The 254001-nt window shown below is 33.3% G+C and overlaps 15 protein-coding genes, 3 long non-coding RNA genes and 2 other non-coding genes across 44 annotated transcripts; 11 read left to right on the top strand and 9 right to left on the bottom strand.

Annotated features, from left to right (window-relative positions):
• The first annotated feature begins 13902 nt into the window (after positions 1–13902).
• On the top strand, positions 13903–35255 carry LOC106664652 (elongation of very long chain fatty acids protein 7-like). The gene is made up of 7 exons (XM_014390574.2): positions 13903–14119; positions 32742–32932; positions 33006–33104; positions 33172–33228; positions 33295–33400; positions 33535–33671; positions 35039–35255. Exons 1-7 carry the CDS (start codon positions 13903–13905, stop codon positions 35204–35206), a joined length of 975 nt encoding a protein of 324 aa, XP_014246060.2. The 3' UTR covers positions 35207–35255.
• Positions 24067–24773, bottom strand: LOC106664654. The gene is made up of 2 exons (XR_001340213.2): positions 24484–24773; positions 24067–24284 (listed from the first exon to the last, which is right to left on the bottom strand). It is a non-coding gene; the product is annotated as an uncharacterized LOC106664654 (long non-coding RNA).
• Positions 35256–51067: 15812 nt separating the features above from the next.
• LOC106664558 lies at positions 51068–98376 on the top strand. Of its 4 annotated transcripts, none has more exons than XM_014390384.2 (14): positions 51068–51193; positions 61569–61698; positions 71611–71729; positions 84028–84166; positions 85040–85548; positions 85772–85910; positions 87776–87942; positions 88221–88359; positions 88435–88604; positions 94651–95361; positions 95424–95571; positions 95632–95988; positions 96095–96158; positions 97527–97648. In XM_014390384.2, exons 1-14 carry the CDS (start codon positions 51112–51114, stop codon positions 97548–97550), a joined length of 2898 nt encoding a protein of 965 aa, XP_014245870.1. In that variant the 5' UTR covers positions 51068–51111; the 3' UTR covers positions 97551–97648. The 4 variants fall into 4 exon arrangements, with proteins under 4 accessions (XP_014245870.1, XP_014245867.1, XP_014245868.1 ...); XM_014390381.2 differs by having other exon boundaries at positions 51071–51193; positions 96095–96169; positions 97527–98376; XM_014390382.2 differs by lacking the exon at positions 96095–96158 and having other exon boundaries at positions 51074–51193; positions 97527–98376.
• Positions 67282–67354, top strand: Trnad-auc. The gene has a single exon. It is a non-coding gene; the product is annotated as a tRNA-Asp (tRNA).
• LOC106664560 (thioredoxin-like protein 1) lies at positions 91578–105208 on the bottom strand. Of its 4 annotated transcripts, XM_024230569.1 has the most exons (9): positions 104898–105208; positions 99977–100133; positions 99800–99910; positions 94296–94370; positions 93860–93934; positions 93323–93796; positions 92447–92728; positions 92215–92323; positions 92008–92049 (listed from the first exon to the last, which is right to left on the bottom strand). In XM_024230569.1, the coding sequence occupies exons 1-8, from the start codon at positions 104993–104995 to the stop codon at positions 92321–92323; spliced, it is 1275 nt and encodes a 424-aa protein (XP_024086337.1). In that variant the 5' UTR covers positions 104996–105208; the 3' UTR covers positions 92008–92049; positions 92215–92320. The 4 variants fall into 4 exon arrangements, with proteins under 4 accessions (XP_014245871.1, XP_014245872.1, XP_024086337.1 ...); XM_014390385.2 differs by lacking the exons at positions 92215–92323; positions 92447–92728 and adding an exon at positions 91578–91673; XM_014390386.2 differs by lacking the exons at positions 92008–92049; positions 92215–92323; positions 92447–92728 and adding an exon at positions 91582–91673.
• A 2253-nt stretch (positions 105209–107461) lies between these two features.
• LOC106664555 (steroidogenic acute regulatory protein-like) lies at positions 107462–116837 on the bottom strand. The gene is made up of 11 exons (XM_014390380.2): positions 116555–116837; positions 112090–112226; positions 110291–110374; positions 109794–109871; positions 109659–109712; positions 109437–109569; positions 109260–109373; positions 109110–109189; positions 108231–108395; positions 107890–108164; positions 107462–107824 (listed from the first exon to the last, which is right to left on the bottom strand). The coding sequence occupies exons 1-11, from the start codon at positions 116646–116648 to the stop codon at positions 107620–107622; spliced, it is 1419 nt and encodes a 472-aa protein (XP_014245866.1). The 5' UTR covers positions 116649–116837; the 3' UTR covers positions 107462–107619.
• LOC106664557 lies at positions 113627–116243 on the bottom strand. Its single transcript, XR_001340202.2, has 2 exons — positions 115230–116243; positions 113627–114616 (listed from the first exon to the last, which is right to left on the bottom strand). It is a non-coding gene; the product is annotated as an uncharacterized LOC106664557 (long non-coding RNA).
• A 2234-nt stretch (positions 116838–119071) lies between the features above and the next one.
• LOC106664554 lies at positions 119072–127048 on the top strand. Its single transcript, XM_014390379.2, has 8 exons — positions 119072–119453; positions 122656–122838; positions 124969–125134; positions 125187–125414; positions 125469–125689; positions 125749–126046; positions 126099–126458; positions 126543–127048. The coding sequence occupies exons 2-8, from the start codon at positions 122657–122659 to the stop codon at positions 126720–126722; spliced, it is 1635 nt and encodes a 544-aa protein (XP_014245865.1). The 5' UTR covers positions 119072–119453; position 122656; the 3' UTR covers positions 126723–127048.
• Positions 119920–121183, bottom strand: LOC106664556. Of its 3 annotated transcripts, none has more exons than XR_001340201.2 (3): positions 120976–121183; positions 120573–120917; positions 119920–120503 (listed from the first exon to the last, which is right to left on the bottom strand). It is a non-coding gene; the product is annotated as an uncharacterized LOC106664556 (long non-coding RNA). The 3 variants fall into 3 exon arrangements; XR_001340200.2 differs by having other exon boundaries at positions 119920–120061; positions 120139–120503; positions 120573–121176; XR_001340199.2 differs by having other exon boundaries at positions 120573–120729; positions 120789–121176.
• Positions 127049–130852: 3804 nt separating the features above from the next.
• Positions 130853–164261, top strand: LOC106664486 (cubilin-like). 2 transcript variants are annotated; one of them, XM_014390232.2, is made up of 65 exons: positions 130853–131015; positions 132446–132572; positions 132705–132881; positions 133001–133045; positions 133141–133281; positions 133351–133602; positions 133722–133866; positions 133935–134035; positions 134538–134667; positions 134728–134913; positions 134981–135124; positions 136400–136584; positions 136752–136902; positions 136965–137155; positions 138562–138915; positions 139005–139161; positions 139223–139395; positions 139940–140105; positions 141126–141324; positions 141392–141501; positions 141562–141748; positions 141910–142070; positions 142292–142582; positions 143282–143478; positions 143540–143708; positions 143773–143957; positions 144075–144243; positions 144458–144630; positions 144687–144833; positions 144887–145004; positions 145082–145309; positions 145949–146056; positions 146115–146336; positions 147388–147575; positions 147639–147819; positions 147888–148079; positions 148136–148300; positions 149200–149393; positions 149469–149600; positions 149664–149881; positions 149941–150116; positions 150186–150383; positions 150517–150651; positions 150716–150891; positions 150974–151136; positions 152707–152898; positions 152959–153044; positions 153106–153291; positions 154296–154515; positions 154705–154889; positions 154950–155090; positions 155156–155327; positions 155409–155597; positions 155838–155940; positions 156010–156227; positions 156292–156467; positions 156527–156677; positions 156731–156942; positions 160340–160481; positions 160568–160722; positions 162075–162240; positions 162297–162434; positions 162510–162607; positions 163978–164083; positions 164174–164261. In XM_014390232.2, exons 1-65 carry the CDS (start codon positions 130933–130935, stop codon positions 164212–164214), a joined length of 10767 nt encoding a protein of 3588 aa, XP_014245718.1. In that variant the 5' UTR covers positions 130853–130932; the 3' UTR covers positions 164215–164261. The 2 variants fall into 2 exon arrangements, with proteins under 2 accessions (XP_014245718.1, XP_014245719.1); XM_014390233.2 differs by having other exon boundaries at positions 130889–131015; positions 132435–132572.
• Positions 164262–164290: 29 nt separating this feature from the next.
• On the bottom strand, positions 164291–176857 carry LOC106664487 (tax1-binding protein 1 homolog B-like). Its single transcript, XM_014390234.2, has 13 exons — positions 176574–176857; positions 176382–176504; positions 173577–173781; positions 171741–171940; positions 171431–171670; positions 171221–171352; positions 170954–171154; positions 170812–170886; positions 170683–170743; positions 170534–170598; positions 168080–168140; positions 167111–168018; positions 164291–164766 (listed from the first exon to the last, which is right to left on the bottom strand). Exons 2-13 carry the CDS (start codon positions 176499–176501, stop codon positions 164716–164718), a joined length of 2319 nt encoding a protein of 772 aa, XP_014245720.1. The 5' UTR covers positions 176502–176504; positions 176574–176857; the 3' UTR covers positions 164291–164715.
• Positions 176858–176932: 75 nt separating this feature from the next.
• On the top strand, positions 176933–183242 carry LOC106664488. 8 transcript variants are annotated; one of them, XM_014390239.2, is made up of 9 exons: positions 176933–177151; positions 180117–180218; positions 180293–180417; positions 180524–180620; positions 180697–180831; positions 181472–182207; positions 182279–182440; positions 182722–182854; positions 182963–183242. In XM_014390239.2, the coding sequence occupies exons 3-9, from the start codon at positions 180358–180360 to the stop codon at positions 183137–183139; spliced, it is 1500 nt and encodes a 499-aa protein (XP_014245725.1). In that variant the 5' UTR covers positions 176933–177151; positions 180117–180218; positions 180293–180357; the 3' UTR covers positions 183140–183242. The 8 variants fall into 8 exon arrangements, with proteins under 8 accessions (XP_014245725.1, XP_014245727.1, XP_014245726.1 ...); XM_014390241.2 differs by having other exon boundaries at positions 176934–177151; positions 180117–180230; XM_014390240.2 differs by having other exon boundaries at positions 176938–177151; positions 180144–180218.
• A 2491-nt stretch (positions 183243–185733) lies between these two features.
• On the bottom strand, positions 185734–185805 carry Trnaa-ugc. Its single transcript has one exon. It is a non-coding gene; the product is annotated as a tRNA-Ala (tRNA).
• Positions 185806–189385: 3580 nt separating this feature from the next.
• LOC112128429 (thrombin-like enzyme leucurobin) lies at positions 189386–190396 on the top strand. The gene has a single exon (XM_024230568.1). The coding sequence runs from the start codon at positions 189401–189403 to the stop codon at positions 190367–190369; it is 969 nt and encodes a 322-aa protein (XP_024086336.1). The 5' UTR covers positions 189386–189400; the 3' UTR covers positions 190370–190396.
• Positions 190397–193449: 3053 nt separating this feature from the next.
• Positions 193450–207623, top strand: LOC106664562 (glutenin, high molecular weight subunit PW212-like). 4 transcript variants are annotated; one of them, XM_024230567.1, is made up of 10 exons: positions 201829–201919; positions 202949–203717; positions 203883–204733; positions 205076–205145; positions 205224–205396; positions 205461–206132; positions 206217–206362; positions 206429–206703; positions 206763–207058; positions 207117–207623. In XM_024230567.1, exons 2-10 carry the CDS (start codon positions 202949–202951, stop codon positions 207231–207233), a joined length of 3369 nt encoding a protein of 1122 aa, XP_024086335.1. In that variant the 5' UTR covers positions 201829–201919; the 3' UTR covers positions 207234–207623. The 4 variants fall into 4 exon arrangements, with proteins under 4 accessions (XP_024086334.1, XP_024086335.1, XP_014245885.1 ...); XM_014390400.2 differs by having other exon boundaries at positions 201830–201919; positions 202949–203627; positions 203877–204733; XM_024230566.1 differs by lacking the exon at positions 201829–201919 and adding an exon at positions 193450–193466 and having other exon boundaries at positions 202949–204733.
• A 3582-nt stretch (positions 207624–211205) lies between these two features.
• Positions 211206–212888, top strand: LOC106664420. Its single transcript, XM_024230523.1, has one exon. It carries the CDS (start codon positions 211206–211208, stop codon positions 212886–212888), a length of 1683 nt encoding a protein of 560 aa, XP_024086291.1.
• A 4499-nt stretch (positions 212889–217387) lies between these two features.
• LOC106664630 (putative methyltransferase C9orf114 homolog) lies at positions 217388–219300 on the bottom strand. The gene is made up of 4 exons (XM_014390542.2): positions 218840–219300; positions 218177–218400; positions 217841–218057; positions 217388–217775 (listed from the first exon to the last, which is right to left on the bottom strand). The coding sequence occupies exons 1-4, from the start codon at positions 219116–219118 to the stop codon at positions 217446–217448; spliced, it is 1050 nt and encodes a 349-aa protein (XP_014246028.1). The 5' UTR covers positions 219119–219300; the 3' UTR covers positions 217388–217445.
• Positions 219301–223270: 3970 nt separating this feature from the next.
• LOC106664629 (solute carrier organic anion transporter family member 1C1-like) lies at positions 223271–228783 on the top strand. 2 transcript variants are annotated; one of them, XM_014390540.2, is made up of 13 exons: positions 223271–223625; positions 225980–226171; positions 226239–226445; positions 226522–226722; positions 226773–226913; positions 226971–227108; positions 227189–227353; positions 227408–227603; positions 227672–227822; positions 227889–228049; positions 228196–228299; positions 228361–228462; positions 228519–228783. In XM_014390540.2, the coding sequence occupies exons 1-13, from the start codon at positions 223526–223528 to the stop codon at positions 228701–228703; spliced, it is 2043 nt and encodes a 680-aa protein (XP_014246026.1). In that variant the 5' UTR covers positions 223271–223525; the 3' UTR covers positions 228704–228783. The 2 variants fall into 2 exon arrangements, with proteins under 2 accessions (XP_014246026.1, XP_014246027.1); XM_014390541.2 differs by lacking the exon at positions 223271–223625 and adding an exon at positions 225000–225139.
• A 1656-nt stretch (positions 228784–230439) lies between these two features.
• On the bottom strand, positions 230440–245473 carry LOC106664528. Of its 5 annotated transcripts, XM_014390332.2 has the most exons (14): positions 245308–245473; positions 245142–245217; positions 244891–245013; positions 237640–237690; positions 237023–237210; positions 236841–236961; positions 235081–235334; positions 234875–234988; positions 234473–234633; positions 234211–234416; positions 233665–233902; positions 233474–233607; positions 231618–231873; positions 230441–231559 (listed from the first exon to the last, which is right to left on the bottom strand). In XM_014390332.2, exons 2-14 carry the CDS (start codon positions 245171–245173, stop codon positions 231455–231457), a joined length of 1983 nt encoding a protein of 660 aa, XP_014245818.1. In that variant the 5' UTR covers positions 245174–245217; positions 245308–245473; the 3' UTR covers positions 230441–231454. The 5 variants fall into 5 exon arrangements, with proteins under 5 accessions (XP_024086332.1, XP_014245818.1, XP_014245820.1 ...); XM_014390334.2 differs by having other exon boundaries at positions 245082–245473; XM_014390331.2 differs by having other exon boundaries at positions 245142–245473.
• Positions 245474–248358: 2885 nt separating this feature from the next.
• Positions 248359–253168, top strand: LOC112128428 (transcriptional regulator ATRX-like). Its single transcript, XM_024230565.1, has 7 exons — positions 248359–248528; positions 248889–248955; positions 250753–250871; positions 251316–251444; positions 251505–251654; positions 251717–252355; positions 252627–253168. Exons 1-7 carry the CDS (start codon positions 248526–248528, stop codon positions 252849–252851), a joined length of 1332 nt encoding a protein of 443 aa, XP_024086333.1. The 5' UTR covers positions 248359–248525; the 3' UTR covers positions 252852–253168.
• Positions 253169–254001: the final 833 nt, after the last annotated feature.

Genomic DNA, 254001 nt, shown 5'->3' with positions numbered 1-254001 from the left:
AGAAATAACTTGGTCAATTAGACCACTAAAACATAAATGGTTTAGATGTAATGCTGAGAACCAAAAGCAACTATACTGTACTTGCAACAGGTTGAATTTTATTGACGGTATTTTTTTGTTCATAACTTGGCAAGAAAAATTAAATATTAGAAGTATCGACTACTTTTTCACTTGCGAACACTCTGGATCAAGGCACGGTCTTGAAGAAGAAGAAAGCAAATTTAGTTGCTAATGCCAAGCTTGCGATCTATTTTAAGGTCATCATCAGGGCAAAATGACAATCCTTGGCAATGTTGGGACTGAATCGGTTTCAAAGAAATTAAAAAAAAAAAATTAAATATGTCAATCTGTTGAGTTTTTTAAGGTTGTTTTGCTCTGATGACCTTCAAATAGGTCTAAAGCTTGCATTAGAAATAAATTTGTTTTCTTCTTCTTCAAGATCAACCTTGATCCAGAGTGTTCGAAAGAAAAATTAACACTGTCTTAAATATTTTAATGCTAAATCATGAAATTCTCTTTTCCTTCCTTGTGTATCATAAACTCAACTTTGAAAATATGTTACAATTAATTAAGGTTTTCATTTGAGATAAAAAGTCAATGGCACGAGCGGGACATTTGAAAAATGGCAAAAAGGAGGGAAAATTCAAAAGGTGTGGTTGAGATGGGAGATTGGTGTCCCAGTGGATCGAGGTCACGATAGCTCAAGTGGTAAAGCAGCGGCGTATCAAGTCGAAGATCGAGGGTTCGAATCCCGTCGTGCCATTGACTTTTTTATCTCAACTGAAAACCTTAATTAATTGTAAGATATTAATTGGTCAAGCGGACCACGAAACTAGTGAATTTGAAAATATGTTGTGTTTATGGAAATGATGATCAATAGCGATTTTCTTCTTTTAAAAAATATAATAATAACTTTAAAAAATAATAATTGGTCAGTTTTGTTTATTGATAGTATAATTTTAGTTGTTTAATTATCATGTTAATGATAATGTCAAATCGCTTTTGACATTTCTAAAGCATGTCTCCAAGCGATCCGTATTACCTTAATTACAAAGGTTGAAAATAAATAAACAACTAATTTCATGTTATTTTAACGATTTTTTCCGGAAATTTAAAACATTTATTTACGGCATTTATCCCTAATTGGTTCAGAATGAAAGTATGAAATTCCATCGGGGGCTTCTTTTAACGTTCAATTATTCGATAATTTCACTGGAAGAAAACGACGATTTGGTTGCAAATAAATTATGAAAATCTACGATGTACAAAAGCATAATCGATTAATACTGGTTTTTTCTCATCTGTGGCTTCAACAGGAGCATGACGTCCAGGTGTAGATGTGACCTATTGAATGATACTTTTTTGGTGCTAGGTCGACAAATATTAGACTCGTGTTCGACCCGTTTTGCCAATGAGCTATAGGGGCCTTGAAAAAATTAAGTAATTTAAATCTGTTTTATTTAAATCTTTTATTTAAATATATACGTAGACTAAGAAAGAAGAAAATATGCAGATCGTATTTAAGATTTTTTCCCTTCTTCTTGCATTCGTTCCATGCAGCAAGTAAAACATACAGTATATACACATAAACATGGAATAAAGAACAGCCGTTATTACATCAATACAATGAGTGAGATCGACACCATCCTCGGAGACCGATGACAATAGTGAGGATGTCGCGGGGCCACCGAAGCTTCAGTTTCCTGTGAGGATTATTAGGTAACGCGGTGGATGACAGGTTTTTGCCGAAGTTCGGATGATGGGGGATAGGAATGGGATCTTCCGGTATTTAGCGGGTATTTACATTAAATTATATCACCATAGCCTTGGGGTAAGGCGATTCGCGATTTGCGTGCTTCAAGAACGGGTTTCCCTGGTACGACGGCATTTTTTAGCTATCGCTGGGCTTTTGCATAAGGGGTAGATGAGTTTTGGACGGTATGGATGGAGTGATTGGAAACATAAAAAAGAGCGTTGGCTATTGTGTCTTAGGTTTTAGATTGAAGGGATTGAAATTCGATTAAGGTTGGGACGCTTTCCAACACCGTAAAGTTCAAGTACGGATGTCCAAATCTTAAATGATATTAAACATATAAATAGTTACAAAAACCAAATAACGCTTCTAGGTAGGTCAAAAAAATTTGTTTTTGACAAAAATAAAAATAAAAACTTAATTTGGGTTTGTTTTGATCACCCTGGAAAACTCTTTAATACGAAATTTCATCGCTATAAGAAAATAGACAACTAGATTCCCTAGTTTTTCCTTGTCCGGTGTTCCACTTGAAATCCACACCTCCGGATTTTATCCAAGTTCAACTTTATTACCATATCCATTATATTTAGTGGTCTATTGACCAAGTTACTTCTTTCAATTAATTAATGTTTTTACGTAAGGTTTTGGTAGAAACGAAAAAGTTAGTGTTACGAGCGGGATTCGAACCCGAAGGTCGTGGGTTTTTGGGGCTTACGTAAAAAGATTAATTTTTTTACCATAGTTAGAAAGCTTAATTTCTCTTCTTTCAACCCATGCCATCACGGCTTAGATTTTATACCAGTAAAAGCTGGAAAAATAAGAATGTACAAAACGTCCTGGCATGTTTTGTTTTATTCCTCCAATAATAAATTATGTACTTTTATGTTTATCTAAACCACTGCAAAGTTTCATGTAGGTCTGTGCAGTCCTTCCAATTTTATCATCATTTGTGAGGTTTTTGTGAAAAAAATTGGAGGCATTTTTTGAAAGGAAACAATTTAATATTTTTTATTTTACCAAAAATTTGTCCTAATTCTTTATTCCTTGCTAAAGCAATATTTTAACTGCCTATGCACAAGCACAAAAAAATCTGGGGGGGGGGGCAAATTTGATCAAAAATCATTTTGATCCTGAGGATCGTACGTTAAAATTTTTATATGCAAAATATTTTTTAGTGTCTCCAAATTGTTTTTGTGTATGATTTCTGGATAATTTATTTATGTGTCGATTTTTGTGTATGTTAAATAATGAATCTGTGAATGTTTGAGACTGATGTGGTTTTCCTCTGCATATGGTCCGGTAAGGGTTTGTTCCTTTGGCGCATTAAACTTTCATCGGCTGATTTTGATTTTTTGATCTCTAACTAATTTGTTTCCTGGACGATATTCTCTTCCTTTTATCACCATAGCCTTGGGGTAAAGCGATTCGCGATTTGCGTGCTTCAAGAACGGGTTTCCCAGGTACGACGGCCTTTTTTCAAGCTAATCCTGGACTGGGTTGCATAAGGCAGGGCTTTCCAAAATTTTTATCCAGTGGACCCTTTTAACAAAAATAAAATCCAGGGCGGACATCCTCGCGTTCAAGTAGTTAAAATTAGATACTTTTAATAAATTAAAGTTTTTAAATTAGCCAGCCCATTCCTAATAAGGTGATGGAGAGGGTTGTCACTATGAAAAAAAAAAAAAAAACAACACATTAGATTGGCAGACTTAAATTTATTTACAAAATTCGGAACACAAAAATAAAATTGGTCAGAATCAATAGATATGTAAAACTCGAGCTAAATTCAAAAGTAATAAGTTGAACATTAATTATTAATGAATTAATGGGAAGAGTGAGGTTGTTTTAGCCCGCACAATTAGGAAAATATTGGGTTTAATTTTTCATAGCTGGATTCAAAAATTCATGTCTAGATGTCGGGTTCAGTATCTAGACAGGTTCTCATTTTCGGGGGCAGTACAGATAGAAAATCCTGATTTGCCTATAGAAGAACACGATTTGCTTTTTTCGACGAAAGGTCGAAATTTTTTGTTTTCCAGAGAGAGTCCAAAAATGGGATAACTATCGGACTCGAAAATAGATTTCAAGGTGGAGTCTGAAGTAATGTCAATCAATCATTCGATCAAATATAGACTGGTTGGCTTTGTCGAAATTGGAAACGGTTTGACCAGAATTGTATCCGGAGCGGTAGGGAAGTAGTGCGCAAAGGAGATTTCCAAATTTTGAAGTATTTCATCTATCGACGTGCTGTTCGCAAGTTCCAATTTATTTTCTTGTAAAAAATCATTTAACACAGGAAAACACCCAACCTCTTCCTTCTCAACGGATTCAACCCAAAACTGGATTTTTCTTTTGAAGGCGTGAACTTTACCATTAGCATCGTAACTTGTGATACTCTTCCTATGCAAAGAAATACTAATTTAATTCATTTTAATGGAAAAATCTGATAAATACGACAGAATACATTGATGATTGAATACAATGATCATTGAATTCGTTGGTCAATTTGACTAGTGAGATGACTTCAGAACGTAATTCTTGTAGTTTTGAAAGTGCTTTCGCACAAGAAGGCCTGACTACTGTATGGTAAAGCTGGAAATGGTGAAGCTTCCTATATCGACATAGTATTGTGAAAAGTCTTGATTTTAATGGCTGCTACTTGATATAATTAATAAATTGCACCAACAAAACTTTCTTGAAAGTGGCTGGTATATGTTTAATAGCTAAAGCATGTCTATGAGGAACACAAGGACGGTTGCAAAATAAAAAACTCTCGTTTTCACTACCCACTGTTATTAAGTATATACAGATCTATATCTGAATGTTACAGTCAGGGTGTTCGGCTACTCGTGTAACTCTAGTACGCACTGGGATTCTTTGTTCGGATTCTTTGTCGCAGAGCTGCATCTGGGATTCATTTTCTTGCGTCCAGGACGCTGCGCGACAATGAATTTTGAATCTTGCGTGTTTCGTTTTAGTATTTTTTGAATCCCACCTTGAACATTGAGTCAGTGCGGACGTGAATCAAACCGAGCGGGCCTCTCAACCATTCTCGCGCATTGTTTATTTATTTATTTTTTTCCCATTTTCGACAAAATGTGGATTCCACTTTACAGCTGATTGAAGATTTACAAATGCGGCGATGTTTGTGAGGCGTTTCCTCAGAGGATTACAAAGAGAGGGGAAAGAAAGTAGCCCAAAAATATGAAGTTAGGCCATCATATGAGTCTCCACTTGCGATGAAACGGAGATCGATTGCTTGCCTATTGGTAGCAGAAACTAGCGCCCTAAAATTCGTCTCCTTTTTTCGAAATGTGTGTCCAACCATTTCCAAATGACATTCGAAGTCGACTGGACTGATCCGAACAAAATTTCTGAATCCCATTTTTCCAATCTCAGTGTCATGAAGATCGTGCCCATGCTTATTATACGATCCTTGAATATCAGAATCCACCAACGTGGTGCTTTTTGTTAGCTCTTTTTTTACTCAGTAGAGCTACGTGAAGTGGTACTGCAATCCCCGAGAGCGCGGCCTCATTCGACATGGCTCAGACTCAAACTAGATGCGGACACAATTTCCGGAGCAACAATGTTGCGGGGCAAGAGTCTGGGGCATGTATCCGAGAGTCTGCGATAGAGTCCGAAAAAAAAAATTCCCGTGCGTACTAGGCTTTACAATGCTTAATGGGGTTTAATGTGACGGCAGCGTGTCGAAAATATATTGAGGAGGGTGGAGAGCATTTCGAATCAAAATTAAAAAAAACCTTTAATAAATTCATTCAAAATTGCCTTAAGGTTTCATTTTTTATTATTATTTATCTTTCCACCTTTCAATTCTTCTACTACGGTTTTTTCTTTTCCTTCATCAATTTCTTTATCTTTGAAAAAAGTAATTAAAAAAGCAATTGCACCACTAAAAAGGATATTAAATGGACTACGTTTGTACGTGTTCTCTAGGTTTGGAAATAGCAGTTTAGAATCACCATAGTAAGTTTTTCAACTTTGAAAAAAAAATTTTTTTTCAGTTCTCGCTACTAAAACGCTTATTTCACGAATGTTTACAAATTTAATAATGATCACATCTTATTGGAAATTTAACGTGTATTTCAATGGATTTCAATGGTGTGAACTGATTTGTCCAAAACCTCTCAGTTTTGGAGTTATCATTGTTTATTTAGGTCGTGAAATCTTAAAAAATTAGAAAAAGTGGAATAACTCCGAAACTGTTGAGATCGGGCCATAGTTAATTAGGACTTTTTGGTACCTTTTCGAATGTAGAATCTACTGGCAAAGTTTGTAACACGAGTAGCCGAACACCCTGTACACGATTTAATGCATAAATACTTGTATGCCCGGAACACAGACAAAAAGGGAAAGACTACTTGAGAGAATTGCGAATTTAAAAGAAATAACAAAGCCTTTCAACTTGCAAACTGTAACACAGGCATAAAGCAATGTGGCGTAAAAAAGAAATTTTCAGAATACGATAAGCAAGGACGTTTGAAAAGTTCCTGACACAGAGATATGTGTTGATATGCGCATAGTTTGTGTTGATATTAAAGTCAATTGTTGTATTTATTAAGTTGTTATTGGGCTATTTATTCTAGCTGTTACGTACTAATTTATTAAATAAGCCAATGTATAGAATGAAGGTATTTATTTATTGATTTGTTTATTACCTTGATTTATTTACGTCATCAGACAAAGCCAAAAAAATTGTTATTCGTTTTTTTAAATTTTATTTATTCATTCTACGTATATTTTTGTAATTATTAATTTTTCTCGAAATTCGCCCACGGGGTCCGCAGACCAGTTTGGGAAGCCCCGGCATAAGGTATCATCTGTTGTTTCTGTCTCTTTCGGACATAACGCACATTGGTCACCTGTTGATAGTGTTATTTTTTAAGATAATAATTTGCTGGACCTTGTCCTGTAAATATGTGAGTTAGAATTTTTAATTCATTTCTGTTAGGTAGGATTTCATCTTTCTCTTAGTGGGTTGGGGAATAGTCTTTTTGCTTGCCTCATACCTCGTCTTTGCTTCAATATTTATTATGTTCTTTTCTTGAAAAGAGAGCTGACTGGAAATATAAAACAAAAGAATTTAAACCTGGAGCTCTTTGAACGGTAAGGACATGGGCCTAAAGGGGGCTAACTTTGAGGGCCACATGCCCGATCAAAACCACCTTTCATGTTCAACTACCAACCATAGAAACCTGAGCACATGGAATAAAAAACAGCTCAAAGGTGCAACAATAATTATTTTTTCAGAAAGTCAGGCATCTCTGAGACTCTAAGCCTACGAACGCCTGAAACTGCTTTAATACTATAAAAAATGTGTAGTGATTAGTGACCGTTAGTCGATGATTATTCAGAAATCGTGAGATGCGGTCGGTTGTGATGTAAGTTTCTATAAAAAACTGGGATCTTCAAATAGCCTAACATAAGAGTGTGTCATAAGTCACGAGGGAATTACAGGTAACGAGGTAGCAGATATGCTTTCAACTCCAATTCATCCCCCCCCCCCAGTAACGTGATAATAGTTACGCAAAAATTTATCTACACAGCCCAAAAACATATCCATGTATCAAAAACCTTAGTGGGCAGTTGCTGGATAAAACGGTTAGAGCACTGACATGCTCCTAAACCTAACCATATCCCTACTATAGCCATAAAAAAACCTAACCCAACCCATGCGAACTCCTCAGATGAGTTGATGCGATAATAGTGACACGGATCTAACCCAACAGCCTAACCCAAACTATAACCTAACTTAAAATAACTAAACTAATCCCTCTATAAACCTAACCCTAACCACAACCTAACATTGAAAGGTTTTACAAAGTTTAGCATTTTCTCTGATAAGTTAGAGGTAGTTTTATCGATGTCCGTTATTTTAACTTTGTCAAGGACTTTGGTATGACTAGCTCTTGAAAGATGCTTTCTTTTCACTTTCCGATGAATTATCACTTTACAGCTGCTATCCTTTTTTCGTAAGGATCAGTTTGAGTATCGTTCCATTGCGACTGAGGGTATTTTTTTAATAGCACCAATGATGCTGTTAAAAAATAGGCTTGCGATTCTGTGGATTTTTTTTGGTAGAATTTTTTCCCCTTTCTTGCTTTTACTTTTAGCCACCATAACTGATTAACGGATGTCACTCGCATAGGTGATCTTGGATTGTAAATCGTAAGATACGATCGTAAGGTTACTTTTACATCATTATCTAAATAATGGTGGTTTTATTAATTATTATTAATTAATTTGTGTGTGTATTTTTTTGTACGTGTAGGAAATTATGTACATGTGCGTGTTTGTGATTGTTCTGTGGATTCTGATTAATTAATTGATGTGAGAGAGTGTGCGCGTATGTGAGATTTTTTAATGTTTAATATTGAGTTAATTAATCTGTACGTGTTGCTCTTTGGGTTTGTTGTGCATATTTAGGAAACTGTATATAGAAGTGTTCGAGACTGGTATTCTCTCTTTTATAACAAACATCATCTAGATTTAAAAAAATTATTTTTTAATAAATTTAATTCAGCGCTTTAAAAATATTTTTCTTCCAAAGCACTCCTTTGTGGTATTCATACGAGATGACCTTTTATAGTGTATATATATTAAGTGTATTGGTATATCTTTGTTGAAAAATAAAGGTTTACGTATTTATGACCTTAAATTATATATTTAGATAATCATTTAAATGTTTACATCTACACATATTGTTGATTTTGATGTTTAGTGCTTTGCAATTTTTTTCCGTGTATATATTTTTTTCTGACGATGTATGCCTTTGCTTTACCAATAAATATCTAGAATGTCATTGTTAATGGAATAAAGTCAATTTGTCAGAGGTTTGATTTTTGGTTTCTTGGATTTTCAGTTTCAGTTTCTGCTGATGACGTCAACCAAATTATGAGGTGGAAATGTTTCGATGCCAAGTAAACGCGTGTTTTGCTATTGCACAACTGTACCAAACTGACTTTGATCTCATTTTGGATTTACAAAAAAAAGCAACAAAAAAGCCGTCCAAATATGAGGGACAGTTCGTATTGGGGGCGAGAGGAAAAAAAAACCAAAAGAAATTAAACCGTATAAAAAATTCTGTTCTGTATCCAGTCGGTGGCCATGTCCTGGAAAGATCCGAGCTAGGAATCGAACGCCTCTAAAACCGGAATCGGTCGGTAAAGACGAAGCCGGGAGAAAGTAAACGATGAAAAGTGAAGACGAATCTCACCTAAATAAAGCGCATCTGAAAACATCTATACCGTTCCAATACAATTTTATGGTTTAAGTTAATAATTTGAGTCTTATTTTCATTTACAAATAATGAACTAACAAGAAAGTTTATATTTATTTTTAACCCGACTCAATAAAACAAAACAGTTAGCTCATCTTGAAAATTTATATTAGTTTTATTTCACTGCGGAAAAATTAGAAAGAACGCCTACATTTATTTTTTATTAAACACAAATACGTTAATCATGCTAATGGAAATTAGTGTGCATTAGAAATTTAAATATATGATACCGTAGATTAACAAAAAACGTAATAACATAATAAATAACGATTTTTTAAGTTTTTTTAAAAATATGATATCGTTTTATTTAATTTTATGTGTACAGGTAAATTATTATAAAGTTACATACTTTTCTAAATAAATTAATTATAGTAAGTTTTTGTTCTACATTTTGGCATTTATACTGTTATTGCTCCTTGGTCGGTATGTTTTTTTATGAACTTATGTCAATAGTCTGTATTTTTCAAATAAATACATTGGTTTTTTGTTGTGTATTATTTTAAACATTATTGAGATAATATTAAAATTTTGAAGCCCTTTTATTTTTAACTTTTTTAATTTTATAAATTTGTTCACTAATTTGATCATCTTTTTTTTAAATGATTGTCGCTTGTCTTTGAGTTTTTGGGCTCTGTAGTTTCAAATTCAACTGTAATATAATTTGATATGTGCGTCAGTATTAATGCATTGCGTAACTTGTTATTAATTTTTAATTACTTCATTAATTAATTTTTAAAAGAGTAATTTTTTTTAATTGTTCAGTGCATTTGTCGGTCCAAGGTATTTCAAAGAAGTTTCGTTAATTTTTATAAATTTAATATTATTTCGTATTCTGCAACTGTGAGTGCCCTATTATCATACTTGAGCCTTTGTCTGGATTTAATTTTAATCCATGTCTCTTACACCTGTCATATAAACTTTACATATCAGAATTTATTTGGTCTAAATTTGCATCAAGATTTCCAATTCTAGAGGCCGTGTATCTTCGCGTACATATCCTCGATACAATATTTGATCGCATAGGAAATTTTATTTGCGTAAATCGTTAATAGTAGCGATCACAGGGTTGACCCTTGTGGGTCTCCTTTGTCCGTGTTTGCCATCCTGAAAAACACCCTTTCAATCTTTTAATCCACTCCGGCCGTGAAATTTAGATAAGACATATTACCACTTAGTTACTCTTTCTAAATCGATTTTAATATAGTTATAAGTAATTCGTGGTTCATACTATTGAACTCATGATTAAAATCAAGCGTAGTCATGATTGCTAATGATCGGTATCCCCCCCCATATCATCCAATTTATAAATTAATGGTGATTGCGTACTATATCATTTTCGATAGTCAGACAGATACTTATATAATATGTCTTTTACTTCTAAGTACTGATTAAATTTATTTGCAGATTACCTTGTCAAATATTTTGCTAATTATTTAACTAATTAAATTGGACGAAAACAATTAAAACTATTTGGTCGATGGTCGCAACGCTCAAGGTGTTGGCACGGTACTTGTCAGTGAAAGGTAAAGGTCCCGGGTTCGAATACGAACACGACATACTTACAAATGTTTTTTTTTCAAAAACCTCGACACCCTGAGGTGATCTATATGACCTTGATCTATATGACCTCTGCTGTTGCGAACCCTCGAATAACACATGTGAGTATAAATATTTTGATTAAACTAAAATTCATCTTTATATCAAACATAATAATTTACATTTTTTTGGTATATTTTTTTACACAAATTTCACAATCGACATATGTTTGTAATTTACCCAGACCTTGAAGCTGACCCGAATAAAGGTCGAAACGTAGGCAATTAAATAAAAAATTCGCTTTTCTAAAATACATCTATTATGTTGATCTGATCGCTTCTCACTACCTCAACCACTTATTATAGTTAATTTCTTGAGGAATTGATCTATCGGGTTGGTAATTATGTGTGACTACAATTAGTTCTTCTCATAAGACGTAGGGTGAAAGATGAGAATTGAATTGAATATATTATATGTAAAAGCTCGCAAAATTAGGCCTCATGAACCTCAAGAGAGAAACAGAGAGAGAGAGAGAGAGAGAGAGAGAGAGAGAGAGAGAGAGAGAGAGAGAGTAAAAATAGAGAAGGAGAGAGGGTAAGTTAGGAGATAAAAGAGAAAGAGAGGTACTGTGAGAGAATGAGTGAGAGACACGAAGGTAAAAGTGAGAAAAAAAGAGAAAGTAAGTTTTGAAGGAAAAGATAAAGAGAGGTTCAGTTAGTGTGAGAGAGAGTGAGAGAGAATGAGTGAGAGAGACAGAAAAGAGAGAGAAAAAAAGTTTGAACAAAGAAAGAGGGGGTGAGAGAGTGAGAGAGTAGGAAAAGTTAGAAAAAAAGAGAGAGGGGAGAGAGAGAGAGAGAGAGAGAGAGAGAGAGAGAGAGAGAGAGAGAGAGGAAATTGGATTTTATTAAATTTATTTTAATTTGATCATTTGATATTAGATTTATTTTAATAAAATAAAAAAATTATTTAGAGATCACAACAAACTTTGAAAAACCAGCTACATTTTTAACGGACTTTAAAGTTGACCTCTATTGAATAAAGTTCTCGCATGCATTGTGTGAGTTTGGTGGAAAATCAATGGCAGTCTCCTACCAACTAAACGACAACAAACCAGAGATTATGGCCAAAAAAGAGAATATTATTTTTTTAACGCTTCTCACACACGGCAGTATAAAAACCTGCCGAAAGAAAAAATATATATATATCATACTATCAATTTATAAATAGTTTTGGGTTTTCCACCTGTAGAAAATCTTAGGTTGGAATTATCGTTAGCCGTTTAGGTCGGAGGCAGTTTTAATATGGAAAAACAAATACAAATTAAAACAGGGAAAATATTTTCTCTTTTGTAATAACATTTACTACCGGTTTTTATTGGTCCTAGCTTAAATTATCATTATCGTGATATTTATCAATAGCAAATGGACGACGTCAATGATAATTATCATAGTCGACGAACAATTAGCCGTCAAATGTATTGTAAAATTATTTGCGTTTCAGAGCGGTTAATGAATTTGATTTACAGATTCAGCATATTGCTTCATACAATAGTTTTGAAAATAGCGCAATGCAATACTTACATCACTTTTTGACTCACACAATGTTTTAAAATTTTACAGTCTATATAATATAATATAATATGTCTTGGATGTTTTGTATCTACTACTACATACTATTAATCGAAATGGAGCCACTTTCCATCTTTATAATTTGCACTTTTTCTTTATTACAATGTATTCCTCTCAATCAATATATTTCCACGTATTGTTTACTTCCTTAGCCTAAAGTTTCTTTAATTTAGTCTAGTTTGTTATGTTCTACGGTCAGTGTTTTGTCAATGTGTTCTCAGCATTGGTCACTTCGGAAAATCATTTAAATTAGGATGCCAGGCCATATTGAAACAAAAACTACTTCATGATTTTTTTTAATAATGCGTAACAATATTCAATTTTACAGTTGATCTATTTCCGTTTTTCATTATTTTTACTGTTTTATATATATGTACAAGTTGAATGTTAATATGGAAAAATGCATGTCAACTTTTAACAATTTCATTCTTTCCTCTTGATAATTCGAACATCTCGATAATTCGAATTATTTTTCTGGTCCCTTGGGTTTCGAATTATCAAAAGTGGACCGTACATACAAAAAATGAATGAGAGAAAGAGAGAGAGAGAGAGAGAGAGAGAGAGAGAGAGAGAGAGAGAACAGAGATAAAACAAAAACAGACATTAAGAGAGAGAAAGAAAGAGCACGAGAGTTAAAGACAAAAAGAAAGAAGCAATTATAAAAAATCGAAAGAAATACAAAAACAAAACGATAAAGAAAGGTAGATAGAGAGTGAATGAGTAAGTTTAAAGTGAAACGAGCAAGAGAGATACAAAGAATGAAAGAGAATGAGTGAGAGAGAGAAAGAGAGAGAAGCAAATAAAAAATGAATGATACGATAAGACGAAAGATAAAAGAAAAACAGAAATTAAGAGGGAGATAGAAAGAGCACGAGAGCTAAAGACGAGACAAGAAAGAAGCAGTTATAAAAAATCAAAAGAAATACAAAAAAAGCGAGAGAAAAAGACATATAGCTAGATGGATACATAGATAAATTGATAGATAGATAAATAGGTAGATAGATAGATAGATAGATAGATAGATAGATAGATAGATGGATGGATTGATAGGAAGGTAAGTAGGAAGGTAGATAGATAGATAGATAGATTGATAGGTAAGTAAGTAGGAAGGTAGTTAGATATAGATAGATTGATAGACAGATAGATGGATAGATATAGATTGATTGGTTGATTGGTAGATAGATGGATAGGTAGGTAGATACATAGATAGATATACGTATAGAGTGATAGATGGATGGATAGATAGATAGATAGATAGATAGATAGAGATTGAGAAAGAGTGAGAGAGAGTGCTCCAACTTTCGAGGACTCTTGCTGAAAATATTTTTTATGGTCATGTGTCACCAAATTTTCACATATGAAACGTTGATATCATATTTAATGAATCAAATCGCCGCTTCGGTGAAATGTCCAACATAGGGCGATTTTTTTCACTGTCCACCCATTTTCTTATTAGGTGTTTACACCAACATCGCGCATGGATGAAAATGACATTTGGTAATTTTGGAATTGTAACAGGAATGTCTCGTGACCCGTTCCGAAGGACACCGGCCAAACTGCAAAAAATCCCACGAAAGAGGAAAAATACCCCCCCATAAAATGGCATGCTAATACCATTCAATCGCAACCTTATAAATAAATCATTATTAACGGAGGAATGGTTCAAAATATGGGTCGGGTCCTAAATGGGCTGGAGGGGGCGGCGGTGGTCTGTTAAAGGTCGGGACGCGAAGTCCCCTCCACCGTCGTGTCTAGGACAAGGACTAACGGAGTATATACGAGTAGCGACTTTCGGCTTCATCCGCCAGTTCGACGGGGATTCAGCAGAGCCGAGCAAAGCAGAGAGAATGGCAGCGACAGCGGTGAACAATTTCAACCACACTTTCTTCAAAGAGAAAGAAGGTAAATCAAATAATGCCGGCATGCTGAATATACTCCGTCAAATCAGTTTCAGACAATTTTTTCACTTTTCGCCCTAAAATCCCTTAAATTCGAGTTAAACTTTAGCATAAAGTGACAAGCATACTCATATTGACTGAATCTTTAACACAATCAAAACATCTAAAAGGTAGATGACCCGGGAAAACTCAGGGTCTTAGGTTTTATAATTTAAAATATTTAAGTCACTATATAGGCTCACTTTAAGTCAGACTATATAGGCACCTAAAAATTTAACCAAACTTGACATTTCAATAGAAAAAAAGTAGCCCTAAGCTAGCAGGCATGTTAAAGATTGACTGCCCTCATATAATCCAAGTGACCAATTAACCAGAATTTAGGTATCAAGCAATGACCCTTAAAATTTAAAAATATATACAAACTCGTGATTTTTAGAACACTTGTACTATCATACTGTTGAGTGATAATTTTTTTTTAAATTATGGGTTGAAAATTCATTTCAAGGGGTACAGGGTACCACAACTCCTCAAATTGTAATATGTATTTGTTCTTCAATTTTTTGTGTTTACGAATGTTTTGTTGGGTTTGTTCGGAACTTGTATCGATGTTTTCATCCTGCTATTAAGTTTTGGCAATACCTTCCATAGAATGTTGAGAGTATCGACATAACTTCCAAGTAAAGCCGAAAAAAATTATCAGGTAATTTATTTAAAATTATTTCATTGGTTTACTTATGAAAGCATTTGTAACTAATTTGTATAAGGTTACACGTTGGAAAACCAATTCGCAACATGAAGAAAATTATTATGATAAATAGTTTAAATATTCATTCAATTATATTACGTAAATTAATCGATATCACATTTAAATAATTTATTCTTTAGTTTATCAATTTTCTTTATTAGCTTCTATTGATCTATTTTTGTTCTTCTCAAATGCATAATTTTTTTAGATAACGTATGTAACTTAACCATTCGATATCTTACATCGATATATATANGAACATCGATATATATATATATATATATATATATATATAAATACTTTATCTATTTGTTTTTACAACTGAGCTGTTACAACTGTATTTTGTATTGACCTGTATACAATTGCTGCTGGAAAAACCTGTGAATTTATCAAAAAACAACTTAACAAATAACAAAGTAAAACTATTCGCGATATATTTTTTTTTCATATATTGGCACTTTTCTGTCTTTTGGTTTAGATTTTTCTGCTGTTGCTGTAGTTGGTGTATGTTTCATTGATCCATATTCAATTACGCGCTGGAAAAACCTATTAAAAATCTGTAAAATGATCAAATAACAATTTAACAAATAACAAAGTAAAACTGGGCGTCGGTGGCCGCAACGGTTTAAGCGTTGAACGGCGCTCATCACTGTAAGGTAAAGGTCCCGGGTTCGAATCCACTGGCCCTACAAATGGGCTTTTTTTCAAAAACACCGGCACCCTGAGGGTCGATATAACCTCTGCAAAAAAAAAAAAAAGTAAATAAATAAACAAAGTAAAACTATTCGCGATATTTTTTTTTCATATTTTGGCACTTTTCTGTGTATTGGTTTACATTTTTTCTGCTGTTGCTGTATTTTTCATTGATCTCTATTCAATTATGCGCTGGAAAAACCTATTAAAAACCTATGAAATGATCAACAAATAACAAAGTAAAACTATTAGCGATATTTTTTTCTCCATATATTGGTACTTTTCTGTCTTTTGGTTTACATTTTCCTACTTTGATGTATTTTTCATTGATCTGTATTCAATGACGCGCTGGAAAAACCGACGATATATTTGTGAAAATAGTCAAAAAACAAACATAAACATTCGCAATTATTTATTTTATGGGTTCATACTTTTTCGTCTTTAGGTTTATTTATAGCTTTGTCTGTATTTTCATTGGTTTGTTATACACTTATACACTTGAAAAACGTATGAGAAACTTGTAAAAATGATTAAAAAATCTAACAAATAAGAAAGTAAAAATATTTGCAATTATTTTTTTATATGTTGGTACTTTTCTGTCTTTTGGTTTATGCTTTTCTGCTGTTGCTATATATTTCATTGATTTTCAGTCACTGGTAAAACCTATGGTAAGCATTGGCAAATCATAAGGAAATAAAGTAACCATTATACCACCGATCAACATAAATAGTCACAGTTATGTATTTTCATGAATTGTTACTTTTCTGTCTTTTGGTGTGTATTTTTCTGCTATTGCTGCATTTTTCGTAGATATGTATTCAATTATTTTGCTGGAAAAATCAACGAAAATGATCAATAAACAAAGCAACCACTCGATATTACCAATTAACAAACGATGTTTTCATAAGTTTGTTCTTTTTCCTGCTTTTGCTTATATTTTTCTTCTGTTAGCGTATTTTACGCTAGTCTGTATAGAAATACATACCGGAAAACCTTATGAGAAATTTTAAATATTCAATCAGTAACCCATTTGATATCACGAGCCGACGTAAATATTCACAATTATTTCTATAACTAATTTGTCTTTTTTTATTAAATAAAACGCCAATTCCATGTGGTTTTTTAAAAAGTAAAGTCATAACTTACTGTTTTACTTATTTTAGTTAAACATTTATTTGCAAATGATGATCTCAAAGCGAGGTAACTAGATTGGTTTTAGTTTGAGAAATTTGAAATAAAAAAAATGTTAAATTAAACATGGAGATAAATGCATAAATAATAATATAATAAAATTTGTTCTATCCCCTATTTTAAACATGTACCTAATTTCTAACAATATTGATTAGGATAATAAATTTGTGGTCAAAGTCGAAATAGTCGTGTACCTATTTTAAAAGAAAATATAATGAAATTTTTTTTTCATGGTAAGCTTTATGATAAAATGTTCTAAAATACTAATATCCATTGTTATACTTTATATTTCTCAAAAATGTAGACTCTGATGATGGTGTAAATTCACAAAACGCCCAAATAAATGTTTAAGTGAGTAATGTTAATGTACTTCAAAAATTGAAAACAAAAAACTACACAGAATTTTAATAGAATTTGAAAAGACAAATCAAGTCTTAAAAATTTCCATGTTATTTGAAAAACACCTACAAGAAGAAATTATTTTTATGAGTTGGTACTTTTTTTGTGTTTTGGTTTATTTTTATACTAACACGTGGCCGATTCGTATAAACTTGTATTCTGGACAAAACTATGAAGAAAAGATTAACTATTCAATCGGTATTAACAATTAGTATAAATATTCAAAACATTCTATTCTGAGCATAGATAAGTTAGGTATTTTCCAGGTTTGTGTCAGTATGTTGATTACTAATTATTAATTTTTATGAACATCACTCAATCTGAAGAAATCCTCCTTTTACTGTGTTATTGTTTTTTATAAGAAAAAACTAATTAATGAATTTGCTCTATTTAAAAGTGGTAATCACGAATTCGGTCCTGGCAATGTAACGATTTCATAAACAACGCGTTTTCCTTTAATTTATTTGTAATTAGTTTAAATGTTCTTTACCGATATTAATATACGAAGGAAACAAACATCGAATGCCATTAAATGAACAGTAAACAGTTTTATGTTCACCGAGAACGGTAATAGTACAAACATCGGTATCTCATAAGTTCATCAAAAATCTATTTTCTATGTGTCAGTCACCCGTGAGCACCCCAAAAAGAAATCTGACGCCACATTGATACCAGTTCGATACAAAACTAATATTAGCGAACGAATTTGAATTTTAAAATAAAGCTACAATTTTAATTCGGTTTGCGGGTATCGAACCGTCGGAAACTAGCCAATGATCAAATGGAAGTGACCTTCCATCTCCTTGCACGCGAGAAACACATCGGCCGCCGGCCATTGAACGAGGTGACTGTGATCAATGCCATGATTCCAACGTGAAAACTATGAGTGGGCGGTTTTCTAAACATGATTTTCACATCAAATATTTATTTTCCGTTTCGGTTTTTGATTCCGGGGAAAAGGATTCGATGGTTAAAATCTACGTAGAGAATGGTGACAAAAGGAAATAAATTAAAACTAACAACATTAAAACGATATCGATTTCATGCAAACCTCTGTTTTTAACGAACGTATCAAAACGATGTACAATAATTAGTTTAAAATCCATTAATTTTAATTATTATTGACGTTAATTGTCTGTTATTGTAAGACGAAAAAGGGAAGGGTTACACCCACAGATTAAAAAACCAGGGAATAAACAATATACACAAATTAATAAACCAGAAAAAGCAGAATAATATACCAAAGATTGCACCTTAAACTCAATTTAATAAATCAAAAAATACACACCACGCATACTCAAATCAATAAACCAGAAATTAAACATCACACACATATATCAATAAACAAAAAAATTCTCAACAAGCACACAAAACAAAAAGTAATTAGCTTGAAAATACACATCAAACCCAAATTAATTAACCAGAAATTGCATAATACACACACACACACACACACACACACACACACACACACACACACACACACACACACAACATGATAAACTAGAAATTAAACATCCCACACATATCAATAAACTAAAAATCACTCATCAAGCACACAATTTAATGAACCAAAAATTACTCATCATACATACAAATTATTAAACATGAAAATACACATCAAACCCAAATTAATAAACAATAAATTACGCGCGCACACATACATACACGCGTTGATATACCAGTAATTAAACATATAAGCAAATTAAGAACGTAGAAATTAAACATCAAACACAAATTAAGAAAACTGAAAAAATATTCATCACACAGAAATTACTATACCAAAAAATACTATTCAAACACACAAATTAATAAACAAGAAAATATACATCAAACCCAAATTAATAAATCATGAATCACGCGCACACACACACACACCCAAACACACAATTAATAAACCAGAAATTACACATCACACACACAAATTAATAAACCAGAAATTAAACATCACCCACTAAACTAATTAATAAACTAAAAAATACAAACTAATAAACCAGAAATTTCACATTAAACTCCACTAATAAATAAAAAACATGTTCATAAATTACTACCACGAATCAACATAAATATTCACAATTAATTACTTTCATTACTTGATACTTTTCTGTCCTTTGGTTTATATTTGTTGTTGTTGTATTTTTCATGTATTCAAATTCAGTTATATGCTGGAAAAACCAATGAGAGATTTGTAAAAATTATCAAAAACATAGTAACCATTTTATATCACTAATCAATATAAATTTGTTATTATAATTTTTTATCAATTATGAGTTGGTAATTTTTTGTATGTGCGTATCTGTTTGTATTTTAATACAGTTACAGTATTTTTCATAGATTTGTATTCAAATACAAACTGGGTAAACTTACGAGAAACTTGTAAAATTTAGCAAGGATTAAGTAACTAAGTAATTCGATATCACCAATCAACGTGGTGTTGAAAATTAATAAACCAGGAATTAAACATAACACAAATTAATCAACCTGAAATTACATATCCCACCCAAATTAATAGACCAGAAATTATGCATCACAGCCATTTAAGGTAAATACTTATTTTTAGTTAAATGATTACATGGGCACAAGTAATATTGAGAAGAAGGTTTGCCAATAAACGCAGGTATTAAACCAGGTATGATAGATTGGAGGTCGATCATTAAAAAAAATGTTATGATGATCTTAATGTAAAATGATCATTTTCTTCTGATCTGAACGGTCACACAATTTTTTGGGGCCAATCCATTTTCTACACACAATCTTTGGAAAGTATGTATCCGTCGAGTCATCCAGTACAGTTCGAGGTCTGAGAGTAGAAGTGAAGAAGGACCTCGACCTAGAGTCGACGGAACCAGTTTTCAAGTGCCATCACAAGACCGCCTGTCTGGACCGCACGATGTTTGAATATGGTCAAACATTTATGCTAATTTTATCGCTCGGTTAGCGAATCTTGAGCCGCTTGTGGACAGTTTAGTTACTTGTCTTCATTTATCATCGTTTGTGTTTGTCTATTGCAGGTCGTTTCGGTCTGCCTATTTTCGCTTTTTTTGGTCCGTCCAATTGTCTAAAATGATCGGAAACGATCAAATTATAGGTTTGTCATTCCGCAGACCCAATGAGGAAAACTCACAATTTCATTCTTTTACTGTACGTGTCGCTTTGTTTAAAAATTCAAAAATGTCACCCAATTCTTCACTAATTCCTACACTAACCAGACTTAAAGAACAAGCCGAATAAGAATTTGTTAAAGAGTAGGACACTTTTTCCAGCGACTCATCAATACAAACATGTGAAATGGTGGGGAGGAAAGGGGACAGATCATAGTCCTCGTTAGTACAATGGGGTCGCGAGTAAGATGCTGGAAAGTAGGCCTGGAATGCATTACCAGGTGGTTTTCCCTAAACAATTCCTGCAGTTCTGAAAGGACCAGAAATTAATATAATAGTAGTTGGAGTAGTTTTAATCGAAATAATCCGTGGTTATTTTAGCCTTAAAACACTTTCTCTCCGATAATACCGACAATTAAACAAAATGAAATACTCATACTGGCATTTAGGTCAACTCCGTTCATTCTTCATCCTGGTCGCCTATTCCCGCTGTGTTTAGTGACAATTTTATTTTAATTGAAACTGAATGCTTTATGTTTCATAACTCTATGCTTTTGAAGCTTGAACATCTTACACTTATTGCCTCTGGTCATTCTGGTCCGTCCGTACTTGTAGATTTGGTCAGGCAAACATGTTTCGGCATTTCTGTATCTCTAGTGTCAAAACGATATTCTTGTTTTTTGTATAATTATCTATTTTTGCGGAACATTTTGCGTATATGTTTTTGAATTGTGAAAGTGTTTAAGAAATCTTTAAAATTCCTGGTTCGTCCAATTTCGCTCGTTTGGTCTGTTAAAAACCTGTCTATATTTTTCCACCTTCAGTGGTAAAAATTATATTATTTTTGCGATTTTACTCTTTATGTTTGCTTAAGCTGTACATTTTGAGTTTGAATACTTTTATTTCCTTTTATAGTTTTGATTGTCAGACGCTTTTTCTACATTTCCATCTTCTATGATAAAATTATAAAAATTATATTCTAGTTGTGTTATTATTTTGGTATGTCAGACGCCTCTTAGCTTTTGTAAATAATATCAATTAAACATCTATGGTTTATGCCGCACTTTTGGAACTTGAGCATCTTGTTTTTTACCGTTTTTGGCAATCTTGGTCCGCCTAATCTCGCCAGTTTGGTATGACAGACACTCCTTGTCTTTTATAAATAATATAAATTTAACATCCTTGTTTTTATACCATACTTTTGGACCTTGAGCATCTTGCTTTTACCGTCTTTGGCAATGTTGGTCCGCCTAATCTCGCCAGTTTGGTCTGACAGACGCTTCTTGGCTTTTATAAATAATATAAATTTAACATCTATATTTTTGTACTACATTTTTGGAGCTTGAGCATCTTGCTTTTATCGTCTTTGGCAATCTTGTTCCGTCTAATCTCTTTGTTTGGTCTGCAAGACGCGTTTGGGTATTTCTTTATTTCCAGTGGTCAAATTTATATTTTACAAGTTTTAAACTGCTCTTTTGGGGCATGAACTAGCTATTTTGATCTTTCAGACGCTTCTTGGCTCTTTAAGTATTTTTTCCACTGTACTTTTGGCGCTTGATGTCTTGCTTTTATGCCTTAGGCAATCCTGGTCCGCCTAATCTCGCTGTTTGGTCTGCAAGACGCGTTTCGGTATTTCTCTATTTCCAGTGGTCAAATTTATATTCTACAAGTTTTAAACTGCTCTTTTGGGGCGTGAACTAGCTATTTTGATCTTTCAGACGCTTCTTGGCTATTTAAGTATTTTTTTCCACTGTACTTTTGGCGCTTGATGTCTTCCTTTTATGCCTTAGGCAATCCTGGTCCGCCTAATCTCGCTGTTTTTGTCTGTCAAAAACGTTTCTACATTTCACCATCTTCTGTGGTCAAAATTATATTCCACTTATTTTACACTGTTCTTCTGGACATTGAACATAGGTTTTATCGTGACATTCTGGTCCGCTTACCTTCGCTGTTTTGATCTGTCAGACGTTTAGCTTTATAAATAATATAAATTTAGCTATGTTTGTAGGTTGGACATATGATTTTTATTGTCTTTGGCAATCCTTAGCCACCTATCTCGCTGGTTTGGTCAAAAGTGTTTCCAAGTTTATCCATCTTCAGTATATTATAACTTAATTAAATGCCGTATTTGTAGATATACTGTACTTTTGGAGCATTTATCGGCTGTCAGTACATCCGCTGGCAGACTTTCTAACAAATTAACGAAGACTGGCAGACTAGGATGACCCGAGACGTCAAACTACTCCACAGATCGCAAAAATTAAATCCCACGGTTAATTAACAAAAACTGAACAAAAGCATTCGGATTTATTAGGTCTTTTTGCAATTTGCGAAGAAATTCCTAGGGTGGGAAAGCGTTTTGAACCAAACGGGAAATTATATATTAAGATTGAAATTCTACGAAACACAGGGCTATAGTTCTATTTTTCTTAAATAATTGGAAGTAATTTTTTTCGTAAATTCAGCTAATTCTTTCAATTTCTTTGTTTCCTAATAGCCTGCGGATAGGGCAATTTTCTTCAAATCTACGGTTCAAATCTAATTTTCTTTTATGGCATAAGGGCAATTACACAACAAGGCAATTCAAAATAAGTGGTGCAAAGCTGCTCGTTGACAGTATCCAAAATAGTTATTTCCAAACAAATATCAACTTAGTTGTACTTCACATATCTGCTCTACTTTGATCTTCAATAAATACAACAGAAAAGTTCAAATTAGATTAATTTTGTTATCTAGATTTCTATGGTGATATTTGATTCAAGGTTTGGAAACACCATGAGAAATATTTTACCTCGTTTTGTTAATACAATCAAGAATGATATAATGACTAAATTACTTGTCATTAAGCTTGCTTCTTTTTTTTTTAAATTTAAACCTTTAATCTTTGCAAATGTACGCTCTTGGGTTTATATTCTCAAATGGTTAATCATTAAGGCTAAGGCCGGCAGTTCGGTTCTCACCGGTTGAATTAACTTCTTACCCGATGGGAATTGTCCAATTCTAATATGAAAAGAAAAATTGAGATATCGCGATATATCACACAAGATCTTCCACCTCAAGTGGAACATCGAGGAGAAATATCCGTTTTGTTGGGCGTGTCCAATTTTCAACGCTTACGGCTTGTTACAGCTTTTGTTGTCCCGTACTTTTGTACCCAAGTTTCTTTTTTCCCTCCAGCATTTACAAAATACGGTTTATGCCATAAAACCGTTAATAATTTTATGTTATTTTGAGTAGTTGGAACAGCTGAATTTTTTTAATCAGCTTCACGGCCTAAAATTATCTGGCTAATATAATCACATTCTAATAATACAGTTCAAAATTCGGATCGGAAGTATGAGCATAGTTAAATCCATAAAACGTTATGCTTCAAGGCCAATTAATTATTGATAAAACTTATTTATGGTTTTGGTTCAAAGTCGGTTTCAGTAACAAAAAAAAAATAAATTGTGATAATGTGATATCCTTTTTTTAATTTCAAAAATCTAACCTATATTGTTAAAATCTAAAATTTAAACCGTGTGTTTTTAAATATACCCAAAATAAAACTGTTGATACCGAACTTCATTCAACCACGTTAAATTTGATTAACAAATTAAATGATTTTGAAATGTTTTATTTCTTTAAAATATTTTTCATATATTATAATTTTTTTTTTAAATATAGTTCATATTTTGGCTTATCCTAGTGATGGCGGTTGAAACGAACTTAGAATTAGAACCAAAATGTCGATTATGAGGCAGAGACAGTGTTAAAATAAAACCTAACAAGCCGGAAAATTTCATATGTTTTACGTTTTTATAGTTAAAAAATTAGTCGTCGACTTTTTTTTTTGTTTATTTGTTTCGGTTAGTTTCTGTGATTTTTAGTGTTTAGGGATAGAGAGAAAAAATTCCAAGTACGAAGTATTGGACTTGACGTGAAGCTGAAGCCCAGGAGAACTCGCCATTTTAACCTTATTTTTTTAATTCAAAGGGACAAAATCCGGTAAGGTCATTCCAACGTTAGTTTCAATATCTTGATTAGTTTTTTAAATTCAACTGGAAAATTTAAATTGGTTATTTTTATCAGGAAAAATTGAAAATGGAATTATGTTACAAGATAACACTCGTTTAATTAAATAATTAATTGCATTCATGAGATGAAAATTGATTGTAATTTCCATATTTTTTTCTTTTTCGTAACTTTTTTTCATATTTCCATGGCATATTAAATAAATAACTCAGTCAATATACGTACATGTAAATGTAACCAGTTGGATCCTTTAAGTTTAATTTATTTTCTGTCATCGTATTCCTGAAAAGCTTAATTCATTCATACGATAAGTCCAATCATTCACTTGTTCACGAACTTTTTAAAATAATTTTTTTATTGGCTTTAAAAGAAATTTTATTTTATTCCACTATGATCATATCAAACGATGTTTCTAATATGGATTTAATTATTATTATTTTGATTTTTTTTATACATGGTATCAGCCTATTTTAAAAGATGCTTAAAAACAGCTGATGGTTGTCATTTTTTGATAAAGTAAAAGCATGGTATCAAATATTCAAAATAAAATGTTATCGCACTGATAATGGTATTTTATTGTATGTCGATGCTTCTAGAATCCAAACAAGAATTTTAGGCCTTTATGAATAATTTAAATTAAATAATTGTTGAAGTATAATGCTTTATATTTTCCAATGCACATTTGGGGCATGAACTTCTTGATTTTAACGTCTTTGGCACTCTTGGTCCGCTTAATTTCGCTACTTTATCGACTGATAATGGTATTTCATGGCATATCGATGCTTCTAGAAATAAATAATCTAGGCAAGAAGTTTAGGCCTTTATGAATAAATTAAATTGAATTATTGTTGAAGTATAATGCTTTAAATTTTATACTGTCCATTTGGGGCATGAACTTCTTGATTTTAACCTGTTTGGTACTACTGGTCCGCCTAATTTCGCTACTTTAGTCGGTCAGTCACGTTTCGATATTATTTATCTATCTTCAGCGTTCAAATTTATTTTTATTGCGTGCATCCTGGTAAGCGTATTGTCGCCTGGCGCGTTTCTGCATTTCTCTATTTCCAGTGTCAAAATTATTTTCTAGTTGTTTTACACCGGTCTTCTGAGGCTTGAACACCTTGGTTAGGACATTCCAAGTCTTCTGGTTCGCGTATCTGGTTTGGTCTGTTTTTGTCTGTCAGAAGTTTTTAGTCATTTTGCCATCTTCTGCGGCAAAAATTATATTCTTTTTTTAATTAATGCTCAGTTCTGTAACACTGTGCAATTGGAGCTTGACCACCTGGCATTTAACGTCTTCCTGGTCCGCCTAATCTCGCTGGTTCGGTCTGCAAGACACGTTGCGACTCTATCTCTGTCGTCAAAATTGTATGGTCGTTTTCCATTGTGCTCTTATATCGTCTCAGATCGTTCTGACCAGCTTATTTTCTTTGTTTTGGTCTATCAGATGCTTCTTGGCTAAATAAAATAAATTTATCGCTCTATATTTTTTCCACTGTATTTTTTTTTTTTTTTTTGCTGGGGCTTCCGACATCTAGGTCATTTCAGCCCCCCACTTAGTCTATATTCTATATTCTATACCCGTTCAAACACAACATTCATACAAATAAGTACATTCATACACTTAAATACATCCATACAGTACACTCATTCCGTTTGGTCGGTGGAGTACTTGATATTCCTCCACCGACCTACACTTAAACTAAACTAGATTGGGGTCGATGGGGTACTTTTATAAATATTCCGCCATCGACCCCGAACACACACTCACTCGCTTTCATCGTTCGAGGGGCGATGATGACGTTATATACACCCTCACCCCTCGCCATTCACGCTAATAAATACATGCACACAGACAAAACATATAGACACATAACACATAAGACATACTATATTCAATAAAAAAACCCCAATTTCCCCTAAAAAGCGGAACAGGGGACTCTGAAACTCGCTACCATGCTCGAGAACTCTTCTTAAGTCCGGCGGCATGCCTACACGCTCTCTGTATGGAGCCAGGCATGACACGCCTCTATTATGTGGAACACATCGAGCAACCTTTCTCTACATAAGGGGCACCTGCGCGGGCTTTGGCCCAAAAGCAGGTGCCCATGTGTCAACCGCGTATGGCCAATCCTCAGTCGGGTGAGGACGTATTTTTTATTATAACACCTTCCATTTATTATCACTCACTCTGGGGGTCCCAATCTCCTGGTTTGGTCAGTTAAATACCTATTGGCCACCATCTTCCATGGCCAAATTTATATTATTGTTGCCTTTGAACGCACTATCTTATGTACTTTTGGAGCTTGAACACCTTACTTTTGCATTTCAATTTTTCCTGATCCGCCTTTTCTCGCTGTTTTTGTCAGCTTGAAGCGTTTTTACATTTTGCCATATTCTGTGACAAAAATTATATTCTTGTTGTAGTATAATGTTTATGTTTTTTTGCACTATATTTTAGACACCTTCTATATCAGTTCAGATCGTTCTGGTCCGCCCATTCTCGCCGTTTGTGTCTTTCAGAATCGTTTCGGTATTTTACCATCTTCTGTGGCCAAAACTTCTTGTTGTAGTATAATTTTAATTACACTGTATAATTGAAGCTTGAACATTTTGCATTTAACGTCTTTGGCATTCTTCGTCCGCCTAATCTAGCTGGTTTGGTCAGAAGCGTTTTTTTTTTTTCATTTCGCCATTTTCTGTGGTCCAAATTATATTCTAGTTGTTTTACACAGTGCTTCTAGTTCTTCAACGTAGTTTTAATCATCTCAGATCATTCTGGTCCGTATATTCTCACTATTTTGATCTTTTATACTTTTCTTGCTCCCTAGCCAACCCTTACTTTTATTGACTTGGGTCTTCCTGGTCCGTAAAATCTCGCAGGTTTGGCCTGTCAGACGCGTCTTGGCTTTATACGAACTTCTGTTGACAAATTTATATTATTGTTGAAATTTAATACACTACGATTTTTTTTCGCTGGAACTTTAACTTTTGCTTCCATCGTCTTAGGAAATCCCGGTCCGCTTAATCTCGCCGTTTTTTTCTGCCAAATGTTTCTGCATTATCGCCATCTTCTGTGATCAAATGTGTATTCTGGTCCGCTTATTCTCGCTATTTATATACTGTTCAGACCCTTCTGGACATCTTTGCTGCTAATAATAAATTATCTGGCTAATATAATCACATTCTAATAATACAGTACAAAATTCGGATCGGAAGTATGAGCATAGTTAAAACCATAAAACGTTATGTATTGTGTTGTTGGCGAAAATTATCTACCTTATGATAAGTAATAAATCGTCAAATACCACACCAAATTGCCAAAATTCTAAATGTAACCCTGCAGGAAATGTACAATTTGTCAGTCCAAGGAAGAAAATGTATCACGATCAGTAAAAGAGGTTCGAACTCTTGACAAAAGTTTTATATTCTTAATTAAAAATTACAGACACAACGACCTTTTATGCTTAGCTAAGTAGAAAATGTTACCAGCGTCGCGCAACGGCTCAGCTTAGTTTCCGAACGGTTCAGAGATGTTGCGAAACAAAACAAAAATAGGTGTGTTCCTTCCCGTTCAGATGGGTAACATTGGCGACATTGAAAAAATTTGGACTAGATCGCAAACGTTAATCTGAGATAATCCATCACAAAGTGGAATTAAACTTAAAAACAAATCGATAATTTGCAAGGGTTTATGTTGATTGTACCGATAAATAAAAATGCAAATAAAAGAGCTTGTGGCAATAGTAAAAGCTGAGAATGATTTAAGCTACAATCTTAAAAACAACGATTGTTTAAATTTAAATATTTTTCTTCACATTATGAACAAGAGGCTTCAAAATAACTCTAAGACGTCCTGAACCTATTTCTGAAACACGATCTGTCTTCAAATTTTAGGTATGCCAAAAGGTCATTGTCATAAATGGTACATTCCATTAGTCACTGTATTCTTCGTTTCATTTCCTTTGGCTGTCAAGTAAAATCGATCGGCAAATTCCTTCATTATTTCTGAAGGATGTTGCATTTCTAAGTCACTGAAACTGGACAGACCCAGTTTCTGAATAAAATCATCAGTAAAATCATGACTGAGCAAAACTGTCACCTTGACCTTAAATCCATTCAGCAGCTAGACAACTGCCTTAAAAGGTAAAAAAGGCAAATTTATTAGTTTAAAAAACAAAAACAAACAAGCTATCCTAGCCTCCAGGGAACTTTATGCTTAGTCCCGATTTAGAACTGAGAATACCATAAAAACAATAAAAAACAGCATCTTTGGCATTCCAGGTCCGCCTGTTCTCGCTGGTTTGGACTGCCAGACACGGTTCGGTATTTTTCTATCTCCTGGGGTCATATTCTAGTTGTTTTACACTGTATTTAAGGAGGTTGAACATCGTTTTCATATTCTCAGGCCATGCTGGTCCTGTGTTCTTCACCATTTTGGTCTGTCAGACACGTTTTAGCTTTATAAATAATATAAATTTAACATTATATGTTTTTTCTCTGTACTTCTGTCGTTAGGACGCCTTGTATTTAACGATTTGAGCATTCCTGGTCCGCCTAATCTCGCTGGTTTGGTCTGTTAGAAGGTTTCGGCATTTCGCCATCTCCAGTGGTCAAAATTATATTGTAGTTATTTTACACTGTACTTTTGGAGCTTGAACATCGTTTTTATAGTCTTAGGTCATTCTGGTCCATTTTATCTTCACCATTTTGGTTTGTCAGACGCTTCTTTGCTTTTGTAAATAGTTAATTAAGGTTTTTAGTTGAGATGAAAAAAAGTTAATGGCACAAGAGGGATTCGAACCCACGACCTTCGGCTAGATACGCCGCTGCTCTACCACCTGAGCTATCGTGACCTCGATCCACTCGAACATCAACTCCCCATCTCAACCCCACCCTATGAGTTTTCCCTCCTTTTGCCATTTTTCAAATGTCGTGTAATCGGTTTGGATTCTCGACGACAATTGAAATTGATGTCCGAGTGGATCGAAGTCACGATAGCTCAGGTGGTAGAGCAGCGGCGTATCTAGCCGAAGGTCGTGGGTTCGAATCCCTCTCGTGCCAATAACTTTTTTGTCATCTCAACTAAAAACCTTAGTTAATTGTCTTGTATTAATTGGTCAAGCGGACCACGAAAATAGTGAATTAATTTGTAAATAATATAAATTTAACATTCTATGTATTTACACTGCGCTTTTGGAGCTTGTGCATCTTGCTTTTACCGTCTTGGGCAATCTTGGTCCGCCTAATCTCGCTGATTTGATCTTCCAGACACGTTTCGACCTTTCTCTATCTCTAGTTGTCAACATTATTTTCTAGTCACTGTTTCTAAATGTTTTATTATTTTTATTATTTTCTAATTGTTTTAATTTGTATTTTTGGAACTTGAACACCTTAATTTTGATTTGTCTGGTCATGTTGATCCACCCATCTCGCTGGTTTGGGTTGTGAGAAACGTTTCGGAATTTCTCCATCTCCAGCGGTCAAAATTATAATGCTTGAATTTTTACCCGGCTCTTTTGAAGTGAAATTTGACCAATTTAGAACTTAGAACACCGCTTTTAACGACTTCAAATGAGTGATTTATTAAGAATTCGACCTGAAGTTTGTATTTCCTTTAGGGCGAGTTACAATCGCACAAATCCTCCAACTATACGACAGAAGAAAAGCTAAACAGGAGAAAGACGTGTTGAATCTAAAGTTAAGTTAAAGATAAGTCCTTTGAGGAAAACTAATTTTTAGGTCAATGTTTAATATACAATGTTTAAGTTACAGTTCTCAAACAAAAAATTTGGTAAAAAAACTAGTTTTTGTAAGTAAAAAAACTCATACGTTGATACTACAACATTGACCCAGTCACACGAGCCCACTGACCGGCTCAGAAAAACTGGTTCGCCGGTGATAGCACGTCAATTTAGAGCGATATGCCCTTCGGGATAAGGCGAGCTTTTTTTTTAGATTATTTTCTTACTTTCCTTGTTCCCACAGTCTAAAGATTAAAAATACAATTGTATAAGGTAGCCCGCAATCATTGACTACCGTCGACTCGGCAATTTTTTCTTCAAATTGTCTTTGTTTTGCCGTGATTTTGTAGTTTAGGATATCGATTGGTGATTTATGATCAAATGAATAAATCCGCCGAAACGCGTATTATGAAACTAAAACCCACTGGCAAAAAATTTTCTTTGTTTTTCCTAATCGAAAAAACAACAATCGCTGAAAGGAAAAAATTGTGAAATAACGTCGTTAGTAAAACGAATTGTGCGACCTGTAATAGCCCCTTTTGGCTTTTGATATGTGCAATTTCCCATAAATTATCCTTGCAATCGTTTGTTCTTGTCAAGAATTCCTAATTTGATCCATTAATAAAATTATAACGAGTAATAGAGGTGTGGAAACGTTTTCAAATATTGTCTATGGTAAATAATCATAAAGATCTTTTTTATATATTTTTTAAGTGGTACACCAGGAAGAGTCGGGCTTACCGAAACGGTTCGTAATACAAGATAAACAAACCCGAGGACCTCAATTTTTATGATAAAAAAAGACGAGAAGTTGGTTGCCAATGTCGCGTCTAACCCACTTTTCCCTTGAAGATCATCAGCCAAGGTTGCACCAGGAGGGCGTTCACCTTTTTATTTATTTATTTACACGAGTAGATGCCCAAAATGCAATTTAAAAAAATTTAAATTTAAACAATTTAAAACTTTAATTATACATTTGTAAAAGATTGAACGACAAACAATTGTTAACAGCCTATTTATAGAGTATAAACATAATATTAATTTATTATAATTATATACTAAGCAGTATATACAAATCTTATATTCTGTTAAACAGTGATAGAACTAAAACTTCCAATTATAATTTTTTTTTAAAGTAACAATCTAATTATTTTGATATAATCTAATGGTTTATAAAAAAAAAACTACTGAACATATCCATTTGTGGAAATATTTGAATAAAGTTATCAACTATTTTTTGGAGTTGGTTGATACCAGAATGAAAAAAGATAATCATAAGGAATGAAGAATATAGATGATTATTTGATTATTGAGTGAAACTCAGAAATTTAAGTGAGAAAGTAATAAAGAACAATCGAGTCCATTATTTATTAAGTTATTTTTTTAAATAAACACGAGATTTAAATGAAAATAAATGAGCAGTAGATTGGAGATGAGGAATATATGAGGAATGAGTACTAAATTGAATTTTAATTGGAAGGAGATAAATTTAAAGAAATTATTTTGAACTTTTCTGAAGAATGTTTCTGATAGAGAAGATAAGGAGACAAGACAGGAGAAGAGAATTCAAGATTAGAATGGACAAAGAGTAATAGAATTGTTTAAAGGCAAGTAATGCAAAATATAAAGCCTAGCAACTAAGAAGATTTATTTACTATCGATGAATGTAGCGAAAAAGACATATTGGGCTGAAACGTGACTCCTAGGTCTTTAATATAATCAACAGGTAAAACAATATTATTATCATTATTATAATAGGAACAGAATTTTACATAGGTTTTTGAAGCATTTATAGTCAAACCATTTTTATTAAACTAATGAATTATTCCTGCGAGACTTTTCTAAGAGAACCTGAGCACTCGAAAATTCGTGGTAAATTTTGAGATCAACTACAACAAGAAAAAAAATTAACAGAAGCATTGGAAGAATCAAAATCGTTAAAAATAAAAAAAACAATAGTGGTCTTAAATGAGACCCCTGTGGAACACCAGAGCAAGCGTGATTTCATTAGCAAGAGAAGAACGAATTTTAACAATTTGAAACTTTTCTCTTATAATTCTACTTAATGCCTTACTTAGGATATCTATTCGAAAGTATGTGTATGACTTTTATGCAGATCGAGCTTTGCAGCGAACCCAGATAGCCCAAACTTACACCTATGGTATAGATGATTGATTTGTCGGTTAATTAAATTTTATTGTAACTTTTGACAACAATTTAACAATAGTATTATTTAAACAAAAAAAATTATAATTAAAACTGAAATACATAATTTTCAGAAATCATGAGATGTGGTCTGGTGTGATGTAGGTTTCAGAAAAACATTTTCTTTATCGTGCCAACGTTTCGATCTTTATTGAGATCATCTTCAGGGCTCAAAGTGTTTTNACAAACACTTTGAGCCCTGAAGATGATCTCAATAAAGATCGAAACGTTGGCACGATAAAGAAAATGTTTTTCTGAAACCTACATCACACCAGACCGCATCTCACAAATTTTCAGAATATTTTGCATATAATAAAACAAGTTTTTAATTGGTTAATTGGTTTTTAATTGGTTTTGTTCTAACCAAATTGCTTTAATATTTTCTTTTGGTATATGTCTTTATTTAATTTTAAAAAGTCCTTCTATAAAAACAACCTTACAAGTTTGTTTGTATGGGCATGACAATAAAATAATTTTTTATAAACAATTTTAAATAAGTTATCGGTTTAACTTTTAATATTTTTTTTTTTACAGAGGCGATGATAAGTACTTGGTCAGTAGTATCATCACCAGTTCACATGGCTGTTATATTGCCGCTCTATCTGCTTTTTATATACAAGACTGCGCCCCAGTTCATGTCTACGCGGAAACCGTATGAGCTTAAGAAGACGATTATGGTCTACAATTTGCTGCAAATCCTAGGAAACGCTTATATGGTCGTTGTGGTAGGTTTATTGATTTTACCAAATATGAAAACTCAACTGTTAAAATGACTAACTGTATTTCAAATTATTTCAGTATGTTAATATGATGCGGAACAAGCCATTTTCTTTCTGGAGTAATGTCTGTTATCCAGTGTCGGCTGTGCAAAATTTCGACCCCCTTGCCAAAATTGAGGTATAATTAATTAAGGTAATCCAATGGAAGTGCAATAATATTCAAGGCAATCTTATTTTTATTCCAGCTTTTAAACGGAATGTATTTGTACTACACAAATAAAATCGTCGATTTACTTGATACGGTATGTTTAAATATTTGTTTTTTTCAAGTCTAATATCATTAAATGTAAATTGAATTTTGTTTTTAGGTGTTCTTTGCTCTTAGGAAAAAAGATTCTCAAATTACATTTTTGCATGTATTTCATCACATAACAATGATTGCTAGCACCTGGCTCTCAGTATTTTATATCAGAGGTAATATTTAAAAACCTAAAACTTAAGTTTAAGAAAAGCACATCAAGTAGTACAAATGCAACTTAATATATCACATATATATACAAAATCTATGAATTGTATCTTTTAAGTTACTATTTTTTCTTAATTTTCAGAGGAAATAAGTGCTGTATTTGCAGTCACTAATGCTGTAATCCATGTAGTAATGTACTCTTACTATTTTCTTTCGTCACTGGGGCCAGCTGTACAAAAGCACCTCTGGTGGAAGAAGTACATCACCAAGATGCAAATTGTAAGTACCTTTAAATGTCAAATATATGTGGCTATTTATGCCAGTTGCTATTAATTAACATTTGTCTCAGGCTCAGTTTGTTTTCGTCCTGTCAATCCTTGGTAAAATGTTGTTCGAGGGTTGCAAGTGCAACATGCTTTTCTGGGGCATATGGGCATTCAACGTCTCGGCCTTTTTAGTACTCTTTTCCAACTTTTACATTCAATCTTATACCAAAAAATTGAAAACCAAATCATCGTAGAGAATGCTATTGTGCTTGGGATTATTATTATTATTATTTAGAAATTACCATTTAGCATATAATAGTTTTCCTACATGCCAATTGTTTTCATTCCCTACGAAAGATGTTATATTTATTAACTCATTATCTTAGTACATTTATTTTTAATTATCAATTCATTTACATTACTACACATTTAAAATTTATAATTTTATTCAATTGTTTGTTTTATGTCATTGTTTTATGACATGAAATATGAAATTAACACTATTTGTTATTATTTATTTTAAATTATTAAATCATTTTACTTTAATTCTTAAAGAATAATTTTGATCAACAAAAAATAAGTAAACGTTAACAAGATTAACAAAAAATAAATCAACAACGTTAAGTACAATGTTTAAACAGATAATAACTATTTCCTCATTAATTTTAATTGTATTTATAGTCTGACCATATTTTTGATATGTGAAAAACATACAGAAAAAATATTTCAATTATGTGTGAAATCTAATTGGAAAATCTTTAAATTGAGGATTATTTTTGTAATTTTATTTCTCAAAATTTTAAACCACCTTTTGTTTGTTTTTATGTTCCATCCAATGACACATTTAATAATGTATCTGTGATAACTAACAAATGATAACATTTCAGTCATGAAATGTGAAAAAATCATATGTAATTAATATTTGTATTATATTTGTGTTGTATTGCATGTAAATGTTCGTCCCGAATTTCTTTCCATGTGGTGTAAACGTGAAAAATATGAAAAGTGTTCTTGCATGCGTACAGGTTACATTTGTGTAAAATCGAAAAGCATTTAAAAATAGGTTCATATAAGATAAATCATGACAACTAGTTCCTAAGCCACTGTGTATCGTGTATTTTTTAAAAATAAATGTAATCATTCGCCTCTTATATACAAATTTTATAAAAAAATTATTTTAACTAAAATAAAATAAAATATATAAATAAAAACAAATTGTATAAAAAAATCAACCACAGAGCTAAATAATAAGTTGTTATATTAAATAAACAATTATTATATTAAAATATTATAAAAAAATGTATCTTATTTTTTTCTTTATCCCCTTCTTTATTTTATTTGAATGTTGCAAATTCTTTTTAATGGTGTGCTGTTTTTCAGGCTCAGTTCATCCTGTTTCTAACTTTACTCGCCAAAATGAAAGTTGACAGATGCGATTGCAGCACTTTGTTTTGGACTCTGTGGATATTCAACACAACTTCCTTCTTGGTACTATTTTTACATTTTTATTGGAGAAATTACAACAAACAGTTGAAGAAGAATAGTTGAAGTACTACAAGGAAGTTAAAGAGGCCAAATATAGATTTAAAAAAAGTTAGTCGATTTTTTTTTTTTAATTTGCATTACTGTAAAAGTATAAACAAAATGATGCTTTGTTAAATTATTGTAAGGTACGAGATATATTGTACAATATTTGATTTTTAGTCGTTTAGTTCAAATAAATTTAAGTTCAAGAATTTTCTAGTTTCTGTTTGTACTTTAAATTTTAATATGGATGAAACAGGACCAAAAATATAAATTAATATTTTATCGATGATGATGGTAGATACTAGGAAGCGGGGTTTGAGCTCCTCGGGCGCTGCATCCTTCTGGCTAATGGTATCTTTCTAGTTATCTAGTTTGATTTTCGACTCAATCCTTCCTCTCAGAAGCATTAGGTCATTGACAGACCCTACAATTTTATTCGCGATTGGGGCTGGATTGTACGATTAGGATTGGGATTGGGGTAGGAAGAAGGTAGGACATGAGATTAGGGTTTAGGAGGTGAGAGGTACTGCTTCTGTTCCTCCGTAACTCTCTTTCCGTCAGTTTGATGAGCCTCATGAAGATGGAAAACTGGAGTTGAGTATTAGAGACTATTAGACATACCCGTTCAAACTCCAATTATTTTATCACTTGTACTGTACATTGAACTGCAGCAATTTTATTTATTAACTGAATCTTTTTGACATCATGACCTGTCCTCTTCAGTGTTAATTAAAGTGGACTTCCCAACAGTTAAATAATTGTAATGTATTATGTATGCAATGTATTTATTATATAAAAATGTATGTATTTTATATTATATAACATTTTCTAATTAATATTTTATATTACATTGTTTTTCCCCCCTAAGAACCATAAACGCCCTAGATAATTTAATATGAGTAAAAAGTGAATCCAGAAATAATATAATCAGGATTTATTACCAATGCACAGCCAGACATTGCAAAGTTGCAAGTACAACTGATGGGAGCACTTGAATACATCACAGTACCAAATTTGAACATCAGCTTTAAGCTGAAAATTGCAAAACCAAATCTGCCTTCATATGGAATTTCGAATACTCAATCAAGGAAAATTAACGGATGTCCTTGAAAAAGAAAATAAAAAGGAGAAGAAAAAGAAACCCTTGTGGACACATATCAGAGACGTTTGTTGATAGAGTGAAAAGTAATAAGCATAAAGGTCAACAAAAAAATTATGCTAGTCCAATAAAATAGCTGTTTGTAAAAACAGAATGTATAGAGTACACAACTGAGGACAAAATACAACTGCTTCAACTTATTGTTAGACAGATAATGAAGATCAAATATGATGTAGAACTCATCAGTGCGCTGTAAGTACAAAAAAATATAGTTGAATATCTACAAATTCTAAGTTCTACAGTCAATTGATTATATAAATCTATAAAAATATAACAAAAAATTATAAGTATATTCAAAGACTTAAAAGATATGGATGTCAACTTATTGTCAAGTTCTAAGTTGAAGGTTAAGATATCAGTCCTTATTTATTGTTATTTTTCTATGTTTTATAAGTTGGGGATGGTGTTTATATTTTCTGTATTTATTATTTGATTGCTTTTGTAATAAGTTTATCAATTTATTTTTGAGAATTAAGAACTGGAAGTTATGTTTTGTCATCCAGGAAAAGGCGATTTCCTTTACAGTGCCATATTGGTTTTCTCTTGAAGAATGTGAATGAACCAGGTAGAAAACAATTATTTTCAAAGTTGTTTGACAAGGTAGAAAGTGATTGTGTTCCTTCGTTTCTCCTACGTTTTATACGATAAAAATTATTTTAAAACGAGACAGATTATCGCCGAATGTTGCCAATTCGAAACAGAACAGAAACTAAGCCGAAGTTCGAAAAACCAACTCGCGGAATTCTGTAACGGTCGGATTTGGCTGCCGGAGAATTGCCAACTACGACTATATGGAATAATTCACAGTTTGACAGGCCAGCGATCGGTGACACAACCTATTCATAAGACTAGAAAGTTGCTAGCTAGTTTTTGTCATGTGAACAATAGAGGCGCCCGATCGCCATGGCCAAGTATCATAACCGAACATTCCTCCGGTTTAATGTTAGGACCGTTTTTGCTCTGGACTATGATGAATAGAGAAATTATTAAATTATCTCTTATTTTATACGTTCATTTTGCAGTATTAAATTATAATTTGGAGTTTGGTCGTTTCCGATCGCTTTTGATATTCCTAACTTCACTGCTTTGGTTTGGCAGACGCGTTTCGGCTTCTCGCCATGTTCAGTAGTTATCAGGGTATATGAAGGGAAAGGCACTGACAAGCCGTCACATCAGACCAAAACATGGAAGGTAGACAAGCTAAAAATCATCCGAAACGACAACAAACTGGTTCATCACCCCGCACACCTTACAAGGAAACTCACAATAATTTTTTTTTTAAAATAATTTCCAGTACATTTTAACTTAAATTCGGCACAATGATAAAGGTAATATATACACAATTAAGAACAAGAAACTATTTAAATTAGGCTTGTATTACTATCACTGTCACTGTCAGTTGATAGGAGATGCTGCGGACACTGTCTTTTTTGCCGGCAAAGAGGGTTTGAGGGAATAGTCCAGAAATAGTCGGGATGCCAATTGGTGAATTTCAGTATTTATGGTGCTTGGGAGGGTTTTATGAAACTTGCGGTAACGGGAGTGCAAAGTGTAACCTCGGACAAAAGGAATTTGGTTAATGGTTTATTTCGAGAGACACATAAAATGATCACCAAGGATTTTTTTTTTTTAGGATGGGATTGGACAGTTTGGCATGTTTGGCTGAACCGTATACTTCCGAAAGTCCATATCGGCTTCATTCGGAAAGTTATAAAGCAGTACTTTATTTTTTAGAAATAAGTCAAAGCTTTAATTCACTACTTTCGTGGTCCGCTTGACCAATTAATACATGACAATTAATTAAGGTTTTTCATCTCAACTAAAAAACCTTAATTAATTGTCATGTATTAATTGGTCAAGCGGACCACGAAAGTAGTGAATTAATGATTTAAAAATGAAGTACACTTCACTAAAGCTCTCCGTCGCCATTTCAATTGTCGTCGAGAATCCAAACCGATTACACGACATTTGAAAATTGGCAAAAGGAGGGAAAACTCATAAGGTGGGGTTGAGATGGAGAGATGATGTCCGAGTGGATCGAGGTCACGATAGCTCAGGTGGTAGAGCAGCGGCGTATCTAGCCGAAGGTCGTGCGTTCGAATCCCTCTCGTACCATTAACTTTTTTTCATCTCAACTAAAAAACCTTAATTAATTGTCAATAAGTCAAAGCGTTTACCAAGAAGTCGTGCTACAGACTTGTATCGAGTCAAAACTTCTTGACGTTTCAGTCCGTCCCAAGTACTGCACTTCGTCGAAATTGGGAAGAGATATTATTGAAACACTCTTTTTGCCTAGGGGAAAGGTTTGGTGGTGGATTTGTCTGTGTTAAATTTTATTCTTTTATTTTCACCAAAACTCTAGTAGTACGAGATATTGAAGGTTTAGAGTGGAAATGACAGGATCAAAGTTACTTGAGAGGATCATTCTGCAAGGGTTAGGGTAATGGTTTGAGGATGGGAGGAACACCAGCATGGCCAAGAAAATGTGCCGTGCAGTAATGACTTCAATGGCTCAGAAAAACCCATAAAGTTTTGAGATAATAGGCTGAGGTCAAGATGCCTACGAAGGGTAAAGGTATATGGGTGTATTTTTCCTCATTCAATTTAATTTTTTTTTCTTGCACCAAGATCCCAACAGAGTGAAATGATGCAGGTTTCGAGACGAAAGATATGTGTTATTCGACAGAAGCGCTGTACATCGCCTGCGAAGGTAAGGATGGTATGAGATGGAATATCAACGGTGTACACTCCTAATAAATGGTCAGGAAGAATTCTTTTTAATAGAAGCTTATGTAAACATTTTCCCAAAATGGACAGTATTTGTTTAGCCTATATGAAGTGCGTGTTGATTTATGGGTTTAGGAAACATTTCGGAAATAGGAGTTCCAAGCTATAAGGAAGAACAGAATTCAATAAATATGTAATGAATATGATGGCCTTTTTAGGGAGATTTTGGATGGTTTTAAGATCAATTCAAAACTGGAGCTTTTTCTGATTTGAGATCTTGTACGGTAAACTGATCGCAGGTGCAAAAGCTTGGGAGGGAGGCATAAATAATAGAGGAAACCACAAACTGAAAAAAAAGGTTATTTAATTGGATTAAATTTAGTGAAATTGGATTTCGGTGTGATCAAATTTCTTCGACTCCAAACGTTATTCCTTGCGCTGTCCCTAATTTTTCGGCTTCGTGTACTTTCCTCCTCCACTTCTTCGTGTACCAAAATTCTGGCAACATGGCCAGTTACTTTTCAGCATTGTTGTCTCGACCATTTGCAACCACCATCCCAACTGAATTACTTAGTACTCGTGTCAACCACTGACTCACTGACCAGTGGCTACCCTGCTTTCAGTGACACCGACCTTTTTTCAAACCCTCCCAAGAGGGATGTTCCCCATGGCAGCTACTAACTCTCTGACCATTAGTCCTGTTTTCTTTCTTTCATTTCTTGTTCGGTCTTTATGGGTGATTTTTAATGTAATTCTTTCCGTAGCTCTTTGTTTTATACTTCCTCCTTGATAGTTTTTTTACCGTATTTAGCCGAAAATAGTGGGTTCGAATCCCGCTTGTGACACTGATTTTTTTATCTCAACCAAAACCTTAATTGAATTGAAAAGAATTTATTTGGTCAAGCAGACCACGAAACCTAATAAATGTAATAAGCAAAATGAAGTACACTTCACTAAAGCTCTCCATGGCCATTTCATTTGTCGCCGAGAATCAAATAGATTACACGACATTTGAAAAATGGCAAAAAGTAGGGAAAATTCAAAAGGTGGGGTTGAGATGGGAGGTTTAGTATCCGAGTGGATCGAAGTCACGATAGCTCAAGTGGTGGAGCAGCTGCGTATTTAGCCGAAGGTCGTGGGTTCGAATCCCGCTTGTGACACTGACTTTTTTATCTCAACCAAAACCTTAATTAAAGTGAAAAAAATTTATTTGGTCAAGCGTACCACGAAACCTAATAAACGTTTGACAATGTTCGTCAGGATTCCTTTAGAGGACAATGTATGTTCTTTTCATATAATTTCTTTTTCTTAATAAAAAGGAAACTTTATGACTCACTGATTATTCGCCCATAATAGTTTACTGTACAAAGGCAGGCTGATGAATTTTCAATAAATAAAAAGTAAGCTAAAGTAAGACCTGTCACAAAGAGGGCTTTACGTCCCCGTTGGGTTCAATCACGACTATATTTTAAATTTTAGTTATTAAGAAAATTACAAGAATTCGTATGATCAATCTCAATCAATCAAGTCAATCTCATTCGATCCAACCTGATTAAACGATTGATGATCACGATGATACAACATATAAAGATGTTATATACAATATAGAGATCACAAGGACCTCTTACATTCATTATTTGTACAAAAATACTAACCAACGATGAAAACCTCTGTACAAATGTTAATCAAAGTTGTACGAAAAACAGAAAATTAATCCGATGCAGACCGATCTGACTAGCAGTGACCTTTGATTTTACACCGATATGTACCCTACATCATTGTGTACAAGAATCTCGGATGTAATCCTTCAATGCCAGACGCGAGAAACGTTGTTTTGCACGGAATCGGTGTGAAATTACAGAATGGGCTGTTGTTTGATTTGTTTTATCTAACATTAGAGAGAGAAAGGCCTAGAACCGATTCACTACTCGATCGGTCCTTCAAATCAAACACTTCTTTAATCCATTGCCAATGTACAAGGTGCCGGCCAAGTTTGTTTACGTTTCATTTAACAAACTAATAACCCCCGATAAGAATTGAATCGTGGGATAAGTGGGTCAACGATTTCATCTTACCCTTGTTCCTGGTAAAGAATTTGTCTGAATAAAACACTTTCCAATCGATTAAATAACAATTGACTTAATGTATTTGAACGATCAGTGACAGAATACACATAGCACTAAAAAGTCTGTAACTATTTTTTCAAGTTTGGAATGTTCGATCACACTATTTGCAACTTATTTGCAATTTGTGAGGCTCCTTGTCACCTGCGGATTGAAGGAACATGATGTTTGGCTGTTTTGTACGTTTTTGCCGGTGCCTCACACAGCTTATAACCCTGGGAACCAATGATTATGTCAAATCAGATCAAAAGTCCTTCTTGTTATTGTCCTTCGGAGTCTTTATTATCTGGTTATTCTGTCATCGGTTCTTTTCTTTTTTAATTAATGTATGAGTAATATTAGACTAGTCTGTTTGGTTAAGGGTTCTAGTTGTTTTGTATTCTCACTTTCTCCAATTGGATTGAGCGAGGACAGGCGGACCAGTATGATCGGAAACGATCAAACTACGTGATCATCACCCAGCAGACCTTAACATGAAATCTCTAAAAGTAGAAAGATAAAACCACTAAGCTTGGCTGTTTCGTGCTTCTTCCTGGGTAATACCCCTGACATGTGACACTTTGCACAACACGTCAACATTTTCAAGGATACGAATCGCACCTGATAGACAAAAACAGCAAACAAAAATCAGACACAAATGATCGGAAACTTTCAGCCTGCAGATAGACCTTCATAGACCTCAACATGAAAACTTCAAAAATATAAAAACAATAAAAATTACTACTAGAATATTGTGTCCACTGAAAAGAAACGCCAAAACAGGCAAGAAAAGTCAAACCAAAATTACCGAAAAAGATCACCCTTTAATTTTCTGCGGGATCATAAACTTGTAGCTAACAATAAATCCGATCATTTTTGGTCAGTCAGAAGCGCTTTAGTTTCAGTGGTGGGTTAGCGTTCGCGCCTCTCCCTGCTTATATCCCTGAACAACTATGACACGCGTCACTTTCCACAATCCATCAACGTTTTCAACTGACTATCAATCATTATAACAAAGATCCGAGGTGCACCCGACAGACCAAATGCGAAAATAAGCAAACCAAAATGATCAGAAACGGCCGAATTACAACTTTGCTCTTGTTTGACAAAATAATAGTAATAATAACAAAACTTTTAAAAAATGTACAAACTAAAAAGAATAATTTAATGAATACTTGATAACTTCCAGTCAAAATCCTGACCAATTTGGTAATAACTGTATGAAAAAGTAAGGTGGCCAAACTCCAAAAGTATACTAGGAAAAACAAAGAGCATTAAATTATGTACGACTAGAATAAAATTATGGCAAAAGAAATGGTTAAATGCCAGAACAGGCCAAAGCCAGCGAGATTAAGCGGACCAGGATGACCAGTGACGACAAAAACATCGTGTTCACCCTTAAAAAGTATATTGCACCAAATATTAAGCATTCTGAGGCCAGAGAAGATGACGGAATGCCGAAATTCGTCTAGCAGTACAAAGCGAGGATAAGCGCACCAGGATGATGATTGGGTCATTTCTGGACATTTAAAATCCCTTATCGCTGGGTATTCTTTCATGCGAAAAATAATTTAATCAAAAAAGTAATTCTATTACTCCTTAGTCCTCTAAAGGTAGGAGGAAAGAAAAACAGTAGTTATCACAAAACCATAAATACCGCGCTTGAATTTAACAAAGAAAAAGTAAATATTTGATTCCGACTTGTTTAGATATTAAAATAGGGAGGTGTTTTTATCTGTTAATTAATAAATTTTTAGGCATGTTACAAATCTCTTCAATTTTCACTAGCAATAAGTCAAAACTGAATATTGTCGCTTTGGATGCCACTAATACAACAATCAAATGGCGACATACGCGAAAAATGTCTCTATGTGTAATTGCTAATTATAATTTACTGTGTTGTATGTGTGATTAGAAAAAGGAAGTCTGCTCCCTTTACTTAACTAAAAAGCTTCCACTCATTGTTTCAACTCTTTTAAGTCGCTCTGTTGCATGACAGACACCAAAAAGCATGCGTTCGGCTGTCACAACACACGGTCACTGACCCACACAGATTATCAGATATGGATCGCAATATCGGTAGAAACCTCGCTATTCCCACTAACGGCAAGTAGATGACAATAGACCCGTTTTCTGAAAATATCACCAGAATATATTATTTTTTTCTAGAGAGACAATTGTAGGTTGTATCACTAAGGTTGAGTAGCTGAGATATATTATATAACATAGAAACTTTTCGTGTATGGAGTGATTTATAAGCTTTAAAAGAGCTGATAATAAAAAAACGTTATTTTGCCTTATTTTTATATTTTTTAAATTTTACGATCTGTAGGAAAGCACGGTTGTTTTCAGTGATCGGAATGCACCGCCTCTGAGCTAGCTGGGCTAAAAAAGCATGTTTAGCTCTTAAATATCTGTTCACACATTTATCTAAGATTACTTGGTGAATCAACAAAGATGGTTTAATGTAAGACAGTACATCATCTCTTATTATCCTGCCCATGCAAATTATTTCCGTTGCCGTCGAATCTCATAAAAGCCATTATCGCTCGTTTATCTCCCAGAGACCAGGAAGATTCGCCGAGCGATTCAGAAAGAAAACGCAAAATCCTTGAAGATTCAGATTGCCGTTTGGATATTGCAATACGCTTAAAACCTAAAAAAGCCATTCTTGACTTTTATTTTCAAGAAACAGAGTAAACGATGAATCCAGAATTTACGTATTATCGGGCATATCTGCATACTTTTATTCGGAAGAAAAATAAACAAATCATGAATAATTGATATACATCAACCACCAACGTCTAGGGCATCGTTTATTACCATATCGACGAAATAAATCACCTTATATCGTTATTATACACCCACGGGGTTCCGTTGTTTTTGAAAAAAGAAGTAACACTGATTTCGGATCTCAGCGGCGGACGAACCCAGGACCTTCGGCTGAGTGGGTTCGAATCCCGCTCGTGAACTAACTTTTTCATTTCAACCAAAACCTAACATAAAAAGATTAATTAATTGAAAGAAGTAATGTGTGGTGATTAGTGACCGTTAATAGATAATCATTCAGAAATCGTGAAATGCGGTCTGGTGTGATGTAGGTTTCAGAAAAACATTTTCTTTATCGTGCCAACGTTTCGATCATTATTGAGTGCACTCTCAACACGACACGCAAGAATGGCACAATTGCACAGAAGACAAACACTTTGAGCCCTGAAGATGATCTCAATAAAGATCGAAACGTTGGCACGATAAAGAAAATGTTTTTCTGCAACCTACATCACACCAGACCGCATCTCACGATTTCTGAATAATTAATGAAAGAAGTAATTTGGTCAATCAGACCACTAAATATAACGTATACATTTGAAGGTTGAACACCATGTTTTATCGTCACTCGTCATCCTGGTCCGCCTATTCTCGCTGGTTTGGGCCTGTCGTAGATGTCCTGTCAACGCTCTAACCAACACCCCTCTAGGAGTTTTTTTTTAAAACATCGATATGTTTTTTGGGCTGGTTACACAATTTTTTATGCGTGATCATTTTCAGGTTACTGGAAAACGCGTAAACGATATTAGGTTACGGTTAGGGAGGGTTAAAGGTAGGGATAGGTCGGTTTGGTTAGGTCCGTGTCAATGCTCTAACCGTTGCGGTCACGGATGCTTAACTAAAAGTTTCTTAACGTGAATATCTTTTTGTGCTAGATACACAAATTTTTTTCGTGACTATTTTCGCGTTACAGAGAGTACGCATGGATTAGGTTAGGTTAAGTTAGGATTAGGATTGTGAATTGGTTAGGTTTAGGTTATGGTTAGAATTAGGTTTATTGAAGGGTTGGTTACGCTATGTTTAGAGTTAGGGGGTCGCATGTTCGTATCAATTCTCTAACCGTTACTGCCACTGACGCTCTCTCTCTCTCTCTCTCTCTCTCTCTCTCTCCTCTCTTTTTTTTTTTTTTTTTTTTTTTGGTCGACACAATTTTTTACGTCTTCATTTTCGCGTCACCGAGGAGTGAACATGGGTAAGGTTTAGGTTATAGTTTTGGTTAGGGTTAGGTTTATGGTCGGGTTAGGTTATAGTTGGGGTTAGGGTAGTGTTACATCTATGGACGGGTTAGGTTATAGTTTGGGTTAGGGTTAGTGTTAGATTTATGGACGGGTTAGGTTATAGTTTGGGTTAAGGTTAGTGTTAGATTTATGGACGGGTTAGGTTACATTTCCACGAATGTGTTTCGTGAAGCGGTGAAAATATGAGTGTGCAAAGCGCATGTTTTAAAATAAAAACAAAAAGAAATTTAAAAGATAAAACTAGCTGACAAATACATATATCTTTATATCCTTATAATTAAAATGATTTACCTTTACCTAAACATTATTTCCTAGCAATGTGTCCAATCTGAAAATAATTTAGAGTCCAGTCGTTTTATCTTAAGATATTAACCGGTGATAAATTGCACGATTAACATTGTACAAAAGATGTGGTGCAGAACGAAATTATATAAATTGTTCGACTATTAACAATATATTCAATAATAACGTTTATGTTTTGTCTATAATTTTCCTGTTATTCAACAGTATGCAGTTCCTTCCTTCCAACTACTGTCTCATATTCATAGCTTTCTCACTGAACTTTTCCGCGTCCATCCATCCTGGTGTTCCTCAGGGCAGCGTACTGGCTCCTTTACTGTATCAAATAAACACAGTTGGCATTTCATTTCATACACTAACGACCATCCTCACCTGCAGCATCATCTCACACTGAATCTTGTTGAAATAATCCACCATATAGCCACTACCCTTTGGAAGAACTTTAATCCTCCATTATATTTCAGTAATGTTTCCCTTCCAATATACATACATTTATCTGTTACTGAATATGCGGTAGATGCAATATTCATTGACATTAGAAAAAAATTTAAATAAGAATTATCTCCCTACTAAATTAAAAACTTAAATTATTTGCAGCTTTTTGATGCTGCAGAAGGAACAAATTACATATCTATCTTTTTTCGAGAGAGTGGATTCTACAGCCAAAAATGCATTAGCAAAACCAGGATGTGGGTATTTAAAAGAAAACAAAAATTGACTGGCAAACATTAACCTATTTGAAAGAGAAACTCGCACAAACAGCTTTAATTAATCTAATATGATGACCACAAAAAAACGACTATAACTGTTTTTCCCTATTGGTCCGATCTCAATTTTGAAAAGAAAACTCCAGAGTGAAAAACACATTAATAGATAATGATTTAGGAAATATATAGATGAAATTCAAACATTTCAATACGTGTTCTAGAATTGAAATTTACAGAAATCTGTCAAAAGTTGGAACGAAATTAATCGAACACTCTTTCTCTGAAGACTCAACTTCACAGGTCTTTTTGGATCCTCAAAAAGACCATGGAATTTTTCAGCTTCATGAATTTTTATATATTTTTTGGTTTTACATTCTTTTAGCATCCATGGTTTGAGTATGTTTCTAGCTTTCAGCAGCCCTGAGGAGCATTAGAACTGGCCAAAATGTTTGGGCAATAAATAAAAAACAAATCTCAAGGCTAGTCATGGCAATTTTCTAGTTTTATGAGTTCAACATCTTCACGCACGACCCTGGATGTAAAAAGAAATTAAAACAAAGGAAACAAACAAATTAGTTAATATATTTTTGTTAAATATAAAGTCAAACACAGTAGAGATTTATTATAGCACACTAGCATAAGGCACTAAGAGATGAACGATTTGGAAAGGAGCCTGGGCAAGTAGGTATAACGAGAGTGAAACAGGTTTATCTTCGGTACAACATTTCTGCATGATTATATCTCATCAGGTCAATGGAAGTTGGAAAGGCCGCTTTCTCCTGACTGCGAATTGCCGTCTTTGGCCAAATTCGCATTCTGAAATCGAAATCGATTCCACCCTAATTGCCGTAATTGTCGGCCTATTTGTCAAATCTGACGTGCGTTTGCCTTCCGGCGCTCTCAAAAAGTAAACATCGTTAAAGTTAAACTTCGAAGTTCAAGCAGAGTAAATAAATTAAGTCCTTAAAGTTCTGGGTCGACTAAAAGAAAAGTGATTATTTGGAGATTGCGAGATACGGTTTAGTGTGACGAACGTTTAGAAAAACATTTTCTTTATCGTACCAACGTTTCGATCTTTATTGAGATCATCTTCAGGGCCTAGGATTTATAAACATTGTTTAAATTATACAAATACATGTCGGATGTGAAAAAATGAATTTATACAATGCTAGAAATTTTAGACTTAATCGAAGTACAAAGTATTTATTTATTTTTACGCAGTATTTATCTCAAAGTGTTAGGTATACAAAGTGTACTTGTGGTTAGGAGTAAATTATTCCATAGACAAATATGACAAGGTTTTAAGGAGGTTAAGGTGCTTAAAAAAACCACCAATAAACTTATAAACAAATAGCTACGAAGAAAAATGTTCCAGTTATTGCGGCTGGAAATAACTTTTGTCAAGATTATCAGAGTGAAGAAATTACAAACACATTATCAAAGCAAGAAAAAAAGGAATTTTATGTTTATATTCGTTCACAAAAAGAGAGAACAGCATCGGACTTAAAACAAACCCGCATTGCATTGTGTATATGTCAGAGACATTGCTGACATTTCTCTAAAACAAATGGTTATACACTTTTTTTTTAATAACAGTTTGTAGTTTGTCCACAATCACATATCATCTAGGAGGTCGTGTCGTTGGTTGTAGTTTTGCCTTGGTTATAAGCTGGGTGCCCAAAAACTCACCACTGACGATAACAAAAAGCCGAAATTTCTGATAGGCCAAAACATAAGGGACAGTTTAACCAAAATTAAAAATTAACTCTTACACTAATATATCAATGGTTACAGGTCAGGGTTACAAAATTAACTGTATTTCCAGTCCAGTTTGCAGTGGACACGTAAAATTGCTAACAACTGCTTGACCAACAAGGAATCACCATCGTGTAGACACGAACAGGTGAACACGGGATAACCTTAAAGGAAATTTTGAAGGCCATCTGATATTCAAATTGCACATTGAGGAGGCTCCTGTTTGACACAGGTTCAATCTGGAGAAATTATTGAATTCCACATCTGACTTTAAACGAGTCAGACTTCATAGCCCTTTTCCAGATGAGCCATTTTAATGTTTATTATTTTATATTGTAGAAGTGTAAAAGGCTGAATCTTCCACCTTGGCTTATTGTCTGTGGAAGGATCAAACTCACAAAAACATTGGAGAGACAAGATACTTCACTAACAGAACCGAAGAACCTTGCTATATATCTAAAACAACGAAATTTACCAAGAGATAACAACCTCAGAAAAAAATATAAAGTGCAGAAAGTTTCAATACTGTACTTATATTGTATAAAGGTATATTGTATAGGTAGAGAGAATAATTTGTAACCTAAATTTGAGGCTGTAATCGCTATGAGGTCTTGGAGAGGTTCCAAAGATATTTTAAAAAATTCCGTATGGTGGTTATATTTCTCTAAAAAAATGGCTATAATTTTTTTTTAAATATAACGTCATAATTTTGCCCCAAGGAATCTACCAACTTTACCCAACGCCAATTATTTACACTTTGGTTTTTCAAATGAACTTACACAAACTACAATTAATTATTACTCTCGTCTCTAATCTCTGATTCTGGCCGCAATTTTCCAGGCAAGAATGTATTCCATAAATTTTATGGAGCATATTTTAGGTTGTCAATTAAGCCTCCTAACTAACAATCGCTAATGGGATTCCAAACTTTTTGTAATTCAAGTTTGGTCAACTTAAAATCAAGCAATGACGATCATCCTGTGTGATGGAAATTATATATGCATCCTTTTTAAAAATAGCCTAGACCAGTCATGGTCATCATAAGCCCCGCGAACAATTTTTCAATATTAGCATTTAACTTCTAGTAATTAATTGAATGAATTCTCGATACTTATATATTTTTACAAAAAGATTCCGTTATAAAAATTAAAACTTTTTACTCATCCGTACTCGATATGATCTATTTGATGTTCAAGCGACGTTGTCAGCAGGCGAGTTGACTGAAACGCCAATTTTTATGCAATAGCTCTGGACGAAAGTTGCAATGTAAATGATACTGCTCAGTTGTTAATTTTTATCAGAGCTATCACCGAAGATTTTCAAATTTCGGAAGAACTTTTATCGATTGTTCCGATGAAAGGCACAACAAAGAGAGATATTTTCCGAAAGATTGAAAGAAAAAAAAAGAAATTAGTGTACAATGTTGACTGTAAAAAATTGGTGAACATTGCAACAGATGGACCAAACATGATCGGAAAAAAATTGGGCTCATCAAACGCATTGAAGATAAAATTTTCGAAATCGATCCAAATCATAAAATTATACCCATACATTGAATTATTCATCAACACGCACTATGCAAAACCATTTTAAAAATCATGTTACAAATATAATTCTGAGATTAGTGAATTTCCTACAATCAAAAGGTAGACAGTACAATCAAATCACAGGCAATTTAATTATATCCTTGATTTATTGAACTAAATACTAGTAGATGTACTATATCGCAATAAAAATCCTTTGGTTAAGTTTGGGGAAGGTTTTAAGACATGGGACCTTCAACAGAAAATAAAAATATTTTTAACACTTAAAGAAAATGAGGATTTTTCTGAATTATTAGATTCACATTGATTCGTGATTTACCTTTTTTTGGATATTCCTACACATTTGAACCAATTAAGCACATGTTTACGAGGGAAAAATTAGTTACTCATGATTTAATGCTGAAATTTTAAAGCTTTTAAAATAAAGCTTAGCCTTTTTTCTACAAATCTGACAGAATGCAAATTTGATCATTTTCCAACGTTCCAGAACATATCTTTAACTATTTTAATAGAAAAAGTTCAAACATCAATATTTTGATTAATATTCTTGCACTAATGACAGATTTGCTTCCTTAAAAAAATAGATAAACTCTTATCTATTATCAGGAATCAATTTTCTGTACAAGGTGATGACTATCCTGTTGATGTACAATTAGAAATAATTGATTTACAATGTGATGAATTATTACATGAGAAATATCGAGAAGAGCAAGAAAATATGTGCAATTTTTATAAGCAATTGATTATTGAAAACTATTTAAATTTAAGAAAAACTTGCCAAAACGTATTTTGTAATCTTTAGCTCAACGTACATTTGTACAAATCTTTTTTTTTAAATTAAATAAAAGGACAACAAGATTAAGATTGAATGATTTATATTTGGAAGCTGTGTAGCTGTAAGAATAGCTACTAAAAGTATAGAATATAGATATAAAAATAATATATATTAAACCAAATATATTTAAAAAAATAAGCTATGCAAACTGCCTCAACACGTCGCATTAGTTATGGTAATTTATTGTATTGATTTACATATATTTATTCATAAACAAATTTCACAATAAAATTTTGTTTACTTAAAGAAATAAGTGTTTTGCTAAACATTTTTCAATTTAACTATCAAAACTTTTATTGTTTTTAAACATCCCTTCCCCCTGATAACGCCTTATAAGATTTTTTGCTTTACAGAGAACCAAACAAAAATCTTGATACACGTCAGTAGGTTGATGATCAGCAAGGAAAATATTTGTTAGAGGATTAACCTATTAGCTTTATATATCAAGCTAATCCTCGACATTAATATTTCGTCCGACCCGTGAGAAGAAAAAAATTTGCCAATCCGGCCCGGGGGCAAATAGAGTCGGCCATGCCTGTCCTAGACCAATAGGTTTTTAAATATATTCAACAAAACTACTTTTTTCCGCCCCCGAATCAAAACCAGGGACCAGTTGGCACTCGGAAAAATACAAGGGGCGAAAGAGGGCAGAGATCCGAGAGGGGAAGGGGCTCTTGAAAACCGGAGAACGATGCTGTAACAGGAACACAGTCTGCAACTGGGCAGCGCGATGGAACAACCATCCGCTCTACTGCTACTCCTCGTACTACAGAGCACCGCTGCCGTCTACCCAGGATACACTACAGACATAGGCAAGTTCTCAGTTGACTTTTGGATAAATTTGGTTGACAAATGTTAAGCCTCATTCAATGAAATTTGTTCATGAACATTAAGTGTCTTCTGTTCAAAAACGTGTTTACACTTCGAAAATAAGTAACATGTTTAAAACGTTAAACATAGCTGATCGTTTCCGATCATTCCGGTCTGCTTGTCCTTTTTTTATTTTTATTTTTTTAAATCTTTTAACTCCAGTCCAATTTAATTTCTTTACTGGATTAATTTGATAATCCAGAATTCTCTATATAAAGTTACTCTTTTTTTAATTGATGTTTTGTAAACAACAAACTTCTGAAATTTCAATCTGACAAAGAAATTGACAGTAGAAAATTAAATTTTCTATATACACAAATTAAATATTTGCCTATTTGCAGTCTTAGAAATGAAGTTAATATTTAAAAAACCCAAGTAATTTTTTTTTTGTTTTCGATCACAATTTTTATTTTAAATGTATTTTATTTATTTGTTTTTTAATTGAAAGTAATACACTTTTTAAACGTGAGTTCAAATGTAAGTTAAAAATCTTGGATGTTTTCGATTATTTTGGTCTGCCTAACTTTGCTGTTTTGGTATGTCAGACAAGTTTTGAATTATTTCAGTGGTTATTAGGGTTACAAATCCACCACTGAGGATGGTGATGAGCCGTTTATAATTTTTATAATCAGGGGTCGAATTCTTAAATCACAAAAAAACATACACTTACCTAGATCAATCTTGGGATTAATTTAAATTATTAATTATTAAAGTATTAAAAGCTGTGAAAAAGGACCCTGTGGAACAGTCCAAATTGCATGACAAAAGAAACAAAATGGCTCAACATCTTAACATCAGTCCTGGATATAAAAATAAAAGAAAAAACAAAGGAATAGGAAGAAGGTTTGATGATGTTGAGATTTAGAGGAAGTCAGACGTACTGGTTAGTCAGGGTTATAAGCAGGGTGAGGCATCAATACAAACCCACCACTGAAAGCCTGTAGAACAGTTCAAAATGCGTGACAAAAGAATCAAAATAGCTCAACATCTTAACACAGCCCTGGATAAAAAACTAAAAGAAAAAACTAAGGAATAGGAAGAAGATTTGACAATGTTGTTGGGATTTAGAATGAGCCAGACGTGCTGGTTAGTCAGGGTTATAAGCAGGGAGAGGCATCAGCATAAACACACCACTGAGGATAGCACATAGCCGTTATGCAAAAAGACCAAGTTGCAAGTTTATCACCCTGCAAAAAGTTATATTTTGGCCTTTTTCCATCCATTTTGATCTGCCTGTCTTCGCTGTTTTTAGTCTGTAAGACGAGTTTTGAATTTTCGCCTTGTTCAGTGGTTATTAGGATTATAAACTAGTCAAGGCAATAATACAAACCCCGTACTGAATATGGTAACAAGCCGGTGATGATTTTTATATTTAGGGTTAGTGATAAAATGTTGAATTCATAAAAACACCCACTTGCGAAAATCAGATTTTTAATTTAATCAAGATCCTAAAAGCTCTGAAAAAGTACCCTGTGGAACAGTACGAAATGCAAGACAAAAGAAACAAATAATGAGAACAACATATTAACACCAGCCCTGGATATAAAAATAAAGAAGTGAAAGAAGGGTTGATGATTTTGTTAGGTTTTAGAAGGTGTCAGACGTGTTGATTGATTGGGGTTATAAGCAGGGTGAAGCATCAACACAAACCCTCCATTGACGATAGCGAATAGCCGAAACGCGAAAAGACTAAATTACAGGTTTATCACCTTGCATAAAGTTGCATTTTGGTCGTTTATGATCATTTTGGTATGCTATCAAGTGCGGTTCGACATTTTTCCATCTTTAAGTGGACCCAATTATTGTGTCAATACTTGTATTGATTTATTTTATCTCTACACTTTTTGAGCCTAAATGCCATGCTTTTTTTATCGTCTTGGTTCGCCCATTCTCGCTCAATTGGTCTACCAGTCCAGCTACTGCCAAAAAGACATCGTACAAAGAGAAGTAAGTGAACGAGCCTGAGAGACAAAAAATGATCGGAAAGTTCATTACCTCTCTAAGTCTCAAGAGGAAATCTCACAAAAGCGAAGTTTCATGAAATTGCCTAAATGGTGGAACAGGAAAAGAAATAAAGATCAGGCGAGGGTTGTGATGCAAACTGGAGCCCCACCCTCGCACACCTTGGCATTGTTGAGGAAGATGCACTTAACTAGGACCGTGATGAAACTATCCGCCTTATTTTGTAAGCTTGCAATTCCTATCCGTTTACATCTACTACTTTCTTAATTTGCTTTGTTTACCACCGGTATTAGATTAACGCCTCAGAAGTCGGCGCGGCGGCGGCTCGATGCCGTTATTATACGATAAGATGATGGAGATGATGTAACAGATTTTTTCACTCTTATTGTCTTGGTTCTCTTCTCTAAAATTGCTACGGGAAAGCGGACAAAGGATGAAAAGCACGCCAAAACACCGACTTTTATACAGTCATCCTCGCATAATCCGATGTTATATGTTAACAACTTTCGAAAGATTTTACCTTCCGAGTGAAAGAGGCAGTCCGTTTTGGTTATTCGCCCAGGGGTATTTCCGAATATTATAGATTATAAACTATTTCCAGCCTAAATAGTTCAACTTTGGCCATTAAGCCCTTTTGATTGTGCCTAACTTTAATCATCCATCATTTTATTTTAAAAAAAATATATATACCTATTAATAATATGGTATAGTAAATTAAGTGGGAACTTATTTATTACTTTGATAAAAAATTATGAGATTTCTTCTTAAGTTCAGCTGAAAGAGTAAAAGTACTCACTACTAAAAAACTTATAAACTAAAGTACTATACGTTTTATTAGCTCTAAAAATGTAATAATTATTTTTCTTATAAAAAATGTAAATAATTATTTAGAAATCGTGAGATGCGGTCTGGTGTGGTGTAGGTTTCAGAAAAACATTTTCTTTATTTTAACGTTTCGATCTTTATTGAGATCATCTTCAGGGCTCAAAGTGTTTGTCTTCTGTGTAATTGGGCACTCCCGACACGACACGCAAGAATGACACAATTACACAGAAGACAAACACTGTGAGCCCTGAAGATGATCTCAATAAAGATCGAAACGTTGGCACGATAAAGAAAATGTTTTTCTGAAACCTACAACACACCAGACCGTATCTCACGATTTCTAAATAAATATCGATTAACGGTCACTAATCACCACACACAGAATTGAGTATGTTTGGTTCTTTCAAATTAGCCTGGTATTAATCACTTCAATAATTTTTAAACATCGTTAACACAGATGCAACNACGATAAAGAAAATGTTTTTCTGAAACCTACATCACACCAGACCGCATCTCACGATTTCTAAATAAATATCGATTAACGGTCACTAATCACCACACAATGTAAATAATGTTATCGTTGACTGTTATTACTTTTACATAAAAAGTACTTTGGATGAGGTTATTTCGAAACAAATTTTATTTTTTATGTTTTAGTTCGCACGTGGTAAAGAGAAAATAAATAGATAGCAAGATAGCAAAAGATTAAGAGGGAGAGAGAGAGAGCGAAACAGAAAGAAAGAGAGGGAGAGAAAGTGAGAGAGAGAATTATAGAGAACTAGAGGGAACGGAAAAAGAAAGAGAGGAAGAAAGAAAGAGAGTGATTTTTTTTTTTTTGTGTGTGTGTGTGTGTGTGTGGGTGTGAAAGATAGATACATAGATAGGTAGATAGAGAGAGAGAGAGAATTATAGAGAACTAGAGAGAACAGAAAAAGAAAGAGAGGTAGAAAGAAAGAGAGAGATTGTGTGTGTGTGTGTCTGTGTCTGTGAATGAAAGAGTGAGAGGGAGAGGGAGAGAGGGAGAGGGAGAGAGGGAGAGGGAGGGATGGAGAGAGGGTGAGAGAGAGGGAGAGAGAGTGAGTGAGAGCACGTGGGGTAGAATGGAAATTCAGGCATAGAAAGATAGTGAGAGAGAAATAGAATGAGAGAGATGGAGGGTCAGACACACAAAACAACATTTATCGAAGTAATTAATAACGAAGTATGTTGGATCGTATGGAACCTCCGTTACATCAACTTTTAACGCGTTTTACAAAATAAAATTTTAGGTAATTATTCTTTTTTGTACAAATTGTTATTAGAACGTAAGTAAATTTTATATGAGTAATTTAGAATAGGACAGTCATTACCACCGGCTCGGAAACCGACGGGATACAGTTATAACTATCACGTCGATAGATCAGATCTCTTCTAGTTCCCGTGATGTTTCGCTATGTATCAGAAATGATAATAATAATAATAATTCAAGCCTCCAGTTGATAATTTTATTTTTTATGTTAATGGTTTAATTAGATTCAATTGGCATAGATTTTTTTTTTTTTTTTTGAGAGAGAGAGAAAGAGGGAGAGAGAGGGTGAGAGAGTGAGCTCTGTGTGGTCTGCAGGGTGATGACCTATAATTTGGTCTTTATCGATCATTTTGGTCTGCCTATTCTGGCCGGGTTGTTCTATAACGATCACATTAAAGGATTTTTTTCCTTGTTATGTCCGGTATATTTCCATTTTATACTAGTCCTTCAATGTACGATTTACTATTTTAAACTGGAATCAAAAAATGGAAATATCCTGGTTGGATTTAGTAAAACGTATTAATTTTGTTTTTCGTAATTTCCAATGCATTTTAAAGGATCGACATGTACCTCCGAAGTGTCCGTGCTTAGTTTAAGTCTATGTTTGTTATCAAAGAAAGAAATGGGAATAATAACAGCTGAGGATGGGAGTGATTTGCAAGCCAACTCTCTTTTGGCCCCTGACTTACCCTACGTAAAGGAAGTCGTTTCATATAATTATCCAAATCTTTTTACAGCTTTTTTCAATGAAATTCAGACAGTACGATAATATTTATAAGCTACTATAATGTACCCGTGTTAAATATTCTGATCTGAAGTTGGATTTGTAATGATGAAGTTCTTTAGATTATACGGTTTATTAAATGACAAACTAGGAGATCCTAAATAGTTACTAAGTACAAAATCACAAGAAAAAATGTGTCTTGACAGAGTATACAAACAGGATAGACAAAACAATGTGCTCGAAAATACCCAAAATACTAAAACAACGAGATGTAGGATACAAAAAAAATTTAATATTAAGAACAGTTCTGCAAGAAATTCCACCTATCGACTAGCCCGAAGCTTTTGAAACTTTTAGATATCAATGAGTTTTTAAAGTTTAAAAAATTCACGAATATTCTTGGATAGGCATATTAAGGTTTTGAGGAAGGATGTCAATTAACAAACACAGCATAAACTTACAATTGATCTAGATACAAAATCTGTTGGACTTATTTCTCCAACTGGATCACAAATTTCTCTTCAGAAACCACTCACAGAAAGAATTCCAAGTTTCAATTACCGACCCAATTTTACCAATTTTTGGCCATACGTTTTTATATTATTGAAGGTTTTATACGTCAAAGTTTTGACATCTTTCAATCAGGCTTTGTTGACAGTTAATGGAAGTTTTGGTTACTTTTAGCTTTAAGCAGATGGAAAATACAGAAGATAATACCTAAAACAACGTTTCAAGCCATAACTATCTACTGTATTTACACTGCCGAATCGTGTTAAATGTATAAATCTGTTATTAAATTTTTCGATTTTTATCTGTAAAATGTGCTAACGTGTTCAGAAAGGTTATTCACAAGTTTTCAAAGTTCTTCTGTACAAAATATTAATTGAATAATTTATTTTTTATGTCACAAATTAAGTATACAGAATTGCTGGATTATCTGTTTAAAATTGCCTTTATAGAAATCTTTTATAATATAATATTAAATTTTATCCTGATTTGGCCATCTCTATTTAGCACATTAATATTTTAGCACACCGAACACAGTTTACGTTTTAATAGAGATGAAACAACATTCTTCTAAATTTTACTTAAGTACGTTAAGCATTTTTTGAAAATAGACTTACTTAGATATTATACTGTAGTGTTTTTATTTAAATTTGTGTTGTGAGAAATCAGAAATCGTGGTGCTTCCTCTTAGAAACTTAATACAGGAATTTATTTAGGTTATTGGGTGGACGAGTTGGTCATTGAAAGTCTTGCTTGCGAACTATCTTAACTTAAATTTGTTTCGCTTCGTAAGCCCTGTCCAGGAGATTAAATTGCTTGATTCTCAAACGTTTTTATATAAATAAATCCATAAAATCACAGTAAGATCAGATTTGACAAACCAACTTGGAAAGACAATCCGATATTGACGCTCCATTAAGCGAGTTAACGACTGGCAAATTGCTAATTGGTTCTATTAAAGAAAGAAATAAACCATTTATTGTTTGTAAATACAATTTTTTTTTTTAATTACGAAAAAACAATAGCGGTTTAAGGACTGGCATAAAAATTATTCTCTAATACTATTATAAATTTGAAAATTCTGTAAGATAGAAGATATCTTTCAGTTTTTTCTTTGTTTATTCCTACGTTTCAAACTCATTTCAATTTTCTTATTGCCGCTACTTTTAATTAATCATCATTATTCATTCACTGTACTGTCCATCAGTTCTCATCCTTGCCAACTTTCTTCGTTCTCCTTTAGCCATTATATTTATTTTTAGCCAGGAAATTACTAATTTACTCATTCAAGAGAAAACAATTGAAAATCACTTTAATTGTTGGATTAGCAATAAAAAATCGTTGGGTTTTCAATGTATTAATTTACTAAATTCACTAATTTCGTGGTCCGCTTGACCAATTAATATATTACAATTAATTAAGGTTTTTAGTTGAGATAAAAAAGTCAATGGAACGAGCGGGATTCGAACCCACGATCTTCGGCTTGATACTCCGCTGCTCTACCACTTGAGCTGTCGTGACCTCGATTCACTCGGACACTAACTTCTCATCTCAACCGCACCTTTTGAATTTTCCCTCCTTTTTGCCATTTTTCAAATGTCGTGCATTCGGAATGTATTCTCGATGACTAATGAAATGGCCACGGAGAGCTTTAGTGAAGTATTTTAAATTGAAAAATTGTGCCATTGACTTTTTTATCTCAACTAAAAACCTTAATTAATTGTAATATATTAATTGGTCAAGCGACCACGAAATTAGTGAATTTAATGATTTAAAATGAAGTATAGTTCACTAAAGCTCTCTGTGGCCATTTCATTTGTCGTCGAGAATCCAATCCGATTACACGACATTTGAAAAATGGCAAAAAGGAGGGAAAATTCAAAAGGTGGGGTTGAGATAGGAAGTTGGTGACCGAGTGGATCGAGGTCACGATAGCTCAACTGGTATAGCAGCGGCGTATCTAGCCGAAGATCGTAGGTTCGAATCCCGCTCGTGCCATTGACTTTTTTATCTCAACTAAAAATCTTAATTAATTGTAATATATTAATTTACTAACTCAACACGACACACAGCAATGACACATCTACACAGAAACAAACATTGAGCCCTGAAGATGATCTCAATTAAGATCGAAACGTTGGCACGATAAGAAAATGTTTTCTAAACCTACGCCACACCAGATTGCATCTCACGATCTCCAAATAAGTATTTATTTACTTAGCAAATCGAACCAACAATCTTTTGAATATTTTTTCAACAGAATTATTATCATAGCAGTAATAGTTTTTCAACTTATGCAGTTTTCGTTCATTTATAGATACTATATTTGCTTTTTTTTATAGCTAGGAAAAAATTGCTTAAAGAAGAAGCAAATTGTTTACTTTACAATTCCTTGGTGATTTTTATTACTATCAACACAATTGTACGAACTTAATACATACAATTGAATGGAAATTTTTTTTTCGTTTTTGGTTGTATCCGAACATCTTCAGTGTTTGTGTTCGTGCCTCGCCTTGTTATATTCCTGTCCAACAAAAAACCGACACGTTTCACGACTTAACTAAATCATCATCACGTTAGTCAAGATAGGGAAAAGGTCAAAAAGGGTTCGGCGTACGAAAATAGTAAGGATTGGCATACCAAAAATGTTGGGTACAGGCTAAAGGCCCAAACTACATGTTCACCCCGCAGACCCCGAGAGGAAATCTTACAATTGATTCTGTCCAAAACGAATGTGGTGTTGGATTTTTTTGAAATTATCTCCTCTGAAACATCTTGTAAAATTATTAAAATCCAAGTCGTAGTGGTTTCTTGACTAAGTCCATTGTTGGTTTGAAAAATTGAACAGTAGAATCTTTGGAAAGGACGAAGGGCTCCGGGCGACTAACGATTTATATTGATGAGCTTGTATTTATTTATTTTATTATTATTATATATACAGTTTTTTGTTTCAGGATTCCATTTACCCTCGGTCACCACGATCTTTTTTCAAAAACCAAGTCGTTCTCCTACTTCCAGGATACTTCCCAATATTATATTAATTATTTGTAACGATTTATGATAATACAAATTATCATTACAAAACCACAAGAGCGGAGAAACGGCCCAGTACTCCAATACTACATCGTATAAAGCATAATTTATCAGAAAGTTGTAGACATCACATAAAAGAAATTTTTTTTGCAAAGTGGTACACTTTACATTAAAAACATTTCTCCCAGGATAGTAGACTGCATCATTTAAAGCATAATGTATCACAAATTGAAAGACATCACATTAAAAAAATTTACCTTGGTGCGATTGATATCATCCTTGATATTATAATTAAATATAAAATATCTCTGATGCCTTATGGACTTGTCCTAGATTTTTTTACATAAAAAATGTTCACAGAGTATTTTTTATGTATAACATAACAAATATTCATCGCAAAATAGTAGACTAAAGCATAAATTATAGCAAAATGGTAGACAACATTACATAAAACAAACGTGGTAGACTACCTCACATGAAACAAAATTTATCGCTAGGTGGTGTCAAAGAAAAATTTATTACAAACAGGAATATAACTTATCAGCAAAATCTGTTCAGCGAATCCGCACCATCACAGATCAAAATACTTAAGTGAAAAACAAAAATAAGTAAACATTTTCTACAATCTTTTAAGAGCCCATGTTATGTGAGACTGTCATTTGTGAAGATAATTAACTTTATCGGGCAATGATCCATGCTGTTTTTGTAATTAGAAGGAGGTATTCATCACGAGCTTGTCCCTTATGTATATTAAATCAATATAAACATTAGTGCAAATAGTTAGAAATAATCTTTCAATTAATTATTCTTTGTATGTTAGGTCTTGGTTGAAATGAAAAAGTCAGCGTCACGAACGGGATTCGAACCCACGACCTTCGGCTCAATATGCCGCAGCTCTAATCACTTGAACTATCATGACTTCGATCCCCCCTGACACCAACTCCCCCATCTCAATCTACAACCTTTCGAATTTTCTCTCCTTTTGGCTATTTTTTCAAAGGTCGTGTAATCAGGTTCGATTCTCGGCGACATAAGAAGTGGCCACGGGTAGCTGTTAGCAAAGTTATACTTCGTTTTACTTATTAAATCCGTTATGTTTAGTGGTCTGAGTGGTCTGAGTTAGTGTCACGAACTGGGGAGTTGGCGTTAGGGTGGATCGAAGTCACGATAGCTCAAGTGGTTAGAGCAGTGGTGGATTGAGTCGAAGGTCGTGGGTTCGAATCCCGCTCATGACACAGACTTTTCCATTTCAACCAAGACCTTACATACCAAGAATAATTAATTGAAAGAAATAATTTGGTCAATCAGACCACTAAACGTAATGGGGTTAGAAATAATGTATGCAAAATTGACCCCCGAAAAGTTCCAAGTTTTGTTCTAGTCAAAAGTTTTGTTCCAGCTAGATAAACTGGTCACTTCCCGTCAAACCAAGGGAAAGATTTCACTAAATCTAATTTCCAGCTACAACCAAACATTACTTCTTCAGGTTATTACTTGTTTTAATATGAATTATTTTGTCAAAGGGAAAAAAATAGCTATTTTACACAAGAATTTTTCGAAGGAGAAACAGTGGCATGAAGGATTGGCCTGGTATAAAGATTGCTAATAGCAGATCAAAATCGGAAATATATACGTAAAAATATGAAATTTTTGTTGAAAGCCCATCATATTTTTCTTGATACACCCACTGGTGGTGTATTTATTGGTCCAGCGACAACACACACATCTCCGATATCTTTTTCAATAGAAAGCATAAAAAAAGTTTAATTGTTATCTAATTTGTAGGGAGGCCTGATTTCCCTACCGTGACTGCGCAACGGCCTATTCTGTTGTAAGTGGCCTCATAAAAGGCGGAGGAGGGACGCTCGGCTGCCTTTTTCTTCTTTCTGTGCCGACAGACGCATTAGACCTGCCTGAAGACTCAAAATCGGGCAGAAATCTTGAAAAGGGCTAACGTTTAAATTATATTCTGTTTTAGAATGCTACCAGAGGGTGGCCATTGGAAAGAGGCTCAAAGAGACTGATGTCAACGTCAACGTGACAGTCGCGACCGTCCGCCAGTGCGAGCAGGAGTGCGAGCGGTCAACCTGTCACGCCTTCAGCTTCGGGTAAGTGGTTTTTAGAACAATTTCAATTCAAAAGCACTATAATATATTACAAAAACAAAAGCGAACACAAAATAATTTGCTTTCATTAAGGTAGAGATAAATTATACTTTAAAAAAACCGTATCTAGAAGAACTTTATAAGAAAACGTTTCATTGGTCCTGACGTGTTAATTTTCATGCTGAACCGGCATTGGGTCATTAGTTTGGTCCGTCTAAACTCGGGTTTGTTGAACTACTCAAAAGCGTTTCGTCGCCATCTTCAGTGAGGAACTCTCTCGACTCGCAGACCAACACCTAGCATCAAGTATAATAGTATCTGCCATAGTGGATTAGTGTTAGATAAATGTTTGTTAAACAATGAGGTCTTAAATACATCATGTAATAATGATGTAATATACTCTAATACCTCAAAGTTGTCCCATTTGTTAAAATTTTCAATAAAGTCAATCCATTCAGTTCAATTTTCACTATTTTTTATATAAAATATACTTCAAATCATAAATATTGATTTAATTTTGTCAATTAGGGTGGCTTTTTATTCCTAGTGCGAATTAATCATCAAACCACAAATCTATTAAAATATTAATACACACTGAGCTGATTACACAGGAAACCCACATGTAAAAATTTATTCACATTTTTTTAAATTGTCTCTGTTTAAATCGATAAGTATGAACAGTGAAGCATGGCCGGAGTCAATCACTTTCTCGTTTTCTGGTCCAAGAACCACATCGTGGACGCGAAAGTGAATTTCCATGATTAGTTTCCCACTTCTAACAACCCATCGCATATTATCTCATTAATAGCCGTATTTTGGTTTTTATTCCATTCTTTTTTCTTTTGTTATTCCAGTCTTGCTTTAAGGCTAACTAATTAGATGCAACGTACATTATATAATTAAGATATATTTATCATCCAGAAAATGAAAAATGTTCAGCCTACTGTTTAAAAATGAACAAATATCCTTTTTGTACGTAATGTATGGATAGGTATAGGGATAAAAGAGACGGCCACAAGGCCTACTGCACCTCGAGATCTATTGTGCTCCCCTGTTATTTATAACTCACTGGCCAGCTTCAGCTTATTAACCAGCCTCCACAGTTTTGCCAGCGGTTCCTTGGTGTAGGATCTTGCTTGTGGCTTTTCTTGTCCTAGTTGAAGGAATCTGCACCTACATAGACCTCCACAGAAAAATAAAATATGTTCTGCGGTCTCCTCCGCTTCCTGGCCGTATTTGCACAGTGTTTCTTCTGTCTGTACTCCTATCCGGTGCATGTGCTTTCTTAAGTGGCAGTACCATATCCGGAGTCCAACCAGAATCCTGGTTTGTATGCGGCTGCCTTCCAGTAATTCTTTTGTAAGTTATGGGGATGGTCCTTCTAAGAATCTCTTCTCGTGCCTCATACCTGTGGTATTGTTCCACTCATTAAGGATCCATTTTAAGATATATCCTATTTCGAGGGCAGGCTGCTAGGCCGCAGTAGGGTTCTGGGCCCAGAGAGTCCATGTTAGCTCCCTTTTTGGCCAAGATGTCAACCTTTTCGTTGCCTCTATGCCCCGAATGTCCAGGGACCCATGCCAGGGTCAAGTGATTAATGTCGCTGACTTCCGTCAGGGCCTCCATGCAGTTCCAAACACTCTTTGCCTTTGCCTCGCATGAGGCTCTGAGTGCTTCCTGGCTGTCAGAGAAATTGGCTCCCGGCTTTCCGTGAATGTATGCCTAGCCTGTTTATTTCTCTGGCACATTGTTCAATCGCTATGATTTCAGCCTGGAAAACTGTAGCATAATTACCTAGGTTTACCGTCAGTTCGGTCTTGGGGTTCGTCCCAAAGAACCCCCCAGCTCCCGTACCCTTGTTGGTTTTGGAGCCGTCAGTATACCAGTAGGAATTTGCCTTTAGTAGTGTCCCTTTGGCCCATTCTTCCCGTTCTGATATCAGTACTTTGAACTTCTTGGTAGAGTTGTACTTTGGAGTAGTGGCATCAATTGGCAAACCTAGAATGGCCTCTTCCTGTATCTCGTCCCTCAGTTTCCATTATTTATTTACACGGCCTATCCTATTTATGAGACTATGGGTGCCTTGTACGTAATGTATAATCGAATGATGTATAATCAAATCTAACGGATAAATAAATGTAAATTATATGTGCACAACGATACAGATGTAAGTGAGACAATTATTGTTTTATACCTCACTTTCCCAAAAAGATCTGTGTTGGTATTAATTTGTTATAAATCAAAAATTTATCTACAATTATCGATCTTGCTTTTCTCCATTTATGAACAGTCTGGAGCTAATTTAAAAATATATACATTTCAATTTTTAATAATGTAATAACGAAAAGCGAAAATCGTTTCAAATAATGTAGCTTGGTCGTTTTCAATTTGATCTGTCTGCCCAAAGAAGATAGCAAGTTGGTCAGGGTTATAAGCAGGTTGGGGCATCAAATCGATCGATGGTTCTACTCCGCGGCTTTAGATTTTAATCAAACAAGTTTCAGTTTCACGCTATCACCCATGAGGAACAGACAAAATGATCCAGTTAACGTTTTGACCCTAGGTCGATTTATTGTATATTGCTTTGCCATTTTATTAATCATTATTATTTACAATTAATCTTTATGTAAGATATTGGTTGAAATGAAAAAGCTAGTATCACGAGCGGGATTTGAACCCACGACCTTCGGCTAAATACGCCGCTGCTCTACCATTTGAGCTATCGTGACTTCGATCCTCTCTTTCACCCATTTCCCATCTCAACCCACCTTTCGAATTTTCCCTCCTTTTTGCCATTTTTCATTTCAACAAATACCTTACATAAAGATTATTAATTGAAAGTAGTTATTTGGTAAATCGGACCACGAAATATAATGGATTATTTAAAATGATTTAATTGTGAACTATATTCTTCCCATTGTATTGGCTGGTCCTAATAAAATTACATTGAGTCTAGCGGCAAACAGATAATAGTCATTTACGGTCATTTTGGTCATACCAACTTGACTTTGGACGCGTTTCGGCATTTCGTCATCAGAGGTCTGCCAGGGTTATAAGCAGGGTGAAGCAATGATATAACGAATATAAATCTACCACTGAAGAATGCGAAAATATAAACTATTTAGTAACATAAGTAGATGATTTGCAAATTGATAGTCTTATCGGCTGCTTTGGATGCTTTCGGCATTCATCATCATCAGTCGGTCAGGGTTTTAAGCAGGGTTAAGCATTGATATAAACCTGCCACTGAAAAATGTGAAAAGTGTGAACTAATATACGAAATTCTTATTCTTATTCTTACCATTGCGATCTACATGGTCCATTGTTGACCACTACCATTTATTTTTCATTAATAATTACAATGACAGTTTATAACCTGATTTTTTTTCAAATGTGGTACAAAAATAAACTGTTCTAGTGTATTAACAAACAAAAAAGATAATTTGTAGTTGGGGGACGTTTCCGATCATTCTGGTGATCCTCGCCTAGCTGGTTTAAACGCATTTTGGCTTTTAACATCATTAGTCGGTCAGGGTTATAAGCAGGGTGAAGCACTGATATAAACCTACCACTGAAGATTGTGAAAAAAATAAACTATTGTTGCGTTAGTAACATAAGCAGTTTTGTAAATTGATCGTCTTATCCGTGCTTTGGACGCGCTTGGCATTTCGTCATCATCAGTTGGACAGGGTTATTAGTATGAAGAGCAAACGTAAACCTACCATTGAAGATTCTGAAAAGCCGAATCACGTCAACCGGCCAAAACAGACCAGGAAGTTCGTAAACGACCAAGCAGGTTCATTACCCCGAAGTCCTCAAGAGGAAGCGTCACAATTTCTAATCACTTATATTTAGTGAATAAATAATGACACAAAACACAATGTTTTATGAGAACGAGTCATTTAGTCTTAGAAACAATAAACTGTCTATTTCTGTTAATAAAAAATTATTAAGTGTATATAGTAAATAAAAAATATGACATTCATGATTCAGTAAAATAAATAAAACATTCGTTCTTATATTAAAAACATTGCACCATTTTATAAAACACTATTGCAGTGATCAACGTCGCAACTGAATTTCTGCATGGAGATCCACTTTTTAGGATAGGACACGGGCTGTCTATAAACGTCTTGTAAGCAAATAAATCAGTAAATAAAATACGATCCGTCGAATCGTAATAGACTCCCCAGATTGTACTGCTAAGCAAGAGAGGAGTGCCCGGTATTAATCTACAGTTCCTAAAACGTTTGTGACTCGGTGTGCAAATGAAACTGCACTCCGAAAGATTTTCTTTAATGTCTATCTTCGTTTTTTCCACGTTCCACTTGTTATTGATTTCCGTCAAGTTGACGTACTTCCATTCTTTCTTGAGAAAGTTTTCGTCTTCATCGTAGTCAGTAAGCTGTTCGTCGATGGAGTTGTTTGGTGCGAAGGAGAATGGGTCCGTCGAAGCTTGCCGTTCGCCCATACGGCCAGCGAACGAAGGGAGAAAACAGTTTTTCTGATAGTCTATTTTCAAACTGACGCGCACCAAATCGTTCTTGTCGTTCTCAGATTTAAAAAAGGTCTTATAATCCGACTCGCTGTCCGAAATTTCGAAGCAAGGGGTGTGGAGAATCGGTCCGGTCAAAAGGTCTCTGGGCAACACGAGATAAGCCAAGTTGTGGCTAAATCTACTATTTACAAAAGTGCATTGGGGGTGTTCGCGGATTTCGACAGGGTTCACACTGATATTTGTCCCTATTTCTGTCACAAAAACTTCACTCGTCGACAGACGGTTCCAACTCGCGGGGTAGTTCATCACGCATTGACATGTCGTCAAAACCCTGTGTCCAAAAATACGTGTCCCCAAACAGGTTATTTCTGGTAAAAGCGGAGAGCTGACGTACAACATAAATGGACTGTTCAAGGATCGACTCTTTGTCACCGTGAATACGAGGTTAAAAAACGATAGTATGTAAGGCTTAATAATCATACCTCTTATATGCATAAAATATGTTAAGCGGATTAACTGAGCTTTTCGATGAATACAAGTAAAACAATCAAGCTTACCGAAACGTTTAGAAAACCCAATGAAATAAACTCATGTCTAAACAATGATTTTAATTCATATCATATATGGATTGTTGAAAGAATCAACTCATCATATGACACAAAAGAGAGTTTAGATTAATTAACATGTGATTTTATTAAGAAAAGCAATGGTACACTGTTACTACTGCCCGGTCATTGACCATAATATCTAATGTACAATTCTGATTAAATTACAAATCATAAAATTCATAATCATGAACTCTTGCCATCATCACTAGGTATCTTACTGAAAGCAGGGTGTATTACTTTTCTGATATTTAACAGCAAATAACAAAAATATATTATACTCAATTTTTTCAAAAATATATTCCTATACTTCAATAAATTCACTAATTTCGTGGCCCGCTTGTCCAATTAATATATTACAATTAATTAAGGTTTTTAGTTGAGATAAAAAAGTCAATGGCACGAGCGGGATTCGAACCCACGACCTTCGGCTTGATACGCCGCTGCGGTTGAGATGGGAAGTTGGTGTCCGAGTGGATCGAAGTCACGATAGCTCAAGTGGTAGAGCAGCGGCCTATCAAGCCGAAGGTCGTGGGTTCGAATCCCGCTCGTGCCATTGACTTTTTTATCTCAACTAAAAACCTTAATTAATTGTAATATTCCTATACATTATTCCAAAAAATGGAAGATTGTGGATCAGTGGTGCCCGGTTAACACCGTTTAAACCCTCTCTTTCTTTACTTTTTTTTCTCTTTCTATGGAAAGTAAATGTGGTGTATTTTAATAAATTATTCATGTCTTTTCTTGACTGGTTTTCTCACATTTTTCATGCTCTTGTGTATGTCTTTTATTTCTGTTTTTCTTTTTTTCTACTTCTCACTCACACTCTATGTCTATCCCTGGGAATAATTTTGGCTGACTTAAATCAGTTCTTGGTTAATTAGTTACTTTCCTCTCTCTCCAACTTTTTCTCTTTCTCATTCAATATTTCTGTCTTTCTCTTCTCTTTCTCACTCTTTTTCTTCTCATTCACTCTCTGTCTTCTCTTCTCTCTCTTTCTGTCCCTTTCTCACTCACTCCTTTTTTCTTTCTCTTTCCGTTTTTTCTCTCTTTTTGTCGTTAGTTGTTCTCACCCAATAGCTCTCTTTTAACCTCACTCTTTAGCACGTATGCATAGATCTTTAAAATTCCATCCTTCTCTCTCTCTCTCTCTCTCTCTCTCTCTCTCCCTCTCTCTCTTTCTCAGTGTTATAAATAAAGCATTTCAATTTAATTTTGTTTCCCTTCTCTTTCTGACTCTATATCTTTCCCTTCTCTCTCAAACTCTTTTTCTCCTCATTCACTATCTCTGTCTTCTCTCTCTTTCTGTCCCTCTATCACACTCTCCTTTTTTTCTTTCTCTTTCTGTCTCTGTCTCTCTCTCTCTCTCTCTCTCTCTCTCTCTCTCTCTCTCTCTCTCTCTCTCTCTCTCTCTCTCTCTCTCTCTCTCTCTCTCTCGTTAGTTGTTCTCACCCAATATCTCTCTTTTGACCTCACTCTCTAGAACGTGATTGCAATGATCTTTAAAAAAATTTCTTTTTCTCTCTCTCTTTCTTATTTTCTTTTTAATTTACTATCTTTGTTTTCTCTAATCTCTCCCTAATTTTCTACTTTTCATTTACTATCTCTTACTTTCTCTTCCCTTTCTTTATCTGTCTTTCTTTCTCTCCTTCCCATTCATTTATTTTTTTAACTTCTCTCCCTTTGTTTGTCTTTTTCTCTGTTCATCTCTTTTTTTCTCCCTCTTTCCCTTTCTATAACTCTCTTTGTTGTCAGGTCATCCCTATCGCTCACTATCTCACTCTCTAACATGTGATTGCAATAATCTGTAAAATTTACTAGAATTCTACAAATAGATTCCTCTCTTTGTCCTTCTATCTCCCCTTTTCTCTCTAACTATTTATCTCTATCTCAATTTTTCGTTGTCCATCTCTCGGACATGTGATTCCATTAATCTGCAATCTCTGCTTTAATTCCCTTCCTCTTTATTTCTTTCTCTGTGTTTTAAGCTCTGTATTTATATTTATATTTCAATTTCTCGTTTTCTATCTCTCCAGCAAGTTATCACATTAACCTGTAAGGTACAGTTAAATTATATGAATTTCTGTATTTTATTCAAACCATGTCGGAAAATTTTAAAGAAAGTAGAATGTAAAAAGTTGTCTAAACGCTGACTCGGATCGGACTTCGTGTTTCAGCAGGAAAGGAGTAGAATGGTCCTGGTCATTTAGGAAGTGGTAATTTTAACGTCGCTCGTGAATGATACACGTACATAAAACTGTTGGAGAATCGAGGGCAGAATGATAGAACAATTCCCCTCCGATGCAATAACCCTATTTGAATAAGCAGGAAGCCCTCTTTAAAAAACACCGTTACATGGGATTTTCATATTATTATATTATAAGTTCCGCTACCGCTGAGTCTAATTAGGCCGATTCTGCACTAGGCATACCAGGCACTGATTAACCATGGCAAGTCAAAGATTCCCACAGTAGTTGTAATGCTTAACTAAGCCGATACTTAGTATAAACTAAAATACACCGGCAGAAGGTGAAAATAAACATATGTTTATTGAAATAAGAAATGAAGAAAAAATCGTAGCAGTTTTTATGTTGGATGCCAATTGTTAACCATGTTTTAGTACAAAATCATCCAAACCTGATTGACATTTTGCAGAAAAACTGGATAGACCAGAGGTTTCAGTTGCTGACTAATTCTTTAGACCAGCAGTAATTTCTGATTTTAATCGATTTTCAAAAGTGCAGTACCTACCATTAACAGACTAAAACAGCGAGGATAGGCGGACCAGAATGATCAGAATACCTTAGCTTTTACCTTGATTTTCTATCACAACGCAATTTATATTTTCATTGTGAAATGTTAATGAAACTTTAACTAGAAAAGGCTATCTATCACAATGCAATTGGATTTAAACGCCATTCCGCAATTATGAAAGTGAACTAAATTAATTGTCACACATTTTTTTAGGCCACGTCTAAAATGTAGTTGTAGCATCGTACTCACACTGCTTACAGTTAAGCCCTAAATTATATGTACAGATGCTTCTCATTCAGCCTCTTTTCTCGTCATTTATTTGTAATTAGCTATTGGCAACGGTTCCCCTGGTAGGGTATCAAATTCAGTTAGGTTACCCAAGGGCGATTCGAATGGATTTGCTAGAGCTTGCTTGCTACATCCTTGGCTCGTCCACACCTGCCCTAAATCCTCGAACCACTTCTCACAAGTCTGACCTTTCTTAGCGAAGGATAAGATCGGTTTATCCGCACTTCCCCATCACTTTTCTGCCCGATTAGTGAGTAAAGTAGGATGCTTCGTTTATTTAGCTCACTTTTTTTCTTTTAAAGTAAATGTAAACGAATAGTGTTAATTTACGCTCATTTTTATTGTATAAACAGTATTTTAGCTTCCGTCCAAAATTTTCGCTAAGACATTAGTGATGAGTTGATTAACGAATAAATATTCAAATGAACTAACGAATTAGTCGAGGATTGATCAATTGAACGTTATGAGATAATTCGTTTTTGCATTCATCCTTTTTAAATAGTAGATGATTTATTTTCTAGAAATATTGAAATTAGAATTTAACTTTTGTTTATCGTAAACTTACATGTTTCATATAGGTAGAAAATTGTTATATTCCCACATTTAACTCTTTTCAAAACTTCAAGTGTATTATAATTCTGAATATTTTACCCTCCATCGCCTGCTATTTTTGGCTCTGCTGGTCTGTCTTTCTGTCTGTTTTTCTGTCTCTCTCTCACTCTGTCTGTCTGTCTCTCTCTCTCCCTCTCTCTCCCTCTCCCTCTCCTTCTATGTTTCCATCTCTTTCTTCTGTCTGGTAGATAATTACAATTATTTCCTTATTTCTCTTCTCTCGCTATCCCTTCAGCTTTTTCTGCTTTTTACTTACTCTCTGTCTCTGTCCATCTCTTACTCACTCATAATGTGGCGCTTTTTATGAGTTTTTGGTGTCTTTTTTTGGCTGGTTCTTTTTTCATCCATGGCGTTGGTTTATTGGAGATAATACGATTTCTTCAATTATTTTCCTCTTTCTGTTGGTCACTCTTTCTCTCTATGCATCTTTTACACCTTCTCATTCATTATCTATGCTTTTTCTTCTGTCTCTTTCTGACCATCTCTAACTTACTCCGTCCATCCCTCTCTCTCTACCTTTCTCTCTTACTTTTTTTTCTTCTTCTCATTTCTTATCACTTTCTTTATATTTTCTCCTTTTCATTCACTGTCGCTGTCTTTCTGTGCTCTCCTCTCTCTCCCTTTCAATTTCTTTCACATTTTGTCTCTCTCTGTTTGTTATTCTATCACGTGATTGCGATTCTCTCTCTCTCTCTCTCTCTCTCTCTCTCTCTCTCTCTCTCACACACACACACACACACACTTTCTCTCTCTCACTCTCTCTCTCTCTTTCTCTTTCTTTCTTTCTTTCTCTCACTCGCCCAACTTTTGTCTCTAGCTCTTTTCGCTCTCTGGAGTGTAATAGAATTAATCTGTTTACATTTTACAATATTTAATTATAACATTATTGATTACTACGTTAAAAGATACATAGAAAGATTGTTTTATTAAAACTATTTACGATAGTAAAAACTAGTAAAAAGTTGACATTGTAAAAGCAAAAATTGAGTTATTTTTTCAAACTTTAAAACAAAATTGATTAATAATACAAAAATTCTTACCACTAGCGTAGGGACAAGTTAAGTCTACGTAATTATATTTATAATCAGTGCATACGTGCAGTTTTTAAATTTTATTCATTAGGTTTATCGTTTTGATTTGAGTCATTTTTGTTTCCAGAGTTAAACCTGGAGGAAACGGGACCTGCGAGATATCGGAAAAGAAACCCGAGGCAGATCCAATTCCAGATGTGGAATACGACCTGTTTTACAAAAATTCTCAATGCCTCAATAAAACCTGTAAGTTAGATATTTATTCAACACATTTAAAAAATAATAATAACACATTTAAGTGATAACTAACAATAAAATAAATAATTTAAAGGATAAATAGTTTTAACTTCAAATCGTACTTAAAATTCTAACATAAAATATCGAAGTATGTCGAAGCATTTTGTTTCGCCTGTATTGCAGGGTTTTGCCGATTCGCCTTGGAAAAGTCAATACGCAAGCCCGATTCGGTTGTTTAACGCCTTGAAGGAGAAAGAAAATTCAATATTAGATTATCTAGTTACAAAATGCAAAAATAGAACATTAATTCAATGATAATTAATCGTGTAAAGAAAATTGTTAAGGATTCATTGTTTAATTTTAAACAATTAGATTGTAGTTGTTTTATAATAGTACACGCTTATTAAACGCATTATTTGTTTACTAAATAAAAAACGGAACATAGTTTTCATTTTGTCCTAGTTTTTCTTCGGCGGATAGAATAGGCTGACCTCGGACTATCCATTGTTCCCCTGTATTTAATGTCTTGTTACGACACTTTTTTCACATTTTGACTTTAAATTAGAACAAAAGGCACCAATATTCAGACTAACAAGAGAATAAAATTAAATAAAATGCAATAAATAAACATAATAAATTTAAAGGGATTTAAATGGACTTTAGTCATATTCATTGATATAATTTTGTAAAACTTACACGAACAATTCTAGTTGATCACATTAACAACATTGATATTTACTACGAGGAACTAAAAAAACTGAAATCAGTACAGAAAAGTATAACTTGCACTGTACAAACCGAACACGACAGAACAAAAACAACTAGAAATCAGGCTTGTTAAAATTACGTATATGAAAAAAATACACATACATAAAAACTCATACGAAAACAACACTTCAACAGGAGGAAAGTTATCAACTTATTAACAAATCAGACATGTTTACTTTTTAAATACTACATAAAAGGAATGGAAACGACAAACGCAAAGGACTGGAAGGACCAGCCAAAAGACTAGGATGAACTAAAACCACGCTGGTTCCCTGCAGACAAGAAACTTCCTAATAATTATGTACAAAAGGGACTAACGTAAAGTAAACTCTCCAGTGAGGATGGCGAACACACGTTTTATAGACCAAAATAGCGAGGTTATGAGCAGGATGACCGGAAATGATCAAACTACAGGTTCATCACCCTGCAGACTTCAAGAAGAAATTTCATAATTTTTCAAACAATTTCTAGTTAAACTAAACATGTGAACCCTAGCACTGTAGGTATCGAAAAACAAAATTCCGTCCGGTATACTAGAATAGTGGAGACAGGATGTTCAGAAAGACCAGAAATGACCAAAAAACTAGATTTATCACCCTACACCTCTCAACAAAAAACTTCATCTGCAATTATTAAAAGTGTTCAAAAAGCCACTGGAGTAAATTGAACACGAGCACACCTTATAATAAATATTTATAAAAAAGGTACTCTATTGAAATAAAACATGTGAACGTGAACGTAAACTTTTTTTAACGAGGGTTCACAATAGCAGAGGTCATATCAACCCTCGGGGTGCCAGTGTTTTTGAAAAAAAGCCCATTTTTAAGGATGATGGGTTCGAATGCAGGGCCGCTGGATTCGAACCTGGGACCTTTACCTTACAGTGTCAACGCCTAAACCGTTGCGGCCACCGACGCCAAATAGGAAAGGATTAAAATACAAGTTCATCACTCAACAAGTTTCAACTAAGAACAACATAAATAATAAATTCATGTTTTCAAAAAAGGCACTCGAGTAAAGAAAACTTGAACCCACCACTGAAGATGGAAAAAAGCAGAAACGCATCGAGTAGATAAAATAGCACTTATAGACGCACCAGGTTGACTGAAAATGGCCAAACCCCGCACCCTTCAAGAAGAAAACTCTTAAGTAATTTTTTTTAAGTTGCCGGAGGGAAGTAAACACGTAAGCCCACTAATGAAAGTGGAATAAAGCAGAAACGCGTCCGATAGGTCTAACCATCGAGATTAGGTAGACCAGGTTGACCGGAAATGTCCAAGCTAAAAGTTCATCACCCTGCAGACCTCAACGAAAAACCTTTTATTTAAATAATAAATAGGTATAGTTCAAATAGCCATTTGATTAAAATAAAAAGGTGAATCCGCTCGTGAAGTTGTCATAAAGCAGAAAGGCAACGGGCAGACAAAAACTGCTGGGTTAATCGGACCAGGAAAACCTCAACCATTTCTATTTAAATTTAAAAATGTACTGTTGTATAAAGCCTATCAGAACTTGAAAAACCTACGGCAAACAGACATACCACTGAAGATGGCGAACGCCCACATGTGTCAGATAAGGCAAAATTTAGGAAGACCAGGATGACCGGACTGGAACAAACTACAGGTTCATAACCCTGCAGACTTCTAGAAGAACTCTCATAAATAATATTTAAAAAAAAAACCTCGAATAAAGTAAACACATAAACCTACCACTGAAGATAGCGAAAAGCAAAAACGCGTCCGACTGTCTAAATTAGCGGGGATTGGCGAACCAGGAATTGCTAAAACACAGATTCGTAACCTCGCGGATCTTACAAAAATTCTCGTCGGGCAGAGACGGACCACGATGATGACTACTAATGAATGATGACTTCTAATGAAGAAGCTAATTAATAAATTTTTTAAAAAAGGTACTCGGATAAAGTAAACACATGAAACCATAAGTGGCGATGCAAAACACAGAATTTGATAGTGATGATCGTTACTACTAATATTTACTTCACTACTTTAGTGGTCCGCTTGACCAATTAATACAAGACAATTAATTAAGGTTTTTAGTTGAGATGAAAAAAAGTTAATGGCACGAGAGGGATTCGAACCCAAGACCTTCGGCTAGATACGCCGCTGCTCTACCACCTGAGGTCACGATATCTAGCCGAAGGTCGTGGGTTCGAATCCCTCTCGTGCCATTAACTTTTTTTCATCTCAACTAAAAACCTTAATTAATTGTCTTGTACTAATATTTACATTTACGGACGGTTTAAATTCGTTTGTTTAAAGCCAATTAGATCTAGAAAAAAGATAGTCGAGAAGGAAAGAGACGGACTCACAAGAATGTCAAAAAGCTGAAACGCGTCTGACAGATCTAACCAGCAAGACTAAGCAGACCAGGATGACCGGAAATGACCAAATAAAGGTTCATCACCCCGCACACAGTTCTCAACCAAAAGTTTTACAATTTGACATTTTAATGTTTGACGGTGTCATCGTAAAAAAAAGATTTTGGCCAGCTTTGTCAAGATGCAACTTATAGTCTCGAGTCATTATGATTGATGAACTTGTCCACACACTTGGCTTGTAACCTTCCTTTGGTTCCTGTTGTGTAATTTCTGTCAGTTACGATTAAATAATTGAATTGAAAAAATAACAAGAATAACGCTCTTCGCTCTGTTGACCTTGTCATTACAAATATTGTACGAGGATGAGCAAGAATTAACATAGGGATAATTACACGAGTCCTTGGGTATTCGCTAGCGGGGGAAATGGGTCAGCATGCTAATGCGCTTCCCGTATTTGTGCGATGTTTATTGCATTCCGTGTAATTGCTTTTGTTTCGTTGTTTGATCTGCTCTTTGTACAAAAGGTTAAAGGTTAACTATTTCCGACGGTGCTTAATTCCCGTGTAAAATAGTATTTGGCATAATAAAATAGGTTTTTTTTGTTTTTGCGTAAACTATATCAAAATTATATAATGAATTACTATCCGATTCTCATGGCTTCAAGAGCGATGTGACCAGGATGTTTGAATTTAATCAAAACTTCCAAATAAACTTAGGTACCAAAAACGAACGGGAACGAGTGGAAAACACCTCCTTTAAGAACGGCACCATCTTTTGGTAGGCAGATAGATCTAGAACACAAGAAGGTACAAGGGTAGGAGTTTTCGGTCCTGGTACCAAATACTCCGAACTTAAATACACTGGTATTTAAGCTCCAAGCTGAGGTCTATACAATCGAGAGATGTACTCAATTCAATTTGAATAAAGGTACAAAAACAAGAACATAGCTATCATGTCAGATAGCCAAGCAGCTATCAAAGCACTAAGCTCAAACATCATTAGTTCAAAGATGGTATTGACCTGCAAAACCAAATTAAACATATTAGGTACGCAGAACAAAGTTAACCTCTACTGGGGACATGTGGGAGTAGAAGGCAACTCAAAATCGGACACCCTTGTCAGAAAAAGGGCTGCTATACCGCTGATAGGACCCGAACCCTTCTGTGTCATAGGAGCCCACATTATGAGTACCTCAGACAGAAGGATAAAAAGAAAATGAGGGAACAATGGAACTCATTGGACACAGGTAATCCTCTCCTAACGAATTTCGGAAGGAAAGAAGTGACAGAATGTATCAAAAGAAGAAGGAAAAACTGACAGGACTCTTTAACAGGACACTGGAAACAAAATGGACATTTAAAGAAGATTGGTATAACTCAAAACAGCATGTGCAGATTCAGCTAAGAAGCTGAGGAGACACCAACACATTTTCCCGCAGAAAGAAGAGCGTTGGGACGTACAATGGGTCCGTAGAAGAAATCCAACCACCGAGGTCTATTAATCCAATTCTTGATGAAATAGGACCCACCGGTGTGCGATAGGCACAGAACGGGTTATGCAATAGTTCTTAAAGAACGCAGTACATTACACACCCCGACCAATACATCTACAACTACATCTATATCTACATATCAAAATTATAGGTTAAGACAGGATTTTGGTGCAATAAACACTTTCAAAACGTGAAAAAACCTCGAACTGGGCAAAAACCTGTAAAAATCTCAAAATCCCGCAAAAAAGTGTAATAAAGATAAAAACTTCCATTTAGTACAATAAATTTTTTATTTATATAATGAAGTGGGAAGTTTATGGGCCGACAAACAGCTGAGGTCATCGCCGACTCTCCGCATGTTTTTCTTCTTTTGCGCATATTTTGTTTTAAACTGCAGCCATTTGAGCGTCTCGAACTGGTTACTGACTCTCTGATTTCAAATCTATACGTTGATATCCTCTCGTTTGTACGTCAGGTTGTCAAATACAGAATAGAAACAAAAGATACAATACATATATATATACATCACACAAACATAAATGTCTGATCACATTCACTCCCCCAGAACACTCGATATTCCTCGGGGTTATAAGCGACCCCTTCCTTTCCCACTAATAAATTACTCGGGCACTCTCAACACAACAGACAAGAATGACACATCTATACGGAAAAGAAACACTTTGAGCCCTGAAGATGATCTCAATAGTGATCGAAACGTTGGCACGATAAAGAAAATGTTTTTCTAAAACCTACGTCACACCAGACAGCACCTCACGATCTCCGAGGTGAGTCAGGTCAGATTCACTCCCCCAGAGTATTCGATATTCCCCGGGGCGGGGTTGAACCCACCCCACTCTCGCTTATAACTTACTTTTACTCTCCAGACGTCACACACTCACCCCAGAGTACTCGATATTTCTCGGGGCGAGGTTAAATCACCCCTTCCTTTCATGCTAATAAATTACGTTCATTCCAATAAACTAACATAAAGTCTACACAGACACAACACAAACACACATAAAATAACTATAGACATTATTTATATAATAAACTTAATTATTGTTTTAAACATCGTTTATGATTAATTGTTTATTTTATAGCCAATCGATTATATCCATTTTTAAACCCAATATATACAATTAAATTTTAAAATGTACAACTAGATTAAAAAAATTAACGTTGTGAAATTGAATTTAAATTTAAAATATATTTTGTTCTTATTTTTCTTACTAAAATTAATTTTTATTTGTTTTAAAAATGTTGTAGTACAAAATAAAATTGAAAACAATATTCGGTCGGCCTTGCAAGCGTAATCACAGTTTAGACCCTTGCCTGAAGAGGGTTAAAAGATTTTACCATCCGTCTTCGGTTCAAGGTAGTTCTGTAGGACATTCGGTACTACGAACTTAACAGGCTTTATTTTTTAAGTTCGTCCAAGCCGAAGAAAGGTTGAAAAATTTAAAGTGCGAAAAACGCAAGTGATGGAACAGTGCGGGACGGCGGACGTCGAACATAAAATATTTCTTGGAAGATTTTAAAAATTTGAAGTTGAAAAAAAAGATTTAACACTCGATTCGCTTACTAAATTCTTTAACAGTATAACTGAAAAAATACTAAAATTAGAACAAAATTGTTCAGTAAACCATAAAAACTTGGAATTTTGTGCAAAATAAGAAGTGTCAAAAGGACGTCCTTTTCATGATTCGAATTTTGCAATAAATTGCAATCCGAATGAGCAATAAAAAGATGCAATGTCACGGGAATCCGGTCTTTAATTATAAGTAATCCATGATAGGCAACTTATAACGAACATTGATGAGCCATAGAGAAAAAATCTTAAGAGAAGAATTCGAATATACCATTATTTGTGAATAGCCGCTATAGTGAAACTAAGCACAACTTTGACAATTTCAAAAAAACAAAAACTCATTAAGTATTAGCAAAAAAATCGTTACATCCTCAGATAGATAAAAAAATTTACAGAGACGTTCGTCCCCTGAAAAATGAGTCCGTAACGACACGTCCCCTATGAAGTTTTAGTCTAACCCAGCGCCTTTCTTGTCTTATCTCTAATGATGACTTCTCCACGCTCCGTCGGGCCATTTCGAGTTTGATTGTTTCTGTTCAGTTCCGGTGTTTCTATTTAACGCGCATTTACACAATCTGTCGATTGAAATAGTCAAAAGTCCGCTTTATTTGAAAGTTATTTTTGTAACTCGTGTCAAAAACTGACGAACGGATTGATAATCGAGTAAGTCGTTTTCCGAGATATTTTTGTAATGCCGTTGTAAAATTTGTAACAAAACCAAAACAAAACATTGAGCCGGATGGTCAGGAGATCAGAAGAACTCGTGTCATTGAAACGATTTTTAATTGCGGACATGAGGACTCGCTTCCATCCACCAAAGTACAAAAAGTTAATTAAACAATTTGAAACAAATCTCTCTCTCACTCTCTCTCTCTCTCTCTCTCTCTCTCTCTCTCTCTCTCTCTCTCCCTCCCTTTTTCTCTCTCCAAGGTGCAGAAAAATCTCAAGCAGTCTCCTGCCCAAAAGAACGAACTGCTCAGCCTATGGAACTTGATCAATAGCCTTTAGCTACTAAGCTACTAGTAAGCTCTAACAAAGTAGATGGCATAATAGATATTTTATGAGGTCCTTGAGGCTTCGTGGCCACCTCTTCTATCCCTATTCCAATGAATTATGTAAAAGGGTTCAATGAAGAATATTCTAGGTTAAATACATGCAAAGAAAACATAAAAGAACCATCGCAGAACCACGTAACTATTAAACGTAAGAGTATTAGGACTAGAATGTGACTAAAACTGCTATCTAGACAATGCAAACTCTGGAGGTTCAAACTCTAGCAGAAGAATTGGGATCTGGTAAAAAGCCTTAAGTTTAAATAAGAGCTCAAGATAATGGTGGAGATGCACAATAGACCAATATTGGTCGTGTTGCGTAAGGTCGTAAAGAGATCCTAATATCCTAAAGTTTGTTAAATTGTTTCTTTTCTACTTGTTTACCTAACATTTATTGTTAACCTTTACCAGTTATTGTTTTGTTACGACAAAAGATAAAACATTTTTTGTTCATTATGATAATTAGCTAACTAGTTTTGAATCACAAGATCAGTATGACAGACATAATTGAAAAGTCGTCATTGTCATTTTGACAGTGCATAAGTGGAGTTCTTATAAAGTGAATTACACCAAATTATTTGACCAGGACTGTGGAACTTCCGTCTTTGAAATAATTATTTCCTATGGTGTGTAGCATACCTCGGCCTCCACTTGGCCATGGTTTTCTAGGTCAGCGACAATAGAGCATTGTCGCTGTGAGGCAGGCATCAAGGAGCTCGTTTGTAATAATGACTGGTGATGATGATAGTACACACACAAAAAATAAGAAGAAAATGGTTTAGTTTCTTGCCATTATCATCGCGATTATAAACAACAGAAAATAAAGTTGACAAATAACAAAGATTAACTAAGAAAGAAAATGCTTTACACTTTAAAAAAATATATATTTTTAAAAGTCTTAAGATATTAGTTTTTCCCTATATCTTTCTGAGTTTAATCATTTTCTTCAAGTTAGATCACCGATAATTTTGGCTTACCTATCATTGCTGGGCTGGTCTTGGTTAGATCACCGACCGGTAACGATCCAAATCCAAAATTTAGTAATAATTTTAATTGTGAGATTTTTCGTTGAGATCTTTTGAGTTGATTAGCCTGTATTGCGATCATTTTCTATCACCTTGGTCCGGCTGGTCTCGCGTTTTAGCTAGGCATTTCGCCAAATTTCAAGGCGATGAAAGTGAGCCCGAACCGGACGGATAGACGGGACAAAATGTACAGTGGCTACAAATAAATTTTAATTGTAAATACAAACCTTATGCTTTGAAGCTCGAACTTCCTTTTGTCGTCTCTGGTCATAATGATCTGCCAGGTTAAACATGGCTATCATCCTGTCCGCTTAACATCTCCTGGAGCTTGACCTTTTTTTTGTTTTTTCTGGTTCCTGGTCCGCTTATCCTCGCTGTTTGGTCTTTTGGAAGCATTTTGGCTTTTTGCCATGTCAGGTAGCTACAAACATGTTCTGTTTGTAATTCAAATCTATCTTTTTATCTCAAAACTTTTGGAGCATAAATTTTCTTTTGTCGGGGTCTGACCGATTGGCCAACCATGGCTGAAATTTTCCTCAACGACTGACGACCATTCTCGTCCGCTTATCCTCGCTTTTTGGAGCTGCTGGACGAGTTTCTGCATTTCGCCATATCCAGTGGCTACAAAATAAATATGCTTAGCTTTATTTTATATGCTTACACTTTTGAAGTTAGAACAACCTAAACTTGCTTTTTCGTCTCTAGTCTGCCTATTATTTTCTGTTTTCGCCGTTTAGTTTGCCATTTTGCCATTTCGGTTCTGGGCTTGTACAAGAAGGAATCAAACCCAAAATATTTTTCTTACCCAATATTTTTAACCAATATTCAATTAAATTTCGTCGTGGATTTTTAACTTATTGAGATTGAGTTTGCGTAGAATCACCAATTAATCTTCATCACAAAGGTTTTTGGATTTTGGCATTCAACAAACCTGGCAAAAATATGTTAAAAAACTATTTCTCAATTATCAATAAATACTATTAATCGTTACTGCTAATATTGACAAAAATTATGTTAATTTAATAGTCAGTTCAGTAGAAGGCTTAAAGTGCATTAAGATATTCCTTCGAATTTTAATGTACATGATATATGTCAACGGATTTTCCGAATGCAGACCGTTCCGGAACTTAACCGACGAGATCGTAGGATGTTTCGCAACCTCTGGAGAGTCAGAGAGGGAGTAAAAGCGAGCCCCGGGTAATTGTTGTTACAATTAGACTTATGTGAGAGTATGAAGGACTCGATTGGAAGAGGGGGTCACCAAGGAAATCTAAAGGGCTGAGCAACATTCGCCACCGACGAGTACCGTCGAGTCATCATCCAGCATCACATCTTGGACTCCGCCTCCGTTGTATGATGACCGACATATCATACTCGTTGGGTTCAGAGCATAAATCAGTCCTTTCTGCCTTGGCCATATCTGAGACTCTTCCTTGACGACCAATCGCGATTTTTTTACGATATTTTGAGTTTAATCATGCATTGGTTAGTTTACTTTTTGAGTGCTGTTGTGTGGTACAGCAATGGTGCCTTTTGTACCAGAGTTATCATTGTAGAAGATGTAAGACGTAAGTAACTTTTTTCTTTATCATTGTATGTATTTCAACTATTTGTTACAGCTATTAGATTAAAAATTTATAATGTAAAAATACATATTTCAAATATTTTATTTGGGGGACTAATTACAATAAAATCCAATCAGATGGGCATATATTATGTTTTCATGACTAATTGATACTTCTAAATTATGATATAAAATATATAATATTATTTATACAGAGAGAGGAGGAGAAGGAGGAGAGAGAGAGAGGATGAGAGAGTGAGAGAGAGAAAGAGAGTGATAGGACAAATGTCTTCGACCTAGTTTTAGCCTTTAAAGATTTATTTTATCCCCTAATTTTTAATAAACTTGCAGAATTAGCCTTAATTCATCTATGGATTTTATTATTTATCTTTATGCTGGTTAATATGCGCTAAAACCTTTTTTTTTATGTGTAGATATTCAATATATGAATAAATTTGACAGAGATCTTTTGCTTTTTTATTCTGTCGTCAATGACTGGCCAACTCAGATCAAATCTTTGACAAATTTAACAGTTTAGGTAAATGTACAAGGACACAACAAAACACACAGACTAACCACTGAATATACTTAACGGGAATAAGCAGATCAAAGTGATCTGACGGTCAACCAACAGTTGACATCCTTTGCCTTCTGCCAATAATCATTGCCCGGTAACGAAGGCTAATGATGTTTTCTTGCTTTTGTCCAGTGGTCCAACTTAACACACTCCGGTGCGCCTAGTTTATGGTGAGAGGGCTGCCCCTTCGTTGGCTAGTCTGTCAGCCTGTTTTCCTTCTATATCTTCAGGTCCAGGAACCCACATTAAACTATGTTTTCCTCGAGCCTTTAAGCAAAAGCCAAGACTAGTTTGGAGCTATCAGTGAACCCGTTTAGTGCCATATAGCTAAACTGACTGTCAGAAAGTAAAAAATCCGTGCACCTTTCATATTTTTCTCTATCCTGTTCATAAAGTCGGGTTGCATGGACCTCAGATTGGAAAAATTTTGGACCAGTCCGAAGGTAATCGTAACGTATTATGGCCCCTAGCTGAAAATAGGGGTTGGCTTTCTTTTAAAAATCTCTGTTATCTATGGCCACTTGGGAGTTTCTGTCATAGTTGAGTTTTCCTTTCACGTTGTACACCCAAAACACTTCCTCCTACGGGCAAGTCTAGCGCCGAAGTTAGTATGTTTGTTGGTGTACTTTCTGCTTCCTTGCAGTATCTGCACGTACCGTGTTGAATTATACGAATCTTCTTTAAATGTCCGTTCTGTCCACGGTGTCCTATTAAGAATTCTGTTACGGTTCGATTTTTCTTCCTGCATCCTTTAATGCAGTCTGGTTGCTTTTTAGCTTTCAAAACCAGAAGTGTTCTTGGATTTTTTGTTTCTAGTGAGTAAATTACCTGTTTCATTTTCATTTTGTTTTTTCGTCTAACATACTCATTGATTAGATAGTGTGAATCATTAGAAGGGCTATCAAAGGTACAGCCGTTATCTCTTCCTTACGTCCAATTTTCCGTCCGAGAACGTCCGCTCTCGCGTTTACTCTCTACACCTACATGTCCGGAAATCTAGCAGAGACTAACTTTATTTTGCATACCTAATTCATTTAATTTATTTTTGCAATTCAGTACCACCTTTGAGCTATTCACCTTTGTCTTTTATGCTTTTCAATTAATTAATCTTTAAGTAAGGCATTGGCCGAGATAAAAAAAAGTCAGAGATTCGAACGCACGACCTTCCGCTAAATACGCCGCTGCTCTTTCACTTGAGCTACCGTGACTTCGATCCGGTCGGACACCAAGTTCCCATCTCAGCCTCACCTTTTTGAATTTTTCCCTCTTTTGTGTTTAATGCCAGACAGTATGACACATGTAGTTGTATTTTTATACCCTTTGTTCAAACTGAACTGAGTACATCATCAATTGCATTGACTTCATACTCGGCGATACTTGAGTATTTTCCCATGGGTTGTTCTAAGTAACTGATTCCAGGACCGAACACTCCTGCCCTTGTACCTATTAGGTTCTTTGGATTCTAGATATATCAGTGAACCAGTAGATGGTGCCGTTCTCAACGGAGGTCCTCAACTTTGCTTCAAATAAATAATTTCACTCGTGAGATTCGATCCTTGCCTATTTATATAGTGTACTATCGCACTATTAAATAAATAGTGTGGTAACATAAATAGGGTAAGTCTTCTGTGATCGGCAGTGTATGATTTTGAATTTGACTCGTATAAGCTATCAATATCTTTTTATAAAAATCAATTTGGCTGTATAATTCTGAAAAAAATCGTTAAATAAGGACGTGGAGTTTGTAAAAATTCTCTGGAAATCTGTCTTTCATGTGGTTTCTCTGACTATCCCCCCCCCCAAACTTAGGGTAACTTTCACTTATGCTCTTATAAAAAATTGTTTTCTACCTTGATACATAAAAACAAATATATTAAAATTGATAAAATTCCTTTTGTTTCAGCTTGTTTTCGCCGGTTGGCTTCGGGAAGAAGTCTAATCGAGAGGTACGTCAAAAAGACCATTTTCTGTGACTCGCTGAGGAGTTGCGAAGAGACCTGTGCCCAGGAGACGTCGTTCAACTGTGAAGGATTCAATTTCAAGTAAGTCGATAAAACATTCTATAACAGACAAATTAAATAACTATTTTTTATCGTGATAAAACTTAAAAACTATCACGAGTTTTTTTATGTGGCGATGGCTTGACGGAGAAGATCCACTCAAAAAATCTTTATATTATAATGTATACAAATATAAAGACGTTGCATTGAACTATGATTTTAACAAAAAAAATCATCAGTTGAATTGTTTCTTTGTAACGTAACAGGAGTAAACTAGGTACACAGTTAAACAAATCATCATCAAACCGTCAGACGTTCTTCTGACAAAGGTAGAATGGTTTCCACTTAAAAATATTCTGAAAATTCAAAAAGCTCGATTTATGGGTTCAGCATGAGCAGAATAAAGTTCAGTAGCTTAAATATGTAGAAATTTAGTTTTCCTCTGCTTGTTCGTTCAAAAAAGGCGTGATATTTCTTGGACGTTTGGTGGTTGATCTGCTTGTCTTGTGATCCAGCAAAATGATCATGTGCCGATCAGTGTAACAATTCATAGACGCATAAGAACATGCGAAGAAAACAGGGTCAGTTACGACAGTCGACGCTGGCCAGGTCAGTGGTTAGATGTCGATCAGCCACATCAACTTTTAATCATTAGTGACATGATGGTTTAGGTTATTCATTTTGTTTTTCTGTTGAAGGATAAATTGACATCACTGTCAAGAAATTGGCCAAATGCTTCACAATTTGGTCCATTAAACGCATCGAACGTTAACCTTGGTATCCTATTGAAAACGCCTGATTCAAAATAGACTGGAGAAACTGCAAGAGCTTTTATATGAAATACGAGCATATCCCTCATATCAACCTGATCCTGAATCTGTTTATGCAGACATAATTAAAGCAATTGTTTTTCAGGTACGGCAGATCAGGATTCGGACAGAGCGTGTGTCAGTTGACATCAGTACCCAGTTCAAAATTAAGCTTGACTTCGGACTTCAATTCGGATCGTGATTTTGACTTCTACGAAAAGGACAGGAACGCCCCTCGTACTTGCTACTTTCCTTTCCTCGCATACAGGCCATGGACCGGGTACGGAGGTCCCGAGTACGGCCATGGAGGTCCCGAGTACGGACACGGATACCACCCGAACTACATCCCGAGCGACGGCGGACATCACTACGGCGGAAATCAACACGGCGGACATCACTACGGTGGACATCATCACCACGGTGGACGACCACCGGTCGACGGTTACTACGACGGTGGTCCACCTCCTTCAGAGGACTATCCGTCACCCAATCGAGACGATTACAACCCTAACCAGATCATTCCACATCCAGGCTGGCAGTGGGACAAAGGACATGAGTATGGTGGTGGAGGGCACCCTGCTTTCGGGCTTGAGCACGGATGGGGCTTGCCAGATGGTAATTCAACGATCTTGGGAAAGCAAACGCGTCTCTTATCGGAAGCGCTTGCTCGCCCGAGACTTCATGCTTGGAAAACGATTTCGAGAAATGAAAACTTGAATCCTTTCAACTTTTCATCTTCTCAGCCCTATTTAGACTATTGCAATGAAAATTGCTTAAGATGCCTCTCAAAATGAGACCTTGGATTTATTATTTTTATTAATATATGTTTATTTGACAGAATGCTTCATTAGAACGAGATCGGGATTTCGTCTGGATAGAACGAAAGTCCTAACTTCTCTCACTGTTCCTTCCCTTTACCACTGTGAGACCGAATGCGCCAATGAAAAAATGTTCTCCTGCAATATTTTCAGTTTCAGGTAAATATTTTTCAAAATTTTTCTTGTATCTTTTTAGTCCAAGAGATTAATAAAACTTATATTTTCTACATAACATGCTAACAAAATAATTGTAGGGGTGAATGATAAAAAAAATCATGTCAGGGTTTAAGAAAAATTTAAGCATACAACACTACCTAAATTGCACAGAACAGCAAGAAAATAAATATTTAAAATAACACCATTGTTATCCATCTTTCAGCCTGGTGAAGATCCCAAGCTGGTTTCTTCCAAAAACCCTTGCAATTTCCACGTTTTTCATTGGACAACGTAAACTTTCGACACGAATAATAAGATGTAACACTGTCTGGACTAAATGGTGGGTGTCGCGAGAATTCGATCCCATGATCTTCATCTAACGTTTTCTTAATCAGATGGGAAGTGTGTGGGAGCGTTATCTGCTAGAACGGAACATCTTTACAGTTAACCTAAACATGATAACGCCAGCACTTAACGTACATTGCTTCCATTTGCAATAGAGTTCAGCGCAAATAGAACATTCATCAGGAACTCCATGAATGGAGTCGTAAAAAACACAAAACATTTTTTTCGCACAGCTCTCTTAAAGCAACAGCAAAAGCAGTTTGGCAATGATCTAACCATAGTAGATTGATATCAGGATTTCGCCTGAATCAACTTTTATCACACATGACAATTTGTTGCTAAAAATCTCATATTACATGGGCTTTTAACCATTAATTTCAAATACAGTAAAAGGAGAATGGAAAAGCCGCTGGGCTCGTAAAAATAGACATAACCCTGACAAACCGTCGCAGGTTAAAGAAGACCTGGTCCATGGAAAACGGCTCTAAAATGGAAAGGCCATATTGACAAGACTGCGCGTAGGTCAAGAATAAACCACAGGCACCTTCTGGCTACAAGAATAAACAGTAGAACACATTTTCAATTGAAGAAAAGCAGAGTGAATAAGAGATCTAGACGCTCAAATGGCTTCAGATTGAAAGACATGGAAAAGACGTACAAACAAGAAGAAGACGAAGATTTCAGCTATTTGTCGACGCCTAAACATCCTGGCCATGGGCGTTTTACACTATTGTCTCAAGTTTCTAACCTCTCAGGGGATTGCTGGAGGGGTAATTTTTTACGGGGAAAAAGTTTGCTTTTATAAATCTTGTTGATGGCAACTAATGGCAGTACTTTTGACTAGATTTAATTCTACAGCTGGTTCTATAACCCCATCAATATCCAATAAACGAGCTTAGATAGTGCTTCATATAAAAGAGTACTGATTATTGATAAACATTAAATAAAATTGGTATATTTCCTGTCTTTGGAGTTTGAGCATTTAATCAAGTTTTGGGTAAGAGTGTGAATACGACATGACATAAGGAATTTAATTGACATAGGATTTGTAACTATGTCACTCTACTTTGTACAATTAGCATGTAGTTACATATTTGACACATAGTACAATCTAGTCAAACAGGATGTTCACAGAAATGTATTTGATTTTGAATCAAGCTTTGTACAATTAACAAAACTTGATAACAACTGGATTGTTAGATGTAGGAAAAGAATTCTAGGTCAGTGGTGTACATGACTGTTTTGGTTTATGTTGGCAAGGTCAATAGATTAATATCTATAAATTCGAAGGCTGTACTGTGCAAGATACAAAGGAATAGGTGAATTTTCTTTCCTCTTTTACGGTCGGTGGTTAAAGTTCTATTTAAAGGAAACCGTACGTTTTGCATATGTATGAAGCAGAGCTTTATATTTTTTTTAATTTTGTGCACGACATTCATTACCAACAGAAAAAAATTAAAATATACGACTAAGAAGTTTTATTGCTTATATCAATGAATCCTTGAAATTTATTCATGTGTCAGGTATTCCGTGAGTCCTGCCGTTCCCAGTGACAATTGCCATTTGGGCGAGAGTTCGTCCAGAAATCTCGACAGTTATACGGACATTCTGCCTGATCGGGACTACGACATTTACGAAAGGAACGTCAACGGCCGAGATGGATGCCAGCCGAAACAGTTCTGGGGAAGCGGTAAGGCATTTCGTCCTTCCCTCTTCTATATCTTGACTTCTCAATTAGAGAAAACCCCTATAATTACAACGGTTCTTATCGCTTGATGAATTCTTGTTATTCAGAGAAACAAAGGTGAGATATTCCTTAGGATCGAACAATCGCTGGAAGCGAGGTCCGTTCCCATGCATCCGATTGTAATCGTGTTTATAGTTTTCAAAGTCGATTGAGCGAATTTTTTCCTTATTTAAATGTTATTTCTAAGTTTTTTTCTCTTTTGAAAACTCGTTATTTTTCAGATTGCTTTGAAAGAGTTAAGTCTGGGCTTAGGCTCAAAGACTCGACAGCCAAGTATTCTCTAAAAGTACCTAGCCTGCGTGACTGCGAATCGGCGTGCGTTCGCATGCCTTACTTCACATGCAGAGCTTTCAGCTTTCGGTAGTAAAATTTTATAGATACACAACATAAAAAATCGTCTATTTGAAATAATTTATAACTATTTTTTTCAATTAGGTATGGCCCTCCTGTAATTGGCGAAAGAGAAGAGAACTGTTTACTCACCGACTGGCTCCTTCCAGACATGAACATGCAGAAACATTTCACCCATGATCCTGAATGTGAACTTTACTATAGAGGAAGCTATGGACATGGATGCGAAATCGGAAGGAACCCTGAATTTTTAGGTTTGTTTTTTGTTTATAAATATTTAACCATCACATACAAGTTTTTCAAATTTAACTCACTTTTTTGTAAACTAAATTTACTCTTTTCTAATCAATTTCACCTTTTAATAAATAAATAATAATAATAGTACTTTATTTGTTATAATGCAGTGATATAAAGTAAAATAATATAATTGCACAGTAAGCACAATACAGCATGAAAAATTCTATCACAGAAAAACAGAACAATACAAAAAGTAAAAGAAGAAGAAAAAAGTAACAAAGTAAAGTCAGTAAAAACAGTGAAACAGTAAAAATTTATTGTTTAACATAAATAAACCTGTATCTTCAATATTTTACAAGTGTGGTTGGGTCATATCTTAGCCCAGTAATTACATTGAGAAGCAAAAAGTGGCCACGCTCGTTATTTATTTTTTTATTTATTGTTTACTGGGTATCTTTAAAGAAAAATATAAGATATAACCAAATAAAGAAATTAAACTGAATAAAACAATCGTACCAAAAATGTTGCTATGGAAACAATGAAGAAAATATTCAACTCAGAATGGAGTATTTCCTCTTCTTTCATTGAGCACTATTTGCATTCGACATGGCATCTATTTTATGAGGTTTTGAATATAGTGCTGTGGAATATTTTCATATTCCTCCAACAGTGCCAATCTTAATTTGTTGCAAATTCTCTGGCATCACTGTGCTACTTTTTTGACAACCCGTCCCAAAGGTGTTCGATAGTGTTTAATTCGAGACTACATGCTGGCCACTCCAAACATTGAATGTCGATTATTCATCTCGCTAAGATGTAACAAGATGGCGATCTGATCTATGCCTTCTTGAGTAACCTCCAGTATGTTGATAGCTATGGAAGACCCTTCGGACAGTTGTTCTGGGAATGTTTAGCACCCTGGCCACTTAGGCTTCCTTTTTCCAACAATGCTAGGATTCTTGCTGAATCTGTATCATTTAAAAACATCACGCAAACAAATGTCCAATCAATGGAGGATTATCTAAGAGATAATTAAGAATGCTAAGGGTGGCCACTTTTCTGGCCTCTCACTGTAGTTCATCTCTATACAGGGAGGAGGTGTACTCCTTGGTGGAGTATACTAATTTCTTTTAGTTTTGTACATTATTTATTTATTTATTACATCAAAGGCAAGTAGCCAATTTTACAACAATACACATACTTAAAGTATGTGGAATTACAAAGCTTTAATTTTGACCAGAGATGAACAGAATAAGTCCAGATCACTACTTAAGTTATTAGCTTAAGTACATATTCTAGGAATGGGAGCATTTTTTAGGTAGTTCGTTTTACATAATGGTATAAAGAACAGAGGAGTGAATCTGGTCCTCTTATCTAGAACATTAAAGGATATCTTCTCCAACAATTCAGGACAACTAATCATATTTCTTAAAAGTTTTACAAGAAAAACAATATCAATTGATGATCTACTATCTTCTAATGAACTAATGTTATGTTTAACTAATGTTTAATGTTATTCTAAGAAATGTTATTATGCTAAGAAATGGAACACATCCTCTCTGACCTTAGATTTACACAGAAAGCACAGAGGGCTTCTTACATGGGGTGTAATTTAACCAAAGTAGCTCACACCTTTTTTTACAAACCTCACACGTTTTTTTTGTTTTTTTTTTTAAACCTACTGCAAATATATTCAGATGCTAATAATTTCACCTTTTTTGCAAGTTAAATGCACTCTTTTGAAAATCAATTTCTCCCCCTTTGCAAAGTAAATTCACCTTTTTTTTAAATTAATTTCATTCGTTTCCAAATTAAATTCACCTTTTTGAAAATCGATTTCGTCCTTTTCCAATTTAAATTCACCATTTTGCAATTCAGTTTTGCCTTTTTGCAATTCAGTTTTGCCTTTTTGCAAACCAATTTCACCCTTTTCCAAATTAAATCAATTCCACTCTTTTGCTAATCATTTTTGCCCTGTTGCAAATAAATGTTGCCCTTTTCAAATCAATTTCACTCTTTTGCAAATGAGTTTTGCCCTGTCGCAAATAATTTTTTCCTTTTTCAAATCAATTTTGCCCTCTTACAAATAAATTTCCCCCTTTACAAATCAATTTTGCTCTTTTGCAAATTAAATTTACATTTTTGACAATTACACAAATTAAATTCACTCTTTTGCAAATCAACTTCGTACTGTTGCAAATAAATTTTGTCCTTTTCAAATCAATTTCACTCTTTTGCTAATTAAATTCACATTTTTGCTAATCATTTTTGTCCTGTTGCAAATAAATTTTGCCCTTTTCAAATCAATTTCACTCTTTTGCAAATTAAATTTACATTTTTTCAAATCAATTTCGCCCTGTTGCAAATAATTTTTGCCTTTTTCCAATCAATTTTGCTCTTTTGCAAATTAAATTTACATTTTTGCAAATCAATTTTGCTCTTTTGCAAATTAAATTCACATTTTTTCAAATTATTTTCACCATATAGCTTAAGTGATGAAGAAAATTAAAAAGTGGTCATATCTATTTTTTTCTAAAGGAGGCTAACCACTGGGTGATTTCTCCTCACATATTTTTCATTTCACTTTTATTCTTATGATATTTTTATGGTTGTAATTGTTTTATAGATGTAAAAATCAATAAAAAAGAGAAAAAAACGTTTTGCACATTAAATTCACATTTTTACAAATCAATTCCAACTTTTTGTTAATCACGTATTTCTACACTTCATTACTCAAATGGCTTAAGGTCCAACTCCTTTCACACTCCATGAGGAAATCTCATAATTGACACACTCAAATTGTTAAATAATCTCCCACAATTCTTTAAAAATGTAGCATGCAAGTATTTTTCTTTGACAAAGTGAAAATTGTTAAAATTACATAGTTAATCAGTATGAAATAATTCCATTTCATATGATTTATCTTTGCGTTTAACTTTTAAAGCAATCCGAATTATGTAATGTGCTTTGATTAGAATTTATTTATTTTGAGTTTCATCATTTTGAAGCCACAGATTTCTTACACTCATTCTTAATGTATTGCCAGTTTTTCAGAAACACAAGCAGCACTTCTTCTTTTTCTTTTTCTGAAACCATTAAAAAAGAAATTAAATAAATCAGCAGCATTAAATATAATAAAAGTTAATATATTGAATGAATGGTTATAAGAAGCAGCACCCCTGTGACAAAGGATAAAGAAACAGGCTAAAGGGTTAACAAAACTCTCTTATATTTGAACATAATTCAAAAGGTTAATAGCAATCAACACCTTTCTAATACTCCCACTGCACAATTGCTTAATATTAATAAAAGTTTCATATTAAATATTTTTAAAAAAATAGTGCACACACATGCACACTATCAGTAAACAGAAACATTCAATTATTCTCAACATAACAAACTCTTAAGTCTACAACATACTTCAGTGGTTGTTGAAGTATCATTAGAACATGCACTACTTCCCTGAAAAAATATAAGTATTACAAAAACAGTACAACTTAGCAAAATTAAATGTTTAAATATTAAAGTGTAAAATATTAACGTAAATGGAAAATAAATTGTCTCTTTTTATTTGATATTGGCTAGTAATGATTATTTTTATGTTCTCAAACCTTTATCATAACTCACCTCTGAACTAGAAGAATCCTCAGAAGAGTCATTTGTTTGAACACTTCTTGAACTTACTGTAATCTAAAAGTGTGCGTTATTTATAGACAAGGATAGCTCTGAAAAATTACTGAAAAAATAATTTAGATTTAGAAATACCCTTGAGTTGACCCTAATACAAATTTCAACGTATATTGCATTGTTCTAAATTTCATGTTAATATTGCTAATCCACTAATAAATAGTCAATTTACTATTTCCATTATACTTCTGATGCTTTGAGAATGAGAGGATGGCTCTTTGTCTGGCGTCTTTTCAGCAACAGGTGATTTCATAAAAGAAGAATGCTGCTCTTCTTTAGTGAGAGATTTTGACTTAATACTGGATAGAGATAATTTTGGAGACATTGTTTGCTTAGAAGCAGTCGATACTTTTGAAGAGATAGAAAATTTACTAGTATTTTCTTCTTTGTCGCGTTCATCCTTTAACTGTAGTTTTCCTGTGTCTATCGATTTCGACTTTGAACCTTCTTTCATCTGTAACATTCAGGCAAATTTCAATAACAATTAATCCCCTTCGTCAGTGAGTGTTCGTAATTGTGATTTTATCTTGACTCGAGAGAACCGTTAAGTGCATTTGCTCTATTTAAATTAACTAACAAATTATCTGCAATGACATGTAAATGATAATTAAGTTAAGAAACAAAACTGAATTTAAAATGCACCTTTTAATAAACATTATAATGGTGTTTATTATTAATTTCTAATATTTATTTTGCTTATACTAATAATACATAATCAATAATTTACTGTCAATAAAAAAATAACAGTACAACATTTATTAGTCCGTAATGTAAGTAGTACTTCTATAATGGAATATACAACATAAATTTGATTTAAAAATGCCTATTTAAATTGTAAATTATATTATTGTTAACAGATGTCCAGCCACTTATATCAATGTACATAATATAGGGTAAAATTAAATACTAATAAACTAAACAAAACTAATCTAATTATTTCAATAACAAATAAAAAGAGACAAGTTTTACTAAAAATCAGGATATAAATTCATGGTATAATAAAAGAATTTCATATATTTTTTAATGTAGCACTGAATAAATGTTTTACCATGCTTCCTGCTGAGTTTAGACCTTTATCTTCAATTTGCCATAGTTTCTCTTTATCAGCGTTTTGAAATGGTTGTTTTTTTATTTGCTCACTTATGCTATAGTTGACAGTTAATTCATTGTGTTCTTTTAGCTTCGTTCTTGAACACGTCTTCACAATAATTGTTTTGTTCCCTGGAGGCAAAGTGGAGGGCAATTTAACTTTACCACACCTCGTGTACGCTTCCGTTGGGGAATTTTGTGAACGCGTTTCTTCTACATTTGGCACCCTAGAAATATTAGATTTTAAAGACGAAGCAGGAATCTCAGATACGGTCGTTATTTTAGGCCTTGGCGGAGATGTCGACACCATTGGTATGCTTTGTACGGGTGATCTCTGTGTTTGGTTCCTTTCGGAAAATGTTTCATGTTTCATGTACATTTCGCTTTTCTTGAAGGCATCTTTCTGAGGAGATTGTAGACTATTATTTACATTCTAAAAAAATTCATATCTGTATATATAAATGTACACAATAACCTTTACTTTTCAAAAGCATACCTGTTTATTTATCCGGCTATTGTCATTATTCATATTATCCCTGGTAGGAAATCTTACACTATCTTTTCTACCACACTAAAATTACAATAAATAGAGAAGATGAATAAAAAATTATTGATTTTAATAATTTTTATTTCTATTTATAAAAAGAATAGAAAAAGAAAATAAACGAGGTTCTCAAACCTCATTTTTGGAAAATTTTGGTTGGGTAATTTATGGTGTATTGTTACTATTCTTCATATATAATCCAATTAAATGATAGTTGATTAACATTCTTAAAAAAATCTAATATCTGAGAACTGATTTCTTGAGCGGTTCATAAGTGAAAGAAAGAAAAAAGTCTATATTAATTGCTGAATTTATCATAAATTCATGATTTTTCATATTAAATATATTCATTTAAAAATTTGCCATTTTAATTGTTTAAAAAACTTACAGTCCTACCTGGATGATCGTCATATGTTGTACTGGATATAATTTTCCTATTAGCTTCTCTTTGTCTTTTTTGAGACTGAAACATCATATGAAACTTACAATGGAAACAATTGATAAAATAATGGAGGGAGAGAGAAATACTATTCCCAGAACATTCATTTCAGAAATGGTTTGATATTGTATTTTAAACCATAAGCATGTCATATTTAAACCAGAGCAAATGCACCCAATTGTTTCTTACACATTAAAATACAATGGCCTAGGCTTGAAATATGTGATCTAACAAATTTTACATTTTACTCCTAATCCATGTATTATATATTTATAGAATAATTAATTGGTTTTGATAATTTCAGGAGGATCGCCACATCAGCACGGATTCCAACATGGGAATTATCTTCCTCCAGAAAAACCAATTGGAGGCTATTTACCTCCTCCAAAACAACCAGATATCCACCCAGTAAAACCACAAGGATTCTTACCCCCTGAAAAGAAACCCAGTTCTACATATCCTTTAGATAACAAGCCTCCATCTGGATACATCCCACCGAGCAAGCCTTCATCGGGGTACCTTCCACCGAGCAAGCCTTCATCGGGGTACCTTCCACCGAGCAAGCCTTCGCCGGGATACCTTCCACCCCATAAGCCACAAGACGGATACCATCATGGCTACGGCTCCCTTGAACGGCCACATGGAAGTTACTTACCGCCTAACAAAGAAAATAAACCAGCCAGTTACCCATTTAGGCCAGTAAGGCCTATTGGTAGTTATCTACCACCACAAAAGCCGATAAGTGGGTACCCTCTAGAAAAACCCAGTGGTAGTTATTTTCCTCCTAAACACTTCGGTAGCTACTTACCGCCTGATAAGCAACACGGATACTATTATTCTGAAAAATATCCTTACTATGGGCATCATCATAGAAAGCCTGATGATTCTATTTCAAGCAGTTACTATCCGATAGGGAAGCCCTTAGAGCATAAATATTTTCCTCCTCATGGTACATATCACCCTTCATCTAGTTACGGTGTGAAAGGAATGTATAGACCTAGACCCACTGACCAATGTAAGAATTAATTGTTTAACAGTTAAAACTAATTACTAAAATATTTTGTATGTATTTTTTAGTATGCTATATCCGATACAGCTCTCCAGCAAGATTGCTTCCACCTGCAATCAAGACATCCATATGGGTACATTCAGAACAAGACTGCAAAGAAGAATGCACAAGAGCCAGGGAAAAAACTCGCTTCAGATGTGCAACATTAAGTTACATGTAAACCTCAAAATTTAATTGTGACTTATGTTTACTATTCTAATTTTTATTTCTAATCAGGGATGGCCAATGTGAATTAAGTGACATTGAGCAAAGAGACCTTCGTCTTGGTTTCGACTATCTAGAGGACAAAGAATTTTGGATGTTTACATGGGACTTTGGTACATCCGGCTGCTACTATCCACCCCCTCCAGGCAAACTATCCAACCTCAATGACAACCGTATCTATCCAGACCGCGGTCTCGAATCCACTTGGGCTCATTACACAGTTAACGGCTTCCCTTGTAAAACAGGTACGGTCTGTACGCAAAACCCAGAAGTCGGCGTATGGACCTGCCCTGTTGAAAACGGCGATTGGGACTATTGCTGCAGATCGGGTCATCAATGTGGCTTCTCCGAAGGCTATAACTACCCTTGGTGAGCATTTGAATTTATCTTCTTACTTAAAACTGTTAAACTGAAAACCAGCAGTTCCCTCTTGTAACTAAATTTGACTACATTATTCAATTATGTACTTTTGCAGTTCTAAACAACATACACATTTCCCCCAACAAAATTGGGGGAGGACCAACTATTGGTGCAAAAAAGTAAAGTCAAGGTACAATTATGAAAATAATGTTGTCAATATTGATAAAGGAAAAGTTCGTGTTTTGTTAAATTAAAAAATAAATAAAATCCTAAAAGACAAACCCACTTTTTATTTGTTTAAGATCTGCCTTGTTTAATCAGAAAGATGAATAATTTTTTTTTAATTCTATCATTGTAGTTGTAGATGTTTTAGCATTTTTTTACTCAGATTATGTCTGATCAATTTCAATCAAAGATCATATAAATTAATTCTATGCAAAACTTGTTTGATCTGAGTGAACATCATTTTTTGTTACAAATACGTTTTTTTTTTTTTTTTTTTTTCATTCATACTTTTATAAAACGGTACACCATGTTTTGATAAAATATTTTATTTTAACCATATGCGATACTTTTATCAATATTGAAAACATTCCATAACACCGTGTGCAGCACAATTTCACAAGTGAAGATTTTTGTTTAGCATGTGTCTTTCTACCAAAAGCACGCCATCATTTTTAAAACGCTGTGTTATTTTAAACGTATTCTCTCCCTCCCTCTCACTCTTTCCTTCCTCAATACCCTTATCTAACTCTCGTCTTTAGCTGAATTGTAAATTATCGATTTTTGAGGCATTCAATCAGTTTATTAAAGACATTGTTGAAAGCGTTTGCTCATTTTTTATTTTTATTTATTTATTTTTGGAAATTCCGAGCCTTCTAATTGAACAACATTGCTCATTCATTCAAAAATTGTTAGTGCGAAGATATTATTCTAGCAGTAGACAATAAAAGCATGATTCAAAATATACAATACAATATTATTTCTATATAAAAAGTCAAGAATAAACAATTATAATAAAATATATAATCAAGGAATTTTGTAAAATTTTCTCTTGTGGTCTGTGGGGTGATAAACTTATTGTTTGATAGTTATATACCATCTTGGTCTGCCTATCCTCGCTGATTTTTGTTGGTTTAGACATCGACATTTCCAGTTTTTGGATTATTTTTGTGGAATCATCAGACCAAAATGTCAACCAACAAAAACCAGCAATCAAACAAGAAATTGTACTCTGCTAATTACTCATACATGGATGATGCTTTGAATTTTTACAAATCAGAATCTTTTAAAAGTACTTTTTGTCTAAATTAAGTTTAATATAAATCCTATGTATTTTGTTGTGTCCCAGGTTTTATTCAAAAACAGAAAAGGCAACCTTTTATATTTCTTTTACCTTGTCATAAGAGTGTTGACTGTTTTCCTTCATTAACATAAGCACATAAGACCACTTTGAAGTTTTTTTGTTTTGATTACACAGTTTGAGCCCACCAATTGATTCCACTTTTCTTTTTTCTTTTTTAAATTAACTTTTAATTTTTTTAAAGGTGTTACGTGGGAAGTGCAGATAAGGATCAATGGAGGCCTTGCAGCGATTCCTATTATCCTTATGCTCACTCCGGCAGGAAGTTGCACTGGCCAGTCGCTTATTTGCACAGAGAAGGTCCCCCGAACGTGACCCTTGAGCACAAGCCATCAATAGTAGACACTTTCCTCAAGAACCTAGAGAAGGACAAGGGGCAAAAGACTGGTAATGAAATCGCTAACAAGTTTAATTCGACAATGCTCAAGGAGATAAAACTCGGAGCTGAAATGAGGACACAGGCGGATGTTTCAGCAGTGAAATCGGATGATAGTGCTATGAACAAGTTTTGGATCTTGAGTCAATCAAAATACAACAACACCGATTCTGGCAATACCACACTCAGTGAAATAACAACACCAACTACAAACAATTCGACACCAGCTAATTTGTGAACCAAAGACATTTTTTAAGATATAAATTTGTATTATAGATTTTTTTAATTTATTGTGTTGTTCTTTTTACGGTGCTTTTAACTCCTTATAATTTGTAACTTTTTCCAAAAAAAAATTGTGTTATTTGTTTACATACTAACAATAAATGTTTGTACAGAGTAGCATTTATATAGAATTTTTTAATGTGATTGCATTTATTATAAATGCATAACTAGTCATCAACATAAAAGTGAAGCAGTAATTTTAAAAACTAAAAATACGGAAGTAGGAGAAACAACAGAATTAAACAGTTCCATCACCATTTGTATTGTTTTTATTGAGATACCAAAATGTTATAATAATCAATACAGTAAATGATGCCTAAACAACATTACAATTGTAAGATATGTACAAAATAAATTAGTATCTTATCAAATTCAATGAGCCTCTCCTTTTTTCCCAATGACTCTCTTGAAATCGCCCATGTTGGTTGTCACAATCGGTGAACCAATGAGCTGCAGCTGATTGATCTGAGTCGTGTCTGCACCGACTTGGTTCTCCTGAATAAATATCTGAATGTTTTGGACATTTTGGAACTTAACAAATCGTAGGTTGATAGGGTTCCCTTCTAAGTCTGACTGGTCGACCCTGAAAATAATGTCAGTAATCAAATGATCAAAAAAAACAACTTAAAATCGAATGAAATGACTTCTTTTCAAAAAAAATTATTTAAGTTTATTTATTTTTAATTTTTTTAAGGATTACACTTGTATGTTTATACACTGTTTCTCAATTTTAAAAGTATGTACAACTTTCTTTAAATTATGAGAACAGATTTACACAATCCACTTCTACAGAAAAAAATATTATTGCTATGTTTTTAAAATTGACTCAGATTCTCAGACAGAAAAAAACCAAATAAGGCTTAACAAGGAAAGTTTTTTTTACTTTTTTTCCTAATTTTAAAATATAAATTAAAATCCCATAACATGTTTACTTACAATATTTCTTGGACTGCTGAATTTGCAGTCGCAGCGTCAAAATCAAGGGTGGTGGGTTGGTTAATGAAGATTTTGACTTTTTTGGGGCCTCTGTCACTAGGGGCTTTGAATTTGATGGAGTGTATTTTAACCGCTTGGTTAAAAGGCAGAGACAGAATCAACTAAAATCCCAAAAAATTAAGATCCGTAAACCTCAAAACGCAAAACTCCGCCTTGTTACCTGCTCATCGCAATCTGATTCCAAGTATTCCGGCCCACTGTTCAGACAGTTGGCCAACGGGTGTTCATCCGACTCATTCAACGCCTCACACTGATTTTTTGTAATAAAGCTAATTAAATCCATCTGTGGAGGGAAAGTAGCATTAGTTGCCATGTTACTCGCCTCGAAACAGCTGAACAAAACATTTCATCTATGGGAGAAGAAGGTAAGTATAATTTCTAAACAAAATTATCATTCTTCAGATCGTTAAAAAAAGAACTCTACACAGAAATAATTGAAAAGCATAAAATTAAGAAAAGAACAAAGGTTAGCATAATTCTCGACTTCTATGCAGCAAAGTGGAAAAAATACTTTAATCACCTGGCAGAAATTAAAGTTTCTTAGAAAAACCGATATTTAAAAATATAATGATTAACATGAAACAACGGTGTTAAAGTGGAATCAATAAAAAGTGTAATAAGACATCCAATGATAACACAAAAATCAAATCAATATTCTTCAAAGTGGTCAACTTTTCTACACTATACATCTTCAAAAAATACTTTAAAAAGAATAAAAGATGAAATCTTTTGTCCACTATATTATAAAAAAATTAGTTCTAAGAAAACTTTTTTTTTTAAGAAAACAAAAGAGAAAAACTCACATGTCCAGCAACACCTACGTCTTCTTCACCACCAGCAGTCGCATCATAGTATTGCTTTATTTTTTCCTCGAGCTTGTTACGATCAGCACCTTGCATGCTGTCGATTTTCACCTATTTATTTCACTAATGTTAAAATGTTTTATTTAACTGTCCGATCAGTCAGAGTACAGATCTAACCTTGTTCCGGAAAAAATAAAATGTCGGCATGACAGAGACGTTTTGGATCGCTGCTGTATCCTGGCACTTGTCAACATCAACCTTCAGAAAAGTAGCATGGGGATACTTCTGCGACAACTGTTCATAGAAGGGGGCTATTCGCTGGCAAGGACCACACCTGCAAAATATTTTGTTTTACAAAATTGCCAGAAATATGCTGTACATTAAAAACCAAAAACATTTTAAAGCCACAACAACTAAAAACTATAAACAAATATTGTTCAAATATATTTGCAATATATAAATTTCATTCACATACATAAATATTCATATTTTTAATATAAAGGCCCAACAATTTATTTTTAATATTTTAATTGATAAAGAAGGATGGTTCAACTAGAATATTTAATGTATCTCACCATAGAACAAGAAAACAATGCATGGAGAATATCCAGTTTCACCCAATTTTAAGATTTTTAATTTTGAAAATTTTGCAATCTCATCCAGCTAGGGGCAGAGACAAATTTTTCTGGGGTTCTCTGGTTTTTGGAAAGACACATTACACATGGTTTTTTTTTTTAATACTCAATTTTGAACCACATTTACAATTAATTAATGTGTTTATTTTATATTTTACGTTTATATAAAATATGAAATATTAACGAAGTTATGACATAATAAGAAAAAATTATATTATTTTGTTCATTAAACTAGATTCCTTGACAAACTCAAAACGCTTAGAGATATTACTGTTGTCATTAAGAGTATCATAAATATATTTTTATCTTACCATTTATTATTATTATTATTATTCCATAGATATAGACAACCAAAAGCACAATTTAATTTCATTTTTTTTTTTTTATTATTGTGCACAGATCAATTTCGAGTGCTGCCTGTTCCCCTTTTCAGCAGATTTAACTCAAAAAGTGTTTCATGGAAAACTCTCTCAACATATTTTAATTAACCCTTCATCTACACTGTGTATAACCGTAGATAGTACAGCAAAATAAATACTGATATATAAATTTTAAAAAAAATTAAAAAATCGAGCTTAATAGAAGATGAAACAAAGAAAAAATAAAACTACTCTATGAAGCAAAGGTAAATAGTAAGATCTGAAGAAAAAATAATAAACGGAATAAAGATAATTCAAATAAATAAAATATAAAAAATAGAGCTAAATAAAAGAGAGCACAAAGCAAATCCAAAATTACTCTAAAGCATAGGTAACAGGCATAGGTTTAATGGTAAAATGTGAAAAAGAAAATACAAAATAAGACAACCCAATGTATAAACAAAATATAAAAATATACAGCTAAATACAAGAGGGAAAAGCAGCAACACAAACACAAAACTACTTTATAAATCTAAGTTAAAATAATAGTAAAAACTAACAAAAAAGAAATAACAATAAATACAACACAATATATAAATAAAACATTTTAAAAAAACAGCTAAATAGAAGAGGGCACAAAGCAAAACCAAAATTTCTCTAAAGCGTAGGTAAATAAAGGGTAAAAACTGAAGAAAAACAATAAATACAAAATAAAAACAAACCAATATATACACAAAATATAAAAATATACAGCTAAATACAAGAGGGAAAATAGCAAATACAAAATAACTCTATAAATCAAAGTTAAAATAATAGTAAAAACTAAAAAAGATAATACAACTCAATATATAAATAAAACATAAAAACATGTAAAGAGAAGAGGGCACGAAGCAAAACTAAAATTACTTTATAAAATGAAGGTAAATAACTAGTAAAAATTGAATGGAAAAAAAATCAGAATAAAGACAACCCAACATATAAATAAAACATAAAAATAGAAACTTAAATAAAGGTGCCATTCCTTGGCCCTAGGAATGCCACCCGACATGAGAATATGGTTGAGCACAGAAGTATCTGGGTCCTCTGTTCAATTTTTAGAGGAAACAGGACTTTTTTTTTAATTGAGATCTCATCTTGTGTATATTGAGACTGAATCTATTTATTAGCATAATTTTGTAGTGTGAGAGGTCCGATGGCGGAATGTTGAGTACCCCATCAACCCTCAAGATTAATTATATAATATACATAAAGGGTGATGGAAGCGTATCAAGTACCACCTTAACTGAGTGAGATAAGGTTTGAATTTGGAAAATGATTGTGTTGGGGGATGAAATAACCTTGCAGCTTTTGATAGCCCCTGGAGACCAACCCCAGAGGCTAGGCGGGTAAGACCAAGGTGTGACCCTGGACTGCTCAAGTGGGCGATTCTCAAAGCCTGCTTGTGATTTATTCTACTTACACAAAAGCTTCAATTCTTGAGCTGTAAGAAGTGATAAGCTCAATTCACAAGATACACTGTGTGTTTATTTGTGTGCAGATTTGAGCTTATAATTAAATTTAAATCAGTTAAAATAGGGCTAAGTACAAAAGGCACAAAGCAAAAACAAAAGTACTATTTAAAGCAAAGGCAAATAAATAGAAAAAACTGAAGAAAAATAAATAAAGTAAAGACAACCCAATATGTAAAATAAGGCCAGGTAGAAGGGAGCACAAATCCTAAACAAAACTCATCTATAATTCACATAATTAAAAATAAAATGCTAAGTAATTTGATACAAAGGTATCTTTTGGGGTAATTCTCAGAGGACCGACCACATAGGACATTGTGGTTTCTATTACCCGTGAATTTTTCTGCTCCCTTATCTACACCATTGATATTTAAAAAACATATTATGTAACTCTATTACACTTTGCATTATTTTTAAACTGAGCCATTTTAATACCAGTCATCAGATAACAATTTTCTTTCAGTTTTCCATTAGTTAACTGAAGATCTGTATGAATTAAGTAACAATACTAACAGGATAAGTATAATTTTGGCCAAATGAAATAAGTATGTACTCCAGTAAGTTTTTAGACTTGTCAGACTATGGATAATTGATTAATGATAGATGATTTCACATTGAAATTTTGATAACTTCTACTTGTATCTAAGGTCTAAACTTAAAAATCCCAATCTTGAAAAGTTATTTTTTGAATTATCCAGTTTTACCCAAGGGTGTGTACATAATAATAATTGTACTTTTGTCACAATGAAATAACTTTGCAATATAAGCACCATATGACATGAAAAATTCCACCTGTCAGAGGTCAATGAATACATCAATCAAACAAATCCAAAAATTAAAATAAGGAACCAGAAGGAGGTGACAAAGTATTAAAGGAAGGAGAAAAAACTGTGAGCCCTGACAGGATTCTTAACAGGACACTGCAAGCTGGGATCTGAAGAAGACTGGCATAACCCAACATGGCACAAATTCTGCAAAGAAGCAGAGGAAACATTTTCTACTAACAAGGTGGTACTGTGGCGCTACACTTGCATGCAAGAAGAAGTGTTTTGGGAAGGGAAAGAGATTCAACCACTGAAACTGGGCCTACAAATCAAGTCCTTGATGAACTAGACTCACCAGTGTGCTATAAGCACAGAACTGGAGATACAAAGCTCTTAAAGAGCACAGTAAATATACACCTCTATCTACATGATATTCACCAGATTCATCTCTAGTGAATGAACTTCACCCAAGTTTTCTGTTTACTGTTGAAAGCAAGCAGATCGCTTCTGCTGCTATTTCTTACATGTCTTCCTCAGAGCTATCCATTTTGCAAAATACTATACTGACAATCCATATTTGTTTAGTAGGCATAATTGACCATATTAATTATTCCAATTAATTACTCTTTTCATCTAAGGTTTTTGGTTGAGATGAAAAATGGCAAAAAGAGGGAAAATTCAAGGTTGTAGGTTGAGATGAGAGGTTGGTGCCCGAGGGAATCTAAGTCACGACAGCTCAAGTAGTTAGAGCAGGAGCGTATTGAGCCGAAGGTCGTCGGTTCGAATCCCACTCATGACACTAATTTTTCATCTCAACCAAAAACCTTAGATGAAAAGAATAGTTAATTGGAATTATACTGACTACTGTGATATAATATTGACTGTCTCGTGGCATGTGCTTGCATTGAATAAATGTGCACACCCCACCAATAATGCAATTAGGCATTGGGTCAGGTCAGTGTTCCCTATTTTATTTAGTCATCTGAAGTTTGAATTAAGTAAAAAATTGTAGAATTAATAAGAGAGAGGTTAATGAAATCCAAAATGGTTAGTTGGAGGGAAAAAAACACAGAACATGAAAATAAATCCAAAAATAAAATAAGAACTGGAAAGAGGTAACAGAATGCATTAAAGGAATGAGAAAAAATTGTTAATCCTTGCAAACTGAATGGGCATCTGAAGAATATAGGTATAACCCAATGTGGCACAGATTCTGCAAAGAAGCAGAAGAAACACCATCTACTAACAAGATGGTGCTTGGCATGGTTCTATATGAACTTCATAAAATCAAGTTTTCTGTTTATTGTTGAAAGCAAGCAGATCGCTCCTGCTGCCATTTCTTCCACGTCTTCCTCAGAGCTAATCATTTTGCAAATATTATATCGACTACTGTGATACATTGACGGTAGTGTAGTATGTGCTTGTGTTGAGTAAATGTGCACACCCCACCAATAATGCGATAAGGCATCGGGTGGCGTTGGGTTAGGTTCCCTGTTTTATTCAGCCATCTGAAGGTTGAATTAAGTAACAAATTGCTGAATTAATAAGAGAGAGGTTAATGAAACCTGAAATGGTTAGTTGGAGAAAAAAAGCGACGAGAAAGGAGGTAAAAAGCAATAGACGGTGAAACTACTAATTCAGGGTTGAATTGCTTACGAATGGGTTAATGCATCCAAAAGCAATTAATAGAAAATCAGAGGTTTTAAAGTTTAAAAAGTGATCAATACAGTTAATATATAAAATATTAATACTTAGAGAAGTCAAATTGTGCAAGAATATTTAACAGAGTTTTAGGGCCAGTAACCCTAAACTGATAGTAAAAGATGTTTTACCATGTCGCTGTAAAATCCACAACGACCAATTTTGTGGCAGAAGCGGTGAGCTCCTCCTGGAAATTCGCATCGTCCTTAATCTCCCTGATGAGACCCATTTCTTATGCGAGCGGCGAAGGAGAACCGAGCCGGATGACAAGCAGTTTCGAGGGATGTAGTTCAGTGTTCCGAAGAGCCTTGGACGAATGATACCTCGCGCTACTGTTCACTGCCACAACTCGGCCCTCGCCGGCTAAATCGATTCCAAAACAATACTTTTTTAAAACTGGACAATAAACACTAGAAATTGAGCTTTCACATGTTCAAAATCATCATTTGTTTTTGGCCTTTTTTTCTTTAATAAAAAATCATTACTTTATTATATTACAAATATTATGACAGGGGGCTGCAATAGATGCTAGCAACAATAATTCTGTGTATAGTGTACTTGCATGAACATTTAAAAGGCACTAGAAATAATAAACATAAAAATTTAATATACATATTACATATATTTTATGTTGTCTTTATTATAAAGTTATTTTTTCTTACATTTTTTTAGTTTTTACTATTTATTTAAACCATGTACGTTTAGCGGTCATAATTGACCATATTTATTATTTCAATCAATTATTCTTTTTATCTAAGATCATGGTTGAGATGAAAAATTTAATGTCACAAGAGGAATTCGAACCCATGACCTTCAGCTGGGTTTGTTGGATGGGTTCGAATCCCTCTTGTGACAGTAACTTTTTCATCTCAACCAAGGCGATAGATAAAAAGAATAATTAATTGGAATATTTATTTAACTTTGATTTATAAAGTTGTTCTGTTATTGCTTTTGGCCCTCTTATATTTAGATCAATTTTTAGGTTTTATTTTGTATTGGGTTAACTTTATTCTGTATTCATTGTTTTTTACTTACATTTTTTCTTTGGTTTTTACTATTTATTTAACTTTGATTTATATAGTTGATTTGTTATTGCTTTGGGCCCTTTTAGATCTATTTTTAGGTTTTACATATTGGATTATTTTTATTCGGTATTGGTTTTTTTTCTCTCTTACATTTTTTCTTCAGTTTTTATTATTTATTTAACTTTGATTTATATAGTTATTTTGCTATTGCTTTGGGCCCTTTTAGATCTATTTTTAGATTTTATTTGTATATTGGGTTATTTTTATTTTGTATTGGTTGTTTTTTACTTACATTTTTCTTCAGGTTTTACTATTTATTTAACTTTGATTTATATAGTTGTTTTGTTATTGCTTTGGGCCCTTTTAGATCTTGTACATTGGGTTATCTTTATTCTGTATAGGTTTTTTTTCTCTAACATTTTTTCTTCAGTTTTTACTATTTATTTACCTTTGCTTTGTAGACTAGTTTTGTTTTTGCTTTGTACCCCCTTCTATTTAGATCTATTTTTAGGTTTTATTTGTATATTGGGTTATCTTTTTTATACTGTATTGGGTTTTTTCTTCAGTATTTACTATTTATTTAATTTTGATATATATAGTTGTTTTGTTATCGCTTTGGGCCTTTTAGGTCTATTTTTAGGTTTTGCAATTGGGTTATTTTTATTTTGTATTGGGTTTTTTTCTTGTTTTTACTATTTATTTAACTTTGATTAATGTAATTATTTAGAGATCTTGAGATGCGGTCTAGTTTGATGTTGGAAAAAAAATTTCCTTTATCGTTCCGTTTCGATTGGGTCTGGGATTTATAAAAATTGTTTCAGTTATACAATACTATGTATAGTTATAGTAATATAGTTATACAAATATGTATCAGATATTATGCATTTATACAATGATGTATACAATATAGAAAATTTAGGTTTAATCAATCTTAATTTTGTCTAATATAGTTGTTTTGTTATTGCTTTGGACTCTCATCTATTTAGATCTATTTTTAGATTTTATTTGTACATTTGGTTATCTTTATTCTGTATTTATTGTTTTTTTTTCATGTATTTTTTCTTCAGTTTTTATTTACTTACATTTTCTTTATAGATCAGTTTTGTTTTTGCTTTGTCTTCTTCAATTAAACTATATATTTTATATTGGGTCGTCACACAACTTCCTGAGTGGAGTACATTTTGACCTGACAGTCTAGCTAAAATTATTTTAACAGAATTCCTCTTTTATAAGAAGATAAATAATTAGAAATTAATAGTTAATATTGTTTAGACAATAATTGCCTCAATCGCAACTAATGTTACACTCAAAGTCAGTATTAAAAACACACATTCTTTAAAAAAAAAATGAAAAACGTAGGACTACAAAAATGCAAGAATATTATAATAATATTACATATATATGGTTGACAGGAAATAGAAGAAAGATTTTGCTTAACTGATATTAAACCTTTAAAATTTGAGACCGTAGTGGCAGATAGGGTGTCTGCGCCCCACTGTAGTGCTCCTCCCCCTTCCTGTCAAAAATGTCTTTTGTAGCAATAATCACACATTGACTAATATGGGAAATATAAAAACAATAAAATACAGGTATTTTAGTCTTTCCTGGGATTACAATCTTTAAAAAAATATATACATATAACAATTTCATTATACATTTAATAAGTAATACGTTCATATTTTACAAGGCTTTTTAAAAAAATAATATTCCAAAAATTCATTATCAAAAATTAAATTAGAGCATAAAAGATCGAGTTAAATATATAAATACATAAACATAATCCAGTTGCTATAATTTTTGAAATAATAGTACTTCTTTGTCTCACGAGTCAAAGCAACTGTGCACATTTTTTGCTCGTTGATGATAGGCAGCGTCGAAGGTGAATCATAGTGTTTGACATCACTTTTATCATTGCCGTCTCGACTGCAGCCTGAGGCACCCATCCATTAATTTTCGTATTAAGCAACCATTTGACTTCAGTCTGCCACTCTGATTTACGCTGGAACACCCAGCAACCTGGCCCATTTTCTCCCCTTTAACCAATTTGAGATTTAGATAAAGAAAGAGCAGAGAAAACGATAGGGAAGAGAGAATATACCTGACTATCTTTTTGCTAGTGGGAAGGCGAGGCCATATGACTGAGCCGCTGGCTATGATGCAATAACCGTATTTTTCTTCCCAATGTCTCAGCGTGATATATTCGCGGCTAGCGACTAAGCCAACTTTCTTCGATATCTGATAGCTAATGTCTGTACAAGAATCTATTTCCTGAAGGACTTTTGCTTCTTGTATAGAAGGATTCCATTCGGGAAAGCTTTCCAAATTATCGTACAATACCTTCTTTACATCTATGTAGGAGGCATCAACAAGTCCCTGGAAAATAAAGAATTGTTAATGAACATGATTGTAGGGTAAAACAACTTGTAACCAATTAATTACAATTAATTTATAAACTGTATGCCCCGTCTCCAGCCTAACATCAATCTTCTGACTTGAAATTATGTCACCTTCATCAGTTTTTCTTTCAAAAATCCATTTATTATTATTTATCATTTCCCATGCTTCTTCTAAAATTTCTTTTGCTTTTATTTTGTATGTATCATCCTACAAAAAATAAATTCATTAAAATATATATAAATGGAATGATTTAATAGAACAGCAAGTTAAGATAAACATGATTAGAATCCTTCTTATGGAAAAAAAAAAAACCAGTTGAACCATTTACATTATGACTATACACGCAAATTACAGATGCAGAGATTAAAAATAATTTTAAGGTTTTTCAAATGTATAACCAGCATCCAAATTTTAAAATATAACATCAACAATTGGAAGAGAGAATCACCTTTTGGGTCATAATGAAGTTTCAACTGTAATTCCTACGTCAACAGAACAGGACCTTCTTATACCTGAGTCTTATAACATGCAGACAATTTGGTTTTGTTTTCTTTTTTCTTGTTGGAATAATGAATAAAACCTTGAGAATTTATTCTGACCAGAAACTGGGAAGAATTTGAAATGCTAAAATGAATCATGGCTGCTATATCTGTTATATCTAATTTCCGAAAATAAAGATGAATGACCGAAACTAAAGATTTAAAAATATTTAGAATTCAATACAGTAATGTCAATTTTGATTAATTTTGATGCCTTAATATCCTATAATTTGTAATAAGTTTAAATTCTAAAAAGATTATTGATAACAGCCAGCAGTACATATATAAAAGTAGATGTACCAATATTTCATACAATAAATCCTTATTGAATTATCATTTTATCAACTGTTGAATGATAATATAATAAATTTTTTAAACTTACTGATCTCCTAGAGTTATTACAGTCATATTTTATTTGTCTAATTGATTTGGCTGTTTGATTCAATTCATCATCAGTAGAATCTTAAAAAACAAAATAAAATATGAATGGCTGATACAGTAAAATTCTAACCCTTTAGAAAAAGAAAGATACCAGATGAATTTTCATAAGGAGAATAAAAATTCACAGATGCTGACATTGTATCCGAGCTTACTTGGTTCTGGGCGAAAGGATTGACTAACGGGGCCCTTTCATTGCCGGCCAAAGCTAGAAATAAATTATTTAATAAGTACAACAAATTACAAATCCAGAACTAAATTTTGCACACACCATTGGCGTAATTTCGTGCGACTCTCTCTTGTGGTATCACTTTTATGTCCATGAGCCAGACTTCTAACCAGACAAGTATAAATGAAGTCAAAATTAAAATAACTTGGAGAATCTGAGTGGTGCTGTCTCCCCACTACAAAACAATCATATCTGATTCAAGGCAATGGACAATTAAAACACTAATTTTTTTTAAAACAATTATGGTCATTTTTTTCTACTTACATCAAATACATACACCTTAACAGCTAAAAGAACACACGTACTAGCCGTTGTCAACTAGAACAAAAGTCCTCTTATAAATCAAGTAATATGAGAGTTGGACAAAACTTATGTCCAAAAGGCTTAAAAAATACTTACAGCAACAATACACCAATGTGAAATTTGAAATAAAGCGTAGAAAATAAGTAATATCACAAATCTGCTTAATGAACACACCTGAAATTTTACAGACATAAAATGTTTACTTTTCCAATTATTAAACTTCTAGATGACAAAATTTATTTCCACTTATGAGGTAGCCTAATATGTTTATAAGGAAGTTTAATAGTTTCATTTATTTAAAATAAGCAAGTTTAAACAAAATCATTATTGGCTGTGTTTTCTGAAATTCTCCTTTTAGCTCATGATTTTCTTTGTAAAAACATTTGCTAAATGGCAGAAAAATGGGGTTCAGAAAACACTGTGGCTTCCAATATTTTTTTTAAACATAAATAATGATGATATTAGGTTGAAGGAGAAGAAGGAAATGCTAAATATCTTTGAGCACTGTTTATAACTTTTTTTTCTGTTTTTTCTTTTTGTGGATGTTGATTACACAAAACTAAAAACTAAGAGATTCAAATATTCCCACTTACCACTATATCGAATAAGGAACTTTTCATAGAGTAATGAAGAATCTGTTGGTGGTAGACCAGAATCCATTGGAAATTGCCAGATAACTTACAAAAACAAAAATACTAATTAGAACAAAAGTACAAAAGAAATGAGACAATCTAAAAGAAAACTTTAAATTAAAACAGTATGATAAACCACAAACAACTTTAATAACATCGTAGTTTATTTTATTGTTTACGGGGCAACCGACAATGGAGTCTTATCAGGCCCAATGCACTATAAGAGCTGATGGGGTACTCTCTCTGTCTTCACTTACTCATTCATACAAACAACTGTATGCATACCACCTGAACAGCTATGCAATAATTACATACAATATTTATAAATTAAAGATGTGGAAACACCTCTATTAAAAACTAGAAGCCTATTCCTCGATCAAGTGTGACACTGAGTGACCTTTTTCTAAACGAGACACCTGCATGGATTTGCTCCAAAAGCAGGTGTCCAAGTGTCAATCGGGTATCTTCTAACATGTGAGCACGATCCTTTCCTCGGGTTTCAGACCATTGGAAGGCCATCACTCCTGTCATGCTCTTGACATGCAAGAGCTTCTCGGATAATCCAATGCTGCCAATATTATTCTATTGTGTTCTTTCTGCTCATAGAGCACCACCTGGCCGGATCACGGTAGTTTGGTGGTCATATCCAGCTTTCCTCACCTGCGTAACATGTCCAGGTACTCAACTCGTTATTCCGAGGTGCTCCAGCCAACAAATCTCTCTAACAAGAGAGGGTTAATCGAGAATCTGTCACAGGAAATCATGCTCAGGAAGACAGATCAATACAATCAAGATAGGAAGAGCCTCCTTCATCTCAAATCACACCTGAGCATGTGCCAGCTCTGCCACTGATACGCAGATAATGCCAAAGGAGCGGCCTCGTGGACAAGCCCCTGCTATGCAGGACGCTGGCCACACCCTCACCATTCTGTACCTGTTCATATAAGCAAAAACAGGTGAATCCTGATCTGAGTTCTAGGATAAAGTAGCTTGTGGTAAAGGTGCAATAGTAGTGAATTTCAATTCATAATATTAATTACTGTGAGGATAGTACTATCAAAAGAAAAATTAAATAGAAAATTTTTGCACTTCTCAAATGGAAATGCACTCTATTAAACTAAGCTCAGGGGGCGTCATCGGTTGCCGCAATGGTTTAGACGTTGACACGGAAAGGTAAAGGTCCCGGGTTTGAATCCAACAGCCATGCATTCAAACCGGACATACTTACAAATGGACTCTTTTTTTTAAAACACCCTGAGGGTTCATACAACCTCATAGCTGAAATACCCTTGTCAAAAAATATATAAAATAAAATAAAACAAAATAAAATTTAAAAATAATAATAAAATAAAATATTATGGCTGAAACCATAATTTTTAAAAAATGATGTAGATGTTTATATTTTTTAATTGTGTAAATCATTAGAAATAATTTCAAAGTTCTGATGAAGTGGATATATTCCACAAAAGCTTGACAAAGGAATTGAGAGTTTTTATTTACTTTTAAATATGCCTTATCCATGAATTTTTATTTACTATCATAATACTAACGCTGATATCATAAAGATAATAAAATAGATTGCAAGAAATGTGAAATTGATAATTTGTGGTAACTGAAGTTGTTTAATATCTTATTGCAGAATATAGTATTGTAATTTCCATAAATCTAAAATCTGCCCGTGTCTTCGTATTTGAAAATAAACCAGGCAAAGCATAGATTGTTTTCTGTTTATAATATCGCAATTATGACATATCCCTCACCTCTAAAATAATTAGCCATAAGAGTGAAATTAGAAGAAGGTCAAATGTGACAAACAAGCAGAAGAATCTTCTTATCGGCGATATCCGTCCATTCTCTCTAATGCCCTGTGTAACACTAGCAGGAGTGAAACTTGGATCTGAAAAGTAGAAAAATATATGTTAAAAGTTATTGTGTTTTAAGAAGAATATAGCATGGTGGGTTAACATCGATTAGACAAAGTTAAAATTGTAGTTATCTTTTTTTTCTGTCTAAATTTTAAATTTGACCATGCAAATAACTTTTCACAACCAATAGATCCAAAAATTCAAATTCTGTTACTTTATCAAGTTTTATTATCCATATTGGACTTCCAATTATACATTTTTTAATTGTTTTTTTATTATTTTTATTTCTTATAGTTTAAATTCTGATTCATAAAGGATGGGGCTGTAGATGAGAGATTTGAATATGAGTGACTCCAATCCACAATTACAATTGATCAGTGATACAATGAGAAACTGATGACTTTACCCACACTGTCACTACTATGCTTTTTTTGTGTGTTTTTGTTTTCCAAACAATTTTACACATTACAATATAATTTTATCACTTGATTTTTAAATGTGTAGAAATAAATTTTTAGCCTCCTGGATGAGATACATCAAAGAAGAGTGGCCTCTGATAACTGCTCGATGTCTTGCAAAATTATTAATATAATTTACAAATTTGAGAAATTTGATATTTGTGATATTTCCTCCTGAAGTCAGCAAGATGAACCAATTGCTCAACTGTTTTGGTCTTTCAGATAGAAATAATTGAACTACAGGTTTGTTCTGTTCATCCTAGCTGCTTTGGTCTGTCAGCTTTTTTTTTGGCTTTTGTTCATATTTAACAGTAGGCTGGCGTCTCACCCTTGTTATACTTCTGAAGATGGCAACCCCCAAAACAAGCCTGACAAACTGCAACAACTAGAATAGAGGCCAAAATGAATGGAAATGACCAATTTGAAAAATCTAATCTTTGTAATATGTCCTCCTTTGAAGTCAAAAGATGGACCAGTAACCCAAATCTTTTGGCATTACAGACAGAAATGAGTGAGTTACAAGATTGCTCTGCTCATCCTAGCTGTTTGCATTTGCCAGTTGGGTTTTAGCTTTTGGTCATTTTTAACAGGGATTTGAGTTGGTGTCTCACCTGCCAAAACAAGCCTGACAGGCTATAACAAGGATAGAGAGGCCAAAATGATCGGAAATGACCCATCTACAAATTAGGAATGATAATGAATAAAATGTAATTATGTTATTGTAGAAATAAAATCATGTTAATTAAAACTGCTCAGTTATGTCATCATTATCACTCAAGGGTTCTTTTATTATTTTCAGTTTGATACATATTCCCTAAAAAGCCTAAAATTTACCTAATCTGCTGATTCCTCTTTTTTTTTCTTTTTTTTAATAAATAAATATAGGTGCAAGGAAGAAACCAGCATGGAATAAAAAGTTCAAATAAGAGTTTAAATGCTATAAGTAATTTATTTATCTGTAGTTTGATTGTTTCTTGTCATTTTAGTCAGTCTTCCGTTCCTGTTTTGGTCTGTCAGATATTTGTATTTTTTTTTTTTGGCCATATTCAGTGTTGGGTCAATCACTAAGAGCATGAAGATGTCTAACAATTTATTTATCACTAAAAATTATCAAATAACCTGGGTATATATTGTCTATAGCATGGCTAATTGTCTTGAAGGCCTGAAAGACCTTTATTTCATTTTGAAGATCGCATGTGACAATCTATCATAGAACTTTAAAGATTTATTTGCAGTTTCAAAGAAGGGAGTGATTAAACTACACATTGGACTGATGGCTCCTGTTTCTCTGGCACCGTTGCAATAAGTTTCAGAATTTTCATGTCATTATTTGGCGATGAATCTTTGTCATACAAGACACTGGTACAATGACAAGTATCTCATGATAAGAAAAACTTCCAAATAGAGGCAAAATATCAAGATCCTTTGATATTTGGAATAAATAGCATACGATGTTTCATAAGCATTTTTCTCTGGTCAGAATATGTTACGAGTTGTGTTGACTTATCTTTTTTTCTCTATATTTGAAATAAACCAAATAAATCTTTGTATAGGCTAATATTATTAATGTAATGCAGTTTGATGGTGATTTTTCTTGATACTTTAGATTGTAATTATTGCATCTTAAATTTGAAAGTTTGGCCGAATCCTCCTTAGGTTCATAGCGTTTTAGAAGAACATAATTTGTTTATTGTGCAATTTTGATTACTTGTCAAGAAATTTGCATAATGTTACCGTAAATTTATTTTGACCGATCATTCGTAAATTACTTTAAAATTTATACTGTCTTATTAATTAAAATTAATTAAATGAAAAATGAAAATACTCATCTATTGGAAAGTATTTAATAAATTAATTGATTATAATTAAACTATCATCCACAATCTTGTTCTTCAGTCTAACTCTTGAACCTTCTTGCATTTTTCTTGAAACTTTTTTTTGTGAATAATGTAGTGTCTCAACACCTGAAACAATTTTATTGTATGAAGAACTTTTTAACGTCAATTTGTTAAAGTACACTGAAGAATGAACTAGAAGAAAACAGTTACAACTTATGCAACTTATATTTTGAGATATATTTCTATTATTATGTAATAATTAATTATTAATTGAATTATTAAGTTAATAATTAATTACTATTTTATATTTTTTGATATATTTATTTGCGCTTCTTTTATTGTCAGGAGTTGTAATTAAAAAAATTATATGGGCAACTTGGGAATAATAATAAGACTGCCTTTGAGTGTAGTCTTACATCGTAAAAACAAGCTAGGTCATTTCTGATCATTTTAATCTGCCTGTCCTAGTTGCTTTGGTCTGTCAGACAGGTTGCCACCTTCAGTTGCTGTCAGGGATGTAAGTTGGGTGAGGCACCAACTCAAACCCACCACCGCTTAAAGAAAAAGGCCAAAATGCATTGACAGATCAAACCGTGAAGACAGGCAGGCCAAAATAATCAGAAAATAATAATCATCTGCACAGGCACAGTGCAGCATTTCAATACATGACAATACATGTCAAAAACAAACTTTTTTAAACTAACTAATTAAGAACAATAAAAAAAAACATTGATTTTACTCCACAGACTGTTCTGTGATGAAACTGGAACTTGTTTGGATGAAAGACATCTAACACAATTGGAAAACTTCTGAGACAACCATTGACAAGACTGACCTACTAGATGAAACTGGCATGTACATAATAACACAGATTTGGATAAAAATACATAGGACAGACTGAAAAAAAAAAAAAAAAATACACACCCGATAAAACACCCAGTGGCGTCCAATGTACTGTTAGTGTGAACCAACAACATAAACCTCACAATATGAACAAATGATTTGGCTATGGCTACTTAAGCTTAAAAAAATTAATTAAATTAAATTAAAAAATATTGCAACAGTAGTGAAATTATTGCAAAAGTTGAGCTGGGCTGCCATTTGGAAAAATTGTACTCAACAGACCCAAACTACATTAATAAAAACAACGTACATCAACATAAGGGGTCTTTTAAGACAGACAACAAACCACCAGTTTGATAAATACAGGAAATCAAAAACAAAATTAAACATAAGTTCTGACAGAAACGACCCACAGAAGGTGTAAAGCAGCAGCACTTCAACATATGACATACAGACTATTAAAAAAAACACTGAATTAAGAATTATAAATAATTTAAAAAATGGGTTTTGTCTTGCATTCTGTTCAGTGATGATCCTGTAGTTTGGACATTTCCGATTTTGTCAGACTTGTTTAAGCTTCTCGCCAGCTAGTCATTTGGAGTGAAAAACAAGCATAAGTTTTTACTCTCTGACTTTTAAATTTTATTACAAACTCAATTTACATTTAAATGTGGATTTGAAAGAGGCAACATTCTAAACCTCCAAAAACAGAATAGGACAAAATAGTCGAACTGCAATGGCCGGTCGTTAGCGATTCTAATCATTTGTCATGCTGGTCCTGGGCTTCTAAGATCAATGTTGCTCAAATCATATTTGGAGGAAATGTGATGCCATTCTTGTCAAGAATGTAAGACTGTACCTCCTTAAGAAGATTGTCATAAAAATATAGACATGAATTTTAAGTGTTATCTTTCTATTTTTTATTTTATTGTTATTGTTTTAATCTTAATAAAAGCTCATATAAATAGTTTGGGTGACATGACATAAACTGAAGAGTCATTGTGTAGTGTCAAAGTCGTTGGTAAAAAAAATTATACACAGTTAAAAAGTGTTTAAACATCAACATGCAGATAAACTTCATCAGTCCAAAAATATTGTTTACACTTTTGTCCCAGATAGGAACAAAAGGTGGCCAACACCAATTGTTATTGCAATCAAAACGATCAGATTTTTTAATTTATTTATAATTTATTTAATTGTTAGAGGGAAAAAAACTCTTACGTATAAACGGTGTGGACGGAATCATTGATGGGTACAAATGTTGTGGTAATGTGCTATTAGCAGAAGAGACAGCAATGAGCGAGTTCGAATCCATTTTCAATCTGGGTCCTAAATATCAAACCAAACCTAATCTGGCCGTTCATTGAATCTTGTAGAAAGCATCCCTTTATTAAATAGAAAAGGGCAAAACTTCTTTGTTTTTCCAATGAAACTGATAACAAACGATAACATAAATGGTAACTTCAAAAAGGAACCTTCCTTTGTTTGTGCAACCCCGCGATAAAGCTGAGATAGTAAGATCTTCATCTTCATCTCTCGCAGATTACAGATGATGAGGAGCAATCGGCTTTCAAATTGGGTGTAAAAGTCCAATTTGGGTTCTTCCAGATGTTTTAAACTGCAGTTCATCCTTTAAGCGCTTTCAAATTGGGAGAAGATTAAAAAAATTTGAAACAGGTTAATCCTGTGAACGCATTCAAATGGGAAGGAAAAAGCATAATTTGTGTTATTCGTGAAGTTTGACCATATTTTCATCCAACGATGTCAAATTGGTCGTAACAGCACAAATTGAGTTTTTCGATAAGTTTTAAACTACAGATTCAGCCTATCATGGTTTTAGAGAGACCAATTTGAACCTTTAAATGTTTTCAAATTGGGAGTAAAAGTCCAATTTGGGTTCTTTGAAAAGTTTTAAACTACAGGTTCATCCTTTAATGCTTTCAAATTGGGAGAATATTTTTTAAAAAAATTTTTTGAAACAGGTTGATCTTGTGTATACGTTCAAATGGGAAGGAAAAAGCATAATTTGGGTTCTTCGTGAAGTTTTGACCAAAGTTTCATCCAATGATTTCAAATTGGGCGTAACAGCACAATTTGAGTTTTTGTTTGTTTTTAATTTAAAAAACAAATTAAAATCCCAAAATGGTTACCACATGAATTTTGAAACATAGGTTGGTCCTGTGAACGAGTTCAAATCAGAAGGAAAAAAGCTTAATTTCGGTTCTTCATAAAGTTTTTGACCATAGTTTCATCTAACGCTTTCAAATTTGAAGTAAAAGCACAAATTAGATTCTTCAAGAAGTTTTAAACTACAGGTTCAGCATTTAAAAGCTTCCAAATAGGCAGAAAATAACAAAAAAAATTAATATCTCAAATTGATTAACACGTGAAATTTTGCATCAAAGGTTCATCCTGTGAATGTGTTCAAATGAGATGGAAAAGGCATAATTTGGGTTCTTTATGAAGTTTTGACCATAGTTTCATCTAACGCTTTCAAATTGGGAGTAAATGCACAAATTGGTTTTTCGATAAGTTTTAAACTACAGATTCAGCCTTTCATGGTTTTAGAGAGACCAATTTGAACTGCAGGCTCATCCTTTAAATGCTTTCAAATTGGGAGTAAAAGTCCAATTTGGGTTCTTTGAGAAGTTTTAAACTGCAGATTCATCCTTTAATGCTTTCAAATTGGGAGAAGATTTTAAAAAAAATTGAAACAGGTCGATCTTGGGAATACGTTCAAATGGGAAGGAAAAAGCATAATTTGGGTTCTTCGTGACGTTTTGACCAAAGTTTCATCCAATGATTTCAAATTGGGCGTAACAGCACAAGTTTTTTTTTTTTTTGCAGAAATGTCTACCAAACAAATGAAAATAAAAACCTTACTTAAATATAAAAATCATTTTACAACATTGTAAAACTAAATTATGCATACAATATTTTGAAAAATATTGATTTACTAAATAAGAAAAATTTGACTCTAAGTATGAAACTCAGAAAAAATACTTTTTAACTCACTACTAACACTAAATATGAAAGAAAGACATTATTGTTTCAATAATTATAAATTATCTACCAGCAAAATAGTTATTAACATTTTTTTGTGAAGAATCGTTTTTGACACATCCTACAGATCTGAATATTTTTTTTGTATAATTCCTAGATGTTATAATAATATAGACAGGGTGCTTTATTAAATCTTCATGTTGTTTTATTTATAAGAATTTTATTGTCTTTTTCATTGTTATATAGTATAATGTTTTATTCTTTATTAATGTTGAGTTAGTTATAAGCATTGTATTGTATACATTTTTTTATCCTTAGTTTGTTTGCATATTATTGAAAATATTTTTTATTGAATATAAAGAAACAAATTGTTCACTACACTCCCCAATGATGATGCATGATGATAGAATTTAGCAACATATGCAATACTGTTGATTTATTGCATATACTTTTTAATACTTCTATTTCCTCATTAAAACGCCAATTACTTAAAGCATAAAAAATTTTTTTAGCTTAAAAAAAAGCTAAAAATGTACTATGTACGTAGTTACAATGCTTTATAATATTATTATTTTATTTTTTTATAATTCCTAGTCATTATAATTATATAGACAGGGTGTTTAATTAAATCATGTTGTTTTATTTATAAAGATTTTATTGTCTTTTTCATTGATGTATAGTGTTTTATTCTTTATTAATGATGAGTTAGTTAAGCATTGTATATTTTTTTCTCCTTTCTTTTGTATACTTTTTTTAACAGATGTGTTTTGTTCCCATGAGTAATATAGTAGTATTGTATTATTATTGTATTTATTAGTATTGTAATGAGTATGCTGCTCCTCGTTGGTCTGTAAGCGTTTAGGACAATTCCGCCACACCCGCAGAGACCGATGTCCAATCGCCAATGAGGGTCCGCCTCTGAATGTTTTTGTACCTCAACCTCAGCTGTCTGTGAATGTGAGAGGAGAAAAAAAAGAAAACACTGCTAATTCGTCCGACTGGGATCTGCATTCTTCTCCCCGGGCTCGAAAGTCTGGGTTATTTTATGAAGGGACAAAGCGAAGGCGCCGACTGTCGTTGTCATGCATTTTCGCCGATCCGTCTAGCGTACGCTAACGTAAGTTTTCAGACGAAAAGTACAATTGAAGAGTCGGCGTAAATACCTTCAACTTCATGCGGTCACAACCACCGCCTTTACACGTCAAATGATATTCGATTTTTATTTTTAAACGGAGACTTTTTATACTTTCAATCACTATATTAACACGGTTTTTAGCAGGTTTTAGTCTGGAATAAGTTTTTCTCGGAAAATATTTTCCACGTGTGTTCTTATTATAACTATGATTTACTAATTGGACGGGTCGAGAGCGATAATTGAAAAGATTGACGTCGTTTTGAACGCCTGTTCAACACAGCGGCTTAATTTAATTGATAAACGTTAAACTTATTGTTTTTATATTAATAAATATTTTCTCTGCTGCCTTCAAATACATGACAGACAGGCTGAAAATGACTGCTGATCAATTAAGAAATACAAATAAAACATTGATATTTTATTCAAGGTGGTTAGATAATAAACTTGCATGGTGATCATATCTGATCATTCTGGTTTGTTTATCCCAGCTGTTTTGGTCTGTCGGATGTTTTCGGATTCTTCTGTGTTGGGTTTGTGTGTCATTTCGAGATATTGTTGTAAACAGATCAAACTGCAATAAAAACAGCACACTACAACCATAATAGCTACTTAATTTGTATACCTGTTCAACATAAAAAAAAAAAAATCAACGGTTGACATAAACCACCATCAAAGGCACCAAGTGGTTCATGATTGACTAAAAATTACCGCTGACCAATTGAGAAATATGGATGTACATCAGAGATGTGGTACCACATCTAAGTATATCTATATTCAATATGGTCCATAATTTAGGTCTTCATCGGTGATTACATCCTTACAAATAAAGATATACAAACAATAAAACAATGAAATATTTTCTTTCAAGGTGGTTAGATGATGAATCTGAAAGTTGGTTGTATCCAGTCATTGTGGTTCACTTATCCCAGCTGTTTTGGACTGTCAGATGTATTTTGGATTCTTCTGTATTGCGTTTACGAGTCATTTTGAGATATTGTTGTAAATAGACCAAATGGCAATAAAACCAGCACACTACAACAATAATAGCTATTTAATTATTGTACCTGTACAACATAAAAATTCATAACAGCTGACACAAACCACCATCAAAGGCACCAAGTAGTTCATGACTGACTAAAAATTACCGCTGACCAATTTAGAAATATGGATGTACATGAGAGATGTGGTATCACATCTGTATCTATATCCAATATGATCATCCATAATTGAGGACTGTTGGTCGATTACTACATTCTTACTAATTAAGAAATACAAAAATAAAACATTGAAATCTTTTCTTTCAATGTCTGCTTATACTTGCTGTTTTTGCCTTCTTAGAGTTTTGGTTTATTCGATGCTGGGACTGTGTGTCACTTGACAGGTCAAATATAATTTTAAAAAACAGTACACAAGAACATAGTAATTTACTTCACTTAATTACTAAAACTGACAATCAAATCCAGTTAGATATGTAAAAAGCAACATAGTAACAGCTTACACAAACCACACACAAAACAGGCTGTAAGTGGTACCACTTAATCACATGACTGACACTGAAAATGACTGCTGACCAATTAAAATGTGGATGTATTCCAGGGATGGTTCCACATCTATATCTATATCCTGTATGATCCACATCCTTAATTGATAACTGCTAGTCAATAACTACATCCTTTTGAAATGAAGAAATAAAAACATTAAAACATTGAAATCTCGTTTTTTTTTCTTTTTTCAGGCTGATATTTAATTATTATTATTCATACTTGTTTATTAAAAAGATTGATTTTGGGGATGGACTTGCCTTGAATAAATGTGTAAAAAAGTAGACGAGTCTTATTTGTTCCAACACATTCTTATTTATGAAAATTCCAATAAACATCTTTCAAAAATAAAACCAATAAAGCTCAATCGTCACACGCATGTACATGGGCATAGAGTTGAGCCTATCGCTTCTCACAGTCCACTGGCAATGACAACTTTTGTACTTTACAATGAATTACCAGTAAACTTCCAGAATCACCACCCCGAGTGTTGGCAGTCTGAGGATGAGCTCTGCATGCAGCTAGATCAATTCAGCACCTGATGCAATCAGTTCCTAAATTCAAACCCGTTCACTCTTTTCTAAATACATTCTTTCCTATTTACATACCATTAACTCAGTTGGAGCACTTGAATTCCTACATCACACTTTATCTATTACTAATCAATTGAATTAGACTCAATATTTCACCACCATCCATCTCACAAGTTCTAGCTAATAAATACAGTCACTCACCACAAACAAGGTACACAAAATGATCATTACTACAATAAAACAATCCTGTTTACTCCAAGAATTTGAACAGGGGACTCAGATACTTGCTGCTCAAGCACAATTTTGATATCGATGGCATTCCTACATGCTCTTTGCATTAAATTGGACAGGCAGAGTACCATTAAATACCTTGGAGGATTCACCTACTCTAACAACATGACGTTTAATTTACATTACATCTCAATAAGGCAAATCAAATTTTAGGTTTCTTACATAGAACTACAAAACAACTTAAAGGTGCAGAAACAATGATTAAACTGTTTAAGGTTGTGGCCTGTCTCATTTTAGCATACTGTTCAGTTGTTTGGTCTCTTCATCAGAAAATTCCAAATAATTCAATAGAAAATGTACAACTATTTATTTGCACTTTGGTTTACTAGAACGTATTTAGACACACCGTACAAACTTATAAAATCTGTAGAATTGCAACCACTAAACACAAAACGACAAAATAATGACCGGATATTTTCTTACAAACTCTTAAATAATATGATTGACTGCCCATAATTAATCAATTTGCTAAATTTCCGTGATCCAGAGTGTAATATTAGACAAAAAATATTATTTTCAAAATCTAATTATACATTTTTTAAATTTATTTAGTCCGATTTTGACTCATGAAAATGAGAAATGCGTTCCTTTACATCTTGGCACTTTTTACCTTTCCTTAAATCACATTAAAAATTTAAACAAAAATATTGATCATGGCAATTGCATTTGATTTGTTTATATATTTCTGTTGTTTAATTAAATTTTTATCATTCCTTCTCACATATTTTATATTTTTGTACTCATGTGTATTATGACATAGTACTTACTAACTAGATACTCTTTTAATATAAATTTATTATCTTTAATATTTGTTTGCAGAATGTCACCGTTGAAGCCAGTTCGCAGTCTGTACAACTATGCGGTTGACCAAGTCTTGAAGACCATTTATGAAATATTAAAAAATAGGGAAAAAGATTTGGAACCTCTGAGAAAACACCTAATCAATTTACTACACGGCGGAATCAGGGAGCACATCATTGATAAAGCCGTTTCTGATTATGGGTATTTAAATACTTTACAATTTTTCACTGTTTCACTGCCTTGATAATTAGTGTGCTGTGAAATAAAAAGTCGTAATTATTATTATTTTTTAACTCATTTAATTTGCCAGTTTAGAGCTATCTATCAATAAAACGATTGTTGGAGGGTGCGTAATCATGTCAGTAGAACCAATAAATATTAAATATATATATTTTTTTTTATATTGAGCTCTTACTGCAAAGACTTATTAACTTATTGTAAACAATGAGATAATAACAAGAGAAAAGAAGGAAATAAATAAAATATTTTTGGGGTTAGTGTTTAATGGCATTGGAAATCTGCGTGTAAATGAGCGTCAATGTTTTATTTTGTGTGCATGAAAATAGATAATGTGAGATTATAAATGGATCTCGATTTATAAAAAAAAATGGTTTATAGAATTATACACTAAATTGCTTTGAATTATTTTAATTGGTACAATTATACTCATTAAATTTTGTTAAATGTGTTATCATATCTTTGTATAAATAGACATGGATAAAAAGGTAAATAAAAAGTATAAGATTATCCTGACTTGTACATATGTGTGTATGCTGATTGGATTTGTCATCACATCAGAATTGAGAAACCGATGAAAATAAATGTTTCGAATGATTTTAATGGTTATTTTTTCAGTAAAGGATGGGGCTTAGTAAATTTCCTGTTGGTTGTGCAGAAGTTTTCCTTTTGCATAGTTGATTTTACTATGTTGAACAATAACTTTGCTGTGAAAATCTGCAAGATCTGTAACTTGAAAGCAGAAAACAAATCATGAAAATATCACCCTTAGAATAAAAGAGATATTAAAAAATTTGTTACCTGTACTGATTGTTTTTCATATAATTAAAAAAATTATTAAAGATTTTAACAAAGAAAAAACATGTCTTGTCCAATGATAACACGTTTTCTACATTTAACTGTAAAATGCTTTTTGGAAATAACATTGAGTTTCTTCCAGTGATGTAGTCAGCTAATCTAAATATTTTCTTTGGGTAAACTTTGTAGAGTAGTTTACAAGGATTCAAAACTGTAAAGTAGATGCACGACTGTTAGAAGTAGTAACTTAAAAAGTTAAGTACAAAAGTAGAGCTTGTTAGTAACCAAGATCTTATTATTAAAAAAAAAAGGAAAATAAAATTTATTTTCCACTGTAAGTAATGGTGATGATGGGGTATTAGTGGCTGCAATGATTAGAACGTTGACATAGTGACTTATCACTGCCTGGGTCCAGGGTACAAATCTCAGCATGCTTGAATTCGTATTGAACATATTCACAAATAGGCTTTTTTACTCAAAAACACCCATCCTCCTCAGGGGCTAATTTGGCCTCCGCTATTGCAAACCCCGTGGATAAAAACAAAACAATTGTAATTACTATCAGTTTAAATACCCAATTCCAATTAATATAAAATTATGTCGTTTTTTTAATAGATTTAGAGCATTGGATGACATTTGGCCCAAAATTTTGCATATTTGGCGTCAAAATTCTGAACAGGGATGATGTTTAAGTTAATGAAATTACCCTATCCACAATTTAAAAAAAAAAAAAAAATGATTCTATTAATATTTTCATCAGACAATTTCTATTTTACTGTTTTGTACCGTATAATCTGGTCGCCACTTTTTCTATAATTTATTATTTTATTTTTATTTGTTTTAGTTATTATGGCTATTTCATATAATTATTTGGAGATTGTGAGATGCAGTCTGGTGTGATGTAGGTTTTATAAAAACATTTTCTTTATCGTGCCGTTTCGATCTTTATTGAGTTCATTTTCAGGGCTCAAAGTGTTTGTTTGTAGATGTGTCGTGTTGTGCCCCTTCAAGTGCCCTGAGAGCTCAATAAAGATCGAAACGTTGGCACGATAAAGAAAATATTTTTCTAAAACCTATGTCACACCAGACCGCATCTCACGATCTCCAAGTAATCATTGCTGATATGTTACAAATGCTAACAGTTTTTACAAATCAATATGCCTAAAATTGGCCAATAAAAAACGTAGTACTTTTAAAGTGTGTTTTTTAATGTTTTCCCTTCCCCTGTCGGTGTTTAACTTGCAGTAAAAAAATTTGAATACTGATACTTTGGTAATATTAGGTTTATTATTTTAGGTCAAGTGTTTGTGATATTCTGGACATAGTTGAGTTGCTTGCTGATTCATCGATTCAAGAACTACAGCTTTTGAAAGTTTACCAAGGCCATAATTTTCAAAATGGAGAATTATTTTCTCGTCTGAATAACTCCAATATTATTGGATTAAGGAAATTGAATTTAAAGGTAAATATAAATTTACTCATTTCATACCTGTAAATATAAACAAATGTTTCAGGTTCATGTGCAGCAGTCGAATTCCCCAAGGATAGAATTGTTAACTGAAGGTCTGCATAAAGTGCTTAGGAGGGGATTGGCTGCCAATCTTCGGGTGCTCACGTTGCATAATGGTGCTGACAACCAATCACTCAGTATTTTGGGAAAATATGCTGAGCACCTTACTCACTTGGACATAACGTCGTCTTGGCTTGTTGATGATACCGGCATCTGTGATCTCTTGCTAAAGGTGCCATTCATTCATATTTCCTTAAAAACATTAGATTTTTTTAAATTTTTCTAGGATGTGTCTAATTTCATCAATTCAAACTGGAGTGATTTAGAAAATTGCGAACCGCATGCAATCAAATCTTTGTCACTTCTCCCAGAATGTACAAGAAATAAAGTTTGCCGGACATTATGCGAGGTGAAAATACAGGATACGAATACTTCTTCAATAAGCGTATTGCTTTTGTTGATATTTGCCAGGTGTTTGAAGAGTCTTGGCGGATTTCTATATTCAAGGTATTTCAGTTTATTAAAGCTTTAGAGAAAAGTATTGAATATCGTTTGGATTTTAATAGAAACATTGGAGATGCAATTCTGATGGTTCAGTCGCTGGATAATGCTCCAGAATATCTTGAACTGACAGAACTCTGGGACACACAACTTCCATTGGACAAATTGACCAAACTTGCAAAATATCTACCAAAATTGAGCATTTTGTACACAAGAGCCGCTTGTTTGCCGAAGGTTCCACCTTTTTTACCCCCTTTGAAAAGTCTGACTGCAGATTTTGATTTTGTGCATTATGGACCACAGCTCTTTGAGTTCCTCGAGTTCAACGGTTCATCGATAACTCGTTTAGTATTGATCGACCAGGTACGTACTATTTTTACGAACTGTCAACAAATTTTTCACAATGCGATTTCAGGTTTACAGTTTAGATCTCAACTTGATTGCCTTATACTGTCCTCTTTTGGAAGAACTTGTGGCAAAAGTGACTGTCGATCCTTCAAGAAGCTCTAACAATCCGATGAGCAATTTAAAAAGTGCCATAGTCAGGATTGCCTCAGGAAACACGTTTCTGTGGATAATGCGACAGGCTGATAACATAGTCCATTTGGAAGTCTTACTTGAACGAGAAGGCACTGAGGAAGATGCCATGTTCGAAAATGATGTCATTCAGCAAATGATAGATGAAAATCCAAAATCTTTACAGAGCATTGCTTATTTGAGTATCCATATGTATTTCAATCCAAGATATCAAATCTGCGCTGTATCTTGTGGAACTGTAAGTTTTTTAAATTTAATCATTGTTATTTTACATCTCCACAATTTGAACGTAATTTAATTATTAATCTATTTTTGTTTTAAGCTTACCATTAACGCTGCATACACTCTGTGCATAGCATGTGACTCTCTTAAAGTCTTGGGCGAGCTGCACACTTGGTTTTGGGTGTCAAAAAAAGATGTTTTGTCCATGGCGGAACACATAAAGAAGAGTAACTGGGATGTGAAACTTCGCTACCGTGATGTTCTCTACCCCGAGACGTGATCTGAACGTGGAATGGACACTTATTAAGCCGTTGTGCCTGGCAACTTTTTTTAAAGACTACAAATTGACATGTGTTTGTTACCATTAATATGAAAATGGAGTACAAATGTATTTTTTAAACTATTATTATAATACGTTGGTTATTACCATTTAATAAGCCTTGAAAAATGGATCTTAATTGTGGTAATGAAAACACTGATGTCAATTAATAAGTTTTATATTGCACTAAATTAGTTTTATACCATATAAGAATTAGCAGCTGTAATTCATACCTAGTATATATTGTTAACTATAATATTTATGTAAATATAAATTTTATTATGCTATTTTGTTAGAAATTGTGTTAGAGCCAATACTTTTTGGAAAAAAAAATGTCTTCACTATTAAATAAATAATAGATTGTTATGCTCATCCAAACTTCCAAACCCAAAATCTATCCTTAAATTTATTATTTAAACTAATCAAGTTGGATGCACTATTACTTGACACCTTTTATACCTATTAGTTTTACTAAGGTGGAGACAAAAAGAAATTATAGTAAATATCTTTCTAACATATTGCACCAGTTTGTACCAATATCGCTATAATATTGCCATTGTTGATGATACCATCTGTGATCTCTTGTTAAAGTGGGTAATCATTACTTTTTGGAGGGAAGTGGTGAAATGATTCTAGTCAAGGGTGTATCAAACATAAACAGATTTTTCTTAAAATGAAAGCGGGGTCAGACCTGAACAGGGTTGACGTCAGGTAAATTGTACTGATAGTTATTACCGAGTTTTTTTAAATCAAAAAGGGGGTGAATCCAACCGAAATTTTGAAGCGATTAAAAGCACAGTCCGGGGACAATACCTTGTCAAGAAGCTGAGACTGCTTGGCAAAAAAAATTCTGGAGGGCGTGAAAAAGTAGAGAACGATGAGAGCCCAAGGACAAGTGTAACCAAGGTCAACATGAGACAGTTTTTCATGTTGACTTTCTGCATGATTGACACACAATTGTGCAATATTATTATGAATATTGGATGCTGAAAAATTGTTGTTTCGAAGTAAAATGAGGAAGAAACAATCAACTCGAAGTGTCATTCTTATGTATAACAATGCAAGCTCTCATATGAACCGTAAAAACCACAGGGAAAAATTCGATGCAGTAAGATAAGAAACGCTAGTATAGTGTCGTCTTGTGACTCATATTTTTGAGTGTTTTGATGATGAAGAAGCGGTGGAAGCATTGTGCTCCAATGAATTTGAGAACGTTCCAAAAGTTTTTATGACGAGGCAATAAAAAACTCCCAATCCAATGGAAAAAATGTATTTCTAGGGCAGGAGAATATGTACAAAAAAATATTTTTGTACAATTAATTAAATAAAGTTAGATTTTTTTTTAAATGAGCCATTTACATTTGACATACACCTTCATAGATTACTCTGTGAAAAAGAGCAATTAGAATTTACTTTATTTTCTAAACTATTCTATTAGGTGGTCTATTTTTTTCTTAATAAATTCTTTATAAATTATTTCTTAAATTCTTAATAAATAATTTCAATAGCTTTAATCTTTGACACATGATAATCAAGACATTTTATGATATGTAGATTCACTTTTTGTAAATGACGGTTCTACCCAAAGATTTATATAAGCCTAACGTGAACAAGATATTGGTAAAAACGTTTTGTATCTCTTCTATGTATAATTATGTAATTTATTATTTGATATAATTTTATGGCATTTACATTATAAGAGGGTTAAACAGTTTTTTAAAATTTAATTTAGCAAGAATGAATTTTGGGGTTTAGTTTTGGTTTAAGCATTGTGAATTGAACCAGATTGATTTGTTGATTTTTTAGCATGAAAATCTTAAGTTATAATAAAGTTTTAAAAGTTCTTGTTTACTGAATTCCTAGTTATTTAACTAACAATAAACAGATTGTTGTACTAGGCAGTCAGACTCAAGTAAGATAAGTTTATGCTGGTGCTCCCCAAGGTGCTATTCTCTCTCCTCTCTTATTAATAATTACATCCATTTCTTCTATTCTAAAATGGACTGATCTCAATACTGATAACTTAAAAGTTTTCATGCCTATTACTTCTTCAATCTGACTTGAATGCTCTATGCTATTCACTCTTAGGGCCTTATCTTTTTAATATCTATATAAAGGATATCTCTAATTCTCTTCTCTTTTATGACCCTACTTTTTGCAGATGATTTAAAAATATTATTTAAAAATTAATCCTGTTTCTGATGCTTAAACTTCAACATGCCTTAGAAAAACTTAATAATTGGTATTCAACTAATAATACTATTTCAAATTCTGACAAATGTTCAGTTATGACATTCCATAAAATAAAATATCCTATAAAATTTAACTACATTATATCAGACTTGCTCCTAATTAGACATGAAATTGTTAAAGGTTTTATTATCATAATTGACAGTCAGATAAACTTTCACATACCCATTAATAAAAAATAAAGCAAGCTAAAGCAAATAAAACTTTAAGATTTATTTCTTGTTATTAAACATTTCCATGATAGAGATGCACTTAAAATTTTACACACTTCCACTTAAGACGTGTATTAGATTATCGTTCACCTCTATGGGATCCATTTCAATCCACCCATATCAGTTGCATAGAAACGGTCCAAAAAAGATTTTTATGCCTGATAGAGAGAAAAACTGGAATATATGGAGATACACCACACTCGTCGCTAATATCAGATCTGAAATTGATGACGTCTGTACAGAAGGAATTTTTTTTAAAGTTTTAGAGCTGGCAAACTACATTGGTCATCACCAGCCTTCCTTAGCTTTACATTTCTTTTCTTATCTTTTTCCCGTATTAATCCTACTAATTTTTTTTTCTCCAGCTGAGATTCATATTATTATATAATTTATTACACTCCTTAACTTGACCATTACTACTTAACCGAATTAACTTTCATGTTCCATCTTATCATTCTAAAAGTCAAATAACATCCTCTATTGACTCCATTGATTGCCATAGAACTAATTATTCCAAATTCAGTTTTATACCAAGAACAACAACAATTAACATGTTAACTCGTTAAAAAATGTAGATGTAAAAGCAATTTACTAAATTAATTTAAGCAAATTTCATCATTAGAAAATCAAATATTGTATCACCTGTTTCTCAATATTGACAAATGCTAAATAATGACTTTTTACTGGACTAAAACTAATCCTATCTTCACTTACTCTGTCAATAATACAGCTTAATGAATATAGCCGTCAAAATATGTGCTTTGTTTTTCTGTGTTTTGTATGCGTGAATGTATTTATTAGAGTGAATGGGGAGGGCTGATGATGAAATAGCATCCCCATTGCCTCGGGTCGATGGCAGTATATTTATAAAAGTACCTCAGATTAGTTTGCTACTGTATGCAGGTCAAGGGAGGGATCTTGAGTACTACATTTCCTCACTAGATGTGAATGTATTTATTTGTGTGAATGCATATTGAATGTGTGTTGTTATATTTCACATGTGCTCAGGGTTGAAATGCCCAAGTTGTTGGATGCCCTTTAAAATAATAAATAATAATACTGCTCTCTCTTCTAAAACTAACACTAAAGACCTTGGTGTTATTTTTGATTACAAATTAAACTTTATAGTCCACATTGAGAAAAAAAATACTGCTCTCTTTTCTAAAACTGACCCTAAAACCCTTTCACTTTGGTGTTATTTTTGACCACAAATTAAACTTTATTGGCCACATTGATTGTATTAAATTCTCCAGTTTAAAAATGCAAGGCTTTTTATCTTGTTACTCTACTGATCTTAAACTTTAAAGTGCAGGCAAGAAGTGTTTTAAACAAATCAAATTTTGCTTAAAATTTAATTTCTTTCCATCATAAGAAAACTTCGGCCATTTTGAAACCATATTGCTGTCGGTGTCTAATTTGCTATATATTATTAAAATCAACATGAATATGTCACATAATGTTCTCCGTTTCTCAGTGAACCGTATTATGTCGTTTTAGAATAATTAACGGTTCTTATTTTGAATGGGTCGCAATCTGCTGGCGAGATCACGTCGATATCGCGGAGTCTGGTTAAAATGGGCGTCAGAACGATAATTTACAGATAATTGTTCCACACGGCTTGCAGTCCCAGTCACCATTGTCGGTCGTTTCCAGTAACAAAGGAAATTTGTTAAATTCAACGAAACCAGAAACTACACGCGGCCGGATCAATGGCTAAATCGATCCGCCAGTTCTTCTTTTGCCTTTTTCTTTTTCCATGCCATCACATTTTTGTTTTATCTTATGGCAACCGGTAAGTTACTATTTGTTTTTGTAACTGTGTTTCTTTACTAAATATAGGTGGATTAATAGTTCTATGTTTATATTAAGACAAATGTTAGAACAATTCAACAACGCTATCCGCCATTTTCTGTTTCATATAGTTTAATTTAAATTAACAGTCAGTGTAAGATCGATGAACGCTTAATTTCTTCATATTTATTTTCTAAACATTCAAATCCATGCGTAAATATTTTCTTTTTTACCTCTTCGAGGCGTTTTCAGTAACTATCGACTTAATGTAAACGTTTCAGGAGCGTGATTTTTCAATTTAATCCACAACTTAAGACATCGAAGAACAATTCACTTGTGGTGAATCTTTCTGAATTCTTATTCTTCTCTTAAAATGTGACGAGATTTGTTGGAAGTGCCTAGCAGCATTTCATCGCTGAAAATTAACGTAGAATATTAATCAGTGATTAACATGGTTCAGAAAAAATTAACCCTTTACCAAAGAGTACTTTCCATCAGTACACCTACCATTGTATCTTAACCGCTTACTCATCCTGTGCCTGTTTTTGAATTTGTGAATTAAAAAAAAAAAAAAATCACTTTGTCACCCAAACTATGTACAGTTAATTGATTTGAAAATGTTATAACCAAATGGCTTATGTAATATTTAGTTGACGTTTTAGTTATCTTGAGAAACTTCCAAAAGCTGAAAAAATTTGAAATCTGCCAATACAATTCATTATTACTTTTTTGAAGGAAATACAGAAAAGTCCTACTAATCTAATGCTATCTGGTCAGCGGATAAAATGTTTTTATTTGTATTTTCCAGTTAAATTTAAATATTATTAATGGTCAGTTATTGTGGCTTTGCTCACTCCAAACTCTACAGCCAAATTTCAATTGTACTTTCACCATAAAATTCTGAAGCTGAATAATGATGCATAATGATGGGCCTGTAGTTTGATCCTTTCCGAACGTTTTGGTCTTTCAGATGCGTTTCAGCTTGCTGCCATATTTGCAGGTTTTAAATAAAAGTATTATTAAAAGCTGAAGGCAAGTTGCTGAATCGCACCCAACAAGCTAAAACTTATAAGGGTTAGGCAGGCCAAAATGATCCAAAAATTGTTAAATAAAATTTCACCCTTGTCCTATTTTTCAAATTTTGCCTGCCCATTTTTGAACATGGATGTGTGCATATCACCTACATCGGTGTGCCCACAAAACTATCCCTTGCTTCTCTTTTATTGGTTACGCCAATCAGAACAGGGATCGGCCCATTGAGATTGCAGGGGACCATTAATTGCAGTGCAAACTAGCGAGACTACTGTATTTGTATGTTGAACGCTTTACTATAGAAATGTAAACACTTATTAATATATATTTACTTAAGCCTAAATCCATTATTTATACAATGTTTATTTAACTACTAACATTAAAATAGTCATTTTTTAGGCCTATTATAATTGGAGAGCACAGAACTATAAAAGTGATCGGTGCTAAAGATCGTGACATCTATTTGACAAGTAACAAAGGTTATATTACTGCAAATGATGAAGATATTGGGGAAATATTGGATTCGGTAAATTTCATTAGATTGATTATAAAAATGGCGACAAGTTTCATACTTTATTTAAAAAAAAAAAACACCTTTCAATGTTTTACAATGTTCAACCTTATTGATGATTTAAAATGATCTGAATTCTAATTGCAGGCAGAATCAGCTTTTGCGTTGTTAAGAAATATAAACAATTATAAGACGAATCTAATTGAACCAAAGCTAAAAGAAATACAAGATACATTTGCAACGCATCTACAAAAGTTTACATTTTTTGAAGAACTGTTTGGATCGCCCGCAAATAAAAGTAGTTTGGCTGCTAATACAAGAATTGTGTGTTTAGTTCTTTATATTATTTATAACCATTTATTGTTCTATTAAGAAAAACAATATTTTAAAATTCAATTAAATGAATTGATTTATTTACTAATAAAAAATCCAAACTTTTTCAGTTGGCAAAAAGATATGAAAGGATAATTGAGCGATTAACGAAATCTGTAAGTTATTAACTGATTTAATGATTGTGAAAAGTTTTTATTATAGTACCTTGTATAAAAGTATACCAAAATGACATTTTACTTTTTGTTTGGAGGTTGACGCGATGAGAAATAAGTATTCAAACATTACTTCCACCCTATCAATTAATGAATGCAATTTCAGCCCCTGTAATAATGGTGGAACATGTCTGGATGGTATAAATGGCACGTTCTGCCTTTGTCCAAACAACTGGGAAGTAAGCAACCGAAAATTGAATTACAGAAATCCAAATTTTGTGTTCAACACCTGCAAACTTTTTTTTAAGGGGAAATTCTGTAATGCTGATGTTAATGAATGTGAAAAGTTTCATGGAACTGATCTTGGATGTCAAAATGGAGCGACATGTATCAATTTACCTGGGTCTTATAGATGCAACTGTTCTGATGGTTTTTTTGGAGTGACTTGTACCAAAAAAACGTACAATTGTACAAAGGAAAATTCCGCAGCCTTGTGCGGCCACGGCTTTTGTTACAATCAGGGTGGCAATAGTACTGGATTCGTTTGCAAATGTGATCAGGTAAGATACATAAGTTTCAACACAGCATTCAAAAATAAACACAGTTGCTATTTATAATTTGATATATCAGTGTACTTTATAAAATTGATGATTAATGTGCTTTTAATTTAAAAATGTAGGGATGGGGGAAAAATAGCACTAAGGAAAGTGATCCATGCACTGAAGACATTGATGAATGTGCACTTGCTTCTCCGTGCTCTCACGATCCATTAGTAGCTTGTGAAAATACCGTTGGAGGATACAAGTGCAAATCATGCCCTGAGGGTATATTTAATAAAACACTATAAAATTATTCCATAACAGGTGCAATAATTTACGGTTTTATGATCAAGGATATTCTGGAAATGGGCATCAATGTGCTGACATCAATGAATGTGAGATAAACAATGGTGGTTGCAGCATAAATCCTAAAGTGGAATGTATTAACTTAAGGGTCTGTACTCATTTGCTTGATTACTTAATGTCATTTCAACATTCTAATTTTTTTGCTTTCATATTTATTTTTATTATTTCGAATTTAAAATCAAACCATAAGGAGTTAAGGCAGTGACTCAACACTCTAAGGGTCCTGGGTCTGAATTCAAACCCAAAATATTTACAAAACATAAAATGAACTCTTTTTATGTACCTTGGGGGTTCATATCAATACATACAAATCAAATGGAAATTTTTACTTGCGATTCAAAAATGTAGAAACGTTAGACTATAAGAAAGAAAATAGAAAAAGTGTTGGTTATCTTCATATAATTTTTTGATGTGTGTATAATTATATTTTTATTGGAGTAAATTTTTTCACATATAAATTATTGACTTTATGCTGTTTTCAAATTATTCATCTCTGTTTCACATGTATTTACTGTAGTGAAATTTCCATCCAGAGTGGACTGTAACTATATAAAATTTAATTACTGTTTATTTATTTTTTGAATATATAGGGAACTAGTATGTGTCAGGCTTGTCCATCTGGTTATTCGGGGGATGGAAAAACTTGTACATTTGTACCCAATTTGTGCTTAGTCAACAATGGTGGTTGCAACCAAGACGCAACCTGCATACACAGTACAGGTAAAAAATATAATTTGTATCTGTTATATATATAAGAACTTATATAAGAACTGTATGCAGGTATGAGCGAGGTTTTATGCCGGTGCCCTTTTGGCTATATAGGCACTGGAAAAGGAACTAACGGATGCATGGAAAAACTGTCATCTATTGACAGATGCTCTTTAAAACCCTGCCAGAATGGAGGAAGCTGTGTTCCAGCTGCTGACAAGGACGATTACACGTGCTTCTGCCCTCCAAAATTCATAGGCAAGCCATCTCTAGATATACTTGAAACTCAAGAATTTACAACAAAAAAGCTCGTCTATCTGTTCAGGGAAAAACTGTAGTGAAACACACGATTCTTGCTTTACTAGACCATGCCTAAATGGAGGCAGCTGTGAAATTGTGATGAAAAATTCTTTCCGATGCCATTGTTCACCAGGATTCTCAGGACATCATTGTGAATTTGAAGAAAATGGTATGCAAGAAAATGGTTGTTCTAATTATTCATTCAATGTTGAATGTAATATAATACGCAGTCTCCAATTCTCCTGGCCTATCCTCACTCTTGTCTTACAGTTACAGTTTCATTCAACATTTCACAGCTTTGTACTGATGACAATAATATGAAGGTAGATCAGGTTGATTGGAGATGACTTAATATAAAATATTGCATTTTTATTCATAGTGTTAGATATTTTGTCTCTAACCTTGTGAGTTTTTATAAAAGACATGGCCATTTATTTTTATGCTGCCTATGTTATTGTAAAATTAAGTAAGTTAATTTTTCATATAGAATCTGCTGGTGCTATTAAAATTTTAATAATTTTGCATACTAAGCCGCCTGGTGATAATTTAAAAAAAATTGAAATAATCAATTTTGTACAAAAAATTTAATAACTCCAGAATGAATGAATGAATTGTTGAGGTTAATTTTCTTTACACATTTTGAGTACTTTTTTTTCTAAAAATAAAAATTAAAAAAAGATTTAAAACAAGGTTGATTTTTTTCTGGAGATATTGAAATCTAATTACTTTAGAACTTGATAATTTCAATTTATTATGTAACTTATTGCTGTTAGGTTAAAAAAAATACAAATTAAATTTTCCCCTTTTTTAACCTGTTATGCAATAAACTGAAATTATATAATAACTATTATAAATATTAATAACTTCTGAAAAAATTGATGAATTTTTGAGGAGGAATTTTTTTAAACACATTTGGACAGTTCTTTTCATTCTTTGCATTTGGCCAACTTTTTTTCCCAAGTGAAATGCTAATTTTTTGAACACATTTGAATAGTCCTTTCCTTTCTAAAAACACCAGAAAATCAAAAAGTCATTGATTTGATCTGGTGATATTGAAATTTTACATCTAAAAATATGAAAATATAAATCAACACAAATTAAACTTTCAATTTTCCCTTTTTTTAACATTACAAGATAAATTAAAATTTATCACATTCTGAAGGAAAACTTCAATTTCTTCAGAATAAATTGATGTTTTGGGTTTTTGATATCGATGTTTTTAGAATGGAAAAGATTTATCTAAACGTGTTAAAAAAATATTACACTTGAAAAAAATTTGGTCACTAAGTCGGGCTAGCACGGAAACATTAAACTTCTGATATCACCTGCAGATTCTACAGAAAAAAATTTCTGGAGCTATGCTTAGTTTTACAATAAAGTAAGCAGTGTAAAAATAAAAGGCTCTTAAAAACTCACACATATATGCACTTCATTTTTATTTTAGATTGTGTGGAAACATTCACGACATTGAATGGCACGTTGAGTCGGAAATTAACATACAGCCATAACGTTGGTCAGAAACTATGCAGATGGACCATTAAAACAGAGTTTGGCAAAGTTTTGAGTATCAAATTTTTGACCCTTAAATTTCCTGAAAAATGTCAAGATAGAAAGGACCCCATGGTTAAGGTACTTTTTTGTAAAAGTCTTTAGTTTCAAGATATTATTTTAAATAATATTATGCTAGTTCTAAATATTTATTTTTATATAATATTAAGAATAAATTTTGAGAGATTACTTATAGAATGAATAGATTTGTATAGCATATATTTAAAATACGAATTGTAATATTACAGCTTTATGATGGAATGTTATTACTTCATGAATACTGCGGAACTATACTTCCAAAACTGTTCACTTCTAGTAACAACATTGTAGTAATCGAGGCCGGTGGCTTTCTAGCTGAAGACGTCGAATTCAGCTTAACATGGACAACTGTTGAAACGAGTATTTACTATTTTTGCTTTGAACAGCTTAAATCGTGCGATTATTGCTTCATAATTTTACAGGCTGCGGAGACCATTACTTAACCGCAACTAAAGAAGGTGCGACATTAAAATCACCTGGATATCCTGGGTTGTACCCAAAAAATTTGAATTGCGTCTGGGTTATAAATGCGGAGTTGGGAAAAAGAATTAAATTTACCGTTTACACATTGGATATCAAAAGCGATGAGAACTGTAACCAAGATTACTTACAGGTATGAGATAATTTCTTACTGATCTACCAGCATAAAATCTGTTTAAACATATTTTAATTTAATAATTTATTACTATTACTACAATATCATTTTTCAATTAAAATTAATAAGCTAATCCTACTTTTGAACATTCATAGTTATAAAGAGATAAACATCTATATCTTATTTTTGTTAGAAGATTCATTGATTTTGGTTAAATATTTTGGTTTTGCTATCAAGTTTTTTCTATTTCTAATTTTCTAATCCTAGTACAAAGATTAAAATTAGAATAGGAAAGTTTATGAGTGCACACCACAACCAGTGTTAATCTTCATACAGTGCACTTCAATTTTTTCTAGAGCTCCTTGTTAAACTTACGACTTCTTACCATATCCCCACCTGTGTTGGCATAGTGGATGAGAGGGAAGTCCATATGTGAAGTACCTATCAGATAGATAGGATTGTAGGATGAGATAATAAGAGTCCTTAAGTTTCCAGAAGAAGCTTAAACACTTAAAGTGGCTCAAAATCATGCCTAATTTCTAAGAAAGGACCCAAGCAACATCTTTCTGCTTTCAAGAGGGTGCTATGTTGTTTACCACCCTGATAAATCATAGAGTAATGTTGCCAAAATTGATTGATTGGAATGAAGTTGGAACAAATAGATATTTACGAAGATTTTCAAGGATTTTGACATCTAATGTCAGTAAACTGATGGGGTAATATGACATAGGGATATATTGAGGTTTTTCTGTTTGGGAATGGGTTTCAATAAATAATTGAAAATTTCCATTGGATTGGGATCGGTAGTCTTCTAAGGACTGTCTGTAATCTTCTAAGGACTTAGTTGTAAATGGTAAGATTAAGATTAAGGATTATAGTAGTTGTCATCTTTATGACTTGTGAACTGTGACCACTATTGGTCTATTGTGTATATCCATTGTCTAGAGCTCCTTTTTAAATTTAAGACTTTTTAATAGATTCGAAAGCTTTTCAAGGGCACCCGTGTGTTTCTGTCAGGATTGTGGTTTTCCAGGAAGGAATCTCAGCCTTTTCACCAACACAGGACATGTTCCACTGACACTTCTTCTTTCTGCCACTCCAAATCTATACATATGTCTCCAGAGTCTGTAGTGTCCAGTTACCAGTCCAACTATTTTCTTTCCAGTAACTCATCCTAGATTTAGTAGTTCAGCTGGTAGTTTCTGCAATGGTCCTTTAGTAAACATTTTTTATGCCTCTATCCTAGGCTACATTCCCTATGAATGGAGGATTTATTTTTAATCTATTGTATGATGAATTCATGTTTTAGCAGATTTGTATGCCTCAAGGGGTTCAAGTCCAATAAGTGTCCTCATCAAATCAAACTTCTTGGCCAATTGGTCTTAAGCAGTCCATTTAAAAAAAAAAATTATCTTGTTTTAAAGTTCACAGAGGATTCGACTCAAGCGGTTCTTGCACGGCTGTGTAATTCCAACATCCCACGGCCAATTGTTTCATCTTGGCATAAAGCTTCTGTGCTTTTCTATACCAACAATATACCGTTTTACGAAGGCAAAGGGTTTCATCTATTCTACCAGCAGATTGATGGGCCTCTCAACAAAGGCAGTACTTTAAAGGACCCCGAAGGAAATATTTCATTTACAAGTTTTGACTTAGAAACTATGCCATATTTTTATTTCATGTGGAAATTGGATATGCCAGAAGATATAAAAATTATTCTTGAATTTAACAAATTCTCAATAGAAAACTGCACTTCCTCAAAACCAGAAAATCTTGAGGTACTGTATTTGTGTTATTGCCTAGAAAATATTTTTCTATATTTATACTCTATTTTATTGATATATACTTATTGATATTCTTTTTTAAGGTGTATGATGGACCAGATACAGATGCACCTCTAATAGGGCGTTGGTGTGGAAATATTTCTGCACTATCATTTAAATCTTCATCTAATACTCTTGCAATCATTTTTAAAGGATCCAATTTAAGTAATAAAAGTAACTTTGATATTGGGTACACAACAGGTAAATAAAATTAGTAATTATTTAGCTTTCACTTTTAATGATTCAATTTTCCCCCTCACAGTGTGTGAGAGAGTAATAAAAGAAGCCAACGGAACCATCAAATTTAACTATTTTCCATACAAGTTTTTTACTAAAACTTGCTATTTCACAATACAGAGTCCACCTGGATACCGCATTATTCTTTATGTAACAACAGAGCCCAACAAATTTGTAAAGATTAAATCACCTATGCAGGTAAATTTCTCATTTCATTCTAACATTCCTAAATAGATTCACAAAATCTAATAATTATTTTACATAATTAAAAATATCCTTTATCTTACTTAATTACTGTTAAATCTGTTGAGATCAGTGAGATGTATGTATAGTTTGATCATCTCCGATTATCCTGGTTTGCCCATTTTCACTGAATTTGTTTGTCAGACAAATTTCGGCATTTCTCTATCTTTGAGGTGGAAAGACTGAAATTCTAAATGAAATGTGAGGGCAAACCTATAAATATAGGTAAACCAGGATGATGTGAGACTATTAAATTACAGATAGATAATTGTGTATCTTACTACTAAATATGACTGAATAACTGATAACAGTACCAGGTATTTTGAAGTATTAATATACTTCTATAAATGACTGTAAAATTATTTAATAAGCAATTTACCTTACACATTTTTATTAAATGATTATTTATTATAATTATAATAATAATTATTTTTTGTGCCAAAACAGAAAATTTTTGGTGTCTTTTATTATCGTCATTAATGTTTAATAATTGTTACAGATATTTGATGGGAGTTCTAGTGAATTTCCTGTCTTAGAAACATTCGTTAACAGTATTACAACTAACAAAGTAATTACGTCTTCTTTAAATGTTCTTTTTCTAAAATATTTTATTCGTGACTTTCACCAAAAGAGTCCAGTAATTACGTACACATCAGTTCCTTTAGGTATGTTATTAAAAATAAGTAATTATAATATTATTACTGATTAATGATTTATGTAAACTCAATTCCGCACATGTATATGACTTGTCACAGCTGTTTGGCAATACTTGCTTTTGAGTAATTTAGAAATACTGACTAGCCACGAGAATCAATTACCTCGGGTATTGGCAATCCAGGGTCAAACCTGACTTAGGCTCCAGATGCTGTGAACATCTAGGTCATCTCAACCCCCAACGCATCAGTTTTGAAAAATAACCACACTCTCTTTTAATATTTCTTTCTTATTTACATTCCATTTACATTTGGTGGAGAACTTGATATTCCTCCATAACCCTTTATGGACCCCCCCTTTATTACATGACTAATCTTTTTGAGGGTTGATGGGGTATTCAATATTCCACAATTGGCCCTTTCACACTACACAGTCATGTTAATAAATACATTCAGTATATATACATAAAAGGCAACACAAAACAACATATCTGTCAGTAGCAATCCAAATCAGAACATAAGATCAAAATACTAGGTTAAGTATTTTATCAAAATACTAGGTAACATGGTTAAGCAAAATTCTTATATTAGGAGGCATTCCTACACGCTCTTCATATGGAACCAAGTAATAATACTTTCCTTTAAGTGGGACAATAATTTTATTTACATCTCATGGTATAATTATATTATAATTGGTTATAATAATAACAATCTAACCTACTCTTCTGCTTGCACTTGGGTTAATCATTGATTTCATCTGTCCCATTCACTGAAATTAGGCTCATGGGCTATCGATAGCTAGGTCATTTATTCCAGCTCATACCATTTTTATCATTTATCTCATACCATTCTAACTCATTCAAATTATAAACCTAAACAAATACACTCTCATTCTCAATTATCTCTTTATGATGATTTGGCCACATAATTATTGAAGTACATAATTGGAGTGATATAAAAGTTATGCCAAGTATGGCTGTGTGTAAACTATATTTTATAATATATATATTTTTTTTATTGTCTTGGATGAAGAATGTGGCTATATAACAACTAAATTGCAAGGGATGATAAATCTAAAACAACGTAACCCAAAAACTTGCCTGTTTATTATTATTGCACCTCCAAATTATGTCATTCATCTGTCGACTTATTTACATAACTTCAATTTGGATGGAAGCTATTTAAAAATTTATCAAGATATTCCTTCAAATGCAAAAAACAAATATAAAAAGTAAGTTTAATTTTGCTTTCACTAATAATATATTTGAATTTGATTTGTGTGATTCGAAATTGTTCAGATATATCAACGAAGGGCCAAATATTGTATCTTCTTCAAACAAAATAGCGATTGAAAGTACCCCTTTTACGACGTTTGAAGCAGCTTATGAATCAATCGCTGAAGATTCAAGTAAGAAAGTCATCACAGTTTGTTCTATGGTTTTATTATTTATTTAATTAATTTTTTTAGTCTGTCGCAAAACTTTAATTACCTCAGTTGGGAGTATAGTGAGCCCAAATTATCCACAAAACTATCCAAATGGATACAAATGTGACTGGGTTATAGATGTTGCTGAAGGAACTAGAATCAGACTGATCATCCATGATTTCGCCCTGGAGAATAGTGAATCCTGTCGTAACGACTATTTGAAAATACGGTATGTATTTACAAATTTAAATGTTTTTAAATTTTTTTAATAATCTTTCAATTAATTAAGGGTTTTAGTTGAAATAAACCTTAATTAATTGAAAGATATCAATTGGTAAAGCGGACCACGAAAACTAGTGAATTTTAATAATGTTATTTCAATTCATTCAGGAATGGTGGAACCAGATATTCACCTGTGATTGGAAAGTACTGTTCTAAACAATATCCCAAAGAAATTCATTCTCAAGCAAATGCTGTATATCTGAGCTTTAAAACAAACCATGCAGTCACCGGGAAAGGATTCAAACTTTCTTGGGATCTCTTGTCTTCTGGTGAGGTTTATTTATAACACATTCATCAATATATTTCATTGAGAAGTAGAAAAATTGCTTTTTAAACACAACAAATAAGAGAAAGCAAATAATATAATGTGCACAACTATTAGGTAAATTTTAGAAATATTGTATTGTGTAATTTAAAAGAAAATGGCCGAGGTAGCTTAAAGAATAAATCTTTTCTGTTCTCTTGTTTACCAGCTATTCTCATTTTTCAGATTGTGGTGGTCATTTCAATTCTTCTTCTGGAGTGATAGACGTAACATCTGTCAAATATTGTATGTGGAAAATATCTACTTCTGGTGGGAATTCAATTCAACTCAATATCATTAACAAAAATTTGGCCTGTGGAAATTATATCATTGTACATGATAGCAAAGGTGCTAGAAAAACGATTGGAGTTTGCAATCTTGAAAAATGGGACATCAGTGACAATAATATAGTCATTGAATATCGTGCACAGATAGGGTTTCACTTTTATGGGTCAATGCAGATTATTTATCAAACAGGTAAGTAAAACTTCTATATTGCAAATGATAGGTCTACTCACAAACTGTTCGTTTTCGTCTATTGAATTGATATACTCAAATTCTTGCATAGAGCAGTTTTTAATTTTATTAATTATTTAGTCTTTTACAAGAAAACAGCATTGAGTTTTCTTTTTATATAAATTTATATTTAACCCAATAATAAAATAATCATAAATTTGTTATTTCATAATTGATTGTAAATTTACCACTTGACAAAAAAGCTGACACCTAACTACTCGGTCATGATGGTCTCTCTTGCTTGTAATGAAATTACATTGGGCATCAGTTGCTGCAATGGTTTAGACATTGCCATGGCACTTACAACTGTAAATTAAAAGTTAGTTTAACTGAGAAACTGCCTAAGTGACAAAGAGAAGGAAAGATTTATATTAAATCATTCTTTTCATTGCGGTCCTGATTTTTTTTCTTTTTTAATGGCTTTATGTACTATGCATGGGTATCGTGAAAAAAGGGCCAGAGGCGATGGTGGGAATTGAACCCTGAACCCACGTCTGCGGGGTCTACGAGCTGAGAGTCTCTCACGCTAACCACTCGGCTACTGAGGCCCCCCCCTGGTCCTGATTATAATTAAAATGATTTTATTCTTATAATAAATAATTAAATTCTACTTTTATAAAAGTAAGACAATTAAAATAATAATAATTTACCAATTTTTAGTATGCAACCGCACAATTTCTGGGTTTCCTTTTGGTGTAATTGAATCTCCCAATTTTCCTTCATCATATGGTCTTGAGGAAAATTGTATGTGGACTTTAGTTGCTCCATTAGGCAACACAATTAAAATGAGAGTATCACATTTCACAATGGAATACAAGACAACTGGCGTGAACAACTGTTCACATAACTATCTTGAAGTGAGCTAGAAATATTTTACATCAGAAAATTGATTTCTGTGTTTAAATGATTAAATTTTAGATAACTGAAGGTACTGAAGACAACCAACCAACAGGGATGCTACTGAAAAGACACTGCTCAGGAAATGACATTCCGTTGATTGATTCGCACGTGAACCGTGTGTTTGTCAATTTTGTCACGTCGTCTGATATCGGAAAAAGTGGATTTCGCATGGAATGGGAAGTCTCAGGTAGTTCTCTTTGGACTACCTATTTTTTATTTGAAAACTGAATCATACCGAATACAATTTTTAGGGTGCGGAGAGGTTTTCAGAAATAAAGAGTCAGGAGAGATCGCATCACCAGGATATCCCCATGCTTACAACAAATCAATAGTTTGTGAGTGGTTCATTTCAGTTCCTCTTTACAAAACTATTGTTTTTACAATCGATGATATGAATTTGGACAATTATGAAAATTGTACGCATGATTATTTGAAAGTAAGCTCATTAATGCAATGATATATTTAATTTATTTTTTTTTAATAAATCACAGTTTTGGGTAGTTTAAAAATTGATTAACTAAACATTTTCAGCCTAAATATTATCTTATTTCAGATTTACGGAGGGAAAAATGACCAAGCTCATTTAGTTTCTAATGTTTGCCATTCCAAGATACAATCTCCCATTGTTGTCAGTTCTCTGAATAATTATGCTTTTGTACGATTCAATGGTACTGCTGTTAATAGATTTAAAGGATTTCATGCAACATTCACAACAAAGGAAGGTAAGTGCCAATTTAAAAAATAAATAAGTAAGACTCACCACACACACACACACACACACACACACACACACACACACACATGCACGCATGCACGCATGCACGCACGCACACGCATGCGCACACACACACACACACACAATGTTTTAAAAATAAAAATATATTTGCTGAAAAACTGTATTTAAATTTCATCTTTACTTTGTTGGAAATGTTTCAGGCTGCGTAGCAATGTATTCAGCTTCTTCAGGGTCTTTTCATTCCCTGAACTATCCAAATGGCTATAACAACATAAGTCGTTGCGAGTACATAATAACTACAAGTGAAACATCAAGAATCAACCTAACCTTCACAAACTTAAACATACAAAACTGCATGTTGAGCTTCATAGAAGTATGCAAGAAAGAGTGAACAAATGAACAGTTATTAACTTAAACCATTTTGGACAGATATTCGATTCAGATAGAAATCTTGGCCAGTTCTGCTATGAGGACAAACCACCTTTGAATTTAGTTTCAACTGGAAATAAATTGCGAATTGTATATTTTGCACGTGAAATCAAGCCCTTATTTGGATTCGTCGCATCTTACACTACAGTAAGTACTAAGTTAGCTATTTTATATACGATTGGAAACTTTATCAATTTTAGATTTGCGGTGGAAAAATCACAACATATCAAGGAGGGACTTTGCAATCTAGAGAAGCAAATCCAGTTGATTCAAAATCAGATTCTGTCTGTACTTGGACAATTTATTCTGAAAATAACAGTTAGTGTCTAATCCAATCCACCATACCAAAGGATTTTTACTAGTTTATTTGATTTTTTTTTTTTTTTTTTAATCAGGAAAGAAAATTATTCTAACTTTCACTACCCTCCATTTAAAAACTTCAACTGAAATGACATACATAAATATTTTTGCTGGAGACAACACCTCATCCACACTGTTGGTCAAGACCCTTCATGATAATGAGTTACCGCCACCAATTATTTTATCAACAAACAAAGTCACAATTGAATTTAAAGAAAAACACTATGCTTATTTTACTTTGGATTATTCTTTTCTTGATACAGGTATTTTAAAAAGTTCAACTTAACAATTAAGTGCCTTAAAGAAGTTAACATTTTTTCCGAGATATATTACATATATCGAATAAGTTCTAAAAATGATTAAATAGACAATTTTAAGTAGTTAGATAGTCTTTTTTTATTTTTATTTTTTATTTATTATTTATCTTTCCACAATTTGTTATAAAGGAAATTTTAAATGAAAGAGTTGATTGAGAGAGTAAAGCTAAACCTTTTAAATAAAAATTGAAATGTTACATTATTAATTCCTATGGTTAGAGCTCTGGATGATTTCATGCATTGAAACTAGTTGGCAAAAAAAGGAAGTTTCATTTAAAATTTCTTTTATAACAAATCATCCATTATAACAAATAAAAAAGGACTATTTGACTACATTCCACATCATCTGATCTTTTAAAGATTTAAGGAGTTAGTTTAGTTTGATGGTCATATTTTAAACCATGAACCGTTTAACCTAACTTACATTATGCTGCTTTCAGCACTATATAACTTTAAACTAAAAAACTGTAATATCTATTGAGTATAAACATTTTTGTAATACTACATCTTCTTCTCTTTTTAAAAGGATGTGCTAATTAAAACGTGAACATATATTCTTGTAGTTATTATTATTTTATTATTTAGCATGTGGAGGAAACTTTACTTCTGATAAAGGCCAAATAGTTTCACCTAATTTTCCCGACAATTATCCACGTAATAGTGAATGCATCTGGACCATAAATGTAAGTCCAGGTAAGTCTTAAAACAAAATGCTTTTGAATTACATATGCAAAAAAAAGTATAATTTTAGGAAACGAACTTATCTACCAGTTTTCCATGATACAATTTGAAAAACCAGACTGTAATGAAGAGTATATAGAAATACGAGAGAACAACTGGGAAGGAAAATTGCTTGGCTTGTTTTGCAACAATACACTCCCGGCCAGTTTTCGCAGTAAAACGTCCATATGGATTATGTTCAAAAGCGCAGAAAATGGATCTGGAAAAGGATTCAAAATGGATTATATCCTTAGTAAGTACATCATGACATAAAACCTTATGTATGATTTCATTATATATATATATATATATAGAACATATAGAATATGTTATTGTATTCTTACCAAAAAGTTTCTACATTTATTTTTGTTGGATGGGTTAGGATAGGCCCATTAGGTACTGACAAAGCTCTTTTTTTAAGTGGATATATTACTGCAAAATAGTTTCTGTTGTACACTGTTGTATCGATTATTTAATTATTTTTTATTGGAGCATGTCCTGTAAATGTACCAGTTAAAGTTTTTATTCCTTTACTATTCATTTAGTAGCAAGTAGTCTTTTTGTTTGCTTCATGTTTACACTCCCAGTATTTGTTGCGTTCTTTAATTACCAGAAAATTCTAGTTCCTTTTTGATGTTGTTCTATTAATGTAGGTTATTTAGGCAGTTTCAGATAAATTGATTGATCTCATAGGCTTGGAGATCCTTTAGAGTGGTTTTCGAATGTTATTATTAATCGTATCACCATTGAGATGTTTGATATTTATTTTATGAGCACATTTTTTTCTGTGGCTAGCAGTTTGGATTGAAAGGTGGTTTTGGTGGGGCTGACGACCATGTGGTGCTCATAGTCAGGCCCCTTCATACTCATACCCATTTAATTTTGGGCCGTTTGCACACCATGGAATAGCTCTTGGTTTATCTTGTTTCCACTGCCCGATGAATTCTCAATTCTCGCCATTCTTTTGACATATAGATACGGGTGGCAGCTAAAGTATATGTTCCATTGCAGCTTTGCTAAGGTATGCTTTTGAATTTTTTTAGTAGTTCCTTTGTCTTTCTTTGTTCTATTTTTGGCCACCATAAATAACTTTCATATGAGACCATGGGTTTGACAATCGTATGGTATGACCTAGGATCGTTTTAGAAATTAGCCCCCAAGTTCTTCTGCAAAGATTTTGGCATATACATTGCCTTTACAGCTATGTCATGGGTCTTATTAAGTAACAGGTTATTTGGTTACAATTATGTCAAAATGTATTTTACTTATATAAACACTAATTAACAGTGAAAATTTTTATATAGATAATGAAATAGTATTATACGGATCTTCGGGAGAGATCGCAAACCCTCATAATCCAAACTTTTATTCTTCGAGTAAAACATTTACCTGGAAAATTATCACTGATGATGACTCAGTAATACATTTTGAAATCAAAAATTTCAACTTACTTCTCAGCCCTGATGAAGATCCGTCTGAATATTGTCTGAAGGTAAATGGGGGGAAAAAAATAAAATACTAATTGTGAATGAAATTGATTTAAATTTTTTTAAAGTTTTACAACGGCTTCAGTACAAGCGATCCTGTTTTAAAAGTCGTTTGTGAGGAGGAACCACAATTTACTTCAACTACTAAAGTTGTCTTAATAAGCATAAAACCACACAAATCGAGGTTTTTCTTAAGTTGGCAACAACTGGATAAAAAATACAATCCTAATATTTCCAAAAATAAAAGTGGTACAGTTTAAATTTAATTTATAACCTTTTAATTATACTATAATCATTATAACTATTAACTGTTTCAGGAACCTGTAATACAAGGATATACCTTACAACAAAAAATAGTACATACAAGTTTGGTAGATCAGCTATGTCTGAACTCAAATGTGAATGGATTTTTGAAACTGACCCACAAAACCATATTGTTATTCGGTTTAATTCAATAAAATTTGAAGGGCCCAGTGGTAGATGTGATGCCGACATAAATATATACAATTGTAAGTACCCTTTTTTAATCTCAAATATAAATTTATTTACTGACTATTGATTTCAGTGGATGATGGGGTTGACAGAAATGACGAAAAAATCGCCACTTTGTGTCATGACAGTGACATCTTGCTTCCATTCCGTAGTGGCAAGGTAGCCAAAGTGGTTTATAAAGTAAAAAACTATTGGGTGTTTGTTAAAGAAGTTGGATTTTCAGCTACAGCAACAATTGGTAACGTCAAGTTAAAGTTATTCTATAGGGTGTCTCAGTTCCTTCTGATCAAACTCAGAAAATCGATTCTACTCTTTGTTTGGAGCAAAAAATGCTGAGGAGAAAATTTTTAGAAAGTTCTCTATTTTGAAGATATTCGTCAATTTAGGTTTTTTCAACTTTTCACTATTTGACCACATAAAAACGCTTACAACTTCCAAAATGTTGAGACTACAATAAATCCAATTACACCATTTGAAAGAACGCTAAATTTGCTGTAAAATACTTCTATTTGCAATAATCTGAATGACATAAAGTTTCAAATTCAGAAAAAGTTCATCTAATATGCTTTACGTTGATTTTTCAACTCTACTAGAACTTTATTTAAAAACCTGGATATATCAATGTAAAGCATATTAGATGAAGAAGTTTTTGTGAAATTTGACAAGTTGTAGGTATTTTTTTGTAACCAGTAGAATTGCAATCAAGACCAAAATTTTAAATTTTGTAATTTTGACATGTTTCAACTGATATTGGCTAACATTTTATGTCATTCAGATTATTGCAAATAAAAGTATCTTACAGCAAATTTAGCATTCTTTCAAATGGTGTAATTGGATTTGTTGTAGTCTCAACATTTTGGAAGTTGTAAGCGTTTTTATGTGGTAAGGTAGTGAAAAGTTGAAAAAACCTAAATTGACAAATATCTTCAAAATAGAGAACTTTCCGAAAATTTTCTCCTGAGCATTTTTTGCTCCAAACGAAGAGTAGAATCGATTCCTTGAGTTTCATCAGAAGGAACTGGGACACCCTGTATACCTAGCTAATTGATAAAAATGATTATTTATTTGTTTAATGTATTTGTTTTTGTTATAAAATGCTTGATAGAAAATAGTATGATTTTTTGTTTTGTTAATTAGAATGTGGTGGGAGACTAACAAGTCCACAAGGAATTATTTCGTATGCTAAGATTTTGAATTCACCTACAGCCAAATTTCATCAGCCTGTTGCCAGCTGTCAATGGAACATCACGGTTAAACAAGGGCATACAATAAAAATACATTTTAAGAAAATTGAATTTTCAGATCATTCTTGTTCAAAGAGTCATTTAATGGTAATCGCACTCATTACAATTAACATTGCATTCACATTCAAACATTAATCTATGTTTATATTATTTTTTTCAAAGATAAGAAATGGTGGTTATTCAGATTCACCCCTCTTAGGCCAAGGGAAATATTGTGAACCAGTAGAAGTTCCAGAGACTAATAGTAACAGGGCCTATATCCTTCTTAACATAATAACTTTTGAAGATGAGTTGGTAAATTAAATTTATAATCAATGGCTCAAACAGTTAACATTAAATGTTTTATTCCTTTATCAGGAAATGGAACTGTCTTACAAGACGGTATCACATCGTTGCGGCAATGAAAACATTTTATTGACGGGAGACAACGATGTGAGCGCAGTAACAATTAGTTCTCCAAATTATCCGAATGTACCTCCCGCTCATATTGAGTGTAAATGGATCGTCTTTACGGACCGTGGGAAAAGCATTAGCTTTCACCTGACTGAAAGAATTAACATGGCATATGATAACGAGTTAATATTTGTTATATTTTGACTCTAAGAGCCATATTTAGACAAAATTCTTCTTTCAGATGTCATTTTGAATACCTAGAGCTTCGTGAAGGCAGCTCAGAACTGGGAACTTTAATCGGAAGGTACTGCTCGCAACAACCACCTACTATTCAAACTGAAGGGAATGCACTGTTCATAAAATATTTTACGGGGATAGATAATCCCAATGATGGATTCACAGCTTCTATTTCACTATGTAAATTTGTAATTAATTAATTTTTATTAGATTTTTAGTACATTTCTCATTTGTGTTTTACTATTTCAGCAACATGCGGAGGAACCATATTTGAAACAAGTTATAAAATTGATTCTAATGAATTAAAGACGCATAATAGAAATTGCACCTGGTTGTTACGAGGGGAACCAGGAGAGTCGTATAATTTGGTATTATCTGGTCTTAAAAAAGATATGCCGTATTCAATAAAAAAACAACCTTTGTTCACTATAAAGAATGAACTATATGGTAATTTGGTTTTAATCTGCTTCTATAGTAATTTAGACAATTTAGCAAAACTTCAGATAAATAAAGTGAACTTTGTTAAATTATGTAAAGTATATCGTTAACTGTGCATACATAAAATATATAATAATTTTAGATCATAACATGTACTTATACAGCTCAGACGATGAATCAAAGTATGAACTAGAAATAAGCAGGTGTCGAATAACATACAACAGTGGTGAAGGAAAAATACCAGATTTTTCGATTGAGTTATCAAAAAAAGTTACAAGTAACTATTTCCTGAAAATTTTCAATACAATTTTTAAGTGTGGTTACATTCTCATGTGTTGCAGAATGCAGACATAATCTTCTATTTAATGAAGGGTCAATAGTTTCCCCAGGTTATACATTTCAGGGTTGGAATATTTATTGCCAGTGGAAAATAAAAGGCCAATTTGGAAAAAAGGTCAAACTTACATTTTCCGATTTCAATCTTCCCAGTAGTAAGAGTGATCAAAATTCAGTCAAAGTAACTATTTTTTTTTTTTTTTAATTTATCATTTTGTAAATTTAAAACGCTTCTTAACAAAGATTAACAAATCTTAATTTAGTTCTACAATGTTGATGGAGAAATCATAAAAGTACTGAATGGTATTCAACCAAATGGCACCACGGTGGAATCAACTTCGAATATAATGTTTATATCGTATACCTGCAAAAGGTGTAGTTTGTACCATGGATTCAAAGCTTACTACACAACGTTTGAGCCAGCACGTAAGAAAATTTTAAATCAACTGATTCAATGCAAAAAGTTTACCTATTTTATTTAGTGTCATAAACTCTTTGGTCCAAGGGTTCACTTTTAACAAAGACCAAAACTGCTCAGCTGAAGGATTTTTTATTTGTTAATTTATGTAGCAACATTGTTTTCAAAGTGGTCTTCTGTGTAAATGTTACACAGAAGACAAACACTTTGAGCCCTGAAGATGATCTCAATAAAAATTGAAACGTGTCACGATAAAGAAATTGTTTTCAAATGTTTAAAACACCCAAAACTTTGTAATTTGATTATCATTCAATCAATTGAATCTTTCATACAGTGGAGTCTTTCAAGTTTTTGGAACAATTGGGACCAATACCTTTTCAGATTAGTTAACTGGGATAGTGCAGGAGCAAAGAGTAAAACAGACTTACTTAATTAAGAGTTGGATGTTTAGACACAGCTAAAAGATGGACTTTTAAAATACTTTACAAGGGTAAAAGCGTTTAATTGTTACTGATCATTTTGCTTTTTTATTGCCAGACATGTTTCCTGCCATTTTTAAAAATACAATAATCTTGTTTAAAAGTTTACACTGAAGATGGCAAAAAGTTGAAGATAGGCAGACCAAAATGTTCAGAAATTACCAAATTACAGGCCCACCAGCCTGCAGACTTCAAATCTCACTTTTTAAGCGTAAAAGTACAACAAAATTGCTAGTAGAGTTTATAGTGGACAAGATCTTAACCTCAATAAATGGTTATTAATATATTTTAAATTTAACTAGAAAATGCAAATCATCTCCTGAAATTGGGCTAGTGTGACTCTACTTTATATGTATTTTAAAATTAATATCCCGTCATTTATTATATTTTATATTTTTGTGATAGAGTTTTGGAATTTGTAAATGTTATTATTATTATTATTATTATTTTTTTTTTTGGGGGGGGGTGATTTTAAAAAATATTGAAAATTTGTAATTTCAGGTAGAAATTTACATTCCAAAGTGTCCTCTGAGTCACTTGTTTATTGCAAAGTTTTTCTTTTGGTACCATGAACAATTAATTTACTATCAATTAAAATGATAGTAAATAAATTGGTTTATGGTTAAAGAAATTGGGGATTTTGTTTTTCCAAAAAACAAGGTTCAGAAATAGTTTTTTGAAAATAAATTCATAACATTTGCTTCAAATTAAAAAAAACCATTGCACCACTATTGAATTCCGTATCAAAACACCTTCAAAAATTTACATTGATGACTATCTCGCCATTTGAAATAGTTGAGCTCTATTCTTAATTCGCTATCCGCGAGAGTTAGATCAAAACTTTTTAATTTATGAGAAACAAAATAAGAAATAAAAGTTTACATACCTAGGGGTTATATTCAAAATAAGAAATAAAAATAAATAAATAAAATAAAAACAAGGCAGCAGATGTTAAACTCACCCTGTATATAATTTTAATTTAAAACAATGTTTAAAAAATAATAAAAACTGTAAATTAATTAATCTCACTCTAAAAATTAATTATGCTTAAAATTGAACATTGTATTAATCATAATGTAGTTTTTATACGTGTTAATAGCTTGCAGCAAGTACATAGAAGGTGAAGTTGGGTCAGTTGAGTCTCAACTTGCATCCTCTGTTCCATCCTTTGAGTGTTTATGGCAGTATACAAAGAAAAATTCATCTGGAACAGTTGTTTTCTCATTCAATAACACTATAAATCCTGAGTATGAGAAAAACCATAGAATTAAAATAATTGTGTACACAGGTGGTAAGTTAGTATAGATGATTTATTCAAGTCAATTTAAGTAACAGTACTTGTATTTTGAAGATATCAAGATCTTAGCCAGATCCGACGATATTTCCTCAAAATTCCCAGTCACCGTATTCGTGCCATATAACGAGGCAAAGATATTGGTACATTTTCTTTTCATTTTATCAGAAATGACTGGATGACTAATATAAAAAATTCTTTTAGGTTCAGGGTTCGTACAAAGAAAATAGCCCACTCGTGGATGTTAAATTGAGAATTTCATGGAGATTGAACGCATGTGGTGGTGTGTTAGAAAATGAGAATAATCTTGTCATTCCTAGGTTACCAATTGAACAGCCCTTTCCTTATGATTGTGTCTGGGTTTTACAACACAGTCTACAACCTGTAAAGGCATGTGTGTTTAAAACTTTTTTTTTATATATTTTTTTTATTAACAGAGCAGTTCTTTTTTGTATACCATAACAGTGTAAATTTTTTTTTTTTTTTATGAAACTATGGTTTTTACTATTTAGCAATGTTTTGGCATCTTTTATGCCATATTCATTCTATATTTGTTTCTGTTTTTATAATTATCATTATCATATTGCAAGGTAACTAAAAAACCACTTGCAGCAAGTGTTAAACCAAATGTTACATTGGCATTTACTGATTTATATAAGCTCAAATCTGGGCAGAACTGTTCTAATATCAATTTTACAAAAATTGCTGTCAGATGAGAATCACCCACTTCGGATTTTAGCAGTTCAGGGTCGGACCACGATCTTATCCGTTCTGCGATCAAGGCTATAGTCTATGTCAACAGCTAGGCCATTTCAGTCCACAAAGTATGCAGTTTTTATATTTAAAATCACGCTCTCACTCACTGTCAAATACATTTCCTATTTACATAAAATTTTCTCAGTTGCAGTAGTGGATTGCTTGATATTCCTTCATCCCCCACATTATATAACTAATCTAATGGCAATGGAGTACTCAATATTCCTCCATCGCCCCTCTCACACGTCTCATTTATGCTAATACATTCTCTCCCAATAAACACAAATGGGAAAACAAAATGAGATATCAGTACAATATACTATAAATCACCACTGTTTCTTCCAAAAATCAAATAGGGTCAATAGAGTCAATTATTTGCACCCTTTTAATTAAGTGGAACACATTGACCAGCCTTTCTCTACATGCTGTACACATATGCAGGGCTTGGCCCAAAAGCATGATGTATATTTAAAACGAGCTGCACTTTCTATTTAAGTTTAATAAGCAAAAGCCCATACTATAAAATAATTTTAATTAATTTGCATGATTTATAAATGATTTTGGTTTTCTTTTCACAATTTCTTCCAATTTCCACTTTTCTCAAGCAAAAAGTTTACAATTTAAAAAATCTATTTCAGATTGTGCTCACTGAGTTGCTCTTTGAAGATAGTTGTGATGACAATTATCTGGAGGTAAGAAACGGTGCGACAGGTATGGCTGTGTCCCTCGGCAAATACTGTGGAAAACAAAATACGCATACATTTGGAACGAGTGCCAAGTATACTTGGGTCCATTTTTACACGACTGCAAAAAAATCAAAACAAATATTTAACATTACAGTTTTGCCATCCAGTGGTGGTAAGTACGTCTCCATTTTAAATAATTATTTTATTTTGTTTTATCACTCTCTTAAAAGCCAATTCAAATTTTATCATAAATATTTTGCTCAACATACGTACACCTGACCAGTTTTGTCAGATAAAATGCTATAATTCTGATGTTATTATTAAAAACAAAAAGTAACACATAATAAATTAAACTTTATAGATTGCGGCGATCTTATAGAAGGAGAAAATGGAACAATTATTTCTCCCAACTATCCAAATTCATACAGTAATAACAGCGAGTGTGAATGGATCATTATCGTCAAGCGTGACTCTCACATCGTTGCAAACTTAGTCAATGGTTTTCAATTAGAAGAGAGTCCATTATGCAAAAATGATTTTGTTGAAGTAAGTTAGAAAAGAGCAAAATATAAAGATATATATTAAAACTTTTTTTTTTGTCCACAGTTTTTTGATTATGTAGACTCACAGTGGGTGTCTTTAGGTAGACAGTGCGGTAGGGGCGTAGGCATTCAAAAATCCTCATCATCTCATAAAATGAAAATTTTATTCAGAACAAATGAAAATATTTCTGGTAGAGGATTTAAGGTATTTATTTAAACAATTCTTCTTTCTTCAGATTTTTAATCTTTTTTTTTAAATTTATTTTACAGTTGGAATGGAAAACATCTTGTGGCGGTTTGCTTTATGCTCAATCAGATGTCGAATATATTACTTCACCTGGATACCCAGATAATTATTTTAAGAACTTAACTTGTAACTACACCATTATCTCTCCTGGCAATTATATAAAAGCTCATTTTGAAGCCTTTCATTTACAAGATGGTTCTGACTTTTTACATTAACAAATGCGTAGTTTTTTTTTTTTTTTTTTCATTATTGTTTACTTATTTTATTTTATTTTAGAAACCCATTTTATCTGCACAACAGACTACATCAGAATTATTGCTAATTTAAAAAACAAAAAAATAAATAGCAAATATTGTGGCCAAAACATTCCTCCAGATTTTATGGCCAAAGATGCCTTTAATGTCATTTTTAAAACAAACAATGCCAAAGAGTTTCCTGGCTTTTTCTTGCAGTACTACACTTATGGTAAATTTATCTATTTTTTTTAAGATTCATTACTAAATGAATAAATCTTCTATGGATAATAGCAATCTTTAACATAATTACAACAAGAAAATAAAAGATTATGTTTAAGAAAAATCGTTTTTTAAGTTTAAATTAAGCCTCTTAATTAAAAATATAACGTTATATGTTGTCAATATATTCATTATAGTTCATTTATTACCATGATGAAACATACCACTCTGTAATAATCATACGTTATAGATTGTGGAGGAAACTTGACATCACCGAAGAGTTTAACTTTTTCTTCAGAAGCGAAATGTGATTGGAACGTAATAGCTCCAGATTCAGCTATTGTCGCTGTTAGGCAAGAATTTCATGAAACTTTTGTTGACCATCAAGGTTGTGAATATTGACTTCTTTATCCCCCCCACAGGATTTGGTCCATGGGTCTAACCGTTTCGTCGGAATGTTCGATGGAATATATTAAGATTTGGGACGGTGGGGTGTCAAGTAAAAACAAAACAAATCTCGCAACTCTGTGTGGCAATGTGAAATCTGAAGTATTCGAAACAAAAACAAAAGAGGCAGTTATTGAGCTTGACAAACGCACAAAAAATAGCACAGTTGGGATAGATGTGTTCTTTGTTGAAGGTTAGTTACTAAAATTTCTATGTATATTATACAAGTATAATAATATTAAAATTTTGATTTAAAGCTCCATCCAGGGCCTGTGGAGGCCCAATGACACTGGGCAAAAGTTTCAATCTCACAATTAATTCTACACTTCCACTCCAGTGTGATTGGTACATCACTGCTCCAAGGGGGAACATCCTTATTAAATACCTGAATTTCAGCGTTTCTTCACCAAGTGCTTCTCCTATTTGTATAGAAGTAATAGCAAATTAATAAAAAATAAATGTGCTTATTAAAAATATGATTTTATGCTTTAGATACACGATAACCTGAACAGAAAGGATGAACCACTCATTGAAACATGTTCTCCCATTTATGACACAACTGTTCAGTCGGTTATTAGAATCATACTACGAGCTAAACCAAACACAAACGCAACATTGTATTCTCACATTACTTCTTTCCACGGTATGTATTTAATTTAATAAATCTTTGAAGATATTGATACTGATTGGTTTTAGATGTGTGTGGAGTCACATTACTGAACATAACTGATCAACCTACAACCCTTACTTCACCAAACTATCCAGCAGCATACCCGGCAAATCTACATTGCATTTGGCGGTTAATAACAAATTCGAAGATAATTCAGATTCGTAGTAATAATGTTGATATCGAAGAGACAGAATTATGTGAAGCAGACTACTTAGAAATTGAAGATGTCGGAAACTCGGTAGGCAATATTCTTCTATATTTCTTATCTCTTTACAAATATTGAAACTTTTATGAGTAACATTAAAAAAAAAATTAACGTTTGAAAACAAATCAAGGCAGAGATATTTTTGAAGATAAAAAAACTATTTACCCATATTTTGGTTGATTTTAAAATACTAATTGTCTTCAAATTGGAACAGGTTTTTGTTGTAATAATATATTTAATACAGTATTTGTTTTAAAGTATGCACACTTTGCAATGGAACCTCATTGTATATTATTGTGTAGATAAATTCAAAAAACTTTTTATTCTAGCAGATTTTCTTTATTTATGAAAGATATCTTTCACTCTCTTTTTGAGCTTCATCAGACTTTGTTAAAACAAAACAGAATAGAGCGAACACAAAAACAAACTCTATTCTGTTTCGAAGGCTTTGATCCTCACAAGGTGAGTGAAAGGCGTCTTTCATAAATAAAGAAAATCTGCTGGAATTTACCTAAACAATAATATACAGTACAGTATTTATTAAATGGGTAAAAAAAAATTATTTGATTTGAAACTAGGACATCTTTGAAACATAATATGTTGACTTCTATGCCCAAAGACCAAAACTGGCCAGAGAGGGAGGGGGGTAATTAAAAAAATATACATCTTATTCTCAAAAGTGCTTGAAGACACCATTCATTACATATGGACCATAAATTAACATAAAAACGTGTGATGCATCAACCCAATGATGAAAATTCTGTTCACGATGAATAACATTCATCAAAATTTAATATTTTCTTACCAGAGACCCAACTTTTGAGTGTCTATTTGCTAAAAAGTAGGATTTTTTTATATTGCAAGTTCCCAAAGGGAAACTATTCTTATGTAAAGCAGCACCAAACAATTTGTTTTAATTTGTTTATTACCTCGTAATATACAACTTACTACGGGATCTTGTATTTGTGGCTACCAGCTGGTCTCTTAAAATGTGTGTGATTTAGAATAATAAAAATTTGTTATACTTTGACACTCTAAGTCAATGGTTCCCAAAGTGGTCCCTACAGACCCCCAGAGGTCCCTGGTATCATTCAGGGGGTCCGTGGAAAATTAAAATTGATTTGGGGGTCTCTGAACAACGTCAGGGTGTCCATGCAAGGTTTGATATAAAATAATATAATATAAGTAATAATATAATATAAAACAGAAGTACGTTGATTATCTAAAAGTGCGTGTTTAAATCGATTTTATGTGCTCTTTGATTCAGTGTTGGAATTCCTAGAAACCAAAGAAAATGATTTGCGACACAATTTAATTAACTGAAAAAATGACAGCCTATATGTCTGATTTATTTGCCAAATTTAACGAAACTAATTTAAAACTACAAGGTGACCAATTAAATTCAATCAAAACTAAAAGAGTAATATCTGCATTTGTTGCAAAACTTTTTCTTTACAAACAAATCTTGGGTTCAGTTTCCAAATCTTTCGAAATTGCAAATTAGAGATGAAGATTTGCTTCCTTACTGTCAACACATAACGGCTCTTCATACAGACCTGAACCAAAGATTGGAAGATATTTTTCACTTGGGCATTCCCGACTGGGTGTTGAAACCTTTTGCACGTGGACAAACTCAGATCCCATACACAGATGAATCCATAATAATACAGGAGCAGCATATTGAAATGAGGAACTGAAACCAATGTTTGTACAAGGATACCACAAATTCTGGTTACAAAAACAAATCTCAATTGAATATCCTGCATTATGGGTTATTGTACAGAAGTTGTTCACAGCTTCCCCGTCTTCCTATTTGGTAGAACATGGATTCAGTGCTGTTATGATCCTCATCACAAAAGAAAGAAACCGATTAGAAATTATACACTCATAACATCTCATCACGTTCATCCAAGTCATTAATTTTTTTATATTTTATTTTAAACAAAAGTAATTAATAATATAATTTATATATATTTATAATTTATAATTTCAAAAATACTTCTTCAACAAATCTTTTTTTTTTATTTGTAATTTTTATATTTTGCATTTATGTGGCTTTTTCACTTGGGGGTCTGTGTGTAATTTTTGATTATAAAAAGTGGTCCATGGGTCAAAAAAGTTTGGGAACCACTGCTCTAAGTGAAGCGGTTAAGTGAAGAGGACCTTCAGAAAACAACAAGGTGCCTGCAAAAGTCAATGTGGAAGTGCAAGAAAATTTATGTACATTTTATATTAAAATGTAAAGAAATTCCTGTCATTGTGAGTGCTTAATGTCCAACTAATTACTAGGTGGTGCAAACAAGGGGTCAAACATACATTTTTCATATATTTTTAAAAAGCCTTAAAAAATAGTTGGAAGCCTTTACCATTTGGCCACTGCAGAAAAGTTGTATCGATTTTTTAAGAAAATTATATTTGGTTTACCATACTTAACACAAAATGTCATGTTCTATTTGGTATCTTCTGCTGACCTGATTTTTTCAAATATATTGAGACATCATTTCTCATATATACAGAAAGTTCTTGAACTTTTTGTTTGTCATCTGTCAGATTTGAAGCTTTTGAAATTATTAAAAAAAGTATTTTCTGGGTCTCCCAATGGAATAGATTAGCCTGTGAGCTAAATACTGATTTCTAAATTGTTTGCCAGAATATTTCACCATAATCCTCCAGGTCGTAATGGTTGCCGACAGAAAATCCTTTTTGCATAAAGTTAGACACTCAGAATGGTTTTTCTGTAAGAACTAAACTATACCATCATACTCATTGATAAAGCTAGTATTTCATCCTTACAATTAGCTGATTTTTGCTGGTTACTAAAACTAATGTGTGAACAGGTTAAACTGTGTACCATGGAAAGAGTTGTAAGGCAGCAATTCATTATACAATTTGAAAAGGAAAGAGAACGTTTTTTATTTTCTGAGGGTTCCATGTTGTCTGAAATTTGCTTCTTGCATCTAGGGAGATGATCAAAATGCTTACTTAGTTCAATATAGGGCACTTGCCCAATATCCTCAGGAAGCATGGTATTATTGCTACAATATGAGCAATTTTTGATAAAGATGCTGTCTGTATTTGAACCCAAATAGCTAGCATGACAAGTACGAGTCATATTCCCTAACAACTTGGCTACCGAGATCCCTAGGAGGTGCGAAGCTTCCTTGCAGATAAATCCATAATGGATATATCACTGGCATATCTCATATTAATTAATTGTGTTTGTATGATTCCAAGATTTTTTTTGTCCATTTAACAAAGAAACAAAACTATTTTGTTCTTGACATGCAACTCAATTAATTTCATTTATATCATTACAAATTATATATGTATGTGTATAAAATAATATTGTCACTCTGTGTTTTTAATTAAAAGGCAAAAAATTGGCAATTTACATTTTTTAAGGCTAAAAATCAGGGTTTTTTTTTGTTAGAATATAGATAAGAATCCAAAACCGATTTTCTGTGGAAATGAAAGCATTAATTACTACTCATCAACTGCGATTGTGTTAATCAGTTTTAACAGCAATTCCGAAGTGTCTAACAGTGGTTTCAACCTCACGATTATGTCCAAGTGTAAGTTATTTTTAAAAATAATCATTTTTCAACTATTATTTTTGATTACTTTAAATATTTAAAATGGATATTTGCTATTTTTAAAGTTTGCAAAGACAACTATACTAGCCAACAAGGAAGGGTTAACATTGTGTATGGAAGCTGCAACATAGAAATTTATACACCACCGAAAACCTTTATTTCCATACATTTTAGGGAAATTAATTTGCCCAGCGGTGATTGTGATACATCATCAATAACGGTAATAATGTCATTATGAATTTGATGAATGAATTAATAACATTTCTGTGATTTTTCTTCTCATCACTTGGTTTATAAGTGGCTTATTTTCAGGTTAGATAATTTAAAATGCATTGCTTGCCGAAAAATGTAAAATGTTGCTGTCATTATGTCTACACCCTCCTCATTGAGAAAAAATACGTATTTATTTTTTTTAACCCTGAAAATTATTCAAATTTAGAACCAAGTTTGTCCTTGAAGATGAATGTGATGTTGAAAAATTTAAAGGCTAACACTTTCAAATTGACTTTTGTTAACTTTAAATTCAACATAATAACTTATAAATAAAAAAGGCAGTTTATATGGGCACGCTTCTCATAGGCTTGCATCACTTGAGACAAAACCATACTAAAATCTAGACTTTTTCCCTACAAAACTAAGCACTTTCCTCACTGCCTCTTCGCATAATTATCTTAGTATGAGAATTGCCTCACCAAAGTTACTGTGCCGTAACTGGGCTAATGCTTCATCACAAAGGTTTATGTGCTGATGAATGGTTCTTCCTGAACCATTGGTTCTTTCCTGAACCATTGGTTCTTTCCTGTCTCTGCTTTGTCCATCTGCTTAAGATGATAGTTAAGACACCAGTGACTGGTATAGAGGCTTATAATATTGTCGGCTGAGCGAAAGAGAAATTTATAAGTCCTAAGGAAGAAATTTATAAATCTCTTGGCTTTCTTTATACCCAATACGTTTGTCCAATGCTTGAGTTTTTCTTTCTCAAGCTATTTTTATGAGGGCTTTTTTTTGCTAGTTCATTTCTGTCTGTATTTCTGGATAAACTTTCTTTCTAGAGCACACCACAATATAAGTTTTATGTTTTGCTACAGCCACTAGGCAATTCAGGCATTCCCAGACTTGTTTGGAGATCAAAGCATAAAAATTGAGTGCTATTATAGCTGCCTAACTATCCAAAAGTATGTCAAATCCATGCACCATATTCTTCTTTATCACCTCCTGTGCATAGAGTTGCATTGCATGGAAAATAAATTATAACCAGTTCAAGCATCTGGCATTCTCTGGGAACATCATGAAGTACAAATTAAAGTATTGGAACTAAAATATAAGTAGTTTACTTATTGGAGTAGAGAAAGACCTTTTATCATTTCAGAAGAAAAACACACACAAAAAAAAATCCAGCAAAGACAGACATTATATTCCTAAATTAGTTTGGAGCTAAAAGCATCTAATATTGGATATTGCCATGTCTTTTTGCCTCTTGTGAACCAAGTCATATGCCTACATCATATAATTGATCAATTTATAATTTTCACATACATATAATAAATTGGAATGAATTATATTAATTTATAGGTGTTAAGCGGAAAGAACTTGACTGAGCTTAAAAAAATTTGTGGTCATAATGCACCAAATATGCCAATATTTTCACCTCATAATTTTGTCGTCGTACAAACTAAGGTAAATAAACGTGCGGTACAACAGCCAATATTTGACCTCTCTTATACCTCGACGGATAAAGGTAATGCAAGATCAAGTTCATTAAGTTCATTATCATTAATATTTAATTATCAACAGGGCAAGGATGCGGAGGAAAGTTGGTCGGCAGCGCTGGAGCTTTCACCAGTCCATTTTACCCCGGTAACATGAAAAATTTGTCGTGCAAGTGGCTGATCGAAGTCCCAGTTAATACTGTACCTCAGATAACTTTCAAAGGTGGTATACATAAATCTGTTTAAGAAGTACTGCAAAATGAAACAAACCTAACAAAATTGTTTCAAAAATTTTCAGCTTTTGGTTTAAGTCTTAATTCTTGCCAAACTGACTACTTACAACTGTTTGACATTATTAACGAAAACCAACAATTTAGGGTAAAATATTGTGGTGATGTAAGTAGTAGTGATTTTTTATCTTTTTATTAAGTCTTTCAGTATTATGAAAGTAGAAATAATCAAAAATGTTATGTTGGAATGGATCATCTCGTGTACATTCTGTGTTTTGTATTAATGCTATTTAACTTTGGACAGCAGGATTGGAGTTGACCTTTTTATTTATATGTTGATTACATTTCAGTTTTAACCTTTTCATACGTGTTATGCATTATTATATAATTAATTAATTTTTTTGGCCTGCTGGCTTCCATGGTGTCATGTCCTTTTCTACATCTCGTTTTGGCAGTAGCAGAGATGAAGCACTTCCATAAGTGGGCATTGCAATCTTAAATTGTAGACGTCATCTCTCATAAAATATTTATCTCACACACACTATTGTACACCTAATCTAAGTATCTCAGGGTACTCACTTTTGAACTCATTCACACTAATAGATACATAACAAACCTAAATTTCATATACAGTTAAAAAGAAGTGGCAAGTCACCAGGGTATTTAATATTAGGCCGGTGCCTTGTCACACTCCATAAACATAAGACTATTCTGCCTCACACCTACACATAGTCAAAACATTCAAGCTAATACATTCACTCAATAAGAAATAAGCAGGCATGAAAAGCCTTTTAATTTGGTGGTACTCAGGGTATTCAATGTTCGAATGAGGTCTCTCATTCATGCTAATAAATACATCACCAACTTAAATTTTACACACAGTGAAAAGAATTGGCAATGCATGAGGGGATTTAGTATTATGCCACTCTTGTCACCATTCACTTTATAAACAGTAGTCATAGACTACTCTTTATTCTGCCACAAATCCACCATACTCAAAACATCCATTTAATAAGAGCAAACCATGCAAAGACCTGTAGTGATTAGTGTGTTCAATCCCTTTTTTTAAAAAAGATATTCCTACTCACAGTAAGTGGTTGGGTATGATTTTGTTTAGATAGTTATTAGGTGAACCGAAGATAGATGCAAATATTTTGGTATTGGAAAAGCCAGATTTTGCACTGATTTATAAAATTCTAAAAATGATTCATTAGCAAGTTACCAAATTACATAAATGTCCTTTTATTACAATAATTTATATTAAAATTTGTGGTTTTTTAAAATTATATATTATGCCTTAATCCACCTCAGGTAAATGAGTATAATTGTAACCGTTGCAAACCTACAGGCCCTGATGAAATAAATACAATCAAAAACTAAGCTAAATTTTTTTACAGCCGCACATTGATCCACTCCAAAATAATGTTTAAAATTCAATTCGTCTCGAATTTTCCAATGAATCGAAACAAATCGAACATTATATGCAATACCTATTATCTTATTTAACTATTGCTTCATTTGATTTTACTTTTACAGGATGAACCGGCATTGTTTACTGGCCGGACAAACAAAGTTCTTCTCGTTTATGAAACAACTTTTAATTATGGAGGAATCGGATTTTCTGCGACTTTTGAATCCACCAGTAATTAAAATTATTTGTCAATACTAACAAAGTATAGAGTATAGAATGTTTAGTTATAATCTTGTAATTTATAATTTTTTCTTTTAACAGGACCAATAAAGGAGAATCTAGTGAAATTGGTTATACGTTAAGACTACTTTTAATTTCAAAAATGTATAATAAAGTCAATTTAATTGTAGTAAGTGGTTTTGTTCTTCAAAAATGATCCTCGTTAATATATTTATTTACAAATACAGTTTAATTCAACACCAATATATTTTCAATACTAAACAACTGATTCCCATACATTTGACAAATTATTTTTTCAATAGACAAAACATTAACTGAAAGAAATATAATTTTAGGAAATATTATTGTAATAAGGTAAATTATGCACTTAACAATATCACAATTAGTTGGATACACATTCTATGCGGCTATCAACTGTTACCATCATAGGTTTAGTCATTAAAAATTCTAACGAATAATTACAAATATATTATTTTAAAAATGTTAAATAAACTTACATAGATCAAAACGAATATGTTTAAAATAGGAAATGTCTTTAAAAAAAAAAAACAAGAAAAAAATATGTCCAAAAATAAAATTATGGTATTTGTATAAACTTTTTAACGAAGATAACTATTACATCCTCAAAGCGATGCAGAAAAGACTGCTTTCTCCAGATTTAGAATTCTTTCATCCTAGAATAAAAACAGTGATTAATGACAGAAATTACAATTACATTTAGAATAATATGATCTTTAATTTTTATCACTTCAATCATTTATATTTTCAATTTTAAATTTTGAGTTTCCTTTTGCAGTCGATGGAGGGATTGATGTGCTGTTTGGTCATTTCTTAAAGTGATGAGATGTGGCCAAACTAAGGTTCATCTGTAGTACCATTTCTATTTTAACTATAATTATCTTATCCTCAGTGTAAATTATTAACAGTAATATTACATTTGAAATACGTACAAAATGGTCTAACATGTTAAATATAAATAACACATCCAAACAAAAAAATGAAACACGTCAACCAAAGCCACCCGTCGCAAATTCTATATACAATTTTCCATCTGGCCGCAATGGCTATCCTACTCTACATTACACGATGCAACCAAGTTCCCCATTGTCCAAATTTTTGTCGAATAGTGTTGACTACAATCAAAGAAAAAAGAACAGGACACTCATATTTTTAATTCAAACTGTATGTATTTTTGGGGTGATATTAATTACAACCTGCTACTTTAATGTAAACCAAATTAAATGAGAACAAAAATTCACGGGTTTTTATAAAAATCGTTTCATTTGGTCGAAAAATGGTTTGGCAGAAAATTAATCAAAACACCAGAATACCATTAATTGATAGAACGAATTTAACTAACAATTTATTTCATGGTTTTGTTCATAAAATTTAACTAACAACTTGTTATATGGTATTGCTCATAAAAAAGCATTAAAAGCAAAAGAGGCGTTGTGATTATGATGCTGATTTGTGATACATACTGTGCGAGTGTATGTGGCGTGCACTGGATGACGAACAGATGCGCACACCCTACCAAAATGATACGAGGCATCGGGTCCGTAAGTTGAAAAAATGTTATCCCCAAAATCAAAATTTCCACTCGCATTTTGCGTTTCGGAACTTTCTGAACAAATTTGGTTCCGTGTCTGTGGTTTCTCTAACTGGCAAAACTCTGAAACCATGGGACCAATTTTCATAGCATTTTCAGAGATTGTGCCGGTTGGTTTCTAGATGGTCCCCTATAAATTTCATCCCAATCGGATCAACGGTACAGCCTGCGCATGCACAAACATACAACCACATACGCAGCTATATCAACAAAACTGTTTGTTAGATTCTTATGAAATTTTCAGAGATTACGCGGGCTGCTTTCTAGATGATCCCCTATGAATTTTATTTGAAACAGTATAACATATGTGCACGCACAAAATGTAAACTATACTGCCTACTAAGATATAATATGTTGAACTTTAATTTATGAGATGTTTCAGCATCGTAATTTTTAAAACAGTACGAATTTATTTATGTAACACAACTGTGGGGCAAAAAGGCATGCTTTTGTTAATGTTTTTGGAACAAGTGACAAGATATTTCATTTGTGATGTCCGCTCCCAGGCCCAGTGACAAGTTTTCTTGTCCTTGTGGTTTTTAGCCTTTTAGGAGTTTTTTAGCTGGACACGTAGCATGTATAAGGCTGAGGTTGTATCCAATGTGTAGTATACACCTCGGAAGCGAATAGGGGACATCCCACACACCCTTTTTTTCCCGTCCTTATCATCGATGAACCAATCTTTTCTCCCCCTTCTGTTTACAATCTAGTCTCACAATTTTTACGAAATGGCGACTTTTTCTGGAAAACTATTTGGCCACAACATCTGTCTCATTAGGAATGTAATTCTTTCCTCCACCTCTCGCCTCTACCATTCTCAAACCTCTACCCTCCCTACCATCTACACACTATTGCCTTTCGAAGTTTTTGCCTGTTGTCTGCCAAGTAGCCTCAGTTTTAGTTTTATATTGTTTACATGCACAGTAATTTTCGGGATATGTTGTTTTTGTTGTCCTTTAACAATAATAATAAATATATATTTTTTGTCCAACTCTGTACTCATGTGAATGTACAATATTTACATACATGTGTAGAGTTGATCTAAATCAGAAATCAATATTAATTTTGTTTTTTGGCTATTGTGTTTTAAAATCAAACCGATTTTCAATGTCAAATGAGACAAATAAATTTTCAATTGAATAAAACTTTTTTCCCTTTTACTTACTTCTGTTGTAAAGTGTAATATTTGGAATGTACTGTCAAACAAACATAATTAATGCAACATAAAAGGAGTAAGAGTGATACAAAGTAAACACTTTGAAATTCGATGCATAATACAAAATAAATCAGGCCAAGGGGGTAACGTAGTGGCTGAGGCTACTGGCAGGGGACACGTTTTAGCATCCAAAAACCAGTCCAGAAAAGGTTAAAATTTATACATATGAAACCGCACTACCATACTAAATTACCTTTTGTGCTATCTCTGCTTTCAAGGAATCGATTTGTTGGTGTAGGTCTTTTGTGAAACCCACACTTATTGTGCCCATCAAATTTTTTCTCAGTTCCATGACTTGTACCTCCAGTTCTTGTTTTTCCGACAAAACTTTCTCCAACTGATCCGATTCACTCGAGAGAGACCTTGAATTCTGTAGAGAAGCCGCATTGTACTTCATTTCCATTTCTTTGTATTTTTGGCACATTTCAGTGTCACTTTTTAAGAGATTTTCAATTTTGTATTGAAGAAACATTTTCTCTTCTCTTTCCTTTTCCAGATTTCCTTTAAAAATCAATGCCTGCTCAGCTATGAAGCTATTTAATGTGATAATATTAGGCATGTTTTTGTTAAATAATTCAAGCTGGTGAAACAACGCTTCTGAACTAGGTTTTGGTGCCTGAGAATTGTTAGACCTCAAAGTGCCTAATTCATATTCAAGCACTTTGGTCCGACTTTTAAGAGCGGCATTGCCTTCTTTGGCCTCTTGGAGCGCCCTTTCTAATTCTTTATTTTCATGCCTTACCTGAACAAGTTCAGAGCTTAAACTGGCTTTTTCTTCTTTTACTTTTAACAACTTGTCAGTTAGGGAAGCTTCAAAAGAATTTTTATTGTTTTCATTTTCTTTCACCATACTGGCAATTGTTTCCTCTAGTTGTTTTATTTTGGCCTTATTCTCATCATTTTGAATGGAAAGAACACCAATTTCATTCTCATAATCTAACTGCATACAATCCAATTGGTTCACCAAACATTTTATCCGCTCTTCACAGATCTCATGATGTGCCTGCAAGGTTACAAGTTTTACACGGAGGACTTCAACATCTTCATCTTCACAAACAGCTGGTGTTTGATCCTTCAATCTTGCAATCTCTTTAAGATGACCTTTCAAAAGAGAAAACGGTTTTATAAAAATGCCAAACAAACTAAATTTTAATTTACATACCTTGTAAAGCTAGATCTTTTGTATTCAACTGTAGGTGTAGACTGTTCATTTCAGATTTGTTCTGAGGAAATAATATGAAGTTATTACTTTAACTTACGGGCATTTTAGATGATATAAAATATGTAAATATAGAAAGGGATATGCATGATGACTATCACATTATCATGTATAAAACAGGTAAAGTTAGCTTAGTAGAAGGATTAAATTTTTAGTCAATGCTAAAACACAGCTTGAGCTCTGGAAACGGACTTATACCAATTTTGATCAAAACCACCTGCGTCTAGTTTTGGTTTATCTAGTTGTCAGCCACATACTCCATAAGGTCAACACACTACTAAGCATTGGACAAAGATTTGCAATAAAAACACGAAAAAACTAAACAAGGAAATACAGAACAAGCTACAGTCTACAAAATGTATTTAAAGTAATAGGGGTTACGCAACCTGCCCCACTACAACAATGGAAACCGCACTGAACCTTACAAATTTATGTACAAAAGGTGGATTTATTTTAGAGTGCCAACAGACTCCTTAGATACAAGTAAATAAATCCAGATCTAGAGAGAAGCCACCACAACATTCCAGAGATAATTAAAATGAAAGAGATGGTTATAACAGTACCTGACAAAATGAGAGAAAAACTCAACATTGATAGACCCCTACAAGCCTTAGGTTTTAGTTTTCAAAAAAAGTAGCCCAGAGGTTCAGGAATGAGCTTAATATGGTACATAGATGGATCAAAGATCAAACATGGAGGTGTAGGAGTGAAAGGACTGAAATATACTCCAACAAAACCGCTAGGACTAATTCCAACAATTTTCCAAGCTGAGGTCCATGCCATAAAACTCTGCAAAGGAGTTAATAAACAAAAATATGAAAGGTGAACAGATTTTCAGACAGTCAGGTGGCTATAAATGCACTAAATACAAGTGCTTTCAGTTCCAATCTTGCCTTGGAGGACCTAAATTGCATAGTATCTCTAAGAAAACACAAAATCATTTTAATGTGGGTTGCAAGACATTAACACATTTGTTAGTCAGTCATTGTTATAGTACAGTATAATAAACCCTTCTCATATATGGATGTCATTCCAGAATGACACACCTCTTCTAGAAAAGCGTTGCAAAGCTTATTATTGGATATTAGGGGTATTTTGGGAATTGAATCAGTGTCCCAGGCTTTGACAGGTCAATAATGCTTTGACATGTTACTGTGAAGACCCTTTTGCAATATGACCAAGACATTTTGCAATTTTCTTAAGAAAAAATTTTTTCCTATCTCGGGTCTTTACAAATCGGTGTGTAATGAACGGGTTAGGGCTATGATTTTAACCGAAGCATTTACCAAAAGGAAAATCTAGTCGAAATCGTTTCTTTCTTGAGAGTGGGACATGACAGACAGGTGGGTATCAGGGCAGTTTTGAAACCGAGTTGATGAGACAACCCCCGCCCCGAGTAGGTTTGAAAGTGTATTTCCTGGAATTGTGGGGTGTAGTATTCCATCAGCCGCCACATGTATCTGTTTTGTGTCCAACTACACGTAAACCATTTTTTTTTTTTTTTTTTTTTTCAATTTTGCTTTTATCTTGTAATGAAGAAGTGTCATATCAGATTAACACATTTATGTCATAATTGTCTATATTAATTATTCCAATTATTCTTTTCATTTCAACCAGTTTTTGGTTGAGATGAAAAGTAATATAGTTCACTATAATAATTGACAATATAGGGAAACAACACGGTTGAGACTGGTCAGTTCCTTTAAAATAACTGACACTATACCGCTAGTTAAAACAGTTTAGTGTGTCAGCTACAAGAAAACCTGCCGCTTTAAACGCTTTGGTTAAAATCGTTATATATGTCATAGCCCTTAAGGTATAGTAAGAAATGAACAGGCTGACCAATTAACCAAAAAAGAAGCAGCCTTCTCATGGGATCAGAACCACAACTAGATTCACTGGAGTTTGTGCTTGATTTGGAATTGGCGAAATGGCTTGAGAAAGAAAAACATGGACAAACGCACCAGAGATATGAGGTTTATAAACCTCTCAAAAAGGAAGGTGAAGGAACTCGTCTTTATCTCTCAGCAGGCTTTGAGGAAAATTGTTGGCCTCTATACTGGCTACTGCCCTCTTAACTACCAATTAAAGATGGGAAAAGCAGAAACAGAAACATGCTGACTCTATCAGGAGGAACCAGAGACATCATCATATATTCTTTGTGAATGTGAAGCATTAACCATTTGGTAAGGCAATTCCCACATCAAAGGTGTGGAAAGAGGCACCGAGGAAAGTGCTTAGTCTTACAGGAAAAAGGGCACTTTCCAGGGCATGGCTATAATTTATAGGGGTTCCATGATAGATCTAGGGCACCTTAAAATCCCTCTCCTTCAAATTTTAAAATTGCTAATTAAAATCTACTATATGTCTGGTTTTAATAACTTGCATAAAACTTACTTTTTCCAATGCATCTTGTGTTTCTTTCAAGGATTCTTTAGTTGTTTTGACTTCGTTTTCCATTTCTGAAAGAAAAAAAAATAGTTATGTAATACCATAATCTATGGGTAAAATAAAACATGCAATTAACAAGGAAAAATATGGCCCACTTGTTAGCTGATTTTCTTTTATGGTTAAAATCTTTGTGAGGAATTCGTGTTTGTTTTTTATCTGAAATAATAATAGTGTTATTAGTGAGTAGATATTAGTGTAATTTTTTTTATGGTGATGTAGCTTACTTCTTCTGATTCTGTTTCTAGTTGTTTGTTAAGCCTAACGATCTCTTCGGTTCTCTTGTCTGAATGAGCTTTGTCCTGTAATATATATATGAAATATTTCCATGCTTCAGGCAGATAACAATAATAGGTAAAATTTCTTCACCTCTTCAAGACACCTCAATGTAGAAATTAATGAAAGGAGTTTCTGTTTGTTTTCCAGTAGCTCTTGCAGCACCTTGTCCTTCTCTTCTTTCAGGGTTTTGTTTTCTTCACTGATAAGATTTAATGCTTTTGTAAACTGTTTCTCCTTACTTGATTTAGATTGCTCACGTATCTGAAGATTACATAGCCTTTCTTCTAAATCCTGCAACAGTAAAAGTGATTCAAACCCATTAAAATCGATAAAATTATTTTGTTGTGATCATTTTACCTTCTTCTCAGCTTTCAAAACTGTCACATAATTAGTAAGTTCATTCTCTTTCATAGTCAAAGCTTCTAGCATAGCAAATTCCTTGTTAATTTTGTATTCATTTTGTTTAGTGTTTAGTTGTTCTTCCAATGCCTGCCAAAATTTCAATTAAAATGTTATGACCTTGATTGTAATGAAATAAGTTGAATTTTAGAATTTAGGATATTATACCTTCTTTTGTTCTTCATTTTCTTTTATTAGATCAGATATTTTTTGCTGTTGGGCTCTCACTTCTTCTTCAAATTTTAAATGTACACTTTCCTTTTCCTTTTTGTCTTCTAACAACTCGGCCACTATCTGTTTTTGGGTTCTTATCTCTTCCTCACTTTTCATTATCTCCTTTTGTAGTATTGCAAAATTGTTTTCAAGCAGTTCATACCGAATATTTAGCAACTCATTGGCTTCAACTTTCTGTAAATAAGTGACACAAGAGAAAAAATAAAGCAATGCAGTTTTATTCTATAAGATTTTTTTGACAAACCTTTTTCAATTCACTTTGCAGACACGCAACCCGGGACTTGAAAACCACAAGCCCTGGGTTAAACGGGTCCTCAACACCCATAAGCTCATTTTCATTTGGCTTATGAAAACAGAAAGCAGTGCTGGCTCCAGCAATTACGTTACCACTTGTAACATAGCACAACTGGTATATCTCTTTGTCATCTTTAGGCAATGTTTCAGCTGGAATAAAGGGAAATAAAATTAATATTTATTTAAAGCCTTTTTTGAAAACTTTCAGCATTATTAGGTTATATAAAAAAAAGTCTGGAGTGTTATTTAATATTTTAATTTTATCTCTCTTATATTTTGATAACTTGGTGTTGAAATTAAACACAGGAATTGGAAAAGATGTCCTTTTGACACTGTTCTTTATTTTGCACAAAATTGCAGGTTTTTACGGTTTATGGCACAAAATTCATATTTTCCCTTTTTTACGCATAAAAATAATATGAAAATATACCATTTTTATGGATTTACGGTATTTAGTAAATGAATTGAGGGTTGAATCTTTTTTTATAAAATACTTTGTACTTTGTTGGTGTTTTCAACTTTTAATTTTTAAAAACTTCCAAGAAATATTTTATGTTCGACATCTGTTGATCCACTCTGTTCCATCACTAATTTCTCACTTTTCATTTCTGAAACTTTCTTCGGCTTGGGAGCAAAGCAGAACCATTTGAAAAATAAAGCCTGTTAAGTTCATAGTGCCAAATGTTCAAAGCCTGATGGGCCACAGGACTACCTGACCGGAAGACCGATGGCAAATTTTTTTTAAACACACCTCATGCAAGGGTCTAAACCGTAATTCTGCATTGTCAATGACCAAATTATTATTTTCAATTTTATTTTGCATTAAAAACATTTTGCAAACAAATAAAAATTAATTTTAGTTTTAATTAATTAATATTTAATTAAGGTTTTGGTTGAGATAAAAAAGTCAGTGTCACAAGCAGGATTCGAACTCACGACCTTCGTCATCTCAACCAAAACCTTAATTAAATATTAATTAATTGAAAATAATTTATTTGGTCAATTGGATCACAAAACCTAATAAATTAATTTTAGTAAGTAAAATGAGAACAAAATATGTTTTAAGTGATTTCATGTGACACCCTATAAACAAAGTACACGACTTATCTAATTAAGGATATTTTATAATCACTCTGTCAGCAAACTCATCTCTTTTCTTTCTATATTTTATGTAAATAAATACACTCACACTAAGCAACATTTGGTTTAATTCATATGATTTTATTTAGTTGGTCCTATCTGACCAAAGTAACGATTTACATTTATTTATAATTTTTAAATAGCGTGGTTGAGCTGAAAACATTCTTGTTGCAAGCAGGACTCTAACCCCACAACCCCCAGCTCTATACCCTATATATAATATATTTGGTTTAATAAAATAAATCAATAAAAAAAAAAGTAATGTTATTACATCTGAATACTAGTTAAATTGTCACAGAAATTTTACATATTAGTGGTTGTAGTACAAGCTTCTTTCTGTATTTATTCTGACCCAAACCAGAATCAATCAGTTGAATGATATGTAATTTATCAGACAAGAGTTTATATAAATTTAATAGGAGATAAGATAAAAGTTGTCTTCCTTACTTGAACATTACAACATGACATTAAATAATATATCATGATTTAATAACTTAACAGACTACCACCACTACAAGAGTTAAACGATTTTCAAAGATTACTGTCAAAAGTTTAACTTCAAATTGATTAAATGCAATAAAATTTGATAATTAACAATAATTTGATTTTTATTTTAACAGAAACATTTAAAAAAATAGCACATTACCTTTGAATGTAACAGACAATCGTTCTCTTTTGGTCAAGTCTGTTGGTACCCTCTGAAAAGTGATGTATTCAGACACCATGGACCATCCGACTTTAAACAATGCAATTTTATCTCCATATTGAGGAAGGACATTGTCAGTCAAGGAATATGTGCAGACCATGTCACCATCTGTTGGCCAAACATCAGGCAAATCGTGAAAGACAACCTGAAAAATGATATAAGAACTTCTTTCAATAATGTCGTCTAATAATTGTTAAAATATCAATTTTATAAAATTTCATTCACTTTTATGCCTTTAAAGGCCTGTAATCATCAAATAAGAACCATGATTTTTTTTATAAGTCGAGGCTTATCAACATTATTATTTTTATAAAAAAAAAAAAAAAAAAACTTTACAATAAGTCTGTAGACTTACAAACTGCATATACAACAAACTGATAAAACAGGATGCAAATTTATTTGAAAAAAAGTTAACATGAAAAATCCCCCCCCACACCAAATTTGTTGAAAGAAATAACTGAATAATCATGCATTTATTTCAAGTAATTCATCTGCTGTGAGATTTCTTCATGAGGTCCGAGATGTGATAAATATGCAAATTGGACGTTTCCCATCATTTTTATCTGTCAGATGCATTTCTGCTTTTCGTTATCAGCACTTCTGGGTCAAATTCTTCGTTGTTTAAATCAAAATCTTATTAAAAGTCTTTAGTTATCACTAAAATTATTTTCTAAGTGAATGAAATTGCAATTCAGCTGATCTGAACTAGTCTTCTTCAATTACTTTGTGTCAGGTGGACTATCAGATCTTCACCATTCTTCTTTAAGTAGTTTAATTCCTTAGTAATAAAGACCACTAAAATTGTTTGGTCATGGTTGACTTGTAGTCCAGCTTATCTGTCTAAGTTTAGACCATTATTTAAAGAAATCACAGCAGTCATTTTGTAATGGATAATTCCTAGTCAAGCATACCTGCACTGATTTGTCAGAGTTAATTTATAGTCCAGGTCTGCCCTGTTTTGTCAAGGTTGATTCCAGGTCAAGATTTTGTGCACTGTTCTCTACTTACAATTAATTAAGGTTTTAAGTTGAGATAAAAAAGTCAATGGCACGAGCGGGATTCGAACCCACGACCTTCGACTAGATACGCCGCTACTCTACCACTTGAGCTATCATGACCTCGATCCACTCAGACACTAACTTCCCATCTCAACCACACCTTTTGAATTTTCCCTCCTTTTTGCCATTTTTCAAATGTCGTGTAATCGGATTGGATTCTCGAAGACAATTGAAATGGCCACGGAGAGCTTTAATGAAGTATACTTCATTTTAAACTTATTAAATTCACTAGTTTCATGGTCCGCTTGACCAATTAATATCTTACAATTAATTAAGGTCACGATAGCTCAAGTGGTAGAGTAGCGGTGTATCTAGCCGAAGGTCGTGGGTTCGAATCCTGCTCGTGCCATTGACTTTTTTATCTCAACTGAAAACCTTAATTAATTGTAAGATATTAATTGGTCAAGCGGACCACGAAACTAGTGAATTTAATAAGGTCTGTACTAAGTTTAACCTGTTGATCTACTCAATACAGATTCTTTTTTGGGCCAGTCTATTCTCGCTGGTTTACGTTTGGTTTGTCTCTTTCCTTCACATAAGATCTTTAGTTATACAAACCGCTAGAATTGTTTATTCCTGGTTGATTGATAAATCATTTCAGTAACTTTTAGTGTTATGTTTGTAATATCAACAGTGGATCAATTAGGAATTTCCGTTTTGATTTTGTAAATTAATTTTAAGAGGCTCTCAAACATGTCCTCCGTCACCAATTCCAATTAATTAATTAATTAGTAACTTTGGCTCCATGCCAACACAGCTTCTCACTGAGGCATGACTTCTCTAAGATTATGTCATCAGTTATAAAGACCACTAAAATTGTTTCTTCTGGGTTCATCCTTTGTTCAGATCTGCACTGTTTTTATATTAAGTTGTCAGGTATGTCATTTAACATTGATAGTTCTGTTTGGTCTGGTGATTGAACACGTTGATCTGATCCTTTCTCTGGATCCACCTTTTCTCAGTGATTTGTTTCAATTATATGCATTTTGGCTTCATGCCAACACAGCTTCTCACTGAAGGCGTGACTTCTCTTAGATTATGTCATCAGTTATACAGACTCCTAGAATTGTTTTTTCTTGGTTGATTCCTAGTCAGGCAGAATATTCATGTTCCTCACTTATACAGAATTTCAGCTATGATGACATGTCTGTTCTCTTGAATTAAATGTTTAGTTATAAAAGCTACAAGATTTGTTTAGTCGTCATCGATTCCTAGTCAAGCAAATGCACTGATCTTTACTAAGTTTAAGTCCTCAGTTATTAGATTGTTTTCAATTAGCATTGAAACAATTCACTAGAAGAGTTTCTTCAGGGTTGATCCTAACTAGTCCAGTACAAGTGGCTCTACATTAAATCTACAGGTGTATCATTTAACGTCAGTAGTGCTGTATGGTCTGAAGGATGAAGACTTGTTGATCTGAGTCCGTCTATTATCGCTGAGTTACTTCCTCTGTGTGTTTCTCGATAAATCTAGCCTTTCTCAGAACGGAAAATATCTATTTTAACACAATCTATGTTTATTTTAGTTTTTGAATAGCAAACTTATTTTATTATTAGTTACACACAATAATAAACTGAACGCGATGATACTTGTAATCGCGATTAAGATAACGTAATTCACATTCCGAGTTCAGGGACAACTCGGGAAAGGTCGTGAAAAGAAAGAAATAAAGAAAAAAATGTATTACCTGGCTGTATTGAGATTTGGAAGAGATGGACGAGGACATGGCCATTTCTGGCAAGATGTGAGTGAAACCGTCAATGCTGTTTGACATGTCCGGCGATTCCCGTGTCTCGGAAAGTTCCATTTTCTGAAAAAGCAAAACAAGAGCTGAAGAGTGGCGAAAGAGAAAAGCCCAGAATGTTTATCACCAACTCACGCTTTTTTCCTTTTAGAATGGGCACGGATCGGCGTTGACTTTCGCCTAGACGACTGGAGATTTCTACAGATGAGACGACATAAATCGAATCAAAGGGTACTCGACATGACAGCCGATGCGTATGAGTTTGTTGCGAGTTGCGACTGAAACATGGAACGTGTAACTCCGCCCGTCTCTTTTCCGACCGACCATGCGACGCTGTCTGACCCAAAGAACGTTCGAGACGATTTCCGCTAGAATTCAAACCTAAAACTCCACCCGTCGCTTCCATTGGAGATCAACTCGAAGAAAACCACAACTGATCGCCTTAATAAAAATAAAAATTAATTATTTCTTTCTTAATGATTTGTTTTTAAACGATCATCTGTCGGGACAGCTGAAATCCAAGATCGACCCAAGCACAGTTACAGTACAAAATCTTCAAGTGCTAAGTCATGTTAAATTCAAAGAACAAAAACAAATCAAAATCTTTTGGCAACAAGCAATGCATTTAAATTGCAATTTGAAAATCAAATAAATATAAAAGCAAGGAAAGTGTTTTGAAGCCTAGATTCAACCCATTTTATGGGAAATTGATGGTAAAAAAAATAATTCAATACTACTTAATTGTATCACCAGTTATATAGAGAATCAAGGGATATAATCCAGCATTGCCAGGAGGAAAATAGAAAGTGTTCTCTTTTTTATAAATCCTGACATGGATTATTTCTTATATGCCCATTATTCTCTGAACCTTCCTGACACTAACAAAAACTAAAAGCTATGAAAGCTTCATCGAAATCTTTTCAGTAGTTTTTGTTTTTACAAACGTTCATTTTCATATACATAGATTATGGCTTGTAAACTGTAACTGTAATCCGTATCATCTTGGTCTGTTTACACCCAAAGGGTTCTGCAGTGCCTGGGGAGTACAAACCCCGTTTCCTATTATCCTCATCATTACCAAAGTCAGCCTAGCAGACTCATTTTGGTATTTTGCCATCTTCAGTGTGTCTGTACTAAATTTATCAAAATCTACATAAATGATAAATACCCATTACATTTTTAATTTACAAAGTAGTCGGTCAACAAAATACTTGACTTTTCACGAGTGTATTATGAAGTATTTTATCATTAAATATCAAGTATATACTTTTTTTAGCAGACCTTTCATTAAATAAGCTTGAGATTTTTGTAATGGTGCTGGTTTTCATTCTTAGCTACTGATCATTCTCAAGCAATTCAACTTCATATACCCATGTTTTTTTTGCTTTTTGGCAGATTCGTCTGCTTAGTGATTTACAGAAATTTCATTGTGACCAGGAATTCACAATGAGAACAAAGGGATACTCTGAGCGACGAGATTGTGTAGTTTTGAATTATAGGATTGTCAGTTAATTGATTTTTGATTGTAATTAGATCTGATGAGCCAGTACAAGTAGCCAAGGTAGTTTTAGGAGTGCGTGCTCAAACTTTTCTTAATTGCTAATAAGAAGCATGTGCTCAACAGGAGATAGTTTTTTTATTTGAAGAGTAGAAAAGTTTATCTTTAAAACTATCAAATCAGTTTAGGATGTCACCTAAATCATCAATGATCAAAGTTCTTGCCATTCACATATTGGCGAAGAGCAAGTGCTCGAATGTACTCAACTATGTTTTATTGGCAGCAAAATTTCCAGTTTTTCGGCAATTTTTATAATTACTCTTACTTCTAGTAGTTTATTGTTTTTATAGCTGTATTTCATCTTATTTTTTGCATTTTTGTAGAACCTTTCATCTAGTAGATACTTTTTAAAGCTCTAAATAAGCTTGATCTCTTTGTAATGGTTTTACTCTTAACTACTGGTCTTCTCAAGCAATTCAATTCTTTTGAAATATTTAAGAAATATTCTCTCTGCTTAAGTTCTTGGTCCAGTTTTATCAAATAATTTTTATAGAATTCTTCCCAATTTGGTCTATTTGCATATGATCTTACATCTTTTTTAAAATATTAAATAAATAAAGGGCCATAGCTTTATGCTTCTCTGGCACTGAGTCACTTATAGATTTGTGTTTGTTTTTATTTGTTTAAAAAAAAATTTAAGTTCCAAAAAATGAATTTTTGGAGGAGCGAGGTCGGGATTGTTGTGATGCCTCCTCTGGCCAGGGTGCACCCTCTGACTACTTTAGCCTTATGATTAGGTTCGTCTTACGCTGATCTCATTTTTTTAGGATATATATAAAAACAGGGAAGACAATTGAATCTTACCATACAATAAATTTCAATATAAATTGGAATTTTTTCCTGTAGGTTTGTTAGATCTGAAAAACCAGATTAAAATGTTTCTTAATAATTGTAACACTGCTTAAAGTATAGATTTTTATTTATTTTTTATGTTTTGATGTTTATATTTTTTTTTATTATGTTTAATAACCATGTATTATGTTGAGAAAATTGTTTGAGCATGATTTTTCAGCATTATTTGCACATGATTATGATTTTTTTTGTATATGCAATCTATATTTGTATTTTTTAATCTATAATTTGGATATGCAATTTCATATATACAAATTTTGAATATACAATCTTCCATATGACATAATAACAATGAATTTAATTATTAATTATTGTTAATTTTTATTAAAATAAACATTTTAAATGTATGAATCAACAAGAATTTATTATTATCCATTATTAATGATAATTTATTGTTTATTGTAAATATAAGAAAAATCTTGATTTTTCCCAATCATACTGTTATATCATCAATTTTACATGAAATTTTTATATGGTCAAATACTCTATTTTTAGTTCAGAAAAACGACAAAGTCCTTAAAATGTGAAGGGTTCATTTAAAGGATAAAATGCATTTAAATATTTCAAATTAAAATATTAGGAATTTTCAAATTGAAAAATTCCTTACTATCACTCACTGCCATGGTTACGTCGAGAAAAATGGGTTAGAATAATATTTGAGCTCCAAGTGAAAATTTCAGCATGTATTAAATTCCTTCCGTGTACCTGCCAATTTTTATATTTGAAGGATAGCAAAATTATTATAGTTTCAGTTAAATTTGTTTAATTATAAATTCAAAATGGACCAAGGTGTATTTTTGGGCATTCCACCTATGGGTAAGTACCATCAGTCTTTCCTCAAACTCTATTGAACATTTGTTTATAAAAGAAGGCTAAAGCTAAATTTGACAATATTATATAGTTGGAAGGTAAATTTTCTAAAAAAAATTGGTTTCAGTTTCATTTTTTAACACTCTAGAGGGCACGTTGGTGTATTTTGTGAAAAACACTTTATATTAAGTTTTTATATTAAGTTTAATTTTTATTTTTGTTGACTATCGAACCAAATCGACAAGTTAGTTTTGAATCAAAAGAACAATCAAAATCAAACCACTTGCAATATACAATTAGTTTGTGGACATATGCACCACAAAATATTAAAAATATACGTTTTTGATTGTGCTATTTTGGAAATCATTTATATTTCTACTATTAACCTTTTAATAAATAATTTAATATAGATTAAAAAAATTAGTGAATGAGTGTATAATAACATTTATCAATTATAGTTAAATTCAGACAGTGTGACTTTGCAGAAAATGGGGTTACTGAGTATGGCGATGGCTGTAAGCAGACCATCCCAAAAAAAGAGAAGGACTCAAGGATTGCTGGTATTTTTACAGGCACACATTACAGGAAAAAATATTAAAAATCAATTCGTAACTCATTCCATGATTATTTTCAGAGCTAGAACAACAGCTAGCTATAGCTGAAAATCGATGCACTACGTTAAGAAAACAAGTTGAATACATGCGGCTCCTATATGATGGTGTAGAAAAACCTGTTGAAGGTGGAGAGGCTGGATTTAAGGTGTGTAAAATCTCATACAGCTTTTAAAATTAATACACACATTGAAATCATAAAAAAAGACAACAAACACACTTATATTCACAAATTACTATTTTTTATTTTATAGACGAAAGAAGATAAAAGGCGAGGTGATCCCCATTTTTTCCCAGAAAGACAACAGAGGACAAAGCAGTGTATAGTTTCAGAGCATAATGTATTCAATGGTAACTTCTACCATAATTAAATATTTATGCTGTTCGCTACACTATTTACAATTCGTTTTCTTTTCTTTTTTTTCAGAAAACTTTTTAACTGACTTTAATGAAGGATTTGTGTCTGAGATCACTGGAAGTAAACAGCATGTGGGCAAAGACCCCAAAGATGTGGTGCAAATCATACTAAGTGGGATGACACGTTCAATCAATGATATGTCCGGTTAGTTTTTTGTCAAGAATTTCAAATAAATTAAAACATGTTTTCAAAGAGATTGTGCCGATAAATTATATCTTAATTTGTAATAATTTTGAACAAGGCAATTTGTATATATTGAATATAATTTATTCTGGAGCATAATTTCACTCTTGGGCATAAAAGAAAGACAAGTAGTAAAGTCAGAGATTTTACTTTTTGATTGCTATGGATGAAATATCTTTTTTAATTATGATTAATGACAAACAGATCCATCTATTTATTATCAAGAGTGAATAGCTCATCAAGCTAGAACATATAACATATACAAATTCAAGTAAATTATTATTTACAATCCATTTGAATTTGTATAGCCATATAATTTAATGGTACATCATTAATGAGTCATAAAATTTCTTAATAAAAATGAAGAGTTAGCAAGGGCAAATGCCCATTAGATGGTAGGCTTAATAAAATATAAACGGATATTGAGTAAAAAAAGAATATTAAAATGTTAAAATTACATCCTAAGAGTATTTCCTTACGACAGTCTTTCATACCCTCTGTATAAATATAAAATAATATTTAAAAGATGCATCATCCATGAGTTTGTAGTTGAAATAATGCTCAATATTTTCCTGTATATAAGTACAACTTTGTCTTTCAGATCCTGATCTCCAAATGGAGCCAGATATGAAACCTAGTGGTGCACAAAAAAAGAGCCAAGCCAGCACAGAGCCAAAGAAATTAGAACCAGAAGGTGTAAGAGTCAAACCAAAAGGAGGTGGTTATAAAGGAAAAATGACCAAGAACCAAGAAGATTCTGCAAAAATAGTTAGAACATCATCAAAAAAATCGGGAAAAAAAGAGACTCCAGGTGGAAATAAGATAAATACGAGGCAAACGGGTAAAGCCAATTCAAACAAATCGAGCAATGCAAAAATGAAAAAAATTACAAAACCGATGAAAGCCACCAAACCGACAAGTTTCAAAAATAAAAACCAAATGATGCAGGGTTCATTTCAATACACTCTACCACCTCCAAGTGAAAAAACAATGTCTTATGCCCCCAAAGATAATTGTTCAATAAATCGGAGAAAAAGCAAATCCTCGTGTGAATATGTGAAAAGCACGTATCAATTGCCGACAGTATCATACAGAATGAAATGTGTTCCAAAAAGCCTCAATGCTCACTTTAACATAAAAAGTATACCATTTGTTGTTGGCATGTCTACAAATAAGTCTCATAATTTAGGAATGAAAGTTCAGGAAACTCTATCCTTGATTAAACTGAACAACAGGTCAGCCATATCTCAAACAGCACTAGCAGATCCAGACTGTGAACTTGGAGGCCTGCTGAAATATTGCCCTTCCCAAGTCCCTTTTGGTCAAGCTCGCTCAAGGTTATCACTCATTAAATTTCAAACAACTTGTTCAAGGTACAATAATTTTTATCTTACTTCAATTCTTGTAGGTACGTAGTCGGTCATGGATCTCTTGGTAATGTGAAAAAACCGAAATCCCTTCTACAAGCAAAGGCTAGTTCAGTATCTATGGGCACTTCAGTGGATTATAAAAATTATCAACTACGCAATGTATTGGTAAATCTTCACGATGAATTCTCTAAGATGACTACGTAAGAATTTTTTATATTATTAACATTTATTTAAAGAATGTACTTTAAAAAAATTACTTATTGCCATAAAAATCATCAAATTTACATTAATTTTGAAAATTAACATTCCACCATAAATAAAGAATATTGCTTGAAGATGACATATTTATTTAGAAAAGTACACAAGTAAAGTAATAGGTTTCTACTCACGAATGATAAAAATATTTAAAACAGTCTTCTAATTTATTTAATTTATTTCTTTTTACTTTTCATTCTTTTTTATGTAAAATTTCATTTCTTAGCAAATACGATGAACTGAAAGAATTAGTGAAGACAAAAAAAGATCCAGAAGCTGACAAAGAGCTCCAGAAGTTGGAGGAAGAGTTAACAACCAAAGAAAATGAGATCAATGCCATTATGGGACTATACAACGAGGTACAGCACACATTATAAAATTAATTTTTATAATATCTAATTAATATTTGTTATATGCTGTGTATCTGCATCAGTTTTGTTATTTATAGAGACAATTTTCTTTCATAGGTGTCTGACCTCAAGGATAAGCTAACATATATGGAAAAGCGATCCAGTAGCACGAGTTTGTTTGTGAGCCCAGACGCATTTTCGCAGACAATATCCACAAATGGATTGAAAATGACGAGGTTACTCCGTAAAATAGAAGAATTTCAAGACAGCCTTAAAGCAAACACCTTCGTCTGAATAAACCCACAAAAACGAACAAAAACCAAAAAAAGGATATTGTTAGGACTAATTTTCTTTTGTGGAAATTTACACTGTTTGAGATAAAATATTTTTTAAAATACTATGTTTCTTTATATCCACCTCGCAATGAATGAATTTAAATTTAATTTCTTCAAAACATCACGCCAAACTCAAGATATTACCATTAATTTGGTGATTATGTATGAGCATTATTTCTTCACTGGTAATTTAATGATTGATTAGCAAATCAATTTATAACACCAACCCAGGAAAAGCAGATAACATAAAATCTATTAACTTCAGATTAGTTGATAACTAATAGTTTAATTACAAATTGAGCAGGACATGAACAAGCTAAATATCAGTCCAAAAATAGTCTAAATTTTTTTTTATACAACGGTTTGCAACAGCAGAGGTCACATCAACCCTCAGGTGCCGATATTTAAAAAAAAAAAGCCCATTTGTGCAATGGCATGGCATGTTGGCAATGCATTGGCTACTGGATTCGAACACAGGACCTTTACCTTACTAGTGATGAGCACCGTGTCAAACATCTAAACTGTTGCGGGTAAGCTAGGTTGTTGATTCCAAGCTATAATGCATACAAGTTTTAAAACACTGCACTCTCTTTTTCTTAGTACTCTTTTCCTCCATCATACTAAATAACAAAATATATAAATATTTTAAATGAGGATAGATGGAATACTATCCACTATCAGCCTCTCAAACTTATTTATTAAACAGCTAAATCAAGAAGTAGCCAATGTTAGTTCAACCAAGGATTGTTATTTAAAATTTCCTAGTTATTAGACTGGAATAAATTGAATACATTTTGGCTTACCTCAAAAAAGCTGGTCATTTTTGTGTAACATTTATGCCAGTGACTACCAAGTTTGTTGATGACGTTGCTGCTTTGAGTAGAAGATACTACAGCCAAAAATATACAACAGTAGCCAATGGAATCAATTATTATAACCAAAAGTAGAGGATGTTGTTTAATCCAAGAAAATCTAATGTACAATTTATGTATATAAAGAAATTTTTGAATTTGACACTGGGTCGTTTTGGAATTGCATCTTCTTCAGTGAGGAATGGAGATAAGAACAGTAAATGACCCAGTGCTGGTTTCAACTTGTCCGCAGACCAATACCGGCCATCAACTTGAATATTAAAAAAATTGATCATCAAGTCCTTGACCTGTAGAAGACAATGATAACTTATTGTAAAATATTTTAAAATTATACTTGACACAAAATTGACATGGGCCAATCAAAACATTTATTTTGTCTTACACTAGAAGTTAATTGTTAAAAATTTATTTGTCAATCTCAATTTATTCCACCAAGTTTGCTTATTTTTTTTCAAGTAATTTTTATTATTAGACATTTAAAACAAAATTGATTACAATTTTGAAAAATTTTTACAACAGTTGAAAATAATGGTTATACTCACAAATTGTGTAGATTTGCAAGTCATTGTTTACAATCAGCATGAAAACAGATTGATAGATTTCTTGCCTAGTCTATTGATGATTTAATTTTCAAAATATGAATATAGTTAGTGAGTAGATTTTTTTTTAAATTTATTTTATTATTTATTCATTCCGTCATTACTATTTTTTTTAAAGAACATTAATTCACTATTATTTTTTTATCTTGTATCTTTGAATATATTAGTTTCTACTATTGACCTCCATGCGCACTAGCTTTTTTTTTACAAATATGAACTTTTTATGAAGATCAGTAAGCTAAAAGGCATGCTACCAAAGAAGTATGTAGATATTATCAATTCTTCAATTGACAGACATTTTAGAGTTGAACAAGAATACCAATATTCAAAATTTAAAACAATAAATGCAGGAGTACCGAGTAGCATACTAGGTTCAATGCTTTACTTGTTATACACCAGTGATTTTTTGAAAATTGAAGATGATAACTGCAGCGATAGACCATCAACCATCCAGAATCCTTCAATAGGCTTATAACAAGATAAATAAATGGACAAAAAAAGAAAAATAAATTGGACCATGTTTCAGTGGGAGTTATTGTACCATACAGCTAAATATCCGGGAATGAACTTAGATGGCAAGCTGAAATGGAAAGAGCATGTTAAGAAAAAAGGGTAGAAATAAGCTTAAGGTATAGACAACTATAACATTGTCCACATTCTACATAAAATTTTGAAGTAATTTATTTTTTAAATTATCTTTAATTTTTTGTTTAATTTTACATTTTGGCCGTGAAACCAGATTTATTTCAAAAATTGGAACAGGAGATGGAGACCACTGCTGAACTCAAATGGAAGTTGCTAGCTGAACATCAATCACTCATTCAGTTAAAGAATACAATAAATTTAATTGTATGGAACTTTTTTTTAATAAATAATATAAAAATAAATGGTAATTTTGAATTGAATATTTTGTCTAAAGCAGTACAGTTCAAACACAGATTCTCAATTTTGTGCAGACTGCAATAAACTTGAATCCCAGTACAAGATTATGTTAATAAATGAAAATATAATTAACCATCAGCTTCTGTTTTATTTAATTTTTTAAAATAATTGAAATAATTTGAAAGCAAAAAAAGTTTTAATGGAGATGCCGGGGATCGAACCCGGGGCCTTTCACATGCAAAGCGAACGCTCTACCACTGAGCTACATCCCCAACGAGCAACACGTGCTTTACTTTCAAGATTTGTAGTCCCATTTTGAAAGAGAATCTTCAATAATTTTATTAGTTTATTATGTCGAAATTTTGATATTTTACAGACGTTAAACAAAAAATTTATTCACCGAGAATCCTTAACATAACCGGAATGTGAACATTTTTTTATGGCTCACTTCTATCTGGTCTTTTTTTTGTCTTTAATTAGTCAAAACAAACGTTTCGTTTCCAGCGATTGTTATTTGAAATAAATTTTCTTACAGATTATTTATTCATGCATTATATATTACTACTATTGCATGTCACAAAGCAGCAAGCAGTTATTGGCTGCTAGGTATGCAATAACCTATAATAATAATAGCATTTTGACTAAGTCATCTCATTACTAAATGTAGGAATATTCAATTCAAAAGTGTAAGTTTAACCCAAAGGATATTCATATTGGAAACAGTAACAAAAATAAGCTACCCAAAAATTAGACAGGGCACCAAGATTGCAAATCACAGGAATAACTACTACAGGAGGACAACCCCATCAGCAGCCTTAGAAATACTGCTACTCTTATTTGGAAACTTACATACAAGGAGAAGCCAGGAAAAGCTCATACAGATTACAAAAACAAGTTCTAGAATCCAAGAAGGTTAACTTAAGGGAACAGGCTATCTAGCCAAAAAATGGACAGCGCTCTCACCCATGGGACCTGAACCACATCTAGGCATACCAAAGAGTTGTATCTTGAGAAAGAAAATCTCAAGCAATGGACAGATTTGATGAAGATTATAGTTCTTAACAATTACCTAAAGAAGATGAGAAATTCAGAGATATTGGCACATATCCTTTCCGAATGTGAGGCACTTGATTAGATTAGGGGGATAGACACCTGATGGGGATTACACATTTCGGGCATACGGCTATAATTAAAAAATCAGACACCCATTCCGAAAAAAAAATAATGGTATACAGATGGCTCTAAAACAAGTGAAGGAACAGGAAAGTTAGAGAGGGTAAGAGTGGAGTGACAAGGATATATAGCGGCCTATCTGAGAAAACGCCTACACGAATTGGATACATTCAACGATGACCATGTGGTGGCCACCTGCAGTCACCACGGTACCCGCTAGGTGTCCACCAGTTTTGGATTGGCCTCACCCTCCACTCTGTAGCCAATCAGAGTAGACTGTAGAGCCATTTCGTACATAAGCAGGGGTACTGTTACACTGAACTGACTTCAGACTTGTCTGCTCGACGAGATCTCCCTGCACACCTTGATACTCGTCTACTCGACAAGATCTCATCTTACACCTTGAGACTCGTCTTCCCGACGAGTTTTCAAAAACCACTAATGGAGAACTGTTAACGACGGCAAGCACTTGACACTCGCAATATTAGCCTCGAGCTCGTCTTCTCAACACAGCCAATTTGGCTACTGGCCAACTGCTGCACTCGGCTACCTGTTGCACCAGAGCCCCTTCAACCGCTGCAAAGTCAGCCGACACACTACTTTTTCGGACCCGGACTTCAGCCAATGGCTCTTTTGGTCACGGACCTCTACCAACGACTCACACAGTCCCGGCCTCAACCATCGGCTCTACAATACACAACAACACCGGCCCTTGACAGAGCTACAAAAACTCCCAGTCACTAAAACCCCATAGTAATGCAATGAGGAGGAATAAACTGTCATCCATATTATCTTTGGATGCGAAGCAACCACCCAATGGAAACATCACCAAGAATACAAAAAACCCCGGGAAATTCAAAGACAGTAAATGACCGACTTCTTAAGTCAAGGATCTAGTCAATTGAACCGACCTAAGAACTAAGAAAAATACAATAAGCCAGAAGGCTTCAGTGTTTGGGGAATATAAAACCCCAGCTTTCTAGCTTTCCCTCACCACCACCTTTTTCTTCATCGTGGAAACAGGATCTCGGCATTATTGAACTCAAAGTGCACACATGTACTCAGTGCAACCTGATCAATGGGTACAAAAACAAGAACAAAGTTATCATAACAGCTAGGCAGCCATCTGAGCCCTAACATCAAACATTTTTAGCTCATAGATGTTGCTGAATTGCAAAAAAAATCAGACACCCATTCTAATGAAAGCAAAACAAGATTATCTTAAAGTGGATTTCCGTTTACGGTACGGCCACTTTGGTAGGACATTTCTCATACCCACGGAGATCAAAGTGCTCAGTGTTACAAAGAATAGCGCACTTTCCAAGGTATGGCTATAAGCTGTAGCGGTTCCACAATAGACCTTTTTACAAAAATATTCCGCCCACTTGTAATATAACTTGATTTGTATATATTTTTATATATTAATCAAAGTTTCACGTTTTTTAACGTTTAATAATTGAGTCTTTGTCTAAAAAAGTAAATTGCTAAAAATGAAAATTAAAAATTAAAAAAGACGGACAGATAGTTGTTTTAAGTTTGTTTTAGATTTTTAATTAACATTTAATACCGCGTATTTCCTCCTCTTGCCTTAATTATATCTCGAAGACGCCTCGGCATACTTTCTTCCTGTCGGGATATGTTTCTTTGCTGGAGGCTTGCCCATTCTTCACGAAGAGTCCTTTCAAGATCGTGGAGTGTATCAGGAAGTGACGGACGTGTACGTACGTATTCGTCTTTTGAGGTTATCCCATAAATGTTTAATTGGGTTAAAGTCTGGAGAACGGGCTGGCCTGGCTAAGACCCTGATGTCATGCTGTTGAAGGTACGTTTGTACTATGTGGACGAGCATTATCGTGCATCAGAGAAGGATTGTCGTTGATTTCATCGAGGATATGCAACGCATGATATTCCAAAATTTGGCCGTCAAAGACCCTCCACAAACAACAACCAACTCTGTGGGATTCTCCATTGGAATTCCCGCCCACACCATCACTGAGCTACGTTGAATACGTTGGCTCTGGGAAAAATTACAGGCTTCGTACCTTTCATTTCGCCTTCTCCACACTCCTTCACGCCTATCTGAAGATCGTAGAGCAAATCTACACTCATATGTAAAAAGTACAGCAGACCAATCGTCCAAAGACCAATGGCTGTGTTCTCGAACAAATGCGAGCCGTACAATTCCTCTGTTCAATTCTGGTACTCTTACGGGGGGGGGAGCTATCAGTCCATACTGATTCAATCTTCTTTGATCTTGAGCAGTCCGTTCAGAAATTTGGACACCTCGAACTTAAAACGAAAACGTCTAACGGCATCTCGCAGTATTTCGTCGGGAACTCCGATGGCAACGGCCGCATACTTGGTGGAACGTCCATCATCAATAAGTGCCACACCAAGCGCAACATCCTCAGCACTAAGTGGCATTTTTAAGTTTAAAAAGTGAAATTAAGAAAACAAAGATGAAAACTAAACAGTTTATATCTTCAGAATTCAAATGCGACTAAATGAAATTTTAAATTCCGTAAAAAGTAGACATTAAAAAATCCTTTTTCCTGTTTTGGATTAAGTGTTAGTGGATTAAGTGGAAAACCAAAATTATTGGTATTCCCAGTTTGAAACATAGCATAAACAAATATTTATTGATAAAAATGTTTATTTATTCATTAAATGTCACATGATTGATGAATATTGCAAATGTTTTATATTTTTAATGAGATCATGTTGAAAAGTAAATTCACTATAAAGTTTCCACAGGCCGTAATGATTGTGACCCTGGGGATGGTTTCTATGGTATCTGCTGAGAATCTTAACCCTATTCGTGCTTCATACAACACCAGATATGCTACTGAAGGAGAATTTCCATTTATGGGTTACATGATAGAAGGTAATAAATCGTGTGGTTTGACGTTAATATCGAAGACGGTTACCGTTTCAGCAGGGCACTGTTTCGTTAGAATTGATAAGTTTGGAAATACAAGTTATATAGATCTGTCAGATACGATAGCGTTGTTTGGCTCTCTGTTACGCGGAAAAGGCGAAGTTGCAACAATAAAAGGCTACTCTGTTTCACCAAACTTTAAAAAGTCTAAAAGATCCCATTTCATCGCCGATATAGGTATAGGGTATTTAAATAAGCCGTTGAAGTTTTCAAATAATATCCAGCCGGCCACTGTCGCATCAACTGATCCGAAAGAATTTCGCAAAGCATGGGATGAAGTAGTAAAAAACAAAAAACCATGCTTTGCCATGGGTTGGGCAATATTACAACATATTGCAATTCAAATTTATTTGAATTCTATTTCGGATTTCTTGAGAGTGAGTGCATTTAGAGTCTTGAGCGATGAAGATTGTACAAAAATGATTATGGTGGATGAGGTGAACAACATTGTGCCCTATGGCGGTATCTGTGCTGAACCAATGATATTGAACGAGGACAGCTACGCTGGTGAAGAAGGAGCAGCTTTGTACTGCGAAGGGAATGTGTTCGGTGTGTTAACTTTTCTACGGGTGAAACATAAATTCGTAATAACAGAGTTCATTCTATTGAAGGAATACCTCTCCCATATTGACGACGGCGTTTCTGTAAAATCCATTAAAAAGAGTCTTCTTTTTGTATCAACGATTCTCCCTTACGTAATTACCTGCACATTTATAAGAAAGTAAAATCATAACAAAAAATAAATTGTCATACAAAACAATCAGATGATTGTACATGTATATAATTTTTCATTATTAACACGTTTGTAATTTCAGTGCGTTTTTTAGAATTACTTATATATGTATAAGACAGGCAGACAAAATATTCGGATTTTTGACCAAATTACAGCTAGCTCGGTTGGATTATTACTAATAATGTAGTAAATGGCCCAATAACCATTACCTCAGCAACAATGTTTCACAAAGTTACGAACGAACCAGCTCAAATAAAATATGAAAAAGTACAAAACAAAAAAAAAACAGAAATTACAACTAAAACACACAAACTAAACGAAGGCCTAGTTGACATACACATGGAAATAACGTACTTCATCCAATATCAGCAGATTTTTATTCAAGACACACGAAGACGTAAAACAGCAAAACAACCAAAGTACAACAAATTAAAATGAAAATCCAACCACTCATCTCTAACAATTCATCGATTCCGTTAACACAATACGACAAGAACTACATCAAAACTGTAATAACGAATACGCGCAACAACTAACATAATCCAGACTACAGGATAAAACTAATTTCAAAGAACAAATATACAATTGAAAGATGGACTACGATGGTGACTCAACTTCAGTCAACCGTGCAAGTATGTTTACAAATTTATACATTCCCTGAAATTATGAAAAAACCCAGCTATACACACACTGATGACATATTTACCATAATTCACATGAACAACATAAACCACATGCACACACTTCTTACCGAAAAACGTAAAATTCAAAACCGAAAGAGAAAATAATATATATTTCCTGGACCTAAGTGTGACTGAAACTTGCTACACACAACAATTCGGCATATAAAAACAGATGAAAACTGTACAAAGATGCAGGATGAGGAGAATAACATTATGCTCTATGATGGTGTCTGTGCATAGACAGACAGGCTAGTGATGCAGAAGCAGCTTTGTACTGCGAAGTGAAAGTTTTATGTGTATTATCGGTTCTACGGGTTCATAGAGTGTCCTATTAAGTTCTTACATTAATCATTGTAGTTCGTTTTATAAAAAACCAATCCACTACTAAAATGGAGAGACAGCAACAAAATAATGAAAGACCATCCGATACTCATGGCTCCGAGTGACGACATGAACAGGATGTTTGAATTTAATCAAAACTTCCAAATAAACCTAGGTACCAAAAAAGAATGGGAACGATAGAGAAACTCCTTTAAGAATGGCACCATCCTTTGGATCTAGAACACAAGAAGGTATATTGGCAGTTCTATTCGGTCCAGGAACCAAATACTCAGAACCCAAGGGAAAATACACTAGTATCTTCCAAGCTGAGATTCACGCAATCGAGAGATGTACTCAACTCAACTTGACTAAAGGGTACAAAAACAAGAACACAGCTATCATGCCAGATAGCCATCAAAGCACTAAGCTCAAATATCATTAGTTCAAAGATGGTGTTGAACTGCAAAACCAAACTAAACATATTAGGTACGCATAACAAACTCAGCTTCTGCTGGTTCCCAAGACACATGGGAGTAGAAGGCAACGAGAAAGCGAACACCCTTGCAAGGAAAGGCGCTGCTACACCGCTGATAGGACCCGGACCCTTCTGTGGCATAGGAACCCACACTATAAATGAGTATCTCAGACAGAAGGATAAAAAGAAAATGAAGGAACAATGGAATTCACTCATTGGACACAGGCAATCCAAGAATCTCCTAACGAATTTCGGAATAAAAGAAATTACAGAATGGGTCAAAGGAAGTAGGAATAAACTGCGAATCCTAATAGGATTCTTAACAGGATACTGAAAGCTAAATGGATACTCTTGGATACCAAAGAATATTGGGATAATCCAAGACGGCACATGCAGATTCTGCAAAGAGGCAGAGGAGACACCAACACACCTACTAACAAACTGCTACACTGGCCCGCAGGAGGAAGTGCTGTGTCCAATGAGTGAATTCCTATGTTCCTTCAATTTCTTTTTGTCCTTCTGTCTGAGATACTCATTAATAGTGTGGGTTCCTATACCACAGAAGGGTACAGGTCCTGTCAGCGATGTAGTAGCCCGAACATGGTAACTATGTTCTTGTTTTTGTACCCTTTAGTCAAGTTGAGTTGAGTACATCTCTCGATTGCGTGACTCTCAGCTTGGAAGATACTGGTGTATTTTCCCATGGGTTCTGAGTATTTGGTCTGCCCCTATACCTTCTTGTGTTCTAGATCCAGCTGTGTACCAAAGGATGGTACCATTCTTAAAGGTGTTTCCCTATCGTTTCCATTCTTTTTTGGTACCTATGTTTATTTGGAAGTTTTGATTAAAATCAAACCTTCTGTTTATGTCGTCTCTCGATCCATGAGTATCGGATGGTCTTTCATTATTTTGTTGCCCAGAACCGGTCTTTCTTATTTACTTAAATTTAGTAAATGTACAATTTGATTTTTATTTATTCAACGAAATACCTACAATTGTATTCCCTGTATGGAATGTCGCTGGTTCACTCATACGCCTAATAATGCCACCATTAATAAAATTTGTTCATGTAAATAATTGTCATGATTCATGAACAATTTATGTCAGTTTATTGGGTCTGCGGATAGATTTGTATACTTATTTTCATTATATAAATTATTGTTGATTTTATTTTTGTTAATTCCGTCATTCTTTAGGAAACTAAATAATTTATCGATTTGGTTATTTTGTACAAATAGTAAATAGAAAAATTGATTTAGAAACGAAACACAATAGTGTCTTAAGCTCTGTAAGTGAAGATCCAAAACTTGGTGACATCAGGAGTAACCTTAAGACTTGTCAATTTACGAATCTCGCACTGCACCATTATTACAATTTTTTTACCACTACCAACGTTATAAATAAAATTCAAAACTTCGTCGATTTCCTCAAGAATATAAAACATTAGTTTATATTTAGTTTAAATTGAGAAGGACTTTCGACGACCAAGGTCAGGCGCAATCCTGAGTAATTCGTGGGATGTTATTCAATGTAATGAGTCACATCTCTGTCAGAGAAGAGTTGGGAAGTGCGCGTCGTGTTCTTCGCACCCGGATCTGTTATGATCGAATGTAGGTACTAACATTAATCAAACGTCAATATAAATTATTTATAAAGAAACAAATATATATCAATCTTGATTTGTTTTGTTTATAAAATATAGATGAAATGAAGGTTGATAACCTGAACGCGTCCCACGTCATTTCCTCAATAACTAAAAAACATATTATACAAAAATAAATATGTAATATACAATTATTAACAAAACTACTAACTAATATATTTCAGGAAATTGCGCTTCGGGAAAAAATCATTCGCTTTATATATAACCCACCCCCCTTGTTTCATCTTTCAGCTTCAGAACTGAACGATGTGGCCAATAAACAAATTAATTAAAATTACATAAATAATAATATTGGAAAATAATAAAGAAATTGGGGTTAACAATTTTAAACATCCAAAATATTTCATTTGGTCATGTTTTCGGGTGGGGCAAAGGATTGGTAGCTAGGGGGGAAAAGAGGGAACAGACCTTTACAAATCACGAAGACGGGTAAAGTTAAGAGAAAACAATACAACGGAGATTCAGGAAATAAAAGAAGTAAAAATAAGAAAGACATAAGTTTGGAATTAAAGATCAAAACATAAGTAAAAATAATAGTAATAAAATTAAAAATTAAGACATGAAGAATAAAAACAGGCGAAGAAGAAATTGTTCATTAGATTTCGTGGTCCGATTGAACAAATAACTTCTTTCAATTAATTCATTTTATGTAAGGTATTGGTTGGAATGAAAAAGCTAGTGTCACGAGCGGGATTCGAACCCACGACCTGCGGCTAAATACGCCGCTGCTCAGTCACTTGAGCTATCGTGACTTCGATCCACTCGGACAACTTCCCACCTCAACCGCTCATGACACTGACTCTTATCCCAACCAAGACCTTACATAAATTTTGAACAATATTTAAAAATGTTTATTATTTTCCCCTATACGACTCTTGTAAATATTGGGCTATAAATTTTTTTAATAATATACCAGATGATGTCAAACTCTTTCCTGAAAAAAATTTAAACTTAAAATAACAAAATTCCTCACTGTTAATGCCTTTTATAACTTAGGAGTTTTTTCATGTATTAATAGCTGAATAAAAAAGAATTAATTTATACTATTCTTGACGAAAGTAATGACAAAGCTTGTATTTTGTTTTCATAACACAATAAAAATTTGTATCTTTGAATCTATAAATTTTACCTCACTGGAAAGCTTTTACTATGAATTAATATTTTTCAAATAGAGGAATTAATTTCAGATAATTTGATGTTTGTGAAATTTGATTCTTCTTCCCAAGAGGATAATGTTAGGCCAAAACATCCCGTACCCTAATGTTTTTTTCAAATGTTGAGAAAATCTGATAAGGGATTTTAAAATCGGCTTTTTTTGGCAAGGTAGAATAACAAATACTTGTTAATGATGTCTGCGAGGTGATGGACCTATAATTTGATCATTACTGATCGCTTTGGTTGCTATCCTCGGGTCTGTATCAGACGCTTCACGGCCAAAGTTAGTCATTCCTATTGAGACACCGATTTTCTTTTTGCTTTAAATATTTGCCGGAAAGATTACAAAGGGCTTTCAGTTCAAAGGCTATGCTAGTTGAAAATCTCATTTGTTTCTTTAAAAATTTTTTCTTCACAAAATTGAAATCTTATCAATAGTGAAAAAGTGGTTTTTAGATAAATTAATGCTGTTTAACAAATTTTATCCTTGAACTTACATGAAGAAAAGAGTTCAAATTTATATCTTTTAACTGCAAAAATTGATCGTTTGGTCAAAATAACAAGTCTTAGGATCTTCAAGGAAAAAATATTACATTAAACTATTCAAGCTGTGATTTTTCATCGAACAACCTATAAAACGCATAGGTTTTTGATTGTTGATCAAGTTGATCAGCATTCAATATTACAATAATATATAGTAATTTAAAAAATAATCAGAGATGATGCCAATTGTAAGAAAAAGTATGAATGCTTCGTCGAGCTTAAGAAGAATTTATATAAGGTATTGGTTGAAATGAAAAAGTTAGTGTCACGAGAGGGATTCGAACCCACGACCTCCGGCTAAATACGCCGCTGCTCTACCACTTGAGCTATCGTGACTTTGATCCACGCGGATACCAACTTAAGAAGTTATATATATACTTCCCCAATGAAACTTTAATTTTTAATTTAATAAAATAATAATAAAAGGTGAGCAAATGTGAATTATGATATATTATTTTTGTTATAACATGAACTAGCTGTCACATTTGAGAAATATGATCTCAATTTGTATTTTATATTGTTAATTAATAATTAAAGTTTTCGAGTTGATGAAGAAGATTATTACACGAGAGTACGACTAAGGAAATGAGTTTTTATTTTTTATTTGGTCATTCCCCCGGTAGTTTTTAGTATTTTTAGAATATAATTATTAGTTGGTCGTTTCCGATCATTTTGATCTGCCTATAGCTGTTTCGGTATAAAAGACGAATTTCGCCTTCTTGTGTAATGGCAAACCAAAAATATTATTATTGGCATAATCGCGATTCAAATTTTACTGATTACTGTTTTATATAAGCTCAAACATGCACATCCGTGTACATACAAACAAACGCACATGTACAGAGTGATGTAGACCCATTTTTAAAAAGATTGATTACTGGGGTTAAAAATTGGAATCTTTAGAATAATGTTCAGAGAGGAAAACCCTGTAGAAAACGCAGCGATCCACCCTCAAAAACTCAAAAACTGTTTCCTAAGATTGTTATGTTGTGCGTTCGGTAGGTGTTATGTTGTGCGTTCGGTAGGATTGGAAGGGAGTGCTTTAAAATGTATAAGTTATTCTGCCTAATGAAACCGTTAATTGTAGTTTATACAGCACACAATTGGAGCGATTAAAGTCATCAGTTTCCACCAACCTAACGCCCGCGGGTCTTTGCAGATGCAGTAGAACTGGTCAGAGATTGTGCTACCCCATCCAGCATAATCGTCTGACAATGCCCCTTCAGATTTTCCCTTATTCCGGGCTGTGCAAAACTCTATTAACAAGTAAAACTTTACCCTTTTTTCTTATACCCTCCAGTTAAATATGTCGATTTTTTTGTCAATTTACATTCCTTTGCCAAAAAAGATAGTCCAGTATGGCAATGGCCAAAGAGACGTAGAATATGTAAAAAACGTTACCCTAAGATGCGATCTATACAACCAAGAAAGCACAAATGGTTATGCAGCATGAAATATTCAGGCTTTCGGCCATCTTGTAAAGAAATGTTCTGTAAGGAAAAATAAAGGACTCAACAGACTTTTCCTATAGTACGATGGAGAAAAAAGGTTGGCCTCAATCCAAAAGTTGATTTGATCTAGTTATCTATTTGTGAGGTGATTGTTATTGTTACTTGTTGTAAGTCATATGAGCATAATTATTTATAACGATTTATTTAATTTTTATGAAAGGTATTGATTGAGATAAAAAAGTCAGTGTCATTAGCGGGATTCGAACCCACGAGCTTCGGCTAAATACGCCGCTGCTCTACCAGTTAAGCTATCGGGACTTCGATCCACTCGGACACTTACTTCCCATCTCAAAAAATGGCAAAAAGGAGGGAAAATTCAAAAGGTGGGTTGAGATGGGAAGTTAGTGTCCGAGTGGATCAAGTCACGATAGCTCAAGTGGTAGAGCAGCGGCGTATTTAGCCAAACAATGGTCGTGGGTTCGAATCCCGCTCGTGACACTGACTTATTTATCTCAGACAATACCTTATTTAAAGATTAATTAATTGAAAGAGGTTATTTTGTCAATCGGACCACAAAATCTAATGAACTATTTATTTTGTTAACATAGTGTATTTATTATAAGTTATCATTATGAAACAAAGTTTTATTTATTATGCTTTTAATTGAAAGAAAATAAAATAGAGAGTAACCAACAGTAAAAAGAACGTAAGAGATTAAGCCCTATCCATACTCCCAACAGGGATGCCTACACGTTCCATCTCGGAGAGAGGTCCATCTCGTGCGCAATATAATTGCGGCCAAAATATTGGATGGAATTGGGCAGAGCATTTTTTCTCCGAGAAATAATCTCCGATAGAGCCTCTCAGGCCAACGAGTAGAGTAAAAAAAGGAGAGAAAGGCCCGATGGTTTGGTTAGGCAGAAGAAACTCATAAATTTTAAAGCACCCCCCTTCCAATCCCACCAAATGCCATTACATTCTTAGGAATCAGGCTTTTCGAGTTGAGGTTGGATCGCTGTGTTTTCTACAGATTTTTCCTCTCTGAGCATCGTTGTAAAGAATCCACTTTTCATCCCCAGGTATCAGTCTTTTTAAAAAATATGTCCACATCGCGTTACAGGATCAACTGACACACTGGATGTATAGATTTTTGCGTACATAAATCAATGAAAAATAAAAAATTAATCAAGATTATGATAATAATAACATTTTGGCCCACCAATACTCCAGAAGCCGTGTCTCATACACCCAACATCGTGGACAGACAGAACAAATTGATCGGAATCGATAAAATAATTATATACTAAAAACAGGGATGGGACCAAATAGAAAATAAAACTCAGTTTTATCCTCGTAGTTTCGACTGATATTTCTTCATCAACACAATGAAACTTTAATTACTAGATAACAACATTGAACACATCATGGCAATCTTGAATACTATGGCATTTTAAATTAAATAAAATCAAAAATTTTGATCACATAGAACACAATTTGACGAGTAGTTCGTATCATAACAAAAATAATATTTCATAATGCATATTGGCTAACCTTTTAAAAAAAAAAGGAAGTATTCTTCATATGCACGACGAAGGAACTGAGTGTTTTTCCTTCAAATTGGCATCATGCCTGATTGTTTTTTAAATTAATATTTATCATTGTATTGTCGAAGGTCGATCAATTTTTTATAGGGTCTTCAATGAAAAATCACTGCTTGAACAGTTTAATTGGATCTTTTTCCTTGGAGATAGGTATTTTGCCCAAATGGCCAATTTTCGCAATTAAAATATTGAAATTTTCTTAATATCAACATTTCTGTATTAAATTGTGAAGATTTTGAGTTTATTTTTCAATTAAATTAATTAACTTTTCTTAACAACCGAGCAAATAAGTTGCACAAAACATAAAACAGCATATAAAAGGACGTGTCTATTTTTCTTCAACTGAGTATTATTTTTTTTTATTTACTCTTTATTCTCAAAATCGGATTCTAGGCAACTGGGTTTGAAATTAGTCCAAAGTCTAATTTCTTTTTAAATTTTAAATTGCAATTCAAAATAACACTGAACGTTATGTAATAAATTTTTCGGATTTTTATTTATACCATGAAATGGCAACACTTACCTATAACTTTCGTAATGAAGCATAAAGTGTCAAAAAAAAATTGAACCCTTTTCAACACGAAAATTCAAGCAACAAATTTGTCAAACATCAATAATTTATGTTTATGTATATCAATATGTCTGTTATATATTTTCGAATTTGAGAAAAAGAAATTTCAATGCACAAATTGTATTGAAAGCCCTTGTCAATCTTTGCGACAAACATTTAAAACAAAAATAAATCTGGTGTCTCAAATACTTGAATTAACTCGCAATTTGGTCGTGAATTGTGATAGACCAAACAAGCGAGGATAGGCGGACCAAGACGATCTGTACTGTCTAAATAAGGTCCATCTGGCCGCAGGTTACGTGGAAAAGTCTCACAGTGAATTAATTGTTTATTCTATTTTGCCCAAAAAAAACCGACAATTAAAAGACCCAACGTAACGCCTGTTATGTTTTATCAGTATCTGAAACAATAAAAACAGGATGTTGTGACAAAACAATTAGTAAGAATAATCCAATTACATCCCATCTTCTGACTAAACTTCATTGCTCAATGCCATCGTTTGACCACAGTTGATATTACAACACAGAAAGACATATGAATAAACAAGAGAAAATGTCACAGTTCCGGTTTGTACTATCAACTAAAGTCGGAGAAAAAGGATCACAAGGTACACCTTTCTCCAAATAAAGCCGAAAGTTTAAATAATAGAAAAATACTCTGAATAACTGGATTCAAATTTCTCCAAAGAGAAGATTGAAGTAATTTTTTTAATGAAAAATTTGATTCATATTGTCTCTTTTTGTACTTCCTACCGTATTACTTCACCTTATAAAGGGAAGTCGGACGTGGGACCTATAAAACGTTTTTTAGTGATACTAAGTCGAAAAATAGTAGATATTAAAGGTGTTTTTCTGCCGTTATTATGTGTGTACGTCAAGATTATTCTATATCAGTCAATTTATTTTTATAACTAGAATAAAAAATTAATATGCAAGACAGTATTAAATTAGATTATGTATATTCTTCGTGAAGTCATTATAGCTTAAGTGGTTAGAGCAGCGGCGAATTGAGCTGAAGGCTGAGGGTTCGAATCCCGCTCGAGAGACTAACTTTTTCATCTCAATCGAGACTTCAGATAAAAAGAATAATTAATTAAAATAATTAATTTCAGTCAATTATGACCACTAAACGTATATGGATTAATATTTCAATAGCTACAAAAACCAAAAACAGTCTCTAGTAAAACGGTCAAAAAACATTTTTGTTGTAAAATCAAAATCAAAACAAACCGGATTCGTCCTTTTTATACGTTTAAAACCAGATTGTGTGAGTTGCCTAGTTTGATTTTCCTCAATGACATTATTTTTGCCTGTTTTTGAAATTCGTTCTTGTGAATCCCATGTATTTGTTGTAAATCTTCCGAATTAGTTAAGTCCTCTCAAGTTGATGCTTAATATTCTTCTAATCCTACTACTTCTTATAATACTTATGTAAAATAGGCCTATTGATTCATATCCATCCTTTATCAAACAATCTCCTTTTTTACATAATATTTTTTTTAAATTTGGGTCGAGAGCAAAACCCTCTAATTTATTTGGCCGAAGTTTAGGTAAATTTATTCCCATTTTTTAGTTTTCTTATTAATTATTTAAAGTACCTGAACGTGCTTACAAGGGGAGAGGGTAAGTTCGAGAGATCACAGATTTTACCGAAATTTTTTTGGTGATACTAGGCCCAAAAATATTACACACTTGTCCGAGCGTTCTAGCAATTTGACCTAGGAACCGAAAAATGTTTATATAATTTGTTTTAATACCTTTTCTGCTTTTAGTATGGAAACTGTATTAATTATTATTTTTTATTTATTAGTTTTATTAGTTTTGTTGTACTTAGAAAAATAAAATAATATGCAGGATCTTGTTAAAATGAGATATGATATATAAAAAGTTACAAAAATAAAAAAAGTAAGCCAAAAACCAACTCTTGTTGAAAAACAACCCAGCTTCATTTTAAGCACCCTTAAACTCGAATTTTCATAGTAATAAAAATATATACATTTTGGGGATGGATTCGCCTGGGGCATTTTTTTTGTTTGGTTTTTGCTTGAGTCTAGTGTCCAATTTAAAATTTCACGTCTTCTAGATTTGAATTTATCCAAGTTTAACGTTTTTACAATCGTTTTAATGCGGAATTTCTCTTCTTTTATGATATGCCAACGGGATTTTGATTTTGAGTGAATAAAAGTGAAGGACCATCACTGTAAGGTAAAGGTCCCGGGTTCGAATCCAGCGGCCCTGCATTGAAGGAAATAAGAATGAAATTAACAATACCTTCTCAAACTTTTATAACTCTTTACTTTTGTTACCTTTTTACTCTTTAGTTCTAATTTATTTGCGTAAGCCAAATCTATGGCATTCGAGCAATTTATAAGGTTCTAAATTTGTGTGAAATAGCCGGTGGATTGGTAGAGTCGTTTCAAAATTATAATTTTTGTGATTTTTGACAAAACAATAGCATTTGTCAAAAATTATGAAGGAAAAAATACTTCTTTGGTTTTCCTTAAAATTTGTATTTAGGGGTGCAGAAAACGAATATCAACTTTGTTTCTCGGAAAATATTGGAAACTACTTTACTATGTTGCTTGGTCATTAATTATGTATTTGATTATCTACCCATGCCCTAGCCTTGTTGCTCGGTTTGTTTTGACATTGTCGGTCCGTTGTGTTCCCCCTCGTCCAATTTTTGTTTTCTTCTTCGTTTAATTTCCATTAAATGTCACTACTTTAAAATAAGAAATGTACATCCTACAAAACGTACCAAGCTAAAATTTTGGACAAACCGCTAAAAAGCTGATTTCCTTAGTCAATCGACCCACTGGAAACATACCCTTGGACCATATCTCCGTCTTGGTAAACCCCACATTTAAATACATCATCCTTGTATTTCGGCCGGATCGGATGCCATAATGCAACATCTATTCCAAGAAAGCCGGGTCCGGGAGGTGTAGGCACGATGAACTCGAAGTCGGTTGCATGTCCTTGGATGATCCCCTCTCGGATGGACCCGCTATATAATACGACTTATCTTCAGCACATAACAGTGCGGTTGTGTACGGCGAAAACCAGGATTGGAATTGCAGGTGAGACCGTGATCGGCAATCAGACGATCGAACTAGCATTTTGACCAAAGACTTTCCGATAACTATGCGCCCAAACGTTAGATGCAGTCTACTTTTTTCACGGCTGGATTAACTTACTGGATAATTGAAACATAAATAAATAACTAAATTTAATTATAAACTTAATATTAATTATTTTTAATAGCAAAGTGCCTAATTTCAAGGATCACTATTGGTCAAGTACATGTTTTATGTTTTTAAAAAATATCCTTCCTCAATTTTTATCTTCTTATACAATTTTACAGTTATAAAACCAATAAAAATATTTAAAAAACTACTAAATTAAATTTTAAAGTAAAAGGAAAAATTGAACATTTTCATTCTAGGATTCCCACGTTTAAATTTTGTAAAATTATTAATCAAATTACAAAAAACAATGTTATTATCATTCTAGGACTCCCACGTTTAAATTTTGTAAAATTATTAATCAAATTTCAAAAAACAATGTTATTAAAATTTCGATTTGTTTTTATCTTCTAAACAAAATAAAAAATTTACGTCTAATTGCTTATTATAATATACGCTTTGTTAGTTTTAAAAGTTCACTTTTTTAATTTAGTAATTTCTTCATTGCACGTACTTATTCTTACATATTACAAACGTTTTGGATTTGTTATGTTAACCAGGATCACTTCTTTAAAAAAATCATTATTATAAGAAATTTATAAATTTAAATAAGTCCTAATCCAAAGCAACATACAATGTACAAGAACAACGAGCTTGTCAAAGACGTGCCAAAATGGAGGACAGGACAGAATGAGGAAAACTGTACACTTACATGTGTACTTTGAAAAAGCAGCCTTGTCCTCCAAGACAAGCAGCTACCAACTTCCACTCAAGTCAGATACCTAGACAGTGCTGGCCATAGTGTTAGTTTGTGTATTGACACTAAAAAAGATTTATGTCCGGATTCTCAATGAAATTCGGTCTTGTTATGTTTAAACATTTTACGTATTGTTTCGTAAGTTAATATTTTTTGTTTAATTTCAGATGAAAACGATAATTTTATTAGGCTTGGTGTTTGGGGCGGCGGTGGGACAGTACGGTCCTCCGAAGCAGACCGGACCGAAAAAGCACCGAACGACAACGACGGAACCACCGAACGAAGCGAATGAAATCCAACCGACTGTGTACGAAGAAAGTGGGGTTTTACCAGACGGTGGTAATTACCACGCTAAGGTCACCAGCCACAATCAGCCCGGGTTGTCTGTTTCGTCTCACAGTTATACCCTTTCTGGTCCGAACCCAAATCAATTTTTAAATCAATCCGTTTCTTCGAATCAGCCCGGAGGATGTGGTGTCACGTGCAACGGACAAAATCAAAGGCCTATCGACATTTCAAAAAATCCATTTCTTAGTGCGGGACTGTCGGGTGTCCCGGTGACGAGCAGACCTTTCTCTCCGCCCTTATCCCAACACCCAAATCAGCCGCAAAACAAACCGAGTGGAAATCCATTTTTGCCTCCCAATTTTAACCAGCAGTTCTCATCAAGTCAACCTCAACCAAATTTCCCACAATCACAAAATCCACATACTGGGCATCCTAACGTACAACCATCTCGACCAGGTTATCCGAACCAACCGTTACCAGGACAATCACAAAATCAACATCCTGGACACCCTAATGGGCAACCATCTCAACCTGGTTTTCCAAATCAACCATTGCCAGGTCAGGGTCAACCACAAAATCCACATGCTGGACACCCTAGTGGGCAACCATCACAACCTGGTTTTCCAAATCAACCATTTCCAGGACAGGGTCAACCACAACATCCACAAGCTGGGCACCCTAATGCGCAACCAAGTCAACCTGGTTATCCTAACCAACCATTACCAGGACAAGGTCAACCACAAACTCAACATGCTGGGCATCCAAACGTGCAACCATCTCGACCAGGTTATCCAAATCAACTATTAGGACAAGGTCAACCACAACCTCCACATGCTGGGCATCCAAACGTGCAACCATCTCAACCTGGTTTTCCAAATCAACCATTTCCAGGACAGGGTCAACCACAGAATCCACAAGCTGGGCATCCTAATGCGCAACCATCTCAACCTGGTTTTCCAAATCAACCATTTCCGGGACAGGGTCAACCACAAAATCCACAAGCTGGGCACCCTAATGCTCAACCATCTCGACCAGGTTATCCAAATCAACCATTGCCAGGACAAGGTCAACCACAACCTCCACATGCTGGGCATCCAAACGTGCAACCATCTCAATCTGGTTTTCCAAACCAACCATTTCCAGGACAAGGTCAACCACAAACTCCACATGCTGGGCTTCCTAATGTTCAACCAAGTAACCAAAATCAACAACCATTCCATCATGGTCAGAAGCCCCATCCAGGATTCCCGAACCAACTGGGGCAAACCGAACAACCTGGACAGCAACCAGGTCATCCAGGACAAACTCAATATGGCAACCCTCTACAACAACCAAATCAACCGGGGCAATTTCAACCTCAGCAACAACCAAAACAACCGGTACCATTTAACCAGCAGCCTGCACCAGGGTTTACCCCTCAACAACCGTCTGGCCAACCTCAAAATCCTCAAACGTCTGGCCAGCAACCACAGCCTGGCTTTCCCAGACAACCATATCAAGCTCAACCTCAACAGTATCCAAGCCAATCTTTCAACTCAGCGCAACCGTCCCAACCGGGTGGAACGTATAATTGCAATGGGCAACATCAGTTTTGTGTCCCACAATTCGTCTGCTCTAATGGATACATTGGGGACAAGTCACCTAATGCTGCGTCGACATATAGAGTAAGTTTACACATAAGTTGTATCTAGTACATTAAGTGTATGCTAATCCCCTCTTCCTTAAGCAATGTTTAACAATATTTGTATAATTCAAATCTTAGTTGTTTACCATAAATTCAATTAATTTCGGATATGACGGATACAAAAAAAGATCTCAAGGTCCAATAACTCATTACTAAGTTAAAAGGATGTGTGTGGGGTGCGTTAGGCTCTAGTGCTTTCTAATTAGTAATTATATTCAAATCATGATGCGAGGACATCTTAACACGTTTTGTTATCTTCGTTTTCTTTATATTTTTCCTTATGAGTATAATTCTAAGTTTAACGACTTATTTTGTTTTGTAGAAAGGTCAATGTAATGCCGGTGAAGTCTGCTGCAAATTACCAACTAGTAGCCAACCAAATCATAACTATGGTAAGTACAAAAAAACGCGACTTAATAAAAACACGCCTTCATGAGTATGTTTATATGTTTTATTAAAATGTGTTCTAGTGACTGAAGCTCCTCAACAAAAATATACAGGCCCGCTAAACACTACCCCTCCACCAGGGTGTGCAGCTGCTTTGAAATGTGTCCAGGAAATTTATTGTACAGTAGAAGGAGTAATGTCCGACGTGCCAGTAGCACTATCAAGAGAACAGACAGAAAATAAAGTCCCCCTAACGGTAAAATTAAGCATAATTAAATAATAGCTATGAACGCAGTTCTTATTATTACTATATATTTCAGGATTGTCAAAATCCAGATACTGGAGTACTAGGTAAATGCTGTAGAGATCCAAATTACAAGGACCCTTGGCCAGCAGGTATGATGATGCCACAGAGGAATTCAGGGTTCGACGACGGCCAATATCACCCAAATAAATATCCAGGAGAAAAGCCTGCTAACGTGCCGAAAGTAATTCCCAATTTTAATCCCCAAAGACCGAATCAACCGCAAGGCCAAGGGAACCAATTTTTTCCTCAGCAAGTCACAATTTCCCCGCCTAACCCTCATACCATCAAAAAGCCATTGGGCGCATTCAACACAGTAGTAACCCCATTCCCAGTGTCTCAGCCGGTACATCCCGATCCTCACGGTTTCGGTCCGAACGGGAACACATTTGTGCCAAGTGGACCAACTGTACCGCAGGTCCCTGGAGGAAACTCCTACGATCAAAACAAACCTCAGCCTAGTCAAAATAACAATCTTGTTGGTTCTCCCGGCAACTTGAATCCGAACGGACCTTCCTCACCTTCTGGCCAGACTCCTTTCAGACCTCAGGGCAACGCACCACCAGCAAATCAACCTTTTGATCATAATCGGTATTCTCAACTACAACCTTCCTCATCACCTCAATATAATTCGCCTTCATCAGGAAGCCTCGTAAGTCCAGGAGAAAAATGTGGCGTTCGAAGACCAGTAAGTAGAAGTTTTATTATTGGTATATTTCTAAAAAGGAATATTACATTGTGAACCGTGTTAATCAGTTATTTTTTCAAACAGCCTTATTCGGCTCTAACGTACACAACCGGTTTTGGAGAATTTCCATGGCACGTAGTCATTCTATCATCTGGCAACCGAAGTGCTTTATGCAGCGGTGCAATTATTGCACCCAACGCCGTGCTGACGGCTGCTCATTGTATCGATGGGTAAAATAAATATTTGAGTTTATTAAAGATTTAAAAAAATCTTATTGAAAATTTTTCGATTGTCAGGATAAGCCCGGAAGACATGGTCGTGAAGGCAGGTGAATGGACACTGGACCATCCAGGTGATAGACCGACGCAGATGAGGGTCGTCGCAGCAAGTGCTATCCACCCGGTATACAGTGCAGGTTCTTTGGTGAAAGACCAAGCAGTCCTCGTTACAGAAAAGCCGTTCAGTTTTGATGTCCACGTCGACAAAGTATGTTTACCCGCTCCTGGTGGAACTTACACTCCAAGTACTACCACTTGCTTTCTAACCGGATGGGGCCGCCCTGCTCTGCAAAGTATGCCTCGCTTGAAATTTACATTAAACAGAACTCGCTAATTTTATATTTTTTCTTAGATAACCAACCTGGAAGTTCCTTAAACAAGGTACCGATAAATATAACCCCCAAAGACGAATGCGAACAATCACTGAAGAAGACGCATCTTGGGAAATACTTCATCTTGAACGAAGGCTTCACCTGCGCCGCTCCTTTTAACGAGAACGATCTGTGCAAAGTTGACATCGGAAGCCCCCTTGTCTGCGAACGACCAGATGGCCAATACGAACTCGCAGGCGTTTACAGCTGGGATACAAAATGCTCATCGAATCTGCCCGGTGTGATGGCCACATGCGATCCTGACTGGATCAAACAGGTATTTCTTCTTAATTATAACAAAAAATACGAGTTTATGTACATAAATATTTTTTTAGGTATTGGCTACTCCTATCGAAACTTTGAAACAACAGGCAAGGCCAAAATTCAAAGACGCCCAGCTGCCCGAAGACATCGACAGCAAACCGGGTTTCGCTCTTGGATACGGAAAATAGACTGTTTTTTAATTACTTTAAATATTAAACGTGTGAAAAAGGTATGAATGTTTATCAAATGCGAATGCATAATGTATCAGTGTTCTTATAAATGGTGTGAAAAAGTTTTTTGTAGTTAGTTCAGTACTTAATTTGTACAAAAGAAACATTAAAACCAAAGTGCAATAACTTGGTTCAACTAAACAATCAAAATACATATAAATATGTGATTCAATTTTCTGACTCTTTTATACATAATTTTTAAAGAAGTCAGTGATACATAAAGAATAATGTTTCTTAAATGTCAAGAGTATATTTTGTACTTTATTAAATGTTAAGAAAGTGCGGCTACAATGATCATTTTGAAAGCTGTTAACAAAGTTAAACTAAATAAAAATATATTTTTTGAAAGCCTTAGTCATTAAATTATTGTAAAATTCCAAATCGAAGCATGCTTTCTTCGCTGGAATAACAGGAAAACAAATAATTACACATGTATATGGAAATGCTGATAAATACACTCCCCAAAGTAGACACCAACAACATAGTATGATCACAGAACAATAGTATAATGTCTTTGGCAAACAAAAAAAAAGCTTTAGGTCGAAGTACACAAAAAAGAAATCGGCAACAACATGCGAAAAGACCCAAACCGTACACAGACATAAAATAATACTCATATAAAGGACGATCGGACTAAAAATAATCACTAAAAATCACTAGTCAGTTTTGGGGATACTAGTTCTTGCCAATATGTCGAGAAAAAAAAAGAAGTCATTTTTTGGAGATAGGTTTTCTACCTTTATTGTACTAGTACAAGTAACAAAAACTAGAAGACGATTCCATTAAAAACCAAAAAACATTTTTGAAAATACAATCCTAATTCGTTTTAAACACCCTTTAAAGTCCTTAAATACGAATATTTACTGCAAACAAAATATAAATATTGCTGGGCTTTCCTTACAAATTCATAAGCCCTCCGGATTTTATCAAAATTCTAGATTATCTAATTCGTAAGAAAGCAGAAATGGGTTATTAATTCAGAAATTGATTAAAATTGATTACATTTGAGCCTTTGGGTTTTATGTTATTATGAGTAAGAAAAATAAGTTTGAAATCAAGGAAAACTCCGCAAACGTTTTATTTTATAAATCCGGTTCTGATTATTTACGGAGGCCAGGTTTGTGCATTGATGTGTATTGTTTAGGATTATAAAAATATTTTCTTGCTCAAAACTTATATTAAAGCAGGTTAAAATACTTTTTACCAAGAAACTGCACTAATGTCAACCAACACAATTGTAAAACTATAGAAAAGGGGGTTTTGGTGATAGTAATGTTTGTGCCAATGTGTCCTACGAGTGGTGAAAAAAATTAACTAATTTTTTGGAAATATGGTTTTCTGCTTTTATTTTACATGTTTTTAAGGTTATTCTGTAACAATCAATTTGTTATTTTGCCTAGTATAAGAAAATGCACATTCGTATTAAATGAGATCATACGTGTATAGAAAGTAACGAAAACTAGAAGACGATTCCATTAAAATCCAAAAAAATGTTTTTGAAAATACTGTTACTGGAAAATCTAATTCGTTTTAAAGTCCTTAAATACGAATATTTATAGAAAACAAAATATAGACATTTCTGGGCTGGATGAGCCAAGGGCTTTTGTCCCTTAAAAATTCGTAACTCCAATGGATTTTCCAAAATCTAGATTATTTAACTCGTTAGAAAGTAGAAATTGTCTTCTCTGAGCCTATATTTACAACCCTTGGTGGTTATATATATTATGTACTCAAAATAAGAATGAAATTAACAAAACCTCTCCAAACGTTTTATTTTATATCTCCGATTCTGATTTATTTAATTAAATCTACACCGTTCTAGTCCATCTTCTGGCTAAACGTCGTTGCTTAATGACGTTCAACTTGATCACAGTTGATATTATAACAAAGAAATGTGAGTAAACAATAGAAAATGTCAAAATGCCACAAGCCCGGTTATGGCGATTTTTGCTTTTCCCTAGGATAAGAAAATGAGATCAGACATACAGAAAGTTACAAAACCAAGACGCTTTTAGTAAAGTAGGCAAAAAAGTGTTTTTGAAAAATTTCGATGCGTTTTTAATCACATTTTAAAGCCCATAAATACTAATATTTATAATAAACAAAAACATAGACTTTTTAAAAAATTGCCCCTGGCTAATCCAGTAAAATTATCTATTTTTCCATTAGTATGAAAATTTGGATTTAAGGGTGTTAAAGGGTGCTTAAAACGAATCCAAATTAATTTTTTCGACAAAAAATGGTCTTAGGCCTACTTCAATGGAAACGTAATTTCGTTTTTGTAACCTTTAGTATATGTATGTAGTATGCTCCTACATATTATTTTATTTTCTACGTAAAAATTACTGATATGTAATAAAATAATAACTAATGACAAATACATACAATAACAGCAAAAAAAATTTAAAAAACTTATTTATCAAGGGTTCGTCCACTCGCAAACCAAAACCCATCATCAACTGTAAAAAAATTGTATAAATAAAATTAGGCAAACTTAGCAGATGGCAGGTGGAGACGACATTCTCTAAGCAGTATTTTGTACTTCTGAAAATTAACAATCATATAAACATATTTTTCGGTTCCTAGGGCCGATTAGCTAGAAGGCTCGGACCGCTGTAATATTTTTGAACCTAGTATGACCAAAAAAGTTTTATTAAAATCGGTGATCTCACGAACTTATTTTCTCGTTTTAAGGTACTCACTCCTCAATGGTCTGTATGTTTAAAGAATTTTAAAAAAACTTCAATAGTCACTGACTGCATTTTCTTTGATATAGGGAATAAATTTACATAAACATCGGCCAAATTAATTAGACGTTTTGCTCCCAAGACCCAAATAAAAAAAAAACAATTATAATGAAAAAGTAGAATGTTTGATGTTTTGATATGAACCAATAGGCTTTTTTGCATGTTCCACTTGCTGTCTATGTTTTATGAAAATTAATAACTATGTTTATATGGTAACACCAGTATTTGAATATTAAGCCTCTCCTTTTGATACAAACATCCACGAAAAAAAAGACGAATTCGGTTTGTTTTTAGTTTGATTTTCCAACAAAAATGCTTTTGGCCTCCTCAATTGTCCGTATCCTCCCTTTGTTAGGTGAAGAAATATAGTGGGAAAGTACAAAAAGAAAAAAACATATGAAACAAATTTTTCCAAAAAAGTCACAAGCTCATAAAATATTTCTTCTCCTTGGACAAAATTTCGGCCAGTTATTCACAATATTGACGATAAAATTACTCTTGAAACATAAAATATAAATGTACAAATCAAGATGGAAAAGGGTCAGCGATAACACTGGAAAGACAACAAAAACACATAATTTTCACGTTTCAAGACGAACAAATAAAACAGACCCATAAACAAAAAATCACACAATACCATAAGTCGTACGAAAACGCTTCTGACCGATCAAAACAGCGAGGAGACAGGTTCAGCAGTCCTCACAATCTCACACTATTAAATATTTATTGTTTATTACATTACAAATCATCCCTTGATTAATAATACAGGGAAGTCCTATGAAAGAAAGAAAAATACTAAATATGATTATAGTGTCAAAATTAGATAAGGTATTTGAAAGGCGATATAATTTGTGTACTTTTCAACCTATTCAATGCCAAAGTTGTTGGGCTATCTGGGATTGATTTATACTAAAAAGCTCTATTGTTCGGTTTAATTTGTTAAAAGCAAATCAGAATAAATATGGAAATCGATATAGAAAGTGCCAATCCTTTTCCCCCCATTTGTTACAAAGCTGGTAGGATGGCCACTATTGTCCTATGCACTACAATATTGTTTTTTGGTTTAGGCTTTTCTTTTAATTTTAAACTGCCAGTTTTCAATAACGTATCTACCGGCAATTCATCCCTTTTTCAATGTCTAAATGAAATTATAGAACAACACGTTTTCTACAAGCAGATTGTTATGTTTGGAGATGAAGTGAAAAATTCGGATTACGCCGATACGATATTGCAACTTGACTGGCCGAAGATGCTCATAAACTCCGCCGTCGAAAGCCGTGAAAGTTTAAAAGGGCTTTTTATACTGATTCCAAACTCGGATCTTAATGTCTATTCGAGATTCTTTAAAACAGCTCAGTACAATTCTTTGCAATATTTAATAATCACGAAAAAATTTCACGATGTTGTCAATAACTTCGAGCTGATGTGGAGTTTTAGATTACTCGACGTGGCTGCTCTTTACGTGTCTGAAACAGGACTGTACGTACTGACATTTTTCCCATTTAATTCAAACGGGTGTTCTGACACTTTTCCGATAAGAATCAATACTTGGAATAAATGGATAAAAGGATTTGCAATAGAGAAAAACATATTTTCAAGAAAGCGAAAACTGTACAATTTGCATGGGTGTTCTATAAAGGTGTCTCTTCAAGATAGGTCGCTCAGCGAATTGTACCAGCAGTCGATTAACGGAGTTTCCATTAAGCTCTTTCAGACGATAAAGAAATTTATGAATTTTTCAACTCTTATTGTGGAAATGGACAGGGAAGCGAATGCATATGCAGCCGCTTACTTTAACTTTTCGACAGCGGTCATACAGAGCGTTTTAAAAGGCCAGTCGGACATAGGAGTCGGGATATTTTCTCAGCTTTTGGACTACGATCCAAACATTTTGTCTCCAGTGCAGCTAAACGTCGACTGTTTTACGTGGGCCGTGCCGGTCAAAGCAGGTGCCATGCCGAGCATATGGACGATGTACGCTTTCGAATTCGACTACTATACGTGGTGTGCACTGATCGTTAACCATGTCATCGTATGGGCGTTTTTTCATGTCGTGTTTTATCTTTACAAATCGCAAGAGGATCGTTTCACTTCAAAATTCAGCTCTTTGTATTTATTTGCAATTTATTTGAACGTATCGGTCGATCCAAAGCCGACGTCGAACGCGCTGAGAATGTTCTACATCAACTGGCTGTTTTTCTGTTTTGTAATGACGTCCGCGTATCAGGCGTCGATGGGCAGCTTTGTGACAGTACCTCCGGACAGTACCAACATCGGTTCGGTGGCGGAACTTTTAAAAACCAACCTCACGCTCACCGGTGACCCGAAGATGTACCATGTCTTAAGTGCTTCCAGTGAGACGAGCGATGCCATCAAGGAAGTGTTGAAACGTTTTGAAATGCTACTTCCAGGTGATTTCAACGACGTTGTGTACAGATTGATCAAGGAAAGGAATTTCGCCGTCTTCTACACCAAGGAAAAATTGGAACTGGCCGAAGAACACGTCATGTTGCACAAGAATGTCTCCAAGGGTCTACACATAATCCCAGGTTGCACGATAACTTCCCACAATTCAGCGATAATAATGAAAAAAGATTCACTTTACAACGAACCTTTTAGGTATGTAATGACCTCTCTTTTAGAAAGTGGAATTGTTAACCATTGGGAAAAATCAAGCATGATGAGGGAGTATGAACTGTCAAAAGGGAAAGAAATGGTATCCCGAAAATTTTCTTTACTTCACGCTAAATGTGCTTTTATTATTTTTGCCACAGGCATTCTCTTTGCCACAACCACCTTCATAGCTGAATTTCTTACTAAAGGAATCAAACACCAGTCAAAATTGAAACATAAAAATCAAAATTAGCTTGTTTAGTCTAATACAATAAAGTTAAAATAGGCATTTGATTTAAAACTAAAATTAGAATAAAAGCAAATTTTTGACAAAAGCAATTCATAAGTAAATTAAAATTTTCTGTGCTCTTTCATGATTACAACTAAAAGTCGCTGCACACTGATATATCGATAGCTACACTGGGTTGAATTCTGCCATTTGAAAAGTCTGTAAGTTGGTCGATTCCGATCGTTTTGGCCTACCTGTCAGGGATATAAGCATGGAAGGGCAAGAGAATCGCATAATCGTTTATAGGATATACTAGAAAGAATATATAGAAGAAAAAGAATATACACTAGAAGAACAGAATATGTAGTATAATAGTAGAAAAAATACAGGATATAGTAGAGGCTTCCATCCCAGTAATGGTAAAATGTCTAAACGAACCTGACATACCAAAACAGCAAGGATGCAGACCAAAATGATCGTTATAGGGCAAAATATTTTCCGTCAAACAATGTATATCAAACTATAAACTAATAATGATGAAAATCATCAAGTTATTAAAATAAATGAAGACACCTAGAACTGCAGTTTTTTTTCATATTTCCAACTATTTTCGTTACTTCTCGCTAAAGGTGCTGTAGTATACATTTCAATTCATATTTTCTCTTTTTGGATTATTTAATTTATAGTAAAATTCTTTTAAATGTAGATAAATGCCAGCCGACTGAAGATATAATATATATAATCTGGTAAAAATGGCGTATCAGAGTCGTTTTAACAAGTCTGACGTTTTGTATTTTTTGTTTTTATTTATTTGTTGTGTGTGTGTTTAAAAAAATACCGAAAGCATTCGTAAACAGAAAAATTATTTTTAATTCTATGTTATTAAAAAAATTGTTGGGAAATTGATCACGATTTCTTCTTTTTTTGGTAGTTTTTAATTTGATATTAATTTATGACTAATTGGATTAATTCAATATCAATCCTGACACATAAGGCAATCAATAATGAACGAACTTTATGTACACTTAATAATATCGCATGTTTAAAGGAAACAAGTGTTTATCTATATTGTCCATCAAAAAGGAAACTACACCCTGGGAACAGGCCGATAGTCTCGAAAGAGAATCGGCCGAAATGTGGATAAACTTCTTGTTGATATTTTCCCAAACTTCTGCAAACGAACTTATGTACCGTGGAGAGGTTCGCGGACGTCGAAAATGTACCCCCGAGGGTCGTCAAACTCACCATACCTTTCATCTATACCTTTCCGAAGAAAATCAAATGCATTCACGTAATTGAAAAGGAACAGCTTTTATTTACTGTTTTATTCTGCAGAGATTTTAAACTTTTAGATCGCCACTGATAAATCGACCCTGGCCGAAACGCTGCTTATTCAGATGATGAAAGCTAATGTCACCCTGTCGTTCATTCAGGGCGTCAGGAAGGAGACCTTTGATTGCAACAACTATCTGCTACTGTCCAAAAATATCTGATCGATGGCATGGATTCTACCAAAAGTCCCCAAATGGTCAAAACACAGAATCCTTTCACTCATAAATTTAGGAAGTGTCGATCAACTTGAAACCTTCGTGAAGGTAAGCACTTGACACTTAATCTAACAATAAGTTTTAATTGTTAATTATTCAGAAGTTGTGAGATGCGGTCAGGTGTGATATAGGTTTCAGAAAAACATTTTCTTTATCGAGCCAACGTTTCGATCTTTATTGAGATCATCTTCAGGGCTCAAAGTGTTTGTCTTCTGTGTAATTGTGCCATTCTTGCGTGTCGTGTTGAGAGTGCCCAGCACGACACGCAAGAATGGCACTATTACACAGAAGACAAACATTTTGAGCCCTGAAGATGATCTCAATAAAGATCGAAACGTTGGAACGATAAAGAAAATGTTTTTCTGAAACCTACATCACACCAGACCGCATCTCACGACTTCTGAATAATTAACGATTAACGGTCACTAATCACTACACATTCATTTATTAATATATAGTTTCCAACTGAATTAGTTACCTTGAAATGGGGTTAATATTTCTTAATTTTTTTATGCAATCAGGTTAGTTAAGCTTTTTCTGTTTTGATATGACAATTGTGGTGATGCTACGTGATCAATTAAAAGTGCAATTTATTTTTCCGTTCTTAATTATTGTTTACACTGGTGTCTCTTTGCATTTCTTTCCTTTTGTTAATCCTTGATGCTGAGGGCAGAGATCATTCTAATAGATAGTTGCATCGGACGAGAATAAGTGGCATGCTCTTATGTAATTTATATTCAGACAGTGTCCGTCGTTGATTACACTCAGAATACGTGAATATTCGCAGGAAAATATTTAAAGCAGACCGGTTAGAAAAGAAACGGGGAATGAAATAAAACAACCGCGGTAAAAGGGAAAAGGCAATATATAGCAGATGGCTGCTGGAGACTACAATCTCTGAGCAGTATTTGGTGCTTCTGAAAATTAACCTAACTTTAATTACCTTTTACAGAAGAAAATTCCTCTCAATGTTGCGTACCTTTGCCAGAGAATTGTTGTTAATAAAGATAATATATGGAATAGAATGTTTCGGTGAGCTTGACAATGAGCGTCGTGGAATGTCATGGCATCACTTTCTGCAATAAGCTTCACGGGGCAGTACCATAGGGAGGAAAACATTCATTTACTTCGTTAAATTTTATAATTTTGTACAAAACGAAATTAAATAATGAAACAGGAATTATATTTTCAGGCCAATGCGAGTATGTTTGGAGATGCTCCTGCGAGCCTTCTACATTGAAAAAGAGAATAAATTTTTTTTCGAGTTTTTGGTTTTTTTTTGCGTTGCTCTTGGAAAAAAAACCGTGTCCTACGAGCCTTTTACATCGAAAAAGACAAAACATTTTTCGATTTTTGGGTTTTTTACGTTTTCTTGAGAAAAAAAACCGTAAAAACACGTGTCCTAAGAGCCTTTTACATCGAAAAAGACAATTTTTTTTCGTTTTTTGGTGTTTTTCGTTTTTCTTCAAAAATACGTTAAAAAACATGCCTACGAGCCTTTTACATCGAAAAAGAGAATAACATTTTTTCGATTTTTTGCGTTTTTCATGAAAAATACGTAAAAAACGTGCCTACGAGCCTTTTTTTCACGAAAAACAAAAAACCCCAAAAAAATCTTTTCAAAAATTGTCTTTTTAGATGTGAAAGGCTCATCGGACACGTGTTTTTACGTTGTTTTTTTTTTCAAGAAAAACGAAAAAAAAATCGAAAATTTTTTTTTCGATGTAAAAGGCTCGTAGACACCTTTTTTCCCCCAAGAAAAACGCAAAAACCCCAAAAAATCGAAAAAAATTGTATTGACTTTTTCGATGTTGAAGGCTCGTAGGACACGTGTTTTTAAGTTTTTTCACGAAAAACGCAAAAAAAAAACAAAAAAAATCGAAATTTTTTTGTCTTTTTCGATGTGAAAGGCTCGTAGGACACGTTCTTTTACTTTTTTTTCCAAGAAAAACGCAAAAAATCGAAAAAAAATTATTATCTTCTTCGATGTAAAAGGCTCGTAGGACACGTGTTTTTAAGTTTTTTTCACGAAAAACGAAAAAAAAAAAAAATCGAAATTTTTTTGTCTTTTTCGATGTGAAAGGCTCGTAGGACACGTTCTTTTACTTTTTTTCCAAGATAAACGCAAAAAATCGAAAAAAAAATTATTATCTTCTTCGATGTAAAAGGCTCGTAGGACACTTTTTTTCCCCCCAAGAAAAACTCAAAAACCCCAAAAAATCGAAAAAAATTGTATTGTCTTTTTCGATGTAGAAGGCTCATAGAACGTTTTTTACCGTTTTTTTTTTTTTTTTTTCAAGGAAATCGCAAATAACTCCTCAAAAAAATGTCTTTTTCGATGTAAAAGGCTCGTAGGACACTTTTTTTCACGAAAAACAAAAAACTCAGAAAAATTTAAAAAAATTATTGTCTTTTTAGATATGAATGGCGCATAGGGCACGTGTTTTTACCTTTTTGCTTTTTTTCCCCCAAGAAAAACGCAAAAAACCCACAAAAAAATCGAAAAAAAATTTATTGTCTTCTTCGATGTAAAAGGCTCGTAGGACACGCTATTTTACGGAATAGAAATTATGAATGATGGAGTGAGTGCGGTGTTCAATCCTTTTTTAGAAATGATAGTTGCTACTCACAGTAAATTGTTTTCCAACAATCCTGATTTTGAGCCCTTAGCTCATCAGGTTGAAGGATTGGAATTTTCTATTTTTATTAACAATAATATTAATAAATGAGGCGTCGATGGCCACAATGGTTTAGGCCATGACACTGTGCTCATCACTGTAAGGTAAAAGTCCCCGGTTCAAATCTAGGGGCCCTGCATTCAAACCAAACATACTTACAAATGGGCTTTTTTTTTCACACCAGCACCACTTAGCAGGGTTGATATGACCTCTGCTGTTGTGAANAAAATAATAATAATACTAATAATATTAATGAAGAATGTTTCATAGTGAAAAGGTGGAGATACTAGTAACACAATTTAAAATCAATAAAAATATAATATATTTACACATTTATACCTAAAGACTTAAAAGTGTCAAAATTTCATTTTATCGGTTATTACAGCAAGAGATATAAGAAGTGCTTCCTCAGTTCTGATAGTTCGGGAGCCCTGGTTTGGGCACGTGTTCACATAATGGTCAAATAGAAGCTTTACATCATCCACTTCCAGACTTTTATCTTGTTCGAGCGCAAATTCAAGTCCCTTCAATCCACCAAACACAATAAGCGCACGTATTTTCTTTTTCTTCTTAAATTCGACTTCATCCAGCGGACAACCTTTATCGGAAGTGCCAATTACTAAGTTGTAGCCTTTCTTGTGCTTGCAGTCGGTGAAAACCTTACCTAGGCTTTTTGCCAGTCTCACCTTTTAAAACATAAAATCGTTAAAATTAACAATGTGATTATGTTTTAGCCCAAAATTATACAAACCTCATAACCCCAATAAAGCCCCAGGTCATCCTTCGGTTGTGTGGGTGGCACTGCAATACCAGTGCATTTACTGGTCTCTTCAGATTTTGTAGGAAGCTTCACAGTCACCCTCAAACCTGGCTGAAGAAGCCTGTCCAATTTGACTTTACTGTGTAATCCAATATTTGCATATGAATGTTTCCCACTTTTGTCCGTCTCTTGGAGAACAACACCTTCCCTTAAAAAATAGTGAGTAAATTAATAATAAATAAAGCAATAAAATAGTTTTTACTAAGTTCATATCATACTTATATTAAATATATTTTACAAACTAATTTAAACAACCGTTTGTAGTACCTATAAAAAGATTCTTGGTTGAGTCGCAGGTGGTGAGGGGCATCGAGTGGATTCAGCAATCCTGCATATCGCAGTTCTTCAGTCATCGGAAAAAAATGCTTCCTCAAATATTGTGGGCACTCAAGGTACTGGAGAATTTGAGCAAAAACTCCGCAATTATACCACGTTTGTGACGATTCGCCCTCTTCCTGCATCGTGCTTCCAGTATCATCATAAACAATGACCTAAAATAAAAGTTGATAATTTTCATAACTGATTTTAAGAGAAAAAAGTATAAAAACAAGGGTGATAAGTTAATGAATGATCCATCCCTAACCATCCCACTATCGCAGTGCAGTTTTCATATTTGAAGCTGTCAATTACAACCTTGATACAGCACAGAATTTGGCATTTATTTAGATTTTACATAAAAATAATGATACAGCTCTGTGTTGATCTTTGTCGAACACTAAATTTGCTCTTTGGTTGATTGATGTCTGGCTTAGAATTTCTGATTTTGCTAGTTATGTTGGTAGCTGACCAGTTTCATTTTGGTTTCACACGACATTGATGGAACCGATGTCATTTGGTTGTCATGTTGTCCACAAAAGAATACATTTGATTTTGAATGCTGAAATTGATCACGCAGTTGGTTTACCAAATTTTGCAAATCTAGTTTCTCACCTCATCGACTTTGAAGATAGTCGCTGCCCTGGCGATCTGCCCGACAAGGTATGTCTGCAATTCCTGTGTCTGTGCGTTGTCCAGGATGGAGCCGGCTACTGCGATGCTGAGTCGATTCTTGGTCTTCGGCCGTACTACTTCTTCATTTTCTGCTATCGCCTCGCCGTTTTCCGGTTTCCTCATCGCAAGAAGATACTTTTCGACGTCTTCGCGTTTCTTTTTCTTCTTCTGCTCCCGCAGCTTTCGCCAGTCCAAGTGAGCATTGGCGACAGGGCCCATTTTTATAACAATGGATATTATTCAAAACACTTTAAACCGCAATATAACATATACTAGTTATTTGACAAATCCAAATTCAAACACACGTGGGGAAAAACAAATATGCTGTTACATCCTGAGTCTTTAACCTTAACACTTGACTGTCCAATGTCGATACTATCGACACGGTACCAAGTTCGATCATTGCTGATCCCTGGGCAGCTGACTTCCACTGTAGCGTTTGTATACATAAAAAATAATCTACTTTTCTATTTAATATTAATTATTTCTTACAATTAATTTCGATGAAAAACATCATTTATATTTATTATGTCTTTGGACGGATTTGATTACACATTCTAGCATTAGCAACAGATAGCGGCTCCTTATGTGAAAAACTGAAACCCGAAAATTAATGATTATTTAAAGATGAGAACAAGAACAAGAATTAAAAAATTAAAAAATAACTGGTGCGTCGGCCCCGCTTGATTGGAGCCCTGGGCCAAAGTTTCGGGGCGAAAATGACCCTGGTGTCCTTTAAAAAAAGACCTGTCCCTTAAAAAAAAAATTACAATGATGTGCATAATTATTCAGATATCGTGAGATGCGGTCGGGTGCATAATGTAGAAATTTTAGGTTTAATAAAATTATTTGTACTCACTCAAAATGTGTGATTTTGTGTAGATGTGTCCGTGAGGTATTAATGTTATTATATATTACCCTGAGCCATGAATACTTTCACTACAAGAACATAAAGAAATACAAACATATCCTACTTAACAATCTCTAGACACTACCCTACACCCACAATTAGCAGAATATTCGACAACTACAACTCAACACTACTAACACCATTTCCTATCACTAATAACACTACATCAATTCTATCAAACACAGACAAACCAACGTCATACCCATCCCATTCATGGTCCATCACACAAAGTAAACATATTTCTCTCTTCTCATAACTTTAAAATAGCCTTCAAAAATTATAAACCTATTCATACCCTTTTTTCCAAAATTAAAGATTCCACACAAGTAACAAATAATTTGTTCAAAAATCAAATGTATAAACTGGCCAGCAACTTACATCGGAATTACATCCCAATATCTGGATAAGATAGTAAAGCAACAAATCTGTGATTGCGAAAAACCCAAACAAAATCCTACAGCACTGGCTACCCACCATTTTGAACACCAACACAATTTCATTTTCAACAATCTGAAAATATTAGACACAAAATAATTGTAGCTTTTTAGAAATTATTTACATCAACAGAGATAAACACAGCATCAATTACAGAGCAGACACTTGTAAACTCAGCCGCACCTATGCTAATATGATATATCAAATTCATTATTAATAACATACATATAACACACAGAACATAATACAACCCATATATGTTTAGTGGCCATAATTGATCATATTAATTATTCCAATTAATTATTGTTTCATCTTAACCAACAACCTTAAATGAAAAGAATAATTAATTGATACAAACATATAAAACAATCATTACACTCCACACATCAGACAATTCTGTATAGTCTAAATGTTCAACAAAATATCTCTCCTTTCTTTAATAATTATGTCTATAATAATTCTGAAAGGCTAACTAGGCCCGAATGACAAATCATTACCTTTTTTCCATTGTCGATCCTTTTCCCCTCAAAGAAGTTTCCTCATAGAATATAATCATCACTCTTAGTTTCAAAAATAGCAGTTTACAATGTTCTTTCAAGATCAACTGACCAAGAAAAAGCCCAACAATTTCAACACTGTTGCAGTCTAATCCATTCATTCCAAAATTATAAATCGATATAAATGATAAATGATGGAGTGAGTGTGGTGTTCAATCCTTTTTAAAAAGATAGTCCTACTCACAGTAAGTTGTTTTGCAACGATCCGGATTTCGAGCCTTTTAGCTCATCATCATGATGCTCAGCTGATGATGAGCTAAAAGGCTCGAAATCCGGTTCGGTGCAAAATCACTTACTGTGAGTAGGAACTATCTTTTTAAAAAGGACTATAAATCGATTTTTAGTCATATTTAGAACTAAACAATTTGCATTAAAATAGTCTTAAATTATATCAAATAACACTTTTAGCACTGCCGATTCACAATTGCTCATGAAGCTGGTGTCATCAGCAAGTTGAAAAGTTAAAAGGCCCTCATTTATATTATTTACAAACGTGTACAAATCATTCAAATAAATAAAAACATATGGGGCCTAAAATGGCACACCAAACATGGACTAAACAACACATTGTTTATTATCGCAATTTTGGTTCTATGTGTTAAAAAATTAACGCAAGAATTTAAAGCTATACCCTTGTATACCATGGTGGTGCAATTTTTCTAATAAAAGTTTGTGGTTGAGCTTTTTTATTTAAGCTGGATAAAACTTCACATGATGCCTTATGTAAAGAAAACCCATTTCCAGAAGTATATGTAATTAATTTTCATATTTCTTTTGTGAATCAAAGAATCATTTGCACAACAAATTCGTTATTTATTATGCCAAAATTAGCCATTCACAAAGAAGAGAGCCTGTGATTTGGTCATCACTGATTATTTTGATCTATCTATATCACTGGGTTGGTATGACAAACACATCTTCAGTGTGTCTTTTGACCCAGGGAGGATGAGCAGACCAAAGTGTATGGTAATGGTGAAATTAAGTTAATAGATTCTAAAACAAAAATCCCTTTATATATTTTGTGTCCAATAAAGAAAACAAAAGTGAGAAAAAATAAATAAATTTATCTTTTAATAAAGTTAATACAAAGTTCAAAACTAAAGAACAAACTAAAACGAAGAGGGTTAAATATCTGGAACAACAAAAGAATGCACAATTTATTGAAAGTGTAAACACAAACAGGATAACAAGATAAAAAAATAACAGAGAAAGACGATTGTTAAATTTGTTGAAGTCCCCGTGGCTAGATGTGAGGACACAAAGCCAAATAAATAAAAAATAATAAAGTGGTACAAAAAAAGGTTCTACGTTTTATTATTTCTGATCTTTGAGTGTTGTCAGATCGAACAGTGAAGAAAAAATGAAGATTTCACATGATTTCTCGTTCTCTTTCTTCTATTTTGTTTGATCAATGAGATGATGGCGGGGTCTTTGTATTATGATGGCAAGTTAATTCTATGGTTTTTACGTTCCTTATTGGGCTCGGTTCGTTTTTACAATTTGGTAGTGTGACAAGGATAAATCTGAATCTTTTTCGAGTTAGGAGATCTTGAGCGTCCAATTCTCACTGTTTTCGTTTATAAGTGTTTTCACCTTTTCGCCATCTTCAGTGGTTGGCCTGTGTTTTATTTTCACAGTAAAGTCCCTTTTTATACATTTGTGAAATGGAAATGGAAGGGGCGAGTCGGTATTACCTTTGTTCTGTCGGCATCTTTCATGGATTATTTGACTTTTCCCCCTTTGTTTCTGTTCTTCAGTTTTTTCTTTTTTCAATTGTATAAATGATTTGTGTAAAATGTTAGGTATTAATTTGCCCTTCTAGCTCTTCGGCAATTCCGTGATCTACAACAGTACGTTATGCAATAGAAATCATAACGTAAAAACAAACAGCGAAACTGGGCGGATCAAGTCTATCATGACAGATCAAAACGCGAACACCTTCTACCAACCCCCAAGAGTAACGGACAAAACTAAAACAGTCAAATTATAAGATATTGAAAAAAAGAGAAAAGTTTGTTCACTCTTATTCTAATAAAAAACCAATTGGTCAAGTAATAACATAAATTGGGACTTTGAGCCCTGAAGATGATCTCAATAAAAGATCGAAACGTTGGCACGATAAAGAAAATGTTTTTCTGAAACCTACATCACACCCGACCGCATCTCACGATATCTGAATTACTATAAATTGGGAATAAATTGCTTAAATAGATTTTTTTACTAAGCTAAGGGTTATTCCTGTTTCAATTTTGAAGTTTTATCTTCTGCCTAAATTTGACAAATTTGTAAAATGATGTTCCATTTAAGATTTAATTGTCGTAAAAATTGCATCACCCTTTACATTTTCCCATTAAAAAAATAAGGTTTAGTGTTTTTCTATTTATTAAAATAATGATAATGAATAAATATTGCACAAAATTGTAAATGTACAATTGCACTTTTTGTTTTTTACATTATTTTGATTTTAATAATTTTTATAGATGTGTTTGTAAGTGCATCTTTTAGATATAATTAAGCCAAATTTACGTTTTTCCTACTACATATACAATACAATAGGATATGTTTAAATTCAAGAACATCCACTGTATAGGGCTCACCTGCCATAATTGCAAGCAATTGACCATTAAGTACCGGCTTCAATTAAAATATCCTCGGGTTTTAATATTAAATGACTGGGGTTCGTTTTCAACAAAACAGAAATGAACCTTCTGCACTACGAGTTAAATGTCAAATCTAGACCAAGGATGGTTCAATCTACATCTTATTTCGTCCGCCACGATCATCACAATAGGAATGTGGATTAACAGGCGCCGTTCTTCTTCAGGTGGGTTGGATTAGATTCAATAACTTTTTCATTTTATTAATTAACAAGCGGTTTCTCTTGTTTATATAACAACGGTTGGAAACAAAATGTCAATTTTTAAAAATTTTTATTTCGCGTTAAAAAATTTTTTTATTGTAATGTTACTTTAGAAAAACTTGCGATAATCTATGTGGTATGGTTTTTCAGCATTATTATTATGCATTCACAGGCATTAAATCCTTATATTTGCGTCTGAGAATAAACAAATATTGTCTGTGTTCAATCTATGAAAAAAAAATTATTACCTTGTCGAACATTTCAGAAGAGATGCGTCGAGTACACCCTTAAAACACATTATTTCCATTTTATTTTTGTTCCACTCATTCCCTGATGAAAATATCTTGTCAATGAAGGAACACGACATGGTCGAGTCTAACAGCCGAGGAAGAAAACTATTATGACAAATTGAGTTGTTAGATTGCAAGCAGAAATGGATGGCCGGGGGGCGTAACGTAGATATTCGACGACGAGTAACACAAGGAACACAGGGACATTGGAACACCTGTCATGAATTATTAATTATTACTGCTTAATTATAAAGTTTATTCGATAAATCGGTTTGAGAACAAAGGGCAGACATGTATTTTCATTTATCATTTATCTCTTCTGAACTTTGACTTTATCTTAAAGATTTATTGGTTTATTTAAAAAAAACCTTTCCATGTGTGCGTGTATCTGTTTATGTGATTGTTTTTTAATAATATTACACATTAGGTCAGGGTTCCTAAATACATTACTTTAGACGATTTCAGAGACTGTAAATGTACTTGGCAATGGTGGGAGTGAGTCGGTGTTCAAAGTAATTTGAAATTGTCTGTGCAAAACTTAATTTTGTCAATTTGTAGACTTTTTAAGATTATTTTGCTCTTACGATGACCTTAAAAATAGGTCGAAAGCTTGGCAATAACAACTGAATTTCCTATTTCATCAAGAACATACCGTGATTCAGAGTATTCGTGAGTAGAAAAGTGGTCGATACAGCCTACAGTTAAAACGATTAAATTGTTAAAAATTTCGAATTGGACTAAAAAAACCTATTTTATTATTATTTAATGGTCTCTGAAATTCATTCATTCAACGTTTTAGGAACTAAGATTGTTTGGCAATCTATACCGTTTGTTCTGTGGTATGGTAGTATATGGTAGTATTGTTAAATAAGATATTCTAGTAGATTGCATATTAATTTATGCAGGTTTGTTGACCAAAAGTCTCATTTCCATTTCTCCCCTGGTAAAATGTTTCCTCAAGCAAATGACGCCACCCAGTTTTCCAGTTATCTGCCATGTTTGTGGAGCAAATAACAAAAATGTATATTATCAGTGATTTATATTATTTCTTTAAACAAAAAAAAGACTCCTGTGTAAAAGGGGAGTCAGAGGAGGCGAACCGTCCAAGCCGTGCGATGTCTTCGGAGAAAGAGATCCGGAATGGAAAGGACGTTGCAGGCGATCCAGACGATGCTGAAACTGTTTCCGGTAAATTGGGGAAAATTACAGAGGAAATTGGCCTTGTCATGTTAAAATTTCTCCTATTGAAATTAACAAAAATACAAACAAAAAATAATAACTTAAAAAATGCAAACCATTTAAAAATTGGGCATTTTAAATAGTTACAGTCATTTAGGCAAATAATAAGAATGATAGTGGAATCTCACCAGAGGACGAAAACGTATTTTTTATATTTGAAATAGTCCACCATAATAATTTAATTCCACGAGCCTCTATTTGTAACCATTTGGCAAATTGAATTCCAAAAGTACGTTTTTCAATTTTTAAAATGAATATCTTTATATTTATAAACAAAACACGTGACTCCTTTTCCCCTGGATTTTTAAACCAATTAAACTCTGTTGTGATTGAAATAAATAAAAATAATGAACGTATTCTGCTCTGACCAAATTCGACCACTTTTCCGTTCTTACTGACGAACAAACCGAAAATATAAATTAACTCCAAGGCAGAAAACCTTTTTAATATGATTTTCTTTAAACACTACTTGTGGAATTTCAAAAATCGAGTAAATCAAGCACGCTATAAACGCCAAAAATGATTGAATTTACTACTGAGTCAATTGTACATCTAGTAATATAAATTCAAACATCAAGGAAAAAGTGCTCACGTCGACATAAACACAATTAATAAATAACAGACTTTAAAATGAATGAATTAATCAACCAGTAAAAATTATCAATTTAAAAGCCTCGACTAGCATCCTTATGTTCAAAAATAAAAATAAATAAATTAATTAAAAAAATAAAAAACAAAAAACAAAACAATTTTAAAAAGTATGAAAAGTGAATCTTTATTTGATTACAGTATACAATGAGGAGGATTCGAAATGTGGTTTGGGCACATTCAAGCCAGACTGGCTTCAAAAAATGGCGAGTAAAAAAGTGTTCATTGTGATATTTGGCTTGCTTGGCATGAATGAGATAGCAGTAGGATCATATTTTGTAGGTACAATAAGTACAATTGAAAAAAGATTCAAATTGCCGAGTTCAACAACAGGTAGTCAAAACATTTACATTTTTTCAAAAAAAAATTTCGAGCTGATTTTTTTTTCTTTTTTTTAAAGGAATGATTTCGAGTTCCTGGGATGCAGGAGCAACTGTCGCTTTAATATTTATTGCTTACTATGGTGGAACTGGCCACAAAACACGATGGGTCGCCAGGTGCAGTATATTTGCTGGAATCGCTTGTTTTATGATTTACCTACCACATTTAATCTTCGGCCCTGGAGAACTCTACACCAGCCCCAAGAACATGACTTCAGGAAATTCATGTAATCAATTATAATTAAATTTTGTTGTATTTATTTTGATGAGTTACTTTTCTTACTTTACGTTTTACTTTTCTAGCATATTTAAGCTATGGGAATCTTTGTTCTGACCCAAACCAACCGGTAGAGAACTGTTCTTTAAATTCTGAGGGAAGGATCGCTTTAATAATTTTGATCTGTGCATACTTACTTTTGGGGGTTGGAACAAGTTCTTACTACACTTTAGGTGCTGCCTACTTGGATGACAACGTTATGAAAAATAAGTTTCCATTCTTATTTGGTAAGTATGTTTTCACAAAAAGTTTAATTTTTTAAATTAATTTTATATAGCTCTTGTTGCATGCATTCGTTATGTTGGACCAACATTGGGGTACTTAACTTCCTCCTACACACTGAGCACATATGTTGATCCAAATGTGACACCTGATTTCACTCAAGAAGATCCGAGGTGGATTGGAGCTTGGTACAAAGGTATAAAAAGTGCTGTATGTTTAAATAAGTTGTACTGTCTAATAAGAATTATTTTAGCATGGATACCATTTGGAACCATTGAAATGACTTTAGCATTGGGGATTGCTTTTTTCCCTAGATTACTCCCTAGAGAAGCAGATAGGCGCAAACAGAATGACAATATGCGTAAGACAAAGAAAAAGCAATCATTACAAGGTATTCTACAATATTTTTTAATGGAATGCTGAATACAAATTAAAAAGTGTTAATTGAAATTCACCTGGACCATATTTCAGATTTCAAAGAGACGATTGGGCGCCTTTTGAAAAATCCTGTGCTTATGTTCAATACATTCAGTTCAACTTTTTATGTTTTTGGCCTGATGGGCTACTGGATATTTATGCCCAAGTACATCGAAACTCAGTTTCGCCAGACTGCTTCTAAAGCAAGCCTTATCACAGGTCAGTCATTGAGAATTTTGCAAGTTGGCACAAGACAACGTGTTTGATTTTCAGGAACTGTCGGCCTTGTGTGCACTGCAGTTGGAGTTGTTTCATCAGGTGCGGTAATATCGAAGTTCAAACCTCGACCAAGATACTTGGCTGCATGGAACGTTTTCACAGAGCTTATTGATGTAATTGGGCACATTTCCTTTGCCTACATTGGTTGTTTCAAGGAAGATTTCCACGGGTCTTACAACGACGAAGGGAGGTAATTTACTTTATTTTTTCTTTTTTAAATTATGTTTATGTCAATTATTCAAACAATGTTTCTTCTAGCTGGGATTTGATCAAAAGCTGTAATTCGAACTGCAGCTGCAGCACAAATATGCAATACACACCAGTATGTTCTTATGACAATAAAACAACATTTTATTCACCTTGCCATGCAGGTTGCTTGACTTCTACTATAGCCGACAATGGAGCAAAAGTAATCAGTAGAGCATCAAGTTTTAACATTTAAATTTTAAACATAATCAAATAAATTGTTTTGCAGATTTTCTCTAACTGTAGTTGCATAGGAGGTCTAGGACAAGCAGTTGACGGTGCCTGCCCTGTTGAATGTGAAAACCAGTTTTACATTTTTTTGGTAATTTTGTGTTTTATGAAATTTCTATCATCCACTGGTCGATCTGGTAACACTATAATTCAATATAGGTAAAAAAAATTATTTACTTTTTTCTCTATTTTAAGTTTTATAATGATAAAAGTGCTTAAACAACAAAACATTCATTAATATTAATCATACATTTTAAGAAGATTTACCATTCTGTTAATGTGCTAGTAAATGAATTATTTTTTAGGTCTGTTGCACCTGAAGACAAAGCTATTTCAATTGCCTTTACTGAGGTCATTCTTGCTGTTATAACATTTATACCGTCACCTATAATTTATGGCTTACTTTTAGGTAATATTTAAAAAATAAAATTAAAATCTACAAGAAAGTTCATTCTTGAGTCTTGTTATAGATTCATCGTGTCTGGTCTGGGGCCAGACTTGTGGAAAGACGGGCAACTGTTGGCTCTACCATGGAAAGGAGTTGCGATATCTTCTCAATTTCACGTCATCAGGTATGTTTTCCTCGATTTCTACCTCATTCGCCGAAGATGAACAATATTTTCCTTAGCGTTCCTGTTGCTTGGCACGTTGTTGGATATAGGTGTCCTTTACAACGTCGGGTCACTACAAATATACGATGAAGTGGCCTTGAACGAAGAACAAACCAAATCCGATAAAGACAATGAACAACCATTGCTGGACTTAAAGCCTAACTCGGCGAATCATATACATACAGAAAATGCAAACAGTTAAATTGATACCATCTCTTTAAAATATTATTTGTACATAAAATTTTTATTTTATATGTATATATTTTGTAACTGACATGCTAATAAAACAACCATTACTTTAAAGATTTTTATTTTAACAAATTAAATGCAACTAAGTTTAGAACTTTATAAGGCTTGAGTAGAGTGGAACACAATGACTCTTTTAAATTACAACCAATTAAAACAAAACAAAAAATTGGAGCAGAGACCATTAATTATTTACTTGGTCAGAAAACAATAGAAATAATCCTGGAATTGCAGATAGCTATCTGACACTATTATCAGCTCATATTTGGAGAGCAAATATATTCTTAGTGGTGTATTTTTGTTAGCAATCTTCCTCCTTTTGACACAACCTGGTTATCCTCAAAAGGTAAAAAGAACAATGCCCTTACATTTGTTCTTTTAATTGCTTTTTATTTTAAATAATTTCATATCTAGAGAACTGTTTATGATTTGGCACAAGCTTGGAATGATTTATGATGATAGATGCTACTTTTGAGAGCAGTAGACTTGCTTATCTGTTGTAAATTTGACTCATAACTAGTAAACAAACTCGTATGTGCTACAGTAGCAGTTCTGAGTTTGAATCCCAGCGTAATCCTTGGAATTTTACAAGATTCTGCCATGATAAAGCATTAACACTTGATGAGATAAATTACTGACTCGATATGAGGATTATGACTATGAGGAAATGTTTCAATCCTGTAGAGTAGACCATTTAGGATTACAAAAAGGACACACAGCGTAAATCGTACACTCAACTGGAAGATCTCAGTTAAAATGTGATACTTGTGTTTTTTATTTTTTAATCACAATTGTAATACGTACGAATATGTATAGGGTACAAATAAAAGAATAATTATATAAAAAAATATGGTCTTGACTTTTGGGTCAAATTTCAGCATGCAGAAAAGGGATGCTCGATGTATTGTGTTTTCATGGAAATTTACTTTTCTTATTCTAGATTTCTGGAACCCTTTTACTTTTTTCAAATAGAGATCACCTGCTTGTATCTTAATATTTTTATCAGGGTTCACAACAGAAAAAGTGATTTCCACCTCGGGATGTCGGTGTTTTGTGTACAAAAGCCCATTTTTGTCAATTGTCGGGTTCGAATGAAGGGCCGCTTGATTCGAACCCAGGGCCTTTACCTTACAGTGATGAGTGCTATTTCAAGCCTTAACCACTGCGGCCTTCGACGCCTCTATGAGATTTTATTTATCATATTTTATGGCAGATCGGCTTTCGCCTAGAAACATGCTGCTTTGTAATCAATGTCAAAATGCAATGAAAACAGGAGGAACATTAAACATCTGACATACCTTGAATGCTGAAATTAACTTAGTTGTCAGCAGGCAAAAATAAGGCCTGAAATCAACAAAAAGTAATTCTTTTAAAAAATAATATGTTTAACTGTTTTATCCCACAAAATTTTTTTTTGATCACTTGGGATAATCACCAAGAAGCTACAGAAAAAATGATTTTGCTTTCCCACTTTAATTAATTAAATTACAAGTCTTAACTTAATTAATGTTGATTGTTGACTTTACAACAACATGTTGACAGTTTAAAAATCCATAGACTTGGGATAATAATAAAAAATTAAACAACAGAACAAAATTTATTTTCTTGTGGAAAAGACAAAAATATAACAAATTATTTCAAAATACAATACTAAGGAAAGTCTTTAACAATCCAAAATTAATAGTTAAGGATAAATAAATATACACTGAGATTCCTTTTTTTTAAACAATTACAAGGTAACTAAACAAAAAATAACAGAAACTAAAAAAATGAGATTCTGATACAAACACGAGGATTTGTAATTATTTAACTTATAATACAAGAAATAATTAGGAAAAGTTTGTAATATATTCATATAAATGAAACATTCGTTTTAATTTATCACCAATTATTAAGATTTCATTTCTTAAGAAAATGGTACAATTTTTTTGGCATTTGGATACTTACTTGATAAAATTATCAAAGAGGGTTTTGATTTTACTAGTTTTCAAGGTGTAATCCACCTTTTTGACATACTTATTGTTAATTCAAATTTTACTCAACTTTGCAAATATAGTTTAAAATACACATAATGATAGTAAATAAGGCAATTTGTAACTTAATTTTAAATATATAAATTTTGATTTTATAGTTGAAAAATATTTGATTTAAATGCATTTTGTTTACATAGGTCACAAAGGCAAATGGTTACACACTAAACTGATAATTCAAAAGTGTAATTTCTAAACCAAATATGTATACGACTTACTGTTAAACAATCACAATAGAAAAAAAGTTTAATAGTTCAAACTATTCAACTATCAGCGATATAATAACATGTCTACCGTTAATCACTATTTAATTCTATATTTTTTTATATCAAATAAAATTGAAGCACTGAAAGTAAATTTTGTAGCAACAGTTAAGTGTATCTACATAAATAAAGAAAAAGTAGTAAATTTAAATCTTAAGCTTGTCCAAGATCATTCACCCTTTAGTGTTATTTCAATTGATCAACACCTTCGAAAACACTAAAATATTTGGCAACATAGCTTTTTAAAATTTATCAACTATCCTACATTCAAAGCAATCATAGTAGTGACTTTTGAGCACTTGGAACAATGAAACCTTCATAATTGTCCTGCACGAGCCTCTTTATTTATTCTATTATTAAGTTAAATTTTATGCTCACATAGGAGTATGTTTGTAACTTAAGGTCAGATCAGAATTAAAAAGAGTCTTTACAGTAGCAGAATTTCCTTAGTTGTTCAAATGTCTGCTCGATGCACCTTGACTGTGCACCATACTCGTTTATCCGGCTAACGTCTCCAATCTTGAAAAAGAAAATTAATTATCTCATAAACATAAATAATGAATTAATTATAAATTACCCGGAATTTGAACTCGTCTTGTGATATGTCGTGTGTGAGGGACATCTCAAAAATGCCACGTCCAGGTAGTGTGGTCAATTTGAGCTGGTACATAACTATTGTAACAGGAGTATCAGCACTCATATTAGGCACGAAGCCGTCTTTGTCCGCGCTCGAGTGGAATTTCCTCAATGCTCGAGAAGGAACAAGACGTGCTGACCAAAGCACCTCATGTAACTGTGATTCAGCACATTCATCAGTAAATTCCGAGTTATATCTGCAAAAGGTCATCAGCAGTTAATATAATGAAATCTTTATCAAATAACAATCAATATACATATATTATAGAAAGCTTTTTATCAGCAATATAACCTCATCATACTCATAGGTAAGTGAGTGCATGTCGAATTTAGATTCAATCCCTTTTGGAAAGCTTTTGCTTGTAAAGAGTCAGTGCATCACCAGTGGCTCAGAATTTTATCAGTGGAGTTACCTAAATTTCTGATCTTGTTCCTATCAATTTGGTTCAAGTACTGAACTTTACCAAACCGCCAGGGTAAGTAAAAGTTATTTTTAACAAAATTCTGTGGGATTGGTTAAGGTATTTTTCAGGATTTCCTTCTCTCGGTCAGACAGAAATTTTCAAACTTCTTTGAGTAAGAGCTGAAATACGCAGACATATGCGAAGTGCTATCTTTGTTTGAGAACAAAAGATAAGACTTGAGGGCTTTGTTTCTGGAGTACCTGTATGCTACATCAATGGGGTTGATCTTCTGTTATACAAGGACTGAAGAGGCTTCACATCGTCCATACATTACTGGCAGTCCTACTTTACCTATCACCAATTCAGCAAAAGAAAAACTCAGATTTTGCGTTTAAATTAAAATTTGTATCATATATCGCAGGATTTAATAATACAAACAAATATTTTTTTTAAATCTTGTTTGTTTTGTTTATTTTAAAACTTAATGCTCGTTCTCCGGCAAATGGCTATTACAGCATAGTATGCTTTCTTTTTTTAGTTTATAATTATATTGTAAAATATTATTCTTTTATAGCAGATTGAATAAAGTACTTTTTCATTCATCGATGCATGATTCATTGTTTGAAGTCAACTTTAGTAATTAAAAACTTCGTTATTATGGTGCATCGGTTACAAAGATCTTAAAATTGAAAAATTTCCATAACAACACTAACCACTGCGGCCATTGATAACCCTTAAATTATCCATCCATGAATATATTTTTTATTTCTGATAACAATTCCAATGTGTGATGATGCAACTGGTATGTTTCTAGGCAATGTTTAGCTTTCTGCAATTTAATTTGGGTCTCTTCTAAATGTTCTTTTTAGCCCTGGTTGCATAAGCAGCAATTCATGCTTAAATGTTCTAAAGATTTTTTTATAAAATAAAAGCTTTGCCATGTGGTTAAAAACCTCTTTAAAAAAATCCATGTTACGTAATAAAAATTATGATTAAATGTTCTCAACTTTGTTGTGTTTTTGACAGTTGAAGAGTAGTTTTGCAGAATTTATTGAAGATCCGCATGGTTCACAACATAAACTTTGCCCCCGCTGTAGATTTGTCTTTTTTAATTTTTTAAAACCACTTCTCTACAGACCACTTACTGTACCCTCCTCTTCAAACGTGTGGACCAAGCAGGCTTTGGCGACTTAATTGCCTTTCCAATATTTTGCAATATTATCAGAATATCGTAAATTTCATAGCATACCATTTTTATTAAAGGGATCTCAAACTGCATAACAATGACAAAATAATTTAACAAAATAAAGGATTAAAATGATGCTAACAATAATGTGTATACATAAATTCAAAATATTGTTACTAATATGAAATAAAAATTTTTTTTTCTTACTTGTTCATGAATTTTACATAAGCCCTTGCTGCTCTTTGGACAATTGGATCATTTCTATCCACACTCTCCCAATCCAAACAAGCACACCAATGTGGTTCAATATAAGCATCCATGCATGTCCTTTCTAAAGGCACCTGTCAAACAATTCAATTAATAACCAATCATTGCAATAAATAAATTTAATATAAGACCTCTTTGAACAGAGATATACTACGCTGCCCTAGATCGCCCTTCCCAAAGTCAGTTGGATGGAGTACGTTAAAGAAGGTTGAATAGATGTCAAACGGGGTCGTGAGCCTTCGTGAATTTTTATGTAAGTTTTCAAATGCCTGCGGATAAGCCTTTTCAAACCACGGCGGCACCACAAATGAAAACCAAGGAAGCCTCTCCTCAACTTTGCCTTGTTGAGTATTTCTAATTTCCGCAAACCTAAACAGACCACATATTCATCGGGACACATTACATTGCACTGTTTAACAATTTTTTAACAATTCTGCTCTGCACCAAGCCCGATTTAGTTTACTTTTTTTTATCACTTACTTGTATGCCCCCCTTATTAATATCCTCTTTTTCTAATACAAATGCTATCATTTCCAACTATTATTTAAACATCAAAATCAAGTTTCACTGGGGACAAAACATGATTCAGTGTGATTATTGTGCCCTGATCCTAACTTGTGTAATTGTAATATTTCCTTTGTAATTCGTCAGAAGAGATCAACTTATAATCACCATACCTGTGGCCATGGTCACTCATTATGACAAGAAGAGTATTGTTAAGGTGGCCGTTGTTCTTCAGCCACTCCATCCATTCTTTCAAGTCACCATCTGCAGCACCAACAAGATTGTAGCTGTCATGCGAAATCTCTCCGTGAAAGCCAAAAAGAAATTTCGGCCTGTCTTTATACACCCTGTAGATATGCTTGAGATAATCCAGCATCACCTAGAATGAGATAAAGTAATTAAAACCAGATTAAAACAATTTTGTACCGGTCAAACCTTATGGCGGGGTATGGAGCCTATGCAGTAGTCGCTGTACTGGTCATAAGTGGATTCGGCATCAATATAAAACGGCCTCATATAATGATCAGTCGGACTGTCATCAAAACCTTTCAGCCTGTATGTAAATATTCCAAATCTTGGTGTGTCCTCCATGAACCCTGACAACACGAACAAAAACACTTTTATTCTTAAATTTTATCATAAAAAACACAAAACAGAATAAATTAACAGATGAAAGCTTTTATAGAAAAAAGCGCTTATTTTTTTGTTTAGTTTTTACAAGTGTGATAAGATTGAAGGTTATATACTTATAATCTAGAAATAATTAGTCATTAGTAATTAAATTTTCACTTTTAATAAAACTAATTTCTTTTAATTAATTAAAGATTAACAAATTACCTGTAATGTATCCATTTTCCTTGAAATTTTTCCAAATAAATGGATAAGCATTAACATAAGTAGCTTTTGACCCCATTCTTTTCCTTGTATCAGGAAGTTCTAATTCCGTTTTTCCTTGGGGGAAAAAATGAATTTATCACAGATATACAATTTTTATTAGCACGAAATACATTACAGTAAGAATATTTTAAGTTGCATTGAATTACCTGTGAGTATCGGGATGAGTGCCTGAGGGGTTCCATCACCAACGATATTATAGCCCTCCAGTACGACCGCATTGAGCACTTTTGTCAAGTAATTGTAGCTTTGAGGTAGTTTGCGTAAAAAAGTGTTACGAGATATGGAATCAAAACCAAACATAAGCACGTTCAGTTTCATCGCATCTTTAGGCAGCAAATGCCAACCAGTCTGGTCCATAAGGTCTTGGTCGTAACGAGCCCCGGCCATAATGCTACTCCATCTAGTTTATAAATCATTACAAATTATTTCCTTTAAAATTAAGACATTAAGACCATATAAAAGCGATTCAAGCGTGAAAACGAGTTATATAAAACATAGATAAAGAAACCTCAGCGGTCAATTTGAGTTTTCTATTTTGAATTATATTTGAAGGCTTTTTGTTTTTCAAAATTATGTGTTAATTCAAGACAATAATTGTATTTGAAGATTTTACAAAAAGCAAAATAGACATAAAATAGGTTAAGCAGGTTGTAACCTAAAAATGTTAGTTTATTAAATTTTTTTATAACTGTTGGTTTGTAAACCATGTTGGCATTTTCTTTACCCAGCACACATATTGCGATAAATGTACATGTCAATTTATAATTAATTTCGCCTTGTTAATATTTCTAAGCCTTTGGACAAAGACTCCAAGCTAAAGCCTACAAAAGCTTTACATAATATTACAATTTAAACTGTTCGACACTTGATCACTCTTTTGGGTCTATCTATTCTCTCATAGGTTTAGATGTCACAAAGGCAAGTTTCAGCTTACGCAGTTTAACGGAGAGATCGAGTGCCGATCAGTTTAACATATGTTCACCGACTCAGATCACCCATGCCAGTAGTAAATATTTCCCCATTTATTTTATTTTATGTTAGTGATCATGTAATATTTCCCGCATTTTATGATTACTAGTACCTATCATTGTTAAACAGTGATTTTCCGCCCTAATGAATTTCTCCTTAGGTTCTGAGAACTTTTTTTAACTCTGCCGCATGGCCAACCAAAATGGCCTTTTTTTGTGTTTTGGATGATCCTCCAATATGTGCTAAGTACAACAGACTAAAAACTAATTTAAACTAAAAATAAAAATAAAGATTAATAACGACAAAATGATAGAAAAGATTATGTGAAGTAAAAGAAATAATTAAAGGATTAAGACGAGCATTTAAGTAGCATGAAAGGCCAACAGAAGCAGATAGAAAGAGGCTGGGAATGGAAAATAATTTATCACTTGTATAAAAGTTAAACTACTCCTTAGTACTTTCTGATGGGACAGGCATAAAAATTTTTTTTTTACTTTCTTGGAATTATAAAAACAAATGGATGGTTGTAGTTTTCAAAAAGTTAAATTTCAATTTTGTGGTTGCTTCAATGTGGGCAAATACAGGTAGAAATAATCTAGAAAATGAATTGCCTAAGTCCACTCAGATTAAATATCTATGGGAATTTGATGTTTGAAAATTGCTATTTGTTAATTGAATAATGTGTGTGTGTGATCCAAGTGGTTGATTCACATTCTACCTTTTTAACTAAAAATGAAAATAAATTGTAGAAAATTAAAATTCACTTGAAAAGTTCTTACACTCATACAGAGCTATTCAAAATTGTAAAGCCTCTTCTGGTACTTACTTAAGAAGGAAAAATGTTCTATGCAACTACAGTGTGAACTAGTAAGAGCCTTGCTTCACATGTGCTTGGGGTAGGAAGAGTTAAAAAAAAAATCGGCTAGCAGAAAATTACCTTTTACCAGAATCACCATAACAATCAACCCTTACAAAATCGCTCGATTCGAGGTTGTACTCCGTGTGAGTCCTTGTCGTAAGCCCAACATGCGTTGTAAAGTCGTTGGTTCTTAAAATATCTAGCAAAAATGAATATTATAATTTTATACTATAATCTGATACAAATTATAAAATGTTCACCGGTAAAAGAGCATTCGACACGACCGTGCTTTTCTTTTGCTTCATTGGTAATGACAGCACGGTTGCCAGTTATCTCAACCCAGTCTTTTTCACCCGAGCATATGATAGGGCCCTCATCCTTGACAAATTTCATCAACTCTGTATTGTTCACGTCTAGATTTGGATGTCGACATGCTTGCCTTCCTTTCCTAATAGGTCATAAAGATGAGCATTAACTCGGCTGATGTATACATACAGAAGAAAGTGATATTTATTTTGTATACTTGTATTTTATTGTTTACTATTTTGGTTATTATTATTAAGGGTGTATTACCAACAACGAAAGCTATGACAGGTTATATTTTCAACAATCTCACTCTTCAGATTGATTTAAAGTTTCTTGTTCATAGAAAGTAAAATTATTAAAAAATACAAAACAGTAATCGAGTTTGCTTTTAAGAGGTACAAAAAGTAAATAAATAAATAAAAAAGAAAAATGAAATTTTATGTTATTATTCTATAAGTCATCCAGAGGATTTTGTCTTTGTTGTTATGTCTATTACAATTCAAATGTTCTATATTGCACCAACATATAATAAAATACATAAGATCGCATTTCAAAAGAAAACTATGCTTACCATAGATGTGAATTTAGGTTGGTTTGCTGGATTGCTTTTGATATTTGCTCCCTGCAAGTTAACATTAAAAAGTTAATTCTTTTTTAAACATTTTAACAATTTGCAAAACTTTTATTACAAACTATAACTTTTGAACAAAGATTAATCATTCCTTGTTTTTCATTTCTGAGGATATTTTGTCTTTTATTTGACGTTTTGTACAATTTAAAATTTGGCCTTACTAGCTGTCAAACATAAAATACTCTGTAGTTTTCTGAAGTCTTGAATCATACTGGTCTGCTAGTCCAAAACTAGAGGCTCTACACCTGCAAACCTCAACAAGAGATCTCAGCAATTTTTTGTTGGGTTTTATTTAATTAATATACCATTAGCTTGTAACACTAAAAGAAATTAATTTTCTTTGTTTGAAATTTTCCAATTTATTATGGCAGCCAGTATTATCAAAACTTTTATAAACATTAATCCCCATACTATAAACAAGGGAAGTGTCACGTCAGTCAAACAGAGGTCAAATTCATTGACATTATTTGATTACACAATTGAATAAGTAATGTGTATTTGTCTGATTGCTTCAAGCAACTCAATTATTATTTATTTCATTGTTCATACCACATTTTTAAATTTTAAAACTACTATTAAAAAATCATTAACTGAAAAAAAAGTTTCAACAATTAGTTTATCTAAGTTAAAATTTGATTTTTATTTTAGTTGATTTGTAATTAAACAATGCAATCTTATTTTGACTACGTGAGAGGCACAAATGTATTTTAAATGGGCAATATAAATAGCTTTATGATAGGATCCTAATACAAGCAAGTTTTACACGGGGTCATATTAACCATTAGACCTTCGATGATCTCACTGTAATGACGACTGCAAAGTTATAAAAAATTGACCATCTAGTCTTTATATTCTCACAGCAGGCCATCNTGTAATTAAACAATGCAATCTTATTTTGACTACGTGAGAGGCACAAATGTATTTTAAATGGGCAATATAAATAGCTTTATGATAGGATCCTAATACAAGCATGTTTTATATGGGGTCATATTAACCACTGGACCTTCGATGATCTCACTGTAATGAAGACTGCAAAGTTATAACAAAATTGACCATCTAGTCTTTATATTCTCACAGCAGGCCATCCACTAATGATGGCCAAAATGTGTCTTTAAAAAAAAAGTGGCAAAAATAAGAGTTCTAAGATGATCAGAGATGATCCCGCAATGTTGAGTTTAGTAGTTGTATGCATCTTTTTCGAAATCATGGTTTCATTATTTTAATTCATCACGTGATGGGGACATTTATTGAACTTCACCTCTTTTTTTATTTACTGCCTCTACATATATCAGGTACATGCTGGTACCCCTTTTTAAGACTCTATGTACTATATCTATTCTCTCATAGGTTTAGATGTCACAAAGGCAAGTTTCAGCTTACGCAGTTTAACGGAGAGATCAAGTGCCGATCAGTTTAACATATGTTNTTCATCACGTGATGGGGACATTTATTGAACTTCACCTCTTTTTTTTTTTTTTTTATTTACTGCCTTTACATATTTCAGGTACATGCTGGTACCCCTTTTTAAGGCTCTATGTACTATGAGCTAGTATGTTCCAAGCTTCAACAAGCTTTGAAAAGACATTTTTACAGGCAATAAAACGTAAAAAGAAAAAGAAGTTGTGAAGTTCAATACATATCCCCCATTGCATGAAGAATTAATATAAAACATCAACCAAAATAGGGGTTTCATCTTTATAATTTTACTTCTATGCCATTCGTTACTAGGTACTGAATAAAACCCACTTTTATGATTGAATGAAGTATATTTTGATTAATTTTTATAATTATTCTTGACAAATCCATGAAATAATAAAAAAGTATTGTAATGTGGTTTAACCCCTTGTCTATGATAAGGGTAATTGGACATTAAGCTCTTTAGCATAACGGAAATTACTTAACTAGAGTGCAACTAATTAAACTCACCTGTCCTGTGTTGTATGTTAATTAATACTACACACTATGCTCAAATGAACACTACTATGATAATCAAATATTTACATATATTAAGCAATCAAGATGTTTTAGGCACAATGGAACTTCATGTACCATTAATCTTTATTTGCATCTTTTTTTTTTAATTTACATGCACTTTTATTTTACTTACATTTTTACATCTTTACAATAAAAAAATGTAGATTTTGTTCCATTTTACTCTAGGCAATTGACATAAGATAAAACTACTATCTTTTTTGCAGTCTGGCTTTTATCTGTCAGGTCCTAATAAATGAAAATGATAAAAACATTACTTCATTCTTAAGTACTTTCATTTCTACATACGTAAACAAGGATTAGTCAGTATTTCTCTATCAACCACCCACATATAAGTTTAATCACACATTGTTAGACACAATCTAACATTGATTGAATCTCATGGTTTCATTCATTCATGCTAATATGTAAATACATTTCTGCATACAAACTGCAATATAAATCAACATAGCAGATGTATAGAGACTTGCTTATTTTAAATAAAATTTTCATTCAAGTAGCATGCCAACACACTTGCTAAGATTTTAAAATGTTGAATTCAAGACCAAGAACTACGATAATACATTAACAAACTCCAGTGAAGATGTCAGAACACAACTGGACCTCTGAAAACCATTTATTACCTGTTATAGGTAATAAATAATAACAGGCATTGTATTAAGTGTTCTGAATTTACAAGTACAATGGTTAATCCTAATTCAACTAGAATTTTTATGACTTTTTTGGTTGTTATAGGTCCAAATATAATTTTTTTTGTACAGTGTAACTACCCAGTCTTGCAGAATCTACACATCCTTTTTTTCATTGACGCCAATCATTTTCATATGTACAATAAGTCTGTAGTGCAAGAATATATAGAACAATTCAGTTTCTTCCTGCTACTTATTCTGTATTGCTAGATTTGTTTTCAGAAGTTGCTGCAAATTCGATGTTGATAAAACTGTTCAGGCTGCAATTTGACATCATGTTTTTAAATTTGCTTTTATATATGATATGGGAGGTTGAAGATGCCTGGCTTTTGTCAATGCTTTATTTTCAGGGAGTTGGTAAAGTCACATTCTGCATTATCTTAAAATACCTCATTGTACCAAATACAGTAAGATCAAGTATCAATGATAATTTCTTTTGTATAAACATTTATTTATGGTTAAATTATAAACCATTTATAAATTATAAAAGATAGTTAAATTATATTTTCAGACAGGATGTTGATATATTATTACAATTCAGCATAAGTGTTTTTGGAGCAATAGAAGCAATACAAATTTTAGGAAGCATTATAACAAAAAATTAAAACTTTTTTTACATAGTGAAACATGTTGAGGCCTGAATATGCAAGTTGATTGTTCCTTATATACCAATTTTTGATAGTTTGACTATCAGGCACATTTCAACGTTTTCAGTTGGTATGTTTTATACATGCTGGTATATTTTTCGAGACACCATAGGAAAAAATAAACACCAGCATTGCTCGCAAGAATTCAAAATGCATTAGGTATTTTCCTAAATTAAAAACAAGTTAGTAAATTAAAAATGCTTAATTTTATTTTCAAGTGCAACGCAGTAACCCAATCTGTCAAAGAATTCATTTTGAACATTTCTCAGTTGTACTGGCATATATGATCACATGATTGTATAACATATTAGGAAGAATCAAGAAGCGCAAGGTAACCACTCGAAGGATGTTCCATGTGGGGTTTGCCTCCACACTCAATCCTCGCATAATCGTCCATATTATGTGCTGGGCACGTATTTTCACCGACATCAAATATTCTTGAGATCGTTTTCTGACAGTATCGTATGTTGTTTTCATTTATAAATATTCATTTATAATCTGTTTTATTAACAAATTACAGCATGGCATTCAAATATGTTGAGATAATTTCACCAGTACAATGGGAAATATCCACCTGGAATTGCCCAAGTAGGAGGCATTTGACTTCAAATTTATACATAATAATATCAAGTTTCTTTTTTGCTTTGATTCTCCAAACGTTACGTTTTTTAAATTTTATTTAGGAAAGTACCTAATACATTTTCATTTCTAATCATTGGATATTGTAGCATTATTTATTTATTTAAATACAGAGTGATTTTTGATGAAATTAATTTTAATTAGGAAATTAAGAAAACTGCACCTGAGTCCATTTAAGCAAGTGGTGCATTGTTGAAAAATGCCTTGTGATGATGTATCTTGGATGTTTTCACAGAAGTCAACAAATTGAATCAACTTCTCTTCTCAACAGCAGGTCAGTGCATTGTTAGAAACCGAGAAAGCAAGAGCACTTCTTGTGCTTGCTCTTTTGCAAGAAGAGAAGCAAAGAAAGGAACCAACATGGAAAAAAATATGGATTTATCCGTTATTACAAAATTGGGAAACAGCTTTCTCACAACTGCGCCACTTCCATACAAGCGTATTTTTAATTTCATGACCCATATTGTGGGATTAATACAAATTTCTTCAATGAACTGCTTCTCGTTGAAACTTGCAATTCACACAAGCTGTTTTAGTTTATTGAACTGAGTTACCGGGTTGACATTCAATTATTTAATGCCGTCTGCCCAAACTTTATTTGGGTATATGAAAAAATTGAAAATTTCTTCAATAAACTGTTCCTCATTAAAAATTGTAATGGAAACACTTTCCATGGTGAACACGGTAGACTCAACTAGGCAATTGGTGTGAACGACAAATGCCGAGATGAGTCTTTTGAGCTGAGTCAACCAGTGAGTATGAGAACGTGAGCAACACTTGTCTTCTGGCCACTCGCTTGGGCGGACTTTGAAGGTTTTGGGTGGTCCCTAAATTCCATTCAACTAGTTGACTGTCTGAAAGAGGCCTTGAGCTTATTTTCCTAGATATTTTACATAAGTCAATGTTGAGGCAAATTTCTTATTAATTCACAAGATTGATGAAAATTATGATAAGGGGTGATTTAATAATTACTAAACCGACAAGCAAAAAATTCACCCACTTGTCATAAAACTTGATAGATTAATCAAAGTTTCAAGTTATTTAACGTTTAATAATTGAGTGTTTATCTAAAAAAGTAAAAAAAAAAAAAATGTAAATTGCTAAGGAAAATGAAGAAAGAACAAAAAAAAGGTCAGTGTTTACGCGAGAGAGAATTTTATTCATTTTTTAACTGTTCAAATTTCCATGGAGACGAAAAACAAAAAAAAAGGTCTCAGGGTCCAGCTGGCCAGTTAGTATTTGAGAGTGAACGAACACGTTTGTTTAATTCTTTTTTGATCTGGATTTGTAATCAAAGTTACAAATTACAAGTACACCGCCGGAATACGAAGTTGTTTTCTCTTCGCCCGCTCATCGCTGTGAAATCAAATCACCAGCACATCATTTTGCTGTTCACAGGTCAGATCTTTCCTTTCGGCTGCTCACGTCTTCCAATAAGACTTTAAATTGAATTGTTTGTTTTCTTAATTGTTAACTACAGTGAAAAACATTTAAGACCAAGTTTTTGTACAGTTTGATTAATTTCCTGTAATAAGTCTGTCACTTCTCTTTATTCTATGGACCCTGGCCAGGTCACTTTATTGTTCAACTTATGTAAATTAAATTAACTTTATCAATTTATGTATATCAAATTAATTTAATTTAGTTTAATTTAATTTATCTTTCGTCATATCGCGTTCTGCTTCTGTCAGGGAGTCAACGTGGAGGAACAGGTTCAGGCGAACTAGCAAAGGTAAGGAGCGTTGCTGCCAATTAAGGATAGCCCCTTCTTCCAATACAGACAGATAAAATTTGTTTTAGATTTTTAATTAACATTTCAATATCGCGTATTTCTTCCTCTTGCCTTAATTATGGGGTTCAAGTCTGGAGAACAGCTGGCCAGGCTAAGACCCTGATGTTATGCTGTTGAAGGTATGTTTATACTATGTGAGCGACATGTTGACGGGCATTATCGTGCACTAGGACAGGATTGTCGCTGATTTCATCGAGGATAGGCTACACGTAATGTTTCAAAATTTCATCCACATAGTGAGTGGCCGTCAAAGGCCCTCCACGAACAACAACCAACTGTGCGACACTTCATTGAAATTCCCGCCCACACCATCACTCAGCTACGCTGAAAAAGGTTGGCTCTGGGAAAAATTACAGGTTTCATACCTTTCATTTCCCCTTCTCCGTATTCTTTCATGCCCATCTGGACATCAGAGAACAAATCTACACTCATCTGTAAAAAGTGTAGCAGACCAATGGCTGTGTTCTTGAGCAAATGGGAGATGTGCAACTCTGTGTGTTCTGGACAATTCTGGTCCTCTTACGGGGTTAAAAGCCTCAGTCCATACTGATTTAATCTTCTTCAAGCAGTGCGTTCAGAAATTTGGACACCTCAAACTTCCTGGAGCTGATGAATAGCTTGAACAACATTAAGGTACCGGTTTCGCAAAATTCTCAGTCAAAAAAACGGTCATCCTGTGGTTCTATTACCGTAGGGCATCCCGAACCGTGCCTTCTATGGTAGGACCCAGTTTTTCAAAAACTTCTAATGGCATCTCCCAGAGTTTCATAGGGCACTATGATGGCAATAGCCGCATACCCGATGGAACGCCCATCATCAATAAGTGCCACACCATGCGCAACATCCTCACCACTAAGTGGTATTTTTAAGTTTAAAAACTGAAATTAAGAAAACAAAGATGAAAACTAAACAGTTTATTGCTTCAGAATTCAAATGACAATGAGACAGATTAAGGGCAGAATTTTCTTTTATCAAGAAAATGAACAAAAAAAAAATCAATCGGGTGGAATTTTTTGCCTGTCAGTGTAAACGGCCACATTGCATGTACAATACTAAAATATTTTAAATTAAAATTATAACCAACCCTTAGGTCATTTTCCAATCATTTTGATCTGCCTATCCTCAATGCTTTGGTTTGTCAGATTGTAAAACATGTCCGTAAAAGGAGGATACACAGAAATTACAAAACTGAACGAATTTTTAATGTTACAAAATGTGCGATTATAGCTCTACTTTCTACTGATGTTGTGTGCCTGGCTGGGCAAAACATTCTACTCCATGCACAATACAAGCTGAATGATTCACCATGCTAAACAAATATGGATAGTTAAAATAATTAACACAACACAAGAGCTCTGTTGTCTGAGATTCACACAGACCTCTAATGCATACCAAATGTAACACAAAGCAACATCTACATTGTCACACTTACAACTGAGCCGCTCTGTCAGTGTTGATCTCCTTTTGCGTTTGGAAATGCACAACAGCATAGACAATGAGAATGACTATGCAGAGATAAATCAGTCTCCGTCCGTGGAAAGACAACAGGCTCATCCTTAAAGCACACAAGTTATGTTTCATTTGTACAAGAGATAATTGAGAAAAACGAGTATATGTACTAACGAATTAATCATCGGGAGATTGAAAAGGGTGTACAAATTAAAGCGTAATCTATACGATTACCTTGATGGAAACAAAGGACAGCGACGTTTCATAGAGTCCGGTCCTTTTTTATGCCATTGCAATAGCCGGCGAAGGCCTCGATACGACACAGATAAAACGCATTTTGATTGAATTTATTTATATTTATTTTATTACAGGGAGGTGTTTTAATTATTTAAATTACTACCTTTTAAGCCTCATTGGTTATTGGGCGCTCGAAATTATCGAGTAAACGTATAGATTACTTTGCTATCCAAAACGCTTGTTGAGATAACAAACCCCGATACAAGATTGATAATGTATAATGAAACAGTTCAGGGCTGGTTTGGGCAGAGGGCACCGACTTGCACCAAAAGCCCCCACCGTGACCCTGATGACGACTCGAACCAATTGGCGGATGAATAGCGTTCGCCTATCAAGTATTTCATCTTTCCAACTCTAAATTTAAATTTAACGCCTTCACAGAAAATAAATACTGCAGTTTTAACATAAAACTTGTTTACTGTCAATAAATATTAAATTAGGGGATAAAGGAAAGGCTATTGCATATAAATATGCACTCAAGGACAAAAACCGGACCCCAGACATATTTTGTTGTTTATTTCAAATTGTATTTTTTGATACGTTATAATAATCATAATAATAAATAAAACCGTTATGCAGAGAAAGGTTGCTCGATGTGTTCCACATAATAGAGGCGTGCCATGCCTTGGTTCCATACAGAGAGCGTATAGGCATGCAGCCGGATTTAAGAATGGTTCTCGGACACGGTAGCGAGTTTCAGGGTCCCCTCTTCCGCTTTTTAGGGTAATTGGTAATTTTTTATTGTATATAGCCATCAAGATATGTGTTTTGTATTTCTGTGTTTTGTATGAGTGAGTGTATTTATTAGAGTGAATGGGGAAGAGCTGATGGTGGAATAGCATTGTGTGTTTGAATCCTGCTTGTGACACTGACTTTTTCATCTCAACCAAGACTTTATTTATGGATTACACCCATTTACATAATAAAATTACACTTTACAGGGTAAATACAAATAGTTTCAAAAATGAAAATATTTAAAGAACAAAAATAAAATAATAAAACAAAAAATACACATATAAATATTAAACACAATGACACAAATGAGATCACTGATTAATATAATTTTGTTTATTTATTTAAACAGGTTGATACCCAAAATACAATATACATTTTGCAATTACATTTGTATTAATTGAAAATAAAGTGCAAATCGTAAAATATTAAACAAAAACATTCTAATTTAAAACCTACCTATTTATAGAGTATAAAAATAAACATAAACATTAATTTAATATAATTATATACTAAGCAACCAGAACAAATTTTATATTCTGCTAAGCAATTAAAAACTTATAATTATAAGAAAAAAAGACAATAGTGAAATCTAATTATTTTGAATAGCTAGGAGTTATGATCTAATTGGATTGTAAAGAATTACTGAATTTATTTATTTGTGGAAACTTCTGAATAAAGGTATTATCTATTTTCTGTAGTCCGTTGGTATCAGAATGAAGCAAATAATTATGAGGAATGAAGAGTATGGAATAAAATCTTTGATGGAACGGAACTTGGAAATTTAAATGAGGAAGTAATAAAGAACAATTGATTCTATTATTTATTAATTTACAAATAAACACAAAATCAAAATAAATGCGAGAAGAAACTAATGAAGATAAGGGAATAGTAGATTGGAGAAAAGGAATATTATGTAAACTTTAAGGAATATTTAATTTAAAGGAGATGAATTTAGACAATCTGTGTTTGAAGAAAACTTGTTTTAGTTCCAGCACTGTTTAACACAGATGAATTTAAAGAATTTATTTTGAACTTGTTCTAAAGAATGTTTCTAACAGAGAAGATGAGGAGACCAGAAAGGAGAAGAAAATCCAAGATTAGAATGGACAAGAGAGGAACAGAGATGTTTAAAAGTTATTATTGAAATTATGAGTATCGTGAGATATGAAGCCTAGCAACTTAAAACATTTATTTACTGTTGAAGAAATATGCAGTTAGGACATATTGGGCTGAAACGTGACTCCTAACTCATTAATATAATTGACATTTAAAACAATATAATTATTACAATTATAAGAATAGCATAATTTTTTAGAGCCTCGGTAGAAAGACTTATGTAGGTTTTTGAAGCACTCATACCAAACTATTTTTATGAAACCAATGAATTACCCCTGAGAGAGTCTTTTGTGAGAGAATTATGTCCTAAGCACTCAAAATTTCACGGTAAATTTTAAGATCATCTATAAACAAAAGAAAATTAACATAAAAAATGGAAGGATTATTATTGTTAATAAATAAAAGAAACAGATTAATGAGAGGCTGTGGTACACCAGAAATTCAAAAGAAAGGAATGAAAGAATTTTTTACAATTTGAAACCTATCTTTAAGATAAATTTGAAACCATCCGAAAAGAACATCAAATATTTTATGAATGAAAAGATTAAAACTCTCTCAGTAATCTCAACGAATTGCTGAAGAGCAGTTCAAACAGAACTGCTGTATTTGAATTTCAGATGATGCTAAAAGTACTCGCTTCAAATTTTAGGACATGTACTAAAATTGGAAAAAATGCTTATATGTACCATTTTTTTTTTTTTTTTTTTTGACACAACCTATTATTATTCCATGTATGAAACCACTTGTTCCTGCAACAGCATATACATAAAAAAATTAAATTCTGGCTGCTTGATTTTTTTTTTTCAGTTGTGTATTAACGTACCGCGTTGGAAAGTTTCTATGGAAGAGAATAAACAATAAAGACAACTTTTCATGTAATTAATCGTTTTCTCTTGAACAAATCACCAAAGAAAGAAGTCAATTTGTCATTTACGCAACTATCATGACGTCATTTGGTCTTTGAAGTAAGTCAAAATGGTCAACAATTTGCGAACTTGCCCATATGGGTAAGGAACTGGAATAAGGATAAAACTGAAAGCTAATTAATCTTTAGTAAAGAATAATATGTAACGAATATACGTATTTGTTTGATATTTTTTTGTATTAAGCGGCAAAAGAAGATTAAAATTAAAGTCAATTTTGTTTCGAATTGATTTGTTTCATTAATGAATTTTAGGTGTGTCGTAATTTGATGCTGATATATAAGACAATTCTGAGTTATTTTTTCTCTAGAGCTTTTGAATTTTGAAGTCATTTGACTGTTTTTATATAACTTTGCTCCATTTCGATACCCTTGGCAGTGCTATTCGAGTCTCCATGGCAAAGCGAAGTCTGACTATGCTACAGTACCTCAAATTATTTGTGTTTGGCGTCGTTTCTGTTGTCACTTGACAGTAGGAAAGTTTGTTTCAATCGGTTTTATTCTTTGTCTAGCATCCAACGACGATTTGTCGATATTAACCTGTGACCATGGTGAGAGCCGCTGCTTCATTTATACCGGGTTTCACCAACTACTCTTAATACCATAGATAGTCCAAAAAGATTGATTTAATACAGTTTTAAACTCGATTTGAATAATTTTCTTAAAATTATAGCTAAAGTTGATTGAAAATAGTTTTAATATATAGAGTCAGGTTTGGGTAGTGTTTAATACCAAGTTAATTGACATTGCTTATAAAATGATGTTTTGTTGAAAAGTTTCCAAACAGTGTAACAATGAAACTAATTTCTTTTTTTTATAAAATACAAGTTTAAGACCGGAAAGTCAACGAAACAAAGTTTTTTTTTGTCTTGTTTATTTTGCCAACCGCCTGAACGTGTTCCAATTTTTAGGTTAAAAAAGTGACAAAGCCCGTTGTTTCAAAAGAGGAAGAGGAATATCGTAAGGACAACTATTCAGGTAAACTGGAAAGCTTATTTTCGTGTATTTTGTTTTGCCCCTAATGGGCGTAAAGTCGGTGTCGGTACTCGGTGCTCGTTCTCGGACACCTTGGCCAACCGTATCATCGTTTGTTTCCCGCCAAACAAACTAAACACGTAACACGTTTTAAAGAAAACATCCTTATCCTATCTCAATCCAACCTTCACGACATTTCATCCCTTAAATCCGTTTTATTACTTTTATTATAATTATTATTAATTTTTAACGGCGTTTAAGAGCGTTATTTAACGGCTAAGGCTGCAACCAGCGTAAATAAAAAGTTGTGTCATAATTTGATGATCAGAACTTCATACTTAATCACTCATAATAATGAGATAATCAAACTAAAAATAAAAAAAAGCTTGTGCTACAAAATTGATTTGGGTCTACGAGTTGTTCTGAGGCTCTTTTTTAAATATTTTTTATCTGCTGCCTAGTTGCATATAATTCCCTCAGGTCCTTGGACCTACTATAGCATTAGGCTATTTGAAGATAGTAATTTTTTGTGCATTAAAACAGTTACAGACAAGTTTTTGAGCTAATCTCATGTGCTTGGAGAGTCTTTTGAACTGTTTGAAAAAATTATTATACTTGCACCTGTTAGATTTTTATTATTATGTGCGCATAGTCTGGCTAGCAGTTCGTGTTGAAAAGTAGTTGTAGTGCAGCCGAGGGCCGTTTGGTGCACAAAGTTAGGGAACCTTTATGTTCATGCCTATACGATTTCTTATCTTTGAGGTGTCCGTGAACATAGAAGAGCTCCAGGTTTATCTTCTTTTCCAATCATGTTGGTCTGACTATCCTCACCGGTTTGGTCTCTCTCATGCTTTTCACTAAATTCAGGGTCAGTTTGTATACAGTGCAGCCACAGACCCACTATTGAAGATGGTGAAAAGCCAAAATGATTCTTGACAGGCCAAATCAGCGAGCAGACAAGTAGTCGTTCCCAAACATACTAGAAACAGTATTTGGGTTTTATTGGGTATGTTCTCACTATTCAACTTTTGCCAATCGACTAAAGTTAAATAGTGAGAACGTGTCTTTTTAACACTGCTCAAGCCTTCGACAGGTGATTCTAAAAAAGCTTCATCCTACTAAAATTGTCCTTGTGCGCTATCCTTTCATCTCATGAGGGAAAATTCTAGGATCACTTTAAATGATTTATAGTACATATACATTCCTTCCTTTCAGAAACAACCCTGTTGACTTTTGCTGATCATAGTCCCTTTTCCTGCATAATGTCTTGTCACTGCCTTCAAAAATCTCCAGTTATTTGTTACTAAAGTATGTAGTAAAAAAAGAAAAAATGCAACGAATAGCTAACACATTCACTGTATATACATAATTTGCACACAAGAGTACTATGTCTACAACCACTAATGTTAATCTTCCTCATCGACTGAAACTTCAATGACCATTTAATGATATTGGTCAATAGTGAATTGGTGTGTAAAAAGGTGGTTTTAAGAAGTCATTTTTTGTTATTTAGTAGGCGGCCCTCCATTTGCTGTATTCTCCTCATGCTTTCTAGTTTTTCCCTTATATAATGTTCGTTTGTTTTTGTATAGTAATTAGTTCGTAGGGTTGTTCACAAGGCTGATGATTGTAATTAAACATTAATTAAAGTTTCAAGATTATTCATATACCAATAATTTGTCAGCCACAAAAAATTCTGTTCATATTTGTTCAATTATGTGCAGTTGAACAAGGGGTTTATTGTAATTATTAAGATATTGTAAGAAACAGTTATTAATATAAGCGTATTTTACATTTTAGATGTGAAAAAGGTACTGAAGAAAAACATACTATGCACATCATGCAACGGTTCGGTGAAAAACCTCATCACAAAAGGAAAACCAAAGTGTCACCCTTTTATGGATACGTTACTGTGTGATGTATGTATGCAATTTTGCTTTTTTGCTTCAAATATATCATATTTCTCAGGCTTTTGGAAGAGAAAATATATATGAAACCATATATTCTTCATTATCAGTACAATTCTGAAAGAATTCAATTTAGTAATGTTATTTAACGTATTTATTTTTAGTTTATTTTATTCTGGCTGCTTACCATTCCCCAAATGCAGCATAATTTAATTCAAATCTTCGTGAAACAAATGCTGATGTTAGAAAATAGAAAAAGTTTGAAATTCCAACAGATCAAATGGGATAAGAGAATTTGAAATATTAGGGGTAAAACTAATTATTTTGAACAATTCATTGCAATTATTTATGAATTATTTCAAAAATTGTATTTAAGTTGTATTTTAAATTGTTTGGTATACTTAACTAAGAAGAAGAAAAAGAAAAGTAATAATAGAAATTTCTTTCATTTTTCAGAAATGTTTCCAATTTTTTGGTGATGGAGAATTTTCTGTTGATGAAGACGGAAGTGACAAATATTGCCGGTGGTGTGGTCAAGGGGGTATGCTATACTTATGTTCCAAATGCACTGCTGGTTTTTGCAAGGTAAACATTGTTTAGCTTTTAAAAGTATACATGTATAAAACATCTCTTATTTCTTTCTAGAAATGCATAAAACGAAATCTACCAAGATCTGTGTTAAAGGAGGTGGACGACGACGATTGGGAGTGTTTCTGCTGCAATGTCAAACCTTTGTATGAATTGCGGGGATATTGTTGGGCAGCATTGCAATACACGAAACAGATGGAAAAAAATGTATGTTTATAAGCCTAAACAAAAATTGTTTGTAATGTTGATATTGTTTTACCTTTTGCCAGGGTGAAGGCACAAGCAATAAACGCAAGTTGAAGAATTCTAAGGACGATGATGACGATGATAGCGATGTTGCACCGACAAAGAAAATAAGAGTTAGTGATAGGACCAAAAAGAACAAGAACTTGAAAAACAAAGATGTGAGTGACAGTGAGGAGGAAAAAGTGGAGGAAAGTACAAATTCGAATGAGAAATCCAGTGAAAAAATTAGTAGAAAAGAAAAAAAGATGTTTAAAAAAGTCTCTGCTAAATTTGAAGCCGTTCTAAATGATGCTTTAACAATATCGTCTAAAGTTAAAACTAAGGTACTAGAGTGTAAGAAGTCCAACGACAGTTTCAAGTTACTCAAGGATGTCAAGTCTGTTGATAAAGCAACACATAGTGTGGTCAAAATGCTCGAAACGTTGGAAACTGTTTGTTCAGATATGAAAAAGGATTTTCAGGATTATGTGGAAATGTGGAAAAGAGATTTGGAAGAGTTGAGACAAATGGATACCGAACAGGAAGAAGAACAGAGTGTGAAAAACGGTCTGTCTAAAGATAACGATTTTAAAGATGATACTAACAATGAATCCAAGGAAGATAGCAAGGAGGAAGAAGACTTGAAGGAAGATGATTGCAAAGAAGAAAACACTGAAACAAAGGTAAACCATTAAACCGAAGTACCTTTTGTCTTTACAATAGACAATTTTTGTATTGCTGAATCTGGGGAATAGTTAAATTTGAAGTTTAGTTATTACTGATCATTGATAACCAACCAAACTAGAGGTCATCTTCCTGCACACCCTAAGGAGAAATCTTGAAATTTAAATCAAATCAGTTTTATCAAGCAACTGAAATAACATTATTTACAATCTATTCCTTAACAGATATTTGTATTATTGTGTGTTATAGAATATTTAATTTTTTTTCCAGAATGATACAATGTCAAACGACGAGGAAAGTAAGAATGACAATCCAGTTGATTCGAACGACATGGAAGTCGACCAAGAGGAGAATAATGAAACAAGTAAAGATGAAAACGAGAGTGAACACAAAGTGACAAATGACAGTTCGAGAACAGAAGATAATGATGATTCAGTCTATCAGAGTGACAAAGATGTATCAGAAGAAGAGTTAGCAGAGCGACAATTGAAATAGATGCTGTACACTAATTAATTTTAATTGTTTTATTTTTTTTTTTACAGACAGGTTCCATTTTTTAAACATCCAAATTATAATTTGTGTGAGAGAATGTGTTTAAATTTAAATTGAATGGGGTTTTGAAGTGAAACCAATTGAAAATAGTTTACTTAAATGAGAAGTGAAATATTGTATATACCACATATTCATATATAAAGCATTGTCATTATTTTAAATAAATTAGTACTTAGATTGTTTGTGCAAGCTGTCAAGAGACTTGTCAGTAGAACATTAAGTACTAATTTCTGTAAAATATATTTTCATTTTATTGTTTCCTTGGTCATTTTTCCTAAATATAAATAATGACGAATGAGTGAAGCCATGTCAGCAATTGACGAGGCACTTATACATAAAATATCCGTATAAGAATTGTATTTCCCTCTATATTGTGCACTTATCTAAAAGCTAGAATCCAACTAATAATGACTACATTTTTTAAAAGATATCTTATTTTTCCTAAAATATATTTTAAAAAGTAAATTCCAGTTTGTTTTGAAACTTGCTTTATTGATACTTGTCAATGTACATAAATCACTTATCTGGAATGAGTAGAATGAATGAATACCACAGTACAAATAAACCTGTTGGCCCGAACCAACAAAATAATTTAGCATTTTTTTGGTATGAAACCAATGAATTACCCCTTAGAGAGACATATCGAGTACTCATAATTTCACGATAAATTTTAAGATCATCTACAAACAAAAGAAATTAACAAAAAATTGGAAGGATCATTATTGTTAATACATAAAAGAAACAATTTTAACAACAGATTAATGAGAGTCTGTGGGATACCAGAAATTCAAAAGAAAGGAACGAAAGAATTTTTTTCAATTTGAAACCATCTTTAAAATAAATTTGAAACCATCCGTAAAGAACATCAAATATCTCATATTGGTTAAATTTTAAATAAAAGGTTAATCTTTACAGAATGAAAAGATTGATGCTCTCTCAGTAAACTCAACTAATTGCTGAAGAGTAGTTCAAGGAGAACTCATGTATTTCAATTTGAGATGGTGTTAAAAGTACTCGCTTCGAATTTTAGTAAATTGGTAAAAATGCATAATTTTTTTTTGATACATTATTCCATGTGATGAAACCACTTGTT

Source organism: Cimex lectularius, unplaced genomic scaffold (assembly GCF_000648675.2).
Source record: "Cimex lectularius strain Harlan isolate CLEC.00 unplaced genomic scaffold, Clec_2.1 scaffold13, whole genome shotgun sequence".
NCBI lineage: Eukaryota > Metazoa > Arthropoda > Insecta > Hemiptera > Cimicidae > Cimex > Cimex lectularius.
This window is presented reverse-complemented; position numbering and strand designations above follow the sequence as displayed.

Coding starts and splice junctions, on each gene's coding strand:
- LOC112128429 (XM_024230568.1), top strand. CDS start 189,401: ATGTTTTATATTTTTAATGAGATCATGTTGAAAAGTAAATTCACTATA.
- LOC106664562 (XM_024230566.1), top strand. CDS start 202,949: ATGAAAACGATAATTTTATTAGGCTTGGTGTTTGGGGCGGCGGTGGGA. Junction 205,146..205,223: donor CCAACCAAATCATAACTATG/GTAAGTACAAAA, acceptor AATGTGTTCTAG/TGACTGAAGCTCCTCAACAA. Junction 206,133..206,216: donor AATGTGGCGTTCGAAGACCA/GTAAGTAGAAGT, acceptor TTTTTCAAACAG/CCTTATTCGGCTCTAACGTA.
- LOC106664630 (XM_014390542.2), bottom strand. CDS start 219,118: ATGGGCCCTGTCGCCAATGCTCACTTGGACTGGCGAAAGCTGCGGGAG. Junction 218,401..218,839: donor CTATCTTCAAAGTCGATGAG/GTGAGAAACTAG, acceptor CTTTTATTTTAG/GTCATTGTTTATGATGATAC. Junction 218,058..218,176: donor AACCAAGAATCTTTTTATAG/GTACTACAAACG, acceptor CTATTTTTTAAG/GGAAGGTGTTGTTCTCCAAG.
- LOC106664555 (XM_014390380.2), bottom strand. CDS start 116,648: ATGGATTCGAACTCGCTCATTGCTGTCTCTTCTGCTAATAGCACATTA. Junction 108,165..108,230: donor ATACAGTTTATAAATTAATT/GTAATTAATTGG, acceptor TTTATTTTCCAG/GGACTTGTTGATGCCTCCTA. Junction 107,825..107,889: donor ACTAGCAAAAAGATAGTCAG/GTATATTCTCTC, acceptor AATTGGTTAAAG/GGGAGAAAATGGGCCAGGTT.
- LOC106664629 (XM_014390540.2), top strand. CDS start 223,526: ATGTCAAATCTAGACCAAGGATGGTTCAATCTACATCTTATTTCGTCC. Junction 223,626..225,979: donor CAGGCGCCGTTCTTCTTCAG/GTGGGTTGGATT, acceptor ATTTGATTACAG/TATACAATGAGGAGGATTCG. Junction 226,723..226,772: donor TAAGTTTCCATTCTTATTTG/GTAAGTATGTTT, acceptor AATTTTATATAG/CTCTTGTTGCATGCATTCGT.
- LOC112128428 (XM_024230565.1), top strand. Junction 248,956..250,752: donor TCGTAAGGACAACTATTCAG/GTAAACTGGAAA, acceptor TTTACATTTTAG/ATGTGAAAAAGGTACTGAAG. Junction 252,356..252,626: donor AAGAAAACACTGAAACAAAG/GTAAACCATTAA, acceptor TTTTTTTTCCAG/AATGATACAATGTCAAACGA.
- LOC106664528 (XM_014390331.2), bottom strand. CDS start 245,173: ATGAAACGTCGCTGTCCTTTGTTTCCATCAAG. Junction 234,989..235,080: donor ACTCATCCCGATACTCACAG/GTAATTCAATGC, acceptor TTTTCCCCCAAG/GAAAAACGGAATTAGAACTT. Junction 231,560..231,617: donor AAGACGAGTTCAAATTCCGG/GTAATTTATAAT, acceptor TTCTTTTTCAAG/ATTGGAGACGTTAGCCGGAT.
- LOC106664487 (XM_014390234.2), bottom strand. CDS start 176,501: ATGGAACTTTCCGAGACACGGGAATCGCCGGACATGTCAAACAGCATT. Junction 173,782..176,381: donor CCAAATCTCAATACAGCCAG/GTAATACATTTT, acceptor ATCATTTTTCAG/GTTGTCTTTCACGATTTGCC. Junction 170,887..170,953: donor CATTGAGGTGTCTTGAAGAG/GTGAAGAAATTT, acceptor TATATATTACAG/GACAAAGCTCATTCAGACAA.
- LOC106664420 (XM_024230523.1), top strand. CDS start 211,206: ATGTTTGGAGATGAAGTGAAAAATTCGGATTACGCCGATACGATATTG.
- LOC106664652 (XM_014390574.2), top strand. CDS start 13,903: ATGGGCTGGAGGGGGCGGCGGTGGTCTGTTAAAGGTCGGGACGCGAAG. Junction 33,105..33,171: donor ACCCCCTTGCCAAAATTGAG/GTATAATTAATT, acceptor TTTTTATTCCAG/CTTTTAAACGGAATGTATTT. Junction 33,672..35,038: donor ACATCACCAAGATGCAAATT/GTAAGTACCTTT, acceptor GCTGTTTTTCAG/GCTCAGTTCATCCTGTTTCT.
- LOC106664560 (XM_024230569.1), bottom strand. CDS start 104,995: ATGGGTCTCATCAGGGAGATTAAGGACGATGCGAATTTCCAGGAGGAG. Junction 100,134..104,897: donor GTGGATTTTACAGCGACATG/GTAAAACATCTT, acceptor AATATTTTGCAG/GTGTGGTCCTTGCCAGCGAA. Junction 99,911..99,976: donor TTTATTTTTTCCGGAACAAG/GTTAGATCTGTA, acceptor TGAAATAAATAG/GTGAAAATCGACAGCATGCA.
- LOC106664554 (XM_014390379.2), top strand. CDS start 122,657: ATGTCACCGTTGAAGCCAGTTCGCAGTCTGTACAACTATGCGGTTGAC. Junction 125,415..125,468: donor TCTGTGATCTCTTGCTAAAG/GTGCCATTCATT, acceptor AAATTTTTCTAG/GATGTGTCTAATTTCATCAA. Junction 125,690..125,748: donor GGCGGATTTCTATATTCAAG/GTATTTCAGTTT, acceptor GGATTTTAATAG/AAACATTGGAGATGCAATTC.
- LOC106664486 (XM_014390232.2), top strand. CDS start 130,933: ATGGCTAAATCGATCCGCCAGTTCTTCTTTTGCCTTTTTCTTTTTCCA. Junction 134,914..134,980: donor CTGCCCTCCAAAATTCATAG/GCAAGCCATCTC, acceptor CTATCTGTTCAG/GGAAAAACTGTAGTGAAACA. Junction 143,958..144,074: donor GTACGCATGATTATTTGAAA/GTAAGCTCATTA, acceptor ATCTTATTTCAG/ATTTACGGAGGGAAAAATGA.
- LOC106664488 (XM_014390235.2), top strand. CDS start 179,628: ATGGACCAAGGTGTATTTTTGGGCATTCCACCTATGG. Junction 180,231..180,292: donor GATTGCTGGTATTTTTACAG/GCACACATTACA, acceptor GATTATTTTCAG/AGCTAGAACAACAGCTAGCT. Junction 182,441..182,721: donor GAATTCTCTAAGATGACTAC/GTAAGAATTTTT, acceptor TTCATTTCTTAG/CAAATACGATGAACTGAAAG.
- LOC106664558 (XM_014390381.2), top strand. CDS start 51,112: ATGGAACAACCATCCGCTCTACTGCTACTCCTCGTACTACAGAGCACC. Junction 85,911..87,775: donor TGCAATATTTTCAGTTTCAG/GTAAATATTTTT, acceptor TTCATGTGTCAG/GTATTCCGTGAGTCCTGCCG. Junction 88,360..88,434: donor TGCAGAGCTTTCAGCTTTCG/GTAGTAAAATTT, acceptor TTTTTCAATTAG/GTATGGCCCTCCTGTAATTG.